Raw genomic sequence first — 273,070 nt, 5'->3', positions numbered from 1 at the left:
TATTATAACTGATTTCTGGAAAAAAAATTCTATACTATAAAATGCATGCATATATCCGGAACTGTCGCAAGTGTTGTGGAATAATTGAAAGCGTATGTCTTTTTTCCTCACGTTCAACGTTACAATGGGAATTATTAAAAAATGCTTCAACAAAAACTGTCAAACGTGAATCTGAAACATCCATACAAGCGGTTAGTGTTATCATCGATGGTCTAGAGAATGTAGTAGAACATTTAGATCCATTAACAGAGGACACTTACACTACTAGTAATACCAGAAGCGAAGCTACAATTCTGTTGCAAAATAACTAAATTTTAGTTTCATAACATTAGTTCATTTCTGGTATGAAATCTTAAGGAGGATTGATCGTGTGCAGCTCAGATTACAAGATCCGGAGATAAATTTTAGAGAAGCGTATCATGATCTTAAATCATTAGCGACTGAACTATCCGAGATTCGAGAGACTCTCGGTGAAGAAGCAATAGGAAAACCGAAGTCTCTTTGTGAATAATGGGATATTGATATAGTAAAACGTGTTAGAATGCGCCGCAAAATGTTCAGAGAATCGGCTAGAGATGTTGGTCTCTCTGCAGAATGTGAAATTTCTCGCTTTATGAAAGGTGTTCTCGATCGTCTCCAACAAGAAATACGTACAAGATTTACACGACTAAATGACCTTAATTTCAGATTTGGATTTCTTTTGGACGTTGGAAATTTGTTAAGCAAGGATAATAACGACTTAGAGAGAAATTGTAAGAATTTGGGTGAATTTTATAATACAGACTTCGATGAAACAGAAAAAAATATTTCTGTGGTCTCATGCAATAACCGCTCAAGTCGACTTAAGATGAATTTGAGTTATTAGTGGTATGGTGTTCGCGAATTAAAGCTACATATTTGTGTCCAACCAGTGTCCGTCTAGGTAAACTAATAGAGAAGTTATTAGCAAGTGCATAATCGCCGAACTCGAAACTGTACTAATTTACATTTGCATGAGTAGCTTATGTGTTCTTAAGAAGAATTATAAACATTTTCGTGTGTTGCATAATACGTCTATCTCGAGATAAGCGGTTATTGCAAACATATTTTCTTAACAAAGCGGCACATTTTAGTATAAAGTAGTTTTATTTTTTTTTTTATTTTTTAGAAATTGCTCATGTCGTAGTAAGCGATTATTGCAAAAGATGGAGCGATAACTAGAATTATGTTTTTGTTGTTTTTGTCACTTTGGCGGACGGGTAAGCCAAAGACTGTTCCCGAGCTACGACGACAATTTGGATACCATGTAGCGTAGCTTTAAAATTGTCGGTACTCCAACATGAAATCTATAAATTTGTAGCAAAATACTTATTCATTAGGCAAATTGGTTTTTGTTTGGGTAAAATGTGAAAATGTATGTGCAAGTTTGAGAAACGTTACACTTTTTTCATAGCGGGTAAACGATTCTACTTCGAAGTTTTTTATCATGGCTTCCTACAATGCTTATTGGGAGTGCATTTAAAATAAGATTAGGAGCTTTTACTTCGCTGGGTGGAGTTGAAATACTTCAGCTGCCTATGATTTCTATAATGTAGAAGTTACGCCCTAAATATGAAAGCATTCTTAAATTACATTTAAATTGTTCTATTTGAGTGAAAAGTTGCAGCAAGCAACTTTTTTTAATATGGTGAGATCCTTAAATTTCCGAAGAGATCTAAACCGTTCTGTATTTTTCAAAACTTACTTACTTACTTAATTGGTGCTTAACCGTCTAAACGGTTATGGCCGTCCAACAAGGCGCGCCAGTCGCTCCTTCGCTCCATCAACCGGCGCCAATTGGTCACACCAAGGGAGTTTAAATCTTTTTCCACCAGGTCCTTCCAACGGAGTGGGGGCCGCCGTCTACCTCTGCTTCCATAGGCGGGTTCCGATAGAAACACTTTCTTGGCCGGAGCATCATCTTTCATTCGCATAACATGGCCTAGCCAGCGCAGCCGCTGCGTTTTAATTCGCTGGACTCTGTTGATGTCTGCGTATAGCTCGTACAGCTCATCATTAAATCTTCTTCGGTACTCGCCATCGCCAACGCGTAGATCTTTCGAAGAACTTTTCTCTCGAACACTCCCAAAGCCACTTCATCTGCTGTTGTCATGGTCCATGCTTCTGCCCCATATAGCAGGACGGGTACGATAAATGACTTGTAGAGTATGATTTTCGTTCGCCGAGAGAGGACTTTATTTTTCAATTGCCTACCTAGTCCAAAGTAGCATTTTTTGGCAAGATTGATTCTTCGCTGGATTTCAGTGCTGATGTTGTTGGTAGTGTTGATGCTGGTTCCCAAATAAACGAAGTCTTTTACTATTTCGAAATTATGGCTGCCAACAGTAGCGTGGTTGCCAAGGCGCATATGCGCTGACTCTTTGCTCGATGACAGCAGGTACTTCGTTTTGTCCTCATTCACCATCAGACCCATCTCTACCGCTTCTTTTTCCAGTTTGGAGTAAGCAGAACTAACAGCGCGGGTGTTTAGGTCAAAACGCAAATCAATAAAAAATGGATTCGCCGAATTCGAAATGTTTGCGTTTGATAATGATGATCGCGATTCCATTCTAATTATAAAGTTAGTGACTTTAAATCTGAAATTCATAACCATGAAAATAAGCAAATTAGTATCATTGAGTCAGAAGCAGATCACCAAGAATTCGATGAAACTATTACAAGCACTGAAGAAGGTTCCTGCTCGCTCTAACACTCCAAATTAAACGGAATAGTGGTAAAATCTACGTAAACTCCAAAGGAAACGTGGTAGCAGAAAGAGTTTTCCACCTTATAAATTACGAATGCCGCAGAAAATGTAAGACTAGTATATCACCTTCTCTCCACAAAATAGTATTTGATAGCTTTTGCGCACTTGGTTCTCACAATGAACGAATTTTATTTATTGGAACCCTTATAAATATTGATGGCGAGAAATTGGCTAAATTATATTACCACGCTAAAAGCCACGTCAACGTGGCATGGTCACGCCTGTATAATGTGAAGGAGGGCGGAACAAATATTCAAGTATGTCAAAAAGTTTTTAAAAAGCGTTGTGAAAAAATAGATAGTCCAAATTCAAGTTTTCTTTATAGACGGGCTCCGCAGCTGGATGTAACATGATCTAAAGATAGAATTAGCAAAATTAAAAAAACACATTAACACCTTTTCAAGCAATGAGAGGCACTACACAAGGAGTGACCTAAGTTGGAAATACATACTTTCACGCCGAGTTATCGCTTTCGAAAATGTATGCACTATTTTGTTACAAATATCCATCCCAATCAGTGAGCTTGTTTTCATATTGGAAGGTTTTTAAATGTACAGAATTTATTCAGCCCGATTCTAAACGAAAATTCCGTGCGAGTTTTTTCCCTTCTCCCATTCCTGGTATTCTAAAACAAAAAATTCCTTGTGAGTTTTTTCACTTCTCCCTTTCCTCCTATTCTGAACAATGCTCGAAAAAGCGGAAACCGGTTATGAGAGAAAAGTAGATATTATGAATGCGAGGGAGAGGGAGATTTCTCTGCCATTTCATAGGAGTTTTTTCACTGGTTAAAATAAAGGGAATGCATCAAAATAGTTAAAGGAAATTGGTTCTTTTAAGAAAAAAACACTTATTTGTACAAATTTGTGCTAAAATATGTATTTACATTCTACCACAATATTCTCACTGTTAATACAGCAACAACAACAACCACAATATTCTTTATTTTAAGCCGAAAAATATATCATAAGCAACGGAAGAGATCTTCGCATATTTGATGCAGCCATCCAGAAATTGGGCAAGGATTTTTTAAGAAGGCTTAATTAGAGTTTGGCATATGGCGAAAGGGGAACTCAACTCGAATTGGCCGCCATAAAATTGCTTTGCAGAATGAATACAGGCAACTCCGGCGGATTTGTGTTATCCTGCCGGTTTTCTTCTTATGCTCCTCTGTTGATGTTGCTGTGGCACCAATTCATTACTCATTTCAGTGAATACCACATTAAATGCAATAATGTGCATTGTTTATACCTTATTTCTTAATTTCAAACAAATTGGCAACAATAATTAAACTTTACAATTTTTTTAACAAAATAAGAAATGCGCGAAATTTCAATTGACAAAACAGCTGACTTCGAAAATTCGAAATTCCTATTCCCCAATTATTCTTCTCCCTATGAGAAAAAAATTGGAGGAATTTTTCAGCGAGAATAAAAAAATCCGCGAGAACAAAATTCCGCGAGAATATTTGGAATTGGTCTGATTATATTTATTTTTAACTCGGTACGTTTATTTTTAGCAAAGAAAATTAAACTAGATACTTGTAAAACATTTGACAAATGGGAGATGAATCGGAGGCAAAAAAGGTTGTTGTTAATCAATGCAACAATCAAGATCTAGTTGAATAATTACAGAATGAGCGGTCAGTGCACCAAAAAACAGCGAAGTTTGCTCGTAACTCCAAATGGTTAGATAAAGGAACTAATGTCATAAGACCTACAACAATGTTTGCCAACTCCTTTCCTGCGCAACTCCTTAAGTTTTTATAAAACGCAATTGTGGACTTTTAATTTAGCATTCAACGATTACACAACAAGATCTCCATATTGCTACATGTGGCACGAAGGAATATCAGGGCGCGATGAAAATCAGATCGCTTTTTTTTTTTATTTGAACATCTTTAGAACCTTCAGGGAGTGAACCATGTTGTGTTCCACAGTGATAATTGCGCTCATTTGTGTCCGCAATGTTCACATCATCAAATCCATTCCCAATACTATTTATATTGCCGACCACAAGTTTATGGAACCAGGCCACACCCACAAAGAACGCGGCGTAGATCACGCGCTTATTAAAAGAAATGATTTTAGTGTTATAGAAATTGATACAGTTAATTTCTATAAATTTTACACGCTACTAAAATCAAAATATAAGTGGAGACTTACTAATCAAGATAGCGAAAGATTTCTTTGGAAAAATGTTAAATGGTTACGATATAAAAAAAGGAATTTAGCTAAAATTTACTATAAAATTAGTCTTAATGAAATTGGCCTTTCAAAGTTTTAAATATTCTAAATTGAGGTTCAAATACAAGTTATCTAAAAAAATTCCATTGCTTAATGAAAGGGTTATAATGAAACTTAGCTCACTATATTAAATATAAACATAGATATGAGTGCAAACACCGAATTTTTGCTTTTACTTTCTTTAATTTTCTCTCTCTTTGTGTTAAAAATTGTATTTATAGTTAAATAAAACTAACAAATGAAATATTTATCTCGACACTGTATATTTCCTTTTTGAGTTAAGTCGTGACGTTCATATGTTTACTGTTTGCAATAAAAACCTGTGTCGATATACATAAGTTACATATTTTAAAATTTGCAATAACCCACTAATTTACTTAAGTGCAAAAATTTCTTATAATACACATGCGTTTTAAAAAAGAGTTGGTGGCCTTTATTAACCTTACTTTAAGCCACCTGATTCACGAACTTTTGATTGGGTACCAAACTAAAATATAAGACTTAAGCGGTTATTGCAAAAAAGCACAGATTTTACCCCGGGAGCAAGAAAACCTCACTACGCCACAGCTTAGGATTGAATTTGTTTAATTTCAAACTACGAAACGCGGGACAAAGTTATCGCAGCCATTTGCAAAATATGATATTATCAACTGATATGATTTATGACTATTGCACTTCATTGCCGACAAATTGGTTTTCCCTCAATTTTTGGTTTGCTTGTGCGTACGCTTTCATTGAATTACGCGTCACATTATTGCAAGACCACTTACTTGTGTCTGGCAGCCGCCATGGTGTGGTCGTAGCGTGCGCCGCCTACCACACCGAAGATCCTGCGTTCAATTCCCGGTTCGGTAAACACTCCGAGTGTAGTTCTGCCATGAAAAGCTTCTCAGTGAAAATATATCTGCCTTGCACATGCCATTCGGAGTCGGCGTAAACATGTAGTCCAGTCCTGCAAATTTGAAGGAAAAGTTAAAATCTCTTCGAAGGTTGTCCTTGCATTTATTTATTTATTTTTTATTTAACTTATCCTTACCTATTTCAGCTTTTCAACTCATCCAACTCTTTCATCCATATGCATTGTAGTTGGTTTAAATATTATCTACTAGTTTCTGTGTACACATACATGTAAATATGTATTTTATTTCGCTGTTGCATCTGATAGAGATATACAAGTTAAATTGGTAACTCATTCTTAATTTGTTGTCGGCATCTTTGAACATTCTTCCAATTAGCTTGCAGCCGACACCTTAAGGCTTTAGCATGCACACATAGCTGCTGCCGCGATACTTATACATACATCTACACACTTATATACAGATATAAGTTCCTACATAAGTGCAAGCCCCTAGACACAAATACTTCCGCGCCTCTATGTGGCCACATACTAAGTTTAAGCTCATCATGCCTTCATGGTTGTTAAATGATGCTGGAATTTACCATAACTGCAAATGCTTGGAGCGAACATGCATACATATGTATTTATACAAATACATATATATATATATATATTTGTATTCATGTGCCTACCTGTATCCCACTCTTCTGTAGAATTGTGCAGTCCTCCTTAAATTTTTACACTTACTTACAGACATATTTATTCCTTTAGATACTTTTTTATTCGATTGTTTTGCAACATTTAAACAACAATATTATTAAATACCCAACAAAAACAATAAAACCAAAAAGCCACACATCATGAGGAAGCAAAATAACTTGCGAGCATTACTGGACCACCACGAAGTAATTACTTTGATCGCCGTTGATTTAAGCTCTCTCACTCTCTTTCAATCTTCGTGGCTCCACTAAGTCATTCTCTACAGGTTTGGGGCAAAATGTTATTATGAAACGAGCAACAAAGCAACCTGTTTACTTTACAAGCTTACAGGCTTACATATATACATATATGTTATATGTATGTATAAATATTAGGCTGACTTGAGATAGTTTTGTAATTTTTTGTTTTAATCTTACAAATTGCAAAGTGTGGGTCTTGTAGTAAATGGGCGTACCCTTTCCAGTTTTTTCAATTGACGAAGTCTGGCAATGTCACCGACCAAATCCGGCCTTATTTACAACGTGGACAAAGCAAATGTCGACCATATTGGACATCCACATCGATGTTATTAGGCTACTGATTGTCCTACACCCAAAACTACTGTGTGTGACGTTCGATCAGACCCTTGTTTTGCCGAGCATGCAGCCGCAAGTGTACCTAAAGTCCAGAGCCGTATGAAAATCCCCAAGTCCCTTGCTGTCACCACTTGAAGCAAAGACAAAGAAACGCTCATAACCACATATAAAGCAATTCACCGGCTGCTTCTATGCTACGCGTTCCCAATTTAGTCGTAAAGCCTAAAAGAAACACACTTACGGAAAGTGCAGACCTGTCAGAACACTGCGCCCAAAAATGCCACGGGATGTCCCCTTATGTATACAGAATATCATCTACACAGTGAGGAGAGAAAAGAAATGCTTAAGAAATAGTTTCTACTGAATTTGCACAAACCCCGGCATAGCGATATGCATCTGTAGAGTTCATGCCACCCGGGAACTTCCGAAGTCATCCGCGTAAGCACTATAAAGAAATCCAGCATTTAATAAGTCAGCCGTACGAATAAAAGAGAACCCCGTTCACAAAAACAAATACCCCGAACTCGCACTTGAGGAAAGCAACCTACCCAGGGAGACGTGTGCCACTCGAGCTCAATCTCGATCCGGATACGGCATTAGGTTAAACTCTTATACTGTTTTCACACAGAAACTTAATTATCTCATTTCACCTTCTAATGAAATCGTAAATTTTTTGCTTTCACACAGAAGTAACTGCTCGATTAGTATGAAGGATGAAATGTCAAGCGAATAAAATGACAATGCTATGTGACAGACAATCATGGCGGAACGATACAAGGTGGCAGCATGGTGACATACCTACATACATAAATAAGAATACCATGTACTTTGTTTTTGCAAATTCGATGGACAAATGTCAAAATCGTACTGCGCCGGAAGTTGATGTATCAAATCAAATAAAAAAGGTTATAATCAGCTGTTCGATGCGGCCACCTTGTATCGTTCCGCCATGCAGACAATGACATTTACTTTGACAAATGATATTTTTAAACACTGAACACACCAAAAACTAAGAAGCGGAAGGCTGCCAACAGAGTTGCATTGTGCTTTTGACTTCATTAGGCATTCGATTAGCTACTAATGAAATAATTATAGATTCGAATTTTGTAGGGAAGGTTGAGCTCAATAAGCGTCTTAATGTAGAAAACTGCTTTTATTATTCAATAAGCCGTCTGTGTGAAAACAGTATTACTTATTCTTAATCAACTCCAGCATACCCAAAGTCTGTCCTGCTTGAAATGTGTCAACACATGACACTAATCATCCTGTATGGAACTAACACCTCTCGCACCATTATCTCTTTGTCCAAATCTATTAAAACAGCAAGCAACTTGAGTCTGCAGTGGCGTAGTGAGGGAGGGGGCAAAGGGGGAGCATCTTGCCCCGCCGCTATTTACAGAGGGCGCCAAATGGTCCACAAAGCAGAACTTCCTGGATAATTTGTATTTTTGTTATAACTGATTTCTGGAAAATTTTTGTTTTACTAAAAAATACATGCAAATATCAGGAACACTTGCGACAGATTGTGGAATAATTAAAAGCATATATCACTGGCAAACGTGCTCTGAAACACGATGGAGCGCCAGAATACAAGCGGTTAGTGTTATCGTCGATGGGCTAGAGAATGTAGTAGAACAATTAGCAGAGCACACTGACACCACAAGTGACACCAGAAGCGAATCTACAATTCTGTTGCAAAATATACTAAATTTTAGTTCCATAACATTAATTCATTTCTGGTATGAAATCTTAAGGAAGATTGATCGTGTGCAGCTCAGATTACAAAATCCGGGGATGAATTTTAGGGAAGCGTATCATGATTTTAAATCATTAGCGACTGAACTATCCGAAATTCGAGACACTCTCTGTCAAGAAGCAATAGAAAAAGCAAAGTCTTTTTGTGAAAAATGGCGAGATGTTGGTCTTTCCGCAGAATGTGAAATTTCTCGCGTTATGAAAAGTCTTCTCGATCGTCTCCAACCAGAAATTCGTGCAAGAGTTACACGACAAAATGACTTTTATTTTAGATTTGGATTTCCGTTAGACGTTTGAAATTTGTTAAGCAAGGATAATAACAACTTAGATAGAAATTGTAAGAACTTGTGTGAATTTTATAATACAGATTTGCATGGAACAGAACTTTTTATCGAAATATGTAACTGCAAAATATTACTTCGCAGTAGAAAAGAAATTTAACTTAAAACTCCGTTAGAATTACTTACTTTTATAATCTCGTATTGAGAAGATGTTTTTCCAAACTTTCGAGTGACACTTCAAATACTCTTGACTATCTCAGTATCTATTGCTAGCTGCGAACGTTCATTCAGCAAATTAAAACTGATTTTGACATATTTACGATCGACAATAAGACAAGATCGCCTAAGTAACCTAACATTATTAAGTGTGGAAAAAGAAAATTTTGAAATGATAAATTTTGATGATATCATTGATATATTTGGTTCCTCAAAGGCCAGCAAAATTTGCCAATAGATATTAGTTTTACTAATGTATTATAATCATATTATTATTAAATATGTATTTGATAGATGATATCCAAGCCTACGACATTATTGGTTTATAATTTTTGAATATCGTCGCCCGCTTGCCAGAAGCATGAATGTGCGAAAATAAAAATGTTGGGAAATCGAGTTTCAAAGTTTATTGCTACCACAAAATTAGAGGAAGTAGTTTCTAGTGTAAAAATGTACTTATATATTATACTCACACTATGCTCTTTCAACTGAGAAAATTGTTCAGCTCGCATCCCTTCTATTCTCCGATATTTAGCATATTCATTTTTATCGCACAACAAAAATTTAAAAAGCTGATCAAATTTTTTGTTAACACATCTATACAAAAAAATTAAAAGTAACCGGATCAGGTAAATCGGTTCATGCTTTCTATGCATTTTGATGTGCTGAATCCGAATAGTCCTATAAGAATTGGCCCAACAGGTCATGGTATGGCCTTAACTTCAAAAGACGTAAAAAATTCACTGCAGATTGATGAAAGGAAAAAAGGTACACATTCAATTCCATTTCATATACACTAATTTGTTTTTATTTCAGTTATTAGAACTAGTCAGAATCAGAATCTTCTTCGGGTAAAGCGTTGCCCTCAAGATTTTGATAAAAATAATGATATTCTTTTGGTATAACCAGTTTTTCACACAATTTTTTCAAATATTTTAGTATTGATTCGAGAAGAGGCAACGACTTCGAATAAACCGGTTTGTCTTTAATTAAACAACTATCTTTTTTCGGATATTTAGCTATTAAAAATTCTTCATCGATATAATTTTTTATGAAGAATACCTTATACAGCTCATCTTTTGTGTATATATCGCATGGGAAGTTTTATAGCTCCCTGATTAAAATAATTATAAAGAAAAAAATCGTCATACAATTGCGTGAGAACCTCGAAAGTTTTGGTGAGTTACGAGTTGGTGCCCAACATTCAGGCACGTATACCCGAACCTTCGAACATACGAATGTGTGCTGTTCTTACTTTTATTCAAAAATTGTTGAGCCATATCAGCGAATGTGTCATACAAACAGGAACATCATTACCTTGTTGTCAGCCAGAACCATGAATATGCCAAAAATATATTTCCCCCGGGCGCAAGAAAACCTCACTACGCCACTGTGAGTCTGTTAGAGGATATTGATGACAGTCGTGTGAGAGATCGCCAACATCAACAAGCTGTATTTCCAAGGAACAAAATAAAATTAAAATAGATTTTTCCGAGTCCTTTTTAACAGAAGCTTCAAATTAAGTTGCGAATTTCTGCTATTTTTTTAACTTAGTATGAGGGTCAACCCGACAGGAAAAGAAGCTACCGACAAGCTAACCATAAGTTGATTCCCAATGAAGTGCGTGTTGGTTATCTATTTATTTTCTTAAAAAAAAGCTAGCTACTTATGTATAGAAATAGCCGCATAAATTCAGACATGGTTAATTTTGCACTACTTGCCAACTAACTTGTAGTCAAATATTTTCAGTCAAATTATAAATTAGCCTATTATCAACTGCTACAACCTAAAATTACATATCTGCAATGCATTCAAATCCACAAAATTTACAAAAGTACAGGAAGTGTTATTTGACTTGAGTAATCGATACCTCGATATTGTGCAAAGTAGTCGAGTACGTACTAGTAGGTAATGGTATCGGAACAACATTCGGAAACCAATTAAAACTGTTAAAATGACAGATTTTCGTCATTATTTGAATAACAGTGAAAGCTGTTTAAATGACAGAAATTTATGTGGCACCATGTTCACAAGAAAGAAGTATGAGGGGCGTGAGCATAAGACTATCTTTAAAATTGGCTAATGCATTTGCATAACTTAGACAGTTGCTCGCTGTTAAACTTACCAGTGACATCAGTTATTTTAATTGGGATTCTATTATTTTTACAGAATATTGCTAGCACGAGACCAACAGTTTCTATTCTGTTGAAATGACTAGACAAGTTTGTTTTTCGATAAAAGATTTGGCTCAAATAATCATATAAATATAATAAATTTTAACGAATGTCTATTAATTCAACAAACCCATATTGTTGATTTTACAAGATTTATTTCTTTCGGTTTACCCTAGAAATGACGTAATCTTTCAAAACAAGGTTTAAATTTATTATTTTGCTGAGGAGCAGCGATATATGTAAAGGGACCGGTTATAGGATTTTTTTTTTTTTGTTTGGATTTCGTCGAGTCAGTATCATATTCACTCTAAATTTGATTGTGCCTAATTAATGAATGATGCAGGAATATTATTGGTCCTATATGGATTATGTATGTGGGGTTTTGCGTTCAGAAAACCAGCTGAGTTGAGATTGAGATGATGTATTTGGTTTATGGCGAAATTGACTTTTTTATGGAATTTTATGAAGAAATTGAATCGGCAATGAATAATGTCGGAACAAAAATTTATCCATCCTAAGGCACATACTTATGTAAGTATAAAAACCTACTTATGCGCATTACATACATATAATTTCAGCAATCTTAGCAACATAAACACCAACAACAATGAGCACATCTTATGAATCGATCATTTGTTGATCTTTGAGGAATCACACTAATGGAAGTTGATTTGATCAGCCACACAGTCGGCGCTCACTATGGAAATGACTATGCAGAAAATCCTTAATACTAATACAATTTTCAGTCATTCTGCTTGAGAATACGTCAAGAACCATTCATCGTACGCCGCATAATCGTGATGACGTGCCAAAAAACGTACGGAAACCAAATATGGATATACGGAAAATAACTTCATAAAGTAATATGTTTCAATTTCTGAATGAATTTCTTTATACTGAAGATGAATCACTACAAAAAAAAAGGAATGTTTCAAATTAACTTGTAAGTGAGAATTTTTCACCTCACATGAAAAGAAAACAATAATGGCAATCGTGCAAGAACCTACACAAAGAAGAACCACATATAAAATTATTTTTATATAATAAAATTCGAAATTGATGTTGATAGATATGCATCGTAAATTTAAGGTATTACCAATCAACTTCAAAGCAATGGCAATAAAAACAACACAATAATATTTCTGGTATTTGGTTCTTCCGCTGTCAATAAGTTGTCGAGTATGAATTGATCGCAGATAAAGATTGGATGTAGAATAGGTTAATTTAGGTATGTGATGATAATTTCTTAATTTCTTTTATATAAGGGTGGTACTAATAAATCGAATTTCCATTTTTTCAGTTAAAACCCTTAAAACGGTAATTTTAACGCCCTAAATATCGAACATAAATTTTGGTACCGATTAAAGGTGATTAAGAAGTATCGCACAGGGATAAAAGCTAAGATTTCTTTATGGAGACCCAAAAAATTCAAATTATATTTGGTGTCCGCTTAAATATTTACTCATTTTCTTAAAAAGTGAATAAAACAAGTAAGGAAGGCTCAGCTGAGAGCTTTGGAGACAAAATAAGGGAAAATAACCATGTAGGAAAATGAACCTATGGTAACCCTGGAATGTGCTTGTACGATATGGGTATCAAATTAAAGGTATTAATGAGGGTTTTAAAAGGGAGTGCCCTTAGAAGTATATGTGAAGGCGTTTTCGAGATATGGACCAAAATCATCCCTTTTTTCGTATTTGGTATAGAATTATGGAATTTTTTTCATTTTTCGAAACTTTCGATATAGAAAAAGTGGGCGTGGTCATAGTCGGATTTCGCCCATTTTTAATACCAAGATAAAGTGAGTCGAGATAGGTACGTGAACTAAGTTTAGTAAAGATATATCGATTTTTGCTCAAGTTATCATGTTAACGGCCAAGAGGAAGGGCAGACGGTAGACTGTGTATAAAAACTAGGCGTGGCTTCAAACAGATTTCGTCCATTTTCACAGAAATCTATGCCCCTACCAAATTCCACAAGGATTGGTAAATTTTTGTTCGACTTATGGCATTAAAAGTATTCTAGACAAAAATAAATGAAAAACGGCGGAGCCACGCCCAATTTGAAATTTTCTTTTTTTTTTTTTGTATTTTGTTGCACTATATCATTACTGGAGTTGAATGTTGACATAATTTACTTATGCACTGTAAAGATATTATATTTTTTGCAAAAATTTGACTTTAAAATTTTTTTTTAAAGTGGGCGTGGTCTTTCTCCGATTTTGCTAATTTTTATTAAGCATACATATAGTAATAGGAGTATCGATCCTGCCAAATTTCATCATGATATCTTCAACGACTGCCAAATTACGGCTTGCAAAACTTTTAAATTACCTTCTTTTAAAAGTGGGCGGGGCCACGCCCATCTTCCAAAATTTTACAAATTTTCTATTCTGCGTCATACGTTCAAATTTTGATTTTTTCCGTAAGAACGTGTCAGCTGATCGCTCTCTCACTAGACAGAGTTGCCTAGTGAACTTTTGTGCGCTAATTTTTGACCGTTTGCACTTTTATGCAAAAACACCTAATTAAAGTTTGAAAAATTGTGAAAATAATGCGAAATAATTATGTAAAAGTGCTGATTATAAATATTTAATCTATTTATACTTATTTAATATGTATTCCGGCCTTTTACAATATCAAAAATTAAATTGGAAAAAGTTGATGTTTCCATAAGCATGCATGTAAAATGGTCAATGGCAACAGTGCTTATCTGTAAACAATACACACACAAATATGTTATGTACATGTACACAGACGCACACATTGATTCCTACGGGCTTGAGGGTTCGGTCAAACGTGCTTCGTACGACAACCGGCCGTAGGTACGGCACACGTCGGTGGGTAACTGCCGCATTAGTTATGTCACATAATACAACATTCATATACTTTTTATGTACATACATTTATACATACATGACGATGTATGTAAAATTATGGTGATTTAAAAATACTACCAGCCCCTCTTCATAGGTGTATAGTATAACATGCTCTGGGTATTCGAACGCCGTCTTGTTGAAATGGCTAATCTGTTTTATCAGCCCTATCAGTTCCGACCACCGCTCAGTTATCTCCTGGGGAGAATTGAGGAATATGAGAACAGGGCAACGGACTTGCTATGGACCAACAGGATTGACTGCGAAGTGTCAAGGTTCTTATGTCCATGCTTGGATAGGAAAGGCACCAGCTTCCTTCACAAACTGAACAAATCTGCGGTGAGGGTATTTACGGGTGTCATCACAGGTCATTGTGCTATCGCAACAATGTTCCGACGGCGGCGAATACCAACAAGCTCCCTCTGCAGAAGATGTCAGGTTAAGGAGGAAGAGGAGTCGATCTACTACTTTCTCTACCGATGTCCGGCGTTTCAAAGAAGAAGGCTCTGATTTCTGAGCTCACGGTTTTTCGACAGCCTGGCAGAGGTTGGGAAGGTGGACGTCTCGCTTCTTCTTGGATTCATCAGGGAAAGCAAGTGGTTCGTTAAGGACCACTAGGAGGTAATGGGGTTAAACGAATGTGCCGCCAACCTGCACTTATTGTGGGAACTCACAATGGACAAAAATGTCTCCGAGTGGAAGTGTGGGTAATACCCACGCACTCCCTCTTAACCTAACCTAACCTATCAGGCCTAATTCAGTTTTCAGCGCAGTAATACAAGACACCAGCCCAGTACGTGCTCTATCGTTTCCTCCTCCAACCCGCACATTCTACAGCAGCTATCACTGACGAGATCAGTCAGGATTCCCATTAGTTCTATGCCGATCTTGTGCAACTGTCGCCTTCTTTTAATCTCGCATAATCTATGGTACAAGCTTCGAAAGAAGCAACTATTTAGACTAGCTCAGCTGTTTTATTAACATATTTTCTAGATTTTCTAGAGATTGATTACACTCTAACACACTTTTAGATTTTCTGCTATGTGAGTTTATTGCCTTAATTGCTGCTTGACTGTGAATATAAAAGTGAACGCATCTGCAGTTTAAGTTGTTTTCCTCCAGCAGGTCCCGCCTATTTGTAGGAAAAATTAAAAAACGCGACGATGATAGTTGGGGCAGAAGCTCACCCTAAATCTCATCGGAGGTCAATCACTAATGCTTTGATTACTGCTACTTCTTCCGGTTAAAAAACACTACAGTGATCTGACAGCCTCTGCGATCTGTGCGTCCAATACTTGATTGTAAAAACAAATACAAGGCCCGATATAACTCTGAAGAGAGTTTAGGGCGAGCTTCTCTTCCAACTAAATGTTTCCTACAAATTGGCGGACGGGACCTAAATGTATTACGCCGATTCCAAACGGCATCTAAAGGGCAGATGAATTTTCACTGAGAGGCTTCTTATGGCAGAGATACACTTGGAGTATTTTCCAAAGCACTGCTGAGGGGCGACTCCATTTAGATAAGCTTTATCCCAATTGAAAAACTTGGTAAGGGAGCATGCTACCACCACAATATGGTACAGCCCGCGTCTATCGTTTCAGTTGTTAATGTTATCTCCTTCGCCACCAGATCTACAGATAAAATGTACAGAATGGCATGAAGTGCAGCAGTTGATGTTGTTGACAAGACTTCGGTTATGGATACCCTCTATAATTTTTGGAGGTTGGTTCTTTTTAGTGTGGTTGTCCACTAAACAAAATCTTCAGAGCAAGGCCACACGTACACCACAGCATAATATTAGATTCATAATGTGTCGTCTTTCTTCACTCTTCCCTCTACGTTAAGCTTCCAAGACCATTTTTTGCCTATAATAATTCCTAGATATTTTTTCCAAGGTTTCTCCTGCAGTTATACCTTCAGCTCAGTCCTGGACCACTTGGAGACCTTATACTTCCTAGTAAACATCCGTCTTCTCCGCGTTGAGCGCCAAAGCGACATTATATGCACAGGTATGTATATACCAAGGCGACCGATGAATCATAGAACAAATAGTTGGAAGTCACTTTCCAGTTATGACAACTGCAACGTAATCTGCGTATGTCGTAAGTTGAGCGGCACCCTCGTACCTCGTAGAACCGCCTTAGCAGTTGGTTTATGACCAGAGTCAACAGCAGAGTTGACAATACCCCTGCTCGTCGTTGTGTCCCTGTCCATTGATTTCGCGTTTTTATAGAGCCCCCATTGCGAAGTAGTCTTCCTGAAATTTGGCATGCAGCCGATATTTTTAGTTCAGGCTGAATGTACTTCAATTTAATTAAGACCCTTCGCACTGTCGCGTCCACCACCTTGCCCTTGGCGTACACATTAACAGTTTTTCCGCCTTGTTAACATTTATATATAGATCAATTAGCCTCTCAAAAGCAGAAATGATGTTGAGCTAAGTGCATAGTCTTTGGGGACCATATGTCATATTTTCCCAGCTTTTGGTAGGAAACCGACACAAGCATATCTCCAGCGATGTGGTACAACATTCAGTCTAGAATATTAGTCTAAGTCATTCCACGATCGCTTTACTCGAGATTTGTAATATGGCAAGGATTATATCATCTGAGCCGGCGTTTTAGGCTTATAAAATTATCCTAAGCGCCCATTCGATATTGGCACCAGTTTCCAAACCCAACACTACCCGCTCTGCGATCGAAGTGGAGGTGCTGTCCGCTGGGCTTTCTGCATCATCTCCGGATGGAAAGTGTTTGTACAGATGCGCCTAAAGGGTATCTTCACTACAACGCGACCATTTCCTGTCCTCTTTTTTTACTAGCCCCTCTACTAGCTTGGACTGTTTCGCTGGAGCAATCGACGTCCGCACAGAAATATGAGACTCTCTTTGCCCTGTGAATTTCACGCTTGTTGATCCTCAATAGATCTCTATACACTGAAAGAAAAATACTGGTAAAATCAACCGAAATACGGGTCACTTCAACCGAAATTTCTGTAAATTTTTATCCATCGCAACGAAATGTTGAATCAACTGACCGTTTTAGTAGTCAAATGAACAAAAAAAGGTTGTTACGACAGATGAGTTTTCACTGAGATCTTTTCATGGCAGAAATACACTCGGACAGCTTGCCGAACAGTGCCGAGGGGCGACCCCGCTTGGGAAAATTTTCTTCTAATTGAAAAACCTTATTTCTAAAATTTGTATATTGCTTTGTCCGGGGTGTGAACCCAGGGTCTTCGGTGTGATGGGCGGAGCACGCTACCATCACACCAAGGCTGCCTCCATATACATACGTAATATGTGCATACATATAGTACACAGCATACATAAGTACAAAGTAGAGAGCGCAGTGAGCGTAAAATTCTCTTTGAAATTTGCTCAAGTATTGACTGTTGATCGCTGAAATGACCAGTGAGATCAGTTGTGTTAACAAAAAAAAATCAGTAAGATTGATTAGGAATCTGTCAATTTTACAGAATTTTGGTAACTTAAGAGCGATAATTTCTCTTCTGTTGAAATGACTAAACTAATTTGTTCGTTTAACAAAGAACTCGGTCGAATTATCCATAATCCGATCATTTTCACCGAATCTCCGTTAAGTCAAGAACAACAGAACCGATTTGTTGATTTTACTAGCACCATTTCTTTCAGTGTACTCATCCCTGTACGCTTCACTTTTCTCGATCTTTGCTAGCTTAAGCATTTCTTTTACCTGTCATCTAGTTAGACTCAGCTTCCTGCTCCACCAAGGCGGTTTTGCTTTTCCTCTGAATCTTTAGAGTCATAGGCGTCTTTGATAGGAAGTTATGGGATTCCTCCACTTCATCTGCAGTGGCAACCTCTTTGGATTTTCCCAGTTTTATTCCTTTCCTTTCTCTAATAGTTTCTGAGTTCTGTAAAATTTTTCAAAACTATTTCATATCGTTATGTGTATTTATTCCAGCGTAACAACGCCATTTTGATAAATAATAACTGTTACGACTGTATGTCTGTTAATTGTAAGTATGAATGTATATTTATGCTTAATTACACAACACGCTTCCCATCATTAAGAGCAGACATTTTGGCGGTATAGAAACACAATAAATAGCACATCCCTTTTCCACCTTTTAGTTACTTATATATAGTGCTTAATGCTCATATTATATGTACATATGTATGTAAAATGTGATATGAATTTTGAAATACTCATATTTCAAATCCACGTACTTACATATTACATACGTACATACATACATATGTGCAGAAGTTGTATGTTTGATTGTGTATATGAAGTTCATATTATGAACATAATTATGTGCCATTATGAAGCAGACGAACTGAATCAACTGTCAATTGGGCTTCGTTGTATCCCAACATAACAACCACTTTATAGTTTGTTGCCAATGTTTGTTGTGTTCGAAAGTCATTATAATAACAGGTAAGGACGGGAGTGTCTTCGGCTGTTCCGCAGACCTCATAACTTTCATGAACGGAGCTTTTGCCATATAATATGTGTCATATACAAAGGCATCTGGTGAAATTTAGAGCTTATATATGATAAACTGAACAAGATGTGACAAAAAACCTCTCTCCTTAAAAATAGGTTGTATGGGGATATATCGTCGCTGCGCTCACAAAAACAGTTATGTGTTTTTCAGTAACTTTCCAGGAGAACAAAAAAACTTATTTCTGGTGTCCATTTGCAAAATTTTGCAAATGTTATATTTTTAAAATATTTTATGGAAAGTATGTTATTGATGTGTGAAAGAAAAAATCATGTTTTTTAACCCATTGCGCCGTTTTATAGCACATAGCTGTTTTCAAACCTGATTTAAATTTGCTTCTGTCGGTAGGGAAATGTATGAAATTTTTGCCGTATTTCCTCATAATGCCTACGGAGATGACTCCTTAAGTCTCTGGGAGGTGTAGCTTCATCAATCAGATGTCTGTGAGGATGCCCAGGTTTCTGGGTATTTAACAGAAACTGTTTATTTAGCAATTCATTTCTCTCCCTAATAGGGAGTGCTATCGCCTCATTGTGTTTGTGATGTTCTGGGGACATAAAAAGACAGTCCGTAGCGGTTCTGAGGGCAGAATTTTGGCAGGCCTGTATTTTCTTCCAGTGAGTAACTTTTAGGCTTGGCGACCATATCGGGGACGCGTAGCATGCAATCGGCCGGCCAATTGCTTTGTAAGTAATAATGAGCGTTTCTTTCTCTTTACCCCAAGTGCTGCCGGCAAGATATTTGAGGATTTTATTACGGCTCTGTATTTTCGATACCATTGCGGTTGCATGCTCTCCAAAATGTAGATCCTGATCGAACATCACACCCAAGATTTTAGGGTGTAAGGCGGTCGGTAGCGTGATGCAGAACTGGACTATTTACATTTTTTGTGTCTCATGCATTTTCATCGTAGTGGGTATAACCATTGCGGTATTAGTTTGATATGTAATTCTTCTAAGCGAAGCTCATTTACATTTTCATTTTGTTTTTTGCTTTGTGGTTTTTGTATGGTTTCTTTGTCTAATGCATTGTCAGTCATAATTTGTTCCCTCATTCCAAGAAAACCACACCATATAAGTAGATTTTCATAAGTCTGCTAATATGAGAGTATGAAAGGGTAAATTCGTTATAAATTTGTAATAGAAACGCTTTTAATTTTGGCAGTAATAATTAAAATAAAAGTTTACCCTCTCATAGTTATAGAAAAACAAAAGTTAACGCTTCGATTTTAAAATCAAATTTGAATTCTAATTTTATCATTTCTTAAGCCGCCCAAAAAACAAGAAATATTGCGTGGTGCGCCACCAGAATTTGAAAAAACGTTGTTAGACTGTCACTACCTACATATTGATTGCGGAGTCGAATATAACCCTATCCCGGCTGCCGTTTCAAAAACGCTTTATCACAGAAAACTTTTTAAAAACGCTTTATGTCAGAATTTGAAACTCTCTACCTCTGAAATCACTTCTGCGCACAATTTAAATACATTTTGACGTTAGTTTTAACGTTTTTGAAAAAAAAAAACTTATATAGGGCGTTATTCAATCGAGTTCTGAGGCAGGATGTATATGAAACCAATCATGAGATATTTTACCCAACCAGCATTCTCATCATCGTAAATTGGGGCTTAACAGCATCAACGATTTGGCCGTTTCGTTACAAATCATCCATGCACGTTAGTGTTCCTCAAACTACCTATTATTGTTGTTGTAGCGATAAAAATACTCCCGAAGGTTTTGAGGAGTGTTATCGATGTTGATGGTACTTTGCCGGACACAGACCCAGTACGTTCCTGTAGCAACCATCATAAAGGTACAGGTCCGACTATCTCAAAAACGATTTAATATAACCACATTGAACCTGCTAGGGCACCCCCTACTTCCAAGAAGAGTTTGGTGTCGCCATGAGGAAATTGGGCTTCTAAAGAAACCGGATTCGCCACGGGTAGGTAAGGTTGCCAATTGGCTTAGAGTAGCTATGAATCGCACTAACAACCCCTTGAAAGGGTTACGCTACAAAACCCCTTGTATCATTTGGGTATTTTAGTCGTCTCTTACGACAGGCATGCTTGCCGCGGGTATATTCTCAGCCCCCTAATCCACAAACTATTCCGATTTAGTGGAGGTTCCCACCCTTCCTCTGCTTCAAAATGTGGAAGCCTTTGGAATTTTATTCGTTACGCAAGACTTTTAATTATTTTCTACAAAAAAAAATTATTCTATGACTTGCATTTATTTACAAAAAAGATGACACCTAAATATAAAAATATCAGCGTACTACTGGAATTTATTAACTGATATGACACTAGTCCGAAAAAGTCCAAACATAGGCAGCCAATTCAGATTTTTGGCAAATACTGGAATGCTCAGAATTAGAAAATGCCCACTGGTCTTTTTACTTAATTATTTTATTTAAAGGAAAGTGGCTAGTAAAATAAAAATAAGTTCGGGTGTAACCGCCTGTTTACAATAAGACTTCATAAGTGAAATATCATTGATTCAAAACTTTTTTTTGCTAAGTTATAGATTATTATTCTAGTCTACTACCCTTTTAAATTTATTTTATATTTAATTTGCCGTGGTCTTTAACCGATCCCGACCATTTTTACTAGAAATATTTTCTGCTATAAGGAAAATATGTGTACACAATTTTATTACGATATGTTAATTTTTCTTCGAGTTATGGCTCCCGAAACATAGAAAATTGCCTAGTCATAAAAGGGGCCCATTTTTTAAATTTGAAGTTTTTCCTATTTATTTTTATAAAATAATATTTTTAAAATCTATTTTATCACAAGTGGGCGGTGCCACGCCCATTTAAACAATTTTTTTCAAATTTTTATCAAGAGTCTCAATATCAGTCCACACGTCAAATTTTATTATTCTAGGTGTATTATGTACTAAATAATCAGGTTGTTTGTGTTTTTCAAAATGTTATATATATAAAAAGTGGGCGTGGTTATCATCCGATTTCGCTCATTTTCAATACCAATCTATTCTGGGTCCAGATAAGCTCGTGTACCAAATTTGGTTAAGATATCTTAATATTTACTCAAGTTATCGTGTTAACGGACAGACAGACGGACATGGCTCAATCAATTTTTTTTTTTCGATACTGTTGATTTTGATATATGGAAGTCTATATCTATCTCGATTCCTTTATACCTGTACAACCAACCGTTATCCAATCAAATTTAATATACTCTGTGTGCAAAGCACGCTGAGTATAAAAGCTGGTATATGATGTTTTGAAATAGAAATCCTTCCCTTAACCAGAACAAGCAATTTTCTTCAAAACAAATTTTTTTCTCTTGTTTTAGGAATTATTTCTTTAAAATGGAGAATTTATAAAAAAAAAATTAAAAAGCTTTATTGTTTAACTGTCCCGGCCGTAGATTTCGAGTTCGGTGAGCTCACTCGAACATGTCAATATTGTGAGAAATATTCAATCAAGTATTGTTTAAAAAAATTTGAAGAAAAACTTTCGCTCAAATTAATCAAAGTTTTATACAAAAATTTGAAATCCTTAGGCCCACTTGCAGAACAGAAAAAAAAATCGTTTAACCTCAGAGTTAACCTGACACGAGGGTATAAATTCATACATTTTTGATAAATTTTTCAAATTAACTCTGAGTTAAAAAGATAACTTACCGTTCTGCAAGTGCGCCGTACTTATTAAATTTAATTCTCTGCTCAATTTGAAAAAATGTTTTAAGAAAACATTTTCCTCATTTCAAGTGTTTTTTTTTTTCTTGTGAGTTTGAATCTATGCCTTTCTATACCGGGCTACTTAATTAATAAATCTCTGTCTGTATACTCTATTCAATATAAATTCGCTGGGTTTTGTTTAACCCTAGTGAGATAAAGTACTTCTGAGAGACGTACGTCGTTTTAATTTTGCTCTCAGTCTCCCACAATCGTAAAGAAAGAACATTCTCATTCTCAGTTTTCTCAGCAACTATTACCAGTTTGTCTGGGGGGTGTTTTCCAATAGTAACTTTTTTGTTTGCTGAAATATATACGATTGTTTTTTAAAAATACGTCTACGAGACGTATCGTTATATTTTACGTGACTACAAATTTTATATGTAATTTTTGGGTAAAATGGTAAGGTTAGCTAATATTTTTTTAAGTATAGTTTAAAACAGAAATGTATTTTATTTTAATATTTTTGCTTTAAACTGAGGTCCTTCGAAAAAGACTGATTTTTGTAAGGACAAGTCCAAGACAAGTCAAACTTAATTTTTAATATATTAAAAAAACAATATTTTTCTTTAAAAAACATTTAAAACAAGTGAATATATATCAAATAAATGATTAAAAACACACAAAAAAGTTTTTTTTATATCTTTAGGGTCCTTAAACTTGAACACGTCTCTCAGTACGTCTACGTACGTTATCTTTCTAAGGTAAAAAATAACGTTATATTTCTAGCGTTAAATAACTTTCTTTTATTCAATTCAATCTCAACTTGATTTGACCCAATAACAAGCAAAGTACAGTAGTGTGCTATTGATTATTTTAGAAATAAAACAAATATTTTTGGCAGTGTTTAGTTGTTCCTATTGGGTATTAACAATAATGAATGACTTTTCACGAACAATTAAATACAACGCGGAACAATCTGGGAAAACTGGAAAATGTAATATATGAATATGTCAACCGAATACAACAATGTCAGGGGCGCACCCAGAAAAAAATTTGGAGGGAAAGGAGGGGAGGGAGGGGAGAAGGGGGGGAAGTCATTTAGACTAAACAGTTTTTTATTTAGCGTTGCCGTTGCGCTGTCTGTGGTTGGAGAACATTCCCAACAGGCATTTCTGTAAATGTTTTCAAAAGTAACTTGGGGTAAACTTGCACAACATATAAGCGTTTTCAATATTAAATATACTTTAATTTTTTTCAGAAAATATTTTGTAAGCGTTGGTGGTAAATGTTTATAAATATTTTAACTGTGAAAGTAAATTGTAAATGTTTAGAAAGAAAAACACAATTTATTTGTCAAACTTTTCAAATTTTTCAATTATTTACATAAACGTTTGAATATGAAAGAGAATGGCTACATTTAAACCGCTTTTTGAATTGTCCAAGAATGAGTTAGAATTGCAGCTAAACTTGATGTAATGTATATATGAAAGTAGGAAATAATATATGTGTGCACATGTATTATATGTACGTATAAATTATTGAAATAATTGATATTTGACCACTTTTTACTTAAGTATAAGAAACTTTTATTAATTGTCTATAAGATTATTCTAAATCATAGACTGAATAAAAAATAAAGAAAGAAATAAAAACTATCGTTTAAAAAAGCATTAGAAAAATATTTATAAAAAGCCTTATTTTAGCAATTTTTTATAAGCTTAAAAGCAAGGAACAGTTTCGATTATTTAACGCTTATTTCTAAACGATTTATGAACAAAACATCAAGGTTTTATAAGCTTAATGTTTTTTTGAGAAAACTTATTAAAAACTAACCCCCAAAATCCCGCCTCCCCACATTGGGGACGACCTTTTCAAGACCACCTACCAAATATTAACCGATCTTAATCATTTTTGTACAGAAATTTTTGTAATTGAATTCTGAAGAGACTCACATCGCCCGATTTTTAAAATTAATTAGAAAAAAAATTTAGAAAAAAAACTATTTTTAAAAATGTTCTTTAAAAAATTGTTTAAACAAATTAATTTTGCAAAACGAATGTCAGTTAGCAATACCTACTATCTCCTAAAGCGTATATCATTCTCATAAGTATTGAGCAAAAGTTGTATGTCACGAAAGTTATACATAAATACTTATTATTATATAAAGTTCTGCAAAGAATGGGCTATTTTGCAACAAATTATTTCATAAACAAATTAATTTGAAGAATCAAGCGATGTGAGTCTCTTCAGAATTCAATTACGAAAATTTCTGTGTAATCATTGTTGCAATCGGTTGATTTTTCGAACTTGTAAGTGGTTTTGAATGAAATTAGTGCTTACTCCCCAATGTGTCCCCCCTGGCTGCGCGCCTGAACTATGTACATAATTGTATTACGTGCATACATACATACATGTACAATAACATAGAATCTATGTATGTCAGTTGAATGACGTTGTTCATTAAGAGCTCGTAAATATTTTAAGTATCACCGCCCTTCGTTAATGTTTATTAGCGCCTTTTGCTCATTTACGCGCACAATACTTTTTTGATATGCGAGGCAAATGAAGCGAGAACAATATTGTTTGGGTAATTAAACATATATGTACTTACTATGTATGTATGTTTATGCGTATGGACATTTATAAGCGAATGTATACTTATATATACATTTATTCACAAATTTATCCATTGGAACATACTCGAGAAAATTGCTCATACACCCTTCTGTCACACACAAATCGACTAACACTTAATAAATTTCAAATAAAGTCATTTGTTAATGCTGCTCTTTATGGTACGTCGTTTTTGGACCAGTACATACATATGTATACATACATACATATATGATACATATAATTGCACTTCTCATCAAATTAGAAGAAATCAGCAGCTGGTAAATATATAACAGTTTTAAATAATTTTTAGATTATTCGCATTACACACATACATATATATGCAATTACATACATACTTGTCGTCAGTGAAAGTACAAAACTGCATATTCGACATTGTGTAAATTAACATTAATTTTAATACTGTTTTCACACAGAAACTTAATGATCTCATTTCACCTTCTAACGAAATCGTAAATTTTTTGCTTTCACACAGAAGTAACTGCTCGATTAGTATGAAGGATGAAATGTCAAGCGAATAAAATGACAATGCTATATGACAGACAATCATGGCGGAACGATACAAGGTGGCAGCATGGTGACATACCTACAAACAAAAAAAATTCCATGTACTTGTAAATTCGATGGACAAATGTCAAAATCGTACTGCGCCGGTATTTGATGTATCAAATCAAATAAAAAAGGTTATAATCAGCTGTTCGATGCGGCCAACTTGTATCGTTCCTTTGACAAATGACATTTTTAAGCACTGAACACACCAAAAACTAAGAAGCGGAACGCGGCCAACAGAGTTGCATTGCGCTTTTGACTTCATTAGGCATTCGGTTAGCTACTAATGAAATAATTATAGATTCGAATTTTGTAGGGAAGATTGAGCTCAATAAGCGTCTTAATGTAGAAAACTGCCTTTATTATTCAATAAGCCGTCTGTGTGAAAATAGTATAAGACTATTAGATTTAAGTTGCTATCAAAAACTAAATAGAAGGCACCATCGGGTGTAGAATAGATTGGTATTGAAAGTATTCGAAATCGAAATCGCCGATAGCCAAGTACACTTTTTCCATATCAAACATTTTAAAAACGGAAGAAATGCAATAATTCATTACCAAATAGCGAAAATAGAAATTTTGTTTATATAACGTTAGTTTCGTTTTGGAAAATGGTCGTGGCACCGCCCACATTTGAAGGAAGAAAAGTCGTTCAAACCGCCAATGAAAGGGCATTGATATCACTTTGCAATGTGATAGAAATATGCTTCTTGGTATTATCTAAAGTTCTGAGCAAAATTCGTTAGCTAAAGCCACCAAATTAATGAGAAATACAAATTTTTTATGAGAGTAATTATTTTATAGCTTCTTATGGAAGATGATATTTGCACGTAACATTAGTAGTATGTTTCAACTTATTTTATTTTATTTATTTATTATTAAAGTCAAAACAGACACAAAGCGGTCGACTACTGGATACAAGGTACAATACAAATAACAAGGAAAAAATAAGAGTAAAAACAAAATTTAAAATAAAAACTAAAATAATAAACAATCAAATTACTTAAGTCAAATTTTAATTAATACTTAAATCAAATCAAAAATCAAAGTTAATATTGAAATAAAAATTGACATCTTATTTAAAAATCTTTGAAAAATATCATGCCCGACGTGAGAGTATTTCCTTACGGATAGCAGCAACCGAATATTTAAAACTAATACAGTTGTACAGTTCATTGTAGCCCGAGCAACAATTGCGAAGAGGGCTATATTTGGCAAAATTACGCCGGAGAATGGGTAAATTGTCTCGAAGTTCTCGCAGGAACAAAAAATTCAGTCTGCTCACAAGGTCAGTGGAGTATATCTCTCCGATAATCAGTTTACGAAGGAACATTACCCCGAGTAATGTTCTTCTATTCTCTAAAGTTGGCAAACTAATGAGAAGAAGTATATTTCTATAAAGCGTAAGATGGTGATTTGATTCCCAGTTAAGACCACGTAATGCAAAGATTAGAAACTGCTTTTGCACCGACTAAATTTGATCTATATGATTTTTATATCCCGGGGCCAAATAAAGGAACAATACTCAAGTATTGGGCGCACCAATGATGTGTAAAGGGTCTTGGTTAAATAAGGATCATAGCCCATCTTTTAATAAATCCGAGTATACCCGATGCTTTGTTTACGATAGATGAAATATGCATGTTAAAGCTCAATTTCGCATCAAAAAAGAACACCTAGGTCATATACTACAGATATACGGTCCAAGGGAGCACCATTTATCATATAGGATTTTAAAACTGGGTTGACTCTGTGAAATGTCATTAGTTTACATATGCAGCAGTTCAAAACTAGTAGATTTACTGTACACCATAATTGAAATGAGTCCAAATCTGCCTGAAGTTGATCCAAACGAAAATAGTCAGAAGGCAAGTATGTATAGCATAGTTTTACATCATCTGCATACGTTAGAGGACGGGAATACGAAATAACCTTAGGTAAGTCATTTATAAAGAGGGTAAAAAGTAATGGACCCAAATGGCTACCCTGAGGTATACCATAAGTTACTTCTATCAACTCAGAGAGACTGTTTTTGAACAGCCAATGTAATAAATTCTTCGGAAAAGCAAGTAAGTCAAGTTTATGAGTTAAAAGCTCGTGATTAACAAAATCAACTGCTTTGCTGAAGTCGGTATAAATAACATCGGTTTGCTTATTGGATAAAAATCCATCCATAACTAGAGTAGTGAACTCAAACAAGTTGGTTGTAGTTGATCTTCTACGCACAAAGCCTTGTTGGCTGGGTGATAATAAAAAACTACATATATATTGAACTTGGGAGGTGATGATCTTTTCAAGCATTGTTGGAATAGCCGAAGGTTTAGCTATGCTAATGGTCTCAATATTGTACATAATACCTTTCTTATGTAAGGGAATAATAAATGATTGCTTCCAAATTGAAGGGAAGATTCAAGAGATAGTGTAAACAATTTAACGATCGGCTTCGATAAATTGACAGCGCAGCACTTTAGCACGCAAGTAGGAACACCATCTGGACCCGGAGAAAAAACCAGTTTCAACTCCAGAAGACTCTTCAGAACAATATCTGTATCTATGACAGGACCTAGAATACAATTAGAACTGTCTAAGGAGTACGGATAGAGATCTGATTGAAAAAGCTCAAATGAATAGGTCGACTTAAAATATTCAGCAAATAAGGTGGCAACATCATCATCAGAGCTTGCGTTCTAACATGCATAGGCCAAAGCAGGCGGAAATCCCGAGGTTTTTCTCTCAAAGTTGAGTTGAAAACAACCCGGTTTCGGTGTTGCGCCGAACGAAAAAGGACACCGATGTTGGCGCAATGCCGAAACCGGTTTGTCTCCAAGTCGATTGTATTGTTTTCATCGTCCATACATTTTTTTCTTTCGATATTTTAAGAAAAAACTTCAATGAATATTTTTACTGAAACTAGGCAAATCAATCACAAAAACGTTTTCGAATACTTCGCACTTCGAAAAAGCTTTATGAAAATTTTGAACTTTTGATTTGGAGTTCTCTTAATTCCAATATTCACCAAAGTTGTAGAAAATGTTGATATAGGGTAACTTAGATAACTGTGAAAAATTAGGCTCCGAAATATGAACGGTTAGCGATGATTAAGGCTTTCAAAATTTGCTCTTTATTTTTTGAGAATATTTTCAATACATTTTCATTTTTTTGCTACTCTTGTTGCTTTTTGGAAAATTTGTGCAATATCACGATTGTTTAGCAAATGACTTGTGACCACGTTGAAATTTCTGGGTTGCATTTCCAGGTTATTGCACACCAACGTTTTACATGGCCGCTATCACTGAGTAATTAAACTTTTTATAAATAAAAAATTTATTGAAAGCATACAAACGCACATTTCGCTTCCAAAAACCAAAAAGAATCATAACTCAAAAAATGTTACATCGATCCTTTTTTGCATAAAACGATTTGAGTTTAACACTGGAATTTGGGGATTTTGCATTTTTGCACGACATCCAGATGATTGATGGAATCGCGGTGAGGCAGATGTAACCATAAAGTATTAAAATTTAAAAAATGCTTGCATATCTCTTAATGTAAGCATACATACATATATATTAGGATTGACCAAAAAAACCCAAAATGTGTTTTTTTGAATGGATCATACAAAAACTCTTGCTAGGCGCCTCTAGAATATAATCACTAAATAGGGTATTTAGTATTAATGGGAATTTTATGAACATCATCAAAAAACCCTCAGTACTTTTACAACTAAAAATATATTCAGGCCAAATTTAGAAGAATATTATAAATATATAAATAGATTCAGATATTTCTGTAGAAAGCTGAACTCTTTACAAAAAAGTCTAAGGGTGAGATTATGTACACTGAAAGAAATGGTGCTAGTAAAATCAACAAATCGGTTCTGTTGTTCTTGACTTAACGGAGATTCGGTGAATTATGGTTAATTTGACCGAGTTCTTTGTCAAACGAACAAATTAGTTTAGTAATTTCAACAGAAGAGAAATTGTGGCTCTTAAGTTAACAAAATTCTGTAAAAAAAAAAAATACCTGGTAAATCTAACTGATTTTTCTGTTAACACAACTGATCTTACAGGTCATTTCAACGGCAATCAACTATCAATACAAGAGCAAATTTCAAAGAGAATTTTACGCTCACTGCGCTCTCTACTTTGTACTTATGACGATGGTGCCACTTGTTAAAAAAACCACCAAAATAAGAAAACCATCAAATCGAAAAAACAAGAAAAAACTAGTTTTAAGTTACCAATACAAAACGAAAAACCCCTTTTTTGAATTTACTGTGCAAAAATTATGAGATACCGGGACACCTATCTATCGGGTGCAATTTTGCAACTTCTCGTCCAAGCGAAATGCAAAATTGCGCCCTCTAGTTGAAAACGTTTTGTTTGAACGAACAGGATTTAGAAACATTTTGTTCAAGTTTTTACGAATGTTCACTCACGCGAACGAATTTAATACGATAATAAAAAACATCCTTTTTTAATGTTGATGTTTCCGACAACATAAAATTTTGAGTTGTTTTGGAATCGTTTCAACTTAAAGTGTTACGAAAATTAAACTTGCCGAATTACAGCAAAGTTACTCCAGTGGTGAATTACCTTACTGCGATTTGATTCTTTACTTTCTATAACTTACAAGTTATCTTTTTAAAGTGTTACGTCAAACATTTATACTACAAGTTTTGTTCGAAACAATCAAGTGTGGCAACTACATGCGAGAGAAGAAATTGAGAATGAGCTGAGCTGCAACTGAAAGAATTGAGAATCAGTTTTGTGACTACTATTTTCATTTCCATTTGCAAAGCGAAGTTCAAAACTATAAATTAGATAAATTATAAATTGTAAAATTTGGTGAAAATGCGTTTAAAAAAAGCAAAATAATAAAGTGTATAATGTTTAATGTGATATTATTTTGATGACATATTTGATGTAGCCCAATTGACGTTCTGTCAGTAAGTGCCACCGTGTTGTGATGGTAGCGTGCTCCGCCTGCCACACCGTATGCACTGGGTTCTCGCACCCCGGGCAAAGCAACATAAAAAAATTTGAGAAATAAGGTTTTTCAACTAGATGGAAATTTTTCTAAGCGGGGTCGCCCCTCGGCAGTGTTTGGCAAGCGCTCCGAGTGTACTTATGTCATGAAAAGCTCTCAGTGAAAACTCATCTGCCTTACAGATGCCGTTCGGAGTCAGCATAAAACATGTAGGTCCCGTCCGGCCAATTTGTACGGAAAATCAAGAGGAGCAGTACGCAAATTGGAAGAGAACCTCGGCCTCAGATCTCTTCGGAGTTTATCGCGCCTTACATTTATTTATTTATTTATGTATATGGCAACATAGGTACTTTCGTACAAAGCTGTCGCAACAACTTCTTTTGTTCATTTGACTACTAAAATGGTCAATTACGAATCAACGATTTGGCCGCAGTTGATCCAACATCTTGTTGCGATGGATAAAAATTAACAGAAATTTCAGTTGGATTGACCCGTATTTCGGTTGATTTTACCAGTCTTTTTCTTTCAGTGTATGACACCGTGGTACTATGTATATAATACCAAAAATTATGTTTACTGGAACTCACTGAAGTGAATGAATGCCCTTATATGATAAGAATTCAAGTTTACACGAGAAAAAATGACTCGATGCGTTATATATAATATGCCCCTTAATATACTTTTTCATTTATCTAATTACAAAACACATATTTGGGCTAAATGGGTCACCTAAGTATACCCAACCTAATGTGCATACATACATATACATACAAAGGTCAACTCGAATGTAGCTCGTCCTGTAATTATGTTTGCAATTGTGTTTTTTAAGTGTGACGAAATGTCAAAAATGTGGGGATCTCGAATAGTCAGCAGCTGCTTGAATGTGTAGCGAATTAGGCTTAAGCCAATAATATTAAACACATTTATATTGATCGGAATCGTCAGCATACAAACATGATTATGCATTGTATTGAGTGCAGATGATCAGGTGATCTAAATATTTTGTAAGTTAATTGACAGTGAAGAAGCGACTTTGCGTTGATCGTTTTATTGTTCACCTGTTTTAGATTAAAGTCCAGCAATCTTTCCTGTTGCACATTTGTGATACTAAATTTCTCGTAGTAGGTTCCTCACCAAAGACTCCATGCAAGGCGAGTCTTTCCTCGTGGAAACGGGGGCAGGGGAACATGACGTGTTCTGGGTTTTCTAACTCCGTGGTAAACTTTGGGCAATGAGGATCTTCCTCTATATACGCTTCCATAAATACTCTTTGAAACCGCCATGTCCACTCATTATCTACGTGAGATGGTAGTTCAGTTCGCCGTGCTTCCGCTCATTCCCCTGAGCTACGTTCCAAACTAGCGTGAAGGTCCAACACCCTTTACTCGAGGCCTCCCACCATTCTTGCCACTTAGCTATTGTTTGTGTCCTTGCTCTTTTCTTGGCTTCATCAGATGGTCGCTCCATATTATTGTTATACAGATCACCAGGATCCCGTCGTCGGACACCGTCCGATGAGCACTTGCTCTTTGAAAGTTAACTTAGATTCAATGTGCACTCCTAAGTATTTTAGAGAATCCTTGATTGATGATTTGATGATCCCTGACAGTTAAGACTAACTCGTTCGCCGACCGTTTGGAGCTTACTAATACCACTTCCGTCTTTTGGCTAGCCAACTCCAGCCCCGTATTGGTCAGCGATTCCTTTATTCTTGCTACGGCGTCATTATATAATGCTTGAAGCAGGTCGAGTTTCTTGACCACTACTACCACTGCAATATCATCAGCATATCCCACAATTTGCGTGTTTTCTGGTAGATCAATCTTTAGCACCCCGTCATAAATTACATTCCAAAGTGTTGGACCGAGAACAGATCCTTGTGGGACGCCTCCTGTGATTTTGTACTCGTTTGCTCCTTGATCCTTGTCAAAAATAAGTAGGTACTCTGTCTTTAAGTTAGCTACCTATTATTCTCCGTAAGTAAGCTGGTGTGCCGAAGCTTTGCAGCGCTGCCATTATCTATATCCAGTTCGCAGTGTTAAAAGCATTCTTGAAGTCCAACGTAATCAGTGTACAGAACTTCCTTTTATTTTGGCCTCCAGAGATAGCTTCTCTAGCTACATTGACGACTGTTTGTATTGCATCTACGGTGGATCTTGATTTGCGAAATCCATATTGATTATTCGATAAGCCACCTGGTTTTTCTAGAGTCAGCAGTAGGCGCTACGCTCGAAAATCTTTCCTAGGGAATCCAGCATACAAAGTGGCCTATATGGGGATGGTTGCTCCGGCTGTTTATCACGTTTCAGCAATAGGAAAAGTCTTTGTCGTTTCCACGGGCGGGGGAACACGCCTTCTTGCATACAGGAAAACTAAAAGATCAGTAAATAATGTAGCCCTAGTTGTTAGGCTTTTCCGCGACGTCTGGACATGGCAGCACCACATGCCATACATAGCGACTTAGTGATTTGAACCGACTGGTCTTCCGCATGCGATCCTCATACTATGGCGTCCTTCCAGATAATATCAAATATTTGTGGGTCGAAAAGGTGCTGTTTCTATTTCCTACTTTGTCGATGTTTTGCTGCTACCGTTCCACAGTGGCGCCTCTGCCGTTAAAACATGGCAAAAATCAAAAAAATCACGAAAGCGTTCGCTAAATCTAATACATGTTTCTAATAGAGAATTTTCCAGGGATCAAGAATATGCAACTGTTTTTTCACAGAAAATTATAGTTTACCAGGTAGAGGCGCTCAAAATTAACCAATTTTCAACATTGGGAAAAATTTTAAATTTTTCGTTGTATTTAAAATGGTTTTGTGAGTAAATAAGGCGGCCGGTTGTCGTTTTCTTGTATAGCAATTAAATATAATTTAATTTAGGATTGAAACAAAAAAAAATTGTTTTTGTTTTTTTTTTTTTGCTAAAAGTTGGTTTTTTCGAAATGCCTATTTTTAGGCCCTTTTGAAAACTTTGATGAAAAAAAATGTTAAAATATGTTCTCCGTCAAATTAACAGTAGTTATTTGTGAAATATTCAGTTACCTAAATTGATAAAGTCTACCTGCGTCCAGCTGCAACTTCACTTTTTACATCAAATAAAGTTAAACAACCTTGGTCATAAATATGCGCCTGAGCAGATATATATAATTCAGTACGGCCGTAAGGTCGTTTTTGTTATTGGAACTTGTTAACAACCTAAATTTTTAGTTATGAATTGTATACCTGAAATTCATTTTATAATTTGAGTAGGTATATAAAGCTATCCATCATACAATGCACATTATCATTCGCCTTTTGGAGATTAAGGAACTAAGTATTCTGTTTACTTAAATAAAGCGAATAGTATTTTTAAATAAAGTTCACAGTTTAATACTTAGTCAGATACACTCGAAGCCAATTCTAATATGTATCTAGAAAACTCGAAACTATTTGCTGTGTTTAAATCTACAAAGTCAAGACGGACTTCGTTGATGCTATTATGAGAGAATTAGCGAGTGAAACAAGCATTAAAGAAAAGGAAGGCCTGGAAGAAAAAATTGGTTTACAATACATTATGATAGAAAGAAAATGGAAGGACGTCTATCGTAACAATTCATAATTTCTAAGTAAGCATGAAAAGTGGCTAGCTGACAAAACTTTTTTGGACGAAGAAACGCCTAGCACGTCAACCAATCCAACTAGAGGGAGACCAACAAAACCCATAGAAGAGGGTTCTATCTACACAAGGAAAAGGAAGTTGTCTGATATCACAAAAGCTATGGCCACGACTCGTCTTTCAGAAGCACTGGCTATTAAATATAAAAAGGACGAAGAAAACGTGAAGTCTCATATAACAGAAGCAGTTGCGGTAGCAAGTCCAGTGCGACTGATGAGGATCAAAAACAGCATTCTCACACCACCAAATGCGCTACCTACGAAATATACTCCCGAAGAAGCTTTGACGCTGTTTATAGATCTCGGTTTAACGAAGAAAAAATATATTATATTGCGTAAGGCATTATTGCAATGTAATGCCGATATTTTACCTAGATACAAAAAAATTATTCAAGCCAAGAAAGAAGCAGTTCCTCTAAGTCCCAAAATAACCGAAGTATCAGCTGAAATTTAGCTACAAAACCTAATGGATCATACGTCTACATGACTTCCTCAAAGTTTTACTGAAGAAAAGTTGAAATCACTAACAAAGGAGCTAGCATTGGTAACTAAGTGGGGCTGTGATGGATCATCATAAAATAAAGCATGATTTTCTTCTAACAATGGTTGATGGAAAAGTTTTGAACTTAATAACAAATACGACGTCTACAATGAAATGTCCAAGAAGAGCCAAAAAGACTTTGAAAATCTTGATTGATTCAATAACTGACGAACTAAATTATGAGTATGGAATATCTCCTTTGCATGCTAAGATAAGATGTATGGAATTTGTTTTCAAGCTGGCTTATACACTACCACAACAAGAAGAAGTTTTCGACGACAATACAACATGTAAGGAGAAACAAAACAGGAGAAAAAAATAATTCAGGATGCATTCTATAAAGAGATTGGCCTTAGAGTTGACTGTCCAAAGTATGGATACGGAAATACAAATGATGGTAACTCCTCAAGAAGATTTTTTGAAAACAATGAAGTGACTGCTCGCATAACAGGAGTTGATAGAGATATTGTGAAAAGATTGGGAGTAATTTTAAATATTTTAAACTGCCATGAACCAGTTAATGGTCCCAAATTTGGAGAATATGCATCTAAAACTACAGAGTTGCTGCATCAAAAGTATCCCGAGAAGAAAATTACACCAACGGTACATACCATTTTAGCACATGGAAAAGATTTAATAGAGTACCACTGCTTACCATTAGGAGAATTGTCTGAAGAAGCTCAAGAATCTAAGAACAAGGACTACAAAAGTTATAGATGTATGAACACCTGCAAAGTATCACGAGTTAGACAAAACGAAGACCTTTTCAACATATTAGCTATCTCTTCTGATCATATCATCTATAAGGTATGTAAGAACACAAAAAGATCTTACAGATGCGTATAGCTCAGAAATGGTTGCTTTGTTAGATATATGTTCCAGTGACGATGACTATGTTAAGATAAAATAAGTTTCTCACTTTGTATCACAACAATGAAAAAGAGAGTTACTAATCAATTTTGTTACTTTATTGAAAAATAAAATATCTACGTACAAGTTTATTTTGTATTTCAAATAAAAGAATTAACTAATTTAGTAATTTATAAATATATACTTTTCGTTATTGAATTTCTCTAAAGTTTAGGCATTTCGCCTTCAAACGAGTATTAAATTTTTATAGAAATCAATACGTCTATCGAGTTTGATACAAATTGGTAAAGCGGTTACTAAGATCACACTTTTTATCATAAATGGGCAGTGCCATTCCCCTTTTCCGAAATTCGTTGGCTGTTTAATCTTTAGCTCAAATAAAATTTCATTGAACCACTTTCATTAACTTTTAGTTATTAATAAAATACATATTTGGCTTGTAAATTAAAAAAAAAAAAAACATGTAAAATTTTACGATGAATTTGGAACCACCTTGTTATTGTGGCACCAAAAACGGACATTTGAATTTTATAAGAGTATTGCCATTTAAAAGAAACAATACGTCTATCGAGTTTGGTAGTTATTGATTACGTGACTACTTAGATACAACTTTTTATCATAAGTGGGCAGTGCCACGCTATCTTATCAAAATCATTAGTTTATCTTATTTAATGCTTAAATACGTCATTATAAGACAAATCTCATTTTATTTTTTTTTTATTTTTTTCTAAAAACACTTTGCTTTTGCATTTTTCTAAAAATTTTCGAATTTGACGAATTTTTTTGAAGCACCCTGTATATGTGACATTCTGAGCTTTCACGCAATAAAACCTCAAATAATTAGCTTGAATTTGCATTTTAAATTTTTAAAATATCTTCATTGGTTCAAAAGTTATGATTTTTGTAAAGAAAAACTGAAAAGGCGCCACTGTGCGTTCGTGGAGTTTCATGTTTTCATGTAAAGCTTTATGGTAGCTGTGTGTGTAGAGGTTGCTTATGGACCATTTTGCTCGTCTTGCTATTTCGCTGCTAGCGAAGGTGAGATCTATAATGGATCGTCTGGTACCTGTATCGAAGATATAGATCCCTGGGTCATTTAGGAGTTCTAGCCCCAAAGAAGTAAGGCTTTCGAGAAGAACTCTCCCTCTTTCTTTGGTTCGTCTACTTCCCCACACAATGACCATGCATTGAAGTCTCCACACACTAAAAGCGGGTGTTTAACTCGTGCTTCAATGGTTATCTGTATATCACGTCTTCGAACTCGGCGATGGTCATGCTCGGAAGGGCATAGCAACTGAAGACGTATATACCGTTGATTTTTGTCAATGTAAATCCTGCTACCGTTGGCGTCATATTTTCCTGTGGTTCTTCCCTGGCGCACAAATTGAAGCTTCCCCTGCCGAATCTGAGTGCCAGCCCTGCTCCTGGCGATTTTTGTATTGTTCAGAAAGTACCATTATATCATATCCTCCTTCATAGACTGTTTGGGATAATAGCTCTTGGGCTGCCTCGCAATGATTTAAATTGCAATACCCTCATGAGGCAGTCATTTTGCTGCCCTCTCGTTGTGGGCATTTAAAACTGCCTGCTGAATGTTGTCCCCCACATAACGCGCATGCCGGTGCGTTATCACAACTTGCAGCCGTATGAACTTCCTGACCGCATTTCCTGCATGGGCTAGACCTATCTACAGTCTCCTTACATTTCTGAGCTATATGCCCGTAGCCCCAGCACCTATAACAGCGTTTCTCTTGCTTGAGCTCTCTAATTCGGCAGGAAACCCATCCTACCCGGATTTTTTGCGTATTAAGAACAGTCTTGGCATCATCCGCTGTAAGGCTTATAAGTGCCGACTTCGTGCCACTGTACCTTGTGCGTATGCTTTTTATGGCAGTCACATCTGGAAGTTTGATGTTGCATTGCTGGTGGAGGGCGTTGCAAATCTCCTCGGGCGTAGTAATCTCACCGAGATCTCAGCACTGTATACTGTTATAACTTTAGCCGAGTCCTTTAGTACCGCTTCAATTTCTGCTTGGTACGCGCTTGTTTTCCCAACTTGCGATTTTTTTGGCTCTAGTAACAGCTCTCCTTTCACCGTTCTTCTAACGGGTTTGGCTTCATCACCCAGGGATTTTAATTCGTCGCATCTTCTCACTTTACCCAATATGTCGGCGTACGTCGCATCCCTCGCCTTGGAAATGATGATTGTATCCGGCTTATCCTTAGGTGCTTTTTTCTTGCTCTTCGTTTTAGCTAACTGCCACTATCCCGTCTTTTGGGCTGCAGTGTCCTCTTTCCGCCCCGTCTTCTCTTGCATTTCTTGCCGTCGTTTGTGACCACCCACGTGCCCTGGCAAGACATCTTTTGATGTATTAGTGGGTTTTACCATGTTGTTCTCCTTGGTGGAGTACGAACTGTTCCTCGGTCGCTTTCCTGGGGGTGATGGACTTCTATCCTTGGCACTTTCGCTTGCACGCAATTTATTTTATCGATGTACAGCACTTTTATTATGGAGGCCAAGCGCTGATTTCCGCGCGTATATTATTACGCCCTATGAAGAACTGCATCAAGTCCTCAATCGCCTTGCCTAGTTTGGTCATCTTTTTTTCTCCAGGGTTTTTTGCTGATTTAACGCAGCTGACGCCTGCTTAATTAGCTCACTTAATGTTGGTGTGCCTGTTTGAGCCTTGCTGTGGGAGCTCTTTTTGCAAATCTTCTGTGCAGCACCCGGCGACAACGCTCCTTGCTTGCTTTCGGCCTCCGCTCCTTTGGGGCTCGTTACCACATGCGACGAATTTTGAAGGCCCCCAGCCGATGGTCCACGCTCTTCTGGAGAGCGAGTTAGCTTCCTTCTTACGAATGGATTGAACGCCATTTCTTTCTCCTCTGTTTGGTTTTTATTTTATTATTGTTGTTACTCATCATTTATTTAATTGGGACCCCACTTGAGGCCGCTATCTTGGTTCGAGTGTGCATTTACCTATATAGATCCCGTGGTTGTCTATGCGAAGGCAGGGAGGCCACGTGAAGGTTGACGCAGCCCCTCATGAAGACTGCGTTCAGGGCCAGATCAGTATTAATCGGGAGGATCTCAACCGAAATCCAACGACTAACTTATTTATACATCCCGGAAGCTATGGGTATATGCCCCACAACAGCGCTAGAGGCCATCACCGACCTAACCACGCAACACATAGCGATAGAGCAGCCAATCCAGCGAACACTTCTACATCTTGCAAAAGGAGATGAAATCCTCAAACATCTGTTTAAAAAAAAAGATATATGGTATAATTTGGAGACAAAATAACGAGGAAAGCAAAGAGGCTAGAAAGCATCCAACGCTTAAAGAAGATCGTATGGTATACAGATGGCTCGAAAGCTCCAGAGGGGATTGGATGATGGTTTTGGGCTCAGAGGCAGATTATCACAGCCTCTGAAAGAATAACAGAACATACTTCAAGCAGAAGTATACGCCATAAGTCAGTGTACTGAGTTGAAACTTCAACGCGGATACTCCGATGCACAGAGACAGTCAAGCAATTTCGACGTTCGAAACAAAATCAGCTAGGAACGTACAATGTACTACTGCTGGTCTGACACCCTTGGGTAGGGCTAAGTTTTTGGGCTCCCCATGGCCGGCATACAAACCGAATCAGGGTTGAATTCAAACGATATTTCGGTCAACTTTATACATAGCAAATAGCTGTTAAATTAACTTCGCATAAATTGTTGATTACGAATTAACCGTTTTAATTGTTAAACCAACAAACACACAAATTGTTATCAACAGCTCTGTTAAAAAATAAAAATACAAATTTTTTTGGAAATATTTTGATGTTGCTTTTTCCTGACTATGATCCCAGAATTGTGCGGTAGGGCAGTACGCTACCATCACACCACGTTGGTCGCTTAGCTCTGGTGTGTTCACTTAGGTCCGGTTTTTCAGAGCGAGTTTAAACTACAGGTAACACAAATGTTGATCATATATTGAGTTATAACATTTTGGATGCACCGCTTAGTATTTTTGATCCACTCCACGATTAGAATTTTAGGTCGAATTACTGAGCACGTCATTTTTTCACTACATTCTTTCAACGTATTTATTCGACTGTCTAGCAGTTCTTTGACATTTTAAAGTGTTGGTTATAAATAAAATGTTTCCTCTTAATATCATGGTGATGTGTAAACACAGCAAAGATAATATATATTAGGATGTTTCCAATTTGGATCTTCAAAGCGAATATCTATTTTTTCCAGCCTTACTTCGAAAAAAAGAGGAAATTACCAGCCAAGTGAAGTGTAATATATAAATCTGATAATTTTAAGTATATGTTGGGAAACGATTTTTATAATATGTAGCTAGTGTTGTTTCGATATCGCCTTGTAATCAATACATATAACGGGATCGAGAAAAGTAATCGATACCAAAATAAATATCAATGGGAAGTACGCGATACTTACCCGTTTCTCATTCGTTAAAAAGCTCAGTAAAACTTATGAAAATAATCCGTTACTTATTAAAGCAGTTCAGCCAAACTGACAATTGCCTCATTACCATGGAAACCTCCCAAATGAAATGATTTTTCTTAAAACTAAGTTTGCAAGGTTTACACGGCTTACGAGCTTTGCGAGCATTCATGAGTTGCCTTTTTATAAAATCATCGGACTATTTTGAACTTAAAGTAAAATTCAAGTAAAGTATATGCAAAACTTATCTGCATTAGTTTATTTACAGGTTCTTAATCCTTGATACGCGTCTTTGAATACCCTCACCAAAAAAGTAGGGCCAGTTCTAAGGGCGCCCTATAAAGTGCACAATTACTTTACATTTCCTACTTCATTTCATTCATTTCATTTTTTATTTATTTTCTTTCAAAACAGAACATATGTTACAATAGCGACTTAAATTAAATTAACCAAAATTACAGAAAGAAAAGTAAGGAATTCTGTAAAAATATATGTATTTTAGTATCGAATGCCATCTTCGAATAAAATTGAATTTAAAAACATGTAAAATAGTGCGTGGGGTGAAGTTTGATTAAAAATAATAAGTATCGCCCGTGGTCGAAATTCGACCAACTTGTATTTTTTTCAACTGTGTTGGGGTAGTGCAATAATGCGGTAATAGTTGAGCAGTGAGTGGAAATATAGCAAACTGATCTATCTTACTTACAAGTTCTCATTAAAATTTTGAATTTGACCTAAGACGTTATAATCTTTGATTGTATTTTCTTAAAATTTCTACAAACTTTTCAAATGTAATTATAAGTTTTGGTATGGAGCTCCTTAAAAAAATATAACAAATATGTAAAATCAAATGAAATTTACATAGAATTGTGGTGAAATTACTTGAAATTGAATTGAAAATTTGCTTTTTCCACACCACCCGGGAGATACGCCGTTGGCGCCCTACCGAAGTTAGTTTTGGGTGCTCGGTTCCCCAGTAGGTCTATATCACCAATATAAACTACATATACATATATCGCCCATTTAATTCAAAAAACACGAATTTTTAGTTAAGAACGAAGAAATGTGCTAAAGGAATTTTACCTATTTTACACCACCGCTTAGGTAATTGGAAACAATGGGAAACAATATTTTATTTCAACAGAAAATGAGCGAAGCAATAGTTCTCTCACTGTTTGGCGTGTACAAATATATACATATGTAGAGATGAAACATTTGAGCAACGGAACAATTGAGAATTTGGAGCTTGTACTCAGGGGGGTTTGTGAACATAATGCGTCCTACAGATGGCAATTTCGATAGTTGCACAGATTTTCGAATTTACAAAAAACTTTTTCTATTAATTATGAACAAATAGAGTAATATTTGTTAACAAAAATAGGCCTAAGCACTGCGGCTGATCAATACGAATCGATTCATATAACTTTTATATGATTTTACGTATGCTAGGTATGCGAAACAGCCTGTCAATTGATTGTATGGAAATTTTGTTAGCGTATTAATATATAGATAGTAGAGTAATATACGGCCTATGCAATATTTCGACCTAAAATCGAAAACGTTTTTGGGTCGTTTTTTTTCGTTTAATATACAACGTGAAATTTTCCGATTCAATCAAGTTGCATTTAAATAATAATAAACTAAGTTGAAATAAAAGATAATATAATAAAATAAAATAAGAAATATCAAAATAAATTAGCATAAAAGACAATATACAAATTTTAATGTAATATCTTTGTAGCAAATTTATTTAGTTTTTGTTCACTATAAGACGTGCTATATCTAAAAAGAGCATAAAATCTGGAAATGCAAAAAACATTTGGGTCAAATTTGCAATCAATTGTTATAAATAAATAAATTTAGTGAGTTTGAAGAAAAGTTGACTCATTATTTCTGATTTATTTTTTTTTAAAGCACCTAAAATGAAAAACAAAGAATCTGTTAAATTAAGACCTATGCTTTTACGTGTAAGTAAAATTTGTCCAAAAAAATAGGCCGGTTAAGTTATTACTTCTCTTTTTTTTTTGTGCGCTAACAATTATTTTAGAACAATTTTTTAAAGATTTTGGTACAAAGCAATATAGGTAATTGGAAACAATGGGAAACAATATTTTATTTCAACAGAAAATGAGCGAAGCAGTAGTTCTCTCACCGTTTGGCGTGTACAAATATATACATATGTAGAGATGAAACATTTGAGCAACGGAACAATTGAGAATTTGGAGCTTGTACTCAGGGGGGTTTGTGAACATAATGCGTCCTACAGATGGCAATTTCGATAGTTGCACAGACTTTCGAATTTACGAAAAACTTTTTCTATTAATTATTAACAAATAGAGTAATATTTGTTAACAAAAATAGGCCTAAGCATTGCGGCTGATCAATACGTATCGATTCATATAACTTTTATATGATTTTACGTATGCTAAGTATGCGAAACAGCCTGTCAATTGATTGTATGGAAATTTTGTTAGCGTATTAATATATAGATAAGTAATAAATTATATTAATCCAATATGTACATATATTTTTTTAAATGCTAGGTTCAGCAAAATTTTGATGTCTTCGTGTGATTTCTCTAGTAGAAAAGATTTAACCTTTCCCAAAAACTCATTCAGATTTCTAGTGACACGTATACATGCAGGAAACGCATTAAAACTTTACAAGAAACGATCGTAAAGAAGTTGTTGAAGTTGGTTGTTTGAGAGGTCGAGACATACACAAGTCCATATGAGTTTTGCCTCAAGTTATAAATATCCAAGACCAGGCTATGTAAATACCCACAGCGAATGAAAAATATCTTTAACGTTTTATAGTAGTACAAATGCTTAACAGGAAGAACTGTCAGATCCCTAAACAACTGCATAGAGTGGCGAAAACGATCAACATTACATATTTTTCTTATGACCCATTTTTGAATAGTTAGAAGCTGCTGAATTTTATTACCTGAAGCGCCACCCTAACAGGTTATACCATATTGGAGCTTAGAGTGGACTAAAGCGTAGTAAATAGTTTTAAGTGTTGCGTTTGAACAAACTTTTCTTAAATTTACTTTTATTGTTAATTCCATGCGAGTCTTCTTAAATGTACAGACTGATTTTGTGTGCGAGTATAGTTAGCTTATGAATGGAACTCAATACTTTCCCAATATATAATTTTTTAGGTAGTATTTCTTAACGAGAAGAGAGAAACCCAAAGCTAACAAACTGATTTTACCACAGTGCGTCTACTACTTAGACTCGGAAATTATTCCTATCGGCACCCGTATTTAGAAGCAAAGGACTTTTATATTCATTTTTACACCTTTTTTTCCGGAAGCCAATTTATGTGCCGAATGCAATACTATTTGCCAAAATGTAGAATACCTTAAAAAACATTTTGGCTGGAACTGTCAGATTAACAAAGTGCAGGAGGCGTTCTTTGACTTGAGTTATCTGTACCTCGATAGTATGCCCACTAGGGTGGTTACAAGGTATATGGTGAATTTTAATTTTTGTTCTATCTTTCGGGGCACCAATCCGATAATGTTAAAAGGTGCCTCATTGAGGTCAAAGTTAGGAAAAACAGCAGGTTTTCAGAAAAAAATTTAGTGTTTCGTCAGTAAAAGTTTTATGCCAGGAACTTGACTCTTATACCATTGAATATTGTAATGTCCATAGACGTTTGCATGGAAATTAAAAATTAGGGATATCCCCTATGACCTGCTAAATAGTGCTATAAATAACTGTTTTATTAAAATATTATTATCAAAATCAATACAAATAAAATTACCTATCGAATGGTGTACGAGTCAAGTTCTTGGCATAAATGGTTTCACTTTTACTGACGAAACACAAAAATTTTTTTCCCAAAAATCGCTGTTTTTCCTAACTTTGATCTCAATGAGGCACATGTTAACATTATCGGATTGGCCTGAAACTTTGTATGTATCATTTTCTAATCTATTGGCATATTTTACGAGGGTGCCCCAGCGGAAAATCTAAAATTGATTTCTTGTGGCCACCCTTATGCCCACGCATAGTGACAGAACGAGTACTGCGTTAGTAGTATCGATACTTTTCAAAAAAATACTCAAATAATTCGTACTCGATGCTTTTTTTCCAAGTACTGAGTAAAGTATCGATACTTAGCCTCTATACTTTTCCCCAATACTTTACCAAGTGTCGATGGTCTACATGTTTAAGACCAACAAAGTTCAGTTCATTAACAGCATAACTTGATCATAAACTGAGTTCATCGACAATGCTGTAAGGGCTCCGCCTTTCGTTAAACCTTTTTTGGAATAAGAGACGGTTTCTGCATATGGTGGTAAAAGAAAAGTATGTGTTTATTGTCCAGAATCACTAACTCCAACAAAATTATGAAAAGCTGCTAACTCCATAAAATTTCAATACATTTTAACTTGTCATTCTGTAGAGCTTTTTCGTTCTACTGTGAAAGTTTGGTGGATAGATTTGGCAGCTTTTACAGCTCGACGATATATTGGTATTGAAAATGGTTGAAATCACATTATATTCACGCCTACTTTCCAAAATGGAAAAAACGAACTTAAAGCATACTGATGAAGTGGAAAATCGAAAAGGAAAATTGTTCTGATCCCTTGGTTAATGTCTACACAAAACGGTTAATGACATAAAAAAAAAAATTGACGCGACTTACCTCGGAGGAGATTTAGACCGAGCTTCTCTTCCAATTTGGGTCTGCTTTTTTTAATTTTCCTTACAGATTGAGGTGACGAGATCTACATATATTATGCCGACTCCGAACGGTATCTACAAGGCAGATGAATTTTCACTGGGATGCTTTTCATGGAAGAAATGCCTTTGGAGTGCTTTCGAAACCACTGTCGAGGAGCAACCCCGTTTTTTCTAACTGAATTTTTTGTACCCAAAAATACTCGGTGCTTGAGCAAAGTATCGGATGTGTACACAGCACGCCTGGTCGTATGAGTAACCTGCACATAACACTAGACAACAAGAGAAATTCCTTTGAAGTCTAACTATTTAATTTCGATGTATCTGGCCCCCTTAGTACAAAAACACCCAAAATTTAAAATTCTATGGATACGATTTTTTTTTTTTTTTTTTCTTTTTCTAAAATCACGAATTTTCACAGAGGTCTTTCGATTTATTTTATCATATCTTGGAAATTACTTATCTGAATTCGTTGAGCGAAATACCAGTGGATTTACCGCAAAATTTTCTTCAAATCTTGATAAGAAAATTTTTTTATATGATCGACGGTTTGTGGAGTTATTCACATAAAAATGTAAAAAAAATATTTTTTTTTGCAAAATCGAACATTTTTTTATTTTTCATAAATTCATAAAAATCGAAGGTTTTAAAAACTTACAATTTTTATTTCACTGTAAAACTGTAAACATTATAAACAATTGAAACCCTATTTTGTGAATATACATGAATAAATGTTGGTTTTATTGGCAATAAAGTGAAAATACCCAACTTAGCGAAAATTTTGCATATCAAGCCTATTATTGTTTTTGACAAACGAATTATTTAGGTATGACATTTTGCGCAACTTTGTCTTTTTAAAGCTTACGACGGGCATCGCCAGAAATGAGAAAACTCCATAATAACACTCAAGAAATTTTTCCCCATCAATTTTTCTTAAGGCAAAGCGCAGACCATAAGAAAAAATGTCTCATACTGTAAGGAAAGTTTAAGTTGCCAACGCGGGTTTTCGTAAGAAAGAAGTATGGTCATATATATTTGTTATCAAATATATACAACTTTTTGGAAAGCTTTGCCAAACATATGACTCAAGTGAATGGAGATTATTTATTGATAGTAACAAAGAAAGCCTTAAAGCAGTTTTATTACACATTGGCAATCAGAAGCCATCAATACCCATCGCACACGCCGTAAATATGGAGGAGACTTATGAAACCATGTTAAAACTTTTAAAATATATTCATTATGAAAACCACGATTGGAAAATATGTTGCGACTTGAAAGTGGTAGATTTACTAACTGGACTACAAGGTGGTTACACAAAACATTGTTGTTTTCTTTGCCTTTGGGATAGCCGAGATCGAAGCCCACATTATGTAAGGAAGGACTGGCCAGCAAGAACCAATCACGAAGTAGGCACACACAATATAAAATATGCTGCTCTAATAAAAAAGGAGAATGTGATTTTTACGTCATTACACATCAATTTTGGATTAGTCAAGAATTTTGTTAAGGCGCTAAACAAAAATGAAAAAGCATTCGATTATATTCAAATAATATTTCCAAAATTATCCGCTTCAAAAATTTCTGAAGGTGTTTTTGATGGTCCACAAATCCGAAAACTACTACAGAGCTCAACATTCAGGACGTTACTATCACCCGATGAAAAGGCTGCTTGGAACTCATTTAGGCTGAATGTTTCAAACTTTTTAGGAAATAATCGGGGTCCAAATTATAAGGAAATCATTTCTGATTTACTAATCAACTATTCGAAAATCGGTAAGTAGGAATATGATATGATTTTTGTATATTCATCATAATTGTAACCTCTAAATTACATATACATATAATTTCAAGTGCAAACATGTCTCTAAAAATACATTTCTTACACTCCCATTTGGATTTTTTCCCTTCAAATCTTGGTGATGTCAGTGACGAGCATGGATAACGATTTCACCAACAACTTAAGTCAATGGAGGAGCGTTATCAATGATTCTGGAACGAAAATATGATGGGGGATTATAACTGGTTTCTTATACGAGAATCAAATTCAGAAAATTACAGTAGACAAGCAAAAATAGAAACTATTTTTAAATATTTCAAGTACTAAATTTTGTACAATTTCTTTAATAAAGGTATCTTAAATAGCTAAATAAACAAAAATATAAAAATACGTATTTTCATTTCATTCACTTAATTGTTAATAATATTACCGTTTATCCATGGATCTTCATGAAATAAAGCTTGCCTTATTTGGAATGTTCACAGTTTTGCGATCATCTAATAAAAGTTGTAAGTTTTTGTCTCTTTCGATTTTCTACGAATTAAAGAAGACAAACAAGTAAGGAAGGCTAAGTTCGGGTGTGACCGAACATTACATACTCAGTTGAGAGCTATGGAGACAAAATAAGGAAAATCACCATGTAGGAAAATGAACCTAGGGTAACCCTGGAATGTGGTTGTATGACATGTGTATCAAATGGAAGGTATTAAAGAGTATTTAAGAGAGAGTAGGCCATAGATCTATGGATGGACGCCATTTAGGGATGTCGCCATAAAAGTGGACCAGGGCTGACTCAAGAATTTGTTTGTACGATATGGGAATCAAATGAAAGGTGTTACTGAGCATTTTAAGAGGGAGTGGGCATTAGGTCTATAGGTGGACGCCTTTTCGAGATGTCGCCATTAGGGTGGGACAGGGGTGACTCTAGAATGTTTGTATGATATGGGTATCAAACGAAAGGTGTTACTGAGCATTTTAAAAGGAGTTGGCATTAGGTCTATAGGTGGACGCCTTTTCGAAATATCGCCACTAGGGTGGGCCAGGGGTGACTCTAGAATGTGTTTGTACGATATAGGTATCAAATGAAAGGTGTTAATGAGTATTTTCAAAGGGAGTGATCCTTAGTTCTATAGGTGGAAAGAAGCCTTTTCGAGATATCGCCATAAAGGTAGACCAAGGGTGACTCTAGAATTTTTGTACGACATGGGCATCAAACGAAAGGTATTACTGAGCATTTTAAGAGGGAGTGGGCATTAGGTCTATAGGTGGACGCCTTTTCGAGATATCGCCATTAGGGTGGGCCAGGGGTGACTCTAGAATGTGTTTGTACGATATGGGTATCAAACGAAAGGTATTACTGAGCACTTTAAGAGGGAGTGGACATTAGGTCTATAGGTGGACGCCTTTTCGAGATATCGCCATTAGGGTGGGCCAGGGGTGACTCTAGAATGTTTGTACGATATGGGTATCAGACGAAGGGTGTTACTGAGCATTTTAAGAGGGAGTGGGCATTAGGTCTATAAGTGGACGCCTTTTCGAGATATCGCCATTAGGGTGGGCCAGGGTGACTCGAGAATGTGTTTGTACGATATGGGTATCAAATGAAAGGTGGTAATGAGTATTTTAAAAGGGAGTGGGCATTAGGTCTATAGGTGGACACCTTTTCGAGATATCGCCATTAGGGTGGGCCAGGGGTGACTCTAGAATGTGTTTGTACGATATGGGTATCAAACGAAAGGTATTACTGAGCACTTTAAGAGGGAGTGGACATTAGGTCTATAGGTGGACGCCTTTTCGAGATATCGCCATTAGGGTGGGCCAGGGGTGACTCTAGAATGTTTGTACGATATGGGTATCAGACGAAGGGTGTTACTGAGCATTTTAAGAGGGAGTGGGCATTAGGTCTATAGGTGGACACCTTTTCGAGATATCGCCATTAGGATGGGCCAGGGGTGACTCTAGAATGTTTGTACGATATGGGTATCATACGAAAGGTGTTACTGAGCATTTTAGGAGGGAGTGGGCATTAGGTCTATAGGTGGACGCCTTTTCGAGATATCGCCATTAGGGTGGGCCAGGGGTGACTCTAGAATGTTTGTACGATATGGGTATCAAACGAAAGGTGTTACTGAGCATTTTAAGAGGGAGTGGGCATTAGGTCTATAGGTGGACGCCTTTTTGAGATATCGCCATTAGGGTGGGCCAGGGGTGACTCTAGAATGTTTGTACGATATGGGTAAATAACGAAAGGTGTTACTGAGCATTTTAAGAGGGAGTGGGCATTAGGTCTATAGGTGGACGCCTTTTCGAGATATCGCCATTAGGGTGAGCCAGGGGTGACTCTAGAATGTGTTTGTACGATATGGATATCAAATTAAAGGTATTAATGAGGGTTTTAAAAGCGAGTGGTCCTTAGAAGTATATGTGAAGGCGTTTTCGCGATATCGACCAAAATGTGGACCAGGTGATCCAGAAAATCATCTGTCGGGTACTGCTAATTTATTTATATATGCAATACCACTAACAGTATAACTGCCCAGATTCCAAACGCTGTTGATTTCGCCTTGTAGAACTTTTTCATTTTCTTCTACTTAATATGGTAGGTGTCACACCCATTTTACAAAGTTTTTTCCAAAGTTATATTTTGCGTCAATAAACCAATCCAAATACCATGTTTCATCCCTTTTTTCGTGTTTGGTATAGAATTATGGCATTTTTTTCATTTTTCGTAATTTTCGATATCGATAAAGTGGGCGTGGTTATGGTCGGATTTCGGCCATTTTTTATACCAATATAAAGTGAGTTCAGATAAGTGCGTGGACTAAATTTAGTAAAGATATATCGGTTTTTGCTCAAGTTATTGTGTTAACGGCCGAGAGGAAGGCCAGACGGTGGACTGTGTATAAAAACTGGGCGTGTCTTGCACCGATTTCGCCCATTTTCACAGAAAACAGTTACCGTCATAGAGTCTATGCCTGTACCAAATTTAAGAAGGATTGGTAAATTTTTGTTCGACTTATGGCATTAAAAGTATTATAGACAAACTAAATGAAAATGGGCGGAGCCACGCCCATTTTGAAATTTTCTTTTGTTTTTGTATTTTGTTGCATCATATCATTACTGGAGTTGAATTCTGACTTAATATACTTATATACAGTAAGGATATTAAATTTTTTGTTAAAATTTGAATTTAAAAAAATTTTTTTTTAAAAAGTGGGCGTGTTCTTCATCCAATTTTGCTAATTTTTATTTAGCACATATATAGTAATAGTAGTAACGTTCCTGCCAAATTTCATCATGATATCTTCAACGACTGCCAAATTACAGCTTGCAAAACTTTTAAATTACCTTCTTGTAAAAGTGGGCGGTGCCACGCCCATTGTCCAAAATCTTACTAATTTTCTATTCTACGTCATAACATAAACCCACCTACCAAGTTTCATCGCCTTATCCGGCTTTGGCAATGAATTATCGCATTTTTTCGGTTTTTCGAAATTTTCGATATCGAAAAAATGGGCGTGGTTATAGTCCGATATCGTTCATTTTAAATAGCGATCTGAGATGAGTGCCCAGGAATCTACATACCAAATTTCATCAAGATACCTCAAAATTTACTCAAGTTATCGTGTTAACGGACGGACGGACGGACGGACGGACGGACGGACGGACATGGCTCAATCAAATTTTTTTTCGATCCTGATTATTTTGATATATGGAAGTCTATATCTATCTCGATTCCTTTATATATGTACAACCAACCGTTATCCAATCAAACTTAATATACTCTGTGAGCTCTGCTCAACTGAGTACAAAAATGGAAATTTTTAATACAAAAAATCGATTTTTTTATAATGCGATGCAAATAACTCTGAAACCAATAAGTATTTAAAAAAATGGTATTTAAACAATTTTAAGGTAATTTCATTTGCTATTATATGCTGTTTTCTCCAACAAAATCGGACAACCCGTTCCAGAGGTATGATAAAATCAATGGATCTCACTTTTCAAAAAAGGCAAATTTTAGAAAAAAAAAAAAAAAAAACAAAAACGTATCCATAGAATTTTAAATTTCGACCATTTTTATAATTGATATTAGAGAAAAATTGTAAGTTTACAAACGGCGATGGTTACTAGGACATGTTTCTGAATTTCACTTCTTCATCAGCTAGCTTTTCGGGAGCTGAGCGTTGAACTCGAGTCTCCAACATTCATATCAGTGCAAGCCTTTTTTAGCTGCTACGCCATATGAATGTTCCGTTGTTCGCTGTACAATTGGTCTCTAAGAGTTGCCTTTTTTGTTTATATTCCTTTTGATCACCATGTAGGCACATACACTCTGTATGTAGTTTATTCCTAATGGTGTGGATATGATTTTTAGGCATGCTTTTGAAAGGTGATCAAAAGGAATATAAACAAAAAAGGCAACTCTTAGAGACCAATTGTACAGCGAACAACGGAACATTCATATGGCGTAGCAGCTAAAAAAGGCTTGCACTGATATGAATGTTGGAGACTCGAGTTCAACGCTCAGCTCCCGAAAAGCTAGCTGATGAAGAAGTGAAATTCAGAAACATGTCCTAGTAACCATCGCCGTTTGTAAACTTACAATTTTTCTCTAATATCAATTACAAAAACCATTGTATAAAGCAATATGAGCAAAGCTCGCTAATTAAATACATATGATCATATTGATATAATAGTAACAGCGGAAGTATTAAAAACAAATACTGTAAAAATCCGAACAAATGTTACTAAGCTTTCAAAAGCACGCCTAAAAATCATATCCACACCATTAGGAATAAACTACATACAGAGTGTATGTGCCTACATGGTGATCAAAAGGAATATAAACAAAAAAGGCAACTCTTAGAGACCAATTGTACAGCGAACAACGGAACATTCATATGGCGTAGCAGCTAAAAAAGGCTTGCACTGATATGAATGTTGGAGACTCGAGTTCAACGCTCAGCTCCCGAAAAGCTAGCTGATGAAGAAGTGAAATTCAGAAACATGTCCTAGTAACCATCGCCGTTTGTAAACTTACAATTTTTCTCTAATATCAATTACAAAAACCATTGTATAAAGCAATATGAGCAAAGCTCGCTAATTAAATACATATGACCATTTTTATAATTAGGGGACTATAGCAAATAAAAAAAAAAAATAGTGGTGTGCCAGGGTAATGCAAAAAGGTTAATTTTGTAGAGCAGTGTAATCAGATGTTAGCATCAAGAAGCATTACATACTTCCTTGTAAGATTTATTTCTTCATAACAACAATTAGGTTGTAAGATTTTCGTGGCCACAATTCTATATATTTAAAGCCTAATAGCATCAATTTGCATAATGATCTTCTTTGGATAATTCAGCTCAAGAATATCACATGATATTTTTCCGCAGTAATAATAATCAGATTTATGTTATTTTTATTTTCAAACATTTATCGGCAAACAAATGTAATTTACTTCATTCAATTTAAATGCCAAATGTCCCAACAACAATAACAAGTTCAATATATATGTAGGTATTTGCAAATATATATAGATAATAACCCTGAAAAATTATGTTAGCGATTATGAGAAATAAGAAACACAGCGGAAGTGTAACTTGCTCCTCTCACCATAAAATTGTTTAAAAAACTTGCAGAAAAGTGGGAGACAGTTACACAATGCGAAGGTTTCGCATCAACATTTTAATGAATACCTCCGAGCTGATGGTTATCGGATGCAGAGCAGGATAGTTGGTTGCCACACTTGTACCAACAGCGCTATATTTAAGTTATGCTACCAAAAGCAGCGCCTATGTTTAAAATATCCGCAAATGGCGAAAACATATATACATATGTGCTTAACGTGACTACCTTACCCTTTAGACTCAACCTCACGATATTAAACACATGGATCTTATTGCGTGATCAGCGACTCAACGATCGGCTTCATGTTTCCAACAGAAAACACTTTAATATACTTTTGTTTTGGTACCGAAAAAGCTTGTAATCGGGTATACAATTACAAGGTCTTACCTTGGTAAGATACGGAGTATATCAGAATCCTTACCATTTTAAGGATAATGGCATTACCTTTTTAAATATAATGAATTCCATTACCATTCTATCCTAAGCATAAAGTATTCGCTACATCAGTTCTTATGCTCGAGTATCCACCAGATACAAGATACCACACCACAATTTAAATACACACGTAAAGGGATGCAAACAACGTTTTATGAGATCTACGATATCCTGCATCAGAATACCGGGACGTGATAAAAAACTATACGTCTCCCCGAATTGAAATGTCGATTCGCTGTAGGATCTTGGCATTCTCCATCTCCTAATAAAATTTACGATAGATCCGATAACTTTGCTCAGCATAGCCTAATGCAATTTCAAAACATTTCAAAAAGAAGAATGAGCACAAACCTACTCTCACAATAATCAACTGTTATCCACAAAAATTAGGCATCTGCTTTTGTCAACCATTTACATCCAAGGTACTCCGCACAGTCAGGGGATACCTTGATCTTTCGTAGAAGAATCTTGGCAAAATGTATGCTTATGCTAGCATAGTTAAAGAGTTTGCTTTACCTTTGTGAGCGAATCAAGCGAAAACTTTATTGCCAACTTTCCAACTAAGACGGCCGCATTACACCAAAGAGAATACTTCATTGTCGTGTTCGAAATCTGAACAAACCGCATTACTCTGAATATAATGCTTTATTGTCAACTTCACCGAAGACGAGACGGCATAGCTTCGTAAGTATGCTTTATTGACAACTTCTCCAAAAGTGAACTCCCTCGAATGTAAGGAAAAAACCGAGAAGAAATCACAGACACCGCAAATCTCCCACTCGGTGCCGATATTAAGGACAGGAGATGAGACCAGTATACAAGCTACATGAGACACATTGTACACAGGTCACAACCAGATTTTCCTGCTCCCCGCGGAGCAACATTTTTCAACCGTGATAGGGTAGCACAAGTGATATTCGTGTCCAAATTGCGCCTTTTCGGTTTTCAACCACTCAGGATTGGATAGCCTAATTGTATTTTATTCGCCTTTTACGACCGGTATACCTACATCGGGCATATTCAACAACCTCTTACCCTCGCAGGGGGATGCAAATGGAGCAGTTGCTCTTTCTAGGACATCACAATGTTAAATGTGTCAATGGAAGGCATTACGAGCAGGCATAATTAGAAACAGTACGGTCCAGCACTAGGTCTGAAATTGTGCGATTAGCTGGAGAAAAGCTCGCACTTTTCATCTTCCTGCATAAACTAAATCTCTTTACAAAACTCGAATAATATGAAATGCACTTTTTAATTAAGTAAACAACTTTATTTTATTAGCAACTATTTTGATGGATAGTAGCAATAACTTTTAAAAAAACATACACAAAATAAAATATTGGTATCCAATCCGCACTTTTCGGTGTTTTCTATTAAAACAAAATAAATTAATGCAATTTTCATCCTCAAAAAGTGCTGAAAAAACTTATTCTAAATTGAACTTAGATAATAATAATAATTTAAAGAAAAATTGGATATTGCTTCGGCCGGGACTTGAACCCAAGACGTTCGGTATGAAAAGCGAATATGGCCTCAACCACACCACAGCGGCTCGCTGTTCACATCTGCCATTACTCAACACAACGAGCAACAATGTTGACTCCCAAAGTGTAATACTGTACAATTACACAATGTTGCATTATTTTGGTGCTAAATTGAAAGTACGCCAACATCAGTTTTGAGATTACTTCGAAAAGTTTTAACACTGCACTAAATTTTTTTGTGTGTATGCGCAAGTGCATGCGTGTATATATGTATGTATATATGCATTAACAATAACGACTATCGCCAACTTCTTACACTGAAACAAAGCCAAGAATATATTTCGAGTGCAGACCTATGCTGACGAACGAATTGTAATTGCAGTCTTAATAAAACAAAAAAAAAAAAAGAGTTACATTACCATCACCAACAATATCATGAAATTTGCTTGAAATACATATACATATGTACATATGTATGAAGTAACAACAACGAAGGCAACCGCAGCAATAATATTATTGGCTGCGACACCTTCAGTGTTAAACACTTTTGCAAATTGCTGCAGTCAGCAAATACATCAAGGCAAAAATAGCCGACAAAGAATTAGCCGACACAAATGGTACGAAAAACAAAAAAAAAAAACAAAAACAGAAAGATAAAAAGTCAACAATAACGTCAGACAGACGGCAGAGAGGGCGGGAAAGTTGCTGCTGCCGCCATATAAGCAATGCAATTGAATGGATAAGCGGGTTAATAGAAAGTTGCTTGCATAAGTATGTATTTGCATACATTAGACTGCGTCGAAAAACAAAGTTAGAAAGTATCTTCGAAATCGATTTTTTTTTGACATGCAATTTTTACTTTCTTATTTTGTTTTGTTGATTTTCCGACAGGGAACGAAAATCGACACTGATGATGGCACACCGCCGAAACCGGTTTGTCTCAAAACCAAATTTGACAAGGGAGGACGGAAAATCGTGCCAATATACATCATTTTTACCTTCGTTACTTCATGCCCACTAGCCGGGCTTAGCCTCTTAAAGTACGCGCTGCCGTCAAGGGCGCAAAAGTACATAATAACGAATTATAGGGCTTCCCAACATTAAAATAATTACCGCGATACACTCCAAAAAAAAAAGCTATTATACGAGAGAAATTTGTTTGATATTGCGACATAGCAGTCTTTCGCATAATCTAGTAGTGATTTTCTTAAAAACTTTTTTCCTTGGTTATTGGAATAATTTTCTTAAGAAAAGATAAATTTGTATTAAAACAAATTTAAACAAATAAGAAGGTCTGAGTTCGTGTGTAACCGAACATTACATACCCAGCTGTGCACTTGAGATGCTGTTTTTGGTAGACCATCAGTCAAATGTAGTTAAATAACATAGAGTTATTGCAAACTTCGTTAACATTAAACCTGTAGGAAAAGTCTCTCAGTCTATATAATTTGGCAAGGATAATGTATCTGCCAAATTTTAACGTAATATCTTTAACGGCATGTAAAACTTTCAAATTTCTTCTTCTAAATCAGAGCTGCTCAACCCCCTTTACACTTGTAGCACTTGTGTTTTTGTGTTGCCCTGAATTCTAGGCACAAATTCAAATTCAAACTTTGAATATATAAAAAAATTTTCATAGCACTCCCATATGCCCTCATATATAATTTCGAATCATATAAAAATGCTTGAATTTCTTAGGAAAGTGCCAAAAAAAAAGCACTCCCGTATGAAGCTCAGGCAGTTGTATATGATAAAAAAATGTATACTAACAATTTGACAACAAAAAATTATTCAAAAACCATGATACAAAAAATGGAGGTAGTTCCATTTAGTGTGACGTTAGCCACTTGACTTTTGCGAAGACAATGACGATTTCACCAAAAACAAGCTACCAGATTGAAAAATGTTACGAATTTTTCGAATTTTGATGGATTTCATATTAACGGATATGACTAAATTACTTTCATAGTTATTTAAAATAAAAAAGAAAAAAAAATGACTCGTATGCGTTGGAAATATTGTAATACTAAATATGAGCCTAGAAAAGAAGGTTTTTAATAAGTTTTTCGAGCTCCCGAAAATTGTTTTGGTGGAAGAAACATGGATCGAAGTATGCAAAGAAAGAGAATATAGCCTTCTTAAGTGTCCGTACATTTGCTCAGAACATTTTGACAAAACATACACGTTTGTCAATTGCTTGATCAAAGGAGGTCCTTATAAACCGACAACGCAATTTCTTGATAAACTGGCTACAAGTCCACATTTTTTATTTTTTTATTTATTGTATAATTCAAGCGTTGCGCTTTAGGAAGGAATTGTTAAACCATTTTTTAAGGAGAACATTACCCTGTACCTCTGCAGGTTAGCCAAGCCACTAGTTATGAGAGTGTTTTTGCCCGTTGTACCAGGGGTCACCTTGGGACAGCCCCGCCTATACACATTCTGTCCCTTTTAGCATTGACATAGATGTGTAGACTTTGGAGGTACACTTTTTCTCAACATGCCTCGAGAAATATCCACTCTAGGGGCATGACAATAGGGCCGTGCTAGAACAACAGAATTTTTCGTGTATTTTTTTTCTGTGTAGGGGTCAAGCTGCAATAAAGATATCAGTCATTATCCGTTATTTTTCAATAAAATTGCATGTTTTACTGTATTCTCAATCGATATGTATGCACATAAATCGTACTAAAGCATATTATTATTGTCTCAGATGACCATTGCGTTTTCATCCTAAAGGAAATTTCTATCCCGAAAAACCACAACTCCGCCTTAAACAGTAACGGTATGGCAACGCTTCTGGCAAAACAACAAACATTATGAAACTTCGAAAATCTCTAAATACGTCAAAAAATTTTGAGTGGAACTACCTTATTTTTTGTATCATGTTCAAAAACCGACAAAAGAAGGTAAGCAAAGCTGTACCAAAACAAGAGGAGCCTATTCTAACTTCATATGATAATAGTTAATTACCCTCAAGGGAAGTCGGTAACTAGTGATACAAAATTCTGGTTCAGAACTAGACCTAGAGTGCCAAATAAGTATTAGTTAGTTAATAGCTAAATTTTCCGTTATAAAACGAGCTGCGGCTTTATATGAGTTTGCCTCTTCCTCAACATTATTCCACAGGTACGTAACTATCGAAAAAGTACCAACAAGAAATTTGTATGTAGTTAGGAACTAGTGAAAAGTTAGAGCAGCTGGGACAATTTCCACCGCCTAGGACATCGGCATGTTAAATTCGCCAGTTGAAAACATGTAAAAGAGAAAGATGGCGAACTATTAGTGGTTCAGAATGCAGTAGAAATGCACTAATTAAGCATTTCAAAAGTTTTCAAATTCAATTTCCAATGCAACATTCGCGGAAATCTCTTCATTCACTTTCAGTATGATTATTGAAACCCAAATTACGACGATATATATATATAGCATATGTTCGCACAAAACTTGAGGCTAGAGGTCAATGTAATTTTTCGCCACTTTGAGAATTAAATTTATTGGCTTTTGTATATTGGTGATAAAACTATTGACGTAATACGTTGAGCAAATATTTTGTACCATGAAAACAAATACATATTAAACTTTTTCTGACCTCAAACAATTAAAATTTTTTTAAATATATATTTAAAAAAAAAAAAAGTTTCAGTGCACATACAATTTTGTTCATGTATTGTGATTCGCACTTCCATATAAAAAATTTTGAGCAGCACTGTTCAAAATGTCTGTGGTAACACGCCCATATTCCAAAATTTTTTGGGTTATTTGTTTTGCGTCATAAAAACAATACGCCAACCAAATTACATTAGCTTAGCGGTATTCGTTTTTGAATTTTTTTATTTTTCTAAATTATCGATATCGAAAAAATGGGTGTCCAGATAAGCCCGTATACCGAATTTGATGAAGTTATCTAAATATTTGCTCAAGTTATCGTGTTAACGGACGGATAGACGAGCGAACGGACGGACATACATTTTTTTTTCAATACTGATAATTTTGATATATTATCTCCATTCCTTTATACCCGTACAATAAACCGTTATCCAATCAAAGCTACAAGTACAGCTGGGTATAAAAATAATTGCGAGTCGGGTTCTCAACTCCATAGTCGTTTGCTCTAACTATTTAGTTATACCGTACAAGTGAAAATCGTAAGAAATATTCAATCAGACATTCTTGACTGAGAAAAATGAAGAAAAATTTTTCCTCGAATTAATGAACACTTTTATACAAAAACAAGTAAGGAAGGCTAAGTTTGGGTGTAACCGAACATTACTTACTCAGCTGCTAAATTACAGCTTGACAAAACTTTTAAATTACCTTCTTTTAACAGTGGGCGGTGCTACGCCCATTCTCCAAAATTTAACAATTTTCTATTCTGCGTCTTAAGTTCAACCCACCTACCAAGATGCATCGCTTTATCCGTCTTTGGTAATGAATTATCGCACTTTTTCGGTTTTTCGAAATTTTCGATATCGAAAAAGTGGGCGTGTTTATAGTCCGATTTCGTTCGTTTTCTAAGGCGATCTGAGATGAGTGCCCAGGAACTAAGATACCAAATTTCATTAAGATACCTCAAAATTTACTCAAGTTATCGTGTTAACGGGCGAACGGACGGACGGACATGGCTCAATGAATTTCTTTTTTCGCCCAGATCATTTTGATATATAGCAGTCTATATCATCTCGATTATTTTATGCCGTTACGGGATACCGTTATGCGAACAAAATTAATATACTCTGTGAGCTCTGCTCAGCTGAGTATAATAAGAAGCTCGTACTCATTACAAAAAAACGGAAAAAAATATTTTATGAAATGTTTTCCTCATTTTAGGTAAGTGTTTTTTCTGAGTGTACAATAAATAAAAAACAGTTTTGGTTTCATGTAGAAAGATAAAAAACTTTGACTTCCATGTTTATAAACATTTCTTACCATCTTTTACAGAACCAATTGAATAGTTGACGCGAAAAAACATTGCAAACACCATTTTCTGTGCAACGGGACTACTTACTGAATACCGTTAGTACTGCTCTCTTCCAGTGATCAAATATGAATTGTACAAGTGTTATATACCATAAATCATAGTTTGTGGATGCACTGAAAAAAAAAAAAAATAAACTATGTTGTGGGTTTATTAATTGCTTTTTTTATGCACTTTTAATGTCGGTTACAACGCTTTTCGTGCTAACCATTCATTTAATGAAGTAAATATATCGGGACCTATTGGCCGGACGAGACCCTAGATGTTTTATGCCGATACTCCGAACGGCATCTGCAAGGCAGATGAGTTTTCATTGAGAGCTTTTTATGGCAGGAATACACTCGGAGGGCTTGCCAAACACTGCCGAGGGGCGACCCCGCCTAGAAAAATTTTCTTCTAATTGAAAAACTTTATTTCTAAAATTTTGATGCTGCTTTGTCCGGGGTGCGAACCCAGGGCATACGGTGTGGCAGGCGGAGCACGCTACCATCACACCACGGTGGCACCTACTAACCGAACGTCAATTGGGCTTACATCAAATATGCTGGCACACATTAAACATTATACACTTTATTATTTTGTTTTATTAAACATACTTTCACCAAATTTTATATTTTATAATTTATTTAATTTATAGTTTTGAACTTTGCTTTGCAAATAGAAATGAAAATAGTAGTAACAAAACTGAAATTCTTCTCTCGCATGTAGTTGCCACACTTGATTGTTTCGAACAAAACTTGTATAAATGTTTGACATAACATTTTAAATAGAGAACTTGTAAGTTATAGAAAAGTAAAGAATCAAATCGCTAGAAGGAAGGTAATTCACCACTGGAGTCACTTTACATGTAATTCGGCAAGATTCATTTTCGTAACACTTTAAGTTGAAAGGATTCCAAAACAACTCAAACTTTTATGTTGTTGGAAACATTAACATTAAAAAAGGATGGTTTTTATTATCTTACTAAGTTCGTCCGGTGAGTGAAAATTCGTAAAAACTTGAACAAAATGTTACTAACTTTGGAAAAATCTTGTTTGTTCAAACAAAACTTTTGCAACAAGAGGGCGCAATTTTGCATTTCGCTTGGAGGAGAAGTTGCAAAATTGTACCCGATAAATAGGTGTCCCGGTATCTCATAATTTTTCGCACAGTAAATTCAAAAAAGGGTTTTTCTTTTTGTATTGATAACTGAAGGACTAGTTTTTTGTTGTTTTCCCATTTTGTGTGTTTTTTCGATTTTGTGGTTTTCTTATTTTGGTATTTTTTTTAAACAAGTTGCACCATCGTCATAAGTACAAAGTAGAGAGCGCAGTGAGCGTAAAATTATCTTTGAAATTTGCTCATGTATTGACTGTTGATCGCTGTTGAAATGAACAGTGAGATCAGTTGTGTTAACAGAAAAATCAGTTAGATTGACCAGGAATCTGTCAATTTTACAGAATTTTGTTAACTTAAGAGCGACAATTACCCTTCTGTTGAAATGACTATACTAATTTGTTCGTTTGACAAAGAACTCGGTCGAATTAACTGTAATTCGATCAATTTCACCGAATCTCCGTTAAGCCGGAGTCATTGGTGCCGTATGTCGTATCGCTGTATCCGTATCCCTAACGTAATCAGCTGTTTATCGTTACGACGGTAAACCAAAACCTAATTGGTTGGCTACGATACGGTTACGACCTTAGCGGCACCAATAATCGATTGCATTGATTCTCATAAGATTGGTCGAATCAGCTGTTATAAGGTTACCGATACGGTTACCGATAAAGCACCAATGTCTCCAGCTTAAAGTCAAGAACAACAGAACCGTTTTGTTGATTTTACTAGCACCATTTCTTTCAGTGTACTTAAACCATAAATTCATTGGGTTTTGCTAGACTGCACTCACCAGAGCTGTAAAAATTTACAATCACTTTGATTTAGAATTAATTATTGTTCCGCTTATTTGGTAATAATTAATTTTTTTTTTTATTGTACAACTTACAAATTTACATCAATTTACAAACAAATAGTCTAATTAATTTTGATTGCCCTTACGTGATTGTAAAAAATACAATCGACATTCAACTAGATTGTAAGCACCTCGTTTGCAATCAAGTTGATTGCAACGAATTCAGAGACGAAATCAAATACTATTATTGCAATCATCATTTGGACTTTGGAGTTAAACATTTAAATTTTTGATGTGTACATCCACTGCGCTTATAGTACGTATAAGCATACTTATGATTAGGTAAGTTTTGAATGCAATATATAAGCATTAACAATTTTTGTACAATCAATGGCTGTAGACGAAATACTCGTTCAACCAATGATTATAGCAGAAAAGTAATTTCAATCACATTCGTACAAATAATTTTAGACTGTAACTCAAATGCACTTAATGATTGTACAATCAACGTTTGCATACAAGCCGTGATTTCAATCAAATACTCTGAAGTGGTTGTTGATTGTAATAATAATCATAAAAATACAATCACGTTTGATTGAAATCTATTGTGATTACAATTTTTGTTCTAAAATATTTGAAAACAATATCTTACAGCTCTAAATCAGTTTTTTTCAGATACACTCTAATGCACATGCATATCGTTTTTTGCGCAGTGAAATTAAGCTCATTATTATGAATGCTGAGAGGAAGAGTGTGTCAGCGCGATATAGAGGAAACAAGTAGACATCATTATTGATGACAATTGAGTGTATGTTTAACGATCGCTGCCAAACTGTCAAAAGGTGAGAAAAAATGTGTTATAGTCATGTTAATGTTAAGATATGATAATTCGGTGATTGCCAAATACATATTTACTTACACATGCATTGGCATGTGTACATATGTATATATGTAGATATGTATGTGAACTAGCCCTGCAAAACATCGTGTGGTTAGTCCCTAAAGAGAGTGGTATCCAATTGTTGTCTTTTGTCTACATACATTGGAGCTTATTTGATCCCTCTAGTCCCTTTTTTGGTACAGTTGGGATTAGTCTGTTTGAAATCTATGCAGCAAATTTGAAGAAATATTAAAAAAACGGCAACGGAATGAGTAAAACAAAAAAGATTAGAGGTGACTGATTAGAATTATTTAAGAAAAATGCGGAGCCCTATACCGAACTTAAGGGACCATATGTTCCATTATCGTCGACTAAATAAAACTTTTACTTAGATGTTTTTAACAATCTCATGCAAGTTTTAATACTGCTTTTAAGATGCACATATCCTCGAACCATATGAAAATTAACACTTTTTGATAAGTAAATGAATTAGTATTCCTTAGTTCCCATATGGCTACAAATGGAACTGGTCCTATCGTTCTCGTTCGAGTATAAATTACCCTCTTCACATGACATGCTCAAACAAAAGGGAACAGTTCAACGATACAAAGTAATCAAAACTGGCATTAGTCGCATACTCTACTGCGAATCATTCCGGATTCATCCAAGAGTAGTCGCACTTTTTGTAGGGAGGCATGCAAGCACTAATATTTCAAAGGGTGTTCCTTAAGTGGATCAAGAAATGGACGAAAAATTTATATATTTTCTTTAAGATCTAATTGACTATATTTAAAATTTGAGACCAAATTAATTAGGTAAATCGAGTTTTAAACTCTAATTTTATTATACCTTATCGTGAGCCACCCTTCATTGGCATAGCACGTTTTTGGTTGAGTTATCAACTATTTTTATATCAAAACATTAACACCCTTCCTAATATGTGTCTGAGTGTATCTGCAGACTTCCAGCAAATTAAGATATTCTGTATTGTTATTCTGTTTAAAGGGCTAATTAAGTGTGACTTATAACCATAAAACCATAACCAGATAAAACAGCTGTTCGAACCTACCTTATGGAAATCAATGTAATCGATTAATGGTGTCATACCATAACGCTAACGCCATAACCATACCATAGCAAACCAATTGGTTTTTGGTTTTTCGCCATATCCATAACCTAAAAATATTTGAGTTGATGAATTTATTAATTTTTTGTATATTCTATTTATTGTTTTGGATACTTTTTGACTAAGAGACTTATTTTTTGTGGAATATATTTGTAATTTTTTGCGTTTTCTTCATTTTTATGAAATTTTCACGATTTTTAGGTTAAGGCACCATTAATCGATCACATTGGAGATGGATATGGATATGGGTATGTTTACGACTATGGCGTTAGGGTGAAGGAAGTTTAATTTGGCCTTAACTCGGAATACCCATAACAAATTCGCACACCTTTATATATCTAAACATGCATACGTATTTATAAAAGCACATGACAATACATACATATATAAATTCGTATAAACTTATAAACATTAATAGAAATTCGGCAATTCACATTCAAAGCAATAATAATAATTAACGCATGCAACCAAGTGGAAACTTTACAACAAAAAGAGCCATAAAAAAAAATGAGTAAAAAGACATGGCGAAGGAGCCATCGCTATTGTTGTCACCGATAAAAAGCTGAACGAAGTAAATACTTTTGCAATGAAAAAAATAACAACAAATAATGCAAGCAGACGAGTCATAAGAACAACAAGCACACGAAGGAGCGAACAATCACAGCACACTCAAATGTTGGGCTGGATTAGCGCCCAACTAAAAATGGTGTTAGCGATTATGGGAAATATGGATATTATAATTACTCAATTTAATATTCTTTAGTTAGACCTTGTGTCTTTGACATATTTAAGTACCGTAAGACATGGTTTTTCAATAACAGGAAAGTTTTTCTAAGCGGGGTCGCCCCTCGGCAGTAATTTGGAAAACACTTCGAGTGTATTTCTGCCATGAAAAGTTCTCAGTGAAAATTCATCTGTCTTGCAGATGCCACTCGGAGGCGACATAAAACATGTATGTCCCGTCCCTGAATTTGTAGGAAAAAATTAAAAGAAGCACGACGCAATTTGGAATAGAAGCTCGGCCAAAAATCTCTTCGAAGGTTATTCGCGCCTTACATTTATTTATTGGGACTTGGTGCAATAAATATAAGAAAAGCTAAACACAGCTAATACCATTTAGAAACCTCAGGCTTTATTTATAAGCCTTTTGGTCAAATAATAAATAAATAAATACACAGTGCTGCCGCGCCTCATATAAGGTACAAATTTGTTGGTGGGTTTGTTAGTGAGTGCACATATAAAAGTACAGTAGTGAGAAGAACATGGCTACATGGCTGTCTCCTGATCGAAATACTCGCAATCAGATCGATGGCGTTGTGATAGACGGACGGCATGCCTCCCGTGTTTTAGATGTGCGCACGATCCGAGGACCTAACATCAACTCGGACCATTATCTCGTTGCAGCCAAAATATGCACCCGCCTCAACGCGGCTAAAACCAAGGAAGAAAAAACACAAGAGAAGCTTGACTTCGAAAAGCTTCAATCACAACAGACTGCCAATGATTTCGGAACTCGACTCTCACACCTGCTCTCTGAAAGCACAACTCGTCCTGAAGGAATACAGGAGCAGTGGGAGCATATTTCCAAAGCACTTCGTACTGCCGCCGAGGAAAAAATTGGTTACCGGCGACCACGAAAAAACAACTGGTACGATGAAGAATGCCGCGTTGCAACTGAAAGAAAAGACGCTGCCTACAGGGCTACGTTAAAAGCGAATGTAACAAGAGGAGTGTGTGAACGCTATCGTGAGTTGAAAAAGGAAGCGAGACGCCTTTTCAGGAAGAAAAAAGCAGAAGCAGAAAGGCGTGAGTGCGAGGAGCTTGAGCTGCTAGCCACCAGGAATAACGCCCGAAAATTTTACCAAAAAATACGGCGACAGACGGAAGGTTTTAAGTCCGGGGCAAACTCCTGTAGGAACGAAAACGGCGACCTTGTAACTGATGTCCAGAGAGTGCTTAGATTATAGAGAAAACACTTCTCTGTTCTCCTAAATGGAGGCAGCAATTCAGCGCACAGAGATGAAGAACCCGATCCTGCAATCGATGATGATGGAATATATGTCCCCCCGCCCGATTATGACGAAGTTAGAATAGCAATAACCAGATTGAAATACAACAAGGCCGTGGGCGCTGATGGATTGCCTGCGTAGCTATTAAAGTACGGCGGCGAGGAGTTGGTAAGATGCATGCAGCAGCTTCTTAGCAAAATATGGGCGGAAGAATGCATGCCCGACGGTTGGAATCGAAGTGTTCTTTGCCCAGTCCACAAGAAGGGGGATACTACAGAATGCACCAACTGTCGTGGAATCAGCCTTCTCAATATCGCATATAAGGTCCTTTCAAGTGTATTGTGCGAACGATTGAAGCCCACCGTGAACCGGCTGATTGGACCTTACCAGTGCGGCTTCAGACCTGGTAAATCTACCATCGACGAGATTTTCACAATGCGTCAAATCTTGGAAAAAAACCGTTAAAAAAAATAGACACACATCACCTCCTCGTCAACTTTAAAGCCGCCTTCGACAGCACGAAAAGGAGCTGCCTATATGCCGCTATGTCTGAATTTGGTTTCCCCGCAAAACTTATACGACTGTGCAAAATGACGTTGAGCAACACCATCAGCTCAGTCAGAATTGGAAGGACTTCTCCGAGCCGTTCGAAACTAAACGAGGTTTCAGACAGGGTGACCCCCTATCGTGCGATTTCTTTAATTTGATGCTGGAGAAAATTATACTAGCTGCAGAACTTAACCGCACTGGAACAATATAATATAAAAGCGTGCAATTACTGGCATATGCTGATGACATTGATATCATCGGCCTAAACACCCGCGCTGTTAGCTCTGCTTACTCCAAACTGGAAAAAGAAGCGGCAGAGATGGGTTTGAAGGTGAATGAAGACAAAACGAAGTACCTGCTATCATCGAGCAAAGAGTCAGCGCATATCCGCCTTGGCAACCACGCTACTGTTGGCAGCCATAATTTCGAAATAGTAAAAGACTTCGTTCATTTGGGAACCAGCAGCAACACTAGCAACAACATCAGCACTGAAATCCAGCGAAGAATCAATCTTGCCAATAAATGCTACTTTGGACTGGGTAGGCAATTGAAAAGTAAAGTTGACCAATTGGCGCCGGTTGGCGGAGCGAAGGAGCGACTGGCGCGCCTTGTTGGACGGCCATAACCGTTTAGACGGTTAAGCGCCAATTAAGTAAGTAAGGAAGTGAGAAGAGTTTATTAGCATATATGTTTTGTCAAAACGAAATAGGTACACTGAAAGTATTTTGTGATTTTTATGTAATTCTGTGGTCACAAGCGATAAGAGCCCAAGTCGACTTAGGAAGGCTTAATATGCGTTTTCGATAACAAAAGCTCATCTTATTATTTCTAACTAAAATTTTGATAGATCCTTGTTAGAAAATTTGGCAGTAAAAAATTTTCATTTTGAATATTTCTTAAATCGACTGTATCAGTGATGCGCAACGCCGACAGATCTTCAAGTACCAACGCAAATTTTTTTTAGTAGTAGTATGCAGAGATGTAACGGATGTAAGTTCACCGGAACCGGAGTCGAAATAGGAACTGGAATTGGAATCGGAAGGGTTAGCAGGCTAGAATGTATGCATATCTAGTTTAAAGAGGATGACGAATAAACTAACACAAATAAAATATAAATGCGAGATGATTTATTTTATATTTAAATCTGTGTTCTTTATCTTTCAGTGGAAAAATGTATTGAAGAATAAGCTGAAAACTTTTTAAAATTTCCTAAGCGAAATTAAAAAAAAAAAACTTTGCAACTTACAAGCTACAAAAGCTCTATATGCTTTTCCATTTAACGTTTCTCCTGTTCGACTTCCGTTATACATCCGATTCCAATCAATTGAACGTCTAAATTAATCAGAAGTTCCGGTGTATCGAAACCGGAATAACATAGTGAATAGAAATCACGAATGAGATGTTTACTGCTTAATTTCAACGTAAAACTTATTGACTGCTTATTGAATCTCTGTCGCTGCGTTCACACGAAATGGAGATGAACGCCACATCGTTTTCTGAAGCTCTAGAAAGCGCTTGAGTCAACCACTGAATTATTTTTCCTTAAAAGAACTGATTTCGTTGGTAATTTCAACAGCAAATAACTGTCAATTTTCTGCAATTCCATCAGCTTATTTTAAAGAGAAACTTACGATTACGACGCTCACTACTTTGTTCTTGTGACTATTTCGCCACAGAAATTTTAAACGGAAGCCTGTTATTTTAATAGTTTTCATTGGATATTTTAAGAATGACAATAATTGTTAGCTAGTTCACTAGAACTAGGCAGCCACCGCGGTGTGGTGGTAGCGTGCTACACCTACCACACCGAAAATTCTGGGACCAAGGCCAGGAAAAGCAACATCCAAGGCCTTTGGATATATATTTGTTATTTGTATTTTTGATTGATTTTTTTACTAACAGAGCTGTGGCTTAAATTTGTTAAACTATATTGTAACGAATTTAGTGCAATTTCGCTTATTTGGAACCTTTAACTCACGTTCGTATCGCTAAACTGTTGAATAAACAACTCCAATATTCAATAATGCAAAATGGTCTTTATTAAAGTACTTAATAACACTTCTACTTCTCGAGAGATAGCGTGCTCAAATCAAACTGATTCGTCGTGTCTCAGCTGCTGCTGCTTTTATGCTTTTTGGTTTCCTCGTTGACATATTTCTAGGCGTTTCTATTTCTAGAATTTGCCACTTGTTTACCAGCTATAAAATTACCAGCAATAACAGATGCACGTTATAGCTTCTCATATGCGCGTGTATATGTTAGTGATGCTTCCACAGAAATTGCCTACTTTTGCGAACATCTCAGATAAGATATATGCATGTGTTTGTGCGTCTCCCTCCGCTGCGTGTACGTACATATGTGTAGACATAATGATTGATTCGTTTATGTAGTTGCTGCTTTATTGTTGTTGTGGCTTCATTTACTTAGCATCAGACAAGTGATGTAAGTATCACTTAGTGTCACTAATATTCGCCACAATATATTATTTTTTGTGCGAATTTGACTGTTGAAACGGTTAATTCTGAATCAACAATTTTTGCGAAATTAATTCAACAATATCAGTTGATTTTTCTTTTAGTGCAGTATCTTTAATATCGAGTGTGAAATGTTAGCGATCAGTTTCTTTATTTCTCTCGAGACTGTTCAAATTCAATTACAGCATTTTGATATAAAGCTCTTCATTTTATATCATTAAAATGCCGATTTTGAGTGTAGTATAAAAAAATAACAGCTTTTCAAATCAAATTCATAAAATTTTCAGAAATTTCAGTTCTAAATAGAAATCTCAAACTTAAGATTTCTTACAAAGATACCTCCTCTCGGAATTTTGTCTAAAAAGGCATTATAAAAGATATGCTTTGTTCATGGAACCGTATCGTGTGATGTGATTCGTATCGGAGTCCATTCTTCACCCATATTATATATATGAAACTGCCAAACTATTTATACAAATAATCATAAATTATAAATCCAACTAGCACGCGAAGTCTCCATGTAGTTCACATACCTATATGTGTCGTTTTTTGGACTCGCGACTTCAGAGCTATTTTGATTTAATATTTGAGTGAAAACGAATAAGAATCGTAATACAACGATACGGGCCCAGTTCCGAGGTGTAGCGTTCTACACCTGGATTCAGATGTTGGACATTATTCAATGCAATTCTTTTTCAATAAAGAATGACATTTCTCACTCCATCACTGTATATTCATGCATGCACATATCTACGAGGCATGGAGTCCACTAAGCGCTTACATCGGTCCACTGGTATATTTGCCTAAGCTGATTTGACTTCCCACAATAACTCTGCATTGGACGGTTTTTTTTATCAACGGCATGCTTTATATACCCCCCCCCCCCCCCCGCCCCCCCCACCAAGGTTTCAATGGGGTTTAAGTCCGGGGATTGAGCTGGCCACTCCATTACTGCAATTTTGTTCTCCCGAAAGAAATCCTTTGCTCGCATGCTCGCATATTTTGGGTCTTTATCCTGTTGGAAAACCTATTTTAGGGGCATTTCCTCTTGTACATACGGCAGCATAACATCTTGAAGGATTTTCACATATTTGTGCTGATCCATGATATCATTAATTTAAAAATTGGACCCACACCATGGTACGAAAAACAGCCCCAAACCATTATATTTGCTCATCCATGTTTTACTGTCTTTATTGTAAACTGAGGCCGATTAGCTCTATTTTGTGGTCTTCTTACATACCTACTGCCGCCGACTTTTGGAACCAAAAAGTACCACCTTACTTTCAGCTGTCCATAAAATATTTCACCATTTTGAAACCGGCCAGCTTATATGGTTTCTAGGGTTTCTAGCGAATCGTAGTCTGTTTTGCAAGTGGCGTTTGGCCAAAAGTGGTACTTTCCGAGGGCTGTGGGCCTTCAATTTAGCTTTCAATAACCATCTGTGTATTGTCACTGCACAACTTCAAGTTAAAGGTCTTCCTTTATTTTCCGGGAACCAATATTTGGTTACCGTCTTACCAAATTTACGATTTTTCGATCCATTTTTTCGTCGGCTAATCCGTCGGTTTCCGGCCGCGAATTTCAGGACGATCCTGAAACTTGATGGCGTTGGAAATCATTTTGGCTGAACACCCAATGAATGCCAGAATTTCTTTGTCTGTAAACCTAACACTTTAACAAATTTTGAAATTTTAAAATATAGAAGTCTTACCAATAATAAAAAAAAAAAAAATTAATCACGAACTATTTTAATATGCCACAGATTCCTTCCTCAGAATTGATAATTGACAATAACACTGCTCTTATTATGAACAACCGAAATCAAACAAATCAATCGAAATGTGCCTGACAGTGGACGCCAAGATAACTGTGATGAAATTTAAATCCATATTCACATCTGTGCCGTTAGCTAAAGCCATGATCACAATTTAAGTAGCAAATTATTTCAAAGTTATACTCAAACGGTGCGTTGAATTATAAGGCTCTTGGCACTGCTATTAATATGAACATAGCTGTATATGAATACACACATACATGCATATATAAATGCAAAGCAAACCATGGAGTGCGCTGGCTCTGCTGCTCCTTTAATCAGTTCATACCAGTCCAACCAAAAGCGTCAAATTGGAAAAATTAATGACGTTCTGTTGACAGCCAAAAGAAAATACTAATCTTATATATAAAACTGCATATATATCTGCCAAATAAATGTATGTATTTGGCAGAAATAACCAAATATATGTAATACGTGAACGATGGCTGAATGCAAATGGCGCACACATCCATACATACTGCATATAATTCTTGTAGAGCAGCTAAGAATCGTTGGAGCGTTGTGATTGGTTAACAGCGCGTACGCCTTCAATTGTACTCCACACAGTTGTTTTACGCTCGCTTCATGTGCTGAAGCTCTAGCAATAATTTGCTCCCATATTTTTTTCTCCCTCTCTCAATCTAATTAAATGTAGCGCTGTGTCGTCATTGAGTAAGGCGCAGTGAAAAAGGTAAAATGTGGCAGTGGTGTATATAGATATGTATGTAAATATGTACATAATCGTAAATCGTGGTAGTAGTGCTGAGAATATGAGCGAAACCGGTATTTAAGGAGCTAAAATATTTTGTTTATATTTTTGTTGCTGGTTTGCTGTTTTGTGCGCAGCTCTCCATCGCTCTCTCATTTCCGGTAGAAGGTCGTTGTGTTTAGTCGTCATGTGCGGCACCTATGAGCTTATGGTGAGTGCCCCAACAGGCTGGGGCGTCATGAGCGATTTTTCTGTTTCAGTCCGCTTCATAGTGTCAATATACACTAATAATGTGTTCGTTTGTTTTATCGTTTGTTGTTTTGCCGACGCATTGCATGCCATTTTTACGCGATGGTTTTAACGCGAATTTGGTGACACACTGAGACGCGTATCTACATTATGGCGCGTATGTGGCGCAGTGACTATCTACTTATGCATAATTGGTGAAAATTAAAAACTGCTGCATGAATTTAAACGTATATGTGTATTTAGTTTCAGTTTCAATATGAATATGGTCGGTGCGATATTTTAATAAATCACATATGAAACATCTCAGTGTTGAGAAGAATAAATAATGCAATTGAACCACATGTTTTATAAATATATAAACCTTACATACATACATACACTGTGCAGTTTAACAAAAAATGAAAAGAAAAAATAAATAAATGTTAAGCAACAAGATCTTTTGTTATCTGGTAATTCCTCTTTGGCTTGATCACTGTCAAGCATGATGCGCTCGTGTAGTCCGCTAGCGCGACCCATCAGTCCAGCCATCTCTGAAATTTCGGTGGGTTCACCCAGTCCTCCACTACCCAGAACATCCAACTATCAATGCCAAAAAACAAGTTTGACTGCATTTCGACCATTAAGTATAAAGCGCGCGCATTTATCAGATGGACATGCCCAAAGCGATGTCTCAGCGACTGCTAGCGACCACCTTATACAACAGCCAGATACAGCTCCTGCCACTGCTATCATTCAACCGCAACTGCAATCTACACAACGTCGCAAATCAAGTGGTGCCGAACGTGTGAAAAGCTTTTCCATTGCAGATATTTTAGGTAAACGTGATGTCGCCACTCGTACGCCATCACCCAAAAAATTGCGCGCACAACGATCGCCATCCACATCACCAACATCACAACTACAACCTACATCATATCTACTTCCAGCCAACGATGCCGTTCCAAACATCATTGTACCGCCAGTATTACCAGTCTTGCCAGTTTTGCAACGTCCACAACTTACAACTCCCGCCACACTTTTATCTTCTGCACAAATTTTAAGCGATCGCTTAGAAACTACTGTAGCGCCACCACTAGTCATGCCGCCATCGCAGCATTTACTCGATGCACCGCACACCTTTCCAGCCAAGCCAACAGCGCATGCCTGGCAGGCAATGCATAGCGCTACGGCTGCAATACCTTTGCGTCCCTTTCTGCCGCCTGCGCTTTTACACTACGAACAACGACTCGCTTGGGATTATCAGCGACAATTGCAGGAACACTTTCAAGCTCAGGCACAGCTTTTGCGTCAAATGAGCATGGATCCATCTATTATTCCTTCAGAAGATGGTTCGGAACGTTCACATTCCAGTTCGGCTGATAGTGCGTGCGGCTCGCCTGAATTGAGCGTCGCGCCCTCAGTAGATGGGGCGTCAACTCTAAGTGGTGGACAGTGCGATGAAAAAGCAACTCATGCTGAACCAAGTCGTACTGATGAGAAGGGAAATGATATTTGTAATGGCAAAACGCAAAAAGTTGTTAACGATACACCGCTGGATGCACTTTTTCAGCTATCAACCAAAAATTTTGACGATGGTACAGGTAAGTCGGGTTTGTGCATTCATATGATTGAACTTCGCATTCCTCAAATTGCGTTTTGATATTTTTTAAAGAAATAAATTTTAAGCCATCGGGTTGTTGAAGCCAAAACGAAAGTCATGCAAATCCTACACATAAGACTCACCAAGTAGCTAATTTTTTTAAGAGAGAGAATACTTAAGGTCCTTAATGCGCATTCTAACCGGACACTGGCTTCTGGCGTCACATGCTGTTAAGTTAAGCCTCGTCAGTAACAACAGATGTATGAAGTGCGAGCTGCAGGAAGAAACAGTTGAGCACGTTCTCTGTTTGTGTGCTGCGCTCGCGAGGTCAAGAATTCACCTACTAGGGGCGGCAGAGTTACCAGATATAGAGGCATCAATTAAGTAAGGTCCTAGAAAGCTTCTAATAATTGCCTAGAGAACGCAGTTATTTTATAAGGTAACTCTTGCTACGTAATTGGGGGTTTCTTCGTTTGGTCGTTAAACAAATTCTGGTAACACTGTTGACAAATTCAGTGTGATGATCAAACCCGACAAAACTTATTTTGACTTTATCTATCCACCTGCCTCTCTTCTGTCTAACCTTTTCCGTCCTCTCTTATTTCCTCTCTCCCTGCGTTCACACTATGAACACATTCACTCCATGTGAGGTCAAAATTTACCGTAAAGGTCCGCCCCTCTGCCTTCTTCCTGTATAATATAATATAAAAAAACTTTTGTATTTGAGGTCATCTACATATGTAAGTAATTGTGTTTGTTTGTTTAAGTTTCGTGGAAGGAAGAAATGCTTTATGCACATACATATGTGGTGACCGTATCGCATCTGTCGCTTCGGCAGGTCAGGCTATTCACGACGCTGCCCGGGGATAGGTCGCCAAAGTATCTCTTCTACCATCCTTCGCAGTTCGGCGGAGTGTTCGCATTCGAAGAAGGTGTAGCGTACATCGTCTAATTTTCCACAGTACAGGCAGTTTTGGCTTTCAACCTTGCCCATTCTGTGGAAATATTTGCGGAAGTAACTGCGTCCAGTTAGAAATTCGGTTAGGTAAAAGTTGACCTCTCCATGTTGTCGCTTCAACAATGGTTTCAGTTCAGTAATTAGGTCCACTTTCCTAAGTAGCTGTTGCTCCACTGTTCTTGCCAGCGTCGAATCGAAGTCTTCTTACGCCTATTTAGCAACAGCAGCTCTACTAGCTTTTGATCCGCTGTCGTATATCGCAGCCCTTTCGCAGGCTCCACGGATGTGCTCCGAAAAGGTGAGTTTACTGCCTAGCTTCACCCCCAGATATATCGTTGATGTGCGTGTTTCGTTTTGCTGTTCCCCAACCGTCATACTACTGATAGTGGTGATATGCCTTATCGTAAGGATGACGATCTACGTTTTTGTTGTTGCTCGCTGCTATCGGGAACTAGCACCGAACCCTCGGCTGCGTCGCCTGAAATCTTAAACTTTCTTTGATCGTGGGTGGCTCCGTTCGTTAGATACCGATCTCTCAAGAATTTCTAGCAGGTATTGAGGCTCTGAAGTAGCATTCAAGTGCCTCAAGCATGTCATCCCACCCGACTGAGTTGAAAGCTTTATTGACGTTTAGCGTGATCAGCAAGACCACAGATCTCGACTTCCTTATTGTAGAGTAACTTCTCTGGAAGCCATCCTGCCGATGTAACAGTCCTCCCCCCCCCCCCCCCCCTCCTTAACTGCTCTGGTGAGGCGTTGCTTCAGAAAGCTCTCCGTCAGTTTTCTCCAGTGTATAGCATATATAGTGGGCGAAAAGACGACTGATTCAATATTTCTCCACTCTTGTTAAGCCTAAATTCACAAGTTCAAAAGCTTCCAACCGCAAAGTAACAATCTAAATTCAATCCCAGTAGCGCAATGTTGATTGAAACACGAAAAAGCGTTTTGTTACCGGATATGAGGCGCCAGTTATTATATTCCATGTTGAAATCGTTCCCAATGAGATGTTGTTGAAAGAAGACTTGCGTAGCAGCGCAAATTCAAATTGATTTTAGAGTACATGCGTAACGCAAACGCCGCCAGGAAGCTGATTGCTGTCGTGGGCCTATAAACTATATATGTAAGTAGCAGCGGCCGCGGTAGTATGGCAAATCACGTGATTAAACTACAATGGAATAACAACAATACAAATGAAGATGGGCGGCAACTGAATAAAAGAAGCAAAGCGCGAGGAGAAGTCAAATTGAAAGTTATGAGGAAAATCAAATTTATCATTGCACATACATACATACATAAATGTGCATACAATTTTCACTCATCGCACGCGGTGCAATTTGAATTGATCTGTTCTGCTCTGGCACAATCAACTTTGCCGCAATGTTAGTCGGTGATGGAACTGACTGATTACGAGGCACCGATTTACGCGTACGTGCCCCGCACAAATCCAATTTAACTGAATATTAGCACAACAAATACAAATGAAGTCAAATTTAAATATATTTACAAACAGGCAAAAGGTGCGCAATACAGTAGCTGATTTCACTGAATGATCACATGATTACGGCAAGGTCTCTGGGGCTTAACGAGAAAACATCTACGATCTGTGGCTTGTTGAAAAGCTTCAGCAGATGAAGCATTATCAACAACAGTTAGGTGCAACACAATCATACACAAAGCCAATATATCGAAATTGGGTCCATATTTCTCATGGCTAGATATTAATGTATGTGTGTGTGTGTGTTTGTTTGGGTCATATTGCATTTTCACGTTGCTTGTAAGAACCATTGCTGCCACTCAAGAATAATTTTTCGTACCAAAAAGTCTACCAAATGATCAAACAACCAAATTTTCTTTATCACAAAACCACTCGATGTCGTTATGCATGACGCTTCCTCGCTGCTCAGAACTTCGTTTATCTTGGAACCAGTATTAACAGCGAAAATAATGTCAGCTTAAGAATCAAACGGAGAAAATGTCTTGTCAGCAAGTGCTTCTTGAAAGGTAAAGTTCTCTATCGACAAAAATTTTGCAAGAACCGTGCTTAAGCAGCAGTTGCGTCAACTAATATACTCATAGTAAGTCGGCGATCAACGGAATAGGATCACACAGCACTTTATCAAGAAGTGTTCTGAAATGCAAAGAGGTATTGTAGAGGCTTCGATGAGGCCAGATCATACTGGGTTGCCGGTCATAAGGAGATTAAAGGCAACGAAAAGGTGGACAAATTGGCAAAGAAGACAGGAGTTGCATATGATCTATCAAGCAATAAAGGCGTGGCCAGAAGCGCAGAGTTGCAAAATTTCTAAGATCACGTGCAAATCCTACGACGTTAGACTCACAAAGTTGCCCATATCTCTAAAGAGAGAAGACTTAGGGCTAACGATAGGCATACTAACTGGACACTGCCTTCTAGCGTCGCAGCAGATGTAGGAAGTGCGACTTGCAGGAAGAAACGGAAAAAGCAGGGTCATAGAAAACTTCTAGTATTTGTCCAGAAGACAGTTATTCTATAACTTAAGTCGTGGTACCTAATTGGTGGTTTTCGCGTCAAACAAATTCTGGTATCACTTTGGACAGTTTAAGCCTATATGAGATTTTATTGGTCGGCCAGTTCAATCATACCTAACCTGTCCTGATGTGCGGCTCGAAGTCAAGGAAAGTGTCGAAATAAAATTATATGGCCTTGAAGCGTTCGGGAGCAAAGTTCTGGGGAAGATTTATGTTCCTGTCCGTGATGGCGACGGCCAGTATCGATGGTAGTATAATGATGAACTGTATGAATTTAATGCAAATGTATATGAAGATAGAGCATCACGAAGCCCAGGGGATTCGGTGACTAGGTCACGCTATGCAAATGGACGAAGGCGTTCAGGCTCAGAAAGTATTTCAATCAAAACCACAGTTTGGAATCAGAGGGAGGAGGAGACCGTCACTGAATTGGGAGAGGCAAATGAAGGATGATTTGGCCTCTTTGGAGTCAGTTATTATGAAACAGGGATAGCTGGCGTGACTTTTACGCAACGGCAAAAATTGCATAGGCAATTGAGCGCCAATTAACGAATGATGATGCCCATAAAAACGAAACGACCATTAGCGACGTCTGATAGCTTACAGATACTAAATGTACAAATTGATTATTTCCACAAGGTAAACAAAGTACTCAAGATATATACCACGAATTCAACCAACTAGCTCTTCAAAATGAATGAACTAACCAATTTTGGTAAAATAAGACAAATATGGCAGCGTTTATTACAACCAGCCGTTGCGTTATAAGCAGAAATAATACGCATGCACTAAATCGATCGTATTTAGCTCGATAGCCAGATGGAGTCCACAAAAATGTGATTTATATGCGCGTATAAGAGTAATAAGAGTATGATTGAGTGTTGAAATCTGGGGCAAGAAAGAAAGCTAGAATGACCGAGGGTTAGGTGCACCTTTTGATAATCATAAATCAGGAGTCCCTGCCGAACTTTTTTTTTTTAATTTACTACATTTTTCGTATTTCAATTGAAAAATTGTATGTAGGATTGTTAAAATTAGCTCTAACTGGACGGCCAAAATGGCTGAATATGTTTATGGTTTTACCTGAAGTTTATTCGACCATTAAAACCACCCTATCAACAGCAGCCACCGTGATGTGGTTGTAGCGTGCTCTGCATACCTCACCGAAGGTGCTCTGTGCAAGTGTCGCGCAAAGCAACATCAAAAAACAAGTAAGGAAAGCTAAGTTCGGGTGTAACCGAACATTGCATACTCTGCTGCCAAATTACAGCTTGCAAATCTTTTAAATTACCTTCTTTTAAAAGTGGGCGGTGCCACGCCCATTGTCCAAAATTTTACTAATTTTCTATTCTGCGTCATAAGGTTAAACCACCTACGAAGTTTCATCCCTTTATCCGCCTTTGGTAATGAATTATCACACTTTTTCAATTTTTCGAAATTTTCGATATCGAAAAAGTGGGCGTGGTTATAGTTTGATTTCATTCATTTTATTTTTGCGATCTGAGATGAGGCCCTAGGAACTCACGTACCAAATTTCAAAGACGCCATGGCTTGTCGAACAGCAACGCATCTAATGTTAACTACAGAAGAATTAGGACGAGTTCACTCGAAACTACTTTACTGTGTTTGAGGTTTATTTGTGGAACTTCCTCCGTCATTGAGCTGCTGATCTTGCCATGCAACGAGCATTTCCCTCGTGCCTAACTTTTGAACCTAATACTGTTTTCACACAGACGGCTTTTGAATAATAAAGGCAGTTTTCTACATTAAGACGCTTATTGAGCTCAATCTTCCCTACAAAATTCGAATCTATAATTATTTCATTAGTAGCTAATCGAATGCCCAATGAAGTCAAAAGCACAATGCAACTCTGTTGGCAGCCTTCCGCTTCTTAGTTTTTGGTGTGTTCAGTGCTTAAAAATGTCATTTGTCAAAGTAAATGGCGGAACGATACAAGGTGGCTGCATCGAACAGTTGATTATAATCTTTTTTATTTGATTTGATACATCAACTACCGGCGCAGTATGATTTTGACATTTGTCCATCGAAATTACAAGTAGATGGATTTTTTTTTTTGTTTGTAGGTATGTAACCATGCTGCCACCTTGTATCGTTCCGCCATGATTGTCTGTCACATAGCATTGTCATTTTATTCGCTTGACATTTCATCCTTCATACTAATCGAGCAGTTACTTCTGTGTGAAATCAAAAAATTTACGATTTCATTAGAAGGTGAAATGAGATCATTAAGTTTCTGTGTGAAAACAGTATTACACTTGCATAGAATTTTTATACTGTGAGATTCCCATACCTCTGTCCTAGGTGAGTCTCTTGTAAAAAGGACAATTGCTCAAATTATTGTAAATTGGTTTTTAAAAATGCGTACAAGAGTTTTCTGAAAAATATCTTAACTTTTCCTAACTAACATTGTTGGAATCTTAAAAAGGACTTTCTACTCAAAAACAGCTTTTTTTTCAAATTTAGCGCTTTGAAACTTTCAATACCCCTTTCGCACTACCCTGTATATCTATTATTTAAATCATATACGTATATATGCACACATGCACACATCTAACTCGACGAATTGGATTATTATTAGTTGTTGCCTTGTTTTTCTTTCGTGTTTTTTTTTTGCGGTTTGCTACTGATTTTCCGTTAGCAGTGGCGATCCATCGAAGAAATTGATTAATCCACTGCAGGCGAGTGACCTCACTAATGTGTTTACGCTTTAAACAGAATCTCATCATGATATAATGACAACAACTGATCATCGATCACGTAGCCGCCAAACATTGGTATATACGAATGAATGTACATAATATGTATATATGTATTTAATAGATCAGTCTTGAATGACTTTTTCTTTCGACGCGTTTCTTATTGGTATTGGTTTTTAATGGAAAAATATGGGGCATTGTGGCAGAAGTACGAAGTAGACACATATTGTAACGAATTTAGTGCAATTCCTATTTTCAACCTTCTACTAACGTTCGAATCACTAAACTGTTGAATAAATAACTCCACTATTCAATAATGCAAAATGGCCTTTATTAAAGTACTTCAAAATAACACTTCTATTGCTCGCCAGATAGCGTCTTAAATCAAACTGATTGTCGTGCCTCTACTGTTGCTGCCTTTTATACTGTCTTGTTTCCTCGTTGCATATTTCTACGCTTTTCTATTTTAGAATTTACTAGTTATTTATCAGCTATAAAATTATCAGCTACAACTGCGTTTATAGCTTCTCATATGCGAGTGTATATATGAGTGATACTTGCACAAATTATTACCTTCTTTTGTGAGCATCTCAGATAAGATATATGCATGTGTTTGTGCATCTCTTCTCAGCTGCTCGTATGGACATATGGGTAGACATAATGATTGACTTAATGATGTGCATACAAGTCACTACTTTGCATCGGCTTAGAGATGATAGTATCCCTAAGTGTTGCTAATATTCGTCAAAATATGTATTTACCTGTACATCTACATATACAAATATACATAAATACTTCCACCCAATGGATATTGGATAAAGTAATGTAACTATGTATGTACATTAGGTTAGGTTCAAGTGGCTGCCGTCCACGTCGGAGCGGCACACATAGGCCTGTATAGGCCCAGTGTGAAATCACACAGTTTTGTTCCTACTCTCCTAATCAAACCAGTTCGTTGAGTTTGTTAAGCTAACTAAGCGTCCTGTATTGACCTCAGCTATATCAGTCAGATCTACGAGAAACATCTTGCCCATAAAATGTTGCCTTCTTCTACCGAGCGCTGGACATTCACAGAGTAGATGCCTAACGGTTTCAGGCTCCTCTTAGATGCCGCAACTTCTACAATAACCATCAAAATGCGTCAAACTTTCCGCATGCGGTCCAATGCAAACATGACCAGTGAGAAGACCTAAAGCTCAGGAAAGATCGCTCTTACGGAGGGTAAGAAGCTCTGGCGATCTCTTCTCTTTCCATTCCGGCCATGTGAGTTTTGCCGTGTGGCATCTATCATGATGCTTCCACATGGCTCCCTCTTCCATCAGTAGAGCCTCCTTTATATTGAGATTTCAGGTAGAGAGCAGCATGCCCAACCACTTCCAGGATGGCGAAAGTGGAAGAGAGGTACCCTTTCTTGCAAGCTCATCCGCCATGTCATTACCTGGTATGCCCTTATGTCCCGGAACCCATACCAGATGCAGAGCAAACTGTTCAGCCATCACGTTAAGTGATCTGTGCCTACTACAGTTTCAGAATTAGTTGTGAGAGAGTCAAGGACTTTCAGTGCTGCTTGTCTGTTTGAGAAAATATAAATGTGCTTCTGAGAGACTGCCTTCTGCCTAAGGCAGTCCACAGCGTCTTGTATGGCCGCAAGCTCGGCCTGAAATACGCAACAGTAATCCCGAAGGCGAAACGATCTTTGTATCTCCGAAAAGACACCCCCTCCGACCCTGTTATCCAGTTTAGATCCATCTGTATAGATCTGAATGCTGTTAGTGGGCCAATCAGGGTCATTCACCCACTGTTCCCTCTCAGGGATTAATATCTCGTATCCCTTGTTAAAGTTGGTATGTGGTTTGCAGAAATCTGTCCATTCTGGTGTGCAGAATCTGTCGAGAATTTCAGTATGGTAGCAGTGAGACCATGTGGTCAGCTTCCTCAGCCTAATAGCTGCACATGCTGCATATTTTATGCCTACTATATCTATGGGTAGTAGGTTCAGTAATACATTCATAGCCTACGTTGGCGTTGTGCGGATGGCTCCGCTTATGCATAGTAGTGCAGATCTTTGCACCTTTTGAAGAGCAAGAACCGTCGAGGATTTATTCAGGGCGGGCCACCCTACTGCCATCCCGTATAGCAATATTGACCTAATTATGGCCGTGTATTTCCAATGTACTATCATAGGGGACATACCCCATTTCCGTTCAATTGCCACTTTACATGTGTAGAGGGCAACCGTGGCCTTACGGACACGTTCCGTGGTGTTTTATGTCCAGTTCAATTTCTTATCAAATGTGAGCCCTAGATAGTTTGCGGACTCACTTAATTTAGGCACTGTGTTTGCCAGCACTGGAGTTGAGAGAGGTGGTATCTTATACCTCCTCGTAAAGAGCACCAGTTCCGTTTTATTTGGTCTCACGCCCAGACCATTATCAACGGCCATTGCTTCGACCCTTCTTAATTCCACCTGCATCATATCGCAGAGAGTTTGTGGAAACTTCCCACTTATCACCAAGGCAAGGTCGTCAGCATATGCTATAACTGTACAGCCCCTCTCCTGCTCCATGTCCATTAGCAGCTGATTCACCGCCAAGACCTGCAACAGAGTGGATAGGATTCCACCTTAGGGAGCTCCCCTACTGACGAACCTGATCACTGATACCCTGCAAGTTCTGCCTGTACTACCCTACATAGCAGCAATTGATGCACAAGATCCACCAGTTGAGATTCGATGCCCAGATCAGTCATTACATTAGACTGGGTCGATTTATTAACCGATATCGCGCCATCGATTTTTCGATAGGATTTGGGCTCAGGAAAAAAGTTCCACTACGCATACCCAAAAAAATAATTTTCGAGTCTGCGAAAGAAAAATGGCGAAGGGACCAATTTTTCGACCAAAACACTCCTCAAACCCAAAAAATATTTTTTTTGCAAAAAACTGGAGCTCTTGGAACGTTTTTTCCTTAGCCCAAATCCTATCGAAACATCGTTGGCGCGATATCGGTTAACTTTCGTCCATACACATCGACCTAGGTTATTGTACATACATGCAAATATATCTATAACCGATAATCTTTGTTTGACTATATTTTAAACATTTTCCAAAAACCCTTGCTTCAATCAGAGCCACGGCTAATGTATTGGAACCACATCGAACCCACCTCAAGAATAAAGAGGAGTTCGCCCGACGATATTTTACTGTGTTGGAGGTTGACCTATTAGGCTCGCCGAAACATCGGTTTATTTGTCAACATTTCCAGCATTAACACCACGTCTTTTTTGTTGCTCTGGGTATAACATATACTCCACCTATGCGAAGCACCTTTTTATCCTGTGTCGGTATACTTCTGTTCTTATACTGCTATACTTCACCACACATGTTATTCAATTTGAAGTTTGGAGAAACTCCTTTTGACTATTCCAAGTTCCTAATATTTCTCAGCCTTGTCAACTTAACTCGATATAATATATTGTATATTGTACCCAGAGCAAAAAAGATGTAGTCGCTATGCTCCAAATGCTGAATAGGGACGAAGAAACTGCTTAGCAATGGTTAACGGTGTAGTTTTCCCACTAAGATGTCAGGGTTTAAGAACGACTATTCTCCATAAAGGAGTGTAAAGATTTGCTTTACTATTTGGATGCGGTATTTTAGTTGTATTTCAATCCGTTTCCATATAATACTTTTTGCTAGGTCCTGCAGATTCAAAGATAACGAACAATCATTACGGATTTTGTCCATTTTTTTTGGAAAAATATAAAAAAATTTGTATTTTGCGATGAAGGATCTCGAAAACTTTTTATTTTTTTGCAGATTTGTTTTTTTTCTCTCTAAGCTCTGTTTTATTACAAAAAAAATAAGCTTTCATTCAACAATATCGATAGACTAATACAAAAGTTATAAGCATTCATGTAAATATTCCCATTTAATACTTAAATACCCTACTGGTACATATGCGCTAGTATTCGTATATCAGTTAGTTAGCGAATATTAACACATATGTACCAGTAGGGTACTTAAGTGTTAAATGGATATATTTACTTGAATGCTTATAACTTTTGTATTAGTACATCGATTTTGTTGAATGAAAGCTTATTTTTTTTTTGTAACAGAGCTTAGAGAGAAATAACAAAAACTGCAAAAAAATAAAGTTTCCAAGATCCCTCCTCGCAAAATACAATTTTTTTTTATATATTTACAAAAAAAATTGAAAAAATCCGCAATGATTGTTCGTTATCTTTGAATCTGCTGGGTGTTGTATGCACAGTTTATAGCAAACTTTATTACCTTTTAAAAGCTTCAAACCGTTTTGGAAGTGCTCATTTCGTTCCTGAGATATATATGATTAAGTGGACCCAATTTTTTTTTTTTTTTGTATCTCAAAAACGTTACCATAGAATTAAAAATAACCTTGGTTTTCGAAATCAGGGGGTGATTTAACATAGGTATTTCATAACGGCATCTCTGGTTCAGGAAAAAAATTGGAATTTGTGATCCAGTGATATTAGTTAGTTAATTAAAAATACCCATAAAAATTTTTAATTTCTAAAATATAATTTTGTTGAAGTGACAGTGCTTTTTCAGCATTTGATAAATTGTATCTCTGACAACTAGCACATATTATGTCAAATACGTCAAACTGAATTTACTTTGTTTTCTTGTATTTTGGCATGACGTAATAAAACCAGACAGGTGATTTCAGTAGTGAGGTTAGTTCAGTAGTACAACAACAAAAATTTGGCGGCCCTCATAATCCGGCTATGAATTTTAAAGTAGTAGGAAGGGAAAATGTTTGGTACTATTTTTATTGGAAACGGGAAAAAAGAGCTGAGAAAACAGAGCAAACAGGAAGAAAAAGTAGAGGAAGTCGGAAAAATAAAGATAGCAAGAGGAAAATGGAGAGTTAAAGTAAAACTTAGAATAAGGGTAATGGCTACAGAAAGGTAGTGAAAAGAAATTAAAGGGAAAGACTTATTTTGTTTTGTTGATTTTCCGACAGGGTGGATAAATGTTGTATATTGGAACGATTTTCCGTCATCCCTTGTCAAATTTGGTTTCGAGAAAACCCGGCTTCGGCGTTGTGCCATCATCAGTGCCGATTTTCGTTCTGATCTGTTGTTGGCGTTTGTCCTGTATTTATAGTCCGTAAGTACGTGATCAGGTATTGTCAAAATTGATGCTTGTGTATATTTAGGTATGTGTATGTGCTGTGTGCTCATTCACAAACGAGGATGGGTTTCACTGATCGATTTGTGTGGCTGACTGATGCAGGTAAAAGTCCTTGATTTTAATCGTTTGACCTCCTTTGTGGGTTTGTTGTTTTTGAGCGTTAATTGTTTTGCGTTTATTTGTTTTTGTGTGTTTGTCTGTTGTAGCTGTGTAATTACTTTGTTTCTTGTAAACAAGTTTTAAGGCTCGAATATTGTGTCAGAAATTGTGTTTATCTGGTCGTTTATTATTCAACCGTCGAATGTTTTCTGTTTGCAGATTTCCGTGTTTTCGAGTACATTGAGACGTCGGCCTTTTGGTTGTATGTGAAGGACCCTAACTGTTTTATTGATGTTTGCTGGGGAATATTCATTTTCGACCAAAAGTGGGAGGTAAATAATAAGGATAAGATTAAGAGTAATAGTGCGACTTGTACTTTGATGAGTGCAAGATCGGGAGAGTAAGGAAAAAAAGGAAGAAAGCGGGAAACTTTACGGAAGAATGATTGAGCCGATTAAGGTAAACCAGAAAATACAGACGGGAGAGGAAGTACGAGAGGCAGAGGGTTAGACAGAAGAGAGGCGGGTGGATAAATAGAAAAAGTCAGATTAATGTCTGTTGAATTGGGTCATACGACTGGGAGTTTTTCATATTTGTCTAAACGTTTCCAGATGTTTAAAATAAAGTTCAAATAAGCCAAATATTGTTTTTTTTTTGTCATCAGGTTAATCTATATGCTTTAATTCGTTGATGCAACGTTTCTGGTATACCTCTTTAAACACATGTAAGGCGCAATAACCACCAAAGAGATTTTAGGCCTTTTCTTCCAACTTGCGTCGTACTCCTTTTAATTTTCATAAAAACAGGCGGGATGGGACATATTTGTTTTATGCCGGCTCCGAACGGCATCCGCAAGGCTGATGAGTTTTCAGCAAGAGCTTCCAATTGAAAAAAAAACTTGTTTCTAAAATTTTGATGTTGCTTTGCCTGGGGCGTGAACCCAGGATCATAGGTGTAGTAGGCGAAGCACGCTACCATCACACCACGGTGGCCGCCGCTGTTATGCCTCTGCCGCTAAATATTTTTACACCAGCTTTCCGCTCAATGAGCGTTCCTCAACGCTTGGTTTACATAGATAAAGGTTGGGTTTCGGGACCATATAACGTCAATCCCCAGTTTTCGTACAACAAGCCTCGCAGATACAGCATCATTTAAATCTTTGAGGGCGAATATTGTTAAATGCGACTACATTTTCTAATATTGTCTTCACCTGTTTGGTTTATTGCATCATGTACATGGTGGAATCACCAGATCAAGTAAATAACAAAATACAGAAGATGTACACTATCTGAAATGGTAGGGATGTATTTTCAACGATCAGAAGAGGTTAAAATGTTTACTCGCTTTGGAAAATGGGAGTAGAAAAATAAATACCTTGCTACGAAAGCCATTAGAGAAACTGTTTTCTTTTTCATCATATCAGTGCCACCTACCAACAATTCCAAAGGAGAACAATAATACCAGTTCAAGTTGACATTACTTTTAGCTTCGGAAGATGTGTTAACCATTATTTAGTTCAATTTTACTGCCTTTGCGGCACTTAAATGGGTTTGGAGTTCGATGAAAAGTTTTACGGTCACACTTGGAAGTGAACGTAATTCTTTTAAATGTGTTTCCCTCCTTAAAAATCCATTGTAATTCCCATCTGCTCTGTTGATTTCTCATTGAGAGTCGGAAGGAAAACATATGGCCTTCTAATGTATTATACAAACTTGTTCACAAGATCCCCCAAAAACTCTTGAATGTTCAATTCAAGATGTATTACTAATGTTACCAAGTTATTATTAAAATATGTGAGGGAACAGACTAAACCCACGACTGTCAGACTAGAACCAGAAAATGCTGATCCGAAGCGAGCCGGACTGATACATTCTAAATTACAATCCATAACTGTAACATTCCTCTTATCTTAGTGGTCTGATTTTTAGAGCAAAACAGTGAGTTAAAATTTTTTTTATATTTAGAATACCATGGTTTTAGCGAAGTTTTTACATTATTACGGCATAATACTACCATTTTGATGTTCTTTTTGTAGGAATGACAAAAACATTCCTTGAAAGTCTTCAGGATTGCTGCGCAGGGAAAATCCTTGGCTGGATACGACGTGACTAAAAATAGTTTATTTTAACAAAGACCTGTTTCAATTTTTTTGGGAGCAAATCAAATATACATACATATGTATATAATGGAAATATCAACAATATGGACGAAATAGTTAAGAACACCAAGGATACCCAAATGATGAATCTCTGTAATTAAATCCAGTAAAGGTCCATTGAAATTCACCTAATAATTTATGTGAAAAAAGTTCTAAAAGTGTCATAGTTTACACCTGAAAAACTAAAAAAAAAAACAACAATTTTTCGGGGACAGCATTGGTGAAAAGTTTTTAGATAGACGAATGACAGAACAAGGAAAATTTTAGAGCAAGACAATTAAAGGTTTATTTCCAGGGTTATTCCACCATGATCATGCATCATATGGAAAAACCAATTTTACAATTTTGTTTTTGAATTTTTGAAAGAGTTAATTTGTATATTTTGAAGATTATTGTGCTTAAAAAAAAGCTAAATTACTCACTGAAAATCGAAGTTTTTAAATGGTTTTACTTAGCTTGACTCTGTGTAGCGGCCGGTCATTTTTTACGAATTTTGTAATTAAAATTTAAGTAACTTCCCGATAAAATACAAGTTTGAAACTTGGAATATAGTTCAGAACCGATGATAATGCAATAATAAGAAGAAAAAAATCCGATAGGTGGCGCAAGGATCTTAATATTTCAAAAAATCGTATTCGTGGACCGATTTGGATTTGGTCATATTTGGAACAAATAATAAATTCATGAATAGAAAGCGACCTATGAAAAAAAAAAAAAAATCGGCGACAGGTGGCGCCAGGATCGAGATATTCAATAAAATCGTATTTGTGGTCCGATTTGGCTCATATTTGGAACAAATATTACATACAGTCCGGTAGAACTCACATCAAAATACTTTGGAGTCCGAGGAGGGGCAAGCATATGTGGCGCTTAGTCCAGTAAAGTCTTTGGAAGGATTATGTATTGAGGAGTTAAATTGTAACAAATTGTCAGGAAAGAGTTTTTGTAATATTGAGTCACCAGATGAACTAAATAGAATGAGAAATAATAGGCAGTTAACTAAAGACTAAAAACTTGAAAAAAGAAGTTAAAAAAAATGTTAAGTTAAACAATTTTATTGAAAACAATACTTACATTATGACTTACTTATGACTGTCAATAGAAATTTAACGCGCCCAACGCTTTTATTTAATTGTCTGACCAACGCCCCGGATTGATGAGGAGTGTGAAGACTAGGATCTAGGACCTACCTAATTATTTTCCAGCTTTTAGTATTATTATTACTTAATGTAAGTATTGTTTTCAATTAAACCGTTTAACTTAAAACATTTTCCTAAATTATTTTATTTCAAAATAAACATTGTTAAGTATGTATATCTCTTGCATATATTTATGTACTTCCCTCACTTAAATATACATATATATCTAAGTGCATGTATTTAAACACAAATGATGTTAATTTATATAAACATGCATCATAAAATAACACGCAAGTGCATTTATGGTTATTTAAATATAAAAAAAACTTGCTTACACTTAATGCATTTACATGTACATACATACATACACTCAGAGAAAAACGCCGTTCTAAAATCCAGCACCACCGGACTCAACTCAAGCTTTTCATGTTCTTACTTTTTTGTTCTTGAAAAACGAACGACCTGTTCTTAAAACAACAACCTTGTTCTTGAACTGACACCATTTTCTTGAAAAAAGAACGGTCGGTCTTAAAATATGAACAAATGTTCTATTAATGAGAACGATGTTCTTAAATCAAGCCCATGAAAAAAAAAACGGTACAATTCGTGTGCACTACAATGTTAAATACACCATCCAGCTATCAAGCAATTGTAGTGGCCCAGCGGCTATGAAGTTCATCTTGCGATCGTGTTGCGCGAGTTCTATCACCGCCAAACTCTGAATTTTTTAAAACAATTTTTTTTTTGTTCTATTTTTTTAACTCTTATTTTTCTTTCAGTTCCATTCATATATCCACAGGTAATTCTCAAACTTGTTATGAAATGTTTTAAGTATATATGCAGATTACATCTTTAAATAAGAATAATTTCTCAATAAGAGAAATGTATGAGAAAATGCTTATTATGCATTTTTTCTTAAACTTTTGAATTTTAATAACAATTTTTTTGTTGTAAATATTCTTTATTTATGACAAAAATATTATTATTAATAAAAATTAAATAAATATATTTAAAAAAATACTTTCCCTCCCACCAAAGATCAAGCACGAACCGTTCTTAAATTGAGACCGAAAAATGTTAAATCGGCTCCAAATCGTTCTCGAAGCGTGAGAACGAAAAATCCTAAATCAAGCCAAATTAGTGCTTGAAATTAGCACAGAAGGTTCACATATCAATACCAAAGTGGTCATAAGATACGAACGGTGTGCTTGGAAAAACTGTTCTTAAAACAAGCCCATCGGTCACGAGTTAAGAAAAAACGTACTTAACAGACTTTTGTCAACGAATGTTCTTAATTTTGAACTTGTTTCGTTCGTTTTAGAACGATTTTTTCTCTGTGTGTACATACATGTCTTTTTAACATTTTAAAATAGCTAATAGATTTGCATAAGTGCTAGTTTTTATTGTAAACTGTGTTGTTGTTTATGCATAATTAACAGCCGCAACTATGTTTGACTAGCCACAACAACAAAAACAACAACTAGCTATTTAAAGAGCTGAGTAGTTGAATGCTTATTTGAAATAAACAATAAAAATAATTTTGCCTCGAGGAAATTATGCATTTTATAATGCAGTGTAAAAAAGGTTAAGATTGAATTTAAAATATGATAAATAAATATATGATAAATAACATTTCTAACATTAATTCTCGGCGCAACATGATGGGTTGCATAATCACTTAACATAAACATAAAATGGGTGGTTAAAAATATACTTAAATGTTGAAACTTAAAAGAATAAAAATTAATGAAACAATTCCGAAAAAGTACCTGAACAAATTAAAAGAAAGTGCCTGAAAACAGTTACTACTTTTAGTACCTAATCTACTTTTTCGTCCCTTTACCTTGGCCAGAGAAACCAGACTTTGAGTAAAGCGTTTGTTAAGGAATATGATATACATAATTTTAAATGAACCAAATATGAACATATATTAGGGAAGACCAACAAACATTTTTATACTCAGTTGAGCAGAGCTCACAGAGTATATTAACTTTGATTGGATAACGGTTGGTTGTACATATATAAAGGAATCGAGATAGATATAGACTTCCATATATCAAAATAATCAGGATCGAAAAAAAATTTGATTGAGCCATGTCCGTCCGTCCGTCCGTCCGCCCGTCCGTCCGCCCGTTAACACGATAACTTGAGTAAATTTTTAGGTATTTTGATAAAATTTGGTATGTAGGTTCCTGGGCACTCATCTCAGATCGCTATTTAAAATGAACGATATCGGACTATAACCACGCCCACTTTTTCGATATCGAAAATTTCTAAAAACCGAAAAAGTGCGATAATTCATTACGAAAGACAGCTAAAGCGACGAAACTTGGTAGATGAGTTGAACTTATGATTTAGAATAGAAAATTAGTAAAATTTTGGACAACGGGCGTGGCACCGCCCACTTTTAAAAGAAGGTAATTCAAAATTTTTGCAAGCTGTAATTTGGCAGTCGTTGAAGATATCATGATGAAATTTGGCAGGAACGCCACTTTAAAAAAAATTTTTTTTTTAAATAGAATTTTAACAAAATATTTAATATCTTTACAGTATATAAGTAAATTATGTCAACATTCAACTCCAGTAATGATTTGGTGCAACAAAATACAAAAATAAAATAAAATTTCAAAATGGGCGTGGCTCCGCCCTTTTTCATTTAATTTGTCTAGGATACTTTTAACGCCATAAGTCGAACAAAAATTAACCAATCCTTTTGAAATTTGGTAGGGGCATAGATTTTATGACGCTAACTGTTTTCTGTGAAAATGGGCGAAATTGGTTTAAGCCACACCCAGTTTTTATACACAGTCGTCCGTCTGTCCTTCCGCATGGCAGTTAACACGATAACTTGAGCAAAAATCAACATATCTTTAATGAACTTAGTTCACGTGCTTACTTGAACTCACTTTATCTTGGTATGAAAAATGAACGAAATCCGACTATGACCACGCCCACTTTTTCGATATCGAAAATTACGAAAAATGAAAAAATGCCTTAATTCTATACCAAATACGAAAAAAGGGATGAAATATGGTAAGGTAATTGGATTGTTTTATTGACGCGAAATATAACTTTAGAAAAAACTTTATAAAATGGTTGTGACACCTACCATATTAAGTGGAAGAAAATGAAAAATTCTGCAGGGCGAAATAAAAAACCCTTAAAATCTTGGCAGGTATTACATATATAAATAAATTAGCGGTATCCAACAGATAATGTTCTGGGTCACCCTGGTCCACATTTTGGTCTATATCTGGAAAACGCCTTCACATATACAACTACCACCACTCCCTTTTAAAACTCTCATTAATACCTTTAATTTGATCCCCATATCGTACAAACTCATTCTAGAGTCACCCCTGGTCCACTTTTATGGCGATATCTCGAAAAGGCGTCCATCTATAGAACTAAGCCCCACGCCCTTTTAAAATACTCATTAACACCTTTCATTTGATACTCATATCATACAAACATATTCTAAAGTCACCCCTGGTCCACCTTTATGGCGATATCTCGAAAAGGCGAACACCTATAGAACGAAGGCCCACTCCCTTTTAAAAATACTCATTAACACCTTTCATTTGATACCCACATCGTACAAACAAATTCTAGAGTCACCCCTGCTCCACCTTTATGGCGATATTTCGAAACAGCGTCCACCTATAGAACTATGGCCCACTCCTTCATAAAATACTCTTTAATGCCTTTCATTTGATACACATTCCAGAGTTTCCCTCGGTTAATTTTCCTACATGGTTATTTTCCCTTATGTTGTCACCATAGCTCTCAACTGAGTATGTAATGTTCGATTACACCCGAACTTAACCTTCCTTACTTGTTGTATAGTAAAAATATCATTCACGAGAACCACAAAGATAAACTGTACAATTTTCAGATTTTTAGAGCTCTTTATTGCGTCTTAAGTTTTCCATACAAATCGTATAAAGCATTTCCAGGTTTTTATAAAAAGTGTAGCAGAGCTCTAACCTCTAGGACCCAAAACCCAAGCTAAACGTATTCATAAAGAAACCTGAACGGTCTCAAAAAGATCGCAGTATTTCGCTAATTTTACTCAGTTAGTAGTTATTCGAGATTAAAGTTCAACCTCAAATTTTATGTGATTTCCAAAACGATTTGTATAGAAAGACTAAGAGCGCCATGAGGACCTCTAAACGTTTAAGTAAAAAGCTGAAATTTTTTCTTTAGGTGTATTGAACAATATTTTCACCATACCAAAAGGGAAAGAATATATTGTTTTAAGCCCATCGCGATTTCAAATCGTATGGGGAATCACATACAATTTAATGTTGAAATTTGAGATTTTTCTGGCCCACCCTAATTTCTTTATACACCCGGCACGTTGATAAATAACATTTATATCCCAGACTATTTGAAAAATCCTTTTTATTTATCTAATGCTCTTCTTTCTCTCATTTTCTCTACATTTCTAATTTTTCTTTTTTTTATTACTTTATTTTTTTACTCTCACTTTCCCTCCATTTCTCCTTCTGCCTTTTTGCTCTCCTTCTTATTGTTTTTCTTCTGAACTTCTCCCTCCCTAACCTATCTCCATCGCTCTTTCCCCCCCCCCCCCCCTTTTTTTTTTTTTTTTTCTTCTACCTCTGTCTTTTCCTGTGCCCATCCCTGTTTTTACCCTGACCATGCACAATGTAGATATTCTCCAATCGCTGTAGATGTTTTTTCCCTTTACCTCTCCGTCTCTGTTTCCTGTGCCGCTCCGTTTACTTCTCTATCTTCCTCCTCCCTTCTCTTAATCGCCCTATCAAATTACGATTTTTAAAAAGGCTTAACTTAGCTCACTTCCCGAAAAAAATATCTTGTTATTTCTTTACTAAATTTCAAGCAAACGGCGTAATGAATAAGATTTTTTGGATTGGGTAACTTACTGCCTCGTGCATTTATTTCCTTGAAGAAAAAGTGTCCTGAATATTAACTTAGGCAAACCGCTATTTAATATTTTTCAGAATAGGCCGGTCCAGGCCCAGGTCCTATTAATTAAGTGACCCTAAAAAATTTATTTTAAACAAATCGCACCACAAATAAGAGTTATTACAAAAGTTAATTTTTCCCGAAAGAAAAGTTTCTCGAACAATAACCTAAACAAGGAAACATACTTGTACCAAATTTCAAGCAAAGCGCAATAAAACAGTTTTGAAAAGGTCGGTAACTGGTCCACTTCCCGATACGTGGATACCGAATTTCAATCAAATCGCACTATAATTACGATATCTTTTAAAATAGGTCAGTCGCTGATTCATTTCCTGAAGAGAGAAAAAAGTAAACGAATCGAATTGTGAATCAAAACATTTCGCTTATCCCCTTGAAAACGCGAAACCTTTCATCGAAATCAGCCCAGTCTTTTAGGAGTGGCTCAGTGACATACACACGCACACAAGAAATATACATAAGGATTTGCATATGTATATGTATCTACGAGTACACCATATATATACACATGTGTACGTAGATTTATTTATTTATGCCTTTTTAATTTTTTATACCTTCCTGTTACCTCGTCTTGTTAATAACTCCTCATAGGTAACTTATACAAATGAATTAGTCACGCCATCTTTAATGTCATGCCCAGTTGGTGTGGTATTGCAAAAGTTTACCGCCGACCGCAACAAAAATATATACTATAAGTACGCCTGCCTTAATGTAAATATATATCTGTGCTTGTATTCATAATTTATATCAAATGCATATGCATAAGACAAATAGGCCTTTTTCTTCTACTAACTAATTGGTTTTTAGGCGCCTACAAGACTTTGGCTAACTTCAAGAAAACGGCTGTGTCTTTAATGATCTGGTTTTACTGAGTTGTGCATTTAGGAGACAAGGAAATTTCGAATAATCCTTACTTAATTTCTTCAAGGCAGTTGGGCACTCTGCTTCCTTTCCTTTCTTTCTTCCTATTCCATTGAATGTTGAGTCCCGTAGCAGAAGCATCTTTGTTTAAAAGGATTTCTCAAGTGGTTTCTATGATGATCTTATTTTGTACGAACTATCGTCGCTGATAATGCTAAGGCTGAGAGCGCTCACTATAAGGTATGCGAGACGAGAAGCGATTTTTTTTTATTTATATTTTACAAAGTTTGAAACGTTTATAGCACTCTGACGACTTTTAGAATTTTCCATAAGAAATATTTGCAGAGCTTTCACTCTGTCGTCAGCCTAAATTTATTCTACTTGAAAAAATAAATTAATGTCGACCTCTCGATTTCACTATGAAAAATCCACATTTTTTAGACCAGGGATCGCCACCAGCTTCTTATGGAAGCGTGACCACACCTACTTTGAAATCCAAAAATAAAAAAAAAATGGCGACGGAGCTAGTAAAAGGTACACCGTAAAAAATTCGAAATTCATAAAATTATATTATTTTATTTAGAAAGAAAATTATATATTTTGTAATCCTGATAGAAGGTAAATGCATTCGATTATTTTTATATTTAATTTTTTATATTTTTTTGTTTATATTTTTTAAAATTTTTATACTCAGTTGAGCAAAGCTCACAATTTTTATACACAGTCGTCCGTCTGTCCTTCCGCATGGCCGTTAACACGAGAACTTGAGCAAAAAACGATATATCTTAACTAAACTTAGTTCACGTACTTATCTGAAGTCCCTTTATCTTGGTATAAAATATGGCCGAAATCCGACCACTTTTTCAAAATCGAAAATTACGAAAAATTAAAAAATGCCATAATTCTATACCAAATACGAAAAAAGGGATGAAACATGGTAAGGTTGTTTTATTGACGCGAAATATAACTTTAGAAAAAACTTTATAAAATGGTTGTGACACCTACCACATTAAGTAGAAGAAAATGAAAAAGTTCTGCAGGGCGAAATAAAAAACCGTTCAAATCTTGGCAAGTATTACATATATAAATAAATTAGCGGTATCCAACAGATGATGTTCTGGGTCACCCTGGTCCACATTTGGTCGATATCTGGAAAATGCCTTCACATATACAACTACCACCACTCCCTTTTAAAACCCTCATTAATACCTTTAATTTGATACCCATATCGTACAAAAACATTACAGAGTCACCCCTGGTCCACCTTTATGGCAATATCTCGAAAAGGGGTCAACCCATAGAACTCGACCCATACATCAGGAGATTCAAAGAGGGTTATTGACAAGAATATGATATATCAGTATCGAATAAACTAAAAATCCAGCTCCGATGGGAGGACCAAGTGAAGAACCATGTACTACCCCTTGATGTTGCTAATTAGTCCCGGTTAACGAAACAAGGAAGAAACAGGGCCCGTATTACATTTTACGAGCCGTTATCGATCACAATAGCTCTGAAATGGTACATCGGATTAGTGACATATGTGAACCAGCAACAAATTTTACTCGTTAGATCCATAACTTATTATAATTTTTAGAAATAGTTTGACCGTTGCTTAGCTATCGTTAGAGTGAAAAAGGTGTTCTGCCACTGATCGTAACACGAAATACGGTCACAGGCGAGCTTTATTAAAAATTACAGCAATCAGCTCCTTTCGACTCTATTTTTTGCGAATCGACTCTAACATAGCCCTAAAAAACAAAACTCGTCGATGAAAAATTGGATAGGTTTTCGATAGCAAGGCGATAACTCATCTATACCTCGTCGATATGCTTTCCTTTCCTTTCCTTTCCTTTCCTTTCCTTTCCTTTCCTTTCCTTCCCTTTCCTTTCCATTCCTTTCCATTCCTTTCCTTTGCTTTCCTTTAATTTCCTTTCCTTTCCTTTCCTTTCCTTTCCTTTCCTTTCCTTTCCTTCCCTTCTTTTCCTTTCCTTTCCATTCCATTTCCTTTCTTTTATCTTTTCCCATCTTTTGCTGCTGTGTAGTGACTGCACCTACGCATACATTATGTATTCCAATGAGGGTAATACCCTGAGCAAAGACCTTTACACATCAAAGAAGTCAGGAAGGCTAAGTTCGTATGTAACCGAACATTACATACTCAGCTGCCAAATTACGGCTTGCAAAACTTTTACATTGCCCTCTTTTAAAAGTGGGCGGTACTACGCCCATTGCCCAAATTTTATTAATTTTCTATTCTGCGTCAAAAGGTTACAAAGTTTCATCGCATAATCCGTCTTTGGTAATGAATTAACGCACTTTTTCGATTTTTCGAAATTTTCGATATCGAAAAAGTGGGCGTGGTTATAGTCCGATTTCGCTCATTTTTAATAGCGATCTGAGATGAGTGCCCAGGAACTATCATACCAAATTTCATTAGGATACCTCAAAATTTATTCAAGTTATCGTTTTTACGGACAGACGGACGGACATGGCTAAACGAATTTCTTTTTTCGGCCAAATCATTTTGATATATAGAAGTCTATATCTATCTCGATTAGTTTATGCCATTACGGGATACCGTTATGCGAACAAAATTAATAAAAAGACTATGGCGTAAAATCATTACTATTTTGGAAAAATTATTTTTTGTGGGAACTGCCCTAAACTTGCTGATAATAAGGCAGCTGCCTAAATTAGAAAACTTCAATGAAGCTAAACAAGAGATCCGCTTACAATATATAAAGAGCTGGATTTTACAACCCAAAAGCTGTTATTTCCATCCATCCAATCCATTACCTACCAACCATGAATTAACGTCCTGACTAAGCAAGGTGTAGTACTGCAACAACATCAACCGCAATTCCAACTCGTTTTGAAAAAAGTCAACAATGTCATTGAAATTAAACAATCAGGCGTTGCTGTTAATTGCATTATGAATTTTCATAAATGAGCATTTCTATTTAATGAGCTATAGATAACCGTTATCTAAGTGTGTTTGCTTTCTGTTTTCGAACAAAGTTGTATGTGGAATGCGCTTGTTTATCTTTATCCATACAATGTTACAAATTTTATTCCTTAGCAAGTAATTACTGCAAAACACTCAACTCCTTATCTCTCTTTATATATATATCAATGCATAACATTACATTTACTTTTACATACATTTTATCTACCGCTAATTTTTGTCAACGAATGCAATGTAAACGTGCTCTTAAATAGCTCACATATGTATGTATATGCTTTTATTGTAGCGTGTGTGACAACTACAAAGTAATTTCGAGCAGAAATGTTTCGCCAACTCCCTTCAACAACTGATTCAATTGCGAGTCCAATGTGGATGAGGTCATTAAGTGAATATATGTTGTAATTAAATCGTAATTAGGGACGCATACAGAATTACCATTATGAGTTAAAACTCATAAATTAAATGAGGGCTCAATCCATAAGACAGTTATAAGTATAGCAAGCGTCATTTTAACGTAAATGTGGATTTACAAATGTGAATGTTGTTATGAATGGGAAATATGCAGAGTCAAGAGCTGTGAAATTTTCAGATTTCTATACACATGTCTTTCGTTTTTGAAATGTACACATCTTCGCTCACGGTATAGGGGGATCCATGATGTAAGCGTAAGAGCAAGTTTAAGCGTAGTCTTTGAAATTGATGTGCTACAGGTGTATCTATGTACATATGTGGGAAATACAGAGTGTAAGCGGTGTCACTATACTATAGAATAACTAGCAGAACCGGCAGACGTTGTTCTGCCCTAAATTTTTGGTCTATTTGCATACATTTTAATAAGCTTTTTCCGTCTAACTCTGCCCTCGCCCCTCTACACTTTTTCCTAATCTTTGTTTTCACTCCTCCCTCCGTATTCTTCGCTTCATTTATCACCATCTTCGTCTCATTCTATCTCTTCCTCAGTCTTTTCCTTCTCTCTTTTCGCTTCTCTCAAGTTTGTCTCATTCTTGTTGGTATGTTTTTTGTTCCAGTCCCATTCCGATTCTTAGTCCCAGTTCCACTCCTAGTTTCAGTCTCAGCCTCAGTCCCAGTCCTAGTCCCAATCGCAGTCCCAGTCCGTCTCTGGTCTACTTCCCGGAAAAAAGCATCGTAAATACTAATATAGGCAAATTTATATACCAAATTTCAGGCAAATCGAATAGGACGTATGTAAATAGGTATGTGGGTATTATTAATTCCTGTCTTTATTTCGGCTTCGCATAGTTTTGTCAGGTTGATGCGACTAAATCAAATATCACAATGAAAATTACTTAAAGCTCTCAGCAACAGCTTTCATTTGATATCCACATTGTATAAACACATTCTAGGGGTGCCCGGGTCCACGTTCTGTCCTATATCTCGACACTCTAGCCACCGATAGGTATGAAAACTACCCTGTACTAAAGCACTCATCAACAGCTTTCATTTGATATCATACTGTATAAACACATTCTAGGGGCGCCCGGCTCCACTTTTTGTCCTATTTCTCGAGACCCTAGTCACCAATATGTATCCTGGTCCACTTCCCGGAAGAAAAATTATCCGACATTTTATTCTAGATATAACGCTACCCACATACCAAATTTCAGGCAAATCGAGCCATATATACGACAGTTTAGAATAAATTGGTCCCTGGTCCAGTTCCCGAAAAAAAACTTTTCACAAGCACTCTCCGGATTCCTATTAAGTTATCCTAAAAATTTCATGGCAATCTTTATATCCGTTCTCGAGTTATGGAGTGACAATCAAAATGTACACTTCTTTTTATATATATAGATGTGGAAACAATATTCTTGGTAGAGCTGGTATGAGCGAAATCGGACGGCAAATTAAGGAAAGGAAAGAAAGGAAATGTTTATTATAGGTACATATGTTATCGATATAGTATAAACTTTCCGGCGACCCCGAACTTAAAGTCAAATACGCTAAACTCGAAGCAGAGGAAAGCAACATCCCCAGGAAGACTCTAGTTCAACTTCGATCTCGATACTTTAAACTGTAACCTATCCAGAATCAACCCCGGCATAAATAAAGTATGTCCTGCTTGTAACATATCCCCACATGATACCAACCATCTTTTCAATTGCAATGTGTAACCAACGTACCTAACACCATTTTTTTTCTGGTCCGCCCCTGTTAAAACTGCAAGTTTCCTTGGACTCCCATTAGAGGGTATTAATGACAATTTGTGAGTGGTTTCACCTATTGGATGGGGCAAAGCAGTGCTACAACAACAACAACAGCCACAACAATAAATATCAATTTCCTATTGATAACAAAGGCTATCAAAAAGTTTTCGACTTTTAATCGATGAGTTTGCGATTTGTTATCGAAAATGTATCGATTATTTATCAAAAAGTTGTCACTATGGTATCAAACAGTTATCGATTAGGTAGTGAAATGCTGTCGATTTCTTATACAAGTGTTACCAGCTTATTATCGGCATATTATCAATTTCTTATCGAAAAGCTAGCGAGTTTGCTAACGAAGAAATATCGATTTGTAATCAAAAAGTTATGGAATTTAGGTTCAACTTCAACGACGGCCGCCATGGCACATTGTGCAAACAACTGAAGCCACAAGTCGGCAATCCAACTCGACCTCATCTGCCACTGATCAGATTTTCACGAAACGCCAAATCCTAAAGACGACTTCAAATCTCCTCGACATAAACAAGTCATTCGAAACCAAACAGGGCTTATGTCCTGCATGCTTATTTATATAAGTAAGTATGTAGGTGCAAATGTATGTAGATACATTTGATAAATGGTGTAATGACTTCATTAGCAGGTCAAAAAGCAATCGGTTGTTGTGATGTGCGAAATCAAGGAGGATTTATTGTCCTAACTATGTGTAAGCCTTTGTTTAGCTTAGTCATTTGAAGTGCTGGACTATAATAAACATGAAAATTAATTGTTCCTTTTAAAGCTTTTAGCTGGGCAATTAAATTTTGAGTGCGGCTACACAATTCGTATAATTTAAGCAACATCGTTATTAGGGCGAGGCAATTTTGCCACCTCTAATGATTCTTCTTGTTGATACTGACACAAGGTTGTTCTACGCGTAGCACTTTCCACAAGATTTCTATTCTAGCTACATATTTTCATGGGTTCATCATACAATTTTTAAATAATAAATGAGTGAAAAAGTGTTTTTCCTTTGTTTTAAAGTAAGCAAATATTTATATGGAAAACTTTTTTCTTCGTATGTATAAATGTATGGAAGAACCCCAAAAAAAATTGTGCGCTCTTTCAACTTATCAGGCAGGACTGCATAACTGAGCAGACAACAAGTTACATTGATGTATTTAGGTGTTACAATGGGCCCTTAGTTTGACTTTAGACCTGACATTGACAGTTGTGTGGATATGCGTTAAACTTTGCTCCAAAATGTTCTATCAACTTTATACCGTTTTCACACAGAAACTTAATCAAATCACGATTATATTTAATGAAATAATTAAGTTTCCCTTTTCATACAGGGCTTTTTGCTTAGGTTAGGTTAGGTTAGGTGGTAGCTGCCCTAATAAGGGGAGCTCACTTGGACTACATGAAGGTCCGTTGTGATACCACATGCAATAAAATAACGGTAACGTAGATATAGCTACTTAGAGAATCGTTGGGTAGCAGCGATAAAGCCCCGAATAATACCGATCTCAACTTTAGGAGATCCAAGTGAGTCGGAACCGAAATACTTTCGCCTAGTTCTCGCAAAAGCTGGGCAATCAAGCATAATATATTGAGACGTACCACATGGATACCCATGGGACAGTGCACTGTCAGAACCCCAATAACCATTAATAGGTGAGCCTTAGTGAACAAATTATTTCAGCAGTCCTCCTGCCATCCACTTTCGGCCAGAAAGATCTTGCTACCCTGCAAGACGTGGTGTCCGCCCAACGTTTGCTGAGCTGACTCGAGGCACAGCTATAGAGGAGCAATCTACATGTGGCCAGCGGAATTCTGAAATCCCTACAGCCATCTTCATCCGGTTAAGTTTTATTGATGCGGGCTAAGAGATCCGTTTGACAGTTACCCGGGATATCGCTATGGCCCGGTACACAGATGATCTTAATTTTAAAATAATTTGATGCAATCGCAAGCAAGGTCAGGCACTCCCAGACGACCCTCGATGGCACTGCAGTTGAGCTCAAGGCCTTGATAGCCGCTTGGCTATCAGAGTAGACGTTAAATTCCCTGGCCGTAGTAGCAGTGGATAGCATTTCATCAACCGCAACTTTAACCGCAGCAACTTCCGCTTGGAATACACTACAGTGATCAGCCAACTTAAACTTGCGGCTTACATTTAGCTCTTGATAAAAGACCCCCCACCAACCTTTCCGTCCAACCTCGACCCATCCGTGAACAAGTTAACCGGTCCCATGCCCCAGATAATTTCTCTCCCCCACTCCTCTCTCGGTGGAATGGCTGGGTGAAGGTTGTATAGGGAGCAGTTATCGGCATACAATAGTCCGTCCTGTCCCGGATAAAGTCGAAACTTGTAGAAGGCTAGAGTGTCCGAAGTCAGAAAGCACATAGCCCCTATCACGAAGCCTGACTAAAGGCCGGACCGCGGCCGCCTTTCCCGCAATATCTACTGGAGATATGTTCAGCATGACGTTCAGTGCCAAGGTATGTAGGTGTTGTTCTGAGAGCGCCACTGATACCGATCAGCGCCGTCTGTTACACTGACACTAACATTTTGGAGGTGTTCGCCGTGTCCAGTGCTTTCCACCAGACCAGCACCCCATAGAGCAGACTCGGTTTGACCACCATCTCATAAAGCCAGTGTACTATCCTGGCGAGAGTCCCCATCTCTTTCCGATAGCCCCCTGCAGCAGTACAAGGCAACCTGGCCTTCCTGGCCCTATCTTCCAGATTGGGTCTCCAGGACAGTTTCTTGTCCAAAGCAATCCCCAAATATTTAACCATATCAGATAGTACCAACGGTACCCCTCCAATCGAGGGAGTTCTGAAATCGCGCATCTTATATCTCATTGTAAAAAGAACCAATTCCGTTTTTGCCGGGTTGAACGCCAATCCACATGATTCAGCCCACCTAGCCACAGTATCCATGTAGCCCTGCAGAACATCGCGCAGGGCGCCCAGAAATTTGCCTCAAACTAGGATAGCGAGGTCATCTGCATAGGCAACCACCCGACAGCCATTGGCTTCCAGCTCCACAAGAAGCTCGTTGACTACCACAACCCAGAGCAGTGGATATAGGACAACCCCCTGTGGCGTGCCCCTGCACACCTTCCCCTCAATTATGGCCCTCCCCACTCCGCCGCGACAGTTCTGCTGCTTATAAATTCAACCAGAGCCGCCTCGACTCCTAAACCAACCAGAACTATTTCGATTGTCCCCCGGTAAGACATTGTTAAAAGCCCCCACGATGTCTAGCAAGGCACCCAGAGCAAACTTTTTGTGTTTTAGAGACCCCTCTATTTGCTTTACAATCGAATGGAGAGCCGTTTCCGTCGATCTTCCCTTGCAGTAGGCATGCTGTGAAGCCGACAGTAACCCGCGAGGAATCCTTTCCCGTAAGTACAGGTAAATCAACCGCTCAAACGTCTTAAGAAGAACCGACGAGAGACTGATTGGCCTGAATACATGAGAGTTTCTGCTCGCCTTCAGAATGAAGATGACCCTAACGTGTGCCAAGACTTCGGGATATAGCTACGCCTGAGGCAGTTAGTGTAAATGATCGCCAACCAGCGGCAGGAAATCCCTAAAGACTTTTGAAGTTGCGCAGGAATTATGTCATCCGGGCCCGTAGACTTATAGCGCTTGAACGAACCTATAGTCCAGGTTATATGTCTTTCCTGTAGTGGAATCGCAGGCATTTCTGCATGGCCAACGACCGCCGACCATGCAGCGAAGATTCCTGCGCAACTGGGACATCGGGAAAATGATTGTCCAGTAAAAGCTTTAGGGACTCCTCGCTACTCATCGACCAGTCCCCACCATCATCTCTCAGATACCCCAGAGGGCGAGATTCCTAGAGAGTATTTTTCTAAGCCTCGCGGATTCATTGAAGCTTTCTACGTTTTCGCAGAAGCTTCGCCATGAATCTCACATGGCTATACTTATTTCATATTTATAAATCCCCAGCTTCACCTTATAGAGCTCCCAGTCCGAGGGTAATTTACTTCTCCTGGATCTGTTGAGGAGCCGCCTACTGGACGCTCTTAGGTCGTCAAGAGAATTAGACCACCAGGGCGGCTTGCGCTTCCCCTGTAAATTTTCAATGGACAGGACAGTTGAAAGGCGCTATTGCTTGCCGAGGTGAAGTTTTCCACCAGAACGTCTATATCAGATTCGGACAGGTCCGAACTAACGGTAGGCGCCGCAGTCAACAGCTCTCCCAGCTTCCTACAATACAAGTCCAAGTTAGTACTTTTAGGGTTCCTAAAAGATATTTTACCGGGACGTTCTTCGTTTACCGAGAACTGAATATATATGATCTGAGAAGAAGTGCTCGTTCAGAAACCTCCAGCCAGATATCCGATCTTCCAGTTCTCTACACTCAGAAAAAAAATCGTTCTAAAACGAACGAAACAAGTTAAAAATTTTGAACATTCGTTGACAAAAGTCTGCTAAGTACGTTTTTTCTTAACTTGTGACCGATGGGCTTGTTTTACGAACAGTTTTTCCAAGCACACCGTTCGTATTTTATGACCAGTTTGGTATTGATGTGTGAAACTTCTATGCTCAATGCAGGCACTACTTGGGCTTGATCTAGGATTTTTCGTTCTCACGCTTCGAGAACGATTTGGGGTCGATTTAACATTTTTCGGTTTCAATTTAAGAACGGTTCGTGTTTAATCTTTGGTGGGAGGGGAAAGTATTTTTTTAAATATATTTATTTATTTTTTATTAATAATAATTTTTTCAGAGTTTGACGGTGATCGAACTCGCGCCACACGATCGCAAGCGCAACATCATAGCCGCTGGGCCACTACAACTGCTTGATAGCTGGTGCCAAATGTTGTATTTAACATTGTAGTGCACACGAATTGTACCGTTTTTTTTTCTTGGGCTTAATTTGAGAACATCGTTCTCATTAATAGAACATATGTTCATATTTTAAGACCAGCCGTTCTCTTTTCAAGAAAATGGTGTCAGTTCAAGAACAATGTTGATGTTTCATTTTTCAAGAACAAAAAAGTAAGAACATGAAAAGCTTGAATTGAGTCCGGTGGTGCTGGATTTTAGAACGGCGTTTTTCTCTGAGTGTAGCAGATTTCGCATGAAATCACTTAGCTACTTTACGCGTCTATAGCTTGTAAATTTCCTACATTAAAGATTCGTAGCTTATTGATGGATGTTTATTTTATAGTGAAACTTCTTTGCTTGGTACACAAACTGCGCTTAACCCCCCTATTGCGAGTGTCGATTGCAGTAGATAGTTGACCGCTGAGCGATAATCGATTATCTTTATAATGTATACAAATTATGTTATATATGTACATCGAAAAGTTGAAAAAATAGCAAAATCTCTCTTGTATAAAATAACTGTTTATAATGGTCCAAAGATTTGGCTATTAATTTGTATATTAATAATATTAAATGCAAAAAATTTAATCGACAAATTGTCGATTCTATTCCGATCGACACTCGCAATAGGGGGGTAAATTTTTCCAAGCAGCTGTGGATAACGCCATGGTTGTGGTTATAAGAAATTCTTGATTATTCTGAACCTTCTGTTAGCGTTCGAATCACTGAACTGTCGAAGAAATAAATCAAATATTCAGTATAGCAAAATGTTTTTTTATTTTCAACACTACTGTGGTAGCAGTACTTCATAATTAATTTAATCGCGTACTTCACTTACAACGTTTGAAAGTCACAATGATTGACTATTCCTAACCTTACGCTGCCTGTATAATCTCAGTTGCCTCGTTCGCCTATTTGTCCAAGGGTCTATACTTTTCATCAGCAGCCTTCTCGGATAGTTGCTTATTTATTTCTCGTTTCTGTATCTCATATCGAATTTGTCTATATACATGTATAACTGAGGTTTCTATAAGAACATTGCTGTGTACTATTCTGCATCTCATATTCATTGTTGCCTTTTTAGTATGTATATGTGTAATATGCGCTATTATTTATTGCTGTGAATATGTATGGTCAGCTGTTTTCTGTTCGGTTTGCTTGCCTTGCTGTGGTTATTGTTCAGTATTTATTACTAGCGGCATAACGACGTAAACTGCTAATAATCGCCACAATTGTACGTATTTCGAGGTGCTGATTCCACCAGATTTTTGGCCAGATTCGCCAATAGACCCCCGAGAAATTTGGAAAAGAGTCATAAGTACAAAAACTGCAGTTATGGAAATAAAAAATAAAACAAAATTTTCCAATTAAATTAGGGATATTTCAAATGTATTTAAATGTTTTGAAGGACAGGTCGAAAAATGAGTTTGGATTTAAATTTCGATTTTTTAAGGTTGGCATGGGAAGCTAGCTACATCGCCTCACAGTGGATTAATAATAACTTTTTGAGTTAAAATATTCTACATTTGTCATCCGATTTGATTTTTTTTTTAATGAAGAAGACTTGATTGAAATTTGAAATAGCAAAGTTAATAGAAGTTGAGACTAATTTTTGTATATTTACTAGTTTAAAATTTTGTGCATGCACCAAACTGGCGAATTTTGAAGGTAATCATTCTCTTGCTTTTTCTAATAAATTTTGCTAAAAAAAATTGGTCATATTTTACCCAACGGCCTTATGAATATACATAAATAGATAAAGGCCTACTAAAAAAATTATATACTTAAAACTAGATACATATGCAATTTTTTTGTGGGTGTTTCAGATGGAGATATATTGATACGTACTCTGCAATAACAATTTTACAAGGTGCCTTCATGCGACACCTTCCTTCATTCTAGCCGACAACATGCTTTGAATCAATTTGTGCGTATGTAGATATGTGTGTGTATACATATGTACATTAACCTGGGTTGATTTGCATACGAAGGTTAACCCATATCGCGCCATACCCAAAAAAATAATTTTCGAGCCTGCAAAACTTGAGTTTTTGACTTTTTTCTTTGATTTTTAAGGTTTTTTCATGACCTACTTAAAAAATTTTCATTTGATTTTAAAATTTTCATGTATACCCTGTCTGACTAAAAATTGTCCGCTAAAAACTTTGGCGATAACAGTTTTTTGAAATAAAGAAAAATATTTTTTGGGTTTTGAGGAGTGTTTTAGTGAAAAAATTTAATTTAAGATCGGACATATATCCCATACAATCGATTGTTGAGATAGGATTTTCGCCATTTTTGTTTTTTTTTTTATATATGTCCGATCTTGACGTTTTTTTAAGACAACTATCTATGCTCAATACTTAAACTTGTGGTAAAATTTGATGTTGCTAGCTGTTGAAATGAGGCAGAAATGGGGCAGAAATGGCGAAAGCCCTCTTAATGAACAATCGATTGTATGGGAGGTATATGCTATAGTGGTCTGATCCGGTCGATTCCTACAAATGTCAAATCCCCCATCAAAATATGCCTGCTTACCAAATTTCATAAAGATATCTCAAAAATTGAGGGACTAGTTTGCGTTCAAACAAACGGACAGACGGACATGGCTAAATCAACTCAGCTCGTCCCCTGATCATTTTGGTATACTTATTGGTGGGTCTAACGGAAATATATACATAAAAAATGATTTGGAGCCTTGAAAATGGAAAAAACCGATTTCGACCAAAACAAGTCACAAAAACAAAAAAAAAAGAATTTTTTTTAAAACTGTTAATGCCAACGTTTTTATCGCATAATTTCAAGTGGGATAGGAACTATGAGACAAATTCGTTTTCATCGGCAACACTTTTGCACGTTTCTGAAGAAACCCTTAGAAAAAAAAAAAAATTGCGAAAAAATAAATTTTTTCACCAAAACACTCCTCAAAACCCAAAAAATATTTTTTTTGTCAGAAAACTGTTAAGGCCAAAGTTTTTAGCGGACAATTTTGAGTCGGACAGGGTATACATTAAAATTTTTTAATCAAATGAAAGATTTTAAGTAGGTCATGAAAAAAACCTTAAAAATAAAAAAAAAGTCAAAAAACTCAAATTTTGCAGGCTCGAAAATATTTTTTTTGGGTATGCTTAGTGGAACATTTTTTCCTGAGCCCAAAACCTATCGAAAAATCGATGGCGCGATATAAGTTAATAAATCGACCCAGCTTAATGTAGATACATTCACACATATAAAGCTTCGCGAACTCGGTGGTCAACAACAGTGGTAAGGTTGCGTTTACGCGACGCATTAATCACGCGCCTCACACATTTCGCATCACTTCAAAGGCCTCCTCTGCTGGACACTGGTGGCACAGTGTTGTAGCGACTGTGGGGCCATAAAAGCGGCATAAAGGGGCGCATTTAAAAACGCATTTAGTAGTCGAAAATTAGCACTTGCATCGCAATGAATGGTAGTAAAAACAAAAAACAAATCACTATTCAAAACAAGAACACAAAGAAGGATCCACGGAACGAGGGCAGTACCGTATAAAAAAGATTGATGTGTAAATGGACAGCCCAATGCAACACTACTGATGGCAAATATGCTCAGCACAATGCCACACTTGCGAACCTATTAAAAACAAGTAAGGAAGGTTAAGTTCGGGAGTAACCGAACATTACATACTCAGTTGAGAGCTATGGTGACAACATAAGGGAAAATAACCATGTAGGAAAATGAACCGAGGGAAACCCTGGAATGTGTTTGTATGACATGTGTATCAAATGAAAGGCATTAAAGAGTATTTTATGAGGGAGTGGGCCATAGTTCTATAGGTGGACGCCATTTAGGGATATAGCCATAAAGGTGGATCAGGGTTGACTCTAGAATGCGTTTGTACGATATGGGTATCAAATGAAAGGTATTAATGAGTATTTTAAAAGGGCGTGGACCTAAGTTCTATAGATGGACGCATAGATATCGCCGTAAAGATGGGCCAGGGGTGACGCTAGAATGCGTTTGTACGATATGGGTATCAAATGAAAGGTGTTAATGAGCATTTTAAAAGGGAGTAATCCTTAGTTCCATAGGTGGACGCCATTTCGAGATATCGCCATAAACCAGGGGTGACCCTAGAATTTGTTTGCACAATATGGGTATCAAATGAAAGGTGTTAATGAGCATTTTAAAAGGGAGTAATCCTTAGTTCTATAGGTGGACGCCGTTTCGAGATATCGCAATAAAAGTGGGCCAGGGGTGACTCTAGAATTCGTTTGTGCAATATGGGTATCAAACGAAAGGAGTTAATGAGTATTTTAAGAGGGAGTGGGCCTTAGTTCTATAGGTGGACGCATTTTCGAGGTATCGCAATAAAGGTGGACCAGGGGTGACTCTAGACTTTGTTTGTACGATATGGGTATCAAATGAAAGGTGTTAATGAGTATTTTTAAAAGGGAGTGGGCCTTCGTTTTATAGGTATTCGCCTTTTCGAGATATCGCCATAAAGGTGGACCAGGAGTGACTTTAGAATTTGTTTGTATGATATGGGTATCAAATGAAAGGTGTTAAGATTATTTTAAAAGGGCGTGGGGCTTAGTTCTATAGGTGGACCCTTTTTCGAGATATCGCCACAAAGGTGGACCAGGGGTAACTCTAGAATTCGTTTGTGCAATATGGGTATCAAACGAAAAGAGTTAATGAGTATTTTAAGAGGGAGTGGGCCTTAGTTCTATAGTTGGACGCCTTTTCGAGATATCGCCATAAAGATGGACCAGGTGTGACTCTAGAATGCGTTTGTACGTTATGGGTATCAAATGAAAGGTGTTAATGAGTATTTTAAAAGGGAGTAATCCTTAGTTCCATAGGTGGACGCCGTTTCGAGATATCGCCATAAAGGTGGGCCAGGGGTAACTCTAGAATTCGTTTGTGCAATATGGGTATCAAACGAAAAGAGTTAATGAGTATTTTAAGAGGGAGTGGGCCTTTCTGGGCCAGGGGTGACTCTAGACTTTGTTTGTACGATATGGGTATCAAATGAAAGGTGCTAATGAGTATTTTAAAAGGGCGTGGGGCTTAGTTCTATAGGTGGACGCCTTTTCGAGATATCGCCATAAAGGTGGACCAGGGGTGACTCTAGAATGAGTTTGTACGATATGGGTATCAAATTAAAGGTATTAATGAGAGTTTTAAAAGGGAGTGGTGATAGTTGTATATGTGAAGGCGTTTTTCAGATATCGACCAAAATGTGGACCAGGGTGACCCAGAACATCATCTGTTGGATACCGCTAATTTATTTATATATGTAATACATGCCAAGATTTTAAGGGTTTTTTATTTCGCCCTGCAGAACTTTTTCATTTCTTCTATTTAATATGGTAGGTGTCACCACCATTTTATAAAGTTTTTTCTAAAGTTATATTTCGCGTCAATAAAACATTCCAATTGCCTTACCATATTTCATCCCTTTTTCGTATTTGGTATAGAATTATGGCATTTTTTTCATTTTTCGTAATTTTCGATATCGAAAAAGTGGGCGTGGTCATAGTCGGATTTCGTTCATTTTTCATACCAAGATAAAGTGAGTTCAGGTAAGTACGTGAACTGAGTTTAGTAAAGATATATCAATTTTTGCTCAAGTTATCGTGTTAACGGCCATGCGGAAGGACAGACGGACGACTGTGTATAAAAACTGGGCGTGACGTCAACCGATTTCGCCCATTTTCACAGAAAACAGTTAACGCCATAAAATCTATGCCCCTACCAAATTTCAAAAGGGGTGGTTAATTTTTGTTCGACTTATGGCGTTAAAAGTATCCTAGACAAATTAAATTAAAAAGGGCGGAGCCACGCCCATTTTTAAATTTTCTTTTATTTTTGTATTTTGTTGCACCATATCATTACTGGAGTTGAATCTTGACATAATTTACTTATATACTGTAAAGATATTAAATTTTTTGTTAAAATTTTACTTTAAAAAAATTTTTTTTTTAAAAGTGGGCGTGGTCCTTCTCCGATTTTGCTAATTTTTATTAAGCGTACATATAGCAATAAGAGTAACGTTCCTGCCAAATTTCATCATGATATCTTCAACGACTGCCAAATTACAGCTTGGAAAAATTTTGAATTACCTTCTTTTAAAAGTGGGCGGTGCCACGCCCATTGTCCAAAATTTTACTAATTTTCTATTCTGCGTCATAAGTTCAACTCATCTACCAAGTTTCGTCGTTTTATCTGTCTTTTGTAATGAATTATCGCACTTTTTCGGTTTTTCGAAATTTTCGATATCGAAAAAGTGGGCGTGGTTATAGTCCGATATCGTTCATTTTAAATAGCGATCTGATATGAGTGCTCAGGAACCTACATACCAAATTTCATCAAGATACCTCAAAATTTACTCAAGTTATCGTGTTAACGGACGGACGGACGGACGGACGGACATGGCTCAATCAAATTTTTTTTCGATCCTGATTATTTTGATATATGGAAGTCTATATCTATCTCGATTCCTTTATATATGTACAACCAACCGTTATCCAATCAAACTTAATATACTCTGTGAGCTCTGCTCAACTGAGTATAAAAAAAAACACCGAATACAGGCCGAAATGGCCTACAAGCTTTGCAAAGTGATTTACGCAATTCGCACGAAACTTTTGGTTAATTTAAGGCTTTCATCCGGACCGTTCAAGAAAACAGAGAAGTTTTCCGCTTTTTGTTTTGTTTTTGGATAAACATTGAGAAAAGGTGTGAGATTTAGAACTATAACAGTAAGTGCGTGACTTTGATTAGTAACATTTTTAATGTTTTTTAAATATATTCTATGTCAATTTTTTTTTTTGTTTATCTATATTTACTTGTCTTAAACGCAGTAAACGCAATATATTAGTGAAACTAAAAGCAATAACAACAAAACGCCCAAAAGTGTGTCAAAAGACAGCGCAGATGGCTATACAATACAGGCTTTTGCCCAAACGTCAATATATATCCAAACTTATAAAACGTATGCAATAATTATACCTTTCATGAAAATGAAATGGTATATTACTTAAGTTCAGTCCGAATCTCTACTGTAACTCCTTAAAGGAGAAGAGATAGAGCCACCAATAAGTATACCGAAATGACGTTCTGAGTAGAGTTAGCCATATCCATCTTTCCGTCGCTCGGTTTGAACCCAAACTTCCGCTAAATTTTTGAGAATCTTGATGAGACTTGCTGAGTGGGTATATTTCGGTTTCCGATTAGACATTTGCTGAAACTGGCAAGATCGGACAAAGAAGCATTCTAATTTTGAAGTGTCTGTTCTGATTTTCAAAGAAAATTATCTTATGTACAATAAACTGAAGCTTTCTAACTCTATGTTTTCTATTATGATTCCATATTGAAGTTGAGGGTTCTTATTTTGAGTTGAAGGTTTCTCACTTTATTGCAAAAAGGGTATAGGCAGCGGACAGGTTGAATTTAATGTAGATGAGGTTACTTATCAGCCCAGTTACGGCTCATGTTAACAGTAGTTGAAGAAAGCAGTTCAAGGTTGGGGTGACATAAGGTCATATATTTAAGATCAATACTGAAGCGAAAAACCTCTGCAGTACTGGTTAGATAATTAGTTGAATATGTTCTTCTTATTTCAAAGGAATCCTCACCGTCCCAGCTTTTAATCCGATATTACACTTAAGTGAAACCAAATTTTAAAAAATTCGCAGTTTACTAGCTACCATTCACATTTATTTTAAAGAAATCCTCGCTGGGCTATAATAAATGAAATTTTTTACTTAAAGGAAGAAAAGCCCTGCATACGATAATTTTTATTCCTGATTTTCTCTAAACTTTAAGCGGAAAATGTTTTTCTTGTCTTAGAGAGGATATAATTGTGCCAGTTGAAGTAAAAAAAATTTTCTTATTATTCAACTGAACAAAGATATATTTAGCGATGTGGTTAACATTTAAATACGTGGAGGAGATAAATAAAATAATTGAGTTTATGGAAACTTGAAAAAAAGATCTGACTTTGAGACCATTCCAGAAAAGTAGGATGTTCACAAAATCAATGTCGTTGACATTGTAACCATTTGAAATTCCACGTTATGACTATTTCAAATGGCCATAGGCCGGACGGGACCTACATATTTTATGCCGACTCCGAACGGCATCTGCAAGGCAGATGAGTATTCACTTGAGAGCTTTTCATGGCAGAAGTTCAGTCGGAGCGCTTGCCAAACACTGCCGAGAGGCGACCCCGCTTAGAAAAATTTTCTTCTAACTGAAAAACCTTATTTCTAAAATTTTAATGTTGCTTTGCCCGGGGTACGAACGTATGCCCTATACGATGTGGCAGGCGGAGTACACTACCATCACACCACGGTGGCACTTACTAACCGAACGTCAATTGGGCTACATCAAATATGCTGGCACACATTAAACATTATACACTTTATTATTTTGTTTTATTAAACGCACCTTCACCAAATTTTATATTTTATAATTTATTTCATTTATAGTTTTGAACTTCGCTTTGCAAATAGAAATGATAATAGTAGTCATAAAACTGATTCTCAATTCTATCAGTTGCAGCTCAGCTCATTCTCAATTTCTTCTCTCGCATGTAGTTGCCACACTTGATTGTTTCGAACAAAACTTGTTGTATAAATGTTTGACGTAATATTTTAAAAAGAGAACTTGTAAGTTATAGAAAAGTAAAGAATCAAATCGCAGTAAGGTAATTCACCACTGGAGTAACATTACATGTAATTCGGCAAGTTTAATTTTCGTAACACTATAAGTTGAAACGATTCCAAAACAACTCAAACATTTATGTTGTCGGAAACACAAACATTAAAAAGGATGTTTGTTATTATCTTATTAAATTCGTTCGCGTGAGTGAAAATTCGTAAAAACTTGAACAAAATGTTACTAACTTTGGAAAAATCCGATTCGTTCAAACAAAACTTTTGCAACAAGAGGGCGCAATTTTGTATTTCGCTTGGACGAGAAGTTGCAAAATTGTACCCGATAGATAGGTGCCCCGGTATCTCATAACTTTGCACAGTACATTCAAAAAAGGGTTTTTTTGTTTTGTATTGATAACTGAAAAACTAGTTTTTTGTTGTTTTCCCATTTTGTGTGTTTTTTTCGATTTGATGGTTCTTATATTGGTGTTTTTTTTTTAGCAAGTGACACCATCGTCATAAGTACAAAATAGAGAGCGCAGTAAGCGTAAAATTCTCTTTGAAATTTGCTCATGTATTGACAGTTGATCGCCGTTGAAATGACCTGTCAGATCAGTTGTGTTAACAGACAAATCAGTTAGATTGACCAGGAATCTGTCAATTTTACAGAATTTTGTTAACATAAGAGCGACAATTTCTCTTCTGTTGAAATGACTAAACTAATTTGTTCGTTTGACAAAGAACTCGGTCGAATTAACCATAATTCGATCAATTTCACCGAATCTCCGTTAAGTCAAGAACAACAGAACGGGTTTGTTGATTTTACTAGCACCATTTCTTCCAGTGCAGTAAGAGGCGAAGTGGCGTTAGCGTAGAGTCATTTAATTTATAAACGATGCTTAACTAACGAGCGATCGAGCGACAAGCAACCGGTCTGGGCGTTAAGCAAACTAAACTCTAAAACACACATGATCATACTTACTTAGTAATAAACCTAATACCGTCATGAATGTACCTATGTACATATACGTTAAATGCCATGGCTGAAGAAATTATTCACAGTTACGCTGATGAGACATTAACGCGACTGTTTTGATGTAATTCAGTTTCTCATGCGTTCGCTTTTATTTCATTATTATTTTTTTTTTTCTACTACAGATATTTTATAACTCATTATATGACCGTTGCGAACGGAAGAAATCATCATTGAAGTTATGGTTGTTTTTGTTTAATAGAGGATGCAACGACGCACCTTGCTTGACTTTGTGAGCAGCAAAACATGGCAAGTACGCTGAAAACGCAAATGCTGTAGGAAGGCAGGGCAGGCGTTTGTAGTTGCATTAGTTATGGAACAGGTGAATGCAACTAGATGGTGTTGACAAAAGTTGCTTAATGCTTTTATTTCGTTCCATTTTAGCTACAAAGCTGAATGCTCATTATAAATGATAGATGCATACCTAAATGAGCATGCTAATTACAATCGGCTGGTTCAATATATTAAAAAAATATCCCATGTTGCAAGAAGAACGACGCTTCACTTTCTAATTAACTTCGAACATCATGCTGTATTGCGAATGATAGCTCAGTCGAACGAACCGCGTCTTACCGATGGTATTTTCTTTAATTTCTGTTCGGCTTTTAAGTTTCCTATGTTATAGCAAACATCAAAGCGAAAGCAATTGCCCAATGATATTGTGTGTAAAAATGTAAATAAATACTCAATAATCCTGCGCTTTTTGTTATCGCTCGAATCAGTGAACTGTCGAATAAATAAACGCAAATATACTGTATGTAAAATGTTTTTTATTAACAGCACTACTGTGGTAGTAGATCTTCACAATTTAATGTGTTCGCGTATTTCACTTATAGCGTGTTAAAATCAAACGGATTTGTTATTCCTTAGCTTGTGCTGTTTTTATGTTCTCAGTTGTTTTGTTCGCCTATTTATCCCAGGGTTCAGACTTTTCCTGAACAGCCAAAATTTATTTATTTCTCTCATACCTCTGCAACTCACACACCCAGAGAAAAAACAACATAATATCAAAAAAAACGATATTTATTCAATAAGAAACATTAACGAAAATCTAGTAATGTCGAAAATTCTTATTTCAATATAGAACAGATTTATTTTAATGATGCGCAATATTCAACATATTTAATATTTTTCGGCATTGATTTAATATTTGATTCTTATCGAAATGAGTTGTCGTCTTATTGAATCAATATGAAAGAATTATTAAATTAATATTGAGCATTGTTGATGCAAAACAGAAGCAATATTAAATTCAGAATGCCAATTATTAATATTAAATGAAAACGTTATTAAATTAAAAACGCACGCTATTAATATTAAATTACGAAATTGTACACCCCTCCCCCTCCTTTACTACCCCCTTTAAGGTTTTACTGACTTTACAGAACTTTCAGTACAATTCATATATCAATATTCGTATTCTTCAATTTAAAGAGCTTCACTTACCAAACTCTTGTGAAATATAAACACAATATAATTTACAAAAGAGAACAAATTTAATTCAAAATATATGTTTTACCATTGCATAGTGGATATAGATGTAGAGGCGAAGTATTTAACTCTGAAAATGTTTTTATTTCTAAACTTTCCTTTAAAGATCCAATTTTATACGATTGGAAATGTGAACAAAATTTTTTTATGAAAACTTCTTGACATAAAATATAAGATATGCTATTTTGATACAAAAACATTTTTATTTTATATAACTTAAATGCGCTGCTATGTAAGTTCGTGGACAAATAATAATTTTTTTTGTATTTCGTTCCACTATAAAAAAGTTCGTAACAATATTGTATTATTTTCAGGTCGATATCGTATGTTTGAGTCATTTTAGAAAAATTGTGTTGTTTGGTAATATCAATAAATTCTTCTGATTGAAAGCTTATGATCGGTTCGATTCCATTTTCATAATCTAGCAAGAATTTTGAAAATTTAATTCCAGATTTTATTGCTAAAGAATAAGGTGGGTTTATTCTTGAAGTTGTGTTGTTAAAGTATGCCTTAGCTTCTTTATGTTTTCCTTCAAACCGCATTGACCAAACATATTTTAATGGCCCACATTTTCTTATTGCCTTACAATAATGCACAAGGAAGTGGTGTTTAGGCTTTAGTGCACCGTAAAGTTTAATATAATTTGAATGGTGTGCTTCAATTAAATTTTGCAAAATAACCAAGTCTTCTTCCAAGTATGATGGTCTCAAAATGTAATCAATAATTTCCAATAAAAGAATAAATAATTCCCAGTGACAAATACCGACTGGAATTAAATCTATCATAAGAGGTAAAAAGTAAACGAAACTTTTTGTTTCACTTGCAGTCATTTTTAGATTAAATGATTTCAATTTTTCAATTTGCAACGGCATTGAACTGTAACCTATTTCCGTTTCACCGAAAGGAAAAAGTTGCTTCCTACTATTTATTTGGTCTATACATATAACTTTATAATTAATAAGGCCCAACAATATATTGCAGATGTCATAAGAACAAATTCCTTCGAAAACATCGTGCATTACATCAAAAGTAATATTTTCTGTGACATGAAAATTGTTTAGTGTATTAAAAACACAATCAGACTTGATGCCCGTTTCTTGGAAATTGTCTTTTAAGAGATCTTCGTTACAGTTATTTCTATTTCGCAAAAATTGTTCCAACTGCCTTACATCAGTTTTAATTTCATCTTTCGTTCGTTTGCAAACGCGGCAATATCGTTTTGAATTAAAAGGCTGGACATAGCCAAACACAGCATTGACAGCTAAATTGTCTCCTACTACTAAACCGAGGGTAAAGTGTACTTTACGCTGCTCATTGTTGAGAGCAAAATCTAAACCTTCTTCAAGAACCTTTATGTTTTCTACGAGATTATGAAATGATTTTTCATATCCACAAACTTTTAAATCACTGCTTGATATGAATGCCCCATGAAAAATGAATTCAAGCTTCGACAGCAAATATTGCGGCATATTAGGGAAACTAAAGTAGCACCCACAAATTGAGAAAGTGTGCGTACCGAGAGCATTGTTGATTTGAAAATCATCAAAATATAAAATATAGGGAATTATCAAAGTTGAATCAAATCGGGCTTTAATTGCCTTAAATATATTACCGCTGGCGAAATTTTGCAAAAAGGGTTTTTGAGAATACCGTTTTGTATTTTCCAAAGTATAATGTAAAAGATTTGGTATTTAAAAAATTGCTTTAAATTGAAAATATAAGGGCATAATGTAGATATCAGAAGAAGTGGATGCTAAAACGGGATTACCATGAGCAGTGGTTTGGGCAATTGATGTTTTATAACTGTTGATTTTGGATCCTCGTACAAATTAAGAGCTTTAAGCATTTTAAGAAGTCTGTGTTCAGATTTGATTTCTTGGAAGGAATCTTTACAAAACTGCAATAGAAAAGTGATATCATCGCGAGCCTCAAGCAAATTATGATTATCTAAAGCAGATTCTATTGAGTGAGACATGGCTACAAGAAGAGAAGCTATCATATTTTTGATTTCAATTACATATTTTCTTGGCATGCAGTTTTTGCTATGTAAACTAAGAGACAAATTTAGTGCCTTTTTCTTAAAATCGTACTGTTGTTAACGCTTGAACATTGAGGTACTTGCGTTTCCACCAGATTTAAAGATGAATTGCAATCGGTTGAAGCAGCAAATGATATGTTTTGATCTGGATTCGCCTTTGAAATTGGGAGATTGAAATCGAAAGTTTGATCTGATGTCGAAGTGCAGTTTAACAAACTGAAATCTGAAGCAACAAATGATGTATTTGTTCCCTTTGATTTTGTGTGTTGCTTTTCCAAATGAATTCGAAAAATTGTAAAGTTGTTGTTGTAGCCCAAATTGTCTCAAAAAACCGTGAGAGATGTTTTTTTTTTTTAAATGTACTGTTTGATTATAATTAAAGTACGAACAGCTCTGTAAATATCTCTTACCTGAGCGAGCTTTTCCTTTGGGAATAGTGCACAAATCTTCGAGACAACGGCAGCGAAATTGTTAGGCCTCAAGTTCATGTTTTGGAAAATTATATGCTCAACAATTATGTTGATGAGTTCGTCACGGTTTGAGTTTTTAAAGCACTGCTTAGTGGCGTAGACTTCTAGTAGGGCTCTTCCCTTAGCAGTTTCATCCAAAAGACTTGATAAATCCTAAATATAGTAGACAAAAAAATTTAAATTTTTACCAAAAAGTTGCGCTTTAATTACTTTATTAAGACAGCCATGGACATTGGGTACATCTAGAAGAGAGGATGGCGCTGGAGATGGACTATTAAGGCTGCTTTGTTTCAACAATTTGCTGATGTCCGACCTTAAGGAATCTTCTTCATATTCAATACCAAACTAAAAATTATTTCAAAGAAAAAATCATTTCAAAATGTTTGAGATAGGCTTCAAAGCACTACTTACCTCTTTCTTTCTCCATGCAATGAGCTTGCTGCGAAACTTTTCCCGGAGACCAATCGGTGGAATAGCCTCCTTTATGTCATCCTTGTCTAAATACTGAAGGCTTTCAAAAGTTACCTGCGCATCTACACTTATATATATATATATTTAAAATTATAATTTTTTAATATTAGTAATATTGTACCGTTCGTAATGCAAGTGATAGCCATAAGTTACAAGTTGATCTCAATTCACTGAATCAGTGGTGCACTTTGAATTGTCTCAAACTGAACATCAATAAATGCTGTGTTGTCACCTTCTCTAGGAAGTCTAAACATAATATTTAGTTACAATATAGACAATTTTGCTCTAGCTAGAAGTACCAAAATGAAAGATTTGGGTGTTATTTTCGACTCAAAGCTAACATTTTCTCAACACATTGACTTAATAGTATCAAAAGCTTTTTCTATGATAGGGTTCATAAGAAGAAATTCAATGGATTTTAGAGATCCTTGCACTTTAAAAGCTCTTTACATATCTCTTGTTCGAAGCAGACTAGAGTATTGTTCTCTAATATGGTGCCCATACTATGAAACCCACTCAAACAAAATCGAAAGAGTTCAAAAAGTTTTAACGAACTTTGCTCTAAGAAAGTTACCGTGGCAAGGTAATCTTCCTTCTTATATTGGTAGACGGAAACTAATGGGCTTGCAGTCCCTATATGATAGGAGAATATACTTCTCAATACTTTTTATTTATAATGTCATTAATAATAACATACACTGTGACGACTTATCTAATTTGGTCAATTTATATGACCCGCCTCGTAACTTAAGAAATAATCGCTTATTGGTAGACACATTCCACTCTACTAATTACGCCATGAACGAGCCGATTGCTAGGAGCGTTAGATTATGCAATACCTATGCAAGCGTTATTGAGTTTAATGATAGTATAAGTATATTTAAATTAAAATTATACACTATTTTTGTTTGATTAACTGCGTACTATATCTAGTCTGTAAGAATTAAATTATGTAGACTGAACTTAAATAAATAAATAAATAAATAATAGACAAACTTGCTCTGAAGGTACACCAAAACTTTTGATAATTCATTATCTTTCAGCCATTCGACTAACTTTTTTATACTCAGTTGAGCAGAGCTCACAGAGTATATTAAGTTTGATTGGATAACGGTTGGTTGTACATATATAAAGGAATCGAGATAGATATAGACTTCCATATATCAAAATAATCAGGATCGAAAAAAAATTTGATTGAGCCATGTCCGTCCGTCCGTTAACACGATAACTTGAGTAAATTTTGAGGTATCTTGATAAAATTTGGTATGTAGGTTCCTGAGCACTCATCTCATCGCTATTTAAAATGAACGATATCGGACTATAACCACGCCCACTTTTTCGATATCGAAAATTTCAAAAACCGAAAAATTGCGATAACTCATTACAAAAGAGAGATAAAGCGACGAAACTTGGTAGATGAGTTAAACTTATGACGCAGAATATAAAATTAGTAAAATTTTGGACAATGGGCGTGGCACCGTCCACTTTTAAAAGAAGGTAATTTAAAAGTTTTGCAAGCTGTAATTTGGCAGTCGTTGAAGATATCATGATGAAATTTGGCAGGAACGTTACTCCTATTACTGTATGTACGCTTAATAAAAATTAGCAAAATCGGAGAAGGACCACGCCCACTTAAAAAAAAAATTTTTTAAAGTCAAATTTTAACAAAAAATTTAATATCTTTACAGTATATAAGTAAATTATGTCAACATTCAACTCCAGTAATGGTATAGTGCAACAAAATACAAAAATAAAAGAAAATTTCAAAATGGGCGTGGCTCCGCCCTTTTTCACTTAATTTGTCTAGGATACTTTTAACGCCATAAGTCGAACAAAAATTAACCAATCCTTTTGAAATTTGGTAGGGCATAGATTTTATGACGTTAACTCTTTTCTGTGAAAATGGGCGAAATCGGTTGATGCCACGCCCAGTTTTTATACACAGTCGACCGTCTGTCCTTCAGCATGGCCATTAACATGATAACTTGAGCAAAAATCGACATATCTTTAATGAACTTAGTTCACGTGCTTACTTGAACTCACTTTATCTTGGTATGAAAAATGAACGAAAACCGACTATGACCACGCCCACTTTTTCGATATCGAAAATTACGAAAAATGAAAAAAATGCCATAATTCTATACCAAATACGAAAAAAGGGATGAAACATGGTAAGGTAATTGGATTGTTTTATTGAAGCGAAATATAACTTTAGAAAAAACTTTATAAAATGGTTGTGACACCTACCATATTAAGTAGAAGAAAATGAAAAAGTTCTGCAGGGCGAAATAAAATACCCTTAAAATCTTGGCAGGTATTACATATATAAATAAATTAGCGGTATCCAACAGATGATGTTCTGGGTCACCCTGGTCCACATTTTGGTCGATATCTGGAATACGCCTTCACATATACAACTACCACCACTTCCTTTTGAAACTCTCATTAATACCTTTAATTTGATACCCATATAGCACAAACTCATTCTAGAGTCACCCCTGGTCCACCTTTATAGCGATATATCGAAAAGGCGTCCACCTATAGAACTAAGGCCCACTCCCTTTTAAAATACTCATTAACACCTTTCTTTTCATACCCATATTGTACAAACAAATCCTAGAGTCACCCCTGGTCCACCTTTATGGCGATATTTCGAAAATGCGACCACCTATACAACAACCACCACTCCCTTTTAAAACCCTCATTAATACCTTTAATTTGATACCCATATCGTACAAACACATTCTAGAGTCACCCCTGGTCCACCTTTATGGCGATATTTCGAAACGGCGTCCACCTATAGAACTAAGGCCCACTCCCTTTTAAAATACTCATTAACACCTTTCGTTTGATGCCCATATTGTACAAACAAATTCTAGGGTCACCCCTGGTCCACCTTTATGGCGATATCTCGAAACGGCGTCCACCTATGGAACTAAGGATTCCTCCCTTGTAAAATACTCATTAACACCTTTCATTTGATACCCATATCGTACAAACGCGTTCTAGAGTCACCCCTGGTCCACCTTTATGGCGATATCTCGAAAAGGCGACCACCTATACAACAACCACCACTCCCTTTTAAAACCCTCATTAATACCTTTAATTTGATACCCATATCGTACAAACACATTCTAGAGTCAACCCTGGTCCACCTTTATGGCGATATTTCGAAGCGGCATCCACCTATAGAACTAAGGCCCACTCCCTTTTAAAATACTCATTAACACCATTCGTTTGATGCCCATATCGCACAAACGCATTCTAGAGTCAACCCTGATCCACCTTTATGGCTATATCCCTAAATGGCGTCCACCTATAGAACTATGGCCCACTCCCTCATAAAATACTCTTTAATGCCTTTCATTTGATACACATGTCATTAAAAACATTCCAGGGTTCCCTCGGTTCATTTTCCTACATGGTTATTTTCCCTTATGTTGTCACCATAGCTCTCAATGGAGTATGTAATGTTCAGTTACACCCGAACTTAACCTTCCTTACTTGTTCTATCTTCTTCGCCATTGGCTTCATCGATGGGCACAGTATTTTGATCACTTTCACTGAAGTTCACATTTTCTAGTGCAAATTCTTCAACAATTGCACCTTGATCTTGCATTATTGTCACAATTTCACCATTTTCGGTGGATAAAACATCGTCTTTTAAATTTGATTTAATGGACATTTTTTAAAAGCACGTATGACAATTTGCAACAAAGAACGAATCAGCTGATTGATTTAAAATGTTGCCATATTGATTTAAAAATTTTTCTTATTCATTCAATGCGTTGCAATTTTAACGTCATTGATCAATGTTAACTTAGCGTTAGAATCAATATCAAAAAATTCTTAAAATAATATGGTGCAACATTAAAATAAAGTTATTTCAATATTAGTTTCGAAATAATTAATAAATACAATCAAATCAAATTTGAAAATTGTTAAATTAATGTATTTCAATATTATTTTTCCCCTAAGTTGAAAGCTATTGAATTAATATGTCGCGTTCTTGTTTTTACAATGAACTTTTTGGCTCAGTGTACTCACTGTTACCTTCTATGTACATATATGTGTATATATGCCTGAGTAATACGCGCTATTTACTCTAACTCTGGAAGTTAATGACATCCGAAGCTACTCGGCTTCTTTATACAAAAAAGTGAGCTTCCTGCCTGGCGTAAGATTGTGTCTATCAATATAAAGAAATTTTAATGGCAATAATTAACGCATACGATTTTCCAAATCGTTTACCGCAGTCAAGACCTCGAACTAGGTCACCTGATCAATAAATGCTTGCATGCAGTCAGCTACAGTGGGTAGTGAGGGGGAGGCGGCATCTTTCCCTGGGCGCTACTCACAGGGGGCGCCAAATGGACCGCAAAGCAGAATTTTCTGGATAACTATTTTGCCCCGGGCGCAAGAAAACATCACTACGCCACTGTTCAGCTAGATGCCAATGTCCTCGGACGAAATTTTCTATTTTGCACATTCTAAGTTACTCGGGTTCCAATTGAATTTTTGCAATATAGTTAATAGTTGCGAAGAAGTACCGAAGAAGGTTTAACGATGAGCTGTATAAGCTCTACACAGACATCAATATAGTCCAGCGAATTAAAACGCAGCGGCTGCGCTGGCTAGGCCATTTTATGCGAATGAAAGGTGACGATCCGGTCAAGAAAGTGTTTCTATCGGAACCCGCCTATGGAAGCAGAGGTAGAGGGCCGACCCCACTCCGCTGGAAGGACCAGGTGGAAAACGTTTTAAAATCCCTTGGTGTGACCAATTAGCACCAGTTGGTAGAGAGAAGGGGCGACTGGCGCGCCTTGTTGGACGGCCATAACAGTTTAAACGGTTAAGCGCCAATTAAGTAAGTAAATAAGTTAATTGTTGCATCTCTTAACTCTTCGTAATACACCTAACAAGGAATAAAAGGGCCTTTTAGATGTGCATAAGCAAGAGGAAAAAATATTTTAATGGTAAAAAACGACTAAAATCCACTACCGAAGGTTCGGGCGGTGAAAATAATCAGTTCTGCGGTAGTCGGGCTCGTGCCGAAAAGTTATATAATGAAGCGTGCAGATTCATATCCACCAAGGAACTATCCGTAAAACAATTCGTGGTATATGGAGTAAAAAAAGTGTCGCTGGAATTGAACACTTTACTTATGAGTTCAAAAAATATAATTTAATTTTCGGCACCCCAACTGAATTAGATATAATTAAATTAATTGAATTATATTAAATTAAAATAAATTAAATCGATTTTTAGTCGATGAGTTATCCATTTGTTATCGAAAAATTTTGGATTTATTATATAAAAATGGTTGATATATTATAAATATTTTGTCGATTTGTTATCGAATTGTTACCAATTTCTTTATTGTCAAAAAGTTTTCGACTGCTTGTGAAAAGATATCGATAAAAATATCAATTTCATTTGGGAGTCTCATAAATTTGTTATCGTAGTGCTACCAATTTGTTATAGGCATGTTATCGATTTGTTAATGACGATTCATCGGCTTGTTATGGTACAGATACATATAAAACTTTAAAATAAAATCAATGACAAAAGTGTAACCCTTCTATGACAAGCCGATAGAAAAACGATGACCCATAAAAGCATATGCTTTGCGATTCCTATGGGAAGTAATACCAAAATGGGGAAAAGTTTCCCTAAATCAAGCCACGTCCCTGTACTGCTTTGCAAATCCTCTGAGTATGAATAAAATAAAGCATTACACCGCCAATAGTTGCAGAATGCCTGTCCAAATCTCCTCGTACCTATTTCACATGAAATTATTATTATTAGAAATACATGTTAAGCTATGAAAATGCATAATAGCTCCGACACATAAGCAGATTTTCATATAGATGAGTTTAACACAAGCTTATGCATTCCAATAACATCGCCACAATCAACCAAGATGTTGCGTTTGTAAATATGAAGGAACTTCAGACGTGGCAATTGAAGTTTATTACGCCTTGCCCATTCACATGCAAAATTTCCCTAAGCACTGGAATAAACATTATCCCCTTACAACAAAGATATTTTGTGTCGTATTCATTTGTTATATTACAGTTTTTACTTGCGAAAAATGTTAGAAAATTTACCAGCCAGTGGGAAAAATAATTTCACTTGCAAAGTGTGTCAACACCTTTAACCAAAACAATTGTCACATTCTTCTTCTTATGCTTTTCTTGTAACAAAATTTTGGGAGATGACTACTTTTCAATATCAGATGGCGCCAGTGTCGCTCATTCTACCGTTCTCCATAAAAATGCGTGCAATCTACTCATAATGCATAAGCTTGTGTTAAACGCATCTATATGAAAAATGTCATTGTGCCGCGGCCTTAAGAGTGCATGTAAGAAAATTTCCTTTCCTCACGCTTTGTTTGTCTTAACAAGACTGTCAAAACAAGTTCATGTTTTTGCCAAACAGGAAAACCGGTAAAGCAAAGAAAAGCGTAAGTACATATGTGTGTATGTAGGTATACGAGTACGGTACATGGAATGCTAACACGCCAAAACGAAATATACTTAGTAAATTTAGTAAATTTTCTGCAACGTTTTTAAAATGAATTTTATAGTTTGACTTTTTGAAAAGGGGATTTTTAATTTAATTTTTTGAATTTTTATGGAATAATATAAATTCGTTCTGATTACATCGGAACACACCACCTTTACAACCTTCTTTACGTAAATATACACACTTTCGCTCATGGCTGCTAAATATTAAGCAATTGCAGCCAGTCTATCGACTTTACACGCCAATTTAATAAAAATCATAGGAAACAACACAAAAATAAATAAATCTTGTCATCGAAATACGCAACAAAATCACTTTACTCTTCATTTAGGCCGTATGTATCATAATTACAATTAAAACTTCCTTACAAGACTCTATAACATCACACATTTCAGTAGTTCCTTATGGTGGTATGGGCATTAGGGTGGTCCTCATAAATGAGATAACTATTTTTTCCAGTCTCATACCTTCAGGCGGTAATACCTGGTCAAGAATATCACATATAAATTTTGAAGCCGGCTAGTAGTTGTCGCACAGTGGTTAAAGTTTAGATTTTTCTATAAAGTCTCAAAAACCCAAAATTGAATTTTTTGATTTGTTATACCCAAAGTCGATAGCAATATAGTTCGCCAGCTAAAGATTAGGATTAAGAATTTGTACATGATCCTAGAAATTTTGCATCCTGCTTGATGGATCATATGCAACTCCATTCTCCGTTTGATTTCTCCGGCACGGATTGGGACTCCTACCGCCGATTAATCGAATGCTGCACCATCCTTTATCATCGGCCTTTGCGTTACCTTGTGTCCCTTTATGACCAGTATAAATGTATCGCCCGGCCTGAAAGAAGTCTCTCCAATGCTTCTTTGCATTCCAGGACACTCCTTGATGAAATACTATGTAAGATTATTGTCTTCATCGTAGCCTGATTATCAATTTATATATTGCCGCGACTGCATCTTAAAAATGCTTCCTCCAGAATTTCTGTTGCTTTCTTCAAGGTTATAATTTCCGCCCACAGCCTGAAGCATTCAAGAATTTCTGAATCGACACAGTAAACAGCGGACCCGACCGCTTCCGTTAATTTGAAACCATTCGTATACACTTGTACAGTATGTTCTGCAAATCGCGCATCTTTCCACAAAACCTCCGGCTCTAATGTGGCTCCAAGATCTCTTTCGAAGCTCAGGCGCTGGACCATGTAGTCCGTTCGCCCTAAATTTAATGGTGCTCTATGTGGCCGAACGATCTGCACTCAAAACTAGCTCAAGCTGCCCCGCGGCCTTAAGCCTTGTTGCAGCGGCTACCGTTATATATTTGGACATTAGGTCTGTAGGTAGATGTGCAGAATGGCCTGCAATGTTGCTATCGGGGTACTTTTCAGGGCTCCCGCTATGCTGAAATTGTATAACCTGCATACCCCACAAGTGTGTTGGTAAAATTAGGTTTTTGTGTGGCTGTCCACCAAACTAGCATCCCACAGTTAAGTATGGGCTTGACAATTGCCGTAAATGCCCATCCTCAAGCATGCATTCAGTGCTACGGATGATTTCTTCTCTCTTTATTCCACATGGAGTATCCACGACAACTTACTACCTAGTGCAATTCCTAGATATTTTGTTCTGTATTTTTCTTGTAGGGTTACCAATCCAAGCTAAGCTTAATCTACTTAAGGACCTTTTATTCCCTAACACTAGATCGGTTTTTTTTCACGTTGGCCATTAACACGACCCCAGATGCCCATGCATATATGTAGGTACATCCTGCAGCTCCTGATCCATCAGAGACCTGATTGTTGGTAAACACCTGCCGCTTATGGTGACTAAAACGTCAGCTGCATACGCCGTGAGTTTAACTGGTATTCTTTCGAACCGCCTAAGCAATTGGATGTTGACCAGCGTCGGTGATAACATCGCTCCCTGCCGCGTTCTCTGTTTACGGATTTTGTGGTCTCGCATGCACCCATTGCGACCATTTTGCAGCTTAACATAGAGCCTATCCATTCGTGTTAGGACTGCCGAATATGGGAAGGACCCTAATATAAATTTTCTTAACACTCTATTGAATATTTTACATATTTAAAATGGACGATTTAATTTATTTACATTTTGGTTTTGTTGTTGTTGTTTTTTAATTTTTTTTGTTATTTTTTCTCATCATCTCACTGTTGCCAACTTAAATTTGACAAAAGTGTGAAATGACTTGCTGACAAAATATTGCCCCTCTCAACAAACAAATACGCCACCAACAACCAGCATAAAGCAATTGTTTTAACGCCAACACAATGGCTCAGTTTACCAGCCAAAATACGAAGCAACGAAGCGTCAAACAACCAATGGAAATTTACATACAGAAATTCATGGCAACATTCAACAGTAGGGTGTCCCAAAATGCATTTATTTTTACTGCCGCTGCCACAATTGCAAAATTTTATCTGGGAAAAATATTTCAAAAAAGAAAGTCAAACGTCAGTAATCAAATAAGGGTACCATGAAAATTTTAAAGTTCAAACATATTGTTAGATGAAAGAATCTGCTTTTCTCTGGAACAAATGACAATAAGCGGATTATTAGTATACATGTCCATTGCCTTTTTTAATCAGCAAATATCATTTAAGCTTATAAACCAACAGCGTATCACTCTTGCTAAGAAGTGCTACTTTGGACTGAGTATTTATGTAATCGAAAAGTGAATTCCAATCTCAACGAACAAAAGTCATGCTCTATAAATCTCTCAGCATATCTGTTGAAGTTAGCACGGAATAATAAATGGTGTTGAAAGAAGATGCAAAGCTTCACAAAGAATTAAAACAAGATCTCCGAAAAATCGGTGGTCATTACTTAAATGATGATGTATGAGCTTCCCGAACGTAGAGAATATCCGCAGTGAGGCTTCGTTGGCCGAAAGTTATTCTATTTTGGCGGAAGAGGAAAAAAAATCTCCGCTGAGTTGAAAAAAATCGTGGGTAGAAAGATTGGTTGTTCCTCGTTGCTCAAAATTACTGGAAAAAGTCTTTTATCCTTTAGTCTAAGATAAACAAAAATTAAATATGAAAAATGTTCACAGTTCTGCATGGATTTCGTCCAAAAAATACTCGTCTTAGCAAAATTCTATGAGATCAATATGTGTACAAAAAAAGTTGGTTATTCAGCTTCTGCTCGGGGAAAAAAGTATTTTACAACTCAGCTCCAGTTGTTGGTTTCGGCCAAATTTCTAGCTTTTTTGACTAACTAATAAATTTGAAATCAGGCAAATTACGTATATTTCAAAGTATAACATCGAAGGCTTCAAAAGTGATAAACGGTGAAAATGAAAACACTATAAAAATATTTATTTCGTAAACTAATTTTTATTATTTTTTTTTAAAGAAAGTCAAATTTATTTTGTAGTTTTTGTTTTGCAATTTAGGCTAATTTCTTACTAAAAGTGCGATTTTAGCTAACGAAATTGCAATAAAACTTTTTACCATTATAGCCCATCAGGAGCAAAACTGCATTTATTTTGTTACTTTATCACAGCATCATTTTTATATCCGTTGAAAACATATTGTTGATGATGTGATAAAATAATAAAATAAATGCAGTTTTACCCTTGATTAAGCTTAGAAACGCTAGGTCATTATACTTAAGTGTTCTCTGCTCTAAAGCACCTCAGAATGTCAAAAATTAGCCAGAAACCTGTATACTTGCGAAAAAGCAAAGAAATTTGTATGATAATAATTTATCAGTTGAGATATTTTTATAAAGCATTCAATTTCTTATGGTGCCAATTTTTACTAAAATACGTCACAATATCACGGCTTGGGTTCATTCAAAAATTAAAAACTTTTTATTGGTTTCTATTTTTTATTTTTTTGAAAACGTACACCCTAATGCTACATGGAAAAATTAAACAATTCCACAGCTTCCTAATGCCCGCGTTCGCTTTTGATTGGGGTTGTTGTTTGCTGGCGTGCTTGTGTTGACAGAATTGCGACACTAAACAACTTGTGAAATATTCCAAATCACTGATTTTCATTTCAATTTATTATCACATTTGCAAAGCTTTCATTAAGTTGCGTAGAGAATTGGTAGAAATAGGGCAATTTGGGGTGAAAAGAGCGTTGTACACTTGAATGTGTTATTGATTATCTTCTTTTTTTGTTTGGAAACGACTTTTGGTAGGCGTAATAAACTTACATTATAGTACTAAATTTAAGAAAGAAATTCCATATCCTCAATTGCGGGTGCACTGTCAATTGAAATCGGAATTCGCCTGTTTATTCCCGTTGGTTGTGGAAAACACAACAGTATTTTTTAAGCTTTTATACGCTCAATATTGATACTATTTAAAATTTAGTACGCCAAGAATAAAGTTGATGTTAGTTGTTATTTTCAAAGTGAGCATAATATTTTGTTTATAATACTGAAGCGATTTTCTGGAAAGTCTTGATTATTCTGCATCTTCTGTTATCGTTCGAATCGCTGAACTGCCGAATAAATAACTCAAATATTCAGTATAGCAAAATGTTCTTTATTTACAACACTAATATGGTAATAGTATTTTACAATTAAATTACTCGCGTACCCCATTTACAGCGTATTAAAATCAAACTTTTATACTCACAGTTTGTCTATTTCTCCCAAGGTCTAGACTTTTCTCGAAGAGCCTTCTCGAATAGTTGTTTATTAATTCTCGTTTCTTTATCTATTATTGGCTGTTGCCTTCTATTTATATAAGTGTATATGTGTGAGTAATATGCTCTCTTTATTGCTGTGTAAATATACCTTCCTGTTGTTGTCCAGAATTTATTACTAGCGGCATAGTGATGTATCGAAACTGCTAATATTTGCAACAATATTTTATACCACAGATCATGCTTATAATCGTAAGTACACCTAATTATTTCCTCCAAAAAATTGGCTTCGAGAAATTTGTTTCAAAACTCTATCCTTCCTTTCAAACAATCATATAATTTAAGCACTTAACTTGAAAATGAAAAAAAAAAATAAATAAATAAATGTAAGGCAAGATAACCTCCGAAGAGATCTAAGGCCGAGCTTCTCTTCCAATTTGCGTCGTGCTCCTCTTGATTTTCCCTACAAATTGGCCGGACGGGACCTACATGTTTTATGCCGACTCCGAACGGCATCTGCAAGGCAGATGAGTTTTCACTGAGAGCTTTTCATGGCAGAAATACACTCGGAGCGCTTGCCAGTCACTGCCGAGGGGCGGCCCCGCTTAGAAAAATTTTCTTCTAATTGAAAAACCTTATTTAAATTTTGATGTTGCTTTGCCCGGGAGTTGAACCCAGGGCATACGGTGTGATAGGCGGAGCGCGCTACCATCACACCACGGTGGCCGCCAGAAGATGACATATAGTATTAATCATGATACGTATTTATATAGATATATGTAATGCATCCTCTCACATAAATATATAGAAAAACTCATATTTAATAACTATATTGGCGTGTCATTAGGAAACGCTTGTTTTCAAACGAATACAAAAAAACACTTGAGTTTTCCAATTTGCCAGCTGCAACACTTTAAAGTTCTATTTATCTCAATTATGGTCGCATTTACCACAAGTACAAAACCGTTTGCTCTTGAAGTCTTCAATGTAATTCTTATTACGATAGTCAGTCTTGTCTTTAGTCGTATCTATGTAATATTACAAGATCAGCACTAATTAGTCTATATGTTCCCTAAACAGCTCAAACAGTTTGAGCTCTTTACCTTAGCATATATTTCATTGCAAATATCCCAACCAGCATTTTTATATACAAACGAATCGGAAATGATGGAATCTTATTGACTGGAACCGCTTCCATACCAATATATGTAGACCGAACCGCATTGTGAAATAACAAAAGATATATTACATGAATTTGTTTCCATATCACCATTGATGAAGAGTATTTCGTTTGATTCGTGATTTTAATAAAAACTATGTTTTTCGTTTGCCCAAAGTTAGCCCGGGTTAGCCCATTAATTTTTCGTTATCCCGCCCTTGAAAAAATGATCGGAAACAAAATTGTGCAAGCTGTATGAAGCTAGCGCCCAGAAATGTGATTGTTTTCCCTGAGGTAAGCGTAGGATATTCCACCCCTTCTTTCGTTAGCCCATCGTTTGAAAACAAATTATCGCTAAAAAAACAAGTTTAAAACGCACATAAAAATAAAACAAAACGCAACTTTTCTATTTTCTCACTTCGTTTGCCCAAGTTAGTCCAGGATAGCCCAAGATTCTCAGAATTTTCGTCAGCCAACCATTAAAAAAAAACTTTCGTAAAAAATATGTTTCAAATTGAAAACACTTAAAAAAATGCAAAATGATTATTTTCTAACTATATGAATTTTATTAATAGAATGATAAATTTTTAATGAAAACTATGTAGCCCGTTTGCCCAAGGTTAGCGCAGGATAGCCCAAACTTTATTTTGCCACCACCCTTGGAAAAAAATGATTATAACAAAAATTTCACAATTTAAAAATCCCTTATTTCTCACTTGCCCAAGCTTAGCCCAGGACAGCCCACCCTTCTTTTGTTAGCCCACCCTTGGGAAAACAGTCAACGTGAAAAGTTTTTTAAGTTGAAAAGCCGTCATTAACAAAAAAGTTCAAATTGATTAATTTCCTCACTCAGCAAATTTTGTAATAAAACGTGAATTTTGTAATAAAAAAGTATTTTTCTTATTTGCCCAGGATAGCACAACTTTCAAAACAGTAAATGCAAAATGATAGTTTTCTCACTGTGCTTAGTAAAGGTTAGCCTGGGTTAGCAAAACCTTTTCCCCCTTAACTTACCCTTGGAAAGGAAGGACAATTATGGTAAAAAGTGTTTTAATTTGAAAAGCCGTCAAAAATAAAAATTATCCAAATTATTATATTCTCACAGTGGTTCGCTTGCCTAATGTTAGCTAACCCGACCTTGAAAGAAAAATTATCGTTAAAAATTTTTAAAGTCTAAAAGCCGGCAAAATCAAAAAAAAAACATTATGATTATTTTCTCACAGTTGTTCGATGCCCAGGATAGTCCACTTTTTTCTTTCCCCCACTTTTAGAAAACCCTCAAAATCAAAACAATGCAAACATGATTTTTTTCTTAGTATTGTTAGCGCTCATTTTTTTTCGTTAGCCCACCTTTAGAAAAAATAAAAATTTCGTAAAAAAAATTCAAGTTAAATAACACCTAAAATGAAAACAAGCAAAATGATTATTTTGGTCAAATAATTCTATAAACTTTTTTTTTAGGTTTATTGCCATATATATTTCATATACTTTAGGATATTTCCATTTCAATATAATCGATCTGTACGGAACATGATTTAGGACTCCAATCAAACTGAAATATTTGTTTTTTTGCTTCGGTAGAGCTTTTTTTTTTTTTGCTATTTTGCAGGACGTTAATTATTTAAAGATTAGTACCCCAAGTCCTTTTCATCTTTCCACATCTATACCTGAACGTTGATTTGAATCGGTTTGTGTTCTTGTTTCCAAAATTATCCATAATATCATCGATAGGTTAAATCTACTCTATGAGTAAGTCAATAGAGAGTACTTTTTTCGTGAAGAATAGCTCCCCCCCTCCCCCCCCCCCCCCCTCCCCCTCACACATTATTCCATGAAACTCGTTAACAAAGACCATCCCTCAAGTTTTCGAACAAGTTTTCAAAATATTACTTGGGATATTGTATACATTAACATACATATATGTGTGGACATATGATCACTGCACAAATATATTGTAATTGAAATGGTTGGCCACTCAAAAGCAGTGGCGTCTTTGGAATCGCTCCAAGCACTTGAACGCCTCGGCTTCTATATAACAACTAAGCAGCCGCCTTTTACTTCTACTGTCAATCACTATTTTTCTGATCAATTAGCGTACAGCAGTAAATTTATATATACATATATGAGCATATGAACAATCATTTATGTATATACATATGTAATTAAATGCACATTGTGTTATCAAAGGCATGCAATAAGAATTTCATTTTCATATCACACAATCAGAACTTCGTTCATTTTGTAGACAATTAGTAAGTTACAATAGCGGTATAAGTGGCGTGAAACGGCGCCATAATAAACTAACGGAGCGTTTGAATTTCGCTTATATAATAATGGCGTATAGTCTTTAATATAATCGGAAAATGACGCCTACACGATACTAACACATCCCAATTGGAGCACTTCTAAAGTGACTGAAAATTGTTCTAAGTCCGGTTAATACCTAATATGTACTGTTTTCACACAGAAACTTAATGATCTCATTTCACCTTCTAATGAAATCGAAATTTTTTGCTTTCACACAGAAGTAACTGCTCTATTAGTATGAAGGATGAAATGTCAAGCGGATAAAATGACAATGCTATATGACAGACAATCATGGCGGAACGATACAAGGTGGCAGCATGGTGACATACCTACATACATAAATAAGAATTCCATGTAGTTTGTTTTTGTAAATTCGATGGACAAATGTCAAAATCGTACTGCGCCGGAAGTTGATTTATCAAATCAAATAAAAAAAGGTTATAATCAGCTGTTCGATGCGGCCACCTTGTATCGTTCCGCCATGCAGACAATGACATTTTTAAGCACTGAACACACCAAAAACTAAGAAACTGAACGCTCCCAACAGAGTTGCATTGTGCTTTTGACTTCATTAGGCATTCGATTAGCTACTAATGAAAAAATTATAGATTCGAATTTTGTAGGGAAGATTGAGCTCAATAAGCGTCTTAATGTAGAAAACTGCCTTTATTATTCAATAAGCTGTCTGTGTGAAAACAGTATAACGTACATTTAAGCTATAACGTGCTATGACTATAAAATATTAACTTTGCTCATTTTAACGTGCGTCCTCCTAATAAAAAAAAATCTGTTTACTAACTCAAATTAAATTATCTTAACAGCATGAGATATTAATATTTCAATTAATTCCTAACTTTTTTGTAAAATATTCATTGATTGCATGTGTGAAAAGCGGTGGTTAATGGATAACCATGCCCAACAAGTAAACGGTTTGCGATTCTCCGATAATTAAGTTTAATGTTTCCATTAATTTTGTAGGAGTCTGAATCCAGTGTTTCGTTTCGATCAAGTGATCACCATAGCTCAATCTTAGCTCTCCACGAAAAAAATTAACCATTAAATTGGATCATAAAATTGAGGCATATAAACATCAACATAAATGTTGTTGTAATCGTTAAAGTTAAATGGCAATGATTTGTGTGAACAGAGATTATGCAATGGTGGTGAGTGCATTAAAGAGTCATTTACGAGCATTTCCTTTTTATGATGTGCTTCTGTCCAATACAAAATATCTACCAAATACTAACTCTTATAGTGCGTACATCTAGAACAATTGAGCCTTGCTTGAAGGACCTATTTATACTCACCTACTTGCTTAATTGGCGTCTAATCGTTTAAACGGTTTTGGTTGGCCATTTATACTGGCCGATCTATTTATACTGGCTACTGGAAATATTTCGTAATTTAGTTAGTTTGATTTAATTCATTGCATTGGGAGTGTTACAACGTGGAAAGGCAAGTGTATGACGATCAATAAGTATTGACAGTATTTTTGGAACGCTTAAGGAACGGAATATCTAAGGAACGTATAGCATGGAATATTGTTAGAATGTTATCCATATCTCAAAATTCAAGAATGTGAGTCCTAGTAATGGTAATATTTATTGGAAATGTACCCGATACTCGAGATCCATCCCTTTTTTAAAATCTATCTGTATGGATTTTAATCCAATTCATTTTTCCTCGACCTTTAGTGGCGGAATCTCGTTACCAGCAGAAACTTGCAGTAATTGAAATTAAACTCATCTCTGCATGATGCTACCAATTTTGGCTTTCGGGCTTCGATCACGGATCGTAAAACGTAATTCGGGCCCGGTATGTAACGTTGCTGTTGTTGTTAACTCTACCTTTTGAAGTTCTCGAAGAGACGATTTTATCGAATGAAGAAGTTTGTATAGATCATGATGCAATAGAATAAACAGCTGAAGTCAATGTTCAAAATGGGGTGGTATTTGACAATATTTGGTGCTTCTTCCTTTTTTTGTTCAAACCTTCGGGAAGTATCTTTATCGCTACAACAACAACAACAGCAACATTAGATGGCTGATCATCCCATTGTTTTGGGGGCAGTGGGCATGACTTTCGTAAGATGCGGTTAAGTTTCAGGGTGGTTTATAGTGCGAAAACTTCGGATTTAGAGCCTACGGTCCCAAGACCCAACACTTACCTATGTAGACCAAACATTATAGAGTAAGGTTATTGAACAGCGTGCTGCATTTTTGCAGAAATGAAAGCTGCTCTAGAAAATATTCCATGAGTTGAGTGGTGTAAAAATATATGAATACAGGTCTTTAAAATCACAACAGTTTTTTTATACCATATATATAGTGATCATGCGACGTATTTCGATGCATAATTTATTATTGTTATTGTTGTTGTTGTAGTGATAAGGTTGCTCCCCGAGGCTTTGGGGAGTGTTATCGATGTAATGGTCCTTTGCCAGATACAGATCCGGTACGCTCCGGTACCACAGCACCATTAAGGTGCTAGCCCGACCATCTCGGGAACGATTTATGTGGCCACATTAAACCTTCAGGCCATCGCCTCCCTCCCCACCCCAAGTTCCATTAGGAGCTTGGGGTCGCCAGAGTCTCGTCAGTTAGTGAAACAGGATTCGCCGCGGATAGGTGAGGTTGACAATTGGGTTTGGAGAAGCCATATATTGCGCTACACAGCCCCTTGAATCTGGTATTTTAGTCGCCTCTTACGACAGGCATACCTACCGCGGGAATATTCTGACCCCCTTACCCGATTTATTATCTTTCTGGCTTCTACTTAGATATTAGAGAGATTCCTTTTTTTGCTTTGAGTCAGCTTTTTTTCGACCCTTGATTATATAACACGATAAAGGGTCAGAGCTTTAATTGATGACAAAAAAGAGATTTAGGTTTTTTATACAATATTGGCTAACCTTCTACCGCATGCATTATTTCTGGACTTATAACCAAAACCGACAGGCGTTGCTCTTGCCGGCCGAAAATATATTTAGCATCGATACTAAGAACAAAAGCCCAGAACTGTGTATTGCCCCATCCATAACTTCCTATGTCTTTTTCCTCTTTTCTTTCATATTCCATCTTCATTTCCCTATCCCTTTCATTCTTCTGCCTACCCCTGTGGTAAACCTTACCTTCCCACTTTCGTAAATTTCCCACTTTTTATAGTCAGCTGAGGAGAGTTCACAGAGTATATTAATTTTGTTCGCATAACAGTACCCCGTAACGGCATAAACTAATCGAGATAGATATCTTCGATATCGAAAATTTCGAAAAACCGAAAAAGTGCGATAATTCATTACCAAAGACGGATAAAATGATGAAACTTTATAAAGTTTTGGACAACGGGCGTGGCACCGCCCGCTTTTAAAGGAAGGTAATTTAAAAATTTTGCAAGCTTTAATTTCGCAGCTGAGTATGTAATGTGTGGTTGCACCCGAACTTAGCCTTCCTTACTTGTTTTATACTTATTGATTTTAACTTAATCTTATACTACTCCGTGGCACTTCTCATTCTTTTACTCCAAACTTTATACTTAGTTGCTTCTTTCTCCCTTCTTGCTCTCTTCTCCCTTTATTTTTCTGTCTCCCCAAACGTGCGTGCATTTCCTTCCCAAAGTCGTAGAGAAGTAGCAAACGGTACCGGAATTGTTCCTTCCCTATTATTTCAGAATACATCACCAGATTATGAGGGCCGCTAAATTTTTTTTATTGCTCCACTGGCTTCACCTGTCTGTTTTATTGCATTATGGAATAGATCTATCTAAGATATGTAGTTTTTTTTTCGAACTTTCGAGAAGTAGTTGTTATAATTACAACAAATGTCAATATTTGTATGGCACAGTCAGCCAAATATCCTGTACACCGTTGCATTGAATGATCAAATATATCTGGTATGTCGATTGATCTATATTTTTAGATGCAACCTAACAAGTTATATGCATGACTAACTATAAAAACTAAACATCATGAGCTTCTAAATTATGAGTTGAGCTCCATTGGAATATGACAAAGATAATAAAAGAATCAAGAATAAAACAACTAACAATCAGTTAAGTGATATCGAGCTCATTGGGGATTGTCTTGCTCTTACAAGTCATTTAAGTCATTTCGTACGTGTATCCAATGATTTTGACATTTTTATTGAAATTTACGCAACTAAATAAACACCGATTAGTTTGCTATCCAACGCAATCTACCGGCCTATAGAAAATTGGCGCATAAAAGCGTCATAAAATCTGAGAGCTACCATGAACCTAAAATCAGAACAAGATAAAAAAAAACTGCAAATTGAACAAATTTTCAATGTTCACTACTAACTTTCATGATCTTTTGAATATTGAGCTGACAGTGAAATATTTACAGTGGGCAATAAAGAGATGGTATTTCTCTTAATAATATCATTCAAAAAATTCTAAGACGTATAGGGACAAGCAGCGCAAATTATAAAAGGCTCGGGATAACTACATTTGAATTAAACCAAAAGAATCGAGATGCGAGGCTTGGAAAAAGCGAGTTCGAAATTTGAAAGCTTATTGCCGTGATATTTGGGATATAAATTAGTTGATTTCAACTTTGTTTGTTCTTTTATCAGCATACCAACTGCGATTCTAAAAGCGAAGAGCCTTTCCGTGCATTATCTAATGAATGATACGGTTTTTAACTAACCTGTGAACACCTTAGAACAGGGAGGGGCCTATATTCGGCTCCTAAATCAGTTCCAGTGCCAGCGAGTGCTAGGTGAGACGTTTGTGTGTTTTGGGGTGTTAGGGGTGTAAAAAAATTCATTGGAAATATCGCCGCTTCGTCTCAAACGGTATTCATCCCAAGAAGGTTGCGGAAACACTAAAAAACTGAAATGAAAATATTCTCTCTCAACCTCGAAAACCAATTCCCAAACTGTGTTGCAATAGTACGAAAACAAAAAGATACATTTTTTGGCAAGAAATACGAAAAACGGAATAACCATAGACTGAAGTCGACTTTGTATTAAGCAGCGCATTATTGGCATTCATTTCGCCTTCACATACATTTAATTATATGCAAGCCGATTAATTTTGCAATATATTGAGCGGTGCGCAGATCTCAAGAAAGTAAAAATTCCATATAAAAAACGCTCAAGAAATTCTCAAGAAAATTCCTTGTTGTAAATTTTCTTGAGGTAGTACGCAGTTTAGACGGTTAAGCGCCAATTAAGTAAGTAAGTACGCAGTTTACAAGAAATTTATTACGCGCTACTTTAATACTATTTTTCCATCAAATTTGCATACCGCAACAGCCGTTCCCGCAAGAAATATGTCAAGTGCAATATATTACTTGAAGAAAAAAGGTAAACAAACTGGAAAAATTAGGTAAGCACGTGGTTTTTTAATTTTTTTGCAAAAAACAATTATTATTTTATTTCAGAAATGCAAATAACAATAGCTGCAGCACCAAAACGCAAAAAGCGCATAGTGAATTTCACGGCGGCGGAGAAACGGGCACTTATAAGGGAAATGACATTCTTTACATTTCTTTTATGTGCACTTCTTCTTGCTTGTTTCACTATTCACCGTGGCTTTTAAACTTCCATACTACTATTTTTCACGCAAGAAAAAAGGCTAAATTTTTCTTGAGCAATTATTTGTGATCTGCGTACCGCTCTTATACATAAAAATATTTAAAAAGGTATTTTTAAATTAGAAGCATTAGAGCAAGTAGTAGTAGAAAAACGTACTAATGCACGTTTCGTATACAATCGTGGGAAAACGAAACCCTTTTCTGACTTGTTGGCAGTGTTGCCGTGAGCCTAGAAAGAAATGTATCAATTTACAAATAAAAAAAGGTACCAATCGCATAAACAACGACTAATTTTACCAGTTTTATTATAAACATATCTGCTTTTATTTATAAATTTCAAATTATGGAGGAATTTTCAAATTTCTTCAGCTGACATATGTACATATATCGTTAAATCCATACTGCATACATGTGCACAGCAGATAAGAGCGCACACGGCATTAAAAAAAATGTAAGGCGCGATAACCTCCGAAGAGATCTAAGGCCGAGCTTTTCTTCCAATTTGCATCGTGCTCCTCTTGATTTTCCCTACAAATTGGCCGGACGGGACCTACATGTTTTATGCCGACTCCGAACGGCTTCTACAAGGCAGATGAGTTTTCACTGAGAGCTTTTAGTGGCAGAAATACACCCGGAGCGCTTGTCAAACACTGCCGAGGGGCGACCCCGCTTAGAAAAATTTTCTTCTAATTGAAAAACCTTATTTCTAAAATTTTGATGTTGCTTTGCCCGGGGTGTGAACCCAGGGTATACGGTGTGGTGGGCGGAGCACGCTACCATCACACCACGGTGGCCGCCGTACACGGCATTACTCCCTCATATATACACAGACACAAAGCGCAGACAACATTACTTACACATATGCATAGAAGACAACAGCGAGTATGAAATATAGCAGATAAGCCAAGTAAATAAATACCTACTCTAGAGTCTAGAAGGCTGTTCGCGAAAAGTCTACGCCTTGAGAGTATAACAGCGGGACAGTCCAAGTCATGGGAAGTCAGTTTTATTTTAACCCGCTATAAATGAAGTAGATGAATTAATTAAACTGTGACTACTACCAAAGTAAAGCTGCTAATAAAGTGCATTTGAGTTGCTTTATTCGACAGTTCAGTGACTCGAACTATAACAAAAGGCACAGAATTATCGAAGATTTCATGAGATACATTATAATTGATTTCAGAAGAGTTGTTGAAAAAATTCCAGATTTTCAGAGAACATTAACAAGGGCATGGCCAAGTGGTTGAGTTGAAGATCTAGCAACTCAAAAAGAAGGTGAAAGCTTATGAATTTAATAATATCGGCAACAAATCCAAACTATAATCACGACTAAGAGAAGGTATATCATCAGAAGGAAACACCGTGAAGGATTATACCTTTCATAATGATGTGGAAGCGACTGGTACTAAAATGGTGGAGAAGATAGAGGCTCAGAATACAGCGGCAATTGTGGATACAAACGCGATATTATCATTACAGAAGTAAATGCCATCGCGAATATCAGAACGTATGTCATCAAAGAAATTTATGGCACCTAAACTGGAAACACAGGATACACGTATTTCAGAGATGTCATCATAAATAACATCCAAAATTGAGACACGTATTTCAGAAGTTTAGGCACAGCTATTCTCTATTCTCCTTTGGATAGCGAAGATGTATACCAAATTTAATTAATATATCTTTAACCGTTCTTATGATATGTGCAAAGCTTTTATAAAAGGCAATGGGAGGCCTAAGGGAGCGTTTCCACGTCCATTTTTGAAAATTTCTCATACCAAGTGTGTGCTTGTGAGAAAAAATAACCGGACGGTGCGGAAAAGTTGCCTAAACTTTCTAAATATAAATTTATATGGAGCCACATTCGTCAAATAGTGAACAAAATGACACACTGTGCTCCGCTTCCTGCTGTGCCACTTAACATATGCAATTGATGTGACTGGCGCAGCAGTTATTCCAACAACAGTGAAAGCAGTGTAAATGCAACTACACATATTGGTGATTATGCGAAATGTCAACCGTGAACAGTTAGAGTGATGTTGCGCTGTGAAACATGCAGCGGTGGCAGCGATAATAATACGTGTAGGTTTCACTGTGTCAAAGCCTATTTTCATGTTTTAACTAATTCGCCGCTTATGTCTCACAACAGCTCATCACATTTGTGCCGCGCACAGCCCACAAGCAACGAAATCTTCATATGGAAGTAGGTACGAGTTTTTATACCTTTCATGAAAATGAAATGGTATATTAATTTCGTCACGAAACCGAAAATTGTAAGTCCTTAAAGGAAAATAGATAGACCCACCATTAAGTATACCGAAATAATCAGGTTGAAGAGCTGAGTTGATTTAGCCATGTCCGTCTGTCCGTCTGTCCGTCTGTCCGTCTGTCCGTCTGTCTGTTTGTATGCAAACTAGTCCCTCAATTTTTGAGATATCTTGATAAAATTTGGTGAGCAGGTGTATTTGGGTGTCCGATTAGACATTTGTCGGAACCGACCGGATCGGACCACTATAGCATATATCCTCCATACAACCGATTTTTCAGAAAAAGAGGATTTTTGTAATATCTTACCCAATTTAACAGATTGAAGCTTCAAACTTCACCATATATTTTCGTATATTGCACATATTGTTGCCTGAAAAAATTTATGAGATCGGTCGTATATATAGTATATATCCCCCACAACCGATTGTTCAGATAAGGAACTTTTCGTAATTACTGCCCTATTTTAAGAGCTAGAGGCTTCAAATTTCAGCGAATGCTTACGTATATAGCATATATTGTTGTCTGAAAAAATCATAAAGATCGGTGGTATATATAGTATATATATGGTGGTATATATAGTATATATATATAGTATATATATATATATAATTTCGCAAATTTTAGCCCCATTTTAACAGCTAGAAGCTTCAAATTTCACCGAATATTTACTTATATAGCATATATTGTTGTCTGAAAAAATTATAGAGATCGGTTGTATATATAGTATATATCTCATACAACCGATTGTTCAGATAAGAAACTTTTCGCAATTTCTACCCCATTTTAACAGCTATAAGCTTCAAATTTCACCGATTGGTTATGTATATAGCATATATTGTTGTCTGAAAAAATCATAGAGATCGGTTGTATATATAGTATATATCTCATACAACCGATTGTTCAGATAAGAAACTTTTCGCAATTTCTACCCCATTTTAACAGCTATAAGCTTCAAATTTCACTGATTGCTTACGTATATAACATATATTGTCGTCTGAAAAAATCATAGAGATCGGTTGTATATATAGTATATATCTCATACAACCGATTGTTCAGATAAGAAACTTTTCGCAATTTCTACCCCATTTTAACAGCTAGAAGCTTCAAATTTCACCAACTGCTTACGTGTATAGCATATATTGATGTCTGAAAAAATCGTTGAGATCGGTGGTATACATAGTATATATCTCATACAACCGATTGTTCAGATAAGAAACTTTGCGCAATTTCTGCCCCGTTTTAACAGTTAGAAGCTTCAAATTTCACAAAATGCTTTCGTATATAGCATATATTGTTGTCTGAAAAAATCATAGAGATCGGTGGTATATATATTATATACTTCATATAAACTGTCATATTGGACCCTTTTTTACGGCTAGAAGCTTCAAGATTCATCAAATTTCATCAAATAGTTACGTTTACGTCATATATTTTTGGAATACGTGATTCGTAGCCATAGTTTTTACATGCAGACCACAAAAAACGTGAAGCTTTGCATCCTCACGCAGATTACCTACCTATTTTTATACCTTTCATGAAAATGAAATGGTATATTAATTTCGTCACGAAACCGAAAATTGTAAGTCCTTAAAGGAAAATAGATAGACCCACCATTAAGTATACCGAAATAATCAGGTTGAAGAGCTGAGTTGATTTAGCCATGTCCGTCTGTCCGTCTGTCCGTCTGTCCGTCTGTCTGTTTGTATGCAAACTAGTCCCTCAATTTTTGAGATATCTTGATAAAATTTGGTGAGCAGGTGTATTTGGGTGTCCGATTAGACATTTGTCGGAACCGACCGGATCGGACCACTATAGCATATATCCTCCATACAACCGATTTTTCAGAAAAAGAGGATTTTTGTAATATCTTACCCAATTTAACAGATTGAAGCTTCAAACTTCACCATATACTTTCGTATATTGCACATATTGTTGCCTGAAAAAATTTATGAGATCGGTCGTATATATAGTATATATCCCCCACAACCGATTGTTCAGATAAGGAACTTTTCGTAATTACTGCCCTATTTTAAGAGCTAGAGGCTTCAAATTTCAGCGAATGCTTACGTATATAGCATATATTGTTGTCTGAAAAAATCATAAAGATCGGTGGTATATATAGTATATATATGGTGGTATATATAGTATATATATATAGTATATATATATATATAATTTCGCAAATTTTAGCCCCATTTTAACAGCTAGAAGCTTCAAATTTCACCGAATATTTACTTATATAGCATATATTGTTGTCTGAAAAAATTATAGAGATCGGTTGTATATATAGTATATATCTCATACAACCGATTGTTCAGATAAGAAACTTTTCGCAATTTCTACCCCATTTTAACAGCTATAAGCTTCAAATTTCACCGATTGGTTATGTATATAGCATATATTGTTGTCTGAAAAAATCATAGAGATCGGTTGTATATATAGTATATATCTCATACAACCGATTGTTCAGATAAGAAACTTTTCGCAATTTCTACCCCATTTTAACAGCTATAAGCTTCAAATTTCACTGATTGCTTACGTATATAACATATATTGTCGTCTGAAAAAATCATAGAGATCGGTTGTATATATAGTATATATCTCATACAACCGATTGTTCAGATAAGAAACTTTTCGCAATTTCTACCCCATTTTAACAGCTAGAAGCTTCAAATTTCACCAACTGCTTACGTGTATAGCATATATTGATGTCTGAAAAAATCGTTGAGATCGGTGGTATACATAGTATATATCTCATACAACCGATTGTTCAGATAAGAAACTTTGCGCAATTTCTGCCCCGTTTTAACAGTTAGAAGCTTCAAATTTCACAAAATGCTTTCGTATATAGCATATATTGTTGTCTGAAAAAATCATAGAGATCGGTGGTATATATATTATATACTTCATATAAACTGTCATATTGGACCCTTTTTTACGGCTAGAAGCTTCAAGATTCATCAAATTTCATCAAATAGTTACGTTTACGTCATATATTTTTGGAATACGTGATTCGTAGCCATAGTTTTTACATGCAGACCACAAAAAACGTGAAGCTTTGCATCCTCACACAGATTACCTACCTATTTTTTATTTTATATTTATCTTAAAAATCGTTTAGATATGTTCAAATTTGACCAAATGCTTACGTGTATAGCATATATTGTTGTCTGAGAAAATCATAGATACCGGTGGTATATATAGTATATATCCCATACAACCGATTGTTCAGATAAGAAACTTTGCGCAATTTCTTCCCCATTTTAACAGTTATAAGCTTCAAATTTCACCGATTGCTTACGTATATAGTATGTATTGTTGTGTCAAAAAATCATGGAGATCGGTGATATATATAATATATATATGATGGTATATATAGTATATATATATAGTATATATATATTTTTTTACGATTTCGGCCCCATTTTAACAGCTAGAAGCTTCAAATTTCACCAACTGCTTACGTGTATAGCATATATTGATGTCTGAAAAAATCATTGAGATCGGTGGTACACATAGTATATATCTCATACAACCGATTGTTCAGATAAGAAACTTTACGCAATTTCTGCCCCGTTTTAACAGTTAGAAGCTTCAAATTTCACAAAATGCTTACGTATATAGCATATATTGTTGTCTGAAAAAATCATAGAGATCGGTCGTATATATATTATATACTTCATATAAACTGTCATTTTGACCCCTTTTTTACGGCTAGAATCTTCAAAATTCATCAAATTTCATCAAATAGTTACGTTTTCGTCATATATTTTTGAAATACGTGATTCGTAGTCATAGTTTTTACACGCAGACCACAAAAAACCTGAAACTTTGCATCCTCACACGAATTACCTACCTGTTTTTTATTTTATATTTATCTTAAAAATCGTTAAGGTATGTAGATCTGTTCACTATATATTTCTTATCTTATACATCCGATTATTCGGAGATTACGAACGGGATAAGATTATTGTTCAGCCCCATTCATGAAAGGTATGAAGTCTTCGGCACAGCCGAAGACAGTCCCGTTCTTACTTGTTTTATATGGTTATTGTTTGTTGCCGCCTGTTGCGGTGGAACTTTTAACATCTTGTCATGGCTTGGCGCATGCGGCGCATAAGCCGCCGCCTTGTTCACTTTGAATGTGCTAATTTCGCATAAATTTCATTATTTATGAGTATTTAGCGCGTTATAGTTTATGCTCGAAAACACGGCGGGGTATGTGAGACGATTTAGCTGAATTCATATATGTATCTATAATGGCATACAAACAAATATGTACATACAAAGGAGTAGCCAGGCGGGGACTAGTAGATTTAGGTAAATAAAGGAAAATTGGGTATCATTGAGCTGTATTGCTGAGTTCTACTTTTTTATTTTTGATATTTAAGTTACTTTATTGCGGGTATATAATAGAGATATACGCCGCTGATAAACGCTGCCGCCGCCTCCGATTAGGGTCGTTTTTCGCACGCCGTCGCCAAATGTCAAAAATATCGGCGTAGCGGCGGCGGCGGCGTCCGGCGCGTTAGTATATTTTCTACTCGTTTAAGACTGTTTAGGCCATTTATTGTTCATGTCGGATATGGTCGAAAGTGGTATCAACAGATGCGCATCACTGCCAGTTATAAGAAACTAATTGCGAAATTTAACTCTTTCTAACTGTTTAAAAGGTATTTAAAAAAACAAGCGTTTTCGATGTTAGCTTAACACGGACTTTGCATCACCCATTTCACCAAGTTATTAAAACAAAACACCAAAAGAAAAGTTGTATAATAAACTAGCAGAGTACCCGACGTCGTTCGGGTATAAATAAAAGCAGTACTATATAGACTAATATATTAGACTAATCCCAACCCCCATTTGTATGGGAGATGCCACGCCCCTTTTTCACTATCCCCAATATTTCCCGAGGGGGTAGGGATTAGTCTTATATACCTCCTCACCTAATTTCAGTCGTCTGGCTTTAATACTTTCAGATATATTGACAACGAAAAATTCCAGTTGTATGGGAGGTGCCACGCCCCCTTTTTCGTTATACCCAATTTTTCTGGAGAGGGTAGGGATTGGTCTCATATAACCACTCACCTAATTTCAGGCGTCTAGCCTTAATACTTTCAGATATATTGACTACGAAAATTCCAGTTGTATAGGAGGTGCCAGGCGTCGACCGGAAGCGGGGACTAGTAGGTTTAGGTAAATAAAGGAAAATTGGGTATCATTGAGCTGTATTGTCGAAACTTTTTTTTATAGCCTACCATAGATTGACGCGTTCAGGGTATGTCATGGCAAAATTTCGTTCGATTCCATTCTGCGGTTTAGGCTGCAACTTCAAACATACATACATACATACTTTCACAAATATATAGTAGATTTATATGCTCACTTTGCATATTTTTTTCAAAAAATTAATAATGAACAATGAATTCAAATAAAATGACCCAAGGCGTTTCAAATTGTTTTCAAATTGCCCTCAAGTTGTTAAAAAAGCAAAAAGGTGCCGATTTTTAAAAAAAAAAATTTATATTGCGATTGGCTGAAAGAATAAGCCAAATCAGTGATGCAAAATCCTTTAGTAGGTGCTAGAGGCATAAACACTCCTTTGAACTGATTCTTACCTCATACTTAAGTGTAGGATATATGTACGAATGAGAAGGTTTTGAAAAATCATTAGGGCTTACATTCAAAAATCTCTTGTTTATTTGCGAAACTATAAAATAGCGTCTGAAATGTTAATTTTAATTTTAACACTTCATGCTTCAACACCCAAGTCTCCCGATTTGACATAAAGTTGGCGGCCCTATCCAAAACTAGTCCGTTGGAGTGAATCACATTGATTATAGCCTATCAACCAAGTTTAAATATCACCTACACGTTACGGCTCCTTTTACAAATGTGAATACGTAGGCACATATATTTACCAGGTCAGGCTTTGTCCTTCGCAAGAACACTCATAGTGGTGAAGCAAAAGCTTTCCCAAGACAGTCGAACTAATGACTGTGTGTGCTATTACCCTAACGTAGTGGACCGTCGAACTAGTCTGAAAACTGAAGCTACGCGGTCATCCATAATGAGCTCTTATATCATAAGGCCGGAAAACAGCAGTAAACATCTTTCAACTTAAAATCGGTCCACTTTCATTCTAAAATAACGTTTTGATTTAACGGAGACTATTGAAATAAATGATGTGAAAACAAACGTCTGCAAAATTTTGTCTACATTTTAAAAATTTTATCCAGGGTCCTTGTAAAATTTTAATTATGTAGATGCGCCGAGTATTTTACGATTTTCACCGATTACGCAATGACTTCCACTTAGATTGTTTATGATTTCGAAGGCGGCGTCCTTGGCCGAATAGTCACTCCCTAATGTTTCAAGGTGTTTCTCTGGTGTAGCTCGGCAGCATAGCGCGACAAACGCATCCGTTGGAAAGTCTTCGGTGCTATACCTAGAGCTTTTAGGAAAGTGACGTCGACGAAGGTATGAGTTCAAAGTCGCAGTCCTATAGCTGGCATATGATGTGAGGGTCAGAAGGCGTGGTAGCGACTGGTGGTCGAGATTGCTATTGTTCGCACATCGGGAATTGTAGCTCTTAAAAACAGCCGAAAAATTGGAGGCGCCCTGTGCCACGAGAGTCATGAGTATTAATAGACCATTAATAGCAACCGTAAGTCGCCTTTGTGCGTGACCGCAAAGGAGCCACAAATGATTTTAAGAAATAGTGTTCGCGACGAGGAGTTAACCCTAGGCGAAACTACGCTTTGGACGAGATATGCAAACAAAAGTGTGGCTATTTTATGTATCTCTATTTCTTTTCAGCAGACGCAGCACTACCAATTCAAAAGACCGGGGTTAGGTTCGAAGCCTCTCTGGAGTAAGTGAAGGAGGGGCAATCCCTCCGCAAGGAGCTACTCCTGAAAGTTTTTGAACGGTCTGCGAGATCTTGAGGCAGAAACCCCGGATCTTTCCGAAATGGCCAACAAGTTGATTTCATTGAATACATACAAACAAAACCTTTCCTAAATACTGTTTTTTTAAATAGAAAAATCAAGCTTTTTAAATAAAGAATACCGGCGTACGCCGGCGCGCCATCCACGCTGCCGCCGCCGCCGGTATATAATAGAGCCTACGCCGCCGCCGCCGATAAAGTGATCGGCGTAAACCTCTAGTATATAATAATAACGCATGAAAATCGAATAACATTCGAATTATTTGGCCAGCTCGAAAGCTGTGTTTTTCTTTGCCCCCTTCCGTTCCGTTATATTTGTTCCGCTAGTTCGCGTTACTTCAATTTTTGTTTCACAGTTATGTGGTATCATACCATTATAATTTACAATACTTCCTGTTGGGAGTGCAAGAACTTTCCCTAAATCCAGGTTAGGGAAGCATTGCTCGTCTTAACTCCGCTAATTCGCTAGAATGGAGTTTAGGTGCCGCCTTTTAGGTCCATTTTAATTTTCAGCTCAACCAAGTCACGCCCGAAAATATTTCGGTTGAGTCGAAGCTGGCACTGCACGTCCACTCTTACGAAAGGACAAGAACGGAAATGTGAGTTCCACTTGGGCCTCTCTGCTGATAATAAACTTGAAATACCGTTGGCTTCGATGGGTCTCCAGAGCCATAATAGAGGTGGAACGTTGCCGCAAATATCAGACGAGGCTATACACGAGTATACCGATGATTCCAAAGCAGTGGAAAGAATATGGTCTGCAGTATACTGCGCTGATCCCGAAATAAACCAATCATACAAGTTGGCAGGTAACTGTATCGTTTTTCAGGCGGAAGTAGTAGCCCTGACTATTTGCAGTAGAATCACTGGTAGAAAATAGCTTAAATTGCAGCAGCGCCAATGTTTACATTAAAAGCCAAGCAGCAATTAAGGCCTCTCATATCAATCCATGGAAGGAATCTATAGACCAACAAAATTACTCTAGTCATTGAGAAGATAGGACTGTAGGCTTTAGTTGGGTATTTTGACTGGATACTGTAGAGCACGTGCTGTGCTCATGCCCTGCGCTCGTCAGGCAAAGATTTCGGCTAGTAGAAGCTGCAAGAACCATAGATACTAGAGAGCTTCTATTACTTTATGACATAAGTCTTGGTTTTGATTGAATTTTACAGTTTGCTCGTTGAGTAATGTTTTGTTAACAAAATGGATTCATTAAATTTGTGAGGTCCTCACCGACCCGCCAGTATCTGATCTGGCAACGCTACAAACAGTGGCGTAATTATATCATCTGGTGCCCGTGGCAAATTCGCTTGATGGGATTCTATCAATAAAAATCGTCACATTGTACTCAGTTTAATTTTAATAAACTTCGAGATTTTCAGCGTACTTCGAGATTTTCAGCGTACTGAATTGTACAAGTTCCACTAATGGCTATAGGCCTCCTCTCTTAGGCAAGAGATAATGGTCTTTAGTCCATGCTAGCCCAATGCGGAGTCCTGAATGCATTTACAATGAAGTAAAAATAACAATTTAATTTCAATAACATCATCTAATTTTAAAGATCGCTATAGAATTTTCAATTAACAGAATAGCTGAGTTACATAACCTGTCATAAAATGATCCTTGAGCACTAGATGTAGTCACAGGAATTGTAAGAAATAACAATAATGAAGTGCATATTTCAGGAAAGTTGTAAGACATAAAATGATTTTTTATTATTAATAAATAAACAAGGTCTCTAATACAGGACTATTTTTCTATTTCTTTGTCTTTCTCTCTCTCTTTTTATATATTTAAAAAAATTCTGGAGCTTTTTTTAATAGATCAGTGTCATTTAAAACTTTTAAAGTGGAAGCTGCAGAACACTGGAATTTGAAACAATTTCATTCATTGGAATGAAACGCGATTTCAGTTGGTTTATAATGATGTCCAATACTCGATAAAATATGTTCACTTTGAACAAACTTTCCGGATTTTGGAGACGCTCATCTTCGCAAAGCCCATCAAAATGGCGTTTTACCATCCTCTGGCGAGCTTTAGAAAAGTCAGCGCGAGGGATAATTTTTCTGCTACACTATTTGCTTCCATTTTAACATTTTCAAATTCATGTTGATACCTTTCCAATTCCTCTAGACAAATTTTCAAACGTTTGCAGGCATTTGACAGATCGGTGACTTTAGGCTGAATAGCTTTAGAGGCTGCATAGATAGTAAGTAGGATCATGCAAGGGAAAACCAATAACATAAGAAAATTGTAGTTTTCGTTATTGTTTTTGTATGAAACAGCTTTATTTCTTTCATCTTATTTGCAATTTAACAGAATGTTTTCGTTAGCGCGTTTTGGACTTCAACAAACCGAACTTTTAAAGCAAAAACGACATCATAACGTTCTGCCCGTCTAGTAGGTTTTAATGTTTTTAATATTATTGAAGTTAAAGACTAACTTTCTATTAGATATAAAACTTGAAAAAAAAAAATTCCATATTTTGATACTTACTTAATTGGCGCTTAACCGTCTAAACGGTTATGGCCGTCCAACAAGACGCGCCAGTCGCTCCCTCGCTCCGCCAACCGGCGCCAATTGGTCACACCAAGGGAGTTTAAATCGTTTTCCACCTGGTCCTTCCAACGGAGTGGGGGCCGCCCTCTACCTCTGCTTCCATAGGCGGGTTCCGATAGAAACACTTTCTTGGCCGGAGCATCATCTTTCATTCGCATAACATGGCCTAGCCAGCGCAGCCGCTGCGTTTTAATTCGCTGGACTATGTTGATGTCTGCGTATAGCTCGTACAGCTCATCATTAAATCTTCTTCGGTACTCGCCATCGTCAACGCGTAGAGGTCCATAAATCTTTCGAAGAACTTTTCTCTCTAACACTCCCAAAGCCGCTTCATCTGCTGTTGTCATGGTCCATGCTTCTGCCCCATATAGCAGGACGGGTACGATAAGTGACTTGTAGAGTATGATTTTCGTTCGCCGAGAGAGGACTTTACTTTTCAATTGCCTACCTAGTCCAAAGTAGCATTTATTGGCAAGATTGATTCTTCGCTGGATTTCAGTGCTGATGTTGTTGCTAGTATTGATGCTGGTTCCCAAATAAACGAAGTCTTTTACTATTTCGAAATTATGGCTGCCAACAGTAGCGTGGTTGCCAAGGCCCATATGCGCTGACTCTTTGCTCGATGACAGCAGGTACTTCGTTTTGTCCTCATTCACCATCAAACCCATCTTTACCGCTTCTTTTTCCAGCTTGGAGTAAGCAGAACTAACAGCGCGGGTGTTTAGGCCGATGATATCAATGTCATCAGCATATGCCAGTAATTGCACGCTTTTATAGTATATTGTTCCAGTGCGGTTAAGTTCTGCAGCTAGTATAATTTTCTCCAGCATCAAATTAAAGAAATCGCACGATAGGGGTCACCCTGTCTGAAACCTCGCTTAGTTTCGAACGGCTCGGAGAGATCCTTCCCAATTCTGACTGAGCTGATGGTGTTGCTCAACGTCATTTTGCACAGCCGTATAAGTTTTGCGGGGAAACCAAATTCAGACATAGCGGCATTTTGATACTATGCCCAAAAAAATCATAAAGTTGAATTGTTTAAAAAAAATATTTCATATCAATAACCTCTCTTTGTTTAGTTTGGTTGAAATGCTTAACGATTAAGTTGTAATTGTTTTATGGTCTTTAGCTGTCTCACTTTGGAATTTAAACAAAACTTATAAAAATATACTTGGGCCTCTTGGCCCAAGGCCCTCTTGATTCGGGGGCTACAAAAGTATTTCATTGCTTGTTGAAGCTTTGAATCCAAATACGCTATCAGAATTATCCTAAAGTGTCCCGCAATTTTCGTAATAAAAGTTTACATATCTGCCGCCTAAGAGGAGTCATCTGACACCCTACTCAAATCTCCTTCTTTACACGCCCATGCTTACTACGCGTATATATGCAGTACACTTTTTATGCGTTGTTCGCCACAACCTCGTCGGGTTAATTAAATAAATTCAGCAAAAACCGCTTGTCGTTGCACTCTTATTTCGTCATATTTTTCAAACCAAATTGTGGCTTTGCAAAACCGCTTGCCGTCATAATTAAATAAATCTATATGTATTTAAATTGCTGCTGAATTTTCGATTCGAGTACCAAAATCCCGCGTACAACAGAAGAAAAAGCCGAAATGGTTATTAGTGGCCAATTGGTCAATATGTATCTACCTCTACATATGTACATATGTATGTTTGTGCACAACTACCAATTGCTAGCCGAATATAAATTTATGATTTTATAAAGCCTAGACTTGAATTTACATATGTATGTAAATATATACAAATTTGTGAAACAATAATAATAATCATTTAATAATTTTGTGGAAGTGTAATTATGACCCGTTTCGAGCTTAGTTTTCGCAGGCACACTACATGAAATATTTTGTCCATAATTGATGATTTTTGTAAGCGATCACAGCAGTTATCTATGAGTGGGATTGTTAGCCAAAGCAGGGCTGTGGTTTATTTTTAGCGCTAATCGGCGCCAATTAAGAACATCAACGCAAAGCAAATTTCTCTTCATCACAGTGGCGTGAAAATAAAACTTTATTTCTAATTTCTGGAAAGTATTGATTTCTGGAAAAAAAAATTACCTTTATTATACTCAGCTGTGCAGAGCTCACAGAGTATATTAACTTTGTTCGCATAACGGTAATCCGTAACGGCATAAACTAATCGAGATAGATATAGACTTCTGTATATAAAAATGATCTGGGTGGAAAAAGAAATTCATTTAGCCATGTCCGTCCGTCTGTCCGTCCGCCTGTAAACACGATAACTTGAGTAAATTTTGAGGTGTCTTGATGAAATTTGGTATGTAGGTTCCTGGGCACTCATCTCAGATCTCTATTTAAAATGAACGAAATCGGACTACAACCACGCCCACTTTTTCGATATCGAAAATTTCGAAAAACCGAAAAAGTCCAATAATTCATTACCAAAGATGGATAAAGCGGTGAAACTTGGTAGGTGCATTGACTTTATGACGCAAAATGGAAAATTAGAAAAATTTTGGACAATGGGCGTGGCACCGCCCTCTTTTAAAAGAAGGTAATTTAAAAGATTTGCAAGCTGTAATTTGGCAGTCGTTGGAGATATCATGATTTGTAGGCACGTTACTCCTATTACTATATGTATGCCAAATAAAAATTAGCGAAATCGGATGACGAACACCCATACTTTTAAAAAAAATTTTTTTTTTTAAGTCAAATCTTAACAAAAAATTTAATATCTTTACAGTATAAACAATTTTTGTTGTTATATCGGCCTACTGATTTTAAGATCGCGGGTCCGAATCGAGCTCAAGGCCTAACAATAATTTTTTATCATTATTATTGTTATGATAAATTTTTTCTTAATTGAAAAAATTTTTAAATTAGAATAGAAGAAAGAAAAAATTTTAGACAACTGCCAAAGCTCGTTGTATAGATCCATTTCGGGAACTGCTAAATTCCTTCATCGGCAACTTTTAGGCGCCGCTGCTATAACCATTCAGCCATCACAGCGGTTTTTTGTTTGTCTTCATTAATCCTACTTCTATTCTGTTTCGTGCCAATTGATATTCACAACACTGCGACATCTGTTGCAGAATGGCTGTGAAAATTGGACTTGTTTGTTGGCAATGCTGCCATAGTGTCATATTTAATTGACACTTTTTTCCCCTGCTCTGGGATGTATTAACAATTTTTGTTGTTATATCGGCCTACTGATTTTAAGATCGCGGGTCCGAATCGAGCTCAAGGCCTAACAATAATTTTTTATCATTATTATTGTTATGATAAATTTTTTCTTAATTGAAAAAATTTTTAAATTAGAATAGAAGAAAGAAAAAATTTTAGACAACTGCCAAAGCTCGTTGTATAGATCCATTTCGGGAACTGCTAAATTCCTTCATCGGCAACTTTTAGGCGCCGCTGCTATAACCATTCAGCCATCACAGCGGTTTTTTTGTTTGTTAGGCCTTGAGCTCGATTCGAACCCGCGATCTTAAAATCAGTAGGCCGATATAACAACCAAAATTGTTAATACATCCCAGAGCACGGGGAAAAAAGTGTCAATAAAATATGACACTATGGCAGCATTGCCAACAAACAAGTCCAATTTTCACAGCCATTCTGCAACAGATGTCGCAGTGTTGTGAATATCAATTGGCACGAAACAGAATAGAAGTAGGATTAATGAAGACAAACAAAAAACCGCTGTGATGGCTGAATGGTTATAGCAGCGGCGCCTAAACGTTGCCGATGAAGGAATTTAGCAGTTCCCGAAATGGATCTATACAACGAGCTTTGGCAGTTGTCTAAAATTTTTTCTTTCTTCTATTCTAATTTAAAAATTTTTGCAATTAAGAAAAAATTTATCATAACAATAATAATGATAAAAAATTATTGTTAGGCCTTGAGCTCGATTCGAACCCGCGATCTTAAAATCAGTAGGCCGATATAACAACAAAAATTGTTAATACATCCCAGAGCAGGAGAAAAAAGTGTCAATTAAATATGACACTATGGCAGCATTGCCAACAAACAAGTCCAATTTTCACATCCATTCTGCAACAGATGTCGCAGTGTTGTGAATATCAATTGGCACGAAACAGAATAGAAGTAGGATTAATGAAGACAAACAAAAAACCGCTGTGATGGCTGAATGGTTATAGCAGCGGCGCCTAAAAGTTGCCGATGAAGGAATTTAGCAGTTCCCGAAATGGATCTATACAACGAGCTTTGGCAGGTGTCTGAAATTTTTTCTTTCTTCTATTCTAATTTAAAAATTTTTTCAATTAAGAAAAAATTTATCATAACAATAATAATGATAAAAAATTATTGTTAGGCCTTGAGCTCGATTCGAACCCGCGATCTTTACAGTATAAAAGTAAATTATGTCAACATTCGACTCCAGTAATGATATGGTGCAACAAAATACAAAGATAAAAGAAAATTTCAAAATGGGCGTAACTCCGCCCTATTTCATTTAATTCGTCTAGAATACTTTTAATGCCATAAGTCGAACAAAAATACCACTCCTTGTGAAATTTGGAAGGGAATAGATTCTATGACGATAACTGTTTTCTGTGAAAATGGGCGAAATCGGTTGAAGCCACGCCCAGTTTTTATACACAGTCGACCGTTTGTCCTTCCGCTCGGCCGTTAACACGATAACTTGCGCAAAAAACGATATATCTTAACTAAACTTAGTTCACGTACTTATCTGAAGTCACTTTATCTTGGTATAAAATATGTCCGAAATCCGACTATGACCACACCCACTTTCCCGATATCGAAAATTACGAAAAATGAAAAATATGCCATAATTCTGTAGCAAATATGAAAAAAGAGATGAAACATTGTAATTGGATTGGCTTATTGACGCAAAATATAACTTTAGAAAAAACTTTGTAAAATGGGTGTGACACCTACCATATTAAGTAGAAGAAAATGAAAAAGTTCTGCATGGCGAAATCAAAAGCCCTTGGAATCTTGGCAGGAATACTGTTCGTGGTATGACATATATAAACAAATTAGCGGTACCTGACAGAAGATGTTCTGGGTCACCCTGTTCCACATTTTGGTCGATATCTCGAAAACGTATTCACATATACAGCTAAGGGCTACTCCCTTTTAAAACCCTCATTAATACTTTTAATTTGATACCCATATCGTACAAACATATTCTAGAGTCACCCCTGGTCCACCCTTATCGCGATATCTCGAAAAGGCGTCCACCTATAGAACTAAGGGCCACTACGTTTTAAATAATCATTAACACCTTTCATTTGATACACATGTCATACAAACACATTCCAGAGTTACCCTAGCTTCATTTTGCTCAATGGTGATTTGCCCTTATTTTGTCTCCAAAGCTCTCAGCTGAGTATGTAATGTTCGGTTACACCCGAACTTAGCCTTCCTTACTTGTTGTCATTGTCGTCGTCGTCACTGAACGATAACTATTGACGACTATTGGCACATGTTTGGTATTGGCTAAAGCGCCAAATACCCGACACGAACATTTCCGCGAACATTCCCGTTATGTCCTGTTTCTGCGACCTTTTCTGTCGTTTATGGTGGTGTTTGCCAGTTCGCGCAAATGTTCGCCAAAAATCAAAATATTTTAATTTTTGGCGAACATTTGCGCGAACTGTTCGTGCGTGTATGGCGAAATAGCTCATAATCGTAGTAATTTCTGAACGGAACAGACGTGCGCGGAAAAGTAAAATGGACAATAAAAAATTTCTGAGTGAATTTATTGAAATGTATAAATCTTTGCTATCATTGTGGCAAGTTAAAAGCAAAGATTATATATATATATAAGATATTTTTTTTACGCTTAATTGCCACAGCGAGCAATATTGCTGCAGCACAATTGTTGTCCGTATTCATCGCTGTCTGAAAGAGAACTAATGTTCGGCCAAAAGTTCGTATGGTGTATGGCCAAAGCTGCGAACAAGATTGCGGAATGTTCGCGGAAATGTTCGTGTCGTGTATTTGGCGCTTTAGCCAAGACCGATTTGGTGTTGAAGTGACGACGACGTCGAAACGATGTGACGTCGACTGAAAAGCGACGACGATGTCGAGGACGACACTGACAATAAGGGCGAGTGTTCTATACTAAAAATTGCATGCATATGTATATCCGGAACACTTGCGACAGGTTGTGGAATAATTGAAAGCATATATCTTTATTTCTCACGTTCAACGTTACGTTGGGACTTATAATAACACCAGAAGTGAAGCCACAGTTCTGTCTGATTACTGTCTGATTTCCTCGTTGCATATTTCTAGGCTTTTCTAGTTCCAGAACTTACTAGTCAGTTCAGCTACAACTACAGATGTATAACTTTTATAGCTTCTCTCATACCCCATGCGCTTGTATGTGTGAGCGACACTTCCACAATTATTGTGTTTGTGCATCTATTCTCCGCTGCGTGTACGTACGTATGTGTAGACATAATGATTGAATTATTGATGTGCCTTACGTCACTGCTTAGCATCGGCTTAGAGATGGCAGTACCCCTTAGTGTTGCTAATATTCGTAACAATATATTAAATTTTAGTTTCATAACATTACTTCATTTCTGGTATGAAATTTTGAGAGGATTGATCGTGTGAAGCTCAGATTACAGGGATGAATTTAAGAGAAGCGTAGCATGGTCTTAAATCATTACCGACTGAACTATCCGAAATTGGAGACACTCGCTGTGAAGAAGCAATAGAAAAAGCGAAGTCTCTTTGTGAAAAATGGGATATTGAAATAGTAAAACATGTAAGAAGGCGCCGCAAAATGCTCGGAGAATCGGCTAGAGATGTTGGTCTTTCCGCTGAATGTGAAATATTTCGCGTTATGAAAAGTGTTCTCGATCGTCTCCAACAAGAAATACGTACAAAAAAATATTTTTCCACGGGGCAAAGAAAACCTCACTACGCCACTGCTTCATCATGTCAACCTTTTGGAAATATGTCTATTTCCCGTAACATGACCTAGCAAGCATACCCTCAAAAAATAGCCTAAAGCCCGTGACTGCCAGACCTTCGTCATTTTATGAAAGTTGAAATTTCGTCAGTGCATACTTCCAACTGAAACAGGATCTTTAGTCTTTTATAAAACTTGAGTCATAGTGGCTTTAACAGATATCGTGCAAAAATTTGCAGAAAAATAGACCTTTCTTTCGTCATTTTATAAAGACAGATTTTCATATATGGTCGTCGTCACGATATAAGAAGCCACTAGCCTCATTGCCAGACACTTTCCATAGTGGCTTTGTCCAGCTAGACACTTTTTGTAATGCAAAAAATTAAAGCTAAAAGTTTTTTACGGCAAACAAAATTTCAAAAGTTTTTTTTTAAAGATTGTGTATTCGAATTTCAGTATAAAATTGCTTCGATGTTCTTTGAAGTTTAAAAGGCTTGAAAGTGTTTGGCTAATCAAAGCCACTATGGAAAGTCTCTGGCAATGAGGCCAGTGGCTTCTTATATCGTGACGAAGACCATATATGAAAATCAGTCTTTATAAAATGACGAAAAAAGGTCTATTTTTCTGAAAATTTTTGCACGATATCTGTTAAAGCCACTATGACTCAAGTTTTATAATAGATCAACGATCCTGCTTCAGTTGAAAGTATGCACTGACGAAATCTCAACTTTTATAAAATGACGAAGGTCTGACAGTCACGGGCTCTTGCTCTAAAATAACACTTACCGAACGAAGATTGTTTTTGAATTGAGACAAATTTCTATGGAATCAGAAAAATAGATTTTTTTACATTTTAATTAATTTTTTTTAACAAACATTTTTATTTTATTTTTTTTTTTAATAATTTTTGGAAAAATTTAAACAAAGTGACATCAGGACGGACAAGGCGACAGCTGTTTGGATTATGCTTTGTATATCTCTTCAAAGCCTTTTCTCCCGGGAGTGGGAGTCGAACCGCACTCCTACGATAGTTGAAATGGTTACAAATGCTTTCAGCTACGTCATGCCTTGTTGTTGTAAAGTTTTTCCCAATTGCCTTCTTTTGCATATATTCTTCTACACATCACATACTTCGTATTTAAATTATGTGTTGAAGTTATGCATGTTTGTAAGGCGGTTTCAGAGAAACTTGGTATTGTTGCTATTTTTGTTCTATTTATAGAATTACAACGAATTATCCAAATGTTGTCTGTTCGTATGAATTAATCGGAGATTGCCCGTATTGCTTTAAATGTATGGAAACATTTATTTCAAGCAATTTTTAATTTTATAATTTATTTAAAAATTTTGGGAAACATTTAAACAACGTGACATCAGGACGGACAAGGCGACAGCTGTTTCGATTATACCTTGTATATCTCTTCAAAGCCTTTTCTCCCTGGAGTGGGAGTCGAACCCGCACTCCTACGATAGTTGAAATGGTTACAAATGTTGTTTTTATTTTTTTATGAAACAGCATTCAAAAATACATACAACCCTCTCGTGATGGGACCGGCACTGAGACTGGAACTGGGGCTGGGATTGTATTAGGACTGGGTCTGGGAGTGGGCCTGGGTCTGGGACTGCGACTGGGACCGGGACCGGGACTGGGACTGGGACTGGAAATGGGACTGGGAATGGAACTGGGAGTGGGAGTGGGAGTAGGACTGGGACTGAAACTGAGACTGGGAAAGATAGAGTTAGATGAAGACAGAAAGATGGGGATAGATAGAGCGGGGTAAGAAGAAAAAGAAGGGATGTAAAAACGGATAGGGAGAAAGAGACACAGAGAGAAGAGTTAATAAAAGCATACACAAAAGGGGGATGGAAGCAATTCCTTTTTTGAACTCACCATTTGGCCTATTTGGATGAAATGTGAACCAATTATTTAGTGCGTTGGTGGTATTTTTGGTGTATAGGGGGCATGGCATCTGATGTAAATACAACACATTAAAAATCAAATATCTCCAAGAGTATTAACACCTGGCCAATGATACTTGGCACGCAGATGTCCCACATCGATGTTATACCATGGGTGTGGTACATCCCGTACAAATTTTTCTTTCCATATCACATATCTCCTCAACGGATTATGTCACATTACTCAAACTAAGTATAGCTGCAAATATTCCTAAAGCCAAAGTTTTAACGAAAGTTGAAGCATATTGGAAAACGGTGCGTGGCACCTCCCATACAAACTCAAACTACTGCAGCTACATCACTGTAATTTATTGTCAATACCTATATATATTGATCATATAAAACTTTTAACGAAAGGAGGTACGCCCTGCAAAGGAAGTATGCACTCACAGAACTCCAATATGGTATCTCTATGTATCTACCTTTCTATTGTACATATAAAAACTCCTCAAACAAATCTTTCCACTCCTTTTTCGAACGCACTGTTTGGCTGATATGGCTCAAGTATGCACCAATTGGAGGAAAATGGTTCTTCAGTGCATAGGGGGTAGTTTTGAAATGTAGGGGAGTGACATCCGATATATATACCTAAACATAAAAACTCAAATATCTCTGAGGGTGTAATTCTAGGGCAATGATACTTGGCAGACAGATGCCCAATATCGGTATTATATCAGTGGAAAAAGTGGGAGAATTTGAAAAAGGGGGTGTGATACCTTCCATGAAAATTTCTCTTAGCGCGTCCCATATCTCTTGAACGCCTTAAGTCTGATTACTGAAACTTGGCATAGCTGCCAATATTCTTAAAGGCAAGGTTTTAAATCTTTAGTATATCGGAAAAAGGGTTACGAAACCTCCCATACAATTTTCCATAAGGGAGGTCTTGCAAAAAGGAGTGTGCATGCATGGAATTATATTATCATATATATGTAAGTATTACTATGTAAAACCGAAGATATTTTAACTTCATTTCAGTTTGGCCCATTCGCATGGTTGAGCCTATTTTATTAAGTTATTCGAAAATTTAATACAAACAGTTAAAATTCCAAAAATGAAACATCGCCATAAATTTTGTTTGGACATGCCCCACATTAACATCGAAGTATAAATTATGCGAAAGGTAAGCACATCTGAAGGCTTAAATTTGGTCGAATTTTCGAACCCGTTCGACAGTAGTACTTATAAAAATCCTGTAGAATGTGTTCGCATGTATAGGTATACAAAATTAGACCTTTATACACAGAAATAGAGTAATCCCATACTCCGTCACAACTCAACCAACAAGAATTTGCTTTTGCTTGGCTATTCGATTTGAATGTTTGTATGGTTGTTTCAATTTAAAAAATAAAATGTTTGTTGTATATAATTTTTCCATTGTGATTTTTATTTCCTTATTTTCTAGTTTTTTTGTTCATATAATTTGCCATCCAAATGTATTAACTTTCTAACTAATTAGAAAATGCACCTGTGTGTTACATGTAGATATGTAAATAGCATAGTAGATATATATGTGCATCTAAAGCTAGTTTCCTCGTTGATTTTAATGCCCTGGGTATTGCTACTGTTGTTACCCTCAAAACATTAACTACCAATGATGTTTCAGTTGTGATTAATGAGCGGGTAACTTTGATCATGAAAGCGCATTTAACGCTTTATTGAAGGTGCTTAGGAGAACCACAAATAAAAGCAAATGTATTAAGTGAAACCCTTCGAGCCACAATGCGGTGCGGTGTGTAAACTGGTCGCGTGAATGAAATCAGTTTTTTGGATGCATAAAAAAAGGTTTATTAATGAAAATGGAGGGAATTTATGAATGTACATTAATTGTATATAATAAATATTTGTACAACAAAATATATATACAGCGAACAATTTTCGTGAATTAAATCCTTATTTTTTTATTTTCGATCATTTACGAAAAAATTTCCATGAATTTGTAACTGAAACTCTGCAAACCAATGTCAACAACGATTTTCGAGAAAATCCGAGAGTATTTACCAAAAATTTCGATTTTTTTTTTTTAAGTTTTCAGAATTCGATTAAGTATGCAGTTTGGCGGCCTAATAAATGTTCTCTTTCTATTTACTTTTTTACTTTGCTTTTCCCTAGCCATCTTCACCTCTTCTCTGAGCAAGAACTTAAATAAATACTATTAAGAACTCAAGAAATTTTGGATAACTCTGCATCTTCTGTTATCGTTCGACCCCCTGAACGGTCGAATAATTAACTCAAATATTTAGTATAGCAATATGTTATTTATTTACCATACTACTATGATAGTAGTACTTCACAATTACTCGCATATTTCACCTACAATGTTTTAAAATCAAACTGATTCGTTACTCCTTACCTTACGCTGCTTTTCAACTCTTATCCTTCAAAAATCGCGAGTACTCCATGCACGCATGTATGGAGTACTCGCTATGGACCAAGCGAGTGCTCCAAAATTAACCACAATATATACAAAAAATAAGGTCCAATTAAAATTACGATGTCCTAGGACTGTACCATATAATCCAGCTCAGCATTACATCAGAGTAATCCATGGAGTACCCACAGTCCAATAAACACCGTGTAGTGATTACAATCGTTAAAAACGAGCAATCATCGGCTTACAATATGTTCGTGTAGAAATATGAGTTGGTCCATTGCTGCATTACAGTGGAGTACAATGGTAAGCACTCCAGTGGACCATATGATCCAACGATTTTTGCAGGGTTGCTGTGTACATCTTTGCATCTATGTGTGTGTGGATTTTAACTATTTCATCTGGTTGCCTTGCTTTAATTTCTTCTTCTTTTTCTTGGAAAAAGTAACTATAAACCTTGCCCTGAGTTGGATTAATCTGCAAATGTTATTCAATTTTGTCAAGATGTTTATATTATTCAATCCTTCTCTCCTCTATCACTTCCTCTCCCACTATCGTTTATCTTCCCTTAACTCCTTACACCTCTCGTTCCACCCCTGCCCCTCTATCACCACCTCTTCTTACTCATTCCCGCTTCCTCTCCGTCTTTCTCTCCCTACCTCTACCACTAATTGACAAACTTTTTCTATTTGTTATCGGTTTTATCGATAACTTTTCGATACCAAATAGAGAATTTTTGGAGAATAAATCGCTAACTTTTCGATATCTTTTGATAAAAAATTGATTAACTTTCGATAAGAAATCAATATTTATTCGATAACAATACTTATGCGATAGGAACAATAGCACGATAACTTTTCGTATTCATAAAGGAATTTTTTCGAACCCTGCCAAATCGTTTCATAAAGAGTCCCAAAAGAAACCCGAAATAGTTGTGCAAGTAATTCCGAAATTAGAGCATACGAACTCTCGAATTTGTTCGAGAAAAATGTTTCTCGCGAGTAAAGCTTCTCGACATTCAATTGAATCGCTGCACTGGTAGTTTTATATAGAGCTTACGATCTCTTCTGAAGCACAAGCTAAAACTCCCACAAAACCATAAATAACAAGTAAGGAAGGTTAAGTTCGGGTGTAACCGAACATTACATACTCAGTTGAGAGCTATGGTGACAACATAAGGGAAATGTAGGAAAATGAACCCAGGGTAACCCTGGAATGTGTTTGTATGACATGTGTATCAAATGAAAGGTATTAAAGAGTATTTTATGAGGGAGTGGGCCATAGTTCTATAGGTGGACGCCATTTAGGGATATCGCCATAAAGGTGGTTCAGGGTCGACCCTAGAATTTGTTTGTACGATATCGGTATCAAATTAAAGGTATTAATGAGGGTTTTTAAAGGGAGTGGCGGTAGTTGTATAGGTGGTCGCCTTTTCGAGATATCGCCATAAAGGTGGACCAGGGGTGACTCTAGACTTTGTTTGTACGATATGGGTATCAAATGAAAGATGTTAATGAGTATTTTAAAAGGGCGTGGGGCTTAGTTCTATAGGTGGACGCCTTTTCGATATATCGCCATAAAGGTGGACCAGGGGTGACTCCAGAATGTATTTGTACGATATGAGTATCAAATGAAAGGTGTTAATGAGTATTTTAAAATGGCGTGGGGCTTAGTTCTATAGGTGGACGCCTTTTCGATATATCGCCATAAAGGTGTACCAGGGGTGACTCCAGAATGTGTTTGTACGATATGGGTATCAAATTAAAGGTATTAATGAGGCTTTCAAAAGGGAGTGGTGGTAGTTGTATATGTGAAGGCGTTTTCCAGATGTCGACCAAAATGTGGACCAGGGTGACCCAGAACACCATCTGTTGGATACCGCTAATTTATTTATATATATAATAGCACGAAGAGTATTCGTGCCAAAATTTCAAGGGTTTTTTATTTCGCCCTGCAAAACTTATTCATTTTCTTCTACTTAATATGATAGGTGTCACACCCATTTTACAAAGTTTTTTTCTAAAGTTATATTTTGCGTCAATAAACCAATCCAAATACCATGTTTCATCACTTTTTTCGTATATGGTATAGAATTATGGTATTTTTTTCGTTTTTGGTAATTTTCGATATCGAAAAAGTGGGCGTGGGCATAGTCGGATTTCGGCCAATTTTTATACCAATACAAAGTGAGTTCAGATAAGTACGTGAACTAAGTTTAGTAAAGATATATCCTGTCTTGCTCAAGTTATCGTGTTAACGGCCGAGGGGAAGGACAGACTGTCGACTCTGTATATAAACTGGGCGTGGCTTCAACCAATTTCGCCCTTTTTCACAGAAATAAGTTATCGTCGCAGAATCTAAGCCCCCTACCAAATTTCACAAAGATTGGTAAATTTTTGTTCGACTTATGGCATTAAAAGTATCCTAGACACATTAAATTAAAAAGGGCGGAGCCAATTTTCTTTTATTTTTGCATTTTGTTGCACCATATCATTAATGAAGTTGAATGTTGACATAATTTACTTATATACTTAAAGATATTAAATTTTTTGTTAAAATTTTACTTAAAAGAAAAATTTATTTAAAAGTGGGCGTGGTCGTTCTCCGATTTTGCTAATTTTTATTAAGCATACATATAGTAATAGGAGTAACGTTCCTGCCAAATTTCAGCATGATATCTTCAACGACTGCCAAATTACAGCTTGCAAACCTTCTAAATTACCTTCTTTTAAAAGTGGGCGGTGCCACGCCCATTGTCCAAAATTTTACTAGTTTTCTATTCTGCGTCATAATTTCAACTCACCTACCGAGTTTCATCGCTTAATCCGTATTTGGTAATGAATTATCGCACTTTTTCGATTTTTCGAAAATGTGGGTGTGGTTATGGTCCGATATTGTTCATTTTTAATAGCGATCTGAGATGAGTGCTCAGAAACCTACATACCAAATTTCATCAAGATACCTCAAAATTTACTCAAGTTATCGTGTTAACGGACGGACGGACGGACGGACGGACTTGGCTCAATCAAATTTTTTTTCGATCCTGATGATTTTTATATATGGAAGTCTATATCTATCTCGATTCCTTTATACCTGTACAACCAACCGTTATCCAATCAAAGTTAATATACTCTGTGAGCTCTGCTCAACTGAGTACAAAAATACCGGAAAAAACGGAATACAACTAATATATAGGCTAAATTGAATTTCGTGAAGTTGGCGAGACTCACAAGTGTGTCGATATTCGAGAATCTTGCGAGAAGCCCAGAGTTTTCGATTTTCCGGGTCTCGAAACGCTCGCTTGTGTTCGAGAAAAATCGTAAGCTCTATCCGAAATGTTCCAAATAATTCCGAAACGGATTGAGGAATAGCAATTAATTGCAGACTCTTATAATAATATAATGTTAAGTTAATGTTATTTTAATGCTATTAAATGCATTGAAGCATTTGCTGCAAGCAATTTTTATTTTATTAAATACTTTGGGAAAGAGTTAAATAAACTCGTTTAAAAGTGTAAATAAAAAAAACTACAAAATAAGATTTCTGGAATTGGACTTCCAGTATCTAAAAGAGGTTAACCTCAAGACATTACTGATTTTGAAATCCGACGACGTTGTATCGGAATACATAACATCAAATTTCCAGCTTTTATTAAACTCTTAGCTTTATTTGTTCAATAATATCATTTGTGTCAGTTGCAGACTGCAGGGATCTTGAATGTATTAACACAAACTGAAGTCATAAAAAAATTCTGTCAAGATTAAAAAAAAACAATCTCCATTGGTGAAGCCATTTCCACTAACAAAGGAATGAAGAGCTTAATGAGTACTAATTCTCTGAGTTTTGATATTTTCCTATTCGAAGTGGCAAATAAATCTTATTAATAAAATATTTACTCGTCATACATAAACAAATTCCACAATCTTTATTACCCATTATCCAGCCCTGTTCACGCACAATAAATACGTCATTCATTTCATGTTCATATTTTTCCTTTAAGAGATGCCACTCTCTTCGTATGGCTTTGACCAACAATGCCTGTGAACAAATGGAGCAGAGATGAGATTAATTTATATTATTAAGGCGGCATTTTGACTTTGATCTTCCCATCGAAAGGTGTAAAAGAAGGTACGTCAATGCGGTGGCAAACAATCGCTTCCGTGGTCTTGCCACTTTATCAGGTAACAATACCAATTACCAACACACCAATGATCGTAATAATGTTTCGTCTATCTTCCCTGCACGTGGGTATGACCATTCCAAACAAAATGTTCTCATTTAACTCTCTTATGTGTGTAACTAAGTTAAGTGTGTGTTCGCTACCCAGTAGGAAATTGTTGTCATTATAAAATGTACACTCGAACTTTCCCATAATGAACTAATCTGAAGGTCTACTTTTGGTATACTATTTAAGTACGCTTGTGCGGGAGTTCTCTCGGGAATGAACTAATTTTGCAAATGCAAATTCAACCTTCTCAAGTTTTCGCCTCCGCATATTTATTTTTTTTTTTTTTAATTTAGAAGCAATTGTGGGCTGTTTTTTAAGAGCAGGATTTTCAAATATATTATGCGCGATCGAAGTGAGCATTGGAAAGCATAGGATCTTCAAAAAAGTCAATACTTAAACTTGGGAGTCGACCTGGAACAAACAGTCCGAATACGATGATTTTAGAAACGATCTAAAAAATCGCTGAATTCCGATTGTATACCTACAGGCAAGTTTTACTTTAAAATGCTCAAGTTTTGTTAAAACCAATTTTTTTTAACATGTAAAACATTCAAATAACGATGGAAGGAAATTGACCGGTGAAGAAGAATAGAAAGGTACTATAGGTATTCCCTACACTCAAAAATCATTCGTGAGTGCATTGAAATTGTTATTGATTTTTCGCCATAGAGATGTTTTCTCAATTTAGTACACGAATTTTTTAATAATGAAGAAATTTTCCGTATAAATTACCTTGTTTTAAAATAAATTCCATTGCTTTTAGGAAGGAATTCTTATAAGAAAAAATCATTCACATTTTGGGACAAAAAAGGTTTTTGAATGTAACTTTGTGCAAGTTTTATGGAAAATGAAATTGCTTGGAATCTTTTTGGAGATGATGTGAAAATAAACATTTCCTGACAAAAAAATATTCATTCAATGGTTAAGTGGAAGAGCATCAAACCTCGGCTAATGTTTCCAGAACGGTATATTTCCGAAAAATTAAAAAAACGCTGTATATAAGAATTTGTTTCAAGAACGCTTTGCCTTCCAACTTTTTTTTAAGTGACCCATCAGAATTGTATTAAATAACACTTTATCTTAGAATATGTCTCAAAAACGTCCTACCTCAACATCATAAATTGAAAACAGTTTCAGATGAGATATGGCTTTAACAAAAGGAACTTAAATAAAGTATTCTTAACTGAGTTCTGAGATAGAGTGCACTTAAAAATTTTAAGATAAGATGAGGGAATTCTGGTTCTGTGAAACGATGAAATGAAAAAAAAAATTCCATACATTTGAATAAATTTTTGCCTAAATTTTTGTTTCATATCACCGTTTTACAGAGCAAGAATTCGAGAGAAGATGAGATGGTTCTAGAAGTGTTCGAGAGAAATTTTCTCCGCAAAATTTATAGTCATGTCCTTGATGCAGTATCGAAGGAGGTATAATGATGAGCTGTATGAGATTAAATTGACGTCAGTTATAGCGAAACAGGGATAACTGACTTCACTTGTTACGAAACGGCCAAAATCGCTTAGGCGGTTAAACGCCAATTAATGATGATGATGACTTATGGTATAGTAGGCAATCACACTTACTCTATTGTATAGCGCAAGTCAACGTAATCTCATAAATAATTCGGTTTTACAGGGACGATTTCAAATCTTTAAGAGGGGTTTATGCGAATCCCCGTCACATAAAATCAATATTTGTAGGCGTACCGTCGACTGAATCTATAGTTGATGCTAATTTAGCAGAATGATAAATTTTTCTTATTGGGTAGCTATGCATTTATGTTTCTGCAACATTATTTTTTACCCTCAATTTGAAATATGCTGTCAGGTAGTTGCGACGATCATGCCAAAACGGCAACTTGCCATTCATATCCAATGAAACTATTGGCCGTCATTGTTGATTCATTCGTACTTTTGTTTGCTTCATTTATAATATTTGTTTGCTCGTTTGCAACAAATATTTTGTTGTTGTTTTTATGTGTATGTAATACATACTATGTATATTGTTCGTAATGATATGATTTTTTGCGGTTAGTAGAGTAGTATTGCAACGGCAATTGTATAAATAGATCAAAGTGTTTGTAATTTCAATGCAAAAAGTGGTCGCTTATAAAGTTTAAATGAAATCAGATGTTAATGTGTAAACTAAAAACGGTATATTTATTTGATTACGAATCGATGACATTAGTGCAAGTTCTATGTATGTATATCTACATCCATATGCAAGGCTACGGTTAGGGATTAATAACCGAAACAAAATTACATAACTTTTCTTATGGTTTACTGCTTTGTGTTAGTGCCTTCACTAGCCGCCTTGTAGTTAATTGAAAAATAATAAAAATTCATCATCATAACTGTGAATGTGCTATTATAAACGGTTAACTTTTGAAATTTCACAATTGATTTGAAAATTAAGAAAAAATGCATAGAAAAGTTATTATTTTAAATTCTAAATTTGTCTCAATGTCATTTGGCAATTGGTTTTTTTGTGTCATTGCTTTGCTATTTTCATAAACAAATATACAAATCCGACATTAGGATGGCAGTACAAAACAAATTAAGATAGCTGACCATAAACTGATATGCAGTCAATTCAGATGGACTGTGCCTTTAAATTTGCGGGAAGAACTTGCTAACTTTTCTGGATTAATTATTATTCCTGCTGGTATATAATCTAGAGATCCGCTAGATTTTGAAAGATAAGAGTGTATTTTTGTTCGGTTTGATACGCCAATATAATGGTTTGTGAGTGGTCGGGGCATCTCTGGATTTCCGACTTCTAGCAGTTATTAAAAAGCACCCCAGTTCGATGCGTTATTTCTGTAAAACAAACGTCGGTGATATCGATATCCCAAATCTTGACTTCTATTTGATACGAAAACAACACATTGATGACAACAATTTCGCAACAAAGTGATCATGATACTTTTCTAAAAGGTGACATCGCAAGCTTCTAATCTCACTCGTCTTTCTTAGTTAACTTGTAATATGAATTTAAAGGTTGAACTGGTCACATGGTGTTCTTCGGCCATGCATACCAGGTCCTGAGAAGTTTAAGCTTTAGTTTCTCAAAAGTATTGGTCCTTTTAAAACAAGTAACTTTTCATGCCAGCAATTGGAATTTCCAACCTTTTACATTTCTACCGTAAGCTTCAGGAGCTTTTTTCGTATTGTTGCAGCATGTTGCTGAAGGTTTACTTGACAATTTCCTTCTTTCGGTAAAATAGACTATAGAAGTTGAAGTGTTTATATGAAATGTTAAGCTTTGTACAGGGAGATTTTCTAGGGCATTAAAGTTGTAACTCTTCCACAACTTTCTCAAAAGCCACTATGCACCAGGGCAAATAAAAGAAAACTATTCAGACGCGTTGGACTTAAAAATTCTTGATTGTTTTGTAGCTTCTGTTAACGCTCGAATCTCTGAACTGTCGAAAAAGTAACTCAAATATTCAGTATATCAATGTTTCCTTTATTAATACTACTTTGGGAGTAGTACAATCACCATACTCGCGTACTTCGCTGAAGCGTGTTAAAATCAAACTGATTATTATTCCTCAGCTTGCGCTGGTTTTATACCCTCTGTTGCCTCGTTCGCATATTTCTACTAAGTTCTAGACAATCAGCTATATGCATGTGTATGTGTGAGTGACAACTACTACTCATAGCACGATGTGTGATTGTTTCCCTTTCTTCTTCGCTCTTATCGGCTGACTATATATGTGTATGTGAAAATAATCTCTCTGTTTCAAGCGGCTATTTATGTGTATTTGTGACTGCTTGCTTTAATGTGTACATGTACATAAGTGTGGCTGCTTGCTTTATTGTTGTTGTGGATTTATTTAGTTGCAACATAGTGATGTATAGAACTGCTAATATTCGCCGCAGCACGAAGTCCGTTTTATCAAAAATACCATAGTTACGCTGTTTCAAGAAAAGGATCTAATTTTGTTGTACTGTGTGCATCTCAGAGTATTGAGTATTGAAGAGAAAATTTGCACTTGCCTCAGTAAAAGCTATTCGAAGGCAAAAATCCAAAACATTATGGCTAAAATAATATTGAAAAATCACCCTCCAAGATTTATTTTCTAAATAAAATTAGCACTTAACTTTCAAATTCGTCGTGGAATAACTAATGTATGTAAATACAACAGCAAAAAAATTGTTTCTAGGAACATTGTTTCGGCTACCTATAGACTCGCATCATATACTCAACTTTGCTGTGGATATTGGAATACACTGAACTCTTAGAGATAGAAAGATAATCAAGTAAGATAGAGTTTGAGAATGCCTTATCTAAATTGTTTTGCATTCGCCCAAATTAAATGCAAAGTCAATGGCCAGTAAAGCAAAAAGGACCCAGATAGACGCGTGAGATCTTCACATTCCCATATTAAAGCGCGTTTGAGGGCTCAACAGAATGGTAGCAAGGGTACTTGTATATACATTGCACTCAAAAACAGATTTCCTAAAAGCGAGGAAAATAGAAAATTGTTCGGAGTAGGTTTCAAATAATTCTGAAAACGGAGAAAAAAGTTCAGCAAAATTACGCCATATATTCATATTTTTAAAAAATTTGAAATAAATGGTTCTGAGTAGCGTCTTAAAAGTTCTGAAGTTCCTGAAAAGGAGAAAAAAGTTGTGCAAAACTATCGGTCAATATTCACAACTTTCCTAAAGTCGAAAGAAATTAATGTTGTGAGTAGCTTTTCAATAGCTCTGAAGTTCCTGAAAAGTATAGAGTGGGATGGTGAGAATAAGATATAAAAATTTCTTTAGTAAAATTCATCCAGGTGGACCAAAGTTAGAGCAGAACCACGCTTGCCGGGTCTGTTAGTAACTACATAAAAATTACCCTATGAGTACTTTTGAGCTAAAAAAAAACGAAATAATTAAATTTTCAATTGAACTACATACATATGTATATAGTTTGATAGATCGTGCCATTAGGGAGACTACGTTATAAAAATTACTCAAAAGTAATAGTACTTTATTAAATCACTTTTTTGAACAGTTCAGTGAGGTAATGGAGCTAAAATTCTAGTATTAGTTAACTGTAAAAAAGGAACTAGAAGGGAAATAATCATTTCATTTAACTACAAAACCCAAATATACTAACAATTCTACCGATTTTCAGGCGTTAATTAGCGGATACACTGTTCTCGTCACCTTAATGGCAACGAAGAACCGGTCGATGCCTCTGGACCCGATATTTTCCCTAAACCAATCATATTATTTTACCATGTAATATATTTATATTAAATACTTCTAACCATATAATCTGACTGAGCATTGCTTTCGGGCATCACATGCTTATAAGGTAGGCTTCGTCAGTACCATCAGGTGTAGGAAGTGCGAGCTGCAGGAAGAAACGATTGAACACGTTCTGTGTTCATGTCCTGTGCTCGCCAGGTCAAGGCTCCAGCTATTAGGGGCGGCAGTGTTGCCAGATCTTGAGGCAGCAATTAAGCTGGGTCCTAGAAAGCTGCTGGTATTTTTCAAGAGGGCGTAGTTATTCTATAACATATCCTGGCACCTGGTTGGGGTTCTTCCGATTGGCAAACAAATTCTGGTAACACTATGGGCACATTCGGTCTATGTGAGATCTTTATTGACCGGCCAGTTCAACCTAACCATATAATCATGTTGACCCTTCGATGAGCTCTTTGTTAGTTAATAATCCTCATCAAAGCATCAAATTAGTTACTCTTATGAACAAATCTTTAGTACGTACAAACATAGATTATTTCTGCATTCACCATATAGATGAGTATCCTCACCAATTGCACCCATTCCGTCAGCTAATGTTTGATGGTCGTCGTTGTAGTCAACGTTGGGCTTTGAAAATTGCCGAAGGAATGCGCGTCTCGCATTAAAATGATAAAGTGGCAGTCGCATGAGTACTCAATACACCCCTTTTGACGTGTTGGACACAAATTTTATTCTCTTATTTGTCCAAGTATTTTTCTTTTTGGGTTTCTGTTGCATGACTCCTTCCTTTTGTGAACATCTCTTTTCATTTGTGATTTTGCCTCAATTCATATTCGCATTAGGTGCTTCGCGTTTTTAGCCAAACTCAAATTGCAATGCTGGTTAATTTTTATTACCCATACACATACTCATACTAAGAGAGTTGGCAAAGTTCACTTCAAATTGGAAATATCGAATTCGAGATGGAAGTATGTTATCGGTATCCGTTGAAGACATGTTACTATTTATACATGACCCGTCTTAATTCTAAGTTGGAAGAAGCGAAGCATGAACCTATCCTCGACACTCCCGATAGAAGTAATATCTTGGGTGATTTGTAAGGACTTAATAATATTTTGCGTAAGACTAACTATTTTACTCCCTTTATATAAAGTCACTTTCATAATTGTTCACAAATTTCAGTATAAAAGTGTAGAATCTTGCAATCGATTTTTAAGTAGGTACCTTCCCGTGGAGAATTCGTAGCACCTTAACGTTTGTAAAATGCTTCAAACCCCATGATAATGCCACATAGGAGGAAGAGCTTTCGCTTGATGCCACACTGGTCGTAATATCTAAAAAACTGGTCCGAAGTTTGGATTATTGTGGTCGAGTTTTAAGTAACTTCCCGACAGCTCATAACCCGATGGAAATGCAATATTTAATATTAAGAATTCGACTCTATGCGGCAGGAATCGATTTATTTAGAGATCTTTAGGAAATATATACATAATATGCGGAATCATGCGATAGGTTTGTAAGTAACTTCCCATTGAGCTACAAACTTTAAACTCCACAGAAAATTTAGAGCACCGAGACAACGCAATATATATAGGAAAGAAATTAGGCTCGCTAAAAGAAACTATATACGAGACTTGAAATATTTCGGTCAATTTTAAATTAGCTACCCATTAAGCAAGATGAAAATGTAAACCTATCACAAATTGTTCTACTAGGGGGCTCGCGGTTTAAGGCTGTGAAATCCTAGTATTTGTACACATAAAAGACGTTGAAAGGTTGCAATGGCAACAGACTGCCCACGATTTCGCAACTCGACTCTCAAACTGCTCTCTGAGAGCACAAGGCAACCCGATGGAAGGAGGGAGCAATTCATGCTGCCGCCGAGGAAACAATTGGTTACCAGCGACCACAGAAAAATAACTGGTACGATGAAAAATGCCGCGTTGCAACCGAAAGACAAGAGGAGTGTGTGAACGCTACCACGAGTTGAAAAGGGAAGCGATACATCTTTTTCAGGAAGAAAAAAGCAGAGGCAAAAAGCGCGTGAGTGCGGGGAGCTTGAGCTACTAGCCTCCAGGAATAACGCCCGAAAATTTTACCAAAATATTCGTTAAGTTCGGGGCAAACTCTTGTTAGAACGAAAACGGCGACCTTGTAACCAATGGCCAGAGAGTACTTACATTATGAAGGGAACACTTTTATGCACTCCTAAATGGAGACAGCGATGTACCGCACAAAAATGACGAACCCGATCCCGCAATCGGCTTCAGACGTGCTAAATCTACCACCAACCAGATTTTCACAATGCGCTATGTCTGAATTTGGTTTCCCCGAAAAACTTACATATATGGTTGTGCAAAATGACGTTGGGTAACACCATGAGCTCAGTCAGAATTGGAAAGGACCTCTCCGAGCCGTTCAAAACTAAACGAGGTTTCAGACAGGCTGACTACCTATCGTGCGATTTCTTTAATTTGATACTGGAGAAAATTATTAATAATTAACCGGTCTGGAAAAGTATTCAATAAAAGCGTGCTATTACTGGCGTATGATGATGGTACTTTGATATCGTCACCCGCGCCGTAAGTTCTGCTTACTCCAAACTGGAAAAAGAAGCGGTAAATATGGGTTCGATGGTGAACAAAGAAAAAACGAAGTTCTTGTTGTCATCAAGCAAGGTGCTAGCGCACGCTGGCTGGCAGCCATAATTCCGAAATAGTAAAAGATTTCGTTTGTTCGTAAACCAGCTTTAACACAAACCATAACATCAGCCTTGAAATTTAGCGAAGAATCACCGTTGCTAATTAATTCTACTTTGGGCTACATAGGCAATTAAAAAGTGAAGTCCTCTTTCGGCAAACGAAATTCACGCACTACAAGCCATGATACATTGTGCCGAAGCACGGATACTGACAACATCTGATGAGGCGCCTCTGGGAGTGTTCCAGAGAAAAGTTCTTCGAAAGTTCTATGGACCTCTACGCGTTAGCGACGGCGAGTACCGAAGACAATGATGAGCTGTATGAGCTTAATGCAGATACGAGCTATACTATATGGCGAACTAAAACTCAATGTCGTGCTAGAAGGTCGAGCCCAATAAGTGAACTTAGATAAACTCTTACTTAAAGTCTATTTATTTAGGTACTTTCGTAGCACAGATATATAAAACGTCTATTAGTTGCACTCTACTATGTATACTAGGTTTGTATCTAATAAATTTGGAAAGGTGTCGGGGGAAGGCTGCTTCAAATGTAAAGCGCTGAGGACTTAGACCTGATATTCGTAGAAGAATTGACCAAGCCCTTGACTTCGATATATTGGGTTAAGAGCAAACAGTCTTTCTACAAGGAAAAAAAGTAGAGACAAAACATGCCGAGTTTATGGGTCAAACTCGAGATCTGAGCTTGATACTGCAATGACCAGATCGGGATTTTTTTTTTTTTTTTGCGAGGGGCTGAATAAAATGCCAAATGCATCATAATTGCTGCCGTCGCAGCAACCGTGTGTCCGTAGAATAAAAAACAGCCTCGTTTTGGAACCGTCGCCCACCCCGGTACCACTTTCGCATTACTTCAGGGTGGCGTTCCATATTTCTCTTTCTTTAGGAGCCTAATGCTGGTCTTGCATCCAGGTTCACGCTATTTGCTCTGAATGTCGATTTAATCGCCACTGCTTCGCTTACAGCTTTCTCTGCGCTCCCTCTCAGCATCCATCAGGCGTGTCATGGCTATAAATGCCATTTTGATCACTGCAGTCTAGCATTCCTTCCTGTTGCACATTTGTGATACTAAATGTGTCGTGGTAGGTTCCTCCCCAAAAACTCCATGCAAGGCGAGTCTTTCCTCGTGGAAACGGGGGCAGTGGAACATGACGTGTTCTGCGTTTTCTAACTACGTGGCAAACATTGGGCAATGAGGATCTTCCTCTATCCTACGCTTCCATAAATAATCTTTGAAACCGTCATGCCCACTCATTATCTGCGTGAGATGGTAGTTCATTTCGCCGTGCTTCCGCTCATTCCATTGAGCAACGTTCCAAACTAGCGTGAAGGTCCAACCTTTACTCGAGGCCTCCCACCGTTCTTGCCACTTAGCTATTGTTTGTGTCCTTGCTCTTTTCTTTGTTTCTTCTGATGGTCGTTCGACATTAATGTTATACAGATCGGCCATTTCGCTTGCCAGTAAGTCCACTGGGATTTTCCGGGTTAGCACCAGGATCGCGTCGTCGGACACCGTCCGATAAGCACTTGCTATTCTTAAAGCAGCAAGTTGGTACGCTGCTAATATATATTTTTGATAGGTCCGTTTAAATCCATACCACACTGGTGCTGCGTATAGTATTATTGCGCTGGTTACTGTGGACAATAGCTGACGTGTAGCTTCGCTCGGACCACCAATGTTAGACAGATCGGGATTGTATAGTCAGTACATCACCCATCTCTATCTCGGACGAAACGAGCAGTCAATGCATCTTTTTCGCTTACTTGTAAGTATATACATACATAAGTATTTAAGTTGGAGCCGATGATTACGAAGCGCAATGGTGCTTGCCCAAATGCATGTCCGCGTGCATACCTGCATTGAGTTCTCGTAAGCTCCTACCAAATAAGCGCAAGCATGTATTTATGTACCCCTTTAGGCGGTCAGTTTGTTGTAGCGCCAGCTCGTTTAATTTCTACTCTTGTAGAAGGCGTGGCTATAGTATTTTATACGTACGGATCAAAGAATGCCGACACTTTGTACTAAACCGACAAAGCCGTCGCGTCAATCTTTACAAGAAGAATAAGAAAGAAAGTAGCAATAAAGCAGTCGTGGCAATGGCAATGAATAGAATTATATCAAAAACTCATAAGTAATATAAAATTTTAAAGAATTTTAATTTTCAATTGATACTTACGTAACTAAGTGAGCAACTGCTAGACCTCAGATACATATTATTGTGTACTTATGTGAAAAGTAGGCAATCAATTGTTTGTTATTTTTTATAAGAAGCTGAGGAGGTTCTGTAAACAGAAATGTTGAAGATGCACATCAAAACGAAACTTTTTTTTTATATAAAACTCATATCTTTGAGCTCAGCGAAAACAGGGAAATCGATTGCTTGTTTTTTGATTCTGGCCAACTTATGAAAGAACCGGTGACAGCCCCGTGCGATATTTAAAATCACAAAAGAAATAGGCGAGCTCTGGTTTTGCAACGTCTGGTTGATATCATTACATATTGGACCACCAGCGGGTTAAATATACCCGCGGTGGGTATGCCTGTCGTAAGAGGTGACTAAAATACCAGGTTCAAGGGGTTGTGTAGCGCAACCCTTTCAGGTTGTCAGCGCAATACATATATAGATTCTCCAAAGAATCCTTCAAATACTGTCCCGATTTATCCCAACATGTTTCCTTAAAAAATGTGCGGAATACATTTACCAGCCCCTTACTGATCTGTTTAACCTCTCTTTAAAAAATGGCATTTTCCCGACGGCTTGGAAGGAATCTTTTCTTATCCCACTCCATAAAAAAAGGAAGCAAGTCGTCTATTGAAAACTATCGTGGAATAGCAAAGCTCTCCGCTATCCCTAAGCTTTTCGAAGCAATCGTTACTAATGACCTTACATTTTCGATTTCTACATTGATAGATAGTTCTCAGCATGGCTTTTGTAGAGCCAAATCAACCACAACCAATTTGCTTGAATTTACAACTCACGTCTTTAATGGGTTTAGAAACAATCATCATACCGACGTAATATACACTGATTTCAGCAAAGCATTCGACAAAGTACGCCACTTATTACTTGTTTATAAACTCGAATTGATTGGTTTTCAACCTGGCCTAACTCGCTGGATCTGCTCCTATCTTTGCGGTAGAACTCAAAGAGTCATTTTCAAAAACATTTGTTCGAATGACATCGATGTTCCCTCCGGTGTGCCTCAGGGCAGCCATCTCGGCCCTGTCCTGTTTTTGATCTTTATAAACGACGTTTCCACAACTATAAAATATTCTAAAATTTTAATGTATGCCGACGACGTAAAACTTTTTAAGTCATACGCGTCGGTCGAAGAACGTTCTGTACTCCAGGCGGATTTAAATCGTTTAGTTACTTGGTGTAATGCGAATTTTATGCCTCTCAACATAGAAAAATGTAAATCCATGTGTTTTTCACGTGGGAACATACAGCCAGCTTCCTACACAATTAATGGCCAAATTCTGGAAAGCGTTGATGTTTTTGTCGACTTGGGAGTTACAATGAATTGCAAACTTAGTTTCAACCCTTATATTAATACCACAGTCAATAAAGCGAGAGGAGTTTTAGCATTTATGAAAAGATGGGCAAAAGAGTTTGGTGATCCTTACGTTACAAAAACCCTTTTTACATCATTGGTGAGGCCGATATTAGAATATGGATCGATAATTTGGAATCCGCATTATCTAGTTCATGTGGATAGACTAGAATCAATTCAAAAACAGTTTTTACTTTTCGCCTTGAGAAATCTTCAATGGGACTCTCCGTATAATCTTCCTCCTTACACTAATCGATTAAAACTAATAAATCTTCCTACCCTTGCAGGTCGTAGAGAAATGCTAGGAGTACTATTTATGGCTACACTTTTAAATGGATCGATTTCAAGCCCATTTCTTTTGAACGAAGTAAACTTGAATGTTCCATGCCGAGTTTCAAGGCATTATAAACCTAGCAATTTCCAACTAAACGAACCTTTTCTATGTTTGTGTGAAGATTATAAATCTCACTCGAGAATAATTGATGTTTCGGACTCGCTCTTTGCCATAAAAAATACTGTTCTATCTTCTCTTAATAATTAAACAATTATATTTACTTTTAGTCTATTGTATTTTGTGAATCTATATTTCTCAGCTGATGAGTTTCTCTGTAGCTGAGCGGTTTTGGATCTCGGCGCTTAAGAAGCCACTGCCTCTCAAAGACTCGGTAACAAAAAAATTATAAGTAACACATAAATAAGAATTAGGATACAAAAAAAAAAAAAAAATAGTATGTATGAATTAAAAAAAAAAAAAAAAAAAAAAACAGGATTAGCCTGGTTTCATCGGGCCACTTGATGGCAGTGTGCTGCCACAAACCTCCGAGATAAAAAAAAAAAAAACTAATTGTCAACAATTCGTCGAATTGTGTTTCACTAACAGCCGAGGCTCTGGCGACCCCGAACTCCTCATGCATCTAAGGAGTGGGAGGGCGGTATGGCCTAGAAGGTCGCATGTGGTCATACCAAATCGTTCCCGAGATGGTCGGGCTTGGTATCGGCACGTACCGGATCTGCATCCGGCAAAGGACCATCAACATCCATAACACTCCCCAAGGCCTTCGGGAGTGTCCTTATCGCAACAACAACAACAAAAACATTATAAATCGGCCCATCTAAACTCTTAAATTTACCATTTTCACATTTCACACCATGCAATAGTTTACTATCCATTGGTATTGCGTGATTCACACTTTGCCGATGATTATCTCAATACTTGAAGGCTATTTGATATTTCAAGAATCAAACCGCTGCAGCACGCTGATTAAATTTAGATGAAATGGCAGTTTGAGTTGACGTATGCAAAGGGTGGAAGAGCAGGCGTGGCAACCATTAGCTAAGTAGCAACCAGCAAGCAAACCAGTCCTTTCAACCAATTCTTACCGAAGGCATTTCAATGCTTTGTTTGTTGCTGACGAAGACTCAGTGTCCTAATTGTGAATAGCTTTTAACATTGTTATTGAATGCTCCATTTGAATGCGCGTACAAGGGGGGAAAGCTTGCTAAGTACTTAATAAATTAGAATATTTATTTTTGAACTAATGATTCTAAAAACTGCTCTTGAATATCACGGATAGTATCGAGACTCGAGTTAGCGAGAACTTGGCTTCTCGCGGGGTTTCTCTAGAACGGAAATACTCAAATACAATTTAGTTGCTGCATTGCCAGTATTATATGAAAAGCTTGCCATTCCCTCTCGAATACAAGCGTGAAGTTCGAGATTCGATATATCGAGGACTCGGCTCGCCGCGGGATTCTTGAATCTCAAAATACTCGCAAAGCTCACGGGAACATAAGCGAGCAACATACGCGTTTGAGCTTTTGTTTGCAAAATATGTAAATAAACTCCTCTTGTTCACCGACGACTGGCACATTCAATAAACGAAATTGCGAAGCAATCTGTGTGAATCGTGTTTAAAGAATTGTGCTATGAAATGACGATCCCTGGTATCGATATCGAGCCATTTTTAAGTTCAGATTTACTAAGGTTGAGTATCCTTACACAAGGTAGAAGGGACAACTGAAATATTTTGTTGTTGTGGGGATTCTCACTTCAAAAAATTTTTAAACAAGTGTATTTATCCTTTCTAAGCTGACTTTTACTTTTGAGTTGTACAAAAATCATTTGTCAAAGCCACAACAGCTTTTAATATAGATGCTTTGGACTCCTTCTAATTGTGATTGTGAACCAGAGTTATAAGGGTGAATAATTTCAGTAAGAGTTTTAACGTAGAATTACTCCGGACAACTACTACAACTTTGAGCTGATTAGAGCTGAAGTGAAATCTTGTTCGGTGGAGAAGATAGAAAATCTGTCTATGTTTTCATAGCACAACTCGATTCGGAATATATTACAATTTGGGTTCAAGAGATAGCGGTACATATAAGCTTAACCTGAGTACCTGCCATGTAAGGCTCAATTGCGTGATCAGCGGCCCAACTATCGGCTCCAGGTTTCCAACCCAAACACTTCATGACCAAATAATTGGTACCACCTTAGCTTGGGTAAAAGTCTAGTTGAGGGGTCGACTGCTAATACGCTGCCAAAAATATCGAGAGGCGTGCCAAAAGACGCGTATTGACCTCGAATCCGAAGGCGGAAAAGAAAAATTTTATTTCCCCTCTTCGGATTGTTAATGCTGATGTCAAGACGCGTCGTTTGACACCTCTCTCGATATTTTAGGTAGCGTATTAGTAGTCGTCCCTCAACTAGACCTTTGGCTTAGCGTGATATTGGATGTACAATCACAAAATCTTAGCGTGTTAAGATATGGAGTCTATCGCAACCCCTTACCATTTTAAGAATAATGGCATCCGGTTGCAAGGCATTCTCAGCTACTAATCACATTTACGCTACATCCGATGCCAACGTTCAGCATAGCCTAATGCAGTTTCAAAAAATTTCAAAAAGAAGAATGAGCACAAACCCACTCTTACAATTATCAATTGTTATAGACTAACGATAGGCATCTGCTTTGTCAACCATTTCCATCCAGGATACTCCGCACATTTTAGGAATGAGTTCAACTTTTCATTGATCTTGACCTGACTAGGTACTCAGAAGGTAATGCTTTACTCAGAAGGAAATGCTTTACTGTCAATTTCGAAAGCTGAAGATACCGCATTACTCCCAAGAGAATGCAATCAATAAACTCTTGTCAACTTCAGCAGAGAACAGACTGCATAGCTTCGTTAAGTATGCTTCAAGGAGAAAAAAACCATGCGACATGAAACCACAGCCACCTCGAATCTCTAACTAGGGCGCCGATCCTAAGGACAGGAAATGAGATCTAATATATAAGCATCATGTGATACATAATCTATACACAGGTCACAACTGGCCTCTCCCGCTCAACGTGTTACAGTTTTTATCGACCTTGATAGGGTTGCGCAAGTGATACACATTGCTTCCTTTCGAGTTATCATCACTCAGGATTGGTTAATGATGGTCTTTTGTTCGCCTTTTAGGACCGGTATACCTAAATCGGGCATATTCTACTGCCCTTACTCGGGTGAGCATAAGATGACAGATCCATGGTCTCCAGCACGATGAGGTTCCAGGTTTAAAATTTTTTATATGACGCAAGAACTCCTTCAGAAATATATAAATTTTGAGTACTAATAATAACAAAATTTCCGCTCTCTTAAGTAACTGATGATGAATCATCGTTGCCTCTGAACATGAATTTATCAGATGACCCTCGTAAAAATTTATTGATCTTCTTTCTGTATAACCAGATCTGTACCTATGCATCATTGTGATAATTTGTATTGCTAATCTTATTGTTTTTGTTATTTTATATTTCCTTATCCCACAGTGCATACACAGCATAGAAGTTGCTTCCATACCTTCTTCGGCATATAAACGACAGATTCAGTCAACCGCATTTATTTGATCCCTCATCAACGGCCACAACAGGATTAAAATTAGTTTTTGATTATGCTTTCGAGCTTCTGGACAACGCAATACTTTAGTCCCTCGCTTTGATCTTCATCAGCTCGTGTATTGTTGCTCATACTCATCACTAAATTTACTTACTCACTTTGTTGTTAAGCCAACACCGCGATCCTCGCGCAATGGCAGTGCATCTGATCCACTTTACTCTGCTCGTAGCGAGGCTTAAGCACCTTTATTCGGTTTTTAGTTTTTTTTTTTTACAGTTTGCTTTATGAATGTTTGTATGTAAATATGTTTGCATGCATATGTTCACATTTATGAATACTTATATTAGTATGGCATTTATGAATATTGGCTTTTGGGTGAATTTTGACGAAAAAGGCAGTTTGCGGTTAGCCGTTTTGTTGTTCATCGATGTTGGTTGTGAAAAAAAGTTCTGGCTCTGGACACGCTAAAAGCGGTCTCGTATGCGCATTTGTATGCCTGTATGCTTAACTTTGGCGGTATGTTGTTGTTTTTTTTTTCTTTTTTTTTGAATAATACGCGTTAAAGTCGGAATCTTTTGAAACCCTGTTTTTTCATGAATGTAATTAACGCTTTTAACAAATTTTATTGTTGTACCTTTTTATCGCTTCTTGTTGTGAGGTGCCGGTCATGTCGCCTTAGTTACCTCCCTAATTTGCATTGATGAAGGCCGTTCATTAAGAGATTGAAGTGGCTGAAAGCGATCAGTTAAATATAAAAGAAAACGCTTGTCACAACTTGCTTATATTTTTGTTAATCACAGGAAGAATGTTCAAAAATATGGATAAATGTACATATGTATGATTGTTGGAGTTAAAAGCGCATGTGCATACTCTTTTCGGGTGTTCTTTATGTATGAGTTAAAGCTTTAAGTGAACCGGATTTGTCTAGTTCGGTTCCAAGCGGTCTCGAGTAATTTCAACAGGTTTCTGATTTTGGTATTGCTCTTTCAGATGATTGTTTCTGTCATATTTTTCATCGTTTTGTAGCACACGCAACCTAGTTGGTGATCACTTCTTTGTTCACGAATTACCCCTCGCCAATACTGTATTGCATAGGGTAGCCATGAATGTAGAGAAAGCCCTGGAATACCAGGAATATGCTCAAGGTTTTTTTCTGTACATTTACGGGGTTGGTCATGAACCGATTGCCTAGGCGGTTCTACAGAGAACCAGCCAATCTTACGGCGTATGCAGATGATGTTTAAATTAGGCACTTCGGGATATACTTGACTGAGCATCTGGAATGGGGTTAACCACCAAAGCGGGAAAAATCGATCTAGTATTATTTAATAGGAAATATAAGGTGCTTAATTGGACTAAGCCTTAGCTTAAACCCCACAACAAAAATACAGCACAAAATATCTAGGACTCATCCTGGATAGTAAGTTGTCGTGAAAACTCCATGTGGAAGAAAGAGCGAAAAAAACCTCCGCGCCACTATATGCATGCAATGCACGTGGAGCCTAACGCCCAACATCTCTCATTAAGTAGGCAATCGCGTATACGAAAGTATACGAAAAAACTAAAAGAGGAATGCAGATTATCAATTCTAAACATAACGGACGTACATTCTGCACGCATACACCGCTGATTCCAAATAAACGAAAAAGGTCGGGTCTTCTGTTTACTGTGTCGATCCAGAAATATGTAGATCCTACAGGCTGCCAGTTGACTGAAAAGTCTTTCAGGCGGTAATTGTAGCCGTGAAGAAAGTAGCAGAAATTCTGGAGGAAGCGTGCTTAAGCTGCAGTCGCGTCAATATATTTGTTGATAGCCAGGAAATAATCTCACACAGTACTCCAACAAGATGTGTCCTGGAATGCAACATTAGAGAGGTATAGAAGGTGGGTACAGCATTCTACCCGGCCTTAAATTGTTTCAAGTACACCTGATCGTGCAATGGTCCAGTTGAGAAATGTTGATATTACGAATCACAGTGTCTACTTCATATTATGGAAATATTAAGTAATATGAATTTGATTGGCGTGAAAGGCGCATAATGCTATAGACAATTTTTCTTTTTGTTGTTGATATTAGAAAAAGATAACAAAATTCGCGCACGGCGAAGGTTAGGTTAGGTTAGGTTAGGTTGAACTGGCCGGTCCATGAGGACCTCACATAGACTGAATAAGTCCGTAGTGTTACCAGACGTTTGCTTTAATGACCAAACCCTATCAAAAACCAGGACATATGTTATAAAATAACTCCGTCCTCTTGGCAAATACTAGAAGCTTCCTAGGATTTAAGCCACTTGCTGCTTATAGATCTGACAGCTGTATCACTCCTAATAGCTGGAGTCTTATCCTAGCAAGCGTAGGACCAGAGCACAGAACGTGCTCGATCATTTCCTCCTCCAGCCCGCACTTCCTACATCTGCTATCACTGACCAAGCCTAATTTAAAGGCATGTGACACCAGAAGGCAGTGTCCAGTCAGAATACCCGTCATGAGTCTACAGTCCTCTCTTTTTAATGATAGAAGCAACTTTGTTAGCCTAAGGTTGTAAGACCTACACATAATTTTCGACACTTTACAGCTCCGCGCTTGAACCCACGCCTTTCCCGCTTGGTCGATCATGTGCAACTCTCGCCTTCACTTAATCCCACCCAGTCTAATTGGGACGTCTACGGACCAAGCTTCAAGGGATGCGCCCTTTTTAGCTAGTTCGTCCGCTTTTTAATTCCCATCTATTCCCATATGCTCTAGGACCCTATATAGATGTATGCTTCTCCCTGTCCCGATTCTCTCCAGAGACTGCTTACACTCTAACACGCATTTAGATGCTGTGCTATGCGAGATTATTGCCTTAATTGCTGCTTGACTGACAATATAAAAGTTAACACGGTTGCAGCTTAAGCTATTCTCTTCGAGGGTTTCTACTGCTTTGGTTACGGCTAATATTTCCGCTTGGAAAACGCTACAGTAATCCGGTAGCCTTAAGGATCTGCTTATTTCCGGATCAGCACAGTACACCGCAGACCCTACTCCTTCCACTATTTCGGAACCATCTGTGTACACATGTATCGCCTCGTCCGCCATTTGTGCACCCTTGCGCCAACTGTTCATCTCTATTGTGGCCTTAAGATCTCCCTCGAAGCGCAGAAACAGGTAGTCTGTTCGTCTTGTGATTGATGACGCTATACTACTATGGCCATATGGTCGGCGCTCAGGCTGCTCCGAGGCACCGAGTCTGGTTGCGGTTGTTTATGATTTGCTTTTTGATACCAGGTCTACAGGTGGAATGTGCAGAATGGCATACAGTGCAACCGTCGGGGTTGTTTTCAGGGCTCCCGTAATGCTAAGCATACCCCCTATAAATTTTCAGGTAGGTTGCTTCTTGTGAGGCTTTCCACCAAACAAGAACTCCATAGTACAGGATAGGGCTTACAATCGCAGTAAAAACCCAATGAGAAAGAGAGGGCGATAAGCCACACGTACACCACAGCATAATTTTACATGCATAAAGTGCCGTTGAAGCCTCCTTCATCCTCTCCTCCACGTTGAGCTTCCATGACAGCTTACTGTCTAGGCTTATTCCTAGATACTTTGTGCAAGGTTTCTCCTGTAGGGTCACGCCTCCTAACTTAGGCCTGATCAAATTTGGGACCTTGTACCTCTTTGTAAACAAGACCATATTCGCCTTATCCGCGTTGACTTTCAACCCGACATTTGATACCCAGGTATGGATATCCCGAAGCGCCCGATCCATCAAAGAGCTAATCGTTGTAAGTCACTTTCCACTTATGAAAATTGCTACGTCATCCGCGTAAGTCGTAAGTTTTGCGGGTCTCTCATCAAATCGCCTGAGCAGTTGGTTGTTGGCCAGCGTCCACCGCAGAGGTGATAGCACTCCTCCCTGCGGCGTTCCCCTGTCCACTGATTTCGTGGCCTCGCACAATCCCCATTGTGATGTTATCTTCCTGCAACTTAACATGCAGCCGATCCATCTGATTAAGGCAGGATGTACTTTAATGTAATTAAAACCATCCATAATCGCCCATTTTGCAACATTATTGAAAGCCCCGGCAATGTCCAAGAAGACTCCTAGAGCATACTCCTCATATTCCAGGGATTTCTCTATGTTTATTACCACCCTCTGCAATGCGGTGTCTACCGACTTGCCTTTGGTGTACGCATGCTGTGTTGTGGAGAGCAGCTTTTCATCCACGTTGGACTTTATATACACATCTACCAGCATCTCAAAGGTTTTGAGCAGAAATGATGTTAATCTAATGGGTCTATAATCTTTGGGATACACCGTGACCGATCTTCCCCGCCTTTGGTTGGAAAGCTACACGAGCAGTTCTCCAAGAGTGCGGTACATGATTCAGTCTTATGCACCCATCGAATATTATTTTAAGCCATTCCACGACCGCCCTACTTGAAACTTGTATCATGGCCGGGAATATGCCATCTGGGCCCTGCGATTTAAACTTAGAAAACGTCTTCACTGCCCGTTCGATCTTGGTATCGGTCACCAAGACCGGCACTACACGCCCCGTGATCGAAGTGTGAGTGCTGCCTGCTGGCTCTTCCAAACCATCTCCCGATGGGAAATGTGTATCGAGAAGCACCTCACTATTACGTGACTATTCCCCGTTCTCTTTCTTTATTAGTCCCTGGACTATTACATTTCCCCTTGCTAGGAATTTTCTCAACCGTGCTGTTTCGCTGGAGCACTCTATGTCCGTACAGAGCACTCTATGTCCGCCGAAGGTTACTAGTACATGTTTTTGACTTTCATTCTTCATCAGTTAGCTTTTCGGGTGCTGAGTTTTGAGCTCAAAATCACCTGCATTCCCACTGGTGTTATGGCAGATGCCTCTCTCTATCCACTCATCATTTTTCGAACTATGTAGCACATTTTCAGTCCCGATTAAAATTCCATTCCACTTATTTTTTTAGTGAACTTTCCTTTAATTTGCACATGTTTCTCGACTCTTTTACATCTCTGTACTTAAGGTTACCCGATTCTTCGATGTGGGTGCTTGGTTTTTTGCATCACTAACGTTTGTCACGAATGACCATACATTTTGTACGAATTAACAAACATATTTACATTTAAATTAATATGTAAATATGTATGTATTTGAATTTGCCAAAAACAATCCTGAAACGTCGATAACTTCTCTCCGACCACCATGAATTTATTTCGTATTTAGAAAAATTTCACGGCATCCAATCAAAACTGAAAAACAAAGAATGCCGACATCCAGCGCTAAGTATTTAAATAACTCAAACATAAGCTGGGAAGGAATTTCTGCATTTTTGTCATTATTACTTTTGAAAGAGATAATGATGTTCCCACACGTTTATGTGGTTAAATTTTAAACATTTAGTAAAATCAAATATTATAAAATCAAAAAAAAATTTCCGCAGAAGATAAAAGTAAGTAAATGGAATTGATCATTGTGGATCACTTAATTTTAAGAGTGGCCCCTTATTCTCATCTTATATCTCTTTCTATTATCTGCCGAAGCCGTTGGGAAGTCTTCCTATGTCGCTAGAACATCATCTAGACAGCGGGCATACACCCTTGAGCCTTATAAAAGAGAAGAATGAAACACTGAACAAACAGATTATTTTATTTTGATTGAAGAGGCACCATCTCCCAAAGGCATAAGAAGTAATATCCGCAAACACTATGAAGACATCTGGCAAACAAGAACTCAACTGTTTGAGCCATACAAGCATGCACCCGAAAATTGGAAGGAGATTTCCCAGAGAGACGCGCCACACTCTAGCACTACTTCGATTGGGATACTGTTCACATTTCTCTTCCATCACCTTGTGATTGATCGCATATATTGAACCACTGCTACAAGGAGAACAACAACAAGTAAGGAAGGCTAAGTTCGGGTGTAACCGAACATTACATACTCAGTTGAGAGCTGTGGAGACAAAATAAGGGAAAATCACCATGTAGAAAAAAGAACCTAGGGTAACCCTGGAATATGTTTGTATGACATGTGTATCAAATGGAAGGTATTAAAGAGTATTTTAGGAGGGAGTGGGCCATAGTTCTATAGGTGGACGCCATTTAGGGATATCGCCATAAAGGTGGATCAGGGGTGACTCTAGAATTTCTTTGTACGATATGGGTATCAAATGAAAGGTGTTAATGAGTATTTTAAAAGGGCGTGGGCCTTAGTTCTATAGGTGGACGCCTTTTCGAGATATCGCCATAAAGGTGGACCAGGGGTGACTTTAGAATTTGTTTGTACGATATGGGTATCAAATGAAAGGTGTTAATGAGTACTTTAAAAGGGAGTGGGCCTTAGTTCTATAGGTGGATGCCTTTTCGAGATATCGCCATAAAGGTGGGCCAGGGGTGACTCTAGAATTTTTTCGTACGACATGGGTATCAAATTAAAGGTGTTAATGAGTATTTTAAAAGGGAGTGGGCCTTAGTTCTATAGGTGGACGCCTTTTCGAGATATCGCCATAAAGGTGGACCAGGGGTGACTCTAGAATTTCTTTGTACGATATGGGTATCAAATGAAAGGTGTTAATGAGTATTTTAAAAGGGCGTGGGCCTTAGTTCTATAGGTGGACGCCTTTTCGAGATATCGCCATAAAGGTGGACCAGGGGTGACTCTAGAATTTCTTTGTACGATATGGGTATCAAATGAAAGGTGTTAATGAGTATTTTAAAAGGGCGTGGGCCTTAGTTCTATAGGTGGACGCCTTTTCGAGATATCGCCATAAAGGTGGACCAGGGGTGACTCTAGAATTTCTTTGTACGATATGGGTATCAAATGAAAGGTGTTAATGAGTATTTTAAAAGGGCGTGGGCCTTAGTTCTATAGGTGGATGCCTTTTCGAGATATCGCCATAAAGGTGGGCCAGGGGTGACTCTAGAATTTTTTCGTACGACACGGGTATCAAATTAAAGGTGTTAATGAGTATTTTAAAAGGGAGTGGGCCTTAGTTCTATAAGTGGACGCCTTTTCGAGATGTCGCCATAGCGGTGGACCAGGGGTGACTCTAGAATGCGTTTGTACGATATGGGTATCAAATGAAAGGAGTTAATGGGTATTTTAAAATGGCGTGTGCCTTAGTTCTGTAGGTGGACGCCTTTTCGAGATATCGCCATAAATGTGGACCAGGGGTGAATCAAATTATAGGTATTAATGACGGTTTTAAAAGGGACTGGCCCTTAGTTTTATTTGTGAAGGCGTTTTCGAGATATCGACAAAAATGTGGACCAGGATGTCTCAGAACATTATTCCTGCCAAGATTTCAAGGGTTTTTTATTTCGCCCTGCAGATATTTTTCATTTTCTTATACTTAATATGGTATGTGTCACAACCATTTTACAAAGTTTTTTCTAAAGTTATATTTCGCGTCAATAAACCAATCCAATTACCATGTTTCATCCCTTTTATCGTATTTGGTATTGAATTATGGCATTTGTTTCATTTTTCGTAATTTTCGATATCGAAAAATTGGGCGTGGTCATAGCCGGATTTCGGCCATTTTTTATACCAATACAAAGTGAGTTCAGATAAGTACGTGAACTGAGTTTAGTAAAAATATATAAATTTTTGCTCAAGTTATCGTGTTAACGGGCGTGCGGAAGGACAGGCGGTCGACTATGTATAAAAACTGGGCATGGCTTCAACCGATTTCGCCCTTTTTCACAGAAATACGATATCTTCCTAAACTCTAAGCTCCTACCAAATTTCATAAGAATTGCTAATTTTTGTTCGACTTATGGCATTAAAAGTATCCTAGACAAATTAAACGAAAAAGGGCGCAGCCACGCCCATTTTGAAATTTTCTTTTGTTTTTGCATTTTGTTGCACCATATCATTACTGGAGTTGAATGTTGACATAATTTACTTATATACTGTAAAGATATTAAATTTTTTGTTAAAATTTGACTTAAAAAAAAAATTTTTTTTAAGTGGGCGTGGTCGTTCTCCGATTTTGCTAATTTTTATTAAGCATACATATAGTAATAGGAGTAACGTTCCTGCCAAATTTCATCATGATATCTTCAACGAATGCCAAATTACAGCTTGCAAAATTTTAAATTACCTTCTTTTAAATTGGGCGGTGCCACGCCCATTGTCCAAAATTTTACTAATTTTCTATTCTGCGTCATAAGTTCAACTCACCTACCAAGTTTCATTGCTTTATCCGTCTTTGGTAATGAATTATCGCACTTTTTCGGTTTTTCGAAATTTTCGATATCTAAAAAGTGGGCGTGGTTGTAGTCCGATTTCGTTCATTTTAAATAGCGATCTGAGATGACTGCTCAGGAACCTGCATACAAAATTTCATCAAGATACCTCAAAATTTACTCAAGTTATCGTGTTAACGGACGGACGGAAAGACGGACGGACATGGCTCAATCAAATTTTTTTTCGATCCTGATGATTTTGATATATGGAAGTCTATATCTATCTCGATTTCTTTATACCTGTGCAACCAACCGTTATCCAATCAAAGTTAATATACTCTGTGAGCTCTGCTCAACAGAGTATAAGAACAACTATAAGAATGGCATCTTAGGTGATATCGAAAGGAAAATTGTAAATGAAATTTAAAGGAAACATAAGATTCGATAAAGGGCTGATATATGAATATTCTTAGATTATGAAATAGTTTCACGAACAAATAAGATGGTAGATAATAGGTAATCTATCGCTTAGAGTTTATAACTGGCCATAAAAATTGGTTTGATTAAACATGAAGCATATACTACTTGAGTAGAATAATCTTTACTATTATTATCAGGTCTCGTTGCATTGCGACCTTTATTTAGAATTATCTAGAATCTTACGAAGACAATCAAGATGATATTGAATGGCAATGCAGAAACATATCAATTATTTTCGTTGCCTTCAGCTCGAATTTCCTATTGTCTTCTCTTATCGCAACTGGCAACACGGCTGTTAAGGCCAATAATATAATTTTTGATATCTAACTATAAACGCGGTTAAGCTCTGCTGTTCTTATTGTATATGTGATTCATTCATTCATTAATTGACGCTGTACTGTTTAAGCGATTTTAGCCGTTTCGTAACAAGTCACGCCAGTTATCCCTTTCCCACATAACTTCATCCGCCTTCATCTTCCAAGTTGTTGTTTTTGTAGCGATAAGGCCATTCCCCGAGGGCCTTGGGGAGTTATATCGATGTTGATTATCCTTTGCCGGTTGCAGATCCGGTACGTTCCGGTATTACCACGTGCAACCTTCTAGACCACAATGTCCTCCCACCCCCTTCCAATAGGAGTTTGGGGTCGCCGGAGCCTCGGTTGTCAATGAAACAGGATTCGCCACGCGTAGGTGAGGTTGACAATTGGGTTGACAAAACTCTATATTGCGCTGGCAACCCCTTGAGAGGGTTGCGCTACACAACCCCTTGAATTAATTTGGTATTTTAGTCGCCTCCTACGACAGGCATACCTACCGCGGATGTATTCCAAACCCCCTAACCCGCTGGAGCTCATCTTTCAAGTCATTGCAGGTCTTACGCTTCCTCTGTTTCCACATAGTAGTGACGACTGAAATACGTTCTTCGCCGGACTATATTCGTCCATTTCCATCACATGATCTAGCCAGCGAAGTCCTTGGGATTTTATTCCCTGCACTTTCATCACATCTTCGTAAAGCTCATACAACTCATCCTTGATTCCGAGCCATATATCAGGACGGTATGATGAGCGACCTGTAGGGCGTAATTTTTGTTCTTCGAGGAAGGACTTATCATTATATATCAGCAAGAGAATAAGAAAGTCACATAATGGATTATCGGTTTGTCTAGAATCTGGTTTGCCATTGATCGACTGCCTGGGTGCGGCCTTTATCAACTGTGCTGTTTATGTAGCTCAATTTTATTTAGCATGAGTCTAAAAATGTTTCCTTTTTGAACTATTAAAGCATAATCTCGATCAAAAGGGAAAAGAATAAAGAGCCCCATCCAGGACCTATAATATTTCATTCTGGGTGCATATACTTGTAAAAGATGTTACTCATCAAAAATGGTACAACTAATGCAACAAAGAGGTTTCAGAAAAAAAAAAAAACAAAAAAAAAAATATTTCAACCAATTAACCACAATTAATTAAAAGATTCTTATCTCGGGTTACCTCTTTCTTCTTTTCGGCACCACTTTTAAATGTCTTCTACACTTACGTTATCTAAGTAGTTTGTTCTTAAAATATATTAACGCATCTAAAACGCTTCAAGCGACAGAATGCTTACAGCTTAGCTACTGCATGCCCTGGAAAACTCAATTAAAAGCCATTAAACTATCGTCTTAAATGCGGAAGCCGCATGGCATGCAGTTGATGAAGAAAGCGATTTTGACTCTTTTTCTATTAAATACTCATACAAATCCTATTAGATAAACGTTAATCGGTAGATTGATGGAAAGATATGACGCCAAGGTGTAGCCACTTTATGCGCTAAGCTGCAAGAGGAAGACGCGAGTATGTTTGGTTGAAATCAATTATGTTAATTATGAAAAATATTGAGTGAAGTCATTTGAAAACAAAAAAAAAAAAAATTATAGAAACTCATTCAATTATAAATGCCATAATTTTCGTGATTCAACAGATTTGACGGTTTATTTAGGTGGCAATGGCAGTTATTTTACTTTTTTCGTTCCCTATGGAATTATTGAGCTGTGAATGAATTCGAGCTTAATTTAAGATTATTTAAGTGATCAAAGCCTTTTGCTATAGAAAAGTAGTGGATAATCTTCATGGCATTTATGACTATCAAAAGTGTAGAAAAAGGGATATAAATTAGTTTGTGATGGATATTGAGTAATGTAAAGCTATATCTAAATCTATGTGAATTCCACGCGCGTAAAACGAAGTGAATTGAAAAACAAATAATTAAATTTAACACTTTTTTTTTCAAGTTTCATCAAATAAGTTTTTTTCTATAGTTTAAGAAAAAGCTTCCATGTTGTTGTCGTTGTATTAACGACAGAGACACTCCCCGAAGGTTTTGGGTTATCGATGTTGATGGTCCTTTGCCGGATATAGATCCGGTACGTTCCGGTAAAAAGCGCCATTAAGGTAAAGGCCGAACCATTTCGGGAATGATTAATATATCCACATTAAACCTTCTAGGTCATCCCGCCATCCCGAACGAGGGGGTGGGGTTCCATAAAGAACTTCGGGTCGCCAGAGCCCTCGCCTGTTAAATATGTGTATGATACACTCATATTTCAAACAGGATTCCCCTCGCGTCGGTGAGGTTGACAATTGGGTTGCGGAAGCTCTGAAGCTATACAGTTTTGTACTGCGCTGGGTTGATAAAAAAACTTCCATGAATTTTTTTAAACGTTACTATACAAACCCATCTCAAAACCATTTTCGAAAAAATTTAACGAGGGTTTCAAAACTTTGTTTATAGTTTTTAGAATTGTTTTGAGTATGCAATTTTGTATTTATGATTCTCTTGAAATTCGCATTACCTTTTGACAACTTTTTCCAACATAGTCTAAGAGTTTCTTCCACACCATGGCGGAACTATACAAGATGGCACCACGGTAACAGCTGATTTGTACTTTTTTAATATGATTTGATACATCAACTTCCGGCGCAGTACGATTTTGACATTAGTCCATCGAATTTACAAAAACAAAGTGCGTGGAACTTGTATTTGTATTTGTAGGTACATCACCATGCTTCTACACGAAGGGCACATAGTTGTTTTTTACTGGCAGACGCGGCAGACGTTTACGGCCTGGAAATTGATTTTATCTCGTTTGGATATGTTTTTTCCGTCTTCTTTCATTATTAACTTCCGAGTCCTCATCCATAATATTTTTTTCCTATAAAAGATATAAACTTTCTCATCTCAACTTGAGTATTCTCTAAAATGAACGACATGGCCGGAAAAGTAAACTGATCTTGCCCACAAGGATTTAATCAAGTGCTTAGACCAAGTTAAATATTCTGAGTGAAAATAGCAGCACTAATCCAGCGTCCCTTAAAGTATTTGTTTGTGAATTTATAGATATTTTATACAACAAGAGTTCTCCAATTGCTTTCCTAGTTCCATTCAGGTATATTAAAATAACTATTAGTAGTCAGTTTGCCCAGATGAATTGCTTAGAGTGGGTGTTTCAAAAGGCGGTTAGTAACGATATGATAAACTATTATTTCTGATAGAGAATTAAAAAAATATACTTAAAATATCGTAGGGCTCAGCAGAACGACTAAAGTGGGCTCTCAATCACAATAAACCCTATAGGTACACCTAAAAATCAAATTTTCTACCCAGAACACTAAAATTTATTGCTCGTCTCCAATTTTGTCTTGAGGGTCAGAATTTTCAAACGAGGACGTACACGTCACTCAACTGTAAAAGCCTGTCCACACGATAACACCTGGCTGGAGCTCCAAATAGCTCACTACTGTGTTCGTGAAGTGCTCTGTCCATACAGCGCTTCCACATTCCTTCGTATTTGCTTCGCAGTAAGTAATCAGAAGTATCTGCAGTCAGTTAAGGGCAAGGAAAACATGTAAACAAATGTCAGCTGTTTTATTGATCTCGTGCATGGTAAAAACACGTACGAGGTATAACCGTTCCCTCTTCTGGTCGGCCAAGAATTTTTTAAGTTTCTGAGCAATTTAAAATTTATAAATAAATCCCAGAACAAAAGGAAATCACAAAATAAAATGTGCAAATTCGTTTTTGCTCGAGAAAAAATATATACATATGTATGTAGAAATTTGAAAATTCTTTCATTGCGGAAAAACGTCAATAATGTAAGAAAGTGTTATATCTGATAAGTGTGTTTATCATGGTCTAGTCTAATCTCAATACATATAGTATTTTAAGATCAAATCAATTAGGTCAACTCAACTGAAACTTGTTCTAGTCAATTGAAACTTCTTTTCAAATCAAATGAAACTTTTGTCAAATCAGATGTAACTTTTTTCAAATAAAACTTACCTTTTTTCATATCATACGAAACATTTTTCGAAACAAATTAAACTGTTTTAATTTCAAATTATTTTTCTGGGTTATGCGATCTGTAGGTTCTGAACCTTGTTTTATCACCCCAGAACTATTGTGCTAATAAAAGCATATTGTGGTAGCTTTATATATCGACTGCTAAGTTGAATTAAAAAACGTCCTGTCTCTGAAAACTTCTAAAAAACATATTTCAGATTTAATTTCAAGAGCACTAAACTTGAGGCTTTTCTATCTCAGAGCATAAATCCAAAAGATTTTTGTTGTGATATAGGGCTACCATGAAAAAGATTCTAAGAGAGCGCATTCTGCGATCAAATTTTGGGATAGCGCGCTTTTGAAACGAGGCTTGATACAAGTCGTTTTCGAACTGGAAGCCGACATGGTATAGTGTTCTACTCAGAAGTCGATATGTAAGTATGTTAGGGTGGACCAAATAAAAAAATGTCCCTTCTAGTATGCGAAAAATATTGTTCACGTAATATTCAGTTTTCCATAAAAATCTATATGTGCTTTAAAGAATACTGCCAAAACCACCAACAATACAAACTCTTATAGGAAATTGAAGAATCTCTAAAAAAGGTCCAGGGTAATATGACGCTCTGTTTACACGTTTAAAAGTTGCTCGAGGTTGAAGTTCAACCGCAAACTATACGTGACAAAGGAAAAGGATATGTGTTCGGAAAACAAGTAAGAAAAATTTCATCGGAAATAAGTTTTCTGACCTTGATTTTCAGTGGTATTTTTTTTGTTGAATTTCATCGAAACAGTCAAATTTCAATAACTATTCTATGGTTATCTCAGCTGCAGCATAAGTTCACACTGAACAGTTACGCATTGGGTGACATTGTCTGACCTCAAAAAGGCAAATTATCAAGACGTTAAGCATACACACATGTTTTGGAAATTATCTAGTACGAGCCTGACCCGTGCGCATCTTCCCAAACCAATATAAAAGTATCTTTTCAAATATCAACAAAAATCAGATGTTCTATAAATCAATTAAAACTTACAGCTTGCGCTGTCATCTAGCGCATGATAGCAACTGCCAGTAATGCATTGCAAATATTCGCAATAGTGCCATAGTACAAATAGATCTCCTTGTGTGGTCACAATCGTTTATTTTTAATAAATTATTTTAATAAAATAAAACTAAACAAAAGCTCTACAACCGAAATTGCCCAAAGCTCGCTAATAGCCTGAATCTCCATCTTTACAACCAAAACTGTATTTATAGATTTGGATTCCAAATAAGAGCGAAAAAGGGACCCGTACATAAAAACAGCAATTAGAAATAATATATATGATAGCTACGAAACACTACGCACAGCCAAAACAGGATAATTTGAAACGGAAAGAGTTTCATTTGGTTTAAAAAAGTTTTATTTCGTTTAAGAAAAGTTTTATTTGGTTTCATCTGACCTGGAAATTAGATTTTTGGGACTACATCTAAAAATATTCACAACTATCGATTTAACTGGGAATAAGTTTGTTCGGTCTAAAATATTTATCTGGAATATGATGTAGTTCGACACTTATGCATGTCCATGCTAATTATGGTATAAGAGGATGAACTAAAAACGAGAGAAAGAGCTTGAACATCGTATAACCGCGTGTTAGCCACGCCCATTGTACTCCAATTAAATATATGTATATTAGAGCGGGTCAAATTGTATGGATGAATTTTTTTTCATCGGGAGTATAGCAAAAACGTAATCTACAGATGATTCTAAAAAAAATTGCAGAAGACACCATAGCTCTTAGTCCGATTTCGAGTCCCCCACTTTTGCAAAATAGATATTATGCCATATGAGTGTAGGGTTTGGCCAAAAAATCTTCATAGCTTCTGATAAAAAAATATCATATTGGGCTTACTTTTAATGAATTTTACGTACATTTCAGAATCTGTATTAATATCTAGTGTTTTTGAATTTTAGCAGAGATATCAGGCTTAAATTATGAGAAATTTGCCTAAAATGAACTTTTAACTACTATATTATCATTTTTAACAAATTTCTTATGGAATTTTTTTTTATTTATAGCTAAAATAAGTTCAGAACATTTCTAAGAACTTTCATTCGGACAGTTTTTCTTTTCTCGAATTCGTTTTAGTAGAAAAAAAAAATTAAAAAAAAAACCTATATTTTCAAGTAATAAGAAAAAAAACAATTTTAATAATTCTAATGTAATTTATTAAAAAAAAAATTTTTTTACTTAGAATTGACCATTTTAACGTATTTTTCAAAAGAAAAGTATCTAATGTTATGTTATTATTTTTTAAAATCTTTTTTGCTCTCCATTTGTGGTTGTTTTTCACGACTTTCTGCTGCAACAGCCATAACACCTTCACGTGAAAAATTCATTTAATTTTTTTATTTGTGTTTTGCATTTTCTTCTTCACCCAAATTAACATATCCAAGTAATTCAGCACTAGGCTCTTTTAGAATATTTGTATGAAATTTCTCATTAATTTTCTCTCTAGTTAATGAATTATCTTTTCTGCCATCGAAAGAAAATGCAGTTATGTTGGAATCTATATATCGTTTACGAAGCACTTCATCTCTAGCTTTAATTTTTTCTCTTGGAACTTTAGATGTATCCATTATGACAAGTTCACCACGAACATCTCGAAAATTTATATCTTCAAACAGGGCTGTTGCTAAACAATAAGCAACTCTATATGAAACACCGAATCATTCACACATCACAAAAAAATGTATAGCATCGTATCGTTGAGTATAATGTCCTCGTTTAATTGTAACAGATACTTCTGCAACTGCTTCATTTGCAATTTGTGCTTCACCTGTTTCCATATCTTTTCCAAGTGGTTCGTATGTTGGATCATCACTAACTGTTGGCATTGTTGGTATTGCTGTAGGTCATCCATATATTCAGGCATTTTGAATTTTCTATCATTATGTTGGCCCATCATACATTTTTTTAAATGGTTTGGTATTAAACCACAGGAGCATTATGTTGTTTTTAACTTGCATTTACATTTTCCAATGTAAAATAAATTCATTTGTTGATTGTACGAATGATGAGAAATTTGTTAAAAATGATAATATAGTAGTTAAAAGTTCATTTTAGGCTAATTTCTCATAATGTAAGCCTGATATCTCTACTAAAATTCAAAAACACTAGATATTAATACAGATTCTGAAATGTACGTAATATTACTTTAAAGTAAGCCCAATATGATATTTTTCCTATAATTCTATCAGAAGCTATCAAGATTTTTTGGTCAAACCCTACACTCATATGGCATAATATCTATTTTGCAAAAGTGGGGGACTCGAAATCGGACTTAGAGCTATGGTGTCTTCAGCAGTTTTTCTTAGAATCATCTATGGATTACGTTTTTGTTATACTCCTAATGGAAAAAAAAATGTAACACGCTCTAATGTATATTCAGATAATTCATATTTATAACCCATTTGACTAATAATCATGATAAGCGATCACAAAAACTTCCAAAGCAATAGTATTTGCAAAAGCTGCGCTTCATGTTTTGCAATTTCTAATACGCATACGGATGCGAATGTTAAAATCAATGAGAAAGGCGCAAGTTTCGCAACATCCCTAATAAACGCTCGAAATGCACCATTTTACTAAGTAAAAGTCATTAAAGTCTACCGTCCAGTAAAATCTAATCTATATTCCTTTGTTGAGCAGGTAAAAATATAGCAAACCAAAATTGTCACAGCATTTTCATTGGAGACGAGCGGAAACTATTAAGCTATTTTTTACTCTGCAAGCCAAAACAAACAAAATAATTCGTATAATCCTTAACGATGTAATTCATCATCATTCCAACATTCGTGTCTCAATTAGTGACGCTGCTGTTCGCATAATTTGCGCTCATTTTCAATTCCACTAAAAAGCTGTCCATTTCGCATCCGCCCGACCCTGAATACGAGGGACTATCCCACATAATACTGCCATTTAAGAAAAATTAAAATAAAAGCCAAAATATAAAAGAAGTTTTTGTATTGTATTGTTATATGACTTTTTAACCAGTATGTGTTGCGTATGTATGCGTGTTTGTGTGTGTGATTATGCGTTAGCCCTAACTAGAACCTCGCCTTTCTTTTTGCCTGCCCAGTATTTGCTCTTTCAACCATCATTGTCCTTATTTAAACAAATGACATCGTCAACATTCCGTGACAACTTTGCGCACGCCATCGCCATTGCCGCCACCGCCCGCCAGTCAAGCCATTCATTCATCTGACATTCAAGCAGCACATATTGCTTTTATCTTACCATTGTACAATCATAGGCTTTAGTTGTTGGCTTCTGCTTAAACATACAATGGGACGCGTTGCGCATATTGTTACGCTTCATTTTAATAATGTTCATAAGCCATAGCTAGGCAAAATTCAATTCAGCAAAAGCAACAAAACAAGAGATATAGAAAAAATAGTAGTTGAGAAACTCTACTAAGTTCAGGTGGAATGGAATAATTTATACCCAGCAGTAAGTTTTAGAATTTACCACGAATTGGCTAGCTCTACGTCGGAGCGGCAGTGGTCAAGTTATTAAGGACTATGATTTACGAGGCAAATGCAAAAGCTGGCATCCTTGCAAAGCAGTGGTGGATGAGTCGATGCAGCAAATCCATTGAGATTGAGTTGTCCCCAACTGTAAGCATGTATAGAAGTTGTTGTGACATACATTTATCTATAGTTTTGGTTTGCATTTAAATCATGGCCAAAATTAAATCCACATTGCCGTGATCTAGGTAAAGGAGTAAAAACCTCGAGGTGATTCATCATCCTCTTGCAAAGTGACGTGCCTTTCGTAGCAAGGAGCGTACATGTCCAGTACCATCAGCAAAGTTTGAGAACTGCTGGAGTCCCCACTTGGACTTTGTATCTGCTATTTAAGTGCAATCTTCGAACCCGCGAGGAAAAGGAAAGGGGAGGAAACGTATTCCACATTCAACTTATCGACACAATCGAAGTGGTTAAATTTATGAAATCTACTTAGAGAATCAAATCGTACGGAAAATAGTTGGGGTATTCCACCCCATTTCGACCAATTTTGAACCCGGCGCCTTTAGAATTGGCTGAAAGTTTTTCTTCTTTTTCTAGCTTACGAAAGACGTTTTTCAGAATTTTTTCAAATTTTTTCATCCAACTCAAAAAAAGTTATGAATTTTAAAAAAAAACACCGCTTTTGTTTTCAAAATGCTATAACTTTTTCAAAAATTTACCCTTTGGGATCTTTTTTTTTTAATTTGCTTTTAAATGTACTTTTCGGAAAAAATACAAAAAAATGTCAATTCATTTAAATAAAAAAAAAAAAAAAAATCGGCCCACTCCGGGATTAGTGAGATGATTGCAGAATTGATCGAAGTTTTTTATGAGAAAAAAAAAATGGCGAAATTCGAAAAATCTCGAAAAACTGAAAAATTACAAAAAAAAAAAAACATTTAAAAACAAATTAAAAAAAAAAAGATCCCAAACGGTCAATTTTTGAAAAAGTTATAGCATTTTGAAAACAAAAACGGTGTTTTTTTTAATTTATAACTTTTTTTGAGTTGGATGAAAAAATTTGAAAAAATTCTAAAAAACGTCTTTCGTAAGCTAGAAAAAGAAGAAAAACTTTCAGCCAATTCTAAAGGGGTCGGGTTCAAAATTGGTCGAAATGGGATGGAATATCCCAGTTTCACGTTTATTCGGCAAGATTTAGCGATGCTTAAAAGCAATTTTAAGTACGGACACGGGCTCTTTCTTTGCAATGAGGTAAAAAAGGAAGAGGTTTTTTAGCAAATATTGGGGAGGGCTAGAAAAGTGTGAATAGTAGGAGCGTGAAATTCTGGAAGTTAAACGGTTTGGCGACCGCCGTGGTGTGATGGTAGCCTGCTGTGGCTACCACTCCGAAAGTCTTTGATTCAACTCCTGGCAAAATAATATCAAGATTTAGAAAAAGTTTTTTTTTATTAGAATAAAGTTTTTCCAGGCGGGGTCGCCACTGGGCACTAAATTAGCAAATACTCCAAGTGCATTTCTGCTATGAAAGCTTCTCTGTGTAAACTCATCTGGCTTGCAGATGACATTCGTAGTGTGTATAAAATATAAAGATACTGTTTGCAAGAGTTAATCGGGGATTGCCCGTATTGCTTTAAATGTATGAAAACATTTATTTCAAGCAATTTTAATTTTATAATTTATTTAACAATTTGGGAAAAATTTAAACAACGTGACATCAGGACGGACAAGGCGACAGCTGTTTCAATTCTACCTTGAAAATCTCTTCAAAGCCTTTTCTCCCGGTAGTGGGATTCGAACCCGCACTCCTACCATAGTTGAAATGGTTACAAACGCATTCAGCTACGACATGCAATCCCCGATTAACTCTTACAAACAGACAACATTTGGTTAATTCGTTGTAATTCTATAAATAGAACAAAAATAGCAACAATACCAGTTCTCTGAAACCGCCTTACAAACATGCATAACTTCAACACATAATTACATACGAAGTATGTGATGTGAAGAAGATTAATATATGCAAAAGAAGGCAATTGGGAAAAACTTTACAACAACTAAGGCATGACGTAGCTGAATGCGTTTGTAACCATTTCAACTATCGTAGGAGTGCGGGTTCGAATCCCACTCCCGGGAGAAAAGGCTTTGAAGAGATTTACAAGGTATAATCGAAACAGCTGTCGCCTTGTTCGTCCTGATGTCACGTTGTTTAAATTTTTCCCAAATTATTAAATAAATTATAAAGGTACCGTTTCGCCAATTTGTAGGGAAAATTAAAAAGGAACACCAGGCGTATGGGAAGAGAAGCTCGGTCTAAATCTCTTCGCCAAGTATACGTTATTTTTTTTTTTGCCGGATTAAGGGTGTCATGACATGAGTCAAATGCATTAATGAAGAATTAAATGGAAACTGAGATACCGAGCATACATTACTTATCAAGTAACCTCATCCTTAAATGACAATATAATGAACTTGATAATCTGCTTTTGGCGCGCAAACAACCCCAGTCCTAAAACAGTGTTGTTACCGTTACAACAAAATCAGCAATATATAAGACCTTCTGCCCCAATCGCAATTAAAGGAATTTTCTTTCTACCACCAGACAAAGACGGAGTGTGGATAGCAAAAGTAAGAAAGCGACCGCCGTGGTGTGGTAGTAGCTTTCTCGCCTGTCGCACTGAAAAAACTGAGTATAAGGCCCGTTAAAAGCAGTATCCAAATCTTTAGAAAAAACGTTTTCTTTTAGATACAAGTTGTCTAAGCGCTCTCGCCTCTCGGCAGTGGTTTCGCAATCGCTCCGAGTATATTTTGACCCCAAAAAGCTTCTCAGCGAAAGTTCAACTGCTTGCATATGCCGTTCGGAGTCGACATTAAATATGGGACCTATATGTCCTGCAAATTTGTAGAACAAAATTGGAGATAAATGACATGAATCAAATTGGAAAAGACGCTCGGTCTTAACCTAACGAAGGTATATCACGCCTTGTATTTATTTTTGTAAAATAGTAAACTTTAACCCTTTCGATCCGGAAAGAGAAAAGAGAACTTATTTGAAGTGTGCAATCGTTACAGAGGAAGAAAAGATGTATTATAGGTTTGCTTTAAAAAAAAAGGCGTTGGGTGGGATTGGAATATATTGACGGGACAATATATTTGGATGGAACGGCTTGGGACACATATGTACCGTCACTATTTTTGATTGCGATTTATTTTCCCAATTACTATTTTAAAACCCCGTATATTTATAAAAACATTTTCGATCCTGACTGGAACACTTTGATCCCATCATAAATTCTTATGGGATATATTTGTCCCAGTGAGATAAAAATGGTTACAGTAATTAAAATAATCAGGGAATTTAATGATTACTCACTAGAATGTCTAACTAGAACTCCATCGCAGCGGATTACTATACTTTGGGATGATTTTAAAGCTCGAAACCAATGAAAAACCCAATATCAACGTTACTTAAATTTGCTTCCAACATTGTGTTATTTTTTTTTTTTTTACTAGTCAACTCGTTTTTACCATTAAATATAAAATAAAGAAACCAAATATCGGAAACTGCACCATAAATTATAAAATGGGATAAATTCCCGCGCTAGTCTTTTAATTTCTAGACTGCGCATGAAAATAGATCCCACTGGAACCGAAAGTTTAATAACTTGGTTTCTCAGCATTTTTATTTTTGTTGTGAAAAATATTTCATTACTTTGGCAAATGAAATTAAACTTAACAGCCAAGTTTAAACTTTTTGGTTTTGTTTTAAAACCATTTACAGATTTTTTTGTTCACATAAGTCAAAATTTAAGCCGAATAATTAACAAGTAAGGAAGGTTAAGTTCGGGTGTAACCGAGCATTACATACTCAGTTGAGAGCTATGGTGGCAACATAAGGGAAAATAACCATGTAGAAAATGAACCGAGGGTAACCCTGGAATGTGTTTGTATGACATGTGTATCAAATGAAAGATATTAAAGAGTATTTTAAGAGGGAGTGGGCCATAGTTCTATAGGTGGACGCCATTTAGGGATATCGCCATAAAGGTGGATCAGGGTTGACTCTAGAATTTGTTTGTACTATATGGGTATCGAATGAAAGGTGTTAATGAGTACTTTAAAAGGGAGTGGTCCTTAGTTCTATAGGTGGACGCCTTTTCGAGATATCGCCATAAAGGTGGACCAGGGGTGGCTCTAGAATTTGTTTGTACAATATGGGTATCAAATGAAAGGTGTTAATGAGTATTTTAAAAGGGCGTGGGTCTTAGTTCTATAGGTCGACGCCTTTTCGAGATATCGCCATAAAGGTGGACCAGGGGTGACTCTAGAATTCGTTTGTACGATATGGGTTTCAAATGAAAGGTGTTAATGAGTATTTGAAAAGAGCGTGGGCCTTAGTTCTATAGGTGGACGCCTTTTCGAGATATCGCCATAAAGGTGGACCAGGGGTGGCTCTAGAATTTGTTTGTACGATATGGGTATCAAATGAAAGGTGTTAATGAGTATTTTAAGAGGGAGTGGGCCATAGTTCTATAGGTGGACGCCATTTAGGGATATCGCCATAAAGGTGGATCAGGGTTGACTCTAGAATTTGTTTGTACTATATGGGTATCAAATGGAAGGTGTTAATGAGTATTTTAAAAGGGAGTGACCCTTATTTCCATAGGTGGACGCCGTTTCGTGATATCGCCATAAAGGTGGACCAGGGGTGGCTCTAGAATGTGTTTGTACGATATGGGTATCAAATTAAAGGTATTAATGAGGGTTTTAAAAGGGCGTGGCCCTTAGTTGTATATGTGAAGGCGTTTTCGAGATATCGACCAAAATGTGGACCAGGGTGATCCAGAACTTCATCTGTCGGGTACCGCTAATTTATTTATATATGTAATACTACGAACAGTATTCCTTCCAAGATTCCAAGGGCTTTTGACTTCGCCCTGCAAACTTTTTCATTTTCTTGTACTTAATATGGTAGGTGTCACACCCATTTTACCAATTTTTTTTCTAAAGTTATATTTTGCGTCAATACACCAATACAATTACCATGTTACATCCCTTTTTTCGTATTTGGTATATAATTATGGCATTTTTTTCATTTTTCGTAATTTTCGATATCGAAAAAATGGGCGTGGTCATAGTCGGAATTCGGCCATTTTTTACACCAATGCAAAGTGAGTTCTGATAAGTACGTGAACTGAGTTTAGTAAAGATATATCGATTTTTGCTCAAGTTATCGTGGTAAAGGCCGAGCGGAAGGACAGACGGTCGACTGTGTATAAAAACTGGGCGCGGCTTCAATCGATTTCGCTCTTTTTCACAGAAAACAGTTAGCGTCCTGGAATCTAAGCCTCTACCAAATTTCACAAGGATTGGTAAATTTTTGTTCGACTTATGGCATTAAAAGTATCCTAGACAAATTGAATGAAAAAGGGCGGAGCCACTCCCATTTTGAAATTTTCTTTTATTTTTGTATTTTGTTGCACCATATCATTACTGGAGTTGAATGTTGGCAGAATTTACTTATATACTGTAAAGATATTAACTTTTCTTTTAAAATTTGAATTAAAAAAATTTTTTTTTTTAAAGTGGGCGTGGTCGTTCTCCGATTTTGCTAATTTTTAGTAAGCAGACATATAGTAATAAAAGTAACGTTCCTGCCAAATTTCATCATGATATCTTCAACGACTGCCAAATAACAGCTTGCAAAACTTCTAAATTACCTTCTTTTAAAAGTGGGCGGTGCCACGCCCATTGTCCAAAATTTTACCATTTTTCTATTCTGCGTCATAAGTTCAATTAACTTACCAAGTTTCATCGCTTAATTCGTATTTGGTAATGAATTATCGCACTTTTTCGATTTTTCGAAATATTCGATATCGAAAAAGTGGGCGTGGTTATTGTCCGATATCGTTCGTTTTAAATAGCGATCTGAGATGAGTGCCCAAGAACCTACATACCAAATTTCATAAATATACCTCAAAATTTACTCCAGTTATCGTGTTAACGGACAGACGGACGGACGGACGGACGGACATGGCTCAATCGAATTTTTTTTCGATACTGATGATTTTGATATATGGAAGTCTATATCTATCTCGATTCCTTTATACCTGTACAACAAACCGTTATCCAATCAAAGTTAATATACTCTGTGAGCTCTGCTCAACTGAGTATAAAAAAAACAGTAGTAAATTGAAGGTTGGAAGAGGTAAACCTTGTAAAGGGCATTGTCGGGTTTTATGCATAATTTGGCCAAGTGCATGTGTGCTAAAAGGTATTCAAATGCATCAATCTATACACTGAAAGAAAAAGACTGGTAAAATCAACCGAAATACCGGTCCTTCAACCGAAATCTCTGTCAATTTTTATCCATCGCAACAAAATGTTGAATCAACTGCGCACAAATCGTTGACTCGTAATTGACCGTTTTAGTAGTCAAATGAACAAAAAAGTTGTTGCGACAGCTTTGTACGAAAGTACCTATATGTTGCGGCATATGCAAGGCAAATGTGTTTTCACTGAAATCGTTTCATGGCAGAAATACACTCGGAGTGCTTGCCGAATACTGCCGAGGGGCGACCCCGATTAGGAAAATTTTCTTCTAATTGAAAAACCTTATTTCTAAAAATTTTATGTTGCTTTGCCCGCATTGTGAGCCCAGGGTCTTCGGTGCGTTAGGCGGAGCACGCTACCATCACGCCATAGCGGCCGCCATATACATACGTAAATATGTGCATACATATAGTACACAGCATACATAAGTACAAAGTAAAGAGCGCTGTGAGCGTAAAATTCTCTTTGAAATTTCCTCATGTATTGACTGTTGATCGTTGTTGAAATGACCAGTGAGATCAGTTGTGTTAACAAAAAAATTAGTTAGATTGATTTTGAATCTGTCAATTTTGCAGAATTTTGTTAACTTAAGAGCGACAATTTCTCTTCTGTTGAAATGACTAAACTAATTTGTTCGCTTGACAAAGAACTCGGTCGATTTAACCATAATTCGATCAATTTCACCGAATCTACGTTAAGTCAAGAACAGCAGAACCGATTTTTTGATTTTACTAGCACCATTTCTTTCAGTGTAAGAAAGGAAATATCGCGATTCTATTAACTTTCCTCAATATTACAAATAAAGGCCTATCTGCATCTAATGCGAACAAGCAGTTTGAGTTTTATCCATGCGGTATAATTCTAGCAAGTCTACAATCTGTGCATGTCATCATTTTGCGGATTTCAATAAAACGAAATATATATGCCAATTTTGCAAAAATGCTTAATTTGTTTTGTTAATATTAAGTCCTACCATCAGCTCTGTTGGTGTTGGCTAGAAACTTTCTAGGTGCTTTGAGGTAAAGTCGTTGGGCTCTGTGCTGAAGAAGATAACTTGAGAAGCAGATTTAAGGAGCTATATAACTATTATATCAGAACCGTGTAATTTTGAAATTTGCGCTTTTCAATATCTAGCTCCAAGCATTTGTACAGTTTGAAACTTACTTCATATATGCGTGCGCTTACTGCCCTGTATTCTAGCATTACAGGGTATAAAAACAAAATCTGCTTAGCCATGGAATTGGCCATTTCTATTAGGCGCGAGCCTACTTATTTCAAATATTTTTTTGCTGCCTTTGCTTTCGCACAACAACACACATTAATGGGTATCATAACCTTTCTACTAACAAATGCTTTTATATATTTACTACCTTTATATATATTTAGTTTAAGTACGAGTTAATGTCATTGTGTCCCTGTCATAATGATTAGTCATGCTGATGACATTATTTGTTAATATTGTACTTATTTTAGTTATTTTTATTTTTCCGCCTAAATATGAATTCTCATTGTTTATTAGGACAACATGTTCGCAGTCACTTAGCCGTTTAGTTTGCAATGAAACATACTAAATAAAACAAGTAAGGAAAGCTAGGTTCGGGTGAAACCGAACATTACATACTCAGCTGGGAGCTTTGCAAACAAAATAGGGGAAAATCACAATGTAGGAAAATGAACTTAGGGTAACCCTGGAATGTGTTTGTATGACATGGGTATCAAATGAAAGGTGTTAATGAGTATTTTAAAAGGGAGTGGGCCTTAGTTCTATAGGTGGACGCCTTTTCGAGATCAGACCTGTTAAATAATGATTAAACATTTTAATGATTATTAATTATAATGAGTTTTCCTCAGCCAATTGTTTAATGATTAAGTGTCAGCAGGTATGCTCTTTTAATGATAATTAATTAATTATTTTCATTAAAATTTTGTAATTAATTAATTAATTATTTTTAATTGCATAATTAATACAAACAATGTTGATTATTTTTAATTATTTTTTCGTTTGTCTTATGGAATGATAAACATAATTATTTGATTATTTTAATTAATTTTGATTATTTTAATTAAATAATTAATATAATTATTTGATTAATGTCAATTAATTTTGATTATACAAATTACATAATTAATACAATTAAATGATTATTTTTAATTAATTTTAATTATTTCTATGTTTTTCCAGCATCATAATATAAAAAATATATATATATATATATACAGATATATACTTACGTCTGTGGTATAATAAGCCAAAATTTACGCTCTCCAATTCGGGTTTTAAAAGTGTTTACAAAATGCAGCGGCAATTGACAATATCAGTAAGAATAAATATGTATCTTATATTTCTTGAGTTAGCACAAGTATGTACATACAATAGTACAATTGGTTTCAGCCACTTATTTCTTACTTTAAACATTTTCTCTTTCATGTTAATAATTCAAAATAATCATATAATTGGAAATAATTAGATAATCAAAAATAATTAAGTAATTGAAATTAGTCAAATAATTAAATTTAATTATTAATTATTTGATTAATTTTAATTTCATGATTAAAATTAATTGTTTGATTATTTTTAATTACTTAATTGTTCTTAATCATATGATTGTCCTTAATTTAAAACAATGGGTAAATTTTTTAATTATTTTTGATTATTTTTTTAATGGCCAATAATCATGATTATTTTTAATTATTTTTTTTAATTAATTAATTATTAATTGCTAGGTGCTGTGCAAAAAATTAATTAATCATTAAAATTAAAAAGGAAACGAAATTAATGATTATTAATGTTAATGGAAATTTAACAGGTCTGTTCGAGATATCGCCATAAAGGTGGACCAGGAGTGGCTGTAAAATGTGTTTATAAGATATGGGTATCAAATGAAAGGTGGTAATGAATATTTTAAAAGGGAGTGGACCTTAGTTCTATAGGTGAACGCCTTTTCGAGATATCGCAATAAAGGTGGACCAGGGGTGACTGTAAAATGTGTTTGTACGATATGGGTATCAAATGAAAGGTGTTAATGAGTATTTTAAAGGGGAGTGGGCCTTAGTTCTATAGGTGGACGCCTTTTCGACATATCGCCATAAAGGTGGGCCAGGCGTGACTCTATAATGTGTTTGTACGATATGGGTATCAAATGAAAGGTGTTAATGAGGATTTCAAAAGGGAGTAGGCCTTATTTCTATAGGTGGACGCCTTTTAGAGATATCGCCATAAAGGTGGACCGCGGGTGCCTCTAGAATGTGTTTATAAGATATGGGTATCAAATGAAAGGTGGTAATGAGTATTTTAAAAGGGAGTGGGCCCTAGTTCTATAGGTGAAAGCCTTTTCGAGATATCGCAATAAAGGTGGGCCAGGGGTGACTGTAAAATGTGTTTGTACGATATGGGTATCAAATGAAAGGTGCTAATGAGTATTTTAAAGGGGAGTGGGCCTTAGTTCTATAGGTGGACGCCTTTTCGACGTAAAGGTGGACCAGGGGTGACTGTAAAATGTGTTTGACGATATGGGTATCAAATGAAAGGTATTAATGAGGGTTTTCAAAGGGAGTGGCTCCAAGTTGTATATGTGAAGGCATTTTTGAGATATCGACCAAAATGTGGACCAGGGTGACCCAGAACATCATCAGTCGGGTATCGATAATTTATATATGTAATACCATGAACAGTATTCCTACCATGATTCCAAGTGCTTTTGATTTCGCCCTGCAGAACTTTTTCATTTTCTTCGACTTAATATGGTAGGTGTCACACCCATTTTACAAAGCTTTTTTTAAAGAGTGGGCGTGTTCGTCATCTGATTTTGCTAATTCTCATTTGGAACATATATAGTAATAGGAGTAACGTTCCTGCCATATTTCATCATGATATCTTCAACGACTGCCAAATTACAGTTTGCAAAACTTTTAAATTACCCTCTTTTAAAAGTGGGCGTTACCACGCCCGTTGTCCAATTCTTTGCAAGTTTTCTATTCTGCGTCATAAGGTCAACCCACGTACCAAGCTTCATCGCTTTAGCCGTCTTTGGTAATGAATTATCGCACTTTTTCGGTTTTTCGAAATTTCCGATATCGAAAAAGTGAACGTGGTTATAGTCCGATTTCGTTCATTTTAAATCGGCGATGAGTGTGCAGGAACTTACATACCACATTTCATCAAGATACCTTAAAATTTACTCAAGTTATCTTGTTTACGAACGGACGAATGGACATGGCTAAATGAACTTCATTTTTCGCCCAGATGATTTTGATATATAGAAGTTTATTTCTTTCTCGATTAGTTTATGCCGTTACAGGGTACCGTTATACGAACAAAATTAATATACTCTGTGAGCTCTGTTCAGCTGAGTATAAAAACTACGCGAACAACAAACCAGAGGGCAAAGGCTTGAACTGACATTAATTTCCCCTTTTGAGTTAATATTTGGTAATAAAAAATAGCAGCGGGAAATAACTTTTCCTATATATTTCTCAAATTTTACTTATATTTTTTAGCGGCTTTGTTTTTAAATACAATTATTTTACTACATATTTGGCTATGTTAAATCGATTTCTGTCAAAAAGCCAAAAGCTCTATTACCAAATATACTGCCGTCCATAGCAAAAAGCCAGTAAAGTGTAAAAAGTGAAATCAGAGAAATATGAAGTGCGAGTTTTACGTTTGTATTAATATAAAATAAATAATTTTATTTGGTACGCAACAAAAAATTTATGAAAACTACCTATTAAGTGACTTTATGGAAAGCCATAGTGATATGATTCTGGTACATAACGCTTTTTGGAGCCCGAAATTAGACGCCAAATGCCTTCATGTCTTGTACGTATGTAACAAGTAAAGGTGTGTAAGTCCGGGTGTAAACGAACATTATATACTCAGCGTGAGCTTCATTTGCACATTTCATTTCAGATAAATTACTTTTCTGCATAATACGTGGCACCGCCCGTTTAAAAGAAAAATGTCTCCCCATTTCCTCTTACAATAAAACTTGATAAGTGAAATATCATTGATTCAAAACATTTTTTTTGCTAAGTTATAGCTTATTATTCTAGTTTAGGATCCTTTTAAACTTGTTTGCCGTGGTCTTTAAACGATCTCATCCATTTTTACTAGAAATATTTGCTGCTATAAGGAAAATATGTGTACACAATTTCATTACGATATGTTTTTTATATTTTCTTCGAGTTATGGCTCCCGAAACATAGAAAATTGCTTAGTCATAAAAGGGGCGGTGCCACACCCACTTTTAAAAAATTTTAGTGTTTTCCAATTTAATGTTGTAATTCAATTTAGAAAGTAAAATTCTATTGATACAAGGCTCCTTTTTACTAAGATATAGCTTATTAAATTCGTCTACGACCCTTTTAATAATCTTTTATATAAAAGTGGGCGTGGTCTTTAACCGATCTCGTCCAGTTTTTCTATAAATATACCCTGCTATAGGAAAAATTTGTGTGCCCAATTTTATTACGATCCGTTAATTTTTCTTCGAGTTATGGCTCCCGAAACTGAGAAAATTGCTTAGTCGTAAAAAGGGCGGTGCCACGACCATTTAAAAAATTTTTTTCAAATTATTATCAAGAATCTCAAATTTCAACTTTCTAGGTGTATTATTTACAAAATAATCCGGTTTTTTGTGTTTTCTAAAATGTTATATATATAAAAAGTGGGCGTGGTTATCATCCGATTTCGCTCTTGTCAATACCAATCTATTCTGGGTCTAGATAAACTCGTGTACCAAATTTGGTGAAGATATCTCCATATTTACTCAAGTTATCGTGTTAACGGACAGACGAACGGACGGACGTGCATGGCTCAATCACATTTTTTTTCGATACTGATGATTTTGATATATGGAAGTCTATATCTATCTCTATTCTTTTATACCTGTACAACCAACCGTTATCCAATCAAAGTTAATATACTCTGTGTGCAAAGCACGCTGAGTATAAAAACAAGGATATTCAAAATTAAATTGCAGGAATATGCCGCCGATAACAGATTTATATTTGTGCATGGAAAAAGCTGGATATCGCTGCACTATTTTAAATTATTATTTTTAAATATTTGAAAGCTGTGTTCACCTCCGTGAATATCTAAAATTCCACATTCGCAAAATCCCAAATACATACATATGTGTTTCCATACAAATGTATACCAACATAAAGATGAGACCATTGAACGAAATTTAAAGAGCGTACACGAAGTCTTTTCCTACATTTTAGTTTAAGAGATAATCAGTATTCATGAATTCTTAACATTATTTGCATATTTATAAGTTACTTAAAGTTATTTACGTTTATGCTTATCAGGCTAAACGAGACGCTTAATACTTCTCGTTTGACTACCAGAAAATTGTTCAGAAAAAGGTAATGTTCACGGTAGGGTTAAAAAGACTAACGTCAAATTTGCACATGAAATTAGAATGCAATGAAGAAAATGCTGAAAATGTATTCTTACTGAGGTAGATTTTTCTTACGTGAAAAAAGATTTCGTATGTTTTCACATAACTATGAAATTAAATGGAACGGAAAAAATTCAGCGACATAATTAAGAAAAAGCTTATTAGCACTTATATTTAAAAGTTTCACGAGAAGCTCTGCCTGAATACCTTATTTTGAATTCCTTTATATTAGATCGGTATCATGTTTGGCCGCAAATAAAAAGCTCAAGAGCTTGGCAATCAATTATAGTGTGATGAATAGTAGCAACACTAAGGGATACTATCACCTCTAAGCCGATACTGAGCAGTGACTTGTATGCACATAACCAAATTAATCATTATGTCTACACATATGTCCATACAAGCAGCGGAGAGCAATGCACAAACATATGCATATATCTTAGATACCCCCAAAAGTATGCAATCATTTGTGCAAGTATCACTCACATATGAGAGAAGCTATAAAATCGTGCATCTGTAGTTATAGCTGAGAAATTTATAGCTGATAACTAACCAGTAAATTCTAGAAATATTAGCGCATAGAAATATGTCAACGAGGAAACCAAACAGTATAAAAAGCAGAAACAGTTGAGGCACGACAATCAGTTTGATTTAAGACGCTATCTGGCGAGCAATAGAAGTGTTATTTTGAAAGTAGTCTAATAAAGACCATTTTTGCATTATTGAATATCGGAGTTATTTATCAATAGTTTAGCGGTACGAACGCTAGTAGAAGGTTGCAAATAAGCGGAGTTTCAGTAAATTCGTTACAATAGTTTAACATTGACTTAGGTGGCACCGATATCACGATATTTAATAAAACCCTCATCCGAATTTGGAAATTTTCGAGTTTTAAGTTACTTCGAAGTAATATGGAGTATAGCATAGAGCGATATAAAATTATACTATTTAGGATAAAACGTTCTTCTAAATTAGGCAGACACAGATCTAGATAGTTACTATTAGTTACTATTGGGATACTTCCCACTTTTTGGGAATCGTGGGAACGCTTTTTAAGTAGTGGCCCATTAACCTAGCGACCTGATACTGTGAACAAAGATTACTTAGGCCCCCTATTAAATGCAAAAAAAGTGAGAAAAAGTTTGAAATAATCAGAAAATCCATACGAGACCTATAATACTGCGCTCGATTTTTAAGTATTCCCAATAAACTAGGGACTTGAAATTTTAAACGTATACCGGAGGCCAAAAGTAGAAGAATGCCTACAGTGGCAGATCAAAGGGGGGTGTTTATTTCATATTTGGCACATTGATAGCCAGGACCGCTAGTGTTTAAACGTATCTTGCTTACGTGTGGCGAATAAAAATCTGGTTTAGAAATACAATTAACTTTCGCCGATTTTCGATTGCTCTCCTTATGAATGCTAATATATTTCAAATGTTTCACACCTCAACGTAAAAGGAGAGAGAATTTAAAATTAGTATCAGCTTGGGAAAAAAGTTTAAAAAAATTGGTATAGAAAAATAAGAAAAACCAAGTAAGGAAGGCTAAGTTCGGGTGTAACCGAACATTACATACTCAGTTGAGAGCTATGGAGACAAAATAAGGAAAATCACCATGTAGGAAAATGAATCTAGGGTAACCCTGGAATGTGGTTGTATGACATGTGTATCAAATGGAAGGTATTAAAGAGTATTTTAAGAGAGAGTAGGCCATAGTTCTATGGATGGACGCCATTTAGGGATATCGCCATAAAGGTGGACCAGGGCTGACTCTAGAATTTGTTTGTACGATATGGGTATCAAATGAAAGGTGGTAATGAGCATTTTAAGAGGGAGTGGGCCTTAGGTCTATCGGTGGACGCCTTTTCGAGATATCGCCATTAAGGTGGACCAGGGGTGACTCTAGAATGTTTGTACGACATGGGTATCAAACGAAAAGTGTTACTGAGCATTTTAAGAGGGAGTGGGCATTAGGTCTATAGGTGGACGCATTTTCGAAATGTCGCCATTAGGGTGGGCCAGGGGTGACTCTAGAATGTGTTTGTATGATATGGGTATCAAATCAAAGATGTTAACGAGCATTTTAAAAGGGAGTAATCCTTGGTTCTATAGGTGGACGCCTTTTCGAGATATGGCCATTAGGGTGGGCCAGGGGTGACTCTAGAATGTTTGTACGACATGGGTATCAAACGAAAAGTGTTACTGAGCATTTTAAGAGGGAGTGGGCATTAGGTCTATAGGTGGACGCATTTTCGAAATGTCGCCATTAGGGTGGGCCAGGGGTGACTCTAGAATGTGTTTGTATGATATGGGTATCAAATCAAAGATGTTAACGAGCATTTTAAAAGGGAGTAATCCTTGGTTCTATAGGTGGACGCCTTTTCGAGATACCGCCATAAAGGTGGACCAAGGGTGACTCTAGAATGTTTGTACGATATGGGTATCAAACGAAAGGTGTTACTGAGCATTTTAAGAGGGAGTGGGCATTAGGTCTATAGGTGGACGCCTTTTCGAGATATCGCCATTAGGGTGGGCCAGGGGTGACTCTAGAATGTGTTTGTACGATATGGGTATCAAATGAAAGGTGGTAATGAGTATTTTAAAAGGGAATTGGCTTTAGTTCTATAGGTGAACGCCTTTTCGAGAAATCGCCATAAAGGTGGACCAGGGGTGACTCTAGAATGTGTTTGTACGATATGGGTATCAAACGAAAGGTGTTACTGAGCATTTTAAGAGGGAGTGGGCATTAGGTCTATAGGTGGACGCCTTTTCGAGATATCGCCATTAGGGTGGGCCAGGGGTGACTCTAGAATGTGTTTGTACGATATGGGTATCAAATGAAAGGTGGTAATGAGTATTTTAAAAGGGAGTAATCCTTAGTTCTATAGGTGGACGCCTTTTCGAGATATCGCCATAAAGGTGGACCAAGGGTGACTCTAGAATGTTTGTACGATATGGGTATCAAACGAAAGGTGTTACTGAGCATTTTAAGAGGGAGTGGGCATTAGGTCTATAGGTGGACGCCTTTTCGAGATATTGCCATTAGGGTGGGCCAGGGGTGTCTCTAGAATGTGTTTGTACGATATGGAAATCAAATGAAAGGTGTTACTGAGCATTTTAAGAGGGAGTGGGCATTAGGTCTATAGGTGGACGCCTTTTCGAGATATTGCCATTAGGGTGGGCCAGGGGTGACTCTAGAAGGTTTGTACGATATTGGTATCAAACGAAACGTGTTACTGAGCATTTTAAGAGGGAGTGGGCATTAGGTCTATAGGTGGACGCCTTTTCGAAATGTCGCCATTAGGGTGGGCCAGGGGTGACTCTAGAATGTGTTTGTATGATATGGGTATCAAATCAAAGATGTTAACGAGCATTTTAAAAGAGAGTAATCCTTAGTTCTATAGGTGGACGCCTTTTCGAGATATCGCCATAAAGGTGGACCAAGGGTGACTCTAGAATGTTTGTACGATATGGGTATCAAACGAAAGGTGTTACTGAGCATTTTAAGAGGGAGTGGGCATTAGGTCTATAGGTGGACGCCTTTTCGAGATATCGCCATTAGGGTGGGCCAGGGGTGACTCTAGAATGTGTTTGTACGATATGGGTATCAAACGAAAGGTGTTACTGAGCATTTTAAGAGGGAGTGGGCATTAGGTCTATAGGTGGACGCCTTTTCGAGATATCGTCATTAGGGCGGGCCAGGGGTGACTCTAGAATGTGTTTGTACGATATGGGTATCAAACGAAAGGTGTTACTGAGCATTTTAAGAGGGAGTGGGCATTAGGTCTATAGGTGGACGCCTTTTCGAGATATTGCCATTAGGGTGGGCCAGGGGTGTCTCTAGAATGTGTTTGTACGATATGGGAATCAAATGAAAGGTGTTACTGAGCATTTTAAGAGGGAGTGGGCATTAGGTCTATAGGTGGACGCCTTTTCGAGATATCGCCATTAGGGTGGGCCAGGGGTGACTCTAGAATGTGTTTGTACGATATGGGTATCAAATGAAAGGTGGTAATGAGTATTTTAAAAGGGAGTAATCCTTAGTTCTATAGGTGGACGCCTTTTCGAGATATCGCCATAAAGGTGGACCAAGGGTGACTCTAGAATGTTTGTACGATATGGGTATCAAACGAAAGGTGTTACTGAGCATTTTAAGAGGGAGTGGGAATTAGGTCTATAGGTGGACGCCTTTTCGAGATATCGCCATTAGGGTGGGCCAGGGTGACTCTAGAGTATGTTTGTAGGATATGGGTATCAAACGAAAGGTGTTACTGAGCATTTTAAGAGGGAGTGGACATTAGGTCTATAGGTGGACGCCTTTTCGAGATATCGCCATTAGGGTGGGCCAGGGGTGACTCTAGAATGTGTTTGTACGATATGGGTATCAAATGAAAGGTGGTAATGAGTATTTTAAAAGTGAGTAATCCTTAGTTCTATAGGTGGACGCCTTTTCGAGATATCGCCATAAAGGTGGACCAAGGGTGACTCTAGAATGTTTGTACGATATGGGTATCAAACGAAAGGTGTTACTGAGCATTTTAAGAGGGAGTGGGCATTAGGTCTATAGGTGGACGCCTTTTCGAGATATTGCCATTAGGGTGGGCCAGGGGTGTCTCTAGAATGTGTTTGTACGATATGGGAATCAAATGAAAGGTGTTACTGAGCATTTTAAGAGGGAGTGGGCATTAGGTCTATAGGTGGACGCCTTTTCGAGATATCGCCATTAGGGTGGGCCAGGGGTGACTCTAGAATGTGTTTGTACGATATGGGTATCAAATGAAAGGTGGTAATGAGTATTTTAAAAGGGAGTAATCCTTAGTTCTATAGGTGGACGCCTTTTCGAGATATCGCCATAAAGGTGGACCAAGGGTGACTCTAGAATGTTTGTACGATATGGGTATCAAACGAAAGGTGTTACTGAGCATTTTAAGAGGGAGTGGGAATTAGGTCTATAGGTGGACGCCTTTTCGAGATATCGCCATTAGGGTGGGCCAGGGGTGACTCTAGAATGTGTTTGTACGATATGGGTATCAAATGAAAGGTGGTAATGAGTATTTTAAAAGGGAGTAATCCTTAGTTCTATAGGTGGACGCCTTTTCGAGATATCGCCATAAAGGTGGACCAAGGGTGTCTCTAGAATGTTTGTACGATATGGGTATCAAACGAAAGGTGTTACTGAGCATTTTAAGAGGGAGTGGGCATTAGGTCTATAGGTGGACGCCTTTTCGAGATATCGCCATTAGGGTGGGCCAGGGTGACTCTAGAGTATGTTTGTACGATATGGGTATCAAATGAAAGGTGGTAATGAGTATTTTAAAAGGGAGTAATCCTTAGTTCTATAGGTAGACGCCTTTACGAGATATCGCCATAAAGGTGGACCAAGGGTGTCTCTAGAATGTTTGTACGATATGGGTATCAAACAAAGGTGTTACTGAGCATTTTAAGAGGGAGTGGGCATTAGGTCTATAGGTGGACGCCTTTTCGAGATATCGCCATTAGGGTGGGCCAGGGGTGACTCTAGAATGTTTGTACGATATGGGTATCAAACGAAAGGTTTTACAGAGCATTTTAAGAGGGAGTGGGCATTAGGTCTATAGGTGGACGCCTTTTCGAGATATCGCCATTAGGGTGGGCCAGGGGTGACTCTAGAATGTTTGTACGATATGGGTATCAAACGAAAGGTGTTACTGAGCATTTTAAGAGGGAGTGGATATTAGGTCTATAGGTGGACGCCTTTTCGAGATATCGACATTAGGGTGGGCCAGGGGTGACTCTAGAATGTTTGTACGATATGGATATCAAACGAAAGGTGGTACTGGGCATTTTAAGAGGGAGTGGGCATTAGGTCTATAGGTGGACGCCTTTTCGAGATATCGCCATTAGGGTGGGCCAGGGTTGACTTTAGAATGTGTTTGTACGATATGGATATCAAATTAAAAGTATTAATGAGGGTTTTAAAAGCGTGGGCCCTTAGATGTACATATATGTGAAGGCGTTCTCGCGATATCGACCAAAATGTGGACCAGGTGATCCAGAAAATCATCTGTCGGGTACTGCTAATTTATTTATATATGCAATACCACTAACAGTATTCCTGCCAAGATTCCAAGGGCTGTTGATTTCGCCTTGTAAAACTTTTTCATTTTCTTCTACTTAATATGGTAGGTGTCACACCCATTTTACAAAGTTTTTTCCAAAGTTATATTTTGCGTCAATAAACCAATCCAGTTACCATGTTTCATCCCTTTTTTCGTATTTGGTATAGAATTATGGCATTTTTTTCATTTTTCGTAATTTTCGATATCGATAAAGTGGGCGTGGTTATGGTCGGATTTCGGCCATTTTTTATACCAAGATAAAGTGAGTTCAGATAAGTACGTGTGCTAAGTTTGGTAAAGATATACCGGTTTTTGCTCAAGTTATTGTGTTGACGGCCGAGCGGAAGGACAGACGGTGCACTGTGTATAAAAACTGGGCGTGGCTTCCACCGATTTCGCCCATTTTCACAGAGAACAGTTACCGTCATAGAATCTATGCTCCTACCAAATTTGAGAAGGATTGGTAAATTTTTGTTCGACTTATGGCATTAACAGTATTGGGCGGAGCCACGCCCATTTTGAAATTTCTTTTATTTTTGTATTTTGTTGCATCATATCATTACTGGAGTTGAATTTTGACTTAATTGATTTATATACAGTAAAGATATTAAATTTTTTGTTAAAATTTGAATTAAAAAAAATTTTTTTTTTAAAAGTGGGCGTGTTCTTCATCCAATTTTGCTAATTTTTATTTAGCACATATATAGTAATAATAGTAACGTTACTGCCAAATTTCATCATGATATCTTCAACGACTGCCAAATTACAGCTTGCAAAACTTCTAAATTACCTTCATTTAAAAGTGGGCGGTGCCACGTCCATTGTCCAAAATCTTACCAACTTTCTATTCTGCGTCATAACGTCAACCCATCTACCAAGTTTCATCACTTTGCCGTTGGCAATGAATTATAGCATTTTTTCGGTTTTTCGAAATTTTCGATATCGAAAAAGTGGGCGTGGTTATATTCCGATATCGTTCATTTTAAATAGCGTTCTGAGATGAGTGCCCAGGAATCTACATACCAAATTTCATCAAGATACCTCAAAATTTACTCAAGTTATCGTATTAACGGACAGACGGACGGACGGACGGACATGGCTCAATCAAATTTTTTTTCGATACTGATGATTTTGATATATGGAAGTCTATATCTATCTCGATTCCTTTATACCTGTACAACCAACCGTTATTCAATCAAAGTTAATATACTATGTGAGCTCTGCTTAACTGAGTATAAAAACGTTTTTTAGACAAAGTATTTAGTGCATTTTTGAATATTGTGTGGTACATGTCTAAATAAAACTAGAAAACTGCTCTTGAAATATTTGTATACACTGAAAGAAATGGTGCTAGTAAAATCAACAAATCGGTTCTGCTGTTCCTGACTTAACGGAGATTCGGTAAAACTGATCGAATTATGGTTAATTGGACCGAGTTCTTTGTCAAGCGAACAAACTAGTTTAGTCATTTCAACAGAAGAGAAATTGTCGCTCTTAAGTTAACAAAATTCTGTAAAATTGACAGATTCCTAATCAATCTAACTGATTTTTTTGTTAACACAACTGATCTCACTGGTCATTTCAACAGCAATCAACAGTCAATACATGAGCAAATTTCAAAGAGCATTTTACGCTCACTGCGCTCTCTACTTTGTACTCATGTATGATGTATACTATATGTAGCCACATATTTACGTATGTATATGGGGGCCACCTTGGTGTGATGGTAGCGTGTTCCGCCTACCACACCGAATACCCTGGATTCACACCCCGGGCAAAGCAATATACAAATTTTAGAAATAAGGTTTTTCAATTAGAAGAAAATTTTCCTAAGCGGGGTCGCCCCTCGGCTCTGTTCGGCAAGCACTCACAGTGTTTTTCTGCAATGAAAAGATCTCAGTGAAAACTCATCTGCCTTGCAAATGCCGCAACGTAGGTACTTTCGTACAAAGCTGTCGCAACAACTTTTTTTGTTCATTTGACTACTAAAACGGTCAATTACGAATAAACGATTTTTGCGCAGTTGATTCAACATCTTGTTGCGATGGATAAAAATTGACAGAAATTTCGATTGAATTGACCTTTATTTCGGTTGATTTTACGAATCTTTTTCTTTCAGTGTATATGTGTGAAAAATCGCAAAAAAGTAACCGTTTACGGGACGGGTGAAACTGCAGAGAAACTATTAATATTAAAAAAAGAAAAAACAAATACTATATTAATTTAAATAGGTTTATTCGGAAAAAACATTTATTTAAAAAAATAGTTTTTTACGGAACACGTGTGAAATTTAGTTTCCTTGCAAACGTCTTTCGGAGTCGGCGTAAAACATGTCGGACCAGTCCCTCCAATTTGTAGGAAAATTAAAAGGAGCCCGACGCAAATAGGAAGAGAAGCTCTGCCTTAATTATCTTCGAAAATATATCGCTCCTTATATTTTATATAGAAAAATCTATGCTCTGGTTATCTAAAGCAATGTTTATTCATGGAAATTTAACCCAGTTTACATTTAATAGTAGTGAACATTCAGCATTTTTCAGCACTTTTTATGGAGAAATAAAAAAATTGTTGCTAAGGAATTTTTGAAAATTATTTGATTTTTCAATTTTTATACTCAGTTGAGCAGAGCTCACAGAGTATATTAACTTTGATTGCATAACGGTTGGTTGTACAGGTATAAAGGAATCGAGATAGATATAGACTTATATATATCAAAATCATCAGTATCGAAAAAAAATTCGATTGAGCCATGTCCGTCCGTCCGTCCGTCCGTCCGTCTGACCGTTAACACTATAACTTGAGTAAATTTTGAGGTATCTTGATGAAATTTGGTACGTAGGTTCCTGGGCACTCATCTCAGATCGCTATTTAAAATGAACGATATCGGACAATAACCACGCCCACTTTTTCGATATCGAAAATTTCGAAAAATAGAAAAAGTGCGATAATTCATTACCAAATACGCATTAAGCGATGAAACTTGGTAGGTGAGTTGAGCTTATGACGCAGAATAGAAAACTAGTAAAATTTTGTACAATGGGCGTGGCACCGCCCACTTTTAAATGAAGGTAATTTAGAAGTTTTGCAAGCTGTAATTTGGCAGTCGTTGAAGATATCATGATGAAATTTGGCAGGAACGTTACTCTTATTACTATATGTATGCTTAGAAAAATTTGCAAAATCGGAGAACGACCACGCCCACTTTAAAAAAAAATGTTTTTTAAAGTCAAATTTTAACAAAAAATTTAATATCTTTACAGTATATAAGTAAATTATGTCAACATTTAACTCCAGTAATGATATGGTGCAACAAAATGCAAAAATAAAGGAAAATTTCAAAATAGGCGTGGCTCCGCCCTTTTTCATTTAATTTGTCTAGGATACTTTTAAAGCCATAATTCGAACAAAAATTTACCAATCCTTGTGAAATTTGGTAGAGGCTTAGATTGTGGGACGATAACTTATTTCTGTGAAAAGCGAAATCGGTTGAAGCCACGACCAATTTTTATACACAGTCGACCGCCTGTCCTTCTGCTCGGCCGTTAACAGGATAACTTGGGCAAAAATCGATATATCTTTATTAAACTCAGTTCACGTACTTATCTGAACTCACTTTGTATTGGTATAAAAAATGACCGAAATCGGACTTTGACCACGCCCACTTTAAAATTACGAAAAACGAAAAAAATGCCATAATTCTATACCAAATACGAAAAAAGGGATGAAACATGGTATTTGGATTAGTTTATTGACGCAAAATATAACTTTATAAAAAACTTTGTAAAATGGGTGTGACACATACCATATTAAGTAGAATGAAATGAAAAAGTTCTGCAGGGCGAAATAAAAAACCCTTGAAATCTTGGCAGGAATACTGTTCGTGGTATTAAATATATAAATAAATAACCGGTATCCAACAGATGATGTCCTGGGTCACCCTGGTCCACATTTTGGTCGATATCTGGAAAAAGCCTTCACATATACAACTACCACCACTCCCTTTTAAAAGCCTCATTAATACCTTTCATTTGATACCCATATCGTACAAACATATTCTAGAGTCACCCCTGGTCCACCTTTATGGCTATATCTCGAGAAGGCGTCCGTCCACCTACAAAACTAAGGCCCACTCCCTTTTAAAATACTCATTAATACCTTTTGTTTGATACCCATATTGTACAAACGCATTCTAGAGTAACCCCTGGTCCACCTTTATGGCGATATCTCGAAAAGGCGTCCACCTATAGAACTAAGGCCCACTCCCTTTTAAAATGTTCATTAACACCTTTCATTTGATTCCCATATCGTACAAAGAAATTCTTGAGTCAACCCTGATCCACTTTTATGGCGATATCCCTAAATGGTGTCCACCTATAGAACTATGGCCCACTCCCTCTTAAAATACTTTTTAATACCTTTCATTTGATACACATGTCATACAAACACATTCCAGGGTTACCCTAGGTTCATTTTCCTACATGGTTATTTTACCTTATGATGTCACTATAGCTCTCAACTAAGTATGTAATGTTCGGTTACACCCGAACTTAACCTTCCTTACTTGTTTCTTTTAAAATTAACAAAATGTTTACGATTTTTCCCATGACAAGCATGGAACATTATACATCCGGTGGGTGCTTTAGCGGTGCCTCCGTTTGAGAAGATGTAGACGAGTTCCCTCTAGAATCTGAGCACTCTATGAACATTGGTTACCAGGTCGCCCTTTTCATTCTGAGAGAAATTTGACCCGGGATTTAAACCTTCCGTCATTCGCCGAATTTTTGTTAACATTTCCTATACTCTTTGCCGTATTTTTCGTTCGGGTGACAGCCATTTAGCTTTATGTATCTCTTAGTGTCCATCGTCCTCACTCCATTAATTAATATATGAAATTGCTATGTAAATGTATTCTTACGAACAAGATTTTTTTCATCACCAAATACATAGGGAAAAGCGTTAGATGTGATCTCAAATTTGTATGTGTGTTCTATATATGCATTTTTCGATTCGAGCTGCCTAAGGCATAAGATAGTTTTCAAGATAGTTAAATACTGTTTTTAAGTCAACATTACGAAGTTGTTCGTATAGCATTGCAGCGTTGTATATGACGGAAATATCCCGTTGAGTATTGAGTTATCAAAGAATTATATTTCATCTTGAAATGATTTTTTTTATAAGTTTTAGTCCCAGTCAGAAGAAGAAGTGTGTTAAATTAAAGTTATTGCAAAAAAAAAACGTGTGATGATGACCCCTCGGAAGAATAGGCTTACGAATGAATGGATGTTATAGAGAGTTAAAGAAAGCTTATCAAAAATTCCAACACTTAAATAACTTTGACAACCCTTGAAATTTTTTAAAGGTATTAACATAAAATCAAAACTTTTTTAATCTTCTATATATCATGTTTAAGGTAATCTGGTTAATGGAAACTTTTTTCAAATATTTCAAATTAATCAAACAAGAAACATATATTTTGGAATATAGGTGTGTGTGTATATCGTGAGTAACGCGAAGCAACAATATTTCTCTAAGTGTATGTGAGCTCCTTGTTGTTTTTGGTTTTCTTTCTAGTTGCGTTTGGATATACCCCCGAATTGGCACGTATGTCCAATTTGTAATTCATGCGCGCCCACTTGATTCGTGTTCATGTTTAAAGTCAATTTGTTTATAATTAATTAAATACCTTAAGTTATGTTCAAACGATGCATAAATTAATTGAAATCAGAACAAAAACGACAAGTGTCGTGTTGAAACTACATTGGAATTAAATTGAAAAGAAGTCGGATTAGCCAATAATTTGTGTAATTTATTTTAACATACTAAAACTACAAAAATATGAGTAATTATTCTAGTTTATGTTAATATACATATGTATGTATAATCATATATGCGTACATAACTACATACATATATGTATTTAAAATAAACTAAAGAATGTATCTGCGAAACACTCAGTGACTTTAGTAAGTATATCCATGTCAAGGCAAAAGAATTCCCAAATAAGTAGTCAAGATGCCTAAGTCCACGGACAGTACAAAGGAAGATTTAATATACTACACAACAGCCCTGAAATTTCATTAAAAGTAAAGCATGTCTCCAGAAAACGACTGCGGTTCTTTTTCTTACAAATTTTGCTCAGAAAAATATTTGAGGTATAAAAATTTAAATGGTACCATACAAGAGCGGAAAAAACCTAAGAAGCTGAACGCTTTAATAGATAAACCTACTAGTATGTGATATTTTGATTAGGTTCGATTAGCGTAGCTGCCCTGGCCAAGTCAGAGAGGCAAAATTAGTCCAATTAGTAAAGGCGTTAGAGGCCCCTGAAACTGAGCTACCGTGTTTTTACAGAAAAGCGACGAGGCTTGCCAGGCAATCGGAGAAACGTCGGTTTAAAAGTCGATGACGGGTTCTAGCCAAACCGTGGTAATGACTAGAGAAGTGTTCGGTATCTTCTTTCCTTTTCGTAGTGCCATGTGTGCCGCCTCATTAATAGTCCAACAGCCAATACAATCGAGTGAGTGAAATATTTTTGTTTCAATTAATTCTGGGTCAGATTCGCTTAGTCACTCTTCATATGCGTTCCTGTGCCCATTTCGCATGCTTTTTATACCCAGTTGAGCAGAGCTCACAAAGTATATTAACTTTGATTGAATAACGGTTGGTTGTACAGGTATAAAGGAATCGAGATAGATATAGACTTCCATATCAAAATCATCAGGATCGAAAAAAAAATTTTATTGAGTCATGTCCGTCCGTTAACACGATAACTTGAGTAAATTTTGAGGTATCTTGATGAAATTTGGTATGTAGGTTCCTGAGCACTCATCTCAGATGGCTGTTTAAAATGAACGATATCGAACTATAATCACGCCCACTTTTTCGATAGCGAAAATTTCGAAAAAACGAAAAAGTGCGATAATTCATTACCAAAGCGGATAAAGCGATGAAACTTGGTAAGTGAGTTGAACTTATGACGTAGAATAGAAAATTAGTAAAATTTTGGACAATGGGCGTGGCACCACCCACTTTTAAAAGGAGGTAATTTAAAATTGTGCAAGCTGTAATTTGGCATTCGTTGAAGATATCATGATGAAATTTCGCAGGAACGTTACTCCTATTACTATATGTGTGCTTAGTAAAAATTTGCAAAATCGGAGAACGACCACGCCCACTTTAAAAAAAAAAATTTTTTTTAAGTCAAATTTTAACAAAAAATTTAATATCTTTGCAGTATATAAGTAAATTATGTCAAAATTCAACTCCAAATAAAAGAAAAATTCAAAATGGGCGTGGCTGCGCCCTTTTTCGTATAATTTGTCTAGGATACTTTTAATGCCATAAGTCGAACAAAAATTAACCAATCCTTGTGAAATTTTGTAGGGCTTAGAGTCTAGGAATATATCTTATTTCTGTGAAAAAGGGCGAAATCGGTTGAAGCCACGCCCAGTTTTTATACACAGTCGACCGTCTATCCTTCCGCTCGCCCGTTAACACGATAACTTGAGCAAAAATCGATATATCTTTACTAAACTCAGTTCACGTACTTATCTGAACTCACTTTGCATTGGCATAAAAAATGGTTGAAATCGGACTATGACCACGCCCACTTTTTCGATATCGAAAATTACGAAAAACGAAAAAAAGCCATAATTCTATACCAAATACGAAAAAAGGGATGAAACATGGTATTTGGATTGGTTTATTGACGCAAAATATAACTTTAGAAAAAAACTTTGTAAAATGGGTGCGTCACATACCATATTAAGTAGAATGAAATGAAAAGTTCTGCAGGGCGAAATAAAAAACCCTTAAAATCTTGGCAGGAATGCTGATCGTGGTATTACATATATAAATAAATCAGAGGTATCCGACAGATGATGTTCTGGGTCACCCTGGTCCACATTATGGTCGATATCTGGAAAACGCCTTCACATATACAACTACCACCACTCCCTATTAAAAACCTCATTAATACCTTTAATTTGATACCCATATCGTACAAACACATTCTAGAGTCACCTCTGGTCCACCTTTATGGCGATATCTCGAAAAGGCGTCCACCTATAGAACTAAGGCCTACTCCCTTTTAAAATACTCAATAACCCCTTTCATTTGATACCCATATCGTATAAACAAATTCTAGGGTCACCCCTGGTCCACCTTTATGACTATATCTGGAAAAGGCGTCCACCTATAGAACTAAGCCCACGCCCTTTTAAAATACTCATTAACACCTTTCATTTGATACACATGTCATACAAACACATTCCAGGGTTACCCTAGGTTCATTTTCCTACATGGTTAATTTCCCTTATGTTGTCACGATAGCTCACAACTGAGTATGTAATGTTCGGTTACACCCGAACTTAACCTTCCTTACTTGTTTCCAATTAAGGTAGGCTCCATATTGCTTGCAGGTATATATCTATCTTGTCTGTCAGAGCAAATTTGTGCCCGTCCAAGGTAGAGCTGGAAGAAGGATGAGTATTAATTCAGAGATTTGGTAGAAAAAAATTATGGTATCTGCGTTATTAGCGGCCATACTGTTCTTTACTTATCCTCCTCTTGGCACGATCTCCAAACATTGACGATCTTGCAAGTATACAGGGCAGTAATTGTTTTCCTACTACTTTTAGCGATGTGGTTATTCTAATTTAATTTGAAGTCAATGCCGAGTGAATACTAGGATAGACTTCAGTCAATTAGGGTTACCCTCATGCTGCACTCTGAAACTCTACAACTTGGTCACCTGACGCTATGTAATACGGCTCTATTTATTAAACTATTTTTCTTATTCAGTGGAAAATACTTTGTGAAAGGAACACACAAACTCACCAGATAGCTGAAAAGAACGAAGAGGGCGACATTATTTTCTATACAGATAACGCCATTAGTTGCGACGACGCGGAGAATAACTTCCGCAAGCTGACAGAGGTAACTTATGCAGGCGTTCATTGATCTTTCTAGAACTCTTATTGAAAGGAAGAAAGATACACTTTTTGGATATCCATTGTTGGATTAAGGCGCATTTAATCTTTTATTGCATGGTGGTGGCACCCGGAGACCGTTGAATCCTGGTATTCGTCGGAAATATTAACATTTCGCTTGTTAGGGTAATAGGTCGATATGCTTTGGAGAACATATGGCTAGATAAAGTCTTCACTGCTCATTCGCTCTTGGTAGCAGTCACCAATCCCGCCACTACCCACTCAGTAATCGAAGTATAAGTGCTATATATTGGTTCCTCTGCATTATGTAGCCATGGAAACATTGTGTGGAGGATTGGCTTAAGAGACTATTACTGCCACGCGACCATTCCCCGTTATCTTTCTTTATTAGTCCTTGGACTATATCTGCTCCAGATCGAACTTTCCTCACCGTCGGTGTTTCGCTGGAGCACTCGATGTCTGCGCAGACAATTTTCCTCAACAGATCTCTATACTCGTTCTTGCTTTGCTTCCAGCGACTTTGAATGATTTTACAAAACAAATAAAAAGGGCTTGGAATGTCTAATTAATCCACGATCTGAAGTCAAATATACATATATGGTATATGTAGATACACATACATGTACACATATGAACAAAGATCAGAAAAGTATAAATTGTTGGCAGCTGTTCTTACCTCGTATCGCCATTTCCTTTGCAGCCATCTAAGGACGACGGACGATGCGTTGTTTTTAACACCTAAAAAAGTAGTGCAAAACCCAAAAATCGAAAAACAAAATTAAGAGAAGTAAACGTTCAAATAATAACAGGGGCGTCAATTTGTTTAACAAATATTGTATTTGTGCTTGTTCTTCTTATGCGTTTAAGTGTATTTTGTATGTTTTTGTTGGTTCATTTAAAGTTGATGTTGTGGTTGTACAAACAGTAATTGGGCGAATAGCCGCATTTATGTAAGTCAAAATGGAGTGAAACGCCTCTTTTTCCCACTGTTTGAATGGCGTAAGAGTAGCAGACGCCGCCAAAGAAACCGTGCAGCTGGCCATATCTAAGATAAATTCGAATGTATGTTTTAATTCATCCGTCCGCGTACGATTATATTTCAATGAGAATAAAGTTATAACGCTAGTAATTAGGCTTTTGAATGAAAAAAATACTGCATTCTATTTCATATCCGTTTAAATGACTTTTGTGCGAATTATACTAAGCGTTTTGAGAGCAGCAACATTTTCGGCACGTTTTTTGCATAGAGCCTTAGGTTAGGCTAGGCTGAAGCGGCTGCCCGAGGGCACACTTAGGCCAGTGATATTAGGACAGTTGTGATCAATTTTGGAACAATTTTGAAAACCTAATCAAGGCTGCCGGCGTCAAGCTCCGCAACATGGCTCAGATTGTCTAGAAATGAAGCACCCAGAAAGCGCTGTCGTGCGCCACTCAGTGCCGGGCAATTGCAGATGATGTGAACCACCGCTTCCTCGTCATCATCCTCTTTACAACTCCTAACCTTTCTGCATGCCTAGCTTTAAGACACAAAACCTTAGTACTGTTGCATTTCATTCTGAGCTCATTTCGAATCCTGGCAGAGCTGGTGGTTTTGTTCAAATTCATATATTTAGCAAAGGCCTTTTCTGCAATTAAACAAATCAATCAGATGTAGCACCGTCTCTATCCTTTTATTGGATCTTCAAGAACTGGCGTATCTTAAAAATCTGGTCCATTTGACGGTTTGAATTGGTTTGTGCGTATTTATGCTGATCAGTTTTTTATGGCAGAGTACACTCGGAGGACTTGTCAACAATATATTGAGGTTCGATTCCGTTTTGAAATAATTTTCTGAATAAGTTTCAAATTTTTGATATTATTTGTCCCAGGATATGAGCCAGTAATTTAACGGCGGCCTATAGGATTGAATAGTTCATCGGTTTCCACCTCGGTACTTTGTTGAGCCGTCAAATTGCTATCCACAATTCGTTATTCTTGAATGGTTGAATGAACTTCATTGTTCTCAAATTTGGATTAAAACAGAAGGAGTTAACAAAAGCCGTATGCAGGCAAAAACGAGGATCCTGGCTTCAAGACAGGGAAAACAAACAACAACAAAAATGAATATATTTCTGTCCTGAAAAAATTCTCGGTGAAAATTTAGCTGCTTGCGGATGCATTTGCAATTGCCTTCACCGAACATAGTCACAACAAACTCCTGTCAGTTTGTGGGGAAAAGGCCAAGAAATGTCGCATATGACATACAAGGCATTGTTCCAATATGACTCCAGAACGCGGCGAAACAGATTACTATAAACGCTACGCTCTCCAACCGAATTGTGAACTAGGACGGTACTCAATAAAATTTTGTTTTTGAAATAGATTTGAACCTAGGGTGTTCTTCATACAAATACTTAAATATCAATTTTTAAAGAGTTTTCTGGCGTTTTCGAAGCGGAAACCGATACTGGGGTAATATTTCATTCAGCAGTCGATTTACTGTTAAATTGTAATTAGTATTTGTTGTTAACCATCCTAATAATGTTTCATCTAGCTTAGCTAAATTAAAAATAGAATCCAACAGACCGCTTACATTCTTCTTCTTAGTCTTGTAGCGATAAGAAGACACCCCGAAGTTTTTTGGAACTTGTATGTTTGGAGGAGCTGTAAATATGCTCGTATCCTCTAGAAAGGATTGCGCTACACAAACTGCTGAATCCACATTGTTATTTATATCGAGGGCTTCTCTCAGAATAGGATATGAGCGTCAAGAAGCTTGCAGGTGCCACAATATCGTGCCTTCAAGGAAGCGTCGACGCCTGTACGTAACTCAAACAAAGAGGGATAGATAAGTATAAAAGAAAACTTTAAATTCATTATAAGCGTGGTTCTTTCTATGCGCACTAACGAACAACAGTCATCCTGGCTTCGTACCTTGTTTGTTACTAATCTTTCTTTAAGTTTTGTGTTATGTGTAGGTCTGACATAATAATATTTCTAAAGCCAGGTCATGAAGCCGCGCCGATTCCTGCTCTAGAGCTACGTCTGTATGCCTTGTTTGAAGGTTTTTGAAGTGAAAACAATTAGTAAGGCTTGTGTTTAGCGCGTGAAAATTTCATCGTTCCTCCTTCCACCACTTTTATTCCCCCCCCCCCCCCCCCCCCCCCCCACAAGGCATTAGGTATTTGCTAGGTGTTAATACTATGTGTTGCCAAATACTTTCTCGCCATTTTTACTTCTGGGGTACATACTAGAGGCTTACGCCGATCACTTAATCGGCGGCGGCGGAGCAGGCTCTATTATATACCGGCGGCGCGCCGGCGTACGCCGGTGTTCTTACTTTAAAAAGCTTGATTTTTCGATTTAAAAAAACAGTATTTATGAAAGGGTTTGCTTTTATGTATTTAATGAAATCAACGTGTTCGCCATTTCGGAAAGATCCGAGGTTTTTGCCTCATGATCTCGCAGACTGTCCAAACATTTTCAGGAGTAGCTCTTTGCGGAGTGATTGTCCCTCGTTCACTTGCTCCAGAGAGGCTTCGAACCTAGCCCCGGTCTTTGGAATTGGTACTGCTGCGTCTGCTGAAAAGAAAGAGAGATACATAAAATAGCCACACTTTTGTCTGCATATCCCGTGCAAAGCGTAGTTTCACCTAGGGTTAACTCCTAATAATCGTCGCGAACACAAATTCTTTAAATCATTTGTGGCTCCTTGGCGGCCACGCACAAAGTTGACTTACGGTTGCTATTAATGGTCTATTAATACTCATGACTCTCGTGGCACAGGGCGCCTCCAGTTTTTTCGGCTGTTTTTAAGAGCTACAATTTCCGATGTGCGAACAGTAGCAATCCCGACCACCAGTCGCTACCAGGCCTTCTGACCCTCACACCATATGCCAGCAGAGAAGCTATAGGACTGCGACTTCGAACTCATACCTTCGTCGACGTCATTTTCCTAGAAGCTCTAGGTGTAGCTGCGACGACTTTCCAACGGATGCTTTTGCCGAGCTACACCAGAGAAACAAATTGAAACGTTAGGGAATTCGGCCAAGGATGCCGTCATTGCGTAATGGGTGAAAATCGTATAATCCTCGTCGCATCTATATAATTAAAATTTTACAAGGACCCTGGATAAAATTTTTAAAATGTAGACCAGAGTTTGTAGACGTTTGTGTTCACATCATTGATTTCAATAGTCTCCGTTAAATCAAAACAATATTTTAGAATGAAAGTCGACCGATTTTAAGTTGAATGGTGTTTGCTGCTGTTTTCCGGCCTAATTATATAAGAGCTGATTATGGATGACCGCGTAGCTTCAGTTTTCAGACTAGTTCGACTGTCCACTTCGTTAGGGTAGTAGCACACATGGTCATTTTTTCCACTGTCTTGGGAAAGCTTTTGCTTCACCACTATGAATGTTCTTGCGAAGGACAAAGCCTGACCTGGTAAATATATGTGCCTACGTATTCACAGTTGTAAAAGGAGCCGTAACGTGTAGGTGATATTTAAACTTGGTTGATAGGCTATAATCAATGTAATTAACTCCAAGGGAATAGTTTTGAATAGGGCCGCCAACTTTATGCCAAACCGGGAGACTTGGGTGTTGAAGGATGAAGTGTGAAAATTAAAATTAACATTTCAGACTCTATTGTATAGTTTCGTAAATAAACAACAGATGTTTGAATGTAAGCCCAAGTGATTTTTCAAACCCTTCTCATACGTACATATATTCTCAACTTAAGTATGATGTAAAAAACATTTGATTATACAAATTTATTATATAACGTTTCTTTTAGTGTTTTGTTTTAATAACTTGGTGAATTGGGTGATGCAAAGTCTGTGTTATGCTGACATCAAAAACGCCTGTTTTTTTTAAATAACTTTTGAACAGTTAGAAAGAGTGAAATTTCGCAATTAGTTTCTTATAACTGACAGTGATGCGCATCCTTTGATACCACTTTCGACCATATCCGACCAATTTTCGACTTGGAACAATAAATGGCCTAAACAGTCTTAAACGAGTAGAAAATATAGTACCGCGCCGGACGCCGCCGCCGCCGCGCCGATATTTTTAACATTCGGCGGCGGCGTGCGAAAAACGAACCTAATCGGCGGCGGCGGCGTATATCTCTAGTACATACTTACAGAAGAACTAACAATGGAGATTTGAAGTGTTAGTTTGAAATGGTCAACTTTGTAGAGGAAGTAATTTTTTCTATGACACCAAAGTTGTAGCTATTCAGATTTATTGCCACTTGACGAAAGGTCTCTTGTGACCAAATAAAAAATGACTCAGACGTGTTGGACTACAAATATGTTAAGCGAAATTGATCTCGGCGAGGTGACATAATTACTGTGTTGCAAAAAGTTCTAATTTCATACATCGATTGATATTCAAATTTTTTAGATAGAGTTTTATTTGGCGCATCCTAAGAGCAGGAAAAAAACGCAGTCTGTGTGCGTAGTACGCGCACGTTCCGTAAAAAATCAATGCACTTTTTTAGTAAACTATCTTTGTCTATGAGATTTCTTTGTACATATATTCCCACCTCTACTGCTTTAAGGAAATTGCAAGAAAACATAAACCAATCATAAAAAATATTAAAATACTTATTTATAATACTTACTTGTCAAAACAAAACCAGTATTCCATGAAATTGAGAATCAAAAAAAAAAAAAACAAAGAAACAGTTTAGTCGATTAACTCAATTCGATTGACTTAATTTCCGCCGCCAAACATCAATCACCATCCCAAATCACTGGCAAACACGCCATAAACAAATAAAGCTTAACTACAAAAGTAGCGAAACGAATATCGCAAGATCGAATCGTAAACACTAAAAACAACAAGATGGCTATAAAAATGGCATTAAAAAATAGAAGAGGATTTTGTAAACTCTAGCATTGTCTGCTTAAATTACCCCACCCTCAAAGAGGTACAAACATACATATGTATAATATGTATGTGTATGTATTTATATATAAACATATTTATATATGTATGTATTTCGCGTCGGTATCATTTGTGTGAAAGCCCGCTTTATTAATAGACGCCAAACTTCATTGCACCTTAAGCCAAATAACAGCAACAAAAAATATAATTATCATCACACTTGAAAGCTATAAAAAAATCATTCAATCTCATTTTGAAATGGTGTAAAAGTAATTGTTGATTTGATTATTAGAGATGTTGAGTTATTTTTATTGTGGTTTCTATTGCTTGGTACGTTATTGGAGCTGCGTATAATTGAATTCCAATGAAATTTTTGTTTTTGTGTTTTGCTTAAATGATACTAAATCTTTTTGGAAACATTTTAAAATGCTTTCATCTTCGATTAACTGCGTCCGCTATTTTATTGAGCACTTGCGATGACGTATAGATTTACATATTCACTTATATATGTGTGTATGTATGTATGTATGTATGTATGTATGTATGAGTAATGTACTAATGCGAATCTAAATTTTTTGATTATGCTGCGCCTTATCTTTCCGTTCGAGCCACTGAACTGTCGAATAACTTAACCTAAATATTATGTGTATCAATTGCTCTTTGTTCACAACACTACCATGGTAGTAGATCTTCACAATTTAGTATACCCGCGTAATTCACTTATGGTGTGTTAAAATCAAATTGATAGGCTATAGCTTTAACTGTGCCGCTTTTATACCCTATTTCTCCCAGGGTCTAGACTTTTCGCTAACAGCCGCTTCGATTAGTTTTTTTATTTACGTCCCTATTGTATCTGCATCTCATATTCGCTGTATACATGTACATATATCTGTAGTTATGTTTATTGCTGTGTACATGTGTGCGTAATGTCATCTGCGCTCTTAGCTGCTATTTAGATGTATGTGTAGCACTTTTCAGTTTCATATGCTTGCTATGTTGTCGTTGTTGGGCAGCATTTACGTACTAGCGGCGTAGTGATATATCGAAATTGCGCATATTCCCCCCATTGCCCTCCGCCTAAGTCTGATCGTCCCGATCAGATAAATATGTCAATCCAAACGCTGTCAGCTTTTCCAAATGAAAAACTTTCATTTTATTTCGTGGTTTGCCAATGGGTTTATATGATGTAAGCAACATCGTTGATCCATTTTACATCTTTGTATGGGCCATCCCAGTTAAACCGACATTTCGGGAACAAACCTTTCTTTCGTTGTTGGCTGTATAACTAAATACTCTGTCGTACCAGGCTTTAATCTTGTCACTTATAATTCTGATTCGTTGTGTTACATGGTCGTGTATTTCCATCATCCCTCCCTCTAAGACCCTAGTTTTTGAACTCGCCGGTTCGTAAAGACTTCACATAGGCTGAATAAGTTGATAGTGTTCCAAAAGCCAGTAGACTACCTGGCATTTCTTTCCGCATCGGTATTCATGGATGCAATGCAGTTGTCCGAGTTTTTCGTATGTCCATTGTCTTACACATTTCTTGGAACAAAGCTGTTTCAAAATCCCTGCCTTTGTCAGAATTTTGGTCTATTGGTACACCATACCTTGCAACCGAATTGTTTGTAAACACTTCTGCAATGGTGTCCGCTTCTTGGTTTGGAATATAGTATACCAGCCATTTGATGAGATAGTCCACATTCGCTGGTAGAGTATGGCCCAGCTACATTCATGGTAATCCTCTCAAACGGTGTACCTGAGTTGTGTTACTTAATCTGGTCATGTCCTCGGGTTTTGGGCCCTTTCGCTTTGACGCAGACGACGCAGCTGGCATTCCACTTTGGGACTGACTCTCGGCAACCAATCCAATAGAAACCCTGCTTTTTTTCGAAGTCTACGTGATGAGATGACTTTCACTTGGTCCGTTATGTAGCTGCCCGAGCGTCTGACTTCGTGTTAACATAAAAAAAAAACATTAATCTAGTTTCATTTACTAGGAAATATAAAAAAAGTCAAAATTTATTTTCATACATTACTTTTAAGTATAAATATAAAGTAACTCATATCTGTACATTTTTACAAAGCTTATTTGCACTTTGTTTTCTTACTTATAATCCACTATTCTTTACTTGCAGATCCCGCTACACTAAATATATTTTCGTCACGACCAAATCCAAAGAAGAAGCGAAAATCTCGCACAGCATTTACAAATCACCAAATATTCGAGCTCGAGAAGCGATTTCTTTACCAAAAGTATTTGGCGCCAGCCGATCGTGATGAAATAGCTGCCGCATTAGGTCTTTCCAATGCACAGGTAAGTCAATGTATCAATTGTATGTATTTCTACAGAATATTTCGCTAATCTTGCACACTTTCTCTTATACATTTTCTTTACAAAAGGTGATCACTTGGTTCCAGAACCGACGAGCCAAATTGAAGCGTGACATGGAGGAGCTGAAAAAGGACGTTGAAAGCGTGAAACAATTGTCAGGAAATAAAAGTTTTTTAGAAAATGTTAATGACTTAAATATTTTAAAGACCCGACCAGCCAGCAGACATCAGCAGCAGCCAACAATATCAATCAATTTACCGGCAGCGCCTACAGCAACATCAGCAACATTTAATGGCCACACTCAACAAACAAAACCAGCAGGAACAGCAACACACATTGGCACACCACCACATGCTCACAATATCGCCTTTATCCTGCCTGCAATCACAGTCTCCCACACAACACCAACAACAGTTATGGCATTACCAACACAAATACAACAACAACACTGCAATAAATCAAGAGAAATCGATATTAGCATTGAAATCGCAACCAGCTATCGAGGCAACAACAACAATGAGGGAGAAAGCGCAACAAGCAATGCAGGCATATCCCAATCAAAATTGCACAAAATCAACAGCAGCCGAGGATAAAAAGGATCTGAAAATGTTAAAGATGATGACGTTAATGTACTATACCAGCCGTGCACAAGCCGATGAGTTGGCAGTGGGGAATGGTTTTACAATCCGCAATAGCAAAATTGATAATAGCAACGGCGCAAACAACAACAATGTTGGTATGCCACGTATGGCAAATGCCAAAGCTAACGGCAATTAGTTGAAATTCAGTTGTTCAGTAACTTGAGAATCTGAATCTGTATTTATATCTGTATTAGCACAATTTGTAAATTAGATGAATAAGCATAACATAATATGCGAATACGAAAGAGATGTATTATAGATTTAATTATGTACATTATTATTTAATTGCTCGAAATGTTTACATGTATTGTATAACATCATACGCCTAAGTAAACATACTCACTATGTGGATTGCAAAAATAAAAAATTACGTATGTATGTAGGTAATTCAGAAAAGTAGGGCATTAAGCTATGCACCTGTACAGAAACACATACACACCCACACATGTACCCCGCAGCCAAACGCTAGACAATAAAAATAAAATAAATGGCTGGAAACTCATCGAAATTGAACTAGTCCGAAAAGTATCATACATGTGCCGACGCAAAAAATTTTGAGAATAATACCGTGTCCACGACCAAGCCAAGAACTTTCTATTAAGAACCAGTAACGCGATTTACTAACTTTTTTAAAAACATTCGACAGCGGCAACTGAGCTTAACAATAATTTTGACATTTCTGCTATTCACTAACTTTTACCAACACCAACACTCGACAAAATAAACCCAGCTGTTATAGTTGTCGATTTTGAAAATTGGCAATTATCGTCTTTGCTGATGTGGTTAAGCTGTCGAAAAAGGGGGGAAATTTTTGTTATTTTTTTAAATCTAATTTGTGTTTTTTTTTTTTTTAAAGAAAATGAGTTTGTGGCGTATAGTTTGTCACTGGAAACAATTGAGAATAATCCAAGAGTGGTAAATCATGCTGATGGACGCCATTCTGAAAAAATTATAAAGTGGGGAATTAAATGTTCAAACAATATAAAAATAAAAGTTATCGATGTTCATGGTCTTTTGCCGGATACAGATACGGTACGTTCCGCTAACAAAGCAAAGTACTAGCCCGACCATCTCAGGCACGATTAATATGACCACATTAAACCTTCTTGGTCATACCGCCCCCACCCTGTTGAATTCTGCAAAAATTTGTTGAGCGAACATATTATTACTTGCTTTTTCTCAATTCTTCTTTGACCATTTCGTAAATTTTAACATTTCATTACCAGAGATACCAATTTTTTTCAATTTGAACAAAAACTTAACAAGTGCTGTTTAAACCGAGGTAGTGAACCACTCAATCGACAATGCAACCAATAAATGACTGCGGTAAAAATCTCGATTTTAAAAATCGCCAAAAGTTAGTGAATCGCACTAGAGTATTCCTGTTATAAAAGATCTCCTTCCTCTTGACAAACACTAGAAGTTATGTGGCATGTAGTGTAGCTCCTTCTGCTTGCAGTTGTGATAGCTAAGTTGTTGTTGTTGTAGCTATAAGGACACTCACCGAAGGCCTTGAGGAGTGTTATCGATGTTGATGGTCGGGAACGATTTGGTCACATGAAACCTTCTAGGCCAGAGCTAAGTAACTATTTGCAGCTAGAGTCTTCTGTGCAAATTATGTATAACGCGACGAATCATATTCTCTCATGTTAAACAAAATTTCTGTCATATACAAAACATTCATTCACTTCAGTGAGTGACAGTAAACCTAAATGTTCTTATGAAATGTTTGGCATTTTATATTGGGGACTGTGATAGTGAGTGGATGCGACTCAAAGTGTCACGCCTTCATACATAATCTGGTCGAAATAGCGCAGTATATGAAAACAATAAAAAGCAGCGAACAGAAAAATAGCAGTGTCAATTTTAATTCAATTTTGTCAGTTAAATGCTTTTATTTTCATTTTCGATATTTAAGGAAAAAAACTTCTATAAAAGGACTCTAACCTATATTTGCAAACTAGAACATCACAATAATTATGGTGATTCACACCTAGTTTTGTTCCGATACCATCTTGTACTCGACAGCTGTATTCATACAAAAAGATCGAGAAAAGTAATCGATACCAAAATAAATATAAAGGGAAAGTACTTGATACTAGCTCGTATCGTACTCGTTAAAAAGCTCAGTAAAACTTATAAAAATTAGTTCGTTATTTATAAAAGCAACTCGCTTAAACTCGCAGCTGTCTCATAACCATGGAAACTTCGCCAATGAAACGATTTTTCATATAAGTTTGAGAGGATTACAGGATTTATGAGCTTTGCGAGCATTCATGAATTTTCCTTTATAAAAATACTCTACTATGGTAAATAAAATTTCAGTAAAGTCTTTTCAAAATTTATATGCCTAAGGTCATTTACTTATAACTTTTCAAGGGTCAAAGTATGTTAGTTTTCGGGTTCTTAATCCTGAAAATTCGTCTTTGAATACCACCTCAGAAAAGGTAAGGCGCAGTTTTAAGAGCGCCACATAAACTGCACAATTACTCTACATTTCCTACTTTTATTTTAAATTTCATGCGACACGGTGGGTTTTAAAAAATTTAAATTTTTCTGCCGACTACCCGGGAAATTTTTCTGTGGGCTTACTCTAGGAGGTGCCTAGTATCAAAAAAAGCCAACCGCGAAATCGCATATTCGGTGCTTTTTTTTTAGAGTCACTTGAACTTTTTAATTTTTACAATTAAAGCTTTCTACGCGTTATTGATAAGGAAATCTATTTTAACGCAATAATAATCACATTAAAATAATAGAGTTGATTCCACCTCCGGAACTTCATCTCTTACTAGGCGTTATAAATAAACTTTATGAAAGCACGTTAAAAGAATCTGAAATAGAAAGCAATGAATGGGGTAAAGAATGCCATGTAGATCGTGAAGTTTACTTCGGACAGTCTTCTTTTAACGGCAATTCCTGCAAAAAATTGCTTAAAAATGTAGATATTTTGAGAATAATTTCAGAAAAACATGGCCGTAAATGTATGAAATATGTTCAGTGTTTTCAAGATTTTTGTATGGTAGTTAACCCTTGTTTTTCGCATAATCTAGACCCGCAATTCAAAGTGCATATTAATAAATTTAAAACAAGTTATGAGGACTTGGTATTAAACCTAAAGTTCTTGCTGTAATTGAACACGTGCCTTATACTGTTTGCACACAGACGGCTTATTGAATAATAAAGGCATTTAAGACGCTTATTGAGCTCAATCTTCCCTACAAAATTCGAATCTATAATTATTTCATTAGTAGCTAATCGAATGCCTAATGAAGTCAAAAGCACAATGCAACTCTGTTGGGAGCGTTCAGTTTCTTAGTTTGTTGGTGTGTTCAGTGCTTAAAAATGTCATTTGTCAAAGTAAATGACGGAACGATACAAGGTGGCCGCATCGAACAGCTGATTATAACCTTTTTTATTTGATTTGATACATCAACTTCCGGCGCAGTACGATTGTGACATTTGTCCATCGAATTTACAAGTACATGGAATTTTTTTTATTTGTAGGTATGTCACCATGCTGCCACCTTGTATCGTTCCGCCATGATTGTCTGTCACATAGCATTGTCATTTTATTCGCTTGACATTTCATCCTTCATACTAATCGAGCAGTTACTTTTGTGTGAAAGCAAAAAATTTACGATTTCATTAGAAGGTGAAATGAGATCATTAAGTTTCTGTGTGAAAACAGTATTACTTTTGTTCAAAACATGGAAAGCGACTCGCTTTTTGGAGAGACCAAGTTTTTAAATCTGTGCATGCAGATTTTAAATAGACGTGGGTTAAGTACAGTGTTAAAATATCTCATCCAGAATACTTTAGTCATTTATTGAGAGCAGTTTGCGAATACAATAGTTGCCATTTGTGAATCAAATAAATTGGAGAAGCTGATTAACGAACTTTTGTGGTTTCAAACAAAAATATGCATTATTTTGTAAATTTTGTTTAAAATAACTGTTTGCATTGTATGCAACGTTACATAAAATAAATGCTTACATTATTTTTTGCAAAGAAACCTGATTATTATTGCGTTGAAATAGATTTACCTATCAATAACGCGTATGAAAGCTTTAATTGCAAAATTTAAAAAATTAAAAAGTTCAAACGACTCTAAGAAAAAAAGTGCCGAATATGAGATTTCGCGGTTGGCTTTTTTGACAATAGGCTCTCCTATAATAAGCCCACAGAAAAATTTCTCGGGTGGTCGGCAGAAAAATTTAAATTTTTTAAAACCCACCGTGGCGAGTCTTGTTAAATGTACAATAGGGCGGGTCGATTTAAAAATCGCTCATTGCTCTGTGAAAATCGTATTCTAGGGATTAAAATAAGAAACTTTGCCGAAGGAACCATACCTCTAAAACGAATTCTGATGTCCCCCCCCCCCTTTGGGTCGAACTTTTGGGTAGGTGCAATTTCAATTCTACCTGCTTGTGGTGGCTTAAAAAAAAACAACACAAGCAATTTTACGATCTGCTATTGTCACAGTGATACCTTCATTTTTTAAAACGGTTGAATAAAAAACCCACACAACTATGTTTACGACATTCAAATGCATCACAGTGATGCCTTGGTTTTAAAAGGGTTGTAAAAACGCTAATTTCTAATAACTTTTTTTTTAATTTCTTTTCTATTACTAAGTTAAATTCATTTTTTCATTTACATATGTTCTGACTAAATAAATTTCTAAAGAGAAAAATAAACTCCAAAAAGAAAAAAAACATAGGCATTTCCAAGTGGGATTTTTCAAAATTTACCCCTACGACCCAAAGGGGGGGCGGGGGGGGGACATCAGAATTCGTTTTAGAGGTATTGTTCCTTCGGCAAAGTTTCTTATTTTGATCCCTAGAATATGATTTTCACAGAGCAATGGGCGATTTTTTTGCCTCCCCAAAATCGACCCGGCCTAATGTATAAACTACTTTTGTTTTTGTGTGTCGGTTAAATTAATTAAAATGGACTTGGATTTTTTGTACCAGCTAGTTTATAAGCGGAACTTGGTATTCTAAAAATCGATAATTTTTTAAATAACAGAAAAGGTTGAAGTCCAAAATCTAGGAATTGACCTTGTTGAACCGTATCTTTGCGTCTTTATAACTGGTAAATCTACTATCTACCAGATCCTTACGCTACGCCAAAAACTAAACTATCGGCACCCCTTATTTTGAAGCAGAGGTCTATCGGATCGACTTTTAATGCAACAGCGAAAATTAGAAATGGCGATTTCTTTCAAAAAATGCCAAGCGCTGGCTTATTCCGGAAGGCAATTTGGGAGCGAAATGTAATATTCGTTTTGGAAGATATTTATATGAGAGCTCAAAATTGCCAAATGTAGAACATTTTTAAATACAATTCGGCGTAAATTGTCAGAGCAAAATTTTTAAAAGTACCGGAAGCAATTTTGACTTAAGTAATCGATACCTTGATGCTGTGCCGATGTACTCCATACCTAAGAAGGTACTTGTATGAGGTATATGACTACGAAAATTACACGTACTTGCGCAAAGTACTCGAGTATGTACTCGTAGTTACTCGTATCAGAGCAACACTATTCACACCTGGCTCGTTAATTCGTTGGTCGGTACTTTTCTTACCTGTAGTTGGTAACACCATCATATAAGTAAGTAAGAAATGCCTAAGAAGTTTGACCTGGACCTCGAAATAATTGTGATGTACGTAAACACTAGCTGGATTTACTGCGGGGTACGTATACAAACAATTACGTAGTTAAAGTATTTAAGAATCAAATTATGTGCACATGTACATCATACATATTTCTGTATTAGATTTCGTTATTAGGAACATTTGTGATTTTTATTTTATTAATTTATTTAATTAAGTACATAGGTTAATGCGCTTTAATATTTTATGGAATAAAATATATTGTAACGAATTTACTGGCAAATCCTCTTATTTGCAATCTTCTGTTAACGTTCGAATCACTAAACTGTTGAATAAATAACTCCAATATTGAATAATGGAAAAATGGCCTTTATTAAAGTACTTCACAATAACACTTATACTTTGCAACTAGCTTGTTTAATAACCAAACTGACTGATAGCTTAAATGAAACTCTACTAGTGCCCGACAGATTGCGTGCTTAATCAAAAACTGATTGTAGCGCCTCTGCCGGTGTCGCCTTTTATACCGTTCGGTTTACTAGTTGATATTTCCAGGCGGTTCTGTTCTAGAATCTACTAGTTGGTTATCTGCTATAAGTTTCTCAGCTATAACTACAGATGCACAGCTCATGGGCGTGTGTTTGTGAGCGAAACTTCCACAATTATAATTGCATACACTTAGGAGCATCTCAGAGAAGATATCTGCATGTGTTTGTGCATCTCTTCTCTAGTGCGTGTACGTACATAGGTGTAGACAAAATGATTAAATTATTGAAGTGCATTCACGTCCTGCTTAGGATCGGCTTAGAGATGGCAATACCCCTTAGTGGTATTAACATTCGTAAAAATATTATATTAATACCTTGTTTCAATGTTACCTAGGTATGTAAATGAAATGTCTTAGTATCCTGGTAAAATTACCTAAAACATGGATAGCTTAAAGCTTAAAACCTTAAAGCTGAAATTAAAAGTTAGGTTAGGCGGAACTCTCTGGTACGTTAGGATCTCACCAATGTTACCAGAAGTTTGCTCAAGGACCAAACTGAAAACACCTATCAAAAAGCAAGACCTATGTTATAAAGTAGTTTCGGATAATGTGCAAATCTCGGCTCCCCTTAATTTCGCCGATCTGATTGGACCTCTCCGGTACAAGCTTTTAGGGATGTCCCCTTTTTATTCAACTCATCTGCCTTTTCATTTCCATCTATTCCCATATGCCCGGGGATCAAATATATACAGATTTTTTCTAGGGATTGCTTTCACTATACAATACTGTTAGATGTTGTGCTATGAGTGATTATAGTCTTAAACTCTGCTAATCTGTCAATGTAGAAGATGACGCGACTGCAGTTTAAATTATTTTCCTACAGTGTTTCTACTGCTTTTATTTCCAAATCAGCACAATATACCGCAGACCTTACTCAATCTATTAATTTGGAATGATCAGTGTATACATGCATCGCCTCTCCGCGATTTGAACGCCCTTGCGCCAACCTTGCACCTCTGAAAGCCCTATCGAACGCAGGTGTGGGATCAGATAGTCTGCTTGTCGAATATTTGATGACTATGGCCGTATGATTTGCGCTAAAACTGCTCCGAGGCATTGATACTCGCTGTAGTTGATAGCGGTGCGATCTTCGTCACCAGGTGTGCAGGTGGATAGTGTAGAGTGACTGCACAGAGTGCACTCTATGTGCAACCATTGGGATTGTTTTCAGGGCTTCCGTTATGTTAAGCATTGAAGGCCCTTTTTTATATCTGTTAATACCAAATGAGAGAGAGATAGAGAGAGAGAGAGGGATAGGCCCTTCGTTCAACCCAGCATTTTTTTACATGCATTAAGTACCGTCGAGGCCTTCTTCACTCTCTTCTCCACCTTAAGTTTCCACGACAACTTACTAGTATGGAGCTGTGCAAAACTAAACCACCAACTCAATGTTTTGAAAGCTAACCCTTCTTTCTGAGCTGAGACACAGCTGTTACTATCCATCTATATTTCATAGGAGGGTAAGGGTTTCGCACTAAAACAAGCCTTCACTGAGAACATTCCGTTTTTAAAGCCCAATGATGCTCCAAAATGGATACCACGCCTTTTACTGGATCAACGAATAACAGGCTATACAGCCGTTCATTTCCAGATGATAACTGATTAGCTTTGAGTATTATTTTGGGGCGTTTTTGTACTGAACAATTCTTGTGCGGCAATTCCACTTCGTCTGCAGTTTTTTGTTTTTAGAACATATTTTTACGATAAAAATGGGAAGTGAAAGAAATTACTGTGTGTGAGTAGTTGGAGAAAAGGAAAGGAAAGGAAAGACAAAGAAAAAAGGGGAGAGTAAAGGAAAAATGAAAAACCGAAACCGCAACTGCGTTTTATCGATTTTTTATCGAAGCTTTAAGGTTTTTTATCGACAAAAACTCTTATCGACGAGCTATCAGATTGATATGTACGGTGGATGCCACACACACATCCATATCATTTCGTTAAAAACGTCATCGATAAGTTACGGTGATTTATCAATTGCTCTATGATCATTTGTCGATTTGTTATCGATTGTTACGGACGAGTTATCGGCGCGTTATCCATTTGTAATCAGCGTGTTATCCATCTGCTAGCGTAGAGTTATCGATTTGTTACGGAATGTTAACCAGATGTTTTCGGTTTGTTAACTGCAACAACATTTCGACGGCTCATCGTCTCAACACTTTAAAAGAGATCCCAACTGATCTTTCTGAAAAGCTCCTATAGAATCGGTTTCGTCCAATATGCTAAACAAGATACAATATACAAATCAATACAACAAAATATTTTATTATATTGCATTCGGTGTCCGTGGTTTGTACTAAACCGAACAAATTAATTATTTCGTTTTATTTGCGCTCTGTGATAGGGGTCCTAACATATGTGTAATACCACATACTACGTGCCGACATATTAAATGTTTTTGTTTTTGTATTCAATAATCGAATCTACTTAAATTAAAAACTTTTCTTGTGACACTATGCTGCTACAATCACAAAAATTTTGTAGCCATTCTGTTTTTGATTTCGAATTCAAAACTCATTACTAGCATATTTTACTAGCAATGTAGGAGTATTACTTACTTAATTGGCGCTTAACCTTTTAAACGGTTATGGCCGTCCAACAAGGCGCGCCAGTCGCTCCTTCTCTCCGCCAACCGGCGCCAATTGGTCACACCAAGGGAGTTTAAATCCTTTTCCACCTGGTCTTCCAACGGAGTGTGGGCCGCCCTCTACCTCTGCTTCCATAGGCAGGTTCCGATAGAAACACTTTCTTGGCTGGAGCGTCATCTTTAATTCTCATAACATGGCCTAGCCAGCGCGACCGCTGCGTTTTAATTCGCTGGACTATATTGATGTCTACGTATAGCTCGTACAGCTCATCGGTATATCTTCTTCGGTACTCGCCATCCCCAACCCGTAGAGGTATATAAATTTTTCGAAAAACTTCTCTCGAACACTCCCAGAGCCGTTTCATCTGATGTTGTCATGTTCCATGCTTCTGTACCATATAGCAGGACGGGTACGATAAGTGACTTGTGGAGTATGGTTTTCGTTTTCCGAGAATTGCCTACCTAATCCAAAGTAGCATTTATTGGCAAAAGTGATTCTTCGCTGGATTTCAGAGCTGATGTTGTTGCTAGTGTTGCTGCTGGTTCCCAAATAAACGAAGACTTTTACTATTTCGAAATTATGGCTGCCAACAGTAGCGTGGTTGCCAAGGTGCATATGCGCTGACTCTTTGCTCGATGACAACAGGTACTTCATTTTCGTTTTGTCCTCATTCACCATCAAACCATCTTTACCGCTTCTTTTTCCAGTTTGGAGGAAGCAGAACTAACGGTGCGGGTTTTTTGGCCGATGATATTGTAACGAATTTACTTGCAAATCCTTTTATTTGCAACCCTCTGCTAAGTTCGTATCGCTAAACTGTTGAATAAATAAGCAATTGAATAATTGAAAAATGGCCTTTATTACAGTACTTCACAATAACACTTATACTTCGCAACGAATAGCAAGCTTAATACCCAAACTGATTGATAGCTCAAATGAAACTCTACTATTCAAAATAATTCTGCTATAGCTCGCTAGATAGCGTTTAATCGAAATCTCAAATCAAACTGAATTACTTCTTACTCGCCTGCCCCGCTTTTATAGTTTACGCTGCATACTTCTAGGCTCTTCGATTTCCTGAACTTACTAGTTAGTTTCGGCTACAAAATCGCCAGCCACAACTACGTGCACAAATTATTGCTCTCTTTTGTGACAACTCAGATAAGATATATGCATGTGTTTGTGCATTGCCGCTCCGCTGCTCGTATACGTACATATGTGTAGACGCATTATTTATTCGTTTATGTAGATACATAATGATTGAATTATTGATCAGGAATGCTCGTTCTGGGAACAACTATCAGATTCTTCTTGCATTTACCATCCTCACTCTCCCATACTCGATGAAGGCAACCGGATATCAATTCTAAACTGTTCCAATGTGCCCAATATGACTTCGCAATGGGACTCTCTGCTGACATCTCTTATCTGTATGGCCTTTCATTTCGTTCGAGCCCTTGCATAATACGTGACAAATCTGTATCTTCTAGCTGACACTTTCTTAGCTGTTCGTTGTCCCATTCATCTGTACATGGTATAGCCGGACATCTATAATGTCTTCTTTAGCCTCGGCTTTTGAACAGTGCTTGCATTCCAAACTACATGGTCTTCGTGATATTGCATCGGCATTTCCATGGGTACTACCTTTTCGATACTCAATGGAAAAGTCATAGCTTTGAAGTCTCTCGATCCACCGTGCCAATTGTCCTTCCGGATTACGGAACTGCAGAAGCCATTTTAAAGCTGCGTGATCTGTCCTGACACGGAATCGCTGGCCGTAGAGGTATTTGTGAAAATGTTTAATGCACTCTACCAATGCCAACTGCTCTCTCCGCGTAACGCAGTAGTTCCTCTCTGGTTTTCCAATCGAACGGCTGTAATATACAACTACCTTCCCCTGTCCATCGACCAGTTGTGATAAAACGCCTCCTATAGCATATCCGCTCGCATCTGTATCTAGAATAAACGTTGCTCCTGGAATCGGATATGCCAACATTGGGGCAGTGCACAAACGCTCTTTCAATGTTTGGAAAGCTACGTCTTGCTCCTTCTTCCATTCAAAAGCTTTATTTTTTCTTGTTAGCTCGTGGAGACTATGGGCTACGCTGGCAAAATTTGGTACAAATCGGCGGTAATATGTGCACAGCCCAAGAAAACTTCTCAATTCATGTAGGTTCTGTGGTCTTGGCCAATCCTTTACTGCCTCTATCTTTTCATTCGCTGTACGGATACCTTCTGTCGTTACCTTGTGACCCAAATAATTTACTTCCTTTTTAAACAGCGCACACTTTTTGGGACTTAACTTCAGACCAGCGCCAGCTATTCTCTGGAAAACTTCATCTAAGTTTTTAAGATGTTCATCAAAGTTCTTGCCCAATACGATGATGTCGTCCAGGTACACCAAGCATGTTTTCCAATGTAGTCCTTTCAATACCTGATCCATGAGTCTCTCAAAAGTAGCTGGTGCATTACAAAGTCCAAAAGGCATCACTGTAAATTGCCAAAGACCATCACCCACACTGAAGGCTGTTTTCTCTTTATCTTCCTCCTTCACTTCAACTTGCCAGTAGCCGCTTTTCAAGTCCAGCGCCGAAAACCATTTCGTACCAGATAGCGAGTCCAGATTATCGTCAATTCTTGGCAATGGTTAGCTATCCTTTTTCGTAACGTCATTCAACTTCCGGTAGTCCACGCAAAACCTCATTTTTCCATCCTTCTTCTTTACAACTACTACCGGTGAGCTCCATGGACTAGCTGATGGTTCGATAACGCCGCTATCGCTCATTTCTTGTATGATTTGACTCACAACTTCCCGCTTCGCCAGTGGAACACTACGTGGAGCTTGACGGATCGGCCTCGCATCTCCAGTGTCAATTTGATGTTTCACAACGTTGGTGCGGCCTGGTTTATAACCATCCTGGTCAAATATGTTTGCGTACTTTAGGAGCAGTTGTTTTGCCTTACTCTGATATGCTTCCTCTAAGCCCTGTGTCCATGCCGTGATGTCATTTGAAAGATCAGTATTACTAGCTGAAACGTGTTCCTGGAGCTGTTCACAGTTAATAACTACTTCAGCCTCTTGGCATCTTCCCAAAATAGCTCCTTTAGTCAGTTTGAGTGGTGACTTGAACTCATTGAGTACTCTTACCGGAATACGTCCATCTTGTTTTGTCATAGCCAGGGTTTTTCCTACAAGTATATTCAGTGCTGATTTGTTTGCTGCTTCGACAACCCACAATTTGTTTGTCCCACAATCTCCATCAACCTTTGCCCAGATGACTGCTTCGGATTTTGGTGGTATTAGCTGACTCTCTTCCACCAGCACTCGTTTACTGCTGTAGCCTCTCTCGTAGCCGAAATTAAGTGGTACATCCATGTTCTTATATCGCATCGTCTTGCTTTGCATGTCAATCTTGATGCCCTGGTCGATTAAGAAGTCCACTCCAATTATGATTTCATCAACAATCTCTGCCAGTATAAAATTGTGTACTACCGTGACGTTCCCAATCGCGACTTCACATGATACTTATCCTAGAACCGTGCTGTCTTCTCCAGTGGCTGTGCGCAATCTTGCTCCATGCAATGGTCTTATCTTCTTGTTGACTAAATCTGCTCGAATGATGGAATGAGATGCACCCGTATCTACAGTCAGTAAACGTTCCTCTCCATCCACATGTCCTCCGACAGTAAGATTGTTTGACCTTCTTCCAATTTGTGAGATAGAGATTATGGGGCATTCAATTGAGGGAGCCAGCTGTCGCCCCTTGCGGCTGACTCGCTTTAGTTTAGCGATTGAGTGGACTTGGAGATTTGCTCATATCCTTCAGCTCTGCGTTTACGGCCACCCACATTGTTGCAGCTATTGGGACCGGTGCTGCAATGTCGTGCAATACGACCTGGGTTGCCGCACTTGAAACATTTAATCACTCCGGCATTTTGCTGTTGTGATCCCTTCAGTGTTTCCAAAATTGTGTCTACCCAATCTGGTCTTTCCACTTCCACACGATGAGCTTTGTATGCTGGTTTACTCAATAGTGAGGCCGTTTCCTGAGTCAATACATGTGATACCGTTTCAGCAAATGTCAGTTTTGAGTTTACGTATGTAGCTCGCTTCGTTTCCACGTCTCGAATGCCATTTATAAAACTCTGGATTTTTACCCTCTCGGTGTATTCCACGGGTGCGTCCGCATTTGCGAGATGAGCCAACCTTTCAACATCCGAGGCAAACTCCAGCAAAGTCTCATTCGCTTTTTGGTAGCGGTTTTGCAACTCAATTTGGAATATCTGTTTTCTATGCTCGCGTCCATAACGTCGTTCTACAGCAGCCATCAATGCTTCATAATTGTTCCGCTCTCCTTCGGGAATCGTCTGTAGGATTTCAGCTGCTGGCCCCTTCAATGCCACGAACAGTGCAGCAACTTTATCTTCCGCATTCCAGTTGTTCACAGCTGCGGTCTTCTCAAACTGTAGCTTGAAGACCTGGAAAGGAACAGAACCGTCAAAAGATGGAGTTTTTACCTTCGTATTACTCGCTGAAGCAGCCGGCCGATTAAGTTGCAATTCCTGTATACGACCTCTCAACGCATCCACATCTGCCTCGAATTTTTCTTCAAACTACATTATTTTTTCGTCCATGCGCGCTTCGAGTTTTGATGATATACGCGCCTCTTGTGCTTCTAGTTGTACTGTTATGCGTGTCTCTTGTTCTTCAATCTTCGCTGTTATACGGTTCTCCTGCGATTCCAGCTGAGTTTCCATCTTGGATGTAATATCTGTCTTTTGCGATTCCAGTTGAGATGACATGTTGGTGGATATTTGTGATGACATTTCGGACATTTGTGCCGATATTGCAGCCAATATCATGTTCAGGTCTGTGTTCGCCATTGTCTGCGGTGTTTCTTCCATTTTTGTTATTTCCTCGCCATCATCAAGTCATACTCTTCCACATCAATTCCTTCTGCTTCCATTGCCTCTCGTAGCCGTGCCTGAAGTTCCAGTTTAACGCCGCTTGTATTCAATCCACGGCTCTCCAACTCCTTCTTTAGTTGCTGGATCTTCAATTCACTGAACTTTGCCATGTCCTTGTTGTCCTCTGGAATTTATTCAACAATTCCTCTTCTGACACCAATTGTAACGAATTTACTTGCAAATCCTTTTATGTGCAACCCTCTGCTAAGTTCGTATCGCTAAACTGTTGAATAAATAACTCCAATATTGAATAATTGAAAAATGGCCTTTATTACAGTACTTCACAATAACACTTATACTTTGCAACGAATAGCAAGCTTAATAACCAAACTGATTGATAGCTCAAATGAAACTCTACTAATCAAAATAATTCTGCTATAGCTCGCTAGATAGCGCTTAATCGAAATCTCAAATCAAACTGAATTACTTCTTACTCGCCTGCCCCGCTTTTATAGTTTACGCTGCATACTTCTAGGCTCTTCGATTTCCAGAACTTACTAGTTAGTTTCGGCTACAAAATCGCCAGCCACAACTACGTGCACAAATTATTGCTCTCTTTTGTGACAACTCAGATAAGATATATGCATGTGTTTGTGCATTGCCGCTCCGCTGCTCGTATACGTACATATGTGTAGACGCAATTATTTATTCGTTTATGTAGATACATAATGATTGAATTATTGATGTGAATGTTTGTAGTTTACAGTCTCTCGCACATACATAGGCGTATAAGTAAATGCATCTGTGTGTGACATCTTTCGGCTGCCTTATATATGTGTATACATGATTTGATTATTGACGTAAATACTGCTTATCTGATGGCCTTAGCATCGCCTTAGTGATGGTATAACTTAGTGATGTTAATATCCGTGACAATATCAATGTCATCAGAATATGCCAGTAATTGCACGCTTTTATAGAATATTTTTCCAGAGCGGTTAAATTTCTGCAGCATCAACTTAAAGAAATCGCACGATAGGTGGTCACCCTGTCTGAAACCTCGTTTAGTTTCGAACGGCTCGGAGAGATCCCTCCCCAATTCTGGCTGAGCTGATGGTGTTGCTCAGCGTCATTTTGCACAGTCGTATAAGTTTTACGACGAAACCAAATTCAGACATAGCGGCATATAGGTCCTTTTCGTGCTGCGAAGGCCGCTTTAAAACCGACGAAGAGGTGATGAGTATCGATTCTTTTTTCGCGGGTTTTTTTCCAAGATTTGGAAGTAACAAAACAATTTATTAAGTTTTTCTGATGATATACTCGTTTTCCAAGTTCCTACATATCTCAACACAATCAGGACGTTCTAAGGATGCCTTTATGCTGCACTCTTAGTGATAGCTGTGAGTGGGAGACTTATAATGTTCAGTATTCATGTAGAAGCTGCGATGTCAGCCTCAATTGCAGCTCGAAGAATCTGTGCAACCGCGCTGTTTTAGCCAAGTGAATTGGTACATTTCCAACCACCTTTTCACTTTTCACATGATCCATTAAATCGACAAAATGTCTTCCCTTATTTATCTTATCTTCCTTTCTATAATGTGCGACCACATAAGTGTACCGCTAGTCTTTTCCAATACAAGTGGTGAGAGTATAAACTAAGTATTTGCAAATTATGTGTAAATTATAGTTGGTTACTATAAAAATTTGCCATCCTATAAAGAGAATTTACACCAGAAAATTTACATATAAAGACAAGGTGCAGTTGGTAGATTCCAATATTTTTGCCTGCGACAATTATTTAAATATCTAAAAATTTTTAAAACAAAAAAACTGTGTTTACGATTCCAATTCTGTAATGTGCAAAGATTTTAGAAATTGTGTTTTATCTTGGTTATGTATGAATTCTCTCTTGCCACATATAATAAAATAAATTTTTTGCACACCATAATTTTTTACAGTGTATCTTACAAAACACTTGCCACATACAATCCACAAAATATATTAATTCGATACGACAGGTGGCGCTGTAGAAAATTTATGGCAAGTTTAGCGCTACGAAAGGTTTGCGTATTTACTTGCGTTGGAAAAATTTAACATGGGAAATGAAACATAGGGAAAAACAATGAAAGGGGAAATTCAAAAATTACAAGTTCAATGCTAATTTTTTTTTGCTTATTTTTTTTTTTTACTTTTTAGTTAAATGGGGATTTAAAATTTTGATTTGTTTATTATTTTTATAGTATTTTATTATTATTTTATAGTAATCTGAAAAAAGTGTAAATTCCCTAATAATTTCCTAACAATTTGTTGATTTTGGGCTGGAACAAACATCATCTTACCAAAGAGAGTAGATTAATAAGAGGGAGCATTGTAGAGTCGTTCATTCTCCACAAAGTGGAACGGCTACACCAGGAATACACCATACGTTTTGCCCCTTTTTCGTTTTCACCATCGGGATTAAAAAAGTCATGAGCCTGGGTATTCGCGCAATTTTAGTGATGTAAATTGCATGGCGCCAGCGCCAATGCGGTGCCAGCTCAATGGTAGCTCATTCACGCAATGACTCCAAGCGAATTTTTGGCGCTACTTAGTAGTGAGTGCGTAGTACATTTCACTTGCGCTTTTGAGTGAAACGATTTTTGTGTGTCAGGCACGAGTTTGGTGTTATTGGCGCTGCTGGCAATGATGACACTGAGCTGATGACGGTAGCGCTGGTGGTTCAGCTTTTGAATCAGAGAAAGTACTGATGACCCGTGTAAATTATTATGGCTTTGGCTATTATTGGCTGTAACTTTGAACTAAATAAATGTTGCGGATATAACAAGCAGTCATTTTTGAGTTTTATATTTTAGATTTAATGCACAATTAATATGGGTGTGTTTGAGCAGCCAAATAATAACAGAGTATTGCTAAAGTGCTGCTGAGTTGATGGAATGTAGCTAATTTCCTAGTGATGATCAATAGATTGTCAATATTTCGTTCAACGAACGTGCGAAATTGTCACATCTGCTCAAATTTTCCATTGTTGATCTAACTTAAGCTGTTATGCCAATATTTTTCGGCCAGCTTATTTCAAATAGGTCATTTTTCCAAAAGCAAAATAAATGACAGCAAAGATTACAGAGTTAAACAGCCTTATAAAATCAGCTATGTTGAGGCGGACAGCATAGCAAAAAGTATGGTGAATTCCTGGTGCAGCCGTCCCACAATTTCCACAAAGCTTTAGAACTCTACAATGTACCATCTTATATTTAGAGAGTCTTTGATCTTACTACTACAGGCAAAGACTCTCTAAATATAAGATGGTACATTGTAGAGTTCTAAAGCTTTGTGGAAATTGTGGGACGGCTGCACCAGGAATTCACCATACTTTTTGCTATGCTGTCCGCCTCAACATAGCTGATTTTATAAGGCTGTTTAACTCTGTAATCTTTGCTGTCATTTATTTTGCTTTTGGAAAAATGACCTATTTGAAATAAGCTGGCCGAAAAATATTGGCATAACAGCTTAAGTTAGATCAACAATGGAAAATTTGAGCAGATGTGACAATTTCGCACGTTCGTTGAACGAAATATTGACAATCTATTGATCATCACTAGGAAATTAGCTACATTCCATCAACTCAGCAGCACTTTAGCAATACTCTGTTATTATTTGGCTGCTCAAACACACCCATATTAATTGTGCATTAAATCTAAAATATAAAACTCAAAAATGACTGCTTGTTATATCCGCAACATTTATTTAGTTCAAAGTTACAGCCAATAATAGCCAAAGCCATAATAATTTACACGGGTCATCAGTACTTTCTCTGATTCAAAAGCTGAACCACCAGCGCTACCGTCATCAGCTCAGTGTCATCATTGCCAGCAGCGCCAATAACACCAAACTCGTGCCTGACACACAAAAATCGTTTCACTCAAAAGCGCAAGTGAAATGTACTACGCACTCACTACTAAGTAGCGCCAAAAATTCGCTTGGAGTCATTGCGTGAATGAGCTACCATTGAGCTGGCACCGCATTGGCGCTGGCGCCATGCAATTTACATCACTAAAATTGCGCGAATACCCAGGCTCATGACTTTTTTAATCCCGATGGTGAAAACGAAAAAGGGGCAAAACGTATGGTGTATTCCTGGTGTAGCCGTTCCACTTTGTGGAGAATGAACGACTCTACAATGCTCCCTCTTATTAATCTACTCTCTTTGCTACAGGCACTTTTTACAGATTTAATTAAATGAAACTTCTTCCCCGACGATTAGAAAAGGTTGCAAAGCGGTTTGTTTACTTGGTGGGTTCTTCATCTTCATCATCATCTTGAGCATATGAATAATCCAAAAAGCTCATTTCTTTCTATATATAACAGATGAAGCGTATTTGAGAGGTTTTCAGGGGAGGAGCGTTTTGAATGCAAAAAATCGTTGCCCGGAATCAGAAATCTTAAATAAACTTGAAGTTTCTTTGCTAGCTTATCTTAATATGGCGGCCACTGTGGTGTGATGGTAGCGTGCTCCGCCTACCACACCGTATGCCCTGGGTTCGCACCCTGGGCAAAGCAACATCAAAATTTTAGAAATAAGGTTTTTCAATTAGAGGAAAATTTTTCTAAGCGGGGTCGCCCCTCGGCAGTGTTTGGCAAGCGCTCCGGGTGTATTTCTGCCATGAAAAGCCTTCAGTGAAAACTCATCTGCCTTGCAGATGCCGTTCGGAGTCGGCATAAAACATGTAGGTCCCGTCCGGCCAATTTGTAGGGAAAATCAAGAGGAGCACGACGCAAATTGGAAGAGAAGCTCGGCCTTAGATCTCTTCGGAGGTTATCGCGCCTTACATTTATTTTTATTTTTTATTTTATTTTAAGATGGGTGACTTCTACAAAAACAAAAAGGATTGTGTTGAAACTGAAGTTTACATAGGTGGTTTTTGCAAAACAAAATAAATTCAGAGTTTGGTGTGTGTGACTATAGATCTAAAAGTACGGATAAGACGACATTAGCATGAGCTTATATTTAGCGAAACTCGATCGCCGTTGTGACCACAGATATAGCCTCATCAAGAGAAGGTATACCCCAAGATACTTAGCTGCCTCCTGATAAAACATCACTGAACAAAAATTATAACATTGTTAGCACCATTGTCAAGGATATGCGCACAAAATATCTAGAAATCATTCTAGACTGTCGCGGAAGCTCAACATGGACGAGAGAGTGAAGAAGGCATCGACGGCAATTTTTTATTTATTTGAGTTTTTGAATTTATAGATTCTTACAGACTATATTATGCAAATTTTTACATTAACTTAATCCTAAGAAAAATAAGATCTTAAATTGTTAATTAAGGCAGCGTAAGGAAAAGTGTAGTCAGCACCTGAGGAGTTAAAAAACGTATTCAGATCAGCACAGGCCCTAGAAATAGGAGCATTTACACCATAAATAGTTCTGGAAAACCCAATTTTTAAGGGTCGGAGGTTTCTGCATGGTAAATTAAACTGAATTTTATCAAAAAGTGATGGACAATCAACGGTCCCTGAAATTATGCCAACGACAAATGAGCACGATAGAATGGAACGTCTATTTTCAAGCGTGTCTAGTGTAATTAAAAGGCATCGAGATTCATACGAAGGTATTGGTTCAGAAAAGTTTAAAGATCGAAGACCAGATCGTAAAAAAACTTTCTGAACACGCTCAAACCGATTAGAGAGGCCAATTTGGTAGGGTCTCGAAATGACAACCGCATACCCCAACCTCGATCTGACAAAGGAACAATATAGTGACTTCATAGTGCAGGGGCTAGTAAATGCGGAACAGTTACGACGTATGAACGCAAGCATTGCGTATGATCGAGTTATGACATAGTTTACATGCGTAGATAAATTAAATTTACAGACTGATTCTAATGTGGTAACAACTTTCTTCACCACGACAACTTTCTTCATGTGGTAACTTTTGTACCCTTTTGGTATTCTGCCCACGAAAGTAGCCGGATAATTGTTTACCCACTAAAATAGGTGGTAGCATCGATGTAACCACACAAAAGCTGTTGTTTAGAAAAAGGCAATACTGAAAAATAAAGAATTGTGAGCGCAAATAAGTAAACATAATAGTAAAAAAGTGTTGCCTCTTGATATACATATTTGTTTCGATGTACTTTCACAGTATATATTACAATATACAAAAAACGTATGCATGTATGCACATATGTATATACACATCGTGCCGTTTATTCGTTAACATCGTATCTACGAGTGACACATGTTCGGTAAAGCCATGGCGGAACCATACACGGTGGCAGCATGGTGACATACCTACAAACATAAATAAAAATTCCATGTACTTCGTTTTTGCAAATTCGATGGACAAACGTCAAAATCGTACTGCGCCGGAAGTTGATGTATCAAATTAAATAAAAAAAGTTTATATTCAGCTGTCCCATGCTGCCACCTTGTTTCGTTCCGCCATGGGTAAAGCGAAGAAAACCAACTTTTAAATTTCACCACAGACACTGGTGAGTTTTTCGGCGATGACAGCGTTACCACTTTGGCCAGAATCGCGAATAAAACAACTGGTAACGATTTTCGGTTACATAATGTTCTGGGTACTATTTTACCGGTAACGGTAAGAATCGGGCCGTTAGTGTCAAAATACACCCCTAGGTCTTTGACTTCTTCAACATATTGCAATGTATAGCCAGCGATACTATAGCAAGTACGAAGGGTATTAACTGATTTTGAAAAAGTCACATGAAAGCATTTTTTAATGTTTAACGATAACGATTTAAACTACACCAGTTTTCGACACTATTATAGTCTGATTGCAGATGCTCAGAGTCACCAGAACTATCTATAAAAGCAAACACTTTTAGATCATCCGCATACAGCAGATATTCCGCAAACGAGAAGCATGAGCCAGCGTCATTTATACAAATTATTAAGAAGAGAGGTCCTAGAATGCCAACGTGTGGAACTCTAGAGGATGCAATGAACGGACGGCATGTGGTATTATCAACGACTACGACACAACGCCTGTTGGATAAGTAAGACTCAGTCCACATCAAAGAAGTATAGTGAAATCCCATAGCAGCCAGCTTCAGTAAAAGTATTCTGTGAGAAACTGTGTCCAATGCCTTCGGGAAGTCAGTATAAATGGTATCAACTTGAAATCTGTTCTGAAAAGCAGAAATGCAGTATTTACAGTCGAGCGATTTGGTACGAAACCGTGTTGGTTGATAGTGATTAAACTTTTAACCGCAAAATACAATTTGTCATTGACAATAATTTCAAATAATTTGGACACCGAAGATAGCTTCCAAATCGGCCTATAATTGCGAACATCGTTTTTAAAGCCGCTCTTAAATATAGGTGAAATCATTGCCAATTTCCAGTCATCCACAAAAAGACAAAGGGCCAGAGAATTTTTGAAAATGATTGTGAGTGGCATTGCCAAATACAGACAAATTTTTAGCAAAATTAACGAGAGGCCATCAGAGTCAGTCTTTGTTGACGACTTAAGCTTGCTTATGCCATTTATAACATCCGAAACGGATAGAAGTTGAGTCCCGAAGTTAATAGAAGAATCCTTCGTGGAAGAAAAACTTGAGGGCAAATTAGATTTAAAGTTGGAGCAAAAAAAAAAATAGCAAATAAATTAGCGGAATCTACAGCACTATTAGCAAATGTGCTATCGTAGAATACATTATTTGGAACCGTCGAAGAAGCCTTTTTAGATTTTATGAAGCCCCACAAAGATTTCGAGTTCGATAATACATTTTTCTCAAAGCTCAAAATGTAGTTTCTATACAGAAACTTATTCAAACAGTTGAACTCTTTCAAATAGTATTGAAATTTAGAGTGATGCACTGGATTCCCAGTTTTTTTGTACAGCTTCCCAAATTTGTTTTTTAGATTCCTCAAATGCATTAACCGCTTGGAATGCTTAATGCATGTAAAATAATGCTAGCGTGTACATGGGGTCTATCGCCCTCTCTTTCTCATATGGTATATACAGCGGTTGTAAAGCCCATTCTATACTATAGAGTCTTTTTTGGGAGATAGCCGAACAAAAAAGAACCTATCTCAAAGAATTTAAGGGGGAATGCAGGTTATCAATGCTTAGCTGTACTGTATGCCAATCTGCATATTCTACCTGAAGACCTGGTGGCGTAGAACATAGCGTTAACAACGAGACTCAATGCCTCCGGCCAGCATGAGCGCAGACCATACGGTCACAGTAGTATAGCGTCACCAAATACTGGACAAAAAGACTACCTAATTCCATACCTTCACTTCGGAGGGGCTCTTAGAACTACAATAGAGGTGGTTAATTGAGAAAGGGTGCCCAGAAGGCAGGCGAGGTGATACACATGTACACTGATGGTTCCAAAATTATGGAAAGGGTAAGGAATTGAACAGAAGAAGTAGCCGTAACCAAAGTAGTAGAAACACTGGAATAAAAAAGCTTAAACAGCAGCTACGTCAACTTTTATATTGACAGTCAAGTAGCAATTAAGGCAATAATATCACATAGAATGTGTGTTAGAGTGTAAGCAATCACTGGAAAAAGTTTGTATAGGGAGAAATATATGTACATATATATTGGGTTCCAGGGCATATGGGAATAGATGGAAATGAACAAGCGGACGAGCTTGCTTAAGAGGGCGCATCCCGCGAACCTTTGACCGCAGAGGTCTCAGATTTGGCGAAATTAAAAGAAGAAGCTTATGATAAACCAAGCAGAAAAGGCGTGGGCCCAGCGCGGGGGTGTAAACTGTCGAAGATTTGTGCTGGCCTTACAAACTTAAACAAACAAAGTTACTCTTATCATTTAAAAGAGTGAGTTGTAGACACACGACGGTTATTCTGACTGGACTAAGTAAGCCTCGTCAATGATAGCAGATGTAGGAAATATGGGTTGAAGGAATAAACGATCGAGCACGTTTTGTGCCTGGAGTGAATCAAAGAATCGGCGCACTCTAGCATTGCCGCGGTTGGAACTACAAGTAAAAACTAAATCCAACAGATAATCACCCTTTCCAACAAGTGCTACTTTGGATAGAGTAGGTAACTGACGATAATCTTTTCTCGAAGAACGAAGGCATGGGATCCCTCTTGGTGCTCTCGATAGTTATCGTGGAACAGGGATGACCGCCAAGCAAGGACTAAAATCGCCAGTTAATTACTTAAGTAATAGACAAATATATTGTGTACTTTTATAGAACTTACGGTGAGCTAAAATCAAAACTTGCTAAAAATAACTTGATTATTTAGTTCTAGTGATAATTTTCACAATTATGCGATGTTTTCTCGCGAATGGTTACCATACATACAAATTTGTATACATAAGCATTCCTATGTCGAAGTTGCCAACAAACGATGACCAATTCAAAATAATCAAATATGTTTTTCTAATTCAAATCCAAACCAAATCAAATCAAATAAGAAAAAATATACAAAAAATCATTAAAGACAGAATAGGTTTAATAGATCAAGATTCGATTTAGCGCACTCAGCAAGTAGAAAGTAGATGCAGAACTTTATATACACACATTCGGTAATAGCTATCTAATCGTTATAATTTTGAAATCATTTGCATGTGCACGCTGAATATGATTTACAGTGTAACATCATTATTAATTGACGTTTTACAGCGTAGACGATTTTGGCCTTGCCGTAGCAAAAAATTTGCCCATCGTCATTCTTCCTTAAACAAATATTACGCCAATAACCACGATATAGAGTCGTGGACGTTGATACGTTGAAATAAATATGCTCCTATCTGGGTCGAATAGCTCACGATTAAAATTCTTTCTTTTCTCTTTAGTGATCTAAGGGCAATCCCACCCTTTTAATCCATCGTTCCAACTATACATTAGGACATCTTTATTTGTCAAGAAAGAAATCCACTTCTCCAATTGCCTATTTCATCGAAAGTTACACTAGTTGGCAAGTGATTCTCAGTTTTAAACCTCTCATAAAGGACATAGCTTCCAAGGCCTGTACCTATACGCGGGTTTTTTCCCTTGGTGACATCAAGAACCTGGTCTTATCTCCTTTCATCGCAAATCACACTTTTTCCCTTACTACTAGGGACGAAAAATGCGGAAAGCGAAGTCCTTTCCGATGCTGACGGAGCTATTGGTGTTGCTCAACCTCATTTGCTATAGCATTATAATTTTGCAGTGAACTTAAGTTTAAACATAACAGCACCTAGCCTGGGTAGCCCCATACGAAATAAAACAATTTTCAAAAATGAGAGGGTCTCAAAAAAAAAACGATTATTAATTTTTTTATTGTAACTTGGTTATTTGAAATTATCTACTATATATTTGTGAAAGTATGTCTGTATGTATGTTTGGACTTGCAGCCTAAAACGCAGAATGGAATCGAACAAAATTTTGCCATGACATACCCTGAGTGCGTCAATCTATGGTAGGCTATATAAAAAAGTTTTCGACAAGGGGGCGTGGCACCTCCCATACAACTGGAATTTTCCTTTGTCAATATATCTGAAAGTATTGTTACGAATATTAGCAAAACTAAGGAGTGCTGCCAGCTCTAAGCCGATCTAAGCAGTGACGTGAATGCACATCAATAATTCAATCATTATGTATCCACATAAACGAATAAATAATTGCGTCTACACATATGTACACATTCCGACGAGCAACATTTACATACAAGGCAGCAAGAGATGAGATGTCACACACCGATGAATTTACTTATACGCTTATGTGTGTGCGGGAGACTGTAAACTACAAACACATGCATATACCTTATCTGAGTTGTCACAAGAGTGAGCAATAATTTGTGCACGTAGTTGTGGCTGGCAATTTTGTAGCCGAAACAACTAGTAAGTTCTGGAAATCGAAGAGCCTAGAAGTATGCAGCGTAAACTATAAAAGCGGCGCCAGCGAGTAAGAAGAATTCAGTTTGATTTGAATTGTCAAGCAGTTACGAGTAAGACGATATCTAGCGAGCAATAGCACTATTATTTTGAAAGTCAGTTTCCTTTAAGCTATCAGTTTGGTTATTAAGCTATTCGTTGTACAGTTGGAGTGTTATTGTGAAGTACCTTAATAAAGGCCATTTTGCATTACTACAAATTGGAGTTATTTATTCAACAGTTTAGTGATTCGAACTTAGCAGAGGATTGCAAATAAGAGGATTTGCAGGAAATTCGTTACAATTGGTGTCAGAAGAGGAATTGTTGAATAAATTCCAAAGGACAACAAGGACATGGCAAAGTTCGGTGAATTGAAGATCCAGCAACTAAAGAAGGAGTTGGAAACCCGTGGATTGAATACAAGCGGCGTTAAACTTGAACTTCATGCACGGCTACGAGAGGCAATGGAAGCAGAAGGAATTGATGTGGAAGAGTATGTCTTTCACCTTGATGGGGAGGAGACAACAAAAATTGAAGAGAAAAACGAAACATCGCAGACGGTTACCAGCACAGATTTGAACATGATTTTGGCTGCAATATCTGCTCAAACATCGACAGTGGCTTCTCAACTGGAATCGCAAAAGACAGATATAACATCTCAACTGGCATCTCAACTAGAAGAACAGAAAAAGTATATGTCATCTCAACTAGAAGAACAGAAGACGTATATGGTATCCCAACTGGAATCGCAGGAAACCCGTATAACATCACAATTGGAAGAACAGAAGACACATTTGGCATCTCAACTGGAAGCGCAAGAGGCACGTATATCTGAAATGTCGGCACAAATTTCGGAACAGGTATCATCACAGCTCTTTGTGAAACTGGAAGAACAGGATGCAAAAATTTTACAACTCGAGGACAAAATTGATGCCGAAATAGAAGCGTTAAAAGGTCGTATGGATCAGTTACAACTAAACCGCCCAGCTGTTTCAGCGAGTAATCCAAAGGTAAAGACACCATCCTTTGACGGTTCTGTTCCTTTTCAGGTCTTTAAGCTACAGTTTGAGAAGACCACAGCAGTGAACCAATGGAATGCTGAAGATAAAGTTGCAGCTCTGTTCGTGGCACTGAAAGGGCCTGCCGCGGAAATCTTACAGACCATCCCAGAGTACGAGCGGAACCACTACGAAACATTGATGAGCGCTTTAGAGAGACGTTACGGAAGCGAGCATAGGAAACAGATATTCCAAATTGAGTTGCAAAACCGCTACCAAAAAGCAAATGAGACATTGCAGGAGTTTGCTTCAGATATTGAAAGGTTGGCTCATCTCGCAAATGCGGACGCACCCGTGGAATACACCGAGAGGGTAAAAATCCAGAGTTTTATAAATGGCATACGAGATGTGGAAACGAAGCGGGCTACATATGCGAATCCCAAACTAACATTTGCTGAAACGGTATCGCATGCTCTGATACAGGAAACAGCGTCGCTTCTGTGTAAGCCAGTTTTCAAAGCACGCCGTGTGGAAGTAGAAAGGCCAGAGTGGGTAGAAACAATTTTGGAAGCACTGAAGGGATCTCAACAGAAGAATGCCGGAGTTATTAAATGTTTCAAGTGCGGCAACCCAGGTCACATTGCACGTCATTGCGATCTTGGTCCTAATAGTTCCAACAATGTGGGTGGCCGTAAACGCAAAGCTGGCGGAAATGAGCAAGAGCGTGTCGAAAGTAAAGAACGAAAACTTGCCCCAGCTATTGAATGCCCTGTGATATCTGTGTCGCAAATTGGAAGGAAATCAAGCAGTCTTACCGTCAGAGGGAATGTGGATGGCAAAGAACGAATACTGACTGTAGATACGGGCGCATCTCATTCCTTGATCCGATCTGACTTGGTCAACAGGAGAGTAAAACCGTTACCTGGAGCAAAGTTGCGTACGGTCACTGGCGAGTATAACCAAGTTCAGGGAGAAGTGATATGTGAAGTATTGATTGGGAAGGTCATGGTCCTACACAAATTTGTTGTGGCGGAGATTGTTGATGAAGTTATATTGGGAGTAGATTTCTTGGTTGACCATGACATTAAGATCGATATGCAGAGAAGGGTGATGCGTTATGAGAACCAAGATGTGCCACTTAACTTTAGTTTGGAAAAAGGGTTCAGCAGTAATCGGGTACTGGTGGAGAAGACTCGACGAAGGCCACGGAAGTCGAAGGCAAAGGTTGATAGATCGAATGGGCCAAATAAATCAAAATCAAAAGTACCTGCGAGAGAAACACTGGCATTGACAAAACCTAAAAGACGCAGGAAAATGAAGCAACGAATTTTCGAGAAGGAATGCGAGGGTAGTTTCAATCCAGAGCGCACTACTGTGGGGAAACGTGGGAACGATACTGATTATGCAAAGCAAATCCGTCCAGCGCAAGCTCTACGAAGTAGTTCATCGGCCAAACAACAGAGTGTAAAGGAACGAACCAGGGTATTGAGTGGTACGATGAAACACAGGTACCATGAGAACAATAATTCGAAAAGTTTCTTGGCGGGAGATTTGGTACTGTTATACAACCCTCACCGGCGGAAAGTTGTTCCATCCAAATTTCGGTGCAGTTGGGAAGGCCCGTACAAGATTGTGAAGAAGCTCAGTGATACCATCTACCGCATACAAAGCATTGAGATACCACGGAGTAGAAGAGTGGTACATTTGGCGATGCTAGCAGCGTTTAGATCGAGAGATTTGTCTGATCGGGACGATCAGACTTAGGTGGAGGGCAGTGTTACGAATATTAGCAAAACTAAGGAGTGCTGCCAGCTCTAAGCCGATCTAAGCAGTGACGTGAATGCACATCAATAATTCAATCATTATGTATCCACATAAACGAATAAATAATTGCGTCTACACATATGTACACATTCCGACGAGCAACATTTACATACAAGGCAGCAAGAGATGAGATGTCACACACCGATGAATTTACTTATACGCTTATGTGTGTGCGGGAGACTGTAAACTACAAACACATGCATATACCTTATCTGAGTTGTCACAAGAGTGAGCAATAATTTGTGCACGTAGTTGTGGCTGGCAATTTTGTAGCCGAAACAACTAGTAAGTTCTGGAAATCGAAGAGCCTAGAAGTATGCAGCGTAAACTATAAAAGCGGCGCCAGCGAGTAAGAAGAATTCAGTTTGATTTGAATTGTCAAGCAGTTACGAGTAAGACGATATCTAGCGAGCAATAGCACTATTATTTTGAAAGTCAGTTTCCTTTAAGCTATCAGTTTGGTTATTAAGCTATTCGTTGTACAGTTGGAGTGTTATTGTGAAGTACCTTAATAAAGGCCATTTTGCATTACTACAAATTGGAGTTATTTATTCAACAGTTTAGTGATTCGAACTTAGCAGAGGATTGCAAATAAGAGGATTTGCAGGAAATTCGTTACAGTATTAAAGCTAGACGACTGAAATTTGGTGAGGAGGGATATAAAACTAATCCCCACCCCCTCGGAAAAAATTGAGGATAGCGAAAAAGGGGCGTGGCATCTCCCATACAAATGGGGGTTGGGATTAGTCTAATATATTAGTCTATATAGTACTGCTTTTATTTATACCCGAACGACGTCGGGTACTCTGCTAGTATTTAATAAAAGACACGTCATTAGCTTGGGCATGAAGGATTGAAAATATACAGACATGTGCCCGTCCGGACACATTTTGCATACGACTTGATGCATACTTTCTACCATACTGCATTCTATTTTCATACAAAGCGCCCCTTCTCACTTTTCAGCCTCGTTTTTCTTTCTCGTAAAGAGGCGCCTCTCTTTCCATTTCGCCACATGATAAAACAGTTCCCTTTTGTTCCGAGGCTGAGCGCCATTCCTTACCTTCCAGCCTGCCTTTTCTTTCTTATAACGAAATGTCTCCCTTCCCTTTTCGTGACATACGTCGCGCGTTGCTGTGCCTATACGCAGCATGTCTCCTTAGACAGCATTCTTCTCCTCATGCGTTATCGCACAATTCTTTTACGGGCTCGCTACATACCTGTTATAATAAACGCATTGACGGTCAAACTAAGTGAAAAATGTCCCCATACTGTTACGTTGCATCGTTGAGTCGAAGCTTAAGAGCAGGTGCCGGGAGCAGGGTGATTAAAGCATCATCTGACTAGTCCTTGCTTCATTCCTCCATTTTTGTTCGACGCGCCTTTCTTCCCATAGAAGCTGGTAATAGTCTATATTTACTTCTAAGAGTACGCAAATACAGCTCACTAGTGCAACGTAGAGAAATCTCAGATTGGCATTATAAAGAAATTTGCGAAGTCCTCATCGATCCAAACATTTTAAGAAATATTAATCGAAACCAAAAGTCACAAATGGGCGTTTCGCAATTAGTTGGTCCGCTTCTTCGTCTTCGTCTCGTGCATTTTGTGACCACGGTAAACCGGTCATCCAGCCTCATCTTCCTCTGTGGAACTCGGAGCTGTCACAGCCTCGCTTGTTAGATAAACAGGACTCGCGAAAGGTGGGGAAGTTGACAATTGAGTTGGAGAAGCCATTGATTGCTATGGCAACCACTTGAAGGGGTTGCGCTTTTCTTCATTTCCTATGGGCTTACTCTTACTGAGTTTTGAGTTCAATACAAAATTAATATCGGAAAGATTTTCCTGTTCGGTTACCCTTTACTGAGCTAGAGCATCATACAAATATTGTATTATTGATATCAAAACAACGAAATTAAAAAGGAATATGGGCATAGTACTGCCCTTTTTCGTTGAAATATCTGTTAAACTTTCTCAAAACCTTTAAGAATATGCCGCTTTTGTTACATAATGATACATTTCCACTTTAATATTGTAACGAATTTACTGGCAAATCTTTTTATTTGCAATCTTCTGCTAACGTTCGTATCGCTAAACTGTTGAATAAATAACTCCAATATTGAATAATGGAAAAATGGCCTTTATTAAATTACTTCACAATAACACTTATACTTTGCAACTAGCTGGCGTAATAACCAAGCTGATTGATAGCTCAAATGAAACTCTACTATTGCCCCCCAGATTTCGTGCTTAATCAATAACTGCTTGATAGCTCAACTCAAACTGAATTCCAGCGCATCTACATTTGCTGCGTTTTATACTCTCTGATTTCAACGTTGCATCTTCTAGGGGCTTCCATTTCCAGAATCTTCTAGTCCATCAGCTCTCAAACTTCTCAGCTGTAACCATGATTCAATCAGAAGAGGTTTGCTCGACAGACGAATTTTTTGACAATTGCAGCCATTTTGCTCCCAAATCGAATTGACATCCGTTAACAGTGTTGTTTCTTTGCAATTTTTCGAAAAATATTAGTAGTAGAAATAGGAAGCAATCAGTTTACAAATCCCCGATAAGTACTGAAGTGCATAATTCCTTAGAACAATTATTTTAATTTTATGATGAATTTATTAACTATGCCATGATCTATTAGTGTGGCTGAACATAGGTAATTTTTTGAAAAGTACGGACATCAAGGAATCGTGCACTTTCGTAAACCTATGAACAGACGAAGCCTAAACCACTTCAAAATTCATCGTTCAACGTCAAAAACTCGACTAGTAAATCGATTTACGTAAAAATGTAATTAGTAAATATCGGAGATGCCATAACGAAATGTACTCATTGAACATGTTAACTTATTCATTCCGTACGTTCGGAAAATTCGTCACCATTTAAGAATTTGCCGAATCGGTTTATATTTGGAATATTATGTAGTATATACTTATTTGATAAATTCGGACTTCGTGAGGTAGTATGAAACGAACGTGTTCCGAATATTCTAAATTAACGGAAGACTTCCATGAATACTCAACGTAAAGGAGCTTTCCGAAATTTCAGAGTAAAAAGGTGAATACTCCCTGTGTAGCAGGACCGCATAAAAGCTGAACTCTTCTGTCAAAGTCAAGACCGGAATATAAAGTTCTAAGACAATAAGCCATTTTCTTTTACATTTTTTTGGCAGACCATGTCGGCTGCCTTTTAAATATAGTCCTATCTCAAAACATTTTTCAAAAACTTCCCATTACATGATTTGTCACAAAAACGCTCTATTTTAGAATTAGATTGAAGAACGCCTCAGAATGATTTTCATTAACTCCCCCTTATGTTAAAATGCATTGAACTTATGCTCATATAGGGAGTTTTTGAAACAAATTGTGATAGTGTATTTTTGAATAAAATTCTAAACCAACATAGCTCTTTATAAATTCATGAAATATTTAGTAGAAAATTAATTATTTCCTCCAAAACCTGTTGCCATTTACAAATTTTTTATCACTACTAATATACTACTAAAGGTACTTTTGTACTACAATTTTCGCTAAAAGGGATTGAATTATTACCCGTTTTCCTTACTTCGTAAAAGAACCCGTCCAGATTTTTCAATTTGGGAGTGTCAAAGTTCTGCCGTCATTGAAGAACAAACCTCTAGTAATTGAATCATGAGCTGTAACTACAATTCCACGATTTTATAGCTTCTCTCATTGCATCCTTCAGGAGTATCTCAGACATATGCATGTGTTTGTGCATTGACTCTCCGCTGCTCGTATACGTACATGGTACATATGTGTAGACGCAATTATTGTTTCGTTTATGTAGATACATAATGATTGAATTATTGATGTGAATTCACGTCACTGCTTAGCATCGGCTTAGAGATAGCAGCACCCCTTAGTTTTGCTAATATTCGTAACAATATGTATGCGGCTGTGCTAAATTACTATGGGCAACCACCATAGCCCCGCCAGGATTGTCAAACATCTTTTCACGCAAATGAATACCAAACAGACTCCCTGTCATGTGATTTTTTTCAACTTATTGCTGGTGAGATGGTACGAGTAGTTAACGAACCATTTATCGGGACTGAGAGAACAAGTAGCATAGAAGACGAAGCTATAGCTGATATCCAACTTAGCCCCTTGACAGCCATGTGACTATACCCGAAACTTTCAAGTCGTGAAGGATTTTGTCAAAGATGAATCGTTCTTGCAAGCTGGACTAATTTGGAAATTGAGAAGTAAAGGCAGCTCTCGATAAACAAAAAACAAAAAAAAGCTCAGTCGCCTATCTTACGAATTCTGATAAACGACACAGCTGTGAACATCAAGATAGATGACGGTCCTGTTTTTCGAGGGCAAAGTTCTCCAGACTTTGCAAAGCTCAACGATTGAAATTGTAGTCGTTGGGCAATTGAAGTATGCCTTGCGCTCTCTTGTGTTTTCAATAGGCGTCAGCTGCGCAAGGAAAGAAAGATTGACACGCCCTGTTCATCTCGACTAGAATGGCTTAAGAGGTTAAGCTCTGATCGAGGAAGTACAGCATAAGTGTACGCATTTTCAGATATTTATGCTCATGTGAAAATAATTCAAAATCATAGAATTATGTACGGGAGCATTAATCTTTGCCCAACACTTGACTTGAGTGAAACTTTCAGTAACTTCACAATTACTTAAGCATCTAAACACTTCATTTGTGCACTAATAGCATTCTGGAACTGATAACATAAAAAACCATTGGCATAATATTCTAACTAACATATGTACATGGGATACATATAAAGATTAAAATAATTCCATACAGAAAAACTCAACACTCAACACATCCCGCTTCTTAATAATGACACAATTAGTTCAAATTATGGCAAGAAAGTGTTATTGAGACGATAAAAATGGAGGCAACACTTCAAGAACTTAAAAGCCTTTATCGAAATGATGTCGGATTTATCAAGTGCCAAAGGTTATTGAACTTTCCATGTTGAAGTTCAAAAATCTACTTCAACTTATGTATTTAAGGTCAACGGGGGCTGATTTGAGACTTTATTATGGGTGTTAGATTAATGATGAACTTTATGTTTCTTAGAGCCCATCTACATACAAATTTTCTACTCAGCCTTTAATTTTGACAGATAAGTGCGACATGCGTTGTGCGAAAGCACAAGATGGCAAGATCGCACTTAACACCCATTGAAGTCATCTGCCAAAGTGAAAGTCCGATGAAAGCTCAGTGTAAATCAGCCATTAGCCGCTAATTGTCTAATTATTTGCAGTTGCATCCGAAGTTCACATAATACATTAGTCAGACTTCTAGGTATTACTTCATAGCTGTGAAGATAGCGTGCTCCGCATACCACATCGAAGATCCTGGGTTCAAGTCTCGGCCAACGAAACATCAATAATTTCGAGACACGTTTTTTCAATTAGCTAAAAGTTTTTCTAAGCGCGTTCATCCCTCGGCAGTGATTTGACAAATACTTCAAGTGTATTTCTGCCATGAAAAGCTTCTCAATGAAAATTTCATCTGTCATCCACAAGGCCGTTCAGAATCGGCGTAAAACATGTAGGTTCGTCCCGACAATTTGTAATCAAAATTAAAAAGGAGCACGACGCAAATTGGAACAGAAGCTCGGCCTTAATTCTCTTCGCATAAATTTTTTAAAAATGTATTTATATAAATATATTTATATAATTCTGTTATCCGAGATGTATGGGTAACAGACGGAAACAGGATACGGTTAATAATATGTAACCCATGTGTCAATTTGACATGTTGTTTTCTCAAAAGGTTATCTCAGAAGGTCGCATTGATGACATAAACCCGGAAAAATCTAAAAACGGTTAAACGTAGGCCATAATCGCCAGCGTAAGAATAATATGACTAGCTGCAGATGGAAGTGTTTACAAAGATCTGTCGCATTTCTTCCACTAAAGACAAATGCTTTTTAACTTCCAATTTGGTGTACATTGATATACAAATATATTCACGTAAGTATGTATTGATGTATGTATGCTTGGAAAGAAAATTCCTTATTCGCTTGTAACAATAACTATTATTACAACACAATTTTATTGTATCAACTTTGTTGTAAATTTCCCTGGGAAACGCCTTCACCCTTCATAATTTGCCCTTTAGCGTTACTCAGCTAATGATCGCCTCTTCAAGGCAACTCGTGTGGCATTAATAGATTCAGGATTATGTATTTGTATTTACGTGATTATATGCATACATGCATATCCGCAATTCACGTGTCATCGTTTTGTTTCCGTTCCAACACAAGATTCGGAGTGTTAAAATCCTTTTATGGTTATTGGTTTGTTTGTCGTGCACAATATTGCTGGTGTTAACAAAGTCGTTCTTTAGCCCTTAATTAGCGATTATTGATTGTTTGAATGCATTGAATGGCATATTGTGGTGGTGAATTAATGACTTGTTGGCAGGTATGATGGCTATGTACAAAAAATCTTTAGTTTCGAACCAACGGTCTGGTAGTGAATTTTGAATAATGTAAATGGGTGAGAACGATAGCATGAGCATGGAACATATATGACTGGAGTAGAAGATTTGGAAGTTGTAAGATATTCAAATATAGAACCATAGGCAGACGGACTGATGAATTGTAATGGGCCGAAAAAAGAAAAAAAGAAAAATTTATATGTGGGGTCTTGTACCCATCTCCACAATTTGTGTGTTTGTCTGTATGTTTGGGCGGGCATCATTCAGAAACAACTGCACAGAGTTTAGTAGAATTTTCGTCGTTCTGTCTACCATGATCTAAATTACAGTTAAGAATACATTTTAAGCCGTTAGGTCTCTGTGGTTTTGAGACCCAATGTATGGAACCGACTAGTTTGTACACCATGGTTATGAAATGAAAGCTGCTGATAAGGAATTTAACTAATAGTTACTTGTATTGCAATATATCAATCCGTTTACCAGACATAGGCCAAAATGCAAATAAGGGGTGTCCCTGAAAGTGTTTTTGTGATATACATAAGTATCAAAAAAAAAGGTATAGACGGGGTATCTTATAACTTTTAACGAGCAATTCTTGTATATTGGTATAGCCGAACGATCTCGGGAACGGCTTAACAGATTTAAATGAAATTTGGCACAGAGATAACGTATCACCTTCTAAGACTTTCTACCCAGGTGTTGCCACTCAGAATGTTTCACAAGGTTGCCACCTATTCGAAAAAAATTTGCATTAGATATGCCGTTATGGGTATCAAACGAAAGGTATTTCACTCCGCATTACAATAGGGACATTTTTGAGTAGGGTTGCCATTTATGGCGCTTAGGGAAGTAAATTGACATTTAATTAAACTAACTGATAGTTATCATTCGTGAAATTTACAAGTTTTTGGAATGTAATAAAATTGTGAGACTTTCATAGTGTATAATAGACTGGGTTGGTCCCCATACAAAAAAAAAAGTTGCTAATGTCCGCCCCTAAATTTAAAGATTATGTTGAGAGGGTTTCGAAAAATTTTTTTTATTTTTTTTTTTATCCTTGGAAATACAGCCGAAAAGGTTTTTTCGTTGTAACTTAGTTATTTGACGTCGGATTTTTAAAATTAATATGTCATTATTTAGGCCTTGAGAATCTTCACATTTCTGTTTAATGTCCTTTTAAGAAGTCGTTTACACATGATTAGGTCAGCTAGCAAAGTCTTACCCCCCCCCCCCCCTCCCTAAACAGCACTTTCAATATTTATTGCAACAGTTAGTTTACCTGTTTCTTATTATACTTAGGCCTGAAACTCATGATATTTTTGGAGGAAAAATTTGCAGGGTTTGCATTGAAAAGTTAATAAAGATATGCCAAAAATCATGAATATGGGAAGTCAAAGTAAATAGGTGAGTCAAACCTGTTCTTTCCTATTTATAATAATAACAATATGCGACAAAATCAACTTTTTTCTGGGTATTGGAAAAAACCCATTTTTTTGTAGAGATTGAGGCTTAAGTAAACAAAGTACTATCTCCGTTTTTCGAACTTAGGCTTACGAAGTTCGAAATTCGAAATTCTGTTTTATTTTTTTGTGGGTGTGGTCCGCTCTTTCCCCTTATTTGAAGGGCTGAATTCTTTTTTTAAGAAATTTAGTATAACAGCTATTGAGGTGAAAAGTCAGACTCTGACTTCTGAATACAGTCAGATCGGCGCATGAAGATGCTCGACCTAAATAACTTAGTTCTCGATTTCACTAATTGTCATAACAATCCTTTGTACTACAGGCTGGAATTACCCATTTCAAATTTTTCATTACAGTTCATTTTGCGGTTAGTGTTTGATATGCTTTTAAAATCTATTTTTAAGGAAATCAAATATTGGTAAGTAAAAATATATAATATATGTACATAAAAAAAATAGAGTTTGATTAATAATGACATAAAGAACAAAGTATGTTATGCGGCATACTCGAAGATTGCCGAGCAAAGCTTGGTCGCGGAATACTCCTTTGGGAGTATAGGAGTGTTCCAAAACTAATCTGTATTCATACAAAAAATGTGCTCCAATTAACATTGCGATGTCCTAGGAGAGGAGTAGGTAATCCCACTTCGCTTTCCAAAGTACTTTCACTGTAGTACTCCATGGAGCACCCACAGAGGATCATATGCCAAAGTATTAAAGAGGAATTGTATCGGAGAGAATTATCGAAGTGAATTTTATTTAAAATGAAAGTAAATGAAGAGGGGCAATACAACTTTTATATTTTATACTCCGAATATTCTTATGTTATTTAGCATTTGCGTGAATAAAGAAACTAATATTTCTCTATACTATAGTATGTATACATAAAACCAGTGCGCGGCTGCATTTTATCAGAGTTGCCATAGTAAAATTTTTTATCAGTTATTTGTCTGCAATATTTTACTTTTGGCAACTCTGTTCGATCCTCATCGTGTCGTGATCACGGTCGTTAAAAAACGAGTAATGATCGGCTGATGGTGGTCCGCAAACGCATTGCAAAGGAGTATTGTTAGAGTACTCCAACGTGAAGAAAATGGAACACGTAATCCAACAATTTTTGTCGGGTATTTATTTCAATATATTATTTCTTTAGGTGATATTGACCTAAATGTTAGCAAGCGACTTCCAGCAGTCAGTCTTCAATCAAGAAAAATAAAATCATTGCAATTTTTTCTGTGCTTTATTGAAACCTATACAAGTAATTTTTAGCAATTGCGAAATAACAGAACCTATGTTTTCTCTTAAAAACTTAGGTAAGCTCGAGTTTTCATTTTGAGGGAAATTTATTTATAGGAGTGTGTACGAAGAGAGTTCATATGGCACACCTAGATCAACACATCGATCAACTCAAACAATCGCAATGCGGAAAACTTACTGCTTCTCCTGTACGCGTCAGTGATTATTGGAGGTATTACGAAATTGAGTATACAGTTCAGTAGGTGTAGAACTGGGGAGCTCGGAGGTAGCTATAACTTCTAAATTTCAGATTTTTCAGTTAGCACCCTATTGATCTAGGTGGTATACGTAGGTTAACTGTGCAACATTCATGAAACAATTCTAACAGGGCATCTTAATATTCCGTAAAGCAAGGTGGTAATTTATTGCGTTCTAGCTACAAAAGCGGTAGTTAAGGAAACTTCGAAGAAACGGTATTCGCTAATCAATAATCGAACTGTCCGAATCGGAACCGGTTAAGAACTAGCAGAAAAACGAAATTACCTAAGAAGTGGCTACGAAGAATTGGTTGACATTGAATTGCAAAGTAAAACACTAGTGAAAACGCCACCCATGACATCACCATGAAAACGTACCCATTGTTTAGGTACTGAACGCGAACTAGTACTATCATCAAATGGTATAGATCAACGCTAATTCTGAGCTTGTAAATTTGTCTGCAGAAATGTTATATATATACAGATAGATAAATATTCAATTCGGGATCCCGGTAGTATTGTAACTTCAGATTTTGGAGATAGCATCCAATTGCTCTAGTTCGTATATCTCTTAGGCGTAGCTCGTACTTATTTGGTATATTGTTTAGTATGTACATTGTACGAAAAGGAGTGTTTACTTGTACAATTAATTCTTTGAAACAGACAATTTAGTTACAACCGTAAATTTTGGAAACGATTGGAGAGCGTTTTGTACATTTCGCTGCGCAGGCAGTCAAAATCCGAGTTTTCGCTTAGTTGGGAAAAAAGTAAAAAAAAAATGTGGGTAAATCCTTAAAATGGTCAACCAGAAGTAAGAAAAAAATGTTTTCCGATCGCAAAATCGCGATAGAAAATAGATGCCTTGGTATATCTTATATGTACTTCAAATAATTACTATTTTACTGTTTTTTCGTTAGACTGCCCAAAAAATACATATTTTTCAAAAGTGCGTTCTCTTATGCAGCTATTGTGTGTTTTTATTTAACCTGCTTACTAATTCCATTAATTCAATACTAAATGTGTCTCTTTAATATTTATTCTATTATTGAAAGCAGTTTTTGCGCTTCGATATTATCTTATGAAAATACTTACAACTCAGCCGTATAACTGTTAATCACGCATTAACGCTATGCTTCCAGTATGTAACGTCCATAACGAAAATTTCCAATTTTTTGTCAAAAAAAAAAAAGTGGTGCGTTGAAAAAATACAGCGAAATCATTTCTTAAGCAAGTTGCATTAAAGTTAGGAGAAAAACAAATCGAAATTCGTAAAAAGTTATTAGTCAATCCATTTTCCTTTCATAACTTTTGTAACTTCCGAACGGTAAGTCTTGATATCAATTATTTTAGTGTAGTTTGAAACAGCTCATTTTTGAAATAGAGCCTCAGTTGCCTGCATTCAAACTGCATACATTTATTAAGCGCACTCGACAAACTTATTTTGAAAATTTAAAAATGAATCTTAAGCCCAGGGAACTAGTTATCCAAATTTAGTTTGCTGAAAACTATAGAATTACAGCACAAAACGAAGTCCAGCCTGCTCATTTCAGCTACACACAAGTAACACTCTTTACATGCGTAGTATGGATCTATGGTCGGGCACACTCAGTTGCTATTGTAAGTGATAAATTGACACGTAGCTTATCAAAAACTTGCAGCAAAGATATGACATTTCAAAAATGTTTACATTTTCGGATGGTTGCAGCAATCAATTTCAAAATAAGTTTATCTTAAGAACTATCACGCACTTTGCTCAACGCTTCAATGCGAACTTTTTTCAGTGGAACTTTTTTGAAAATCCCATGGCAAAGGAACGGTGGGTGGAATAGGAGCTGTCGTGAAACGCAAAGTCTGGGAACTTACCAGAACACAAGATATAGTCCTCAGCAATGCTAAATATTTTTATGATTGTGCAAAATCAAACATCACTGGAATTGAAATAATTTATATTTCGTCCGTTAAAATAAATGAAGAAATAAAAGACTTAGACGGAATTTGGAATAATGTAAAAAATATAAATAACTTACTTACTCTCGTAAGAATAATATAGAAGCTGCTATAACATCGAAGTCTAAACCAATAAATATTTATATCTGATAACACAATTTCTATGTTCAACTAATTTTGCAA

General features: G+C 36.8%; 1 protein-coding gene across 1 annotated transcript; it reads left to right on the top strand.

The window, feature by feature from the left end:
• Positions 1-71,053: 71,053 nt before the first annotated feature.
• On the top strand, positions 71,054-235,813 carry LOC137243754 (uncharacterized). The gene is made up of 4 exons (XM_067771831.1): positions 71,054-72,594; positions 233,353-233,531; positions 233,618-233,703; positions 233,756-235,813. The coding sequence occupies exons 1-4, from the start codon at positions 71,496-71,498 to the stop codon at positions 234,324-234,326; spliced, it is 1,935 nt and encodes a 644-aa protein (XP_067627932.1). The 5' UTR covers positions 71,054-71,495; the 3' UTR covers positions 234,327-235,813.
• Positions 235,814-273,070: the final 37,257 nt, after the last annotated feature.

This window comes from Eurosta solidaginis, chromosome 1, assembly GCF_040869045.1.
Source record: "Eurosta solidaginis isolate ZX-2024a chromosome 1, ASM4086904v1, whole genome shotgun sequence".
Classification (NCBI taxonomy): Eukaryota; Metazoa; Arthropoda; class Insecta; order Diptera; family Tephritidae; genus Eurosta; species Eurosta solidaginis.
Note: the sequence above shows the minus strand (reverse complement) of the source record. Positions and strands in the feature narration are given on the sequence as shown.

Coding starts and splice junctions, on each gene's coding strand:
- LOC137243754 (XM_067771831.1), top strand. CDS start 71,496: ATGATGCGCTCGTGTAGTCCGCTAGCGCGACCCATCAGTCCAGCCATC. Junction 72,595..233,352: donor AAATTTTGACGATGGTACAG/GTAAGTCGGGTT, acceptor CTTTACTTGCAG/ATCCCGCTACACTAAATATA. Junction 233,532..233,617: donor TAGGTCTTTCCAATGCACAG/GTAAGTCAATGT, acceptor TCTTTACAAAAG/GTGATCACTTGGTTCCAGAA.